General features: G+C 41.9%; 15 protein-coding genes across 22 annotated transcripts; 4 read left to right on the top strand and 11 right to left on the bottom strand.

Annotated features, from left to right (window-relative positions):
- Positions 1 to 4,627: 4,627 nt before the first annotated feature.
- On the bottom strand, positions 4,628 to 7,353 carry LOC102778357 (POU domain, class 3, transcription factor 4-like). Its single transcript, XM_006781777.3, has one exon. The coding sequence runs from the start codon at positions 7,260 to 7,262 to the stop codon at positions 6,177 to 6,179; it is 1,086 nt and encodes a 361-aa protein (XP_006781840.1). The 5' UTR covers positions 7,263 to 7,353; the 3' UTR covers positions 4,628 to 6,176.
- A 53,254-nt stretch (positions 7,354 to 60,607) lies between these two features.
- Positions 60,608 to 67,149, bottom strand: LOC102778656 (transmembrane protein 182-like). The gene is made up of 5 exons (XM_006781778.2): positions 66,822 to 67,149; positions 64,248 to 64,371; positions 63,629 to 63,727; positions 61,281 to 61,418; positions 60,608 to 60,958 (listed from the first exon to the last, which is right to left on the bottom strand). Exons 1-5 carry the CDS (start codon positions 66,993 to 66,995, stop codon positions 60,738 to 60,740), a joined length of 756 nt encoding a protein of 251 aa, XP_006781841.1. The 5' UTR covers positions 66,996 to 67,149; the 3' UTR covers positions 60,608 to 60,737.
- A 528-nt stretch (positions 67,150 to 67,677) lies between these two features.
- Positions 67,678 to 74,865, bottom strand: LOC102778930 (sodium/hydrogen exchanger 2-like). The gene is made up of 13 exons (XM_006781779.3): positions 74,619 to 74,865; positions 74,021 to 74,243; positions 71,938 to 72,178; positions 71,612 to 71,862; positions 71,292 to 71,509; positions 71,010 to 71,206; positions 70,834 to 70,923; positions 70,445 to 70,515; positions 70,135 to 70,272; positions 69,934 to 70,030; positions 69,689 to 69,814; positions 69,157 to 69,220; positions 67,678 to 67,884 (listed from the first exon to the last, which is right to left on the bottom strand). The coding sequence occupies exons 1-13, from the start codon at positions 74,863 to 74,865 to the stop codon at positions 67,700 to 67,702; spliced, it is 2,148 nt and encodes a 715-aa protein (XP_006781842.2). The 3' UTR covers positions 67,678 to 67,699.
- Positions 74,866 to 79,669: 4,804 nt separating this feature from the next.
- si:dkey-237j10.2 (uncharacterized) lies at positions 79,670 to 81,707 on the bottom strand. The gene is made up of 2 exons (XM_006781780.3): positions 81,306 to 81,707; positions 79,670 to 80,627 (listed from the first exon to the last, which is right to left on the bottom strand). Exons 1-2 carry the CDS (start codon positions 81,472 to 81,474, stop codon positions 79,957 to 79,959), a joined length of 840 nt encoding a protein of 279 aa, XP_006781843.1. The 5' UTR covers positions 81,475 to 81,707; the 3' UTR covers positions 79,670 to 79,956.
- A 1,106-nt stretch (positions 81,708 to 82,813) lies between these two features.
- Positions 82,814 to 95,753, bottom strand: sh3bgrl (SH3 domain binding glutamate-rich protein like). Its single transcript, XM_006781781.3, has 4 exons — positions 95,447 to 95,753; positions 86,972 to 87,157; positions 84,099 to 84,179; positions 82,814 to 83,722 (listed from the first exon to the last, which is right to left on the bottom strand). Exons 1-4 carry the CDS (start codon positions 95,489 to 95,491, stop codon positions 83,684 to 83,686), a joined length of 351 nt encoding a protein of 116 aa, XP_006781844.1. The 5' UTR covers positions 95,492 to 95,753; the 3' UTR covers positions 82,814 to 83,683.
- A 922-nt stretch (positions 95,754 to 96,675) lies between these two features.
- LOC102779792 (uncharacterized) lies at positions 96,676 to 100,156 on the top strand. Its single transcript, XM_035910326.2, has 6 exons — positions 96,676 to 96,835; positions 97,793 to 97,825; positions 98,003 to 98,032; positions 98,688 to 98,735; positions 98,827 to 98,946; positions 99,063 to 100,156. The coding sequence occupies exons 1-6, from the start codon at positions 96,821 to 96,823 to the stop codon at positions 99,108 to 99,110; spliced, it is 294 nt and encodes a 97-aa protein (XP_035766219.1). The 5' UTR covers positions 96,676 to 96,820; the 3' UTR covers positions 99,111 to 100,156.
- A 7,075-nt stretch (positions 100,157 to 107,231) lies between these two features.
- tent5d (terminal nucleotidyltransferase 5D) lies at positions 107,232 to 116,668 on the bottom strand. 4 transcript variants are annotated; one of them, XM_006781784.2, is made up of 4 exons: positions 116,629 to 116,668; positions 115,024 to 115,497; positions 112,314 to 112,628; positions 107,232 to 112,054 (listed from the first exon to the last, which is right to left on the bottom strand). In XM_006781784.2, exons 2-4 carry the CDS (start codon positions 115,036 to 115,038, stop codon positions 108,770 to 108,772), a joined length of 3,615 nt encoding a protein of 1,204 aa, XP_006781847.2. In that variant the 5' UTR covers positions 115,039 to 115,497; positions 116,629 to 116,668; the 3' UTR covers positions 107,232 to 108,769. The 4 variants fall into 4 exon arrangements, with proteins under 4 accessions (XP_006781847.2, XP_006781846.2, XP_006781848.2 ...); XM_006781783.3 differs by lacking the exon at positions 116,629 to 116,668 and adding an exon at positions 116,256 to 116,517; XM_006781785.3 differs by lacking the exon at positions 116,629 to 116,668 and adding an exon at positions 115,577 to 115,787.
- Positions 116,669 to 116,716: 48 nt separating this feature from the next.
- Positions 116,717 to 122,667, top strand: LOC102780070 (charged multivesicular body protein 1B1-like). Its single transcript, XM_006781782.2, has 8 exons — positions 116,717 to 117,042; positions 117,359 to 117,456; positions 117,550 to 117,696; positions 118,701 to 118,769; positions 118,862 to 118,969; positions 119,116 to 119,159; positions 119,352 to 119,424; positions 122,539 to 122,667. Exons 1-8 carry the CDS (start codon positions 117,027 to 117,029, stop codon positions 122,584 to 122,586), a joined length of 603 nt encoding a protein of 200 aa, XP_006781845.1. The 5' UTR covers positions 116,717 to 117,026; the 3' UTR covers positions 122,587 to 122,667.
- A 10,547-nt stretch (positions 122,668 to 133,214) lies between these two features.
- On the bottom strand, positions 133,215 to 140,195 carry tbx22 (T-box transcription factor 22). Of its 2 annotated transcripts, XM_006781786.3 has the most exons (8): positions 139,868 to 140,140; positions 139,173 to 139,431; positions 137,915 to 138,016; positions 137,666 to 137,840; positions 135,473 to 135,637; positions 134,606 to 134,670; positions 134,265 to 134,350; positions 133,215 to 134,171 (listed from the first exon to the last, which is right to left on the bottom strand). In XM_006781786.3, exons 1-8 carry the CDS (start codon positions 140,001 to 140,003, stop codon positions 133,645 to 133,647), a joined length of 1,515 nt encoding a protein of 504 aa, XP_006781849.1. In that variant the 5' UTR covers positions 140,004 to 140,140; the 3' UTR covers positions 133,215 to 133,644. The 2 variants fall into 2 exon arrangements, with proteins under 2 accessions (XP_006781849.1, XP_087708863.1); XM_087852737.1 differs by having other exon boundaries at positions 133,215 to 134,350; positions 139,868 to 140,195.
- An 18,235-nt stretch (positions 140,196 to 158,430) lies between these two features.
- On the top strand, positions 158,431 to 165,199 carry LOC102781599 (integral membrane protein 2A-like). Its single transcript, XM_006781788.3, has 6 exons — positions 158,431 to 158,673; positions 159,022 to 159,159; positions 161,042 to 161,221; positions 161,318 to 161,428; positions 162,221 to 162,365; positions 163,959 to 165,199. Exons 1-6 carry the CDS (start codon positions 158,602 to 158,604, stop codon positions 164,051 to 164,053), a joined length of 741 nt encoding a protein of 246 aa, XP_006781851.2. The 5' UTR covers positions 158,431 to 158,601; the 3' UTR covers positions 164,054 to 165,199.
- A 194-nt stretch (positions 165,200 to 165,393) lies between these two features.
- Positions 165,394 to 167,284, bottom strand: gpr174 (G protein-coupled receptor 174). The gene is made up of 2 exons (XM_006781787.3): positions 166,956 to 167,284; positions 165,394 to 166,377 (listed from the first exon to the last, which is right to left on the bottom strand). The coding sequence occupies exons 1-2, from the start codon at positions 167,253 to 167,255 to the stop codon at positions 165,577 to 165,579; spliced, it is 1,101 nt and encodes a 366-aa protein (XP_006781850.1). The 5' UTR covers positions 167,256 to 167,284; the 3' UTR covers positions 165,394 to 165,576.
- Positions 167,285 to 171,511: 4,227 nt separating this feature from the next.
- Positions 171,512 to 176,038, bottom strand: p2ry10 (P2Y receptor family member 10). Its single transcript, XM_035911427.2, has 4 exons — positions 175,719 to 176,038; positions 173,176 to 173,414; positions 172,917 to 173,097; positions 171,512 to 172,635 (listed from the first exon to the last, which is right to left on the bottom strand). Exons 2-4 carry the CDS (start codon positions 173,322 to 173,324, stop codon positions 171,802 to 171,804), a joined length of 1,164 nt encoding a protein of 387 aa, XP_035767320.2. The 5' UTR covers positions 173,325 to 173,414; positions 175,719 to 176,038; the 3' UTR covers positions 171,512 to 171,801.
- A 2,599-nt stretch (positions 176,039 to 178,637) lies between these two features.
- lpar4 (lysophosphatidic acid receptor 4) lies at positions 178,638 to 184,337 on the bottom strand. 3 transcript variants are annotated; one of them, XM_035911448.2, is made up of 3 exons: positions 184,058 to 184,337; positions 179,802 to 180,554; positions 178,638 to 179,696 (listed from the first exon to the last, which is right to left on the bottom strand). In XM_035911448.2, the coding sequence occupies exons 2-3, from the start codon at positions 180,375 to 180,377 to the stop codon at positions 179,208 to 179,210; spliced, it is 1,065 nt and encodes a 354-aa protein (XP_035767341.2). In that variant the 5' UTR covers positions 180,378 to 180,554; positions 184,058 to 184,337; the 3' UTR covers positions 178,638 to 179,207. The 3 variants fall into 3 exon arrangements, with proteins under 3 accessions (XP_035767341.2, XP_035767346.2, XP_035767342.2); XM_035911453.2 differs by having other exon boundaries at positions 184,087 to 184,337; XM_035911449.2 differs by lacking the exon at positions 184,058 to 184,337 and having other exon boundaries at positions 179,802 to 180,788.
- Positions 184,338 to 193,129: 8,792 nt separating this feature from the next.
- On the bottom strand, positions 193,130 to 194,754 carry LOC118454514 (uncharacterized). The gene is made up of 2 exons (XM_035909643.2): positions 194,720 to 194,754; positions 193,130 to 193,925 (listed from the first exon to the last, which is right to left on the bottom strand). Exons 1-2 carry the CDS (start codon positions 194,752 to 194,754, stop codon positions 193,130 to 193,132), a joined length of 831 nt encoding a protein of 276 aa, XP_035765536.2.
- Positions 194,755 to 215,111: 20,357 nt separating this feature from the next.
- cysltr1 (cysteinyl leukotriene receptor 1) lies at positions 215,112 to 217,933 on the top strand. Of its 2 annotated transcripts, none has more exons than XM_006782061.3 (2): positions 215,112 to 215,252; positions 216,008 to 217,933. In XM_006782061.3, the coding sequence occupies exon 2, from the start codon at positions 216,016 to 216,018 to the stop codon at positions 217,048 to 217,050; it is 1,035 nt and encodes a 344-aa protein (XP_006782124.1). In that variant the 5' UTR covers positions 215,112 to 215,252; positions 216,008 to 216,015; the 3' UTR covers positions 217,051 to 217,933. The 2 variants fall into 2 exon arrangements, with proteins under 2 accessions (XP_006782124.1, XP_035767354.1); XM_035911461.2 differs by having other exon boundaries at positions 216,005 to 217,933.
- The last annotated feature ends 29,691 nt before the right edge of the window (positions 217,934 to 247,624 follow it).

Below are 247,624 nucleotides of genomic sequence, written 5' to 3'. Positions count from 1 at the left end.
AGCCACTCCATCACTCTCCCTCTTGGTCAAATAGCCCTTCACAGCCTGGAGGTGTGTTTGGGGTCATTGTCCTGTTGAAAACTAAATGATGTTCCAACTAAAATAGCTTTAACAGTTGTGTGAGAAAAAAAAAGTTTTTCGTTTGGGAACTTGAGTGAACCTGTTCTTTCCAAAATACCTGCGCATCTCGAGCCGCTTCTCCTTCCCTTTGTTCCCCTGCCTCCCCCAACAAACATCAATGACCTGCAGCGGGTTCTAGCCACCACTAGGTGGTATTACCTTCCAGTACATGCCAACTTCCACAAGCGTTGAACACGCAGCGTCCCAGGTTGGATCCCTGTCCTCCTACCCTGATGTAAATCATCAGTCTCGCCTGCTTCCATTTTGTCTGCCCACCTCACCAGCACCACCTCCCCAGTGGGGGAGGTGGTGCTGCCACCGCACCACCGCTCCCCTGAGGATATGAGCTCCTCTAAGCAGTGGCGTGTTAAAGGAGAAGCGCGTGTCTGCGTGTCGGACCTGTCACGAGCAGACAGCAGAGGATGGAGGGTCTAGGCAGGAAAGCAGATGGATTGAGGCACGAGGACTGCTCCCATCACAATGCACACACACACTTTACACTTTGGCCCAGGGACCAGCTGTTGTCCTTTTCCTGAAACTGTCTGAGCTGACTCCCTCCTTCTCTCTCTGTCCTGGATTAGATGCATTTTGCAGTCATCGTGGGAGCTGAGAGGTAAACAGTGGGGCTAATTGCTTTGACATACTGCTCTTTGTTTTGGCCTCCTGGTGCTAATCAACCACTCGGCTAATAAGTCTGCCTGGCAATGAAAACACCACAGCGCTTAGGCAGGGAGGAAGGAGGAGAGCGGGACAGGTCTCTTCTCCGCTCACTCAAACCGATGCAGTCGTATCTGCAGCCCACACTCGCGTCTCTTCCTCGGCTCCCACAGTGCTGCTGTGGCTGGGTAGCGCCCCGCTCAGGTGTGAATCTATTTATCCTCATTAACGAGCGTCTCCCCAAAGTCAGCCAATTAACACGCTGCTCCTAATGAAGCCATTAGCTGTCAGATGAGGTAGAGGCAGTGGCTGTCGTCGGCCCACTGTGCGCGTGTTCGCGCGCGCTCCTGCAGCTAATAAAAGCGGGAGAATTAATGGAGTGAGCGCGTGTGATAATGAGTTAATGTGGAACAAGCAGGACGAGCGGTGATCAGCCCCCTGTCTCAAATGAAGATATCAGACACAGTGATTTACTCACTGCGCCACAAACAGGTCTTTCTTCTCTGTGTGTGTTTCCACGTTCGTGGGTTCCCCTATAAACCTGGCACTTTGTACAGCTTAATCGTGGGCCACGTGTGACCACCCTAACGTCACATTAACGAAAAAGTGCAGCCTGGAAAATGTCAAGCTGTACTGTATCGCTTTGTGTTCACATGTTGCTTAATTGATGGATCACACGGCACAGCGGTAATATAGCTTTAATTGACTGCAAAGGCATGAATGACACAGCCTAGACAGAGAGGAGCAACCGGATGTCAGAGGCAGCTGTTCCACTGACACGATTTTTATTATTAATTACTGACCCGGTGTGAGGGGGGGGAGGGCACACTAGTGATTCTGGGATTTTAAAGGGCTTCATCAGTGGCTCCACTCATGTGAGAAACCTGGAAAACTCACACGTACAAAAACTAAATTTATGCTTTTGCCAGGAGACATGGAGCAATCCTTTCTGGAAGAGTCAAACCCACCCAACCTAACAGTTTGCCGACCCTGGTGTCACAATACCAGAGCTGAGGAGGTGAAACTGATTTCAGCTTACACCTGTTTGCAGATGCGCCCCCTTTCTTCCTCCTCATCCTCACCCTGCTTGCTTTTCTTCTGTCTCTCCACCATCCAGTTGGAAGGTATACAGAGCTGACTGTCCTGCAGTGCATCAGCACCAGCAGCGATAAAGCAGCTGTGAAGTTTGCTCTGTCTCACTGAGACGTTGTGCTCCTGCAGGACCAGGAGGTTATAATCCTACAAGCAGAGGCTGAAAAATGCTGTGGTGTACATTATAATCGCCCTGCAACAAGTGTGAAACGTGCTGCTAACAAATAGGAACGTAAAGACAAGACTCCAAAACAACTAAATCAATTTCCATGAGAGGAAGTTAACTTTTTTTCCTTTATGCTCTGAATCCAGAGCTTATTTATGAAGAATGAATCAAATCTTTCCCTCTTTTCTTCCTCTAGCTTCACCTGAGGCCTCTCAGACTGAACCACTCGGTCCTAACAGATTCTTATTAGGATGTAAGGTGTGTTTTATTGAAGAGTTTTCTTGTCTCCTTGGAAATCTTTGGATCGTTTTCCATAAACATCCACTATAATAATAACTATTTGCTTTACTTCTTTTTATTCCTTTATCAAACATTGTCATTTTTTACATTTCTTTAGTCTGCGTAATTGTGGTCATGTTTACTGAACTTTATTTTAAAGTTTTGGTAGGAATATATGTTTTTCATACAAATCCTGCCAGGTTTTAGGCAGTTCGGATCAAGCAAAAGTGAAAAAAAAGAGAAATAAAAATGAGGGGCTGAACTGGTCACATGTGGTCAAATACAGCAGGTATCCAGTTCTAAGATAGGACGCAGTACGACAGGTAACGCAGCAGACACAGCAAACATCAGGAGAGCGGATCATTTTATACACTTTAAGTTAAAGGAAGAGACAGGACTGGTGTCCAAAAGTGAAAGAACCACGTGGCAGACGAGCAGCCGACATTCATTACTCCCATCCTCTCATGTGGTGCTGCTGTTTGGCTCTTCTCTGTGCTCTTGCTATGTCAGATAGACTGCAGCTCTGTCTAATTAAAGAGAAATGTGATGTTGAGTGTCCTTGCTTTAACCTCCAACGTTTTACTGCAAACAGTATATCAGCCCCTTCTGCTCTTTCCTGCCTTCCCCAGAATCCTTGCACCACCTGAAGTTACTTTAATCACAAAGCGTTTCAATCGCTTCACTGAGCTTGACAGATTGTATTAATATTATTATGATTATGGGCAAAAATAACAGTATTAAAAATACAGGAAAACCCCTTTAACTTTCAGACAGATTCTTTGAAAGAGAGAATAGATTAAAAGAGAACAAAAGGTTAGAGAAGAGATGTAATTATGAAAAAAAGAAAAGGTGTGAGTCAGCTGCTCCCATTATAACCTGCAAGTAAACAACTCTGCTCATCCTCCAAAACTGCTACTGCACAACTTCACCACTCCTGCCTCTCTATTGTCACTCAGTCACTCAGGATCTGATTCAGAAGCTCAATTATCTGCCAGAGCGCCGAGCCGAGCCAACCTGAAGCGTTTTTTTCTCCTTTTTTTTTTTTTTGAAAAATAATTACCTGAAGTTCATCATTCAATACCTCTGAAGTATGCTTTCATCTTGCACCTGTTATCTTTTTTCCCTTCTTCTTCTTTACTCAATATCCTTTACACAAACTCCCCATCATTTTAAAAACTGGTAAGTTATTCACGCCGAGGCGTCGGTTACTCTTTAAAAACATATTTGGATGGGTTTGCATGGGGAAGGAGAGGTGGAAGAGGCTCAAGGATACCGCAGCGCCGCCGTGGACCTTGGCTTGCTTTGCTTTATTTGCTCGGCTTCTGGGTTCTTCCTTCCTTCCAGGGTCATTTTCTTCCTCCCAGAAGCCGGGGATTATTTCAGACTAAAATAGATGGATAGAATCAATCAGCCATGGTTTTACTTTTCTCTTCTTCTACATTACCCCCCCTCCTCCTCCTCTTCACCTCCACCCTCACACCCTTTTCTCTCCCCTTCTCCTCCCTCTCCTCTCTCTCTCTCTCTGTCTCCCCCACCCCCCTCTCAGGGCTGCAGACTGAGGAGATGCATAAATTCAGACACATTAGTATTCCAGTCAGGCTCCCCATTTCAAGGCAAGGCCTAGCACCCTTCCGCCTCTCCTCTCCTCCCTCTCCCTCTTTCACTTTCCCTCTCCAGATCTATTTTTGAATCATTTAAGCAGTACTGAATGTATCTACTTATTTCCAAAACCATCCCTAAATTATTTTGGGGCATTATGATGTTTTTTTTTCGTTTTTCTAAAGGGGGAGTACAGCTTTATTTTGTCCTGGCACGGCCAATTATACACAGCCATAGCCTTTGAAATGAGATTCATCTGCTTCTGATTGTGTGTGTGTGTCTGAGTATATGTGTGTCATTGTGTTTTGCTGTCAGGCCCAGCGGCCCAGGCGATAAATCACGCATGTCTGATTGAGAAGGGCAGAGGGCCCGGACAATAACATTTCAGTGGAACTGCAGGAGAAAGCGTCTCAGTTTGCAGGGTCTCTGTGAACCACTGGATATTTTACAGCTGTTAGTTGTAGGGATTTATTTATTTATTTGTTATTTATTTGGCAAAAGATGCCTCTTGACATGACATTGAGGCCAAGTGAAGGTTACGCCGCCTAACAATATAATTCACCTGAATATAAGAGTTTGAACGCAGCATTAAGGGACTGAACTGGTGACTTTGCAGAATTAATCACAAGCTCAGCTCGAACCATTTCCCACACAGAATGCTCCACATTATATACAAGCTTTTAAAAGCAATATCATTTTTTTAAAGTGCTGTGATTCATTTAAATTATTGCTTTGTTTCCATAACAATAAGAGGAAGATGTGATTTAAAAAAACAACTTCTGAATAGTCTTTACTTTTCTAAAACAAAACAAAAATCAGAAGCTGACTTCTGCTTCAGACAGTGAGCAGTTGTAGCAAGAAATGTTTTATTACAACATACATAGTTTATTTCAAAAACATAATACAAGCTTTATACTGAAAATAAATAATTACTTGAGCTGTCATTGAAATTTGGAATAAAACCGCCGAAACAGTTCATTCAGTCTTATTGAAAATAATTTTTTTCTTTGTTTTTTGTTTTTTAAATTTTTCGCGTGTTTGTTTGCTTTTTTCTTTCTTTTAAAACACTGCTAATCAAGTGCGTGAATAACTAAGATCATTTATTTAAATTAATGACTTCAAAAGGGTAATATATAAAACTGTACAATATTCGAAAAAATACTTAAGAAATAAACCAAATAACAGGAGTATTTAAGATTATAAAATTTCGATAGTGAACGTACATTAAAATTATAGGCAGGTGTATAGCGTTGCTTTCTAGACTCTCGGCTCTTTCTTGTCCTTTTTCAGAGTCCGCACAGTTTAAATGGTCGAAGATGATCGAAATGAAAAAAGAAGTAAATGAATAAATAGAGCTGCAACTGCGCGTGGCTTCGTACAACCCTCGTAAGCTACAGGCCAAAAGTAAAAGAAAGCAAAACAGTCCTCCAACAGTCATGTAGAGTGGGTGTACAGCTGGAATGAGGGCCTAAGGTTGCAAATGCACAAAAAAAAAAAAAATACAGATCTTCTACGTTACAAAGTAAATGACTGTAAATATGAGGAGAACTAAAGCGTTGGAAAAGCCCGAGGGGGAAGCGTGAGGTGGAGTGTAAAAAATGGCCTCTGGTGCTGGTACAAATCAATTAAGAACAGTAACATTATTATTATTATTATTATTATTATTATTATTATTATTATTATTATTATTATTGGTGTTGTTGTTGTTGGTGTTGTTGCTATTATTACTGGTTCCACGCCGCCGATCGTGGGTACAACGGGAGCACGGCGTGTGTGAGGAAAGCCACGAAAACAACAATAAAAACAAAACCATCAGTCCCATCTTATCGTTATTACCGAGCTGATGTTAAAAACGGTGACACACACACACACACACACACACACACACACACACACACACAAACCAAAGGCGCTGGCAGGTTATTAGGCACATTTTTTGTATGTATATCCTTGATGGAGAGAAAACAAAAAAGTGGCGGGCTCTCCCAAAAAAGAAAATAGAAAAAGAAAGGTGATCTGGAATGTGATGTTTGATATGCCGCTATAGGATAATGCCCTCGTGGCAGGAAAAACAATGACGAAGGCTGAACAGGTATCTCTGTTATTGTTTCAGTGCTGGAGGCATCCGGGCGAGTCTGTACCGGGACAGGTGCGAAGGGCTACAAGGTGCCACCGCGCGTCCGAGCGCTCGAGAGTCTGTACCGGGTGGAGGTGTGTGTCGGAGGGGGTGGGGGCGTCGGGGGGATTCCTCCAGGTGCTTCGGTCAGAGATCATGGCACGAGGAGGCGTCTCCCGCGCTCCCGCTGTGAGAATAGGGTCCCTCGTGGGGCGGCTGCTCTCCGGGCGGCGTCATGCGCTTCTCCTTCTGCCTCCGGTTGCAGAACCACACGCGCACCACCTCCTTCTCCAGCTGAAGCGAGTCCGCCAGCGACGAGATCTCCTGCGCGGAAGGCTTGGGACACTTGAGAAAGTGCGTCTCGAGAACTCCCTTCACGCTCACTTCGATGGACGTTCTCTTCTTCCTCTTTCTCCCCTGAGCTGCTATCTTGTCTATACTGCTGGAGCTGCCCGTGGACGAGTCCGCCTCCTCCAGCCACTTGTTCAGCAGCGGCTTTAGTTTGCACATGTTTTTAAAGCTCAGCTGCAAAGCCTCAAACCTGCAGATAGTAGTTTGGGAAAAGACGTTACCGTACAGCGTGCCCAGAGCCAAACCCACGTCCGCCTGCGTAAAGCCCAGTTTGATTCTCCTCTGTTTGAACTGCTTGGCAAAGTGCTCCAGCTCGTCCGAAGTCGGCGTCTCCTCGTCGGAGTGGTCGTGGCAGTGGTGTCCGCCGAGGTCGCTGTGCTCGGGGCTAAGTGTGTCCCTGAGGCCCGGGTGCATGCCTTGGCCCTGCGGGTTGGGTGGAGGTGTGAGCCCCCCGTGGTCCAGCATGCCGTTGACAGTGAAGCCCGTCTGGGAGTAGATGTTGATCTGCTGCCCGCTGGTGATCGAGGAGTTGTGGGACACCGGAGTCCCCCAGGCTCCCGGGTGGTTGCCATGGTTGTTGTGATGAGGAGAGTGATGCGCTACGTGCGGAGAGCGGTGATGGATGATGCCGAGCTGGAGGTCTTCTCGGCCCGGTTTCACGTCCTGCTGCTCCATGGAGGCCGACCAGGGGCTCCCCTCCGACAGGTTGCTTGCCCACTGGTGCCCGAGGGAGTGCCCGTTCTGGACGCTTTGCAGGTAGTCACTCTGGAGCAGTTTCTGATGTCCTCTGTAGGGGCTAGCAGGCTGCATGGCCTGGCTCTCCGGGTGGATCATGGGACTGGAACTGAGCAGGGTGTAGGGGCTAGAGGCAGCTGTGGCCATGCTGGCTGCTCAACCCCACTAATGCTACTGAAGAGAGGGAGCAGCTCAGCCTCTGACATCTCCCTCTCTCCGGAGGCTCAGCAGCAGCCTGGGAGTGACTGACAGCCTCCACCACCACTCACAGTCCGACCGAGACGCGGTGACGACACGTCTCCGCCAATGACGGCGCACACCCGAAACCTCCGCCTCCGGCAGCAGAGCTGCGGGTAGGAAAAGGTTTACAGGCTGTCGAACCGGAAGTGTGTCGAAGTGCTGGTCCAGTGGGTCTGGCTGTGGAATGATGTGAGCGTGGAGCGCAGTTCCTGTTTATTAATTAAAGTTTCCAACTGATTTACGCACGAGTTTATTGCCGCTCCTGTCACCCTTGAGCGCACGCGAAGAAGGAGATTAAAGCGCAATGGCATTTCTTAGACGTGCCAGCACTTAATTTAAAAGGATACAATTAAACTAAGAGCAGTTCTCACTGCTAATTATTAACTTGGAGAATATTTCCTCAGGTGTTTGTAGAATGACACGTCTGGAGAGAGTGTTTCAGGCAAAATTGCTTTACGCACGGGCTATCCATAATCCCGAGCTATTTTGCTTGTGAAAATATAACACACATGTTTGACTTTACTCTTGTCGTCTTTCTCTCCAAAACTGGAATATTTATAAAACACATAGAGATATGAAATTATATTTCTACAAGAGCCCAAAATCCACATCTGCTCACCTGACACATTTTCCCAGAAGGAAAACGTCTCCATGTTACACACGTTCAAAGAGATAAACGCGAGCACAGCCAGTAGACACTTATCACTCCCAGTGTTTAAGAATCTCATCAGGTCTTCTCAGAGTTGGGGGGAAAAAAGATCTGCAAATCAGCGAGCTAACTTAGCGGCGTAATTATATTTGCCATTAGAAGACTGCGTCGCAATCCCCTTATTGGTCTGAAATTCCATTAAATATATTGCTCGAGCTCCCAGGTTAAGCTTGATTTAAATTTGCATACATTTTCATACATTTAGAAGAAATAAAAGAAGGCTGCAGCCACCAGAAAGTCATTAAAGAGCGCCGAGTATAGCCGAGCTACACGCTGCTGGTGGAAGACAGAGGAGGAGGCCGGAGCAAGGTGAGCTGACCGCGGGCTATAGAACTTCGGACAGGGATGTGCTGGAGGGTGGACGGGGCCTCGGTAACCGTGGTGGGGTGGGGGGTGGGGGTGACAGAAGGGCAGTTAGCAGTGAGGATGGCAGGATGTTTGCGCTCCTAACTCTTACATGGTGCAGTAGATTCGCCTGTGGATGGAAGGATAATTAATCAGATACGTTTTGTCGTGTCTTTATTCTCATTCTGCTGCGGCCTTACGTATAAATTCCTTATGTGTCTGCGTCTGTGGAAGTTGGGTGAAAGTGGCTGAATATTTGATGTGAATGGCAGTGTTGTTCCAGTGGCCTAGTTTGCTGAATTGGGTTGCTTCGTTTGGAGCTGTTATGGGACTGGAGGTGGGGGGGAGAGAATTAAATGCAAAATATAAAGTTATTGCGCAGCGTTAGCAGCGGCTTTCAATAGCAGACTCCCGCAGTTTCATACGTGTCATATTAAATGACACGCACCGTGAATTGATTTTGGAGGACGGGGGTCTCCATTTCAAAAGAAATAAAAAAAAAGGATCTTCCTGGAAAAAAAACCAAATAATTAATTATATGTAAAACGAAAAATTGAACAAAATTTAAGATTTTAAATTCAGATTTACTCGAACTAAATTTGAATTTAAAAAACATTTTTTTTCTCTTTCTTTTTCATTTTTTGGTCTTTACAAAGATGAAGTCTGCGGGTTTTTTTGTGGTGCATAAAGCAGACAGGAGAGGGACTTTGAGAGGGGGCTGTATTGCTCTCGATAGTCTAAGTTTCTAAGTGTAACAGATGCTTCTCTAGAAACTGCTCCTTGTGCCGATTCCTTTTATTCGCGTCAACATTTTTCTGCCGTCGAGCGCGTTTCCATAGCGAGGCGAATAAAAGGCAAATCCCCGCTCCGCGCCTCCAATAAAGAGCCCATTCACAGATAACCCGAGCCAGCCCTGCTACACTTACACCACGCACTAACACTGCAGACTCTATCTTAAACCAGTGCGCACTAGTGCTAAATAACTCCAACTAACTGACTTATCATTTCTTCATTTTATTTTTATTTTATGTGTGTGTCTTTGTGTGTTAGTGTTGCTTCGTGGTGCGTTTGTTCAGCGGCTTGTTTGTGTTTGCCTGGCGGCTGTAAGCGAGTCTTAACCAGTGATTATCTTCTGACTCGGGCTGTTTACTGTATAAGCAGAGAAGGAAATAAATAGATTTGTTTCACGAGTTCATTTAGGCAGACTAAAATAAAATTATAAGGTAAACAAGAAAACAAAAATGGATTCAGTTTTCAGGAAAAAGGAAAAGGAAACCAGTGCCCCTCTTTCCTCGCGTGGCACGCGTGGGCCTGTAAATAAATGCTTCTATTTACACTAAAAAAAGAAACAGATTCACTCAAAACCGAATGCGAGTAGAGTGTCATATCCACCATCATGTTTATTAAGGTCTCTATTGATTGCAAGTTTGAAACATGCACTCGCGAGCGCAACATTTGTGTTCAGCACTGCTGATTAATATCTCATGCGAGGTCACTTTAATTATATATATGCCGCAGAACAGAGCAGAAAGAGACAACATGACAGGTTTTCTTTGGAGAGTCTGAGTCTTGGCTCTATGATGTTTCTAACTTTAAGGGCATTGTTACATTTTTTCCTCTTATAATAATTAACAAGTGCTTCAGTTTTATTGTTATTGTTTGGAAGCTTTTCCCCCAAAAAAAAAAAATTTAAAAAATGACAGTGGAGTTGCGTTTCATATGCAAGGTTAGAACTGCAGCTGATAGTCGTGAAGTATTTTATATTGTTTTATTTTATTTTATTTTATTTTTGCCTCGATCTTGGCCGTTCAGGTCACAACATTAATGCTGTAGCTTTTCTATAAATCAGACTCAGTCTGCTGTGGAGACAGCTCTGGGCCTCGAAGCGGGACCTGCCACTTGGTGTCGTGACCTTTGCAAACTTTCCCCACGAAGCTTAAATCTCTGCTCCTCGGTGTTAGAAGCGTGCATGACATAAACGTTATTTCCCGGCTTGTTTCCCATCAAAATAAGAAGGGGGATTAAAACACTTTTATTAATTTGTATTTATGAGGTTCCTGTAGTTTATTTTTCATAAGCACATTTTTTTTATTATTATTTTTATAATTATTATTGTTGTAGTTTCTTTGGTTTGGCTTCTTTTAAAGGAATCTCGATCCATCCATGTCACCTCTGAGTCTAAACTTGTGCTTGTGCTCTCATCCCTGACACCCGCCGCGCACACTTTACAAGCTCCCGGACAGTAAAATCGATATCCCCATTAACCCGTGACGTCGCTAATAAAGGATAGTGACACCGGAGGGGAGTGTGTGTGTGTTTGTGGGGGGGGGGGGGGGGGGGGGGGGGGTGTCTTTTACAGAAACACACCCGAAACTAAAACGTCTTTTAAAAAATATTTTTCAGTTTTTTTTTTTAAAGCGCTGGTTTTGACACGGAGCTGTCAGTCACAGACTCCACTGTTGCCTCTGTGTTTGTGTCCAGCAGAGGTTTTACACACACACACACACACACACACACACACACACACACACACACACACACACACACACACACACACACACATCGGACACGCCAGTGAGTGAGTGTAGCCGACGTGGAGCTAAAACTCATCCCCATGAGAGCACGCCGGTGTAAATGTACATTCATAATGCATGAGGCCCGGTGCGTTTGTTTGGTCTGCACTGTTCAAGAGGCAGTTTGTCTCACTGTGTGTGTGTGTGTGTGTGTGTGTGGGTGAGAGAGTCAGACATCTGCGCATCATGGAGAAGGTCTTCAACAGGTTTAGAATGAAGTCTGTCGAGACTTTTGTGGAAGCAAATCTATCTGAAGGTTATCCCATTTTCAGATTTTCCACTGGAAAAGTCCATTATGTTATTTATGGGGTAACATAATGGAGGCAGATAACGTCTAACATGGGAAATGGTGATCAGAGCTTTAGCACTGCAGCAACACAAAACGTGTCATTCATTAAAAACAAATTTTTACAAATTTTTACTTTTATTTTGAAAATTTCCCTCCTCAAGCAGAGATTAACAAGACCTTTCCTGTTTCCTGTGACCTCTAACATTTATTTAATCTGTGAAGGAAAAGTGTAGTGAACAGATTTGGGGAGGGAGATCTTAATTTAAATTTAAAAAGCAGTGGAAAATTTCACGCAGATAGGTTCAATGAATCTATTTAGCAGTCTCAGGCTATGGGGATCAGGTTAATAGTTATTTTGTCTGTTTTTCTTGTTGTTATTATTATTATTTATATTGTTTTTCCCACATAAACAGATGTCCTAAAAATACAAAATGAAAAAGAATCAATACACAATTAATCAAGCATCATGACTATATAAATTTAAAGTAATAAGTAAAGTAAAATACAGAAATATGCAATCAAAATAATGTTTAAATTGCAGAAGTCCCTCTAAAATTAAGTCATTTAATTTTCCTGGAGGATTCAGAAGGACACAGAGTCCAGCAAAGACTTTGAATAAAATGTCTAAGGTGTGGATATTAGTATTCCGACTATGATGCGAATCCCAGCGTAAAATTGTTTTTGGGTTTGTAGTTAATTAGAAAATGAATTCAGTCAAAACAACACACACAGGCCCGGGGTCAGGGAGTCTTTCAGCTCCCCGAAACGTCTTCAGTCTTTACACTCGGAGAACAAACACTCTCTGCAAAAGCAACTGTTGGAATATTATTATTATTGTTATTATTATTATTTTTTCTCTATCTGCAAGGATTTGAAACGCCCGAACAAAATGGAAACTGTTTGTCCCTCTTGCCTTCTGTTAAACAAAGGCAATGTTTGTTAAAGAGATTATTCACTGCTCTGTGTGTATGTCTGTGTGTGTGTGTGTTACAGGTGCTGTTTGCAGAAGAGGCTAGAATATTGTTCCTGGGTCAGTGAAGGCACCACAGCTGGTAAAAAAAAGAGAAAAAGATCTACATAACATTAGCATATGTTAAACTTCAAACTGTTCACACAGACACACGTGAACATAAACACAGAATATCTTTAAAAGAGACCCATGAAGAAGAGTAAGAGTCTATAGAAATGTGATGTATGCTCTTCAGACCCTCTCCAGCTCCTCGTCCACATGCCCTTCTTCTGCTCCTCTTCTGCATTGAGAGCCGAGAGCTTGGGGAGGAGGAGTTGGGGGTGTTTCTGAGGCCTTTGATGGCACCAACGAGCAGGAGAAAAGGACTCCAGAGCAGAAGAGAAGGGTGAGAACGTATCCACTAAAGATCTACCTTTCCTCTTGCAGAGTTTTCCTTCAAATCACCCTCAAAAGTCAAACGCAGTCTGCGTTTAATGAATGGCCCTGCTGAATTTTATGTAGAATATGAGCAAGTTCTCTGCCACAGCTAAACAACCAGCCAGCACAACATACTTTCCCCTGTGGCCTACAAAGCCACACACACACACACACACACACACACACACACACACACACACACACACACACACACACACACACACACACACACACAGGTCCCTCTGAAGGAGCAGGCGGAGCCGGCAGTTGCACATCTGCATTTCAAACACAGACTCTCTGGGATTCATTATTAATTAGCCTGCTGAGCCCTGGAGGACTGGTGATGCTGCCATCACACACACACACACACACACACACACACACACACACACACACACACACACACACACCTCATGACCTCTTTGCCCCCTCTACGTGAGCGTTGCTTTCCTCCCTCAGATCCCGTCACCTCCCCCTGATTTCCCAGCTCAGTGTAACGGTAAGGATGATGAATTACGGTGGTAGATGGTTTTATTAAGCAAAGCACAGTGTATGCTGTGTTTAAACCATCATAATCAATCCAGTTGTTTATCACAGCAGAATGCTAAATGACACACAAGCCCGGAGAGCTGTCCTGGTACTTACATCACCTCAATAAACGACGCAAAACTCCCCTCTGCCTCTGTTCACCTCGTTCTTCGCTGTTCATCGGAAATGCAAAGTTGTGCTTTTTGGGTTTTTTTTGCTCGTCTCTAATTCAGGAGTGTGTTTTCTGCATGTGCAGCTCTGCGCATTAACCTCCACCAGCGGCACACAGAGGCACATCAGAAAGACGCATACGGTGATTATGCATGAGCAACGGTGTCTCCAGGGCCTATGAGAGTGAGACAGAGAGAGAGCAAGAGAGACATCAAACACGTCGAAGCAAGAACACTCTGTCGACAACACACGTCCCGAGTTGGGGGTGACGCAGTTTGCGAAAATAAACACGTTGGGGAGAAACAAACACGTTGTCTTTTTGGGTTTATAGATTTCTCTGCTATTGTGTGTCCCTGCTTTGGCCCACGGTTGAATTAGCATGCAGGAGGCCGAAGCTGGAGATCGTTCAAGAGCATCAGATTGCGCAGGATGGGCTGCTGACTGCTAATATCCGAACATGGAACACATCTTTCTTTTATTAATTGAAAGGCTTTCTCGCAGCTACTGAAAATTGAAGAAGATGGCGCAACATGTGTGTCCATCCATCAGTCCATCATTACAGCTCAGATACTATTACCATTGCCACAGGGGCCATAAAGTGGGCAGACTGTGATCTCCCACTCCACATCATCACCTCTCCTACTGGCTCGCCCAAGGCTATAACCTGGGCTCTGATAGGGCAAGAGGCTCTGGCAGTAATCTGAACATAATAATTGAACAGGACTCGGTGATCAGCTCCTGCATCTAAAGTCTTACATTTAGGCCTCGCAGTGGCTGAAGCTGCTGCTCGGCTGTCACCTTCTATCGCTGCTCAAACTGCACGAGAGTAAATTATACCCACATACTGCAGCATCCCTGCGAGGGTCAGCGCCTCTTGAACCAATTTGATCTGATTCAGAGCCAGCAGTGGACCTCCACGGAGCACACACACACACACACACACACACACACACACACACACACACACACACACACACACACGCTTCCTGGATTTGTAGAGATGGCTGTGTAGCAGTGCAGCATGAGTTTGAAAGGGGAAAAGACCACTTGTGGACAACACAGCGGAGCCTTTGTTAGATGTGTAACGAAGAATGTGGGGCAATCGAAAAATCTGCACAAATGTTGTTACAAGTTCTTACTCCGAAAGGGAATTCTCGATCCCGGTTCCGAGCATTCCCCCTCGGCACCAGCGCTTTCCTTCAAAGGAATGTACATATGATTTTTGGTTTCATACCAATTCCACCTGGAGTCTCGAAGGGAAGAATAACAAATATGGGAAACATTTAATCCAGAATAATATGTTTATCCAGAGACCTGTGGACTCGGGGAGGAATGGACCCCCTCTGATGTGGTTTGCTGCCAGTGTGTGTGTGTGTGTGTGTTTGAGTTGGATGTGTAAGACCGGTGTAGAGACCCTCCACCCCCTGGGGCCAGGAACTTTGGGTGAGGAGGAAGAGAAGCCTAACACACTCTCAGATTTCGAAAGTGTGTTTGTGTGTGAGGTTTGTTAGTGTGCATGGGATACAGGATGTGACCAAGTCGGGCAGCAAGTAAGGAGCTGGACAGAACCGCAGTAAAAACCAGAAGCGGCTCAGTGATGCTGTTGATAATGAAAACATAAATTTAAACTTGCTAACCTCTCTGTATTTCTGCAAGTGGGGTTAAGTGTAGATAAAATACTCAAAACTTGAAGAAAAATCCAGTTTGATTGCAGCTGTTTTGTTTTTTTGTTTGTTTTTTGGCACCATTTTTGGAGAGATTTGTGAATTTTGTAACAAAGTCACACAATGTTGGAGGGTTAGGGTTAACCCAAAGGAGACTAAAGCTTTTTCCTAATTCATGCTACCCTGACCTTTAACCTATGACCTTGCAGCATCGCATACTAAAATGGTATATTTATCATCTTCTTTACACATGATTGGAGAAGAATTGGCTGAAATCTTTTGCTTCTAAAAGCTATAAAAACTTGAGGTTTTAAGATATATTCATGCAGTGTGTGAGTTTGTGAAGTTATGGCATCATTGTGACATTCTAATGAATCATACTGACAAAAAAGTGTGTTGTGCAGCACTCTCCGTGCCCTTTCATATTTGGTTTCTTGAAATTTTCTTTCAAGGTTAACTTTGACTTTGGACGCTAACAATGAAGGTCAAGGTCAAATGTTTTTCCAACCTAGGTACACATGTTGCACAAGGCCTTGTTTATTGTTGTGAAGTTTGCAGGCCATCCGTAAGAAATTATGGGATTTCTAAGAAAATTAAATCAGCTTGAGCTGATTTTGGTATCTACCATCAGACAAAATTTGAAAATGATATCTTGAAAACTGTGAATGCTAAACTGCTAAGAAATACACAGACAAAAAAAAGGAACTGATTACATACTCTATCCCTTCTGGGGAATAATAATAATAATAATATTTTATTCTATCCATTGAATAGAGTTACTTTGCATAATTCCCAGTTCAAAAACAGTGACACAGTTCAGCCTCTGTCTTTAGCTGTTAGCACACTTTTCTCTTTAAAGCTCCAGTCAGCCATTTTTTTAGGTTATTTAATAGAAAAAAAAAAGTTGTAATCATAAATATACATAGTTTAGTATGTCACTGCGTATTCCAACAAATTTATGTTGATGTTCATAAACTTAGAATCAATCCATTAAAAAAACATAGGAGCGGTAACGGTAGATAGCAGAGGCTAACAACAGCTAGCAGAGGCTATTAGCAGCTAACAAAAACAGGAGTGCTTACTGAGAGGAAAGTTCAGGATATCCTCAATGACTCACCTCAGTATCACTATCACCGGACATAAGTGAACTTCACAGACTTATCAACGTGTTCCTTTCACAAAGAATAAACAGACATGGACACCATCTGAGGTAAACATCAGACTGACAGCCTACCCTCACTACAAATAAATGATAGCCGGAGTTGTTAAGATTATACACTTGATGTGGGCGAAGTAAGAAACCAGAATTTAATTGACTGCAATCTGCAATTTAATCATGTCCAACGGTTTTACATGCTGTATCTTTAAACCAGCTTTCTTCTGATTGGAAACCCCCCAAAACACTTTTGCACTTTTCGCACTCAGATAGAAAGTGCTAGACGCTGTAAGCTGGCTCCTAACACATGCAACAACTCTGGGTGTGTTTGCATGGCAGGTGAGCCTCTAAATGATCACACTGTTCCTATCCTCCTTCTCTGTAAGTGTAAAGGCCCTTCGATCAGAATCAAAATGTTTTGCCCAACCAGAAACTTGTGACGATTTAGCATCTAGCTGTGACTTACAGCCAAACTCTACTGCAGATTATTTCATGGTCATGCAGGTTATAGCTTTGACCAACGAATGATTGAATGGCAGCACAGATTTGACCATCAATCACAAGTCACATCACAACTGTGTTTCCGCCCATGATGATCCCACTGTCATAAAAAGCCACAGCAAAATCTTTGTCAACATTTACAATACACTGTGATGGCATTTGGGATATGTAACCCAACAGCCATTTTTTACCAGCTTATGAACACTGTCTTGAGTGAACTTCCATCCTGCAATTTGTACCTGGATATATGTATTGCCACTCTAGCTACTGTGCTTATTTTTGTAGCTCTTTCACCTCAAACTTGGCAAAGTGTGAGTTTGGGAAGGCTTTCGTGACAGATCTAGGTAAACAGATTGGATGTGTGCAAGTGTGTCCCTAACAGCAGTGGCGGCTGCCATCTTGGCCTACCCTATACCCACCACAAGTCACTTTGGCAGTTTCTAGGTTTAGTAGGGTATTACAAGCTTTTATGCCATCACTTCTCAGCAGTAGTCTGGAAAAACATAAAAATTCTGTATCCTATGTATCATAAAGGCTCTGGAAGTTTGCTAATCTTTCCTTTGTGCTTCCGGCCCAGTTGGATCTCTCTGGTTGATGTGGATGAGTTGGGAAAAGGTAGAAATGGTGGTTTTAAACTCACGTAGTAGGAAGAGACTGCTAGTTAATGTGAATGCTGATGAAACGTGAGAATTTGCCTTTTACAAAAACAAACCCAACGTGGCATCACCTCTGCATACTATATATCAGTATGCCAAAAGTACTAAATCCGACTCTTGCTCTTTCCTTGCTGACGCTTGCTGACGGCTCCTTCCCTCTGAATGAAGGTCTTATTGTGGCAATGTCAGCTGTCTCAAGGGCATCCAGAACAAAGAAGCTTTTCAGCCCTCTGCATATCCTCCACTCATCCTTTACTCTCTCACTTCTCTCTCTTTTCGCTCAGTCTCACCCTGTTCAGTCTGACTCCCGTATCATGCAAACGTCTCATTTGTTTGCACGTTTTCGTCTTTTTTCCCCTCCTCACAGCGTTCTCCCCTCTGCGTTTTCCTGTGAGAGGGATCGTTGCTGGTGAGCACGCGTGCAGAAGCGGGTTAATGTATATAAAATTATAAAATATTAAAGGATTAATCCCTTGGCAGGTTTTGTGATTTTTAGATCCCAGATGCAGACTGGGCTTCCACTGTTGTGTGAGCGCGCGTGTCTTTCGGTGCTCGCGTAAATGTCCTGCATGTATCTGTGCCTGGCAGAGTGTGGAGGCAGGAGGAGAGGGATGCACGGAGGCAGCAGCAGCTGGTGGAGATACACAGTGTCAAGAGAGCTCGCAGATACACAGAGAGAGAGGACAACAGAGGATGCCTCCTTGGCCGACTGCGTGGAAGGGGGGGACAGTGGAGCATAACAAACAGGATCCACCTTTCTGCTTGGCTAATTTTCCCCATTAAAACAGCCCAGCAGGGGCCTCAGCAGTCCACCAGCTGGAACAGAGGTTATTTTAGTGCCTGTCTTTCACCAGGGTGTGTGTGTGTGTGTCACTTGCATCTATTCTGGCATATGAATCTGCGGATTGGGGAAGCATAAAGATCTTCCATAGGAACAGTTTCAATACACCAATATTAATTTCCTTCCCTGCAGTCGTGCATAAACAAATAAAATCTTCACAGTTGTCTGCTGGATGTTTTTTTCTCTCTCCCTGCTGGGTGTAGCTATAATATGTTCACTGCTGATATTGATGCACATGCTCATATTTGCCCAGTCATCTCTTTATGTGGCTAAAGTCATCAGCCCTCCTTTTCCTATGTCTCAGTCAGATCCTAAACTAATCCCCAACCCTGCTACTCTGACAAGAAAATCCTCTGTTTTAATGCATGCACACACACACGCCGTCTTCCTCTTTCACCTCCCTGCCCTCACACCCCCCCATCATTCAAACGCACACACACGCCACACACTTTCAGGTTTATCCCTCTGTGTACCTGTGAACAGCATCTCTCTATACGTTTTCGTGATTTGCACACATATTAGCATTTCTAATACCTGTTATGCTAATATCTTCACAGTGTGGTGGTAGTTTTGCAAATTCATACGGTGATGAAATTTCTCCTTTTGTTCACACAAAGTAGAGTTTGGCTGCGCCCTATCATTATGGAAGAGACTGTCGGGAAATGTTATACAAATTCTGCTACGGTCCATTGAATGTCAGCAAATATAATCACATAAGAGACATTTCAGATTTAGGGAAAATATGTGTTGTTACTAAAACAAAGCATTAGAAATGCTAAATGTGCTTGAAAAGGATCGTAATGGTTCTAGATGAGCGGGACTGTGTTTTATAAAATGATCTAATAAAATTAGGAAAAACATGGTTTGTGCACGCATGCTGACAATTTTGCTTTGGATTGCATTTGTGAAATACAAAGGAGAAATACTGACTCATTTACAAAAAAATGTAACTCACCAAGGCTTGGATACATTTTTTTCTTCACAGTCTAGATTCCCCTCTGTCCTCTCTCTCTTCTTCTTTTTTGGAGTTATTAGCCTTCATTAAATTTGCATCCATGACCCTGACTCCTACTGGCTGGGGCTATACTCCTCCAGCCAATCAAAATTCTGTTGATATGAATAACTTTGCTATGCTGTAGTGACAGTCATGGCTTCAGCTGTAAGTGAAGCTGTACAGGCTAGTGGTCTTTTAACCAGAGTTTCTAGAACTGAAAGGGAAAAACCTGTCCTTGCCAGCTTGATCTCTGAAATGACCACAAACTCTTACGAATGCATTATGTGGTGGTGAGGCTCCAGCTATTCCAGAAACCAGAGAGCCTCTATTTAAAAGTGGAGGGAAGATTTGTACTGGCTTTACTGAAAGATGGCTCTCAGTAAGGAGACTCGAGTTTGCCTTCTCTTTTTAGATTTTAGGAAAGCACTTTTTTAACTTTTTCATGCTTTGGTTTGGTTTAAGCACCTGAGCCACTTGGTTAGGATTACGAAGGCATGGTCATTATGTATAAATGAATAAACACATGTAAGATCTCCAACATGTTAACAAATGTGGTGGACGTTGAATTGAGTAGGACGGATCTCCCTTAGATGAGGAGAATTTTGTTGGACAGTCAAAGTTAGTGTGAAGACATCATAGCTATTTCATATTTGGGTGAGACTGGACTTTCTGTTGCACTGCTGAGAACTGATCAGGAGTTAGAGCATTAGCTAACAAATTAAAATGTTTTCTTTTATATTCTAACCATGTAACCTGAGTTGGCTAGCTTCGTTATAGTACCACATAGAATATTTCCTAACCTTAGGTGTTAGCCTGCGTACGCTAGTTGCTAAACATAATGAGTGTCTGTATCTCAGTGGAGACAGAAATACACCATTAATTTGTGTAACAGCTGAAGAGGTTTGTGAACAAACAAACACGGAAATGACTATTATTGTGATTTTGTATTTGATTTCTTATATAAATTTACTAAACCATACACAAGAGCCAATGCTTATATGGTAGAACAGTAAGACTTTTTCTCTGCTAAGCTAGCTACCTCTAGCGGGGCTTAAGCTATATTTGTGGTGAATCAGTATTTAGTTTACTGAATTACTGTTACAGTTACAGTTATGTTGTTACTTGTATTACAAGGTTCTACAAACGGTGAACAAACAAAGGGGAAAAAAAAGCAAACAGACATGTTTTTTTCTACCTGGACACTCAAGCTACAATAATTTCAGTTTGTGTCCCAGGGAAAGAAAATGATGGCGCAATTTTTGAGGGGTGGTGATGTGGACATTATGTCTATTTTATTATTTTTGCAACAACAAGCATAATGGTGAAATGCAAACAGCATCCAGGAAAGAAACAACTGCATTTATTATTAGCACAATTTGGCTCTTTGCAAGTATCTGCACTAACACCATGCTAACACTAAGCTAGCCAAAAACCCAGAATGACGTTAAAACTGAGTGAATCCTGACCACAGCCTCACAGCCAGAATCTGAACTTTAACAAGTAACAAATGGACTGATGAGCAGTCAGACTTGTAGCCTCTGTTTCTATTTGTACATGTTTCTTATATTACATCACTTTGAAGTAGCTTTGGGCTGGTTTTCAACTTTGCTTTGTGCTGTTAGTTTTGGGTTTATTCATAAAAACTAAAAGAATGTCCTTATCAGGATTTCTGTTGGTGTGTGGAACTGTAGGGGCATTTTAATGGGGTAATGTGAAAGTAATAGTAATAGTGTAACTTTCTTTGGTGAGCAAGTAGCGTACTGCTTTACCTTTAAGAACAGTAACAACTAATGTGTAATACATCTTTTTTTGCGACCCCACCACTGATCATTATTAGACTTTACACCTGCTCAATCCAATTGATTTATAAAGCACATTTTAGTAAATACAAGTCTGACAAGGCTCCAAAACAGCACACAACAACAGTAAAAGGTAATAATAATAAGTAGAAGGTAAGAAGACACGACTCTCTGTCTTAAAAACAAAACAAAACAAATAAAAATCCACGAGTAGCTTTAGCTTGTACATTACAAGAGCAGCTCTCATGCATTAGCTGCCTACGTGGCTAATTCTCATATAAGAGAAATGATCATTAATTATTATGATTACATTGTTATCATTGTTATATTTACTATAACAATCCATATATTAATATATAGATAATCCATATGTCTATCTATCCATCTCTCTCTCTCTCTGTCTCTCTCTCTCTATATATAGAGAGAGAGACAGAGAGAGAGAGAGAGAGAGAGAGAAAGAGATAAAGAACATTTAGGTGGCAAAACATTTTGTACATTGTATACATAAACAAAAATAAAAATAAAATATGACTCCTTGGACATTCACAGAATTTGCAGCAAAGGGTTAATTTATGACCTCGCTGCCCTGTCTGGAGGTTTATGCCGACTCAACTCGGCCCATTTGTATTTCCAACTGTTGTTTCTAGGCAATAAAACCTTTCACTTCTAATCTTTGTATATTACAGCATATTAACCCTCATAATAAAAAAAATACTATCAAGCCTTATTTATATTTCTTTGCAATAAATTCAAACTAAATTCCTGTCCAGATGACCTTTTACTGCTTAGCAGCCTGCACCTGTAGATATATGGCTCATAAGCGATGCATAAATATAACTTCCTAGATTTTTGTGAGCAAAAGGAAGGAATACATTTCATCTGTGGAATACCCGCTTTACATTTAACAAGTAAAAAGGGTTATCTGCATTTACCAGCCAGCAGCGCTCAGGTGCAGCAGACCCTATCATGTGTGAGAACAACACATGCACACACAAACACACACACATATACACACCATGCAGGGCAAAACTGACAAATGGCAGTGCAGCAGCTCAGTTAGGTGGTAAATGTGTGTTTAAGGAATGCAGTGTCGCTTGCACGCACAACACTTAGTGGCCGGTCAATGACATAAGATTGATTTGGTTCTCTCTCTTTTACACATGCACACACACACACACACGTAAAGGAATATGAGTGATGTGATTCAGCGCACCTCTCGGCAACCACTCTGCTTTCCATCCTAACGCCTGAGCAGAATACTAATCACTGGATCACATTACAGAAAGAGAGAAAGGAAAAGGGATGAAGAGACAGGGCGAGAGAGTGAATAGGACGAAGAAGAGAAAGAGGAAAGAAAGGAAAGAGAAGGAGAAGAAAAGGCAGACGGAGAATGGCAAGGTTTATATCAGATAACTGAAATATAAAGGTGGGCTCCACAAGACGCAGTGTAGTTCTACATCTACACCTTCCTGTGAGCAGCATGCAAATACTGCAGGGTTAGTGATGAAAAAGTAATGTCATGCGCAGGTGAGAGCAAAGCTAAACAGCAGGGTGGGAAACAGAGATGAGATCAGAGAAAGCCAAAGATTTTCTATCCTTCTGACCAAAGTCACCCACAGAAGGAGCTGGAAATATAAAGAAATATCACAAGACATCGTAAACCCGAGTACATCACAGTGTGCTGTCACTTTAAAAATGAATCTAGCTCCTGCACAGTTTCTGTACATGGAATTACTTTACAATAACGTAATTAAATAATTGTACTGCATTTTATTACATTAAGGATATATTTAAGGAATCATATATTCAGTGGAGTTTATTCAGCCTTTCTTAATATTTGTTTTTTAAATACCCATCAGATCAAATGCTCTCACAAAATAAGAAAACCAACACAATTATGTGAAGATTCAGTTTCATTCAGAATTCTGAATAACTGCACACTTCATTCCTGTAATATACACTGTAAAATATTTTATTCTCTGTTCCTATTATTATCTGTGATCATAATTGCGACTGCATTTGGGAATTGTAGTTTTGTTTTCAAACAAGAAGCACTCCAAAAGTACAAACCTCCACCACGGTGCTCACCCTCTGGGCAGTAGTTACTTTTAAGCATATATTCATAATTCTTTTCTTTGTTCTTTTTAAAATACTTTAAGAGTGGATTAAAAATCAAATAAGGGTGGCATGACAGATGTTTGACTGAACAAACATTGTTAAAGATGCAACACATTTTAGAGTCAACTTGAAAGAAAGATGTGAAATGTAAAACGAGGTCAAAGGTGAAATGTGCTTCGAGATTTGGATTCAAACTATGATTAGAACTATTTAGAAATCATATATATCAGCATCATTTCCTTTGTTTTGCCAATACAAACACATTTTAAGCAAAGTTTCAAAGGAAAAAAAAGACATTTTATGAAAATTTGACCTTATTTGACCTTGAAGAAGACGTCCAAGGTGAGGTGATATTTGAATCCCCACATATCATTCGTGGTATATGTTGTCAGTACAAACAAAGGCAGTAAGAAGTATAGTTTCAAATACCTCTGTACCATCTATCTGTTGACCTTGAAGGAGAGGTCAGAGGTCAAATATAACATGAATTTGAAATCTTTATATTATACTCACACAAGTTTTAAGGCCTTTTGTTCTTTTTCATCAATAAATCATTAAGTTAGCCTTGAAGACCTTGGTGGATGTCAGCTAAATTTTAATGGATTGACCCCACTCTGCACTCCTACAAAGTTTTATCAGAATGCATGTAAAGCTTTCTGAGCTATTACAGACATAATAACCGCACGCACACAACACTAACAAAGTAAAAAGTAAACCTCGAGCAGCACAGTGGTGCGGTGGTTAAATCCATCTCCTCACAGCAAGGAGTAGTTGCTGAGTCTGAGCAGCTGGGGCCTTTCTATGTGAAGTTTATGTCTTCAGTGTGCAGAGTTGGGTGTTCTCCAGGTGCTCCTGCTTCCACCCCCAGTCCTGAAACACGCATGCCAGGTTCACTGTTCATTTCAAAATGAACATGAATGTTTGCCTGTTTCTGTGCCCTACCTCTCGTTTCTTAGAATTTCGGATAGGCTCCAAAAAAATACAGATTTAACATCTAACACAGATTAAAATTCCCCCCAAAATACTTGAAATTAGCTGCACTATTATAACTTTGCACACACGTCATCAGTGTGCATCAAGAATGAAGATCCAGTAGCACCAAACAACATTATGGCCTCACAAAGCTGTTCTAAAGCATGAAGGTTACATCTGCCTTTTAAGGTGAAGACTTGAAAACTTGTTAACAAGAACAATTAAATGTGACAAACCCACACAGAATCGTTTTTTCTTCTCCTTTTAGCTTTAGATGAATTAGCAGCTAAACAGATGGATTTTTTCCCTCGGGAACTGGTGGAGAAAAAGTTGACCTAAAGCGACTGTTGCTGAAACGAATTAGTCGCATCAGCTTCTGACTGCATTTTACAAAAGTGTCGCCTTCACGGCACGCTGCTTTGCTCCCGAGTGAGTTTAAATGCAGTTTACTGATTATAATTATATGCCGGCCTGCTGTGCGGTTTGCCACTTTAAGTACAGAAATGTATTAAGACATCAAACAGGAGAAGTTGTGTCTACCTGAACGGGACTGGAGGAAAAAACGGTAACAAAGACATTCAATTTTGTTGCGGGAAATAATTGTTGGAGGCAATTTTCAGGAGCGATGACTCAAATTAAAGTTCATTTTAGACTAATCTCGATCATAACATATCCGTTCAGGCAGTGCGCCGTCCATTATTCTTAGCTTTTGCACTTGCTTCTGTGGCTCATGCAAATACAAACACTCCGACTAAATCTCATACGCCCCCCCCCCCCCCCCCCCCGACACACCCTTCCTTCCCCTCTCCTCCCCTCCCCTCCCAGCCCCATGCTGAAGCAATTATGTCCAGTGTGTGAGTCTTCTGCAGGCAGTGTGAGAGTGATTGATGATGCTGTCAGCGCAGGGAACATGTTTTAACGTCAGAATAATCTCCCTGCTAATATATTACATCCACTGGATAGGGTTCAATCATTACTAATAGCGCCACTAAGTTGGTGAGAAGGGAGCTGGTGCTGAGAGCACGTGCCTTCGAGTGTGTGTATGAGTTTGTGTGCGTGTCTCTCATTAATCAGAGAAGAAATAGAGGCAGGGAAGTGTAGTAAGGCCAACCAATAAACAAGTATGCCGGTGCAAGGTGGGGAGAAGGGAATAACAAGCAGCCAGTGAGATGTGTTTACTTCTTACATAATTACTCACTCATATCCTATAGTCGATGAATCAACTGAGACGCTGTTATTGTGAGTGTGAGCGTCTTACCACCACTTGATATAATATCGTCTTATGAAATGAAAGGCTCGGGAAGAATGGAGCACAAAGGCATCCGATGCTTCAAAAAGGAGGCAGCCTTGTGGTGTCTAATCCGCGCTGTCTAATCTCTCAAATTGCTGTGACGTTTGATGAAGGGGATCGGGGCCGGTGCGAGGAGAGAAACAGACCCAGTGACAGAGCGAGTGGGAGTGCGAGTGTGTGTTTGTGTGTGTTTTCTCTTCTTTTGCTGATGTGTACAGTACAGATCCAGCTGTGCCCTCCGCTCCTGAACAAATCCTCCTTTAAATACAAGCTGTGTTGTTTACAGCACTCCTCTGCCTCCAGACACCAGCCGCTCTTTGCCTACGCTGCCTCTGTTCATTTGACACTGTCTCCTCTCTTATCTGCTCTACGTACTGCTGATCAGATGCACCCCCCGCCCGGTCTTTCCATAGCCTGGCAGAAAACGCGCACAGCCGCATGTTGCGTACACTGACATGCAAGCATGTACATGTGGGAAAACCAGGGGAGAAAGAAAAGGAACGAGAAAGCAAAAAAAGGAAAAGAAGGCGTGTACGAGAGAGTCTGCAGGGATTGGTGTTATATTCTGCTGGTGTCAGCTGGCTCGTGGCCCTGCAGATTAATGTGTGTGTATGTGTGGGTGTGTGGGTGTGGGTGCGTGTGTAGTGTGTGTGTGTGTATGTGCATAGCACAAACAAAGGGACTCTCACAAACACCCATACACAGATTAGCTCGTCTGCTGAGAAACAAAGGGTTAAGAGAGAATGCAGATTTCACAGGGAATGGGAGGGAGTTTGAGGCCGTGCATCTAGTTTTTGGGGTGCTCCGTGTGTGTGTATAAACATATACGTGTGTGTGTGTGTGTGTGTGTGTGTGTGTGTGTGTGTGTGTGTGAGAGAGAGAGAGAGAGAGAGAGAGAGAGAGAGAGAGAGAGAGAGAGAGAGAGAGAGAGAGCGGGGCCAGTGCGGCGGTGGAGTGTCGTGATCCCTCTCCCTAATGCTGTGTGGAGAATCTCCTGGCCGGGCTCAGCTGCCAATTCTCTCCACTGTAACAGTTCCATTCTCCTCCTCAGCCAGTGAGACAATGCTGCCGTGCTTTCTGTGCATCTCCACACAAAGAGCCCGGCGCTGAGACAGACGCTCACAGTGAACTGAGACACAGCACCGGGACAATAGACTAAGAACGGTTTTGTTCGGCATTGTGTTGCGTGTTTGTGAAGACAAACAATAAAGAAAGTTCCGAGGGATAGGCAACTTCTTCCTCATTGTTGAAACTTTAAGAGGATGTTGCAGTTTACAGAAGCAGGAGCTGAGAATTTGTTTCTTCACACAATCTTTTGGTTGAAGCTGTTCGGATCACATGTGCGTGTATGCAACTCTACTTAGGGGGAAAAATACTTTTTATCGCAGCTTGAACTATGAAATATGATCCAGGCCTACGTTTCCATGGAAAAAACTGCACATCATAAACATTAAAATATAATTTAAAATATATATATATATGTGTGTGTGTGTGTGTGTGTGTGTGATTTTATGTGTTTTTATAAGCAGCATAAAAAACAGGCTGTATATTATATTGGCATACTGGAAGTTCTCCCTCTACTGGTGGCGGCAAATGCTGAGACGTACTGCCCCAGAGGACCACCTCCCAGGAACCTTGAGCCAATCACAACAGCTGAAACAAGCCCTTTATCTACAGGGGCTTATTAAGCTAATTGAATTAGCATGTTGTGGTTTCTGAACCCAAATACGATTAGCCTGTTATTACCGTGTTATCAGGGTCCCTTGTTACAGTAACAGCAGGTTACTTTTGGCTGCTACATTGCCTCTTTCTCTCTCTCTCTCTCTCTCTCTCTGTGTTTCACCGTCTGCCTAACATATTCCATTTTTGAACATATTCATAAATCGGCTCCTAATCTGTTAAAGACCTGGCACAGTTAACAGCGTCCTGAAATTCACAGCTATTGTGAGGCTCGTAGCTGTAATGCTTATGTGAAAATAAAGTTTATTCAACTCAGTCTGTGAGTGCAGTGTATTAAAAGATGATCCCTATTTTGTTTTGACAATAGAAAAATGTATATGTTGTGAGATGTGTCGAGTGTTTTAGTGTCTTGGTTTCAGCTCCCTTTCGTGGTATCATGGCCCACAGATACTGCTGTGATTCAGTCCCATCAGCCAAAGCGCTCTTATAAACCTAAAGTACACTACCCACACGGAGCCAAAGGGCAGACAGACAACGTTAGCAACTAACTGGTGAACACAGAGCTCCATTTTGGATCTTTTTAGGGGAGGTGGCACTAAATGAAGTTATAGACGCAGAAGCCTGTTGCTCACAGGGTCATCAGGGATTGGCCAACTAGCTGTGCCATCTACTCTCAGCTTAACACAGCAGGAACACAGGTTGTATAAAAGAGCTTGATGTCCCTCATTTTTTTTTTATTTATTGCTTATTTGTATTTGGACAAGCATTAAATATGAACCACACACAGCATTTACTGCCTGTCATTATTTGCATTGTCAGTTTCTGTAGGTCTTAAAAATGCCCTAAAACTACTGAATGAACAAGGCTAAGAAAGAAACAGTCAAAAAATGAAGATATTATTTAAGAAGCAACACAGAAAAAGACAAAAAGCACAATACGAGGCACAAGTGCCAAAAGTCAAGACTTTTCATGACTGTGGAACTGATCTTTCTGAAAAGTATCCGTTTAAATTCAAAATGATCCCAGTCAGGATCCAGCTTGAGTTTTACAAGTAAGAAAGTTGACTTCCCTAAAGGAAAAAGCTGTCTATCTCAATGATGATTTATATGACAAAAAAAAGGTTCCCACTAGACACAAAATCACAAGTGGATGGAATCTAAAGGTCCACTGGGCAATTTGTAGAGAGTGAAGTTGATCAGATAAGTTCACACGGTCACTAGACCGGTCACACAGGTCATGAAGAAAATCTCCTAGCAACCATCAGTCTCTGGGGAAATGTGTGAATATTGGAGCTAGTTGCAGGAGATTACTGGCAGTCACTAGTCACCGTTCTGCTGTGCCAAAGACCTCTTTGTAAATGCTTTGGTTGTCTGCACTTTGCATGGAAGACTTGTCTGCAAACACTCGCAAATTTCCCGTCAAACAGTAGTGAAACTGAAATGTGAAATGAAAAACAGAAACAGAGTGTTGTGCTTTTTCAAGTTTCACTACAGCTTGGAGAGTTAATTGCAGGAACCACTCACCAACTATTTGATTTTTGCCCTTCGAATGGAGTTGCCAAATGGTTGCCCACTAGTCTCTGTGAGACTGAGACTAGCGCAGAATGCTAGTTTTAGCAAAGGAAAAAAACAAACATATATATATATATATATATATATATATATATATATATATATATATACATATATATATTTTAATGATTACAGTGGAACCACCTTTGCCCTGCATAAACACATCCTCCAACCACACACACCCATATTTTGCTCCATTGCGGTTTATTTCACACCTCAAACGGCAGGTAGTAAGAAAATAAACTACTAACTCTTTTACGCTGCATCCACACATAAACGGCGTTTGGAATCACCGAAAACTGAGATTTTTTAAAGCTCCTCTTTTGGGTTTACGTGTGGACGAGGAATACAGATTTCGTCACGCAACGTCAAAGGTATGTGCCTTTTTTCACGTCAGCTGTGCGCCACGTTATTGTTTACATGAGATGAATTGCAGAATGGCAAGAATCTGCAGGTTTTACACGCAGTTACTGTTCCTCAGAGGTGTCACGGTGTGATTATTTTACATGTAGTTGTTTTTTTTCCTGTATAATAATATTCAGCATTGCTATCAATACATTTTTCAAAAAATGCCTTTCTGTGCAAAATGGGTTTAAAAACATAAACAGCTGTGGGATACTGTTTGTCCGTGATTTAGACAGGGGGAACAAATCGTGGCAGGATCAGTCTGATATTATTTGTATCCCGCTGTAACTTCACTGTATAAAGAGCTAACATCTCCAAAATGTCAGGAGTAGTTATTTATTACAACAAGTGTTTGTGAACTAAAAATCAAGAATGTGGGATCCTGTTTGTAAGTGATTTGAAGAGCCCAGCGCTGCTCTCGACGCAGGGAAAACCAATTCTGCAGGGAGACCTACCTCGGCACTTGTGCAGGTGAAGCCAAAGGGAAGATATGCTTCACCATATTTTCAAGTCTTTGGCTTAGAATGAAGTTGGTTTGGAAACATATTCAGCGATGCTTCATCTCCTGCTTTGCGTTTGTGTAGGCGCCCCGTGCTAGCAGTGTCAAAATATTTAAATGGCAGCAACAAAAGATCCTAAAATAACAACTAGTGGACTAAGACAAAAATCAAATATATCAAAAATATTAATAATGTTTATTTTGGACCCAAAGTAAATATTTCCAAAAAGAAACCCCATTGTGTATCCTTAGTGAACCTGTGTGACCACAGTGTTTCTTGTGTGTTGAAGCTCCTTTTACCAGCTGGCCAGGGAGTCAAAGAGGCTGACTTCAGCTGAGAGGAGGAGGTGGGCCGAGTGGGTGGAAGGAGGCAGTGGAAGGGGCAAGGGTGCTGTGTGAGGAGACTGAAGCAGGATTTATAGTCTGTCTGAGCTACACGTCAGATGATCTAATAGCATCACAACCCCCCACAGCATCCTGACATTGGAAAGGGGGTCTCTGTGCACCCCACAAGAGACCAGGTTGGGGAGTCAGCTGGTCTCACTGAGCCTGTGATTAATACACTAGGGCTGCTCTGTACCACCTCCACACCACACTGTCCTCACCTCCAATTAGCATGCTAATGAACCTGCACATGTGTGTGTGTGTGTGGGGCACCTGAGGGCTCTTTCTCACTGTGCAGTGTAAACAGAAACAGGCTGGCATTCAGAGGAATTGCTGCTGCTCTGCTAATTGAGACTGTGTGTGTGTGTGTGTGTGTGTGTGTGTGTGGACTCTGACCCTGGCTATACTCGCTGCTGTTATAGTAACCGGTTGAATAGGAACGTTTTGTCTGTCTAGACCTGTCCTGCTGACCTTTGTTCTCAGTGATTGCTTAGAGGTGGCCAGTCACAGCTTGCTCTCTATAGATAACATGATTTATATAGTGCCATAGACAAGAGACAGATGGACATATCCACATTGCTGTAAACACACAAAATGCATTCAACAAATAATCAATATATGTTTTTATTTTAAAAAAATGTTTAAAGCTTAACAATATTTTGTTTATTTTTCTGTTGTTGTGCCATTTTTACTTATTGTGTGCTGTACAAACTATAAAGTAAACTTGATGTAACTGATACCAGTTTGCTGGAAATTTTGGCCACTACATTGATTTTCCTAACCAATAATCCAACAATAATCATAGGGGGTCAATCACTGCAGAATTTATACAAAAGAAAATACACCAACGATAAATTGTAACAAGATTAAGCCAGAGACACAGTTATTGCTTTAGCTAATTGGAGGAAACCTTCCCATGCAGAGGAAACCCATACACGCAAACGCCAAGCAGAAAGTCCCTCGACAAGTTCAAAGCGTGAGCCTTCTCCCTGAGAAAAAACAGTGCTAACCCCTGTGCCGCTGTGCAGTCTGTTTTTGCTGCTCTTCCACTCAGTTTTTTTGAGCATGGTTATATCATAGTGGTGTATAGTATGCAGGATGTGGGAGTCATTAAATATCTGACTAAAAGCAAGCTTTATTAGCTGAAAACCAAGTTAACAGGTAAATAAACCCAAAAGGCACAAGGCAGAGCTCACAGAGGGATTGCGCACAGAAAACAAAACAGACAACACAACCTAGGCAAAGAGGAGGACGGGACTATTTATACACTCGGGACTAAGTGGAGTTACTTCACCTGAACGGAATGAACGGCCAGAACAGGAATAATACAATGAAACAGGAATCCAGAACCTCACCTGCCATCTAAACCTTCATTAACATTAACTATGAATTCAAAACCTCATTAACAAGAGTCATGCATGTACTGAGTTTAGCTTTTTGGTAGAACACCAGTCTGGACTTTAAGCCATTCCCGAGTGCAATGTCAGTGCGTACAGCATTATTATGTTGATCATGTTGTTATAAGTCATTGGTCTGACATAATATCAGTTTTTATGATATTATATGATTTATATGGCTTTAAAATCGAATCAGTGAATTTGAGCTGGAAGCAGTGAAACTCAAACTATAGCATCAACATGCTTCAGAGTTGTTATAAGGGTTCTTCTCAAAAGCCATCTATTGTCTTTTCCAAACATGTCTGCTTTAATTCACACATTTAATTCATGTGTCCAGAGCACATTAAAAGTCCAGTTCTTTGCTCATATGGTCACTGGCAAAGCTTTGTTTGGTGCGTCTACTTTGCAGGTTGGATTTATACAACCAATTTCTAATTGTAGACTCATCCACATTGATGAACTTCTACTTAATGTAATATTGTAGTTTCCTATAAGATCCTAATTTGTAGAGTTCATTTTGTTAGACTTTGTTGGACTATTTGCATAAATTGTGATGTTGTTTCCATTCTGATAGTATTGCACATTATTGAATGGAGGAAAATATTTAGCATTGATAGAAATTAAATTTTAATGTTTTTAGAATGTTTAATGGATATTTGTGGTCCTTCCTTGGATCTAATTGTTATTGATGAAATAAATGTTAAAATTTTTTTTTTTTTGGTTCCAGATATCTGACCGACAGCAAACCTGTGATGTCCCTAATAGTTACCCCATTTCCTGATTGGTTGATTGCATTCTGCTTTGGTGGAGTAGATACTATTGTATATAAGTGACTGTGTGAACATTGTTTCATTGTACCTGATAAAGGTCACTTTTATGAAACCTATTAAAAAAATGGTAAGTGAGACATAATCTCTCTCTAGACACATTTTAAAAATTCTTTCCTCCTAAGCACCTGTCATTAATTCAGATGTGCCAACCCAGGATCACAGCAAAACGTGTAATAGACACGCAACAACTTGCTAGTCAGCAAAAAAACATAAGAAGTACATTCCAGGGTCTCTAAGCTAGGTGGCTAAGCTGTACATTACATACATGTAAATGTGTTAATAATGCCTGTTTAAACATTTTCACGTAATTATTAGTATTATCTCCGTCTACTGTTACTGCAACTTACTGCAACTTCTACATGTGTGCACATATTAAGTTATAGAGAAGCAAAGCAAGAAATGGATGCACTGGACCGGTGTGGCTGCTGCACACTTTGCCGCGATATGGGGTTGGGTGTGTAGAGCTCTCTAAGTTACTCATGCATGTGGCACAAGAATTATATGCACATACTCTAATTTATTTGAAACTTGTTTGCATGAAACTTTAGGTGTTTGAATGGTTATTAGCTGGACACTTTTAAGTAAGTAAGTAAAGTTTATTTATATAGTGCTTTACAATAAGGTAAGAAACCACAATACAGTCATAAATACATCATAAAAACTAGGGCTGCTCAATTAATCGAATTTTAATCACGATTACGATCTGGGCTTTCAATGATCATTAAAAATGACTGAGCCGATTATTAGCTCCTCCCTCGTGCTTTACTCTCGCGCTGCTCCGTGTGACAAATCGAGCGCACCTCTCTGCATTTCGAACACGTGTCACAACAATTAAGAGGACCGAGGGAAGCTCGGAAAGCTAAGCAGAAGTTATTTGGAGAGGAGAGTGACTGCTGTTGGTTGAAAAGAAAGGTAAAAAAACCCCCAAACCTTTCAGTAGTGTGGAAACATTATGGGTTCACGGAGTCAGACGTGGATCAAGTAGAGATTGTGTGTAAACTTTGCTACAGTGTCGTAGCTGCACCACAGAGCAACACTGCAAAGTTCACTAAACATAGATGTTTACATTTTTCATTTATTTTTTATATTGCAAACATTTGCACTGTTATCAGTATTTGCACACTATTTTATATAATTTTTTGACAATCTTTAAAGTCATTATTCAATACATTGTTATTGTTAAATAAATATCGTCAAATAATCGAGATCTCAATTTCAGTGAAAATAATCATGATTATCATTTTTGCCATAATCAAGCAGCCCTAATAAAAACTGCGTCTAATTAAAAGCTTTTTGAAATAAAAATGTCTTTAGCTGCTGAAGGTCATAGATCACAGCAGCATAGCTCCATATATTAAAGTCCAGTTCTTGTGTAATTTTGCAAAGTTCAGCCTTTTCTCCCTCCCTTCAACTGAGGCCATTTTTGATGAGGCTTCAGTGAAAAGTAGATGGACCCACTGAAGGGCCAGGTGGATCTCTCAGGTCCTGTGTCAGGTCTTTGCTAGATTTGTTTTCCGATTTCTCAGCAACATAAATGTTTTTTGTCCTTCACTTGCTCAGTTTTCACTTACTACACAACATACTGAGACACCGCATTATATCTCACACTTGATCACCTTGTGGTAGATTGCTTGAGATCCCTTTAAAAAATTACCATTAAATCTGTCTCCTTGGAAGCAAAATATATAGAGATGAGAAGTGACTCGAGACTTTTGTACAGTATTGTAATTGCACAAGACCCAAAATACATAAGTTGTATCTTAGTGACCATTAATGGTCTTTTTAAGCATGAATTTGAAAAAAGGCAGCTGTTACTCTACATGAAAAGCATGTGGAAGAAAAACTGTCAAAGTGTTACCAAACTGGTAAGACAAAATAAAAATGCTGAATTTTGGAATTTGGAGGCATCCAGCAGTATTTTTTAAAAGTGATTTATGGAATATGTAATTATGTGTGTAGGACAGAGACAACCATGATGAGACTTCCTAGTCCATTTGTTTGTGGTGCTGAACCAAAACCATAATTTTACAGTCCAACATCCCAAATGCCAACGGTAGCAACCGCACATTTCTTCAGCTCAAAAAATAGATACATCTTTATTTCCCCAGAATTCTTTGGATGTACTCAGAAAACAGCTTCTTCAACTAGAAAAGGTTTTAGGTCCTTCAGCGTATTTGTTAGACCTCGCAAACACCACTTTGTTAAGATTAGCCATAAAAAATAAAACAATAAAAAAAAATTAAATATCCATTTCAGAGATTATGTAAACTTGCATGTGCATGTAAGTGCACATACACACACTTATGCATGTACAGGCGCAGGCATAGACACAGCACTGCTACTGTAACCTTTGCAATAATCAGTTCTGTCTGATGGGCCTTTTTAATTAACCTTGTAGGAAATTAATCCCAGTGTTAAATGGACAAGAAAAAGATGTTTGATTACCACCACGAGCCAACTGGGACTTCTCACTCTGTCTAATTGCCCAGGAAGAGAGAATAAGAGAAAAAGTAGTGCAAACGAGAAGTAGAGAAACCGGGAGAGAGGGGAAAGAGGAGAGCAAGCAGAGAGTGAAGCGCCTCAAATCCTGCGGTGTCATTAGCATCTGTGTGAATGTCAGTTAGTCCCTGGAGCTCTGATAAAGCTTCACTGAGAAGAGCGTGTCGGGAAAAAAAATTAGGCATGAGGGGGGAAAAAGAAAGGAACATTTTGATAAACTAAGAGGGACAAAACATGCTACGTGATGTCCAGAAATTCCTGAGACTCCTCCAGAGAATCAGTAAGAACCTGTTTAACACTAAGCACTGAACAGGCGTCGCGTCCCTTCTTTACTTCTTATTTTAAGTAGTGAAGTGTGTTCACATTGGCTCCATAATAGAAAGGAGGGACCACTAACGAGTTTTCAATAATGGTACCAATGCTAAATAGCTTGCTAACACCTGCAGATATTTATGTTGACACGAAGAATATAAAAGGGCTGATATGTGCGGTCCACAAGCTGCAAAATGCAGTCATGGTCAAATGTTGTGCACGTAACTGGATCCATATCTGAGAAAACTCTAATCCATTAAAGTGTACGCACTACAAAAGTTTTTACATATTATATGTAGTGTACTACACAAACATGGACTAAGGGAAGCTAGCTAAAGCCATGTTAACTACTCAGTTGGCAATTTTTCACTCTGGAAACACCTTTTCTAAGAACTATTTACAGTTAACCACTCATCATGGGCATGAATGTAATTTTAGGCATTTGATGATTTCTTTAAACTGTGCTTGTAGTGCATGTACAGTAAATGTCTCTAAGGACTTAAAAAACAGAACTGGGTGCATAAGTTTCAATTTATTTTATTTATTTAAACATACATCTCCATTCTTAAGTCAAAAGACCCTCAGCAAGTTGCACCTCAGCCGGATGCTTTCGGTTACCATCAACAAGCTTCTATATCAGAAAGTGTTTGTGATATCAAAGTGATACAAATCAAAGGAATTTCCTGGAAAAATTACAGCTAGCTAGGCGACATTGCCAGGAATTCATTTGTGAAAATGGCTTAAGACAAGAGGAAAGAAAGCAACACTAAGAAGACTGCAGATTTACAGATATCCAAAAGCAAAACTCATTACTTGCTATCTTTGTTTCATCTAGTTTTATCAGAAATATCAGCGTAGTGTTGTTTAATCCGAGCTTCCTGCTTCCTGTTTTGTGGAGGCACAGCAAAGAAAGCACTGCTTCCCCCAAGTTAATGTTTATGTTTAGCAGCTTTGGTATTAATGACTAATTAAGCTGCTTTACACACTTGAGCTATGATGTGGCAATAATGTGAGAAACAAGTACTGCATTTATTGTTGAATGTTTGCAACATTAATTGGGGAATCAACAGCAGAAAAGGCGCCTAATTAAAAAGGCCTTTTGATAAATGAGGTTTCACAGCCTCAAAAACACTCTCACGGTTTTCTCCAGTACGCTCACGTCAATGCCATTTTCACCCCAGTCTTGCCTTTTCTCCCTAAAGTCTGCTCAGGCAGGTGCTTCCCTTCTTTACTCCCTAATGTCTAAAGATCTCTGCACTGACCTCAGCTCTACATGACTCATCCTGTAGCGTGCTGGCTCTGCGTATCGGCATATGTGTGTGTTGGCCATGTTCATCGGCCTGTGTTGACTTCCCGGATCCCTGCAGGTGTCTGTGTCAATAATCCAGAGGGCAGTGCGAAGAGAACCAGTGGAGGTTGTATTACCTGTGCGCTGACGCACAGTCTGTCTGACTGTTATGTCACTAAGTTTGGCTGTGTGGCCTATTATGGAAGGAAAAAGAGTAGCTATGAGTTTCCTCTGCACCTAATATCATTACATTTTAATAATTTTATTAGCATATTTGACATTTTTCTCAATTTCTCTAATTGGCCTTAAAGTTACCTTCCAACATCTGTAAAGCCTCAACACCTGCTTGCGTGTCTTTAGTTTTTAACACAAGAAAACAGAAAAAGTCAACAAATCTTTGAGCTCTTCAGCAGCTAAAAAGAGCTCAACTCTGCTTTGCATGTGATTCAATGACTCCATATAAAGAATGATCACAAACTCCAGGTCTGAAACATGAAACCTGCTTTTCTCATTACCAAAATAAAGTTCAGGGTCTCAATTGCTAGTTTATCTTTATGTAATACACCAGGATGTTAATGTTGTAATGTACGGTACCCATTCAGAAGTATGCTTTAGTGTGTGGCTCCCATATGACTGACGACACGTGAAGTTGGGCCCTTAAGGTCGGTCTCTCAGTTATGCACTCACTTATTTAAAATTCAGTTGTATTGAAACAGACCTTAACGAGTGAGCTATGCAGCTTTTCTCTGCATTTACCGTTTCTTCAAAAACATTTCCAAACCCACCACTCCTGTAAGGTCTCTTGCTGGTACTATAATAAAATACAAACCTTTTTATTCAAAGATTTTACATATTAAGATAGTAAAAGTTATATAGTCCTCACCAGGTGTTAAAACTGAGTGAATACAACCTTAGCTGAACAATGATACATGAGATATTACACTGTGTCATTGTTTATTTAACAAAAATGAAGCAAATATGCAGAAGCAGTGTGCGAAAGACTAAGAGCACCCCACGATTAGATAGCTACTAGAACCACCTTCAGCAGCAATAACATGAAGTAATTGTTTTCTGTATGACTTTACCAGTCTCTCACATCCTTATGAAGGAATTTTGGCCCCCACGTCTTTAGAACATTGAGGTTTATGGGGATTCGTTTAAACGCGATTTTCTTGAGGTCTTACACAAGCATTTTAGTCATGCTAAGGTCTGGACTTTGGATCATTGTGTTATTTTCTTTGTTCCAGCCATTCTGTCGAGGATTTGCTGCTGTGTTGGGATCATTGTCCTGTTAAATGACCTAATGTGGGTGAAGCTTTAGCTGTCGGACAGTTGGCTGCACATTTTCCTCTAAAGTACTTTACTGACGAGTTCACTGTTGGCAAGGTGTCCAGTGCAATGTAGGTCCTATTTTTTTTAGCTTCTCTACATGGTCTTTGCTGGGACAGCCACTCCTGTAAAGACTACTTGAATGATTTTTCCACTTGTGAATCTTTCTCATTGGAATGATGGACTTAAACTTGGACATTTCCATATGACCTTTCCCAGACTGGGCAACAACTTTTCTGAGATCATTGCTCATATCTTTTCTAATTTGAGATCATTCTTGTTGTTTTCTGACATGAGAACTCCCTGAAAACTGAAAGAAGGTATGTTTTTGTTGTTATCATGACTGTTAAATCATTGGTTCACTTGTCCGAATATATTGAAGCCCATTTCTGCCACTAAAAAAAGTATCTGTAACTTCTTAACTCAAAATTTTGAGAAAGGTAGCGCTAACAATCAGTAATCTACGTGAATTACGTCATTTTCTTGTTACCCAGAAGGATATGGCGCAGAGGAATGCGGACTCAAAACCGGATCGTGAAATACCAATGTATAGGAACAAATTGGTGCTTTTGAGAGTACGTTTGCTGATAGTAACGCCATGTGATTCAGCTAATAACACAAGGATTTCATCATTTGTGAAGCCAAGCTGAAAATACTCAGCAATTTGTGCATTCATGACTGGCTATAATACTGGTAGCTTAGCTGTAGCATTTGTAGCTGAGGGCTTCAGCTTCTGGGTAACAAGGAAATTACGTAATTCATGTAGATTTCTGATTGGCAGAGCTAACTGTAAATTTCGAGTTAATAAGTCAAAATTTCGTGAAAACAACTCGAAATTTTGAGTTATGGAAACTTCTTTTTTTGGTTAGGGGTGGAAACGGGCGTCCATACGAATGTCTTTATTGACAACAGCCAAAATCAGATATTATCCACCCTTAATACACAAGCTATGGATACATATGAAGATTGTTTCCTTTCAATAATTGTTACTGGGAAAAAAAAACGTGTTTTCCAACATGTTCATTTTTTTCATATTCTGTGGGCTCATGCATTGAAATAATGACATCTAACAAGGATCATGTAATCAAACAGTAAGTTCTCAGGTCTTTGTAACTTGTATACTGTGAGATCAGATTTGCTTGTTAGACGTGTTTCTATGTGAGCGTCAATGAATATTGTTCCTGTTAGTCCACTAACTTCATTGTCTTCAGCTCACCTTGCCCTCCCCTTGTTATGAGCTTGTTAGTGTTAAGTCATCAGCAGGGTCAAACTCTCTGAAAACACACATTACAACACAGCCAAAAGATCACATTACACAATTTGAATAAATACAAGGCAATTTGTCATTGTCATGTCAGAGTTGCCCCTTCCTCTGTCTGCACTGGCTGTCATCCTTCTGCCTACCCCCACCTCTCCTCCATGCCCTGCCTCCTCTGCCCCGGCACAGCAGCAGGAAGCAGTAATGGTGATTGTATTAACCCCTCGCAGAAAGCGCTGACCTTTGCTGAAGGTAGTAGTGAGGGGGGGTACACTTACACACTAAAGCATTAAGCAAAAGCATAAAGAAGAAAGAGAGATGTTATATTTTATATGCAAATTTGGGGTATTTGTTGTATTCCATGCATTAAAACATAAAAACGTATGATAGCAGGGATGGGAATTAGGCTCCAGCTCCAGTTGAGAACCAGTTCCCTTACCTGTGCTTTTGTCCTGCTTGCTGGGGAGTTTCAGCAGTTTTGACTATTTATTTATGCTCAGTTTTTATAAACACTTCTGCAATGGCAAGTACACGTTCACGGGACTTTTATGGTCTATCTTAAAACCCTTCATTTAGTCGTGTTGTGGTTTTTATTTCAGTTGTGTCAACTTGGATGTGTGATGTGATTTTGGCTATTTAGGTGACACAGTTTAAAGGTTTAGCTATTAACAGGTCACCATGACTGAGACTCCGGTAGCAGTTAATGACTACCTTTCTGCACTGTTGCTCCGGATTGTTGCTAAAATGGCAACAAAAGCAGAGTTCCTGTAACTGTGCGGTGTATGGGGCACAGGAAAAAGGCAAAAACGTAAATATCTGCCACCCGTTTCTGAATTTACCATAAAAATTGCTAGGTTTTATTAGACACATTACTAACAACTTTGAGTTGTCAGTAATTCTATAGCAATGTTGCCATTTTATTCCAGTCTGTTCCATTAAACCTAAAACTAGAGCTTTTCGACTTTGGTGTCGTTCTAAACGTATTTAACTCGACTTCATTAGAGTTAGCATAACTTGTCCTTCTGAAATTGAGATCCCTTAATTTATTTAATTGGTTAAACTTACAATGTTTTATAGTAGACATGGAACCACGCAGGCTTAATCGATTCTGTGGGTTTCTGTCACTGGTAGTAGTGTGCGATACTTCATATTTTGGTATCGATCTGATACCAAGTAAATACATACCAGTATCCCCGATATCGATACTTTCAATAAATAAGGTGGATGCGTCATTGAATTGCTAAATCTCAATTATTATTATTATTTGTAATTATTATTTTCATGACCTTAAGTGTTTTTTGTGATGTTTCCTTTTTATTATTAAATAGTTAAAACCCAGGACATAATTCGGACAAAGTTTATAATTAAATAGAAAATGCTTTATTATTGTGGCGGGGTGTGGTCTGCAATGCCGCATATCCAATCACGCCTCGCCGGCTTAAAACCTGTGCTCTGTTTGTGTTGTTGTTGGTGGTGTTGATGGCACGGGAGAGCTGCAGCCGTTGAATGTACTGTTACAGCAACCGTGTGATTATTGTAAGAATAAATGATGCTGCAAAGCATGAAAACGCCATCGGGTCTGCCGTGGTTGTTTACAGTTTAGTTCTTTTTTTCTTGAATAAAAAGCGCTCGCAAACCAGTAAACAAATTAAAACATGTAGTTTTGAGAAACTATAAAGCAAAACACAAGACAGGGGAGGGGGAGCAAAGCGTGCTCTGCACAGCATTGCAAACAGCAACCTGCGTAAAACTACAAGCTACAAATGAATTGTTCACTTGTGAGCTATTACCTCTACTGAACATATTTAACTAAACATTAACAGGCAATAGATGGTGTTTAAGCTCTGAAGTCAGCCACAATCAGCACAGTAAAAACCACAATGTGGTCATTTACTCATGTAAACACATATGAACAGTGATGCTGTTGTTTTAATTACAAGCTGCCAATCTGTGGCTGCAAATCTTTGGCCAGAACAAAGTCAAATTTGCAAAGCGATTCACACATCCAGCATGATTTTTGCAACAGCACATGTCTCAGTTCACGTGGCGTGCTTATGTTTAAAACAGCGCACTCACTCGAGTTTTAGGGGTCATACAGCGTACCTGTCTCCACTAAAACAGCAGACGGCCCATGTGGTTTAAATGGGCAGGAATCAATACCACTGGTTGCTGTCTGAAAGATTCAGTGCTCATATTTACATTCTCAAAGGGCCTATTTTCATTGCCAGGCTAACAAAGAGATCTATCATCACCCTTAACTCCCTGTTCTTGTCAGACATCACCGACATTAACCCTGACACATTCACACTCAGATCTATCGGCCTTCTACGGTCAGAAGACTGAGAAGACAACAAGAATGATCTGAGAGAAATCACATGTATACCTTTTCACCTACAACAAACGTCTTGACAGTTCAACCACAGAGGAAAGCGATGTGTGTAGACTGGAATTCAAAGGGTCACCTTAAAATATATCAGGGTTAGTGCACCAGCGAAGACCTCCTACACTCTTATATTTGGCTGCTCCCCTCCACCCCTTCCATTCCACTCTTAAACAAATCCTTTTCTTTCTGACAGCCGACTAACTCTTAAATAAATCCTGGCTGATGTGAGATCCTGGCTGTTCCCTTCTGACCCAGACAATAACCCTCCAAATACACACACAAACACAAAGAACCTCAGGGCAGAGCTGTGACCTATCCAGACTTTGACCTGTGTGGGTGAAGCAGTCAAAGTCCTCGTGGACCCAGATGTCCTCTTGGCTCTTAAAGCAGCACAGTCTCTCCTCTAATTCCCCCCCCCCCCCCCCCCCCCACCCCCACCCTCCTCTTCTCTTCTTCATTCGCACTCCTTTCCCTCCAGCCCCTCTGGAGACTCAGTGATAACCAGGGTAGACGTGAGGAGGAAGGGAGCGGAGGAAGGAGCGGTGGTAGGAGGGGAAGGAGGGTGGTGAGAGAGAGTTGCGATGTCCCGACTCAGGGATATTTAATCCTCTCGGTGAGGGGCAAGAGTTTCTCTCCCTGTTTGGTTTTGGGAGATCAAAGAGGCCGTTCAGATTCGGAGCAAGATCGTTCGCTCTTTCTCCCATTTAGCCGACAGACGCTGCACACACTTGCACATACACTCACATACTTGGGGTGAGCTGTGAGGACACTGTGGTGGTAATGAGGCAGTGATTGATGAGACTTTATGCTTCTTTGCTTCACAGTCTTAAACCACCAGTGTTTGAGCAGACTCCAAATGAAATCAAATCTGTCTGCAGAAACAAATCGGTTGGTTAAGACAGGAAAAAGAAAAACACAATTAGCTTCTATTAGCAGTATCATAAAATGTTTCTTTTGCTTGTTTTGTTTCTCACTTATAATCACAGAATTAATTTCTTGCTTTGGGAATCTTTGTCCTCCCACATGCTCCCACTGTGTTTCTTCATCTGGCATCGGCCCAGCAAAACAAACACACCTGGAGTCGGGTCAGTGTGGTGGTATTTGCACTCATCTGCAGTAGGAGAACACACCAAATGCAGCTGGCTGTGGGCCGTGGCCCTAATGCTAATCTGAGTGCATTTCAAAAAAACATCTTCCCACTGCTTTGGACATTCACCAGGACAAAGTTGATAATTCAGCTATTAGGAATCGGAACTGCTCTAAAAAAAAAAGAAGATTTCTGAACTCTCGGTCTCGATATCTTAGAGTGATCAATTTTTAACAAATCTTCCATTCCAGTGTAAGACGAGCATGCAAAATGGCATCACCAATTTAATTTCAGCGCTCATCAATTTCTTGTGCTGTCAAATTAAAGCAAAATAGCCACGGAAAATAAATTCATTGCATAAAGTTGATTATCTGCAAACTTGATAAAGCTCATAAGTACTTTTCCATTGTTTCTCTGGTTTAACGAATGCATGAAAAAGTATGATTAAGCTAGCGTCGCTTTAATTATTATGCTCACAAATGGTCCTTTCAGTCTTCTCTGCAAAGGTAGGTGGAATACTAAACAACAATCAAACGTAGAATCCTTTTAATAATATTTTTCATCAGGACAGATTTTCTTTCAGCTTTCATTTATTTGTTCTAATTAAGCAAAAACATTTTTAATCTTAGTGCTTTGTAATCAGAATTATTACCATAAGTATAAGGGACACTTTTGCTAGAAATTGGATAAAAAAAATTATTTTTGGTAATGAGTCCAGAGCTAAATCTTGTATAAAGATTTGATTTTGATGGGAGTGTAGATGCAGTGGGTACAGATACTGGGCACTGAACAACAAAAGCAGTGACTCTAAGAGTCCTGTACATTGGGCATTTGATTGGGATGATCAGGAGCAGTGTGGGTCACATAAGAGTCACAAAGATTTGTGTCGTTTTGTTCAGGCTAAGCAATAACTCATAATGTGCTCATACAGTCTGTAGGCTACACTCATTAATGTTAGATTTCCCAGAAAATACCATCAATGCTGCAGATTGTTTGTGGTTTTGTTTTTGTTTCAATGTATGTCAAAAACATTAACTTAATATTTTTATTTTATTAATACCAGTTGTAATTCTGTGGTGCTGTTCTGGTCTTTAAGTGATGACGTATGAAACCTGCTTCTTTCCAAACTACTCTGCGTTTATTAAGGCTGTTGTGTTTTTAACATGTTTTAATGCTTTGTATTTTGTTCTATTTAATCTGAACAAGCCCGTGAAAAAAGTCAGTGATCACTGTCAGCCTCTCTCAGTTTTATTACCACTGTTTATTTTAAAGCTTAGTTTTTAAAACCTTACGATGTCACTACAGCCCAGCACACACAGCAGTATATGAATGACTAACCTCGTATTGTGGATGGATTATCTCAGTTGTTCTCCTGACTGAAGTTTGGTCTGTTTACAGCATCCTGCCATGCGATTGCATTTGTCCCTAACCATTGGGAACACTCACGTTAACTTTTATCGAGTGGAGAAAAAAATTGCATTCATCCTCCTGCTTCACTGTGCTAATGTGTTTATATTATGCTAAGCATAGCTGTGTAGCTAGCCACCACATAGCACATCATTATATAACAGCTAGTCCAACTTTGTAACCCTACAAACGTCACTGCTGTTTAGTTTTCTGTCTTCATTTATGTCGGAAGTGATAGCAGAGCTGTACGTTTTAATTTTTTCAGAAATCTCTCAGTCAGAACATGCTATACCATCTTTAGATAAAAGCTAGCGAGCTAACTTCCTGCTAACTTCTGACTCCGTTAAATTACATAGATTTTGTTTTCATGGATGCCTGGATGTTAAACTTAATTGTTACACTTGGTAAAGCAGCAACGCTGATCATTTTATTGAAGATGAAAGAATTTAGACAGTTTTTAACTCTCAGTGATGCTGCAGTGTTCCTTTGACTTTGGGACCTGAAACAGATTTTGGACCCGGATACGGCTAATGACGTCAGACTTAAAGACCGGATTAGCCATACTTTGATTACTTTGGTTTGGATATATACACTCAGTTTAACCATGGACATGGTCAGCAGCAATACTATTCTGTGACATTAAGGGGGGCAAAATGTGCAAAGAAAACATCACTCGAATTACAATTACGTGACCATCACCAACCTGAACAATTGATGCGATGTAGGACAGATCCATGCTTTCATGACATTGGCACAGCAGAAATCAAGACAACGTTGTGGTGCATTCAGAGATGCTCTTCTGGATACCTTAGTTGTAAAGACTGGACATTTTCTCTGACCTTTGGCATCAACAAGGCTTTCTCACCTCCTGCTCACTGGATATTTTCACTTTTCCACCTATTCTCTGTAAACCCTGGAGACATGAAACCATGTCATATTCAGAGTAACTTAAATCACCTTTCTTCTTCATTCTGATGCTCAGATTGAACTTTAGCATCTTGATACAGTTTCAATAGTTGCCATGTGATTGGCCGATTAAGAAACAAGTGTATCCTCCAGATGTGAACAGTGAAGCCCTGAAGTGTCTTAAACCTGTATTTTTTTGCAATGAGCACCAGGGGGAGGCTCCTTTGGTTGCAGAGGCAGTAATATGCTATTTTTTACCTGATTTAATGCTAAACTGTTTCCTAATGAATATATGGTACTGTTACGGCTGTGGCCATAGGAACACTGTGTGGGCTGTTCTGTCTGTGTCTCTTTACTGTGTTTCAGACTCTTTGCAGGTCCCTCCCCCAATGAAGAGTAGTGAGCAGCTGATTGGACCGTGGAACACGTGACAGTGTTCAAAAAGCCGCTCTGACAGCTCCCGCCAGAGAGAGAGAGAGAGTGGAGCGAGCGAGTAGCTTGACAGCCGACGCGGTCCTGACCCTGGTTACCAACCTATACGTTTGTTGTACATTTGTGTGAGCGTGCTCTGTGAGAGCCGCTCCGGCTGTGTTAACTTAGTGCTTCGGCACCCTTAGGCTGAAGCGGAAGGGGTGAGCCGCCTTTTTCTTTGGGAACAGTTTTCTCCTGTTTTCCGGGTTAGGGAGCGAGGGCTAGTATTGTCATTTGTTTGTTCTGTTTTCTTTTGTAGGGTTTAGTTAGTTTTCTCTGGTGGGACTTAGTTGGTTTTGTTTATTATTTTGGCCTGGTCTCACCCTGGAGCTGTGCTTCATCACCTTCAATAAAATCACCTTTTTTTACTCACAACTGTTTCGGATGTTTGGCTTGGGAACCAGGGCGGGTATTTGTCTCTCTCTCTCCTCCAACATTATGTGCGTCTCTACACGCCTAGATTAGGGGCGTAACATAAATGGGGGCTCGTCCCTTTTTCGTTCGTGTGGTTGGTTCGTTTCCTTTTTGCGTTTGCGGTGGGGGGACGGCGTTGTGGAGGGTGTGGGACGGCGGAGAGTTTCGTTCATCTATGCGGTAGGTGCGAGTTTTGCGGCTCTGGAGTGTGCGGATGCGGTTGGTTGTCTGCAGAGTTGTGTTTTTCTTTTTTGCTTTGCTCGTGATGTCGTTTGACATGGATGAATTTGCGCAACAGCCCTCCATTGACAAGTTGGAGCGGTGCACAAAAGCAGATTTGTTAGTAGTGGCTAATTTGTTCAATGTGGATGTTCCGCTGCATTCTAAAAAAGTGATAGAGAAACTGGTGGACAGGGGAGTGTTTGGGGGGCAGAAATCCTCGCCGAGTGGGTCTGGGGGGTTTGGAGACGGCAGTGGGGGCGGAAGCTGCTGGGGCCGTCCCGAAACCTTCCAAGGGGCGGGTGGCGTCGGGGGCTGAAGCTCCTGTCGCCGTTCAGTCTCCTAAGTTTGACCCGACTGGCCAGGCTGCGGCGGGTCTGGTGACGGAGGATCTCAGGCTCAGATTTAGCCCTGCTGAGCTGGTGTTCGGTCACACAGTGCGTGGCCCGTTGCGACTGCTCAAGGAGAACTTCCTGTCCGACACAGAAGCTCCTAAGGAAAATGTGTTGGATTATGTGAGTTCATTTAGAGAGCGTTTGCATAAGGCATGTGCAATCGCACGCGATGCTCTCGTTGCAGCGCAAGGTAAGATGAAGAGGAAGTTTGATGAGAAAGCTGTGCAAAGGAAATTTGAGGTTGGTGATAAAGTTTTAACACTTCTACCGGTCCCTGGATCTTCTCTCCAGGCAAAGTTCAGTGGTCCGTATACAGTGCAGGCGAAATTGAGTGACACGGATTATGTCATCGACACCCCAGAGCGAAGGAAAAAGTGTCGTGTGTGTCATATTAATATGATGAAACCCTACTTTGCTGGTGGTGTGTCAACAGTTGCGACTGTGGGGGTGCCAGGTTCCGAAACCCGGTATGACCCAGTAGGTGATGATTTGGTTTTTGGTTGTGCTGTGGGCTGTGCACAATTTAGGAATTCTGAAATCCTACGTGATTTAAGGTCACATTTAACTGAGGTAGATGAGGATGTTCAAAACGACGTGTGTCGGTTGATTGAGAATCATCCTAATCTTTTCTCGGACACACCATCCTGTACCACCGTGCTGGAGCATGATATTGATGTGGGGAACCATCCTCCAATCAAACAGCATGCCTACCGGGTGAATCCCACTAAACGTGCTCTTTTCCAGACAGAAGTCTCTTATCTGTTGGAAAACTGTCTTGCTGTTCCTAGCTCTAGTGCGTGGAGTTCCCCGTGTCTCCTAGTGCCTAAAGCGGATAAGACCCCGCGGTTTTGTACGGATTTTCGGAAGGTGAACAGCGTGACCAAACCTGACTCCTATCCTCTTCCCAGGATGGAAGATTGTGTCGATAGGGTCGGTTCTGCGAAGTTTGTTACCAAGCTGGACTTGTTAAAGGGCTATTGGCAAGTTCCTCTAACATCACGTGCGGCCGAAATCTCTGCCTTTGTCACTCCTGACCACTTTCTTCAGTACACTGTCATGCCTTTCGGGTTGCGCAACGCTCCCGCCACATTCCAACGGCTCATGAATATCGTGCTGGGAGGCGTCTGCAAGTGTGAGGTGTATTTAGATGATATTGTCGTCTATTCAGACACCTGGCCAGAGCATATGGAGACACTCACTGATGTGTTCCATCGCCTGGAAAAGGCATCCCTCACCCTCAACCTCGCCAAGTGTGATTTCGGTAAAGCCATGGTGACGTACTTAGGAAAACAAGTGGGTCAGGGACAAGTGCACCCTATCTTGGCCAAGATCCAGGCCATACTGGACTTTCCTGCCCCTCGGACTAGGCGTGAGCTCCGTCGTTTTCTCGGCATGGTGGGCTACTACCGGGGTTTCTGTAAAAATTTCGCAGAAGTGGTCGCACCCCTCACTAGCCTCACTAGTGTGTTGACACCTTTTGTGTGGTCCTCTGCGTGTCAGAGTGCGTTCCTGGCTGTTATGACTCTCCTGTGCAGTGCGCCAGTGCTGGCTGCCCCTGATTTTGCACGCCCTTTTAAATTAGAGGTAGATGCTAGTGCAAACGGAGCAGGTGCCGTATTGCTGCAGGAAGACCATCATGGCGTGGATCACCCAATCGGCTATTTCTCAAAGAAATTTAATGTCCATCAGCGAGGGTACAGCACGATTGAGAAAGAGGCCCTCTCTCTGCTGTTCGCATTGCAGCATTTCGAGGTGTACGTCGGTTCCAGCCCCTCGCCTGTGATTGTTTATACCGACCACAATCCCCTGGTGTTCCTGATGCGAATGCAGAACTCGAACCAAAGGCTGATGAGATGGTCTCTCCTGGTGCAGGATTTCAATTTGGAAATCCGCCATAAGAAGGGCACCGAGAATGTGTTGGCGGATGCCCTATCCCGTGTCTTCCTCTAAACATAACTGTTCAAAACTTCTACAAAGGAGATGTCTTTGATTTTGGGAAGGGGGGTGTTACGGCTGTGGCCATAGGAACACTGTGTGGGCTGTTCTGTCTGTGTCTCTTTACTGTGTTTCAGACTCTTTGCAGGTCCCTCCCCCAATGAAGAGTAGTGAGCAGCTGATTGGACCGTGGAACACGTGACAGTGTTCAAAAAGCCGCTCTGACAGCTCCCGCCAGAGAGAGAGAGAGAGTGGAGCGAGCGAGTAGCTTGACAGCCGACGCGGTCCTGACCCTGGTTACCAACCTATACGTTTGTTGTACATTTGTGTGAGCGTGCTCTGTGAGAGCCGCTCCGGCTGTGTTAACTTAGTGCTTCGGCACCCTTAGGCTGAAGCGGAAGGGGTGAGCCGCCTTTTTCTTTGGGAACAGTTTTCTCCTGTTTTCCGGGTTAGGGAGCGAGGGCTAGTATTGTCATTTGTTTGTTCTGTTTTCTTTCGTAGGGTTTAGTTAGTTTTCTCTGGTGGGACTTAGTTGGTTTTGTTTATTATTTTGGCCTGGTCTCACCCTGGAGCTGTGCTTCATCACCTTCAATAAAATCACCTTTTTTTACTCACAACTGTTTCGGATGTTTGGCTTGGGAACCAGGGCGGGTATTTGTCTCTCTCTCTCCTCCAACCTTATGTGCGTCTCTACACGCCTAGATTAGGGGCGTAACAGGTACCAGTTGCTCGCTTCTTTTTAAAAAAAATATATAATCACAATGTTCATTTGAAATCATAATTAAACTCGGATTGAAATAGGTGATAAAGCTGGAGACGTTTTGGACGTGTTCTTTCTTAACCAGAGGTTATTCCTGGCTAATGTCTGGTTCAGTAAAACAAAGATGGCTGAAGATGTCAAAACAGGACTAATGGGTAACACCAAGATGGCTTTGTCCATTTCATATAGAGTCATGTATCATCTACCAAACTTCTGGCATTGTGACAAGCTGCTTGCACTCTTACTCTTGTCTGAGGAAACAGGAAATTTGGGAAACACAGTACGGTTAGGTCAGAAAATGTTTGGACGCCAACACAGATTCCTCAGTGTCGGCAAAGCGCAAGACACTAGATTTGAAATGACAACATAAGTTGCAGTTAAAAAGTAGACTTTAAGCTTCAGCGGAGGTGCGGAGTTGCTCATTTTGGACGTAAGGGTACACCTGTGGGTGATCTGTCATATCAAAAGCCGTCCCGGGATATTTCTAGAGATAAAATACGTCAAGCAGCTCTTACTGCATCCAACAGTAAAGTGCAGGCTCTGCTGTTCGCAGTGATGTAATGCCAAAAATGAGTTTCACTCCCCTTGCAGTACCCCTTGCCAATGGTTTATAATGTTACTTAAAAGATATTCTGTGAGTCATGAAGTGAGTACATTTCAGCGCTTTCTGTTTCATCACCCTGGAGGAGTTCGTTAACAGTGGGAGCCGTAAACCGCGTAGCTGGCGATAACAAAAGTGATGATTCCAATGTTTCCTTTCCATTTGTATTTTAATTTTATCCCGAAACACACACACACGCTCATACGGACTCAAATGTAAACCTGGCGGCTCCCCTGCCACTCGGCTTCTGAGGTTTGGAGGTCTCTGATAGGAAGCCTCTGAAATGGAAAAGAGATAAGAGTAAATAAACAAATAAATACAATAAAACCGAATTTGTGCTGGTTCAGTGCACACAGAGGGAAAGAGGGGGAGAGAGAAAAGGAGGGAGTGCACTCTGCGAGGCGAATCCCACAAAGGTGCATTTTCAGTAAAGCAAAGCAAGGTAAATAGCTAAGTGAATTCATGCGAGTTGCATTTATTCACTGAAATCTGATGGAGAGAGACACCATTTTGACTCAGACAATGAAGCTATCGGTTACTGCCTCTGATATGATCTCTGTCCATTTTGCACTACCCAATTGCTCCAGAAAAGGCATTTTTATTTCCATCACAATGAAGTTATTTGGTGCTGTCAGCTAATTCTCAATGGCATGACAAGCTTTCTTTGGGCACACATCGATACCTTCACAGAGGAAACCACGCTAAACCAAATGTTCTGCACAGCGAGCCCGCCTTTAATGCAGTGCCACGGGCTTTGATGTGCACCCACACCAGCATACCACTCCAACAGCCTTTCTTCTCAGATGTTGCTTAATTACGCTATCATAGTCTGTTAATTACCTTATCAGTGGTGCATAATCCCATGGTCAGTGTCTGAACCCCACGTATCAAAGCAAAGCAACGTCTCTTTCATGCGGCGGTTTCTTTTTTCGGAGGCCCTGATTAGTGAATTCAGTGGTTTGTGAGATTGCAGATGAGGTTATTTTTTACTAACAATTAGTGTCTTGAGGCCAAAATAAAAAAGATTTTTAAAAAGGTGTGTTTATTTTGTTTTGTTTATTTAGTAGTAGCGCTCTAACGGTAACTCTAATTGTTGCCCCAGAGAATCCGTCTTAGTCATATGATTAATGAAAACAGTGCAAGGCTGGATTTTGTAGATATAACATTAAAAGAATAAATCAGCTCATTGGAAAAATGTTTAAATATTTGCTTTCTCGTAGAGAGGGAGTTGATTGACTGAGGAGATGATTGGCCTAGATTAGTACAGCCGGTGCGCTCTACAGTTCGTTTGTTTGGTACTTTTTGGTATTAAAGTAGGCAAAAGATTTTATTTTCTATGCATCTAGTGTACTCATGCGGTAAAGGTAGGGTTAGTTCTCTATGGCCACAACTCACATCTATCCAATAATAATAATAATACAGGCTCAAAAAATCAAGCAGCACACAAGACAACAGGACTCTCTCAAAAAACAACATGTATGGTTTTTAGGACTTCATCCAGCCATTTAAAAGCTCTAAGCACAGCATTAGGACTGTATGAATTTATCCGTTTCTTACATTGCTGTGGAGGAAACATGGCATCAGTGCATTGAGGTTTGCAGGCATTCATTTATGAACAGCTCTCACAGCATTTCAGTCAGGTCAAGTTCTGGACTTGCAACATTTGTTGCTATTTTGGGGTCATTGTGTCACGGTCTGTGTTGGCAGACCGTGGGGATGTGGGGAAAGGAGGACCCAGTCGCGGTACTCTGCGATGCAAACAGTGCTCTTTATTTACAGTGTATGGTACAAAACAACAATAAATCCCCGTGCTTTCCCTGACTCCCGTGTCGTGTCTCTCCGTGAACAGTCCGTGTCTCAGTGCTCTCCGCTCCCGTGTCTCAGCACTCCTCGTGCTGGCTGCTGTCTGGCGCTCCACACTTCTCCTGGGGACACAATAGACGCAGCCGTCAGGACACATATAACCGCGGACATACACACACTAACTCAGCTCAACAGGATAACTAACGTGGAGTCTCATGGAATGATCCCGCGTCGGTGGGAGCTCCAAGACTCTCTTAAGTAGCTCCCCCGACGAGGCCTCATCAGCAGCAGGTGCGTGGCTTCGGGTGTGGCCAGTCCCCTAGCGGGGCCACACCCACCAGGCCTGAAGGCGCCTGTAAACAAGGGTTCAGATACACCTGCACTCATACACACACATTTATATCTACAAGGACGGAGAAGAGGGGGCAGCAAAACACCAAAAATACATATAATATAACCGGTCCATGACTGCCCAGGGATATTGGGTCGCTCAGACCCAGAACCCTGACACATTGTCTTCCTGCATAACCCAATTTCAGCCAAGTTTTGGCTTTTTGACAGAAGAGTTCATTGTGGAATCAGTGACTGCAAGCCGCCCACATCCTGCGGCTGTGGTACGCCCAAATCATGAATCTTCCACCACCGTGCTCGACAGTTGCTATGATACGCTGACATGGCGTGTTTGGTTGTTAAGATATTCATTGTGTGTACTCATGTTGTACAGTGTTTAACTGCATTATGGTTACTGTGGTTTAACAGAGACAGTATTTTAGTTGTCACCACAAGGAGGCACTGTTTCATTGTAAGAGCACGGATGCTGCGTCATCACGCCCCTAAGAAAAAAAAAAGTATACCACAATGAAAATGGCACCCATGAGGAAAGTTTTGCCACGTGTTGATGTGGAATAAAGTTCCCAAAATATTAAGGACATTTTTGCCTCCGTCGTCATTTTCCTTCGAGTTGATTGCTGTCGATGCTGCAATACTCAACATTGGTTTTCACTAAATGTGGCACTGTGCATTATGCCCTGACATCATCACTTTGGTCTCATCAGTAAAAAAAGGGACATTACTCCAGAACTGCTGTCCTTTGTTGAGATCCACAGAGCTCAGTATACTGTAAATGTATACTGAAAAACAATCTCCCCATAAAGCCCTTATAGTTTGGGCTGGATCAGGTGATTGTGCACCATCTCTTAATTACACTGTAATAGGCCAAGGCTGGCTGGAGGCTTTCCATGATGCATTGACTGTTTCTTCTTCCTGTTAAAAGGTAGTTTTTCCTTCCCACTATTGCGAAGTGCTTGCTCATAGGGGGTCTGATTGTTGGGGTCTTTGCCTGATAATAATATAAAGAAACCATTCTTCTGATGTTTTTATATTTAATATATAAATAAAATTGAATTTAATTAAACTGTAATTCTCTTGAATTGCTGGGATTCATGCCTACCAATACTTACTTCAAGTGCATTTAATGCGGTGCATATGTGCCGATCTCCACACATCTCCGTTTTGATGTGGAGATGATAATTAAGAAATAATTGAAGCGGCTAGAGAAGTGTGAAAGATGCATTCTTAAATGTCTGTGTAATTCTGCTCAGAATATGTTAACGTATGCACAGATGTTAATGCAGAATCTACGTTGGGCTCCTGTCTTCGCGCACCTCAGCGCTTCCACATATGTACTTACCCTCAGCTCTGCTTGCAGCCTTACTGGATCTGTCATCTTGGGGAAAATTTCCATTTTGCAGCTAACTCTGCAGCCTTTTGATGGGTGCGTCTTGCCGACTTTTATCTCTCAGCGCGTCTGAAAACTAATTAATTTTTTTTTTACTCTCACTCACTCTCTCTCGCTCCCTCCTTCAGGCAAATATTTGTTTCCTCTGAAGTGAGCGTGGGCAAACCTTCTTCACGGCTCCATATGCTGCCAGCTGCCAATCAAGCGAGCTAGAACCCTGAAACTAATCGCAACCCCCTCCTCCTCCTTTCTTCTGCATCTCCTCTCCCTCTCCTTCAGCAGAAATGAAGGAGCTTGGGAGAGTGATGTTTGTGTGTGAGTGTGTGTGTGTGTGTGTGTAGGGGGTGTTACAGGAAAATAAAGACATACAGTAGAGAAGAAAAATGATGGCTGAGACACGAGCCCAAAGCAGGATCTCCTCTGTTGTGTCTGTCCACAGAGCACTTCATGCTCGTCTCTATGCTAAGCTCTCTGTTTCCATTTTACATCCTGCTATTTATTTATTTACTGTTCACATAGATTGTACTGTCTCTGTGCTGGATTTGTACTTGTTTGCTTGACAGCTCCAAGAGCGAACAGCGTGTGTACACAGTGGCTGGTGTATGTGTGCGTCCTACCAGATAGCTACAGTGGTGCCAAAAAAACCATACAGACTAGGACAGAACAGCTTTGCATGCCCCCACCCCCACGCAACCTGCAGCAGGTGAATGAAGAAGGTAGCAGAAATGTATTTTGTCAGTCATACTGGTGTGTTTCCACGTGAGCTCGCTGTCTCTGTAAGATACTCAGTGGTTGAGACTGTTTCCCGTGGGGCTCTTTGTGCACCACTGTGGGTAATGGTGGAAGAGAGGGAGATGATGGACAAGTGTCCAGTGCTCTTCTGAGGAACTTTTAGGGCAACATTTTCAGCATTAGCATGAGGCTCGTAAGCCTCTTCTCTTTTTTTTCCAACCAGGGATTTATTTTAGACACATACGATCATTTTTTTGTGTGTGTATCTCTCATATGAAACATCCAAGACCAGCTTATTCAGGGAAGAGAAATCAAACACACCTGAGTATAAACCATGAGAGTGCATCTCTTGTCTGGGACTATTTTTAAGTTTTTTTATGCTACAGACACAGAGGAAAGGTGGGTGTACATGACCATGACTATGTGCAATCAACTTGTGATCTCCTTGCCTGAAATGGTTGCTTGAAAACGGGGACGAGGTCTGCAGCTGCCTGCAGTCAGCTGCCGTCTTCAAAGTAACTGGTGCGTTGAGATGGTGATAAAATAAGAGTCAGTCTGCTATCAGCTTGCAACTGAATGTGGTCATTTGGCAATCTGTCTGGGATAAAATCACAAATCATGAATCTGTCACTATCTACATGCTCGAAGGTATTTATTGGAGATAGGTCGCCTCCCACCAGATGACCTGTGCAGCTGCCTTGTGATCAGACATGGCTGTCCAGAGATTGAGGGTGACAGTGATAGCAATGCAATCACTCTCCAACTGATTTTTCAGTCCCAGGGAAGTTGCTGTGTGACTGCAGAGTGTCCTGACCTTTAGAATAGAATAGAATTCAACTTTATTGTCATTGCACATGTCACAAATACAAGGCAATGAAATGCAGTCTGCTTCCATCCAGAAAGTGCTTTAGCAATAATATAGATATATTACAGAATATAGATCTATTATAGGTATGTTACAATGTTTTATCATGCAAAACAAAATCTTATTTACTTGTGTTTATTTTTTTAATATGTGTATATTACTGATTTAGTGACTTTTATGTGTAGCGCATATTATGTGTAACTTGTGCAACACTTTGGTCAACTGAAGTTGTTTAAAACCTGCTGTAAAAAACACCTTGCTTTGACATGACTGAGGCTTCAGGGGCGGAAACTTCCCGGTCATGGTTTGGGTCAAAATATAACTTTTTTAGAATATTGAACACGTGTTAGAGAGATCAGTTTTTCAGGTTTCCCGGTTGCCTAGCGCCATTTCATATGCAGGTAATGACATAAGTGATAATACCACATGCAGGTCGTGACATGGCAACTCGATGGTATTTTTAAAACTTCACTTTATCTCGCTAAAGCCTGATTGGACAACCTGTCTGGTCTTTTGGTGGGAACAAAGAGAAGGAGCCCAATCATGGCTGTTTTCTCACTTCCACATGCGTGGCCAATCCCTGAGCTAAGTGGGAAGTTATAACAGTTATCCACCCTAGAAGGTTGGTGCTAGATTATCTGACAAGCACTTTGCTTTTCACTTTGTAACAGTAACACGACTTCAGTTTTTCCACTTTTTCCACAAAGCATCTGCAATCTTCCACTTCAGTTATTGAATGAGAAGCACCTATGAGCACAGCGCTCACATATACAGGACAGTAATGTAATGACAGTAACGTATTTTGTGATTATTCTGAACCAGCAACAAGTGCCAGACAAACAAACACAAACCTCGTATCGCTCTATTCAACTTCTCCACCAAACGTAGACAATCTGTTTTCCTTTGCCTTACATCCAGTTTTTCTTTTTTGACCACATTCAGCAGTGCATTTCACCTATTTGCTCTTTTTTTCTCTTTCCTGCAGCATATGTTGCAAACGTTTGAGAGAACATCTCGGGCGATACAGAAGAATCTCTCTGAAGACTGAAACCACGACATTAAGTCCTTCACTAAGAGTCAATTCTTGTATCAGGCCTTGCTGTGAAGTACAGTCTGTTGTATACATTACACACACACACACACTCTCTCTCTCTCTCTCACACACACACACACACACACACACACACACACACACACACAGGCTTCACTGTCTCCCTCCTGCTATCATCATCATGTGTGTGTAAATGATCCTGTCTTTGTGAGGTTAATTGAAGGCAGGAGCTCTGACTGTCTGAGACATAATCTGTCTGCGTGAAAAGTAAGTGTGCCTGTATTGTGTGTGTGTGTGTTTAAGGATTGGGTGTTTGAGGGGAGGGATGTCTTTAATATGGCCACACTACTTTTTTTTAAAAAAAAATACAAAAACAGAAAAAGAAACATGCAGCAACTCTTCTTTATCCCTCCACCTGCTCCCTCTCTACCTCGACTAAAACCCCCAATACAGATTAGCCGTGTGTGTGTGTGTGTGTGTGTGTGTGTGTGTGTGTGTGTGTGTGTGTGTGTGTGTGTGTGTGTGTGCGTGTGTGTGTGTGTGTGTGTGCTGGATGAGGGGTTAGTGGGTCTGTTCCTGGGGATTTGGGGTTTACAAAAGAAACAAAAAAAAAAAGAAAAAAAAGCCAAGAGTGATGCCATAAGGCTTTGCTTTTCTCTCATATCAGCTCTTATCAGGGCAGTCATTTTTGACAGGAGAAAAAGCCTTTATCTGGAAGAAGCTGTGTCCGTCTGGCCCTGCGTGTGAGCACAGACACACACACACACAAAGAGCCACGCTCAGGGCCTATCGGACTGGGGCTCACACACACACAGAGCAGGTAATCGGCTCGCTAGTAGAGTTAGGGGGTTAGAGAAAAGAAGGAAAAAGCTCTTGCCAGAGTGTATCCCCCTCTTTGACTGGATTAAAGCCCACCAGTATTCAGTCCAGGTGCTCTGGAGGACAGAGGGCCGAGGGGGTCCACGTAGGGTTAATTCTCCCTACGGTGCAAGATCACTTCCTGCTGTTCGCCACCTGACACATCGTATGCACGTGGCCCTCAGCACAAACTGGGAAGTACATCAACGCATAGACGTACATGGAATCATTTCTGCTGATCGATATGCTCCTCTGATGTTTCAGGGTTCATTTTCAGAGCGTTTAAGATCTTATTGCCGTGTCATGTCTTTATTCTTGTGATATACATTAACTATAACTATATAATAACACCATAATTGCCGACACTTGAAGTGCAAGATTATTTCTGTCTTAAATGAAGTGATACTGTGTTTCCATTGTAGTGGATGACAGGGGAGGAGACATAAGAGTTAATTAACTCTGATTAGGATGAGCCACAGTCACTGAACAAGCCAGGGTTCTAGCTCGATACTCCGCTCAGTAATTGCTTCCTTTCCTTTTTCTCTTCCTTCCTTTTACTTTCCCTTATATGTCTTCCTTGTGTCCATCCACGCATGGGAAGCTCGTCTTTCATAGAGGAGAGCTGGAGAGCCCTCTGCTGGCTCATCATGCACGTCTGTAAAGTGAAGATAAGCCAACTATTCATCTGGGCTGCAAAGCATTGGTTTGTTCAATAAAAATAAATAAAGATGTACAAAGTACTTTTTTCCATACAGAGTTCAGTTTTTCATTCAGCTTCATGTAAAAGTCTTTAGTTGATTGTTTTTCATGTCTTTTAATCTCACACTGAGATCAGGCTCTGCGAGGGCCGTGCCATCTGTTGCAGGAGCTCTTGCTCTTCCTCATGCTGCAGATAGCTGTTTATGACTCTGGTCTTATATTTGTGTTTGTTGTCATGCTGCAGCAGGAATTTGGAACCAATAATAGGACTCCCGGATGAGATTGCAAGACAGATAAAAATGCAAACATATGTGTATGGTCATTTGATCTGCACGAATCAAATTTAGTTTTACAAGAGACGTTTTAAGACACTGACATCAGCTTTTTTAAATCCTCAATAGACAAAGAGTCAAATGACTCTAACAGTCAAGAGTCATGGGGTTTTAGTAACCCTGATTCTGAATTCATACAGCTTTTGTGGTCCCAGCAGCAGCAAGCCAAGTTTCAGTGGAATTTCCTGCCATTTGATTAAAGCTACAACAATAGGATCAGTACTTTGTTTCTATCCCTAAAGGTCAGTAGGTCGCACACTTAATCATGTTACATATATTATGTTTTTGTGAAAAAAAAAAAATGTACCAAAGTACATTTAACCAAAACATTAACTTTAAAAGAAAGCTGATTAGCATGTCAATAGCAATAACATGGCTGATATCCTGAATTCAAATTGGATAAGCAGTAACCCTACTGATATACATCGATCTTTGTATTTCAATGTCATCTTTGTAAAATGACATTGGAAGATTGCTAGCATTAGCTAGCTAACACTGATATTTATGAAGGATGTATTAATAAAGAAAAGACACCCATTAATTACACATATTAATTAAGTAGTCAAAGAATCAGCTTAATCGAAGGTCAGTTGTTTAATATTTATGAGAATACGTCATTATGTGCTTATTTTTACAGAAAAAATGTCTACGACCTGCAGTGCCTACTTTGTAATACAGTCAACTCATGCTAAGCTGCACTTATACTTTGACATATTCAACAGATATTATGCGCAGAATAACTCAGCGAGTTGATACAGTATTAAAGTCTTCCTACACAATCATTAGAAGTTTTAGTTTTCTTCTGCTCATGACTTACAGGACGTAAACTGAAAGAACTGAGGCTAGCCTAGCTTCAGGGCTAACAGCGTATGCGCTAACATTATTTGTGATGGGTTCAGTTTCAAAATGAGGACCAGACAACTCTCATAACCATGTATATTTAAACCTTATTAGTCAGTTTTTTTAAGTAGGTACCCTTTCTCTTAATTTAACTCACCAAGCTTGAACAGAAAGAGTTAGAGCTACCACAAGGAATGATGATTAGCTCTTTTATAAAACAGGTATGGAGAGGGGAAGATAGCAGGTGGGGTCTCAGCAGAGGTCTTGGCAGGAGAGGATATTTATGCTCATGGCTCCTCGTGTTGTTAACAGAAAATGCAAATCAAAGTTACTATTACAGTGAGTATGTGTTTAAAGAATCAGGAGATGTACTTCTCTTTTAGTTACACATCCTCATCATAGGAACTGCTGTCGTACTGTTCAAACCCCGAGAGTCTGAAAGAGTTTGGTTCTCAATATAGACCACAGGCCTGAGTCATGGCCTTTAGGTCACACACAACAAAGTAAAGAAGTTCAGTCAGGAATCTCTTCTTATTCTTGTTATTCATGTAATTGTCACATAAAAGCGGTTCATAAAAACGTTTTTAGTACCCGACGAGCAGCTAAAATGGGAGGTTTGCAGATTAGAAAGACTTTTAAAAAACATTTTCAGGCCTGAGTAAACTACAAGGGTCTTCTAATGGGCAGTCAAAAAAAGACAATACGATGGCTGCAATGTTTATTTCTTCTTCTTTTTTTTCTCTCAAATTTCAGTGAACCAGAAGAATATTTTGGCCTGTTCAAAGAGTTCTAAGGACAGGGCCCAAATACTTAAAGGGATTATGCTAGGACAAGCCGCACTACCCACTCTCTGTTCCTACCTTCCTCCCCAGTGCCATTCGGTCCCTTTGCCTGAAAGACTTCCAGTGTTGCCTCATGTCTTTCAGGACCCTCACGTCCTCGAGCCTGACAGCCATCGCCTAATCAAAGACCTTCTTTTCAGAGGGAATGCTAAGTGCTCCTTAAATGGAATGAAAACAGGACACTTATTACTTGCTATTAAATTCTTTTCAGCGATAGTACACTTAACAGAAAACAAAGCTAATGTAAAACATGCCATTAAAGCTCAACTGTCACTGGAGACATCCGCTGGTCCAAGTCTGTCTGAGTGGCCAGCAATGGTAGCAACAACCACATCATCGGCCTCGCATGTAGCGCCACTAGCAAATCACTGACTGCATGCCACAGGCTTTGACTTCTTCTGTTTGTTTTTCATCTGTCAGACTGTCATCACGCTTCCTCAGATCAGAAGTGGTGCTTTTTTTCCCCCTGTGGTTGAAATCCTGTCAGAAACCAGCTGTGCTCAGCTGTTCAGACTTCCTGCTCAAAGGACCCAGTGTTCATTTGTTATGTCACAAAGTCGAGTCAGTTTTATTGATATATGTTGTTGTATTTTCTGCACAGAAATAATTCCACACGCAGAATTTCATTGCAAAGATGTTACAGTCGGTCTTGCATAAAGCAGCTCTAGTACTCTGAACACACGTGTGTCGAGTCCTTTGAAGCAGACATACACCCCACCACTATCACTGCCGTTCTTGCTCCTCAGATGAAAGCTGATATGTGATCGAGAGTCCGGCCGCTTGTTTCCATTCAGAGCAGTGAAAAGGAGCAGGAAAGGAAACACGAGCTAATATTGTAGCACTTGTGATACAATCACACGTCAGCGTTTCTCCTTTTGAATAACACAGGAAAAGAAGGGATTCCTATAGGGCACTGCTCATTTTGGGAATTATTTTTGGATTTAGCTGCACTCTGGGTTTGAAATCTAAATCTAAAGTTTCTGTAAAAGGTGGAAAAAGAACAAAAAAACAGAAAGAAACAATAAAGCATGGGGGATTGAATGAGGAGTAAAATGTGATTGGGGTGAAGGAGGCAGGTGGCTGGCCTGCTGTACACCAACCAAACCCACAAACAGCTGTTCATTTCTCAAAGCACCCTTGTGCCCCCCTCCATGCATCAATTCTCTCTCTCTTTCTGTCTCTCCCCCCCAATATCTTCCTCTTTCCCGCTCCACCCCCACCCTCTCCCCAAGCCTCCAGTCCACCCAGCCATTCCTGCCTCCCACCTCACTCTGCTGCAGCTAAACACACTTTGATCACGCGCCAGAATCAGGACACAGCTGGCTCACCCGTGCACTTCTCACCGTCTGCTTATCATTTGTGGCGATAGTAAAACATGGCAGCGATAACATGTCTAAGTAAATAGTGACATTTGAGGAGAAATTAAGCAAAGTGGGAGACAGACAGAAAACTTCCAGGAGACCCAAAGCAGCGGCAGTCTTTCCTGTATTTACATCCCAAAAACACGCTAATCCAGTCAAGTGCAGGACATAAAAAAGTCAGGCCTCTCCACCACCCCCCGCTCCCCTCCTCTCCACCCTGTCATCCAGGCGGGCAGGTCACTTGCTGGCATGAATTGCACGGCCTACCAGCAAGAAGACCAAACCAGAGATGAGCTCCAGGGGCACTCCGGCAGCCGCCACCATGAACGACAGGCCGTAGAGGACTGAAACCTCAGCGTTCGGACATGTTTCCCCTCTCTCCTGAAGGATGTAGCTCTTCACATCCACCACCTCCATCCACAGGACGTAAAGCAGAAGCGTGAACAGGAACAGGCAGGCTGCGGAGAGATACAGACAGTATTAGAGAGACAGACACAGAGGCCGTCAGTGCTGTGAGTGGCTGCAGAGGAACGCAGCTCCTCTTCATCTCTACTGTTACCACGGCGGCAGTGTTTACTGCTGTCGTTATAGTGACAACACTGCAGTGTGACATCTGCTGCTCCGCGTGCCGGGTGTGTGTTTATCATGTGACAGGTATGAACAGCTGACAGCAGCAAAGGCTGCAGAATGAATGTGCGTCTGTGCATTCGTCTCTTGTTTCACGCTACAGTTAGGACTTACACACACACATAGATGCACAGGCAGCAGTCTATATTTTACCAGCAGCTAAGAGGAAGGCCCCGCCCAACTTGTAGAGTTTGTAGCTGATGAAAGGAACACCACAGACCAAGAGGAAGCCTCCAGCCAGAGCTAAGACGAGTCCGAGGATTATCAGCACGGTCCAGAAGCCCCGAAACACTGCAAGAAACACAAGCACAGCAGTGGAATCCCATAAGTGTTCTGCAAAGAAAGGGTGTTTTTGCACAGGTTTTCAGTTTAATCCCAGCCCCTTGGATTCATTTGCTGACCGGTCCACGAGCAAGATGCTGAAGCCCAGGTTGCTCCTGTCGGCTGGCGAATCTTGCATTCCTACCCAGGAATTTTGTGTATGTGTGTGAATGGAAGAATAGGAAACACATTGCAAAGTGCTTTGTAGAGCTGCCAAGGTTAAAAGGATGTCATATAAGAACGGATCATTTACATGTAAGAAGCTAAAGTCAGCATCCAGTTACTTTAGTCTGGCTGAAGGAAAGCAACTACTCTGTCTTTGAGAAAAAGAAAGCAACAAAACTGCTCTTCCACAGTCATTACATGTTCATTTTGTTTGGTTTCAGTCACAGGAAGGCAACGCTGGTTCTGATCTTTTGCAAGAAGATTGGAAACAACCAGCCATCTGTAGATGTGGTTAAATGCTGTCCTATTTAACACACAAATAGAACAGTGTTTCCCATCTTCCCATAAAACGCTTAGCAAGAAAGCACAAAAAAGTATTTCCCAAAATAGACTGTTCCTTCAGGCTGGTCCTTTAATAACTTCGATATGGTCCTGATACGTTTAGGCTGTAATATGAGCACTTTTTGACTGAATAATAAATACCAGATTAAGTATTTCTCTGCTAAATCTTTACTGCTGTAGCAAAGATGGGATTTACTATATGTGGGGACCTAGAGATGAGGCCAAAATTATTAAGCGTTGCTTCTTTTAACAGATCGAAGGAATTTGTTATACAAGTGTCAAGAACAGGAGTGAGGAGTATCCTCAATAAATTCCAAGAAACCCACAGAACACGCCTGGCAGTGGTAGGAAGTGAAAGATTTCAAAGATTCTGGAAAGAAAACTTGTGAGAGATGTTTCTAGAGAGCCCAGAATAACTGCGAAGACACCCATGAATGATTTAGCCAAGTTGGGAATTGTAGTCTCAAATGAGACAATCACTAGAGCCCTGCACAGGAATGATGCGAGATTGGAGACCAGGAAAAACTTCACTTCTGCAGAAGACACGCCTTCAAGCCAGACTGCGGTGTGCTAAGGACACCCTAGAGACAGATAATGCACACTAGAAGAGCGAGAAGAGGAGATAAAACTAGAGCTCTTTGTCCACAGACACTTTGCTGATGTTTGGAGAAAGTAGTGAGAGTTCTACATCTCAAAGGACAGCGTCCCCACAGTGAAACACGGTGGTGGGAGGATCATGATGGGTGGATGCTTCAGTGGGTCTGGAACTGGGAATCTCATCAAGGTGGAAGGAATTATGAAGTTTATGTGAAGATTTTAAAAGCAGTCAAAAACAAACGAGTCTGGGTCGTCTCTTTATCTTTAAACACAACAACAACCCAAAATATGTCACTCCTGGGGAAGAACTACCTCCAGAACACCAAAGTAAATGTTACTGACTGGCCAGTTCAAAAAATGCAAAGCCCTGACTTGAAAATCACTGTGGGATGAACTAAAAACCAGGGTCCCTGCTGGAAGACCATCAAATCTGGAAAGCATGTGAGACGTGTTGAAAACTACAACAAACGACTGCAAGCTGTTAACCAGCAAAAAGAGTAAACGACTGACTCTTAGCATCGAGGAGGTAATTATTTTGACCCTGGTAGTTTTTGTGAAATAATTTTGTTTCTATGTGCAAAGCAAAAATAATGTAAGCATCCAAAATAAAACAAGGATGTTCGGACAAGCTGTGCTAAAAACAAGTTATCGCTCTGTTAAACAGCATTTGGGAAATACCCATATTGTTATTTAAGAGTAACAAATATTTCTCAATCATGTATCAAAGATTTGTATCAAAGATAATTTTACCTGAAGTTTAGGAGTGAGACTACACCTTAAGCACTCCTCTTCTAAATACCTGTACCTGCTCCAAACACCTGTCTGTTCTCGCTTTTCCCACCCTCCCCGTCTTTCTTTCCGTTTCCCAGATAGGCACTTGGTGTATCCGGCATCCTCATATCAGTCTTCTCCAAACCCCTGCCTCTCACCCAGCTGGCGTCAAATAATCTATCCACGATTATTTGTGCATATTTTGTTGTTCATAAAATGTCTTGCATAGATTTGAACTCACTACTGAACAACAGGAAATAGAAAGACGTGTGCCCATGCAGCATATATTTGAGACTGTGAATTACCTGCTGTGGGGTCATAATTTGGGTGAGGGACTTGTCCAACTGCAACCGGTAGCGGGAAGAGGTAACCATGGATGCAAACCTTAGACTCTGGCTGGTTTGCTATATTTAAAAAAATGAGAAAGGTTTACAAAAATAATCACTCAAAATAATGGGCAAAGGTCTATAACCACAATAAACAGCAGACATATTAAGGCTTACACATCAGTACTGACTTTATTGTTGCCTTTTATTTCCCATCATTGACTAGATTTTCTAAAAGCAGTGCCTGAAAGAGTGGCAGAAGCACACTCAGCTATCAGGCCACTTGAATAACAATATGCTCAATGGTTATTCTGGATTTCTTTTTCAATTCAGTGATGAAACATGAAGTGCAGCAGAAAATAAAAAAGACACAAATGCAAAATGCAGTCGGGGGAAAACAAAAAGCCCCAAAACACCCCATAAACAACATATTTTAGTAATCCTTTACATTTACTGTCACATATGGGCATTTTTCTTTTCTGCACTTGTTAGCATGTCAAGGAGACCGCAGTGTTGAGCAAGGGACATGCAACCACATTGGACAACTCCCAACAAAACCTTTGTTCAGCTTAACTAGAGGAAAGTTTCGCCTACGTACTGAAGAGAGTGGCCAGGACTGCGTGCGTCGTGGGCTCCACCTGAAACGCACAGCGCCAGAAAAAGCCCTCGTGGTGCAGCGTGAGGGAAGGAGGGGAGGTACTCGCTTCTTCCACCAACAGCGTCTGAGAAAAAGAAATGGAAGACAGACTGACATCACAGAGATAGATGCTCGAATACCTAAAGATGGATGAATCCCATTTTCTGTCAGCTCTGTCAACACGTCTGCGCTCGCGGCTCTGTGTGATTCCCTACTTCACTGCAGCCACGGCATCAAACGTGGTTCTGATTATGGCCTGCTGGTCTGTGAGGTTTTCGAGGGGGAACTTATATTCTCTGCTTGCTTGTCAGAAATATGATTGATGGCGCCGAATAACACAACAACTTTAATCATCCTGTTTTATTGAAAATGAAAGACTTTGTTTCTGTGATGTTACGGAGGAATTCACTGGGGGATTAGCTTTTATAAATATATCCCTTAGGTTGCACTTTGTAAACTTTCTCACAAGTGCTTCGTGGGAGAATAAACTGGAAAATTAAAGGGCCACTCCACTGATTTTACACATGAAGCTCAGCCGGCTCGTCAGTGAGAGTCCTACTCGCTGTGTAAAATCAGTCGTATGAAGGTGCCACAGTTTTGTCAAACCTTACCCTGAACCGCTTTTATTTTACAGCTGGCAGTCGAAGTGATGGACCAAAAATATTAAATCTATGAAATACACTCAAATTTTCAGCAGCATGCTGATAGCAGCAAAAGGTTATCAAGGATGTCAGTGTGTGATGACTGGGTGGTCTACAGCTGTGGTCCAGACTGAAAGATCTCAATATCTGGGTGGATTACTCTGACATACTCTACATAATCCCTGTTTTTGTCTCCTATTCATGAAATAACACCTGAACATGCTGATATTATTTGCTTAATATCAGCATGTTCATATTTTAACCAGAGCCATGCTCATCTTCACAAAGATGCTACTGTAGTGTGCATGATGGGATGCTGTGTCATAAACTCTGGATGTGAAGTCAGGAAGAATGTAGGTGTGTAATGAGCAGGGAGGGTTTGATGAAAGGTGCATTTGGAGGTATTGTGGTAAGATCATAAAGGCCACTAAATACAAACTACAAGTCCACATGTCTCTTCTAACTCCTCTCCTGCACACTTTACAGAAGTGCAGTCACCTACAACAGGAAGGCCAAACATAAGGTCCGGGGGCCAGAATCAACCCAGCAACAGCTCCAATCTGGCCCACTGATTTTGAACCTTTAACTGTATTTTCATACATTTTACAGCTTTTCTGATGAAGACCTCCAACAACTCGTAAAGTACCAGTGAGGACAGTGCAGGGAATTAGCAAGCTGAACTTTTTCTGTACTTTTGCGAATTTATCATGTGGAAAGACTGAGGCGTGCTTTAAACTGCACTTCTTGTTCTTATATTGAGACATCTCATGGAATAAATGTTTGGTTCAAAGTCTTTACACTGACAGAAAGGGGAGTTTTACTGGTCCAGTCTACTTAAGATCAAACTGGGCTGTACTAACCACTATGTAAAATGAGTTTAGACATCCCTGGCCTCCCACACGTTTGGGCAGAGTGTAATCGGTTAAAAAGAAAAAACAAAATGCAGTGGTTTCCAAATCGGGAAGACTTCTGATAATGATTGTCAGTCAGCAGCTTTTACTGGATTCACAAATGCAAGACCTTTGCTATGCCATTAAAGAGACAAAAACATATTTTTTAAAAAGACTTCAGTTGAACTTATTTAAGAGGCAAAGTGGAAAACTGTAGCCTGACTGCTTTCTCTTGCAGGCCAAAGAGGTTAAGAGTCCTCTGCCCTGTCAGCACACAGTTAAAAGTCAGTATCTGTGTTGGTATGGAAGTAGATTAGTGAGCTTTGCTTGGGTAACTAGTAATGCTGACCAGTGGATTCAGGTTCTGGAGCAACATATGCTGCATTGCAGTGTCTTGTTTCAGGGAAGGTCTTGCTTATTTCAACAAGACATCAGCAAACAACGTTCTGCATGTATTCCAGTATGGGTGGAGCTGTTGCCCAGTCAAAACATTTGGAGCAAGAGAGGTTCAAACTGCTGGGCAGCTGGAATCCTTACAAGAAAGAATAACGCTACTGCCACGTTTCAAGAATTCGATATTGCAGCAAAGCATCTGACCCAGATTTTATGAAACATGCCAGTAGCATCAAATTCTAAACTTATATTTTTTTTCTTTTAAAAACAAAATCCCTCTGCTTCAACATTTGCTGTTTTCCTTGTTCTAGTTTTAATTAAAACTCATATGTTCTGTGGTTATAAATGTGTTTTGCACAGCCTCCCAGCTTCTGTGGAAACAAGGTTGTAAATTGCTTCAGGACATCTTTAAATATCTTATAGTGGCATACTGTAGCTCGCACAGCAGCGAGTCCACAGCACCTGATCGGGTACCCCATTTATTCTTTTTGTGGTTTTCACGTGTGACCAGTTAAAAATAATATTTTCGGTTACTGTTATTGAATCGATGTGTTTTGATGGAAGTGATCAGTGATTGCTTATGTTAGGAATCGCACTTCTATCTGTCCTACCTCAGTCCTGTTGGCATCTTTGTCTCCCATCGGTGTCGTTTGTGTTTGCCATCTATATGGTCTGCAGTTGTCGCTTGCGACCAGCCAGTAGTCGGTACCAAATGCCAGGAAGAAACACAGAGTCCCTATTACCCCAAAAATCCCCCCAGACAGGGCTGCAGCTCCCACCCTCATAACTCCGGCCTTTACCCCGCTTTAAAGTATGATTCCTCTTAGCTTTTAGTCTTCAGGTCAGTGACTCCTTACTTGTGTCCACTCTGAAGGCTGTCTGCCCAGTCCCAATCCTAAAGAACATGGCCAGCCTCTCTCAGCCACTCCCTGGCATGCTGGGAGCTGTGAGGAAAAAATGCTACAGTAACCGAGTAGGTCAAACGGAGGGAGGTGGGGGGACAGGAGTTATTTTAGGACGCAGTAAGCCTGTCCTCGTCAGATTACCAGTGTATGTATTTTGCTGTGCATTTGTAAAGGAAACAAGGAGAGGAAAGATTGGCGTGAGGACGTTGTGGGCAGCAGGTATCAGCATTTATGACTGCGAGGTATTTGTAATGTTGGTGTTACTCTGGGAATGGCGCTTTGAAAATGAATTAGGCTGGAGATGCAAGAGTTGTTCAAGAGGTGAAACATGGAGCTGAGAAAAGCTTTATTGTAGCCGGCAAACGCTCTGAATAAATAAATAAAACCATTAAATTCATTTTATGAGGAATTTACTTGGGATGCATCCATGAAATTGCTGAAGACTTCTACTAGTTCTGCTTTGCACCTCACAACTCTGTGCTTAAAGGAATACGAGGTACTTATCATTTCAAATGATGGAACACGCTGAGTTCTTTGCTTTCATATGTTTTTCTCCCTCCCTCCCCGTGTCTCACAGTCTGCATTCATTGCTGCTTCTCATTCTCCAAAACAAAGCTGAGGTGTTTCCTGGCGGCTCTCTCCACGGTTTCCTGATGTTTTGGAGAGACTAGGTCTTCTCTAGCAGCTTTTGGATCCGTTGATCTAGTCTGAGCCGGGCCAGCTGAGTCTGAGGAGTCCAGGAGAGTGGATCGTGGGCTTATGGAGCACACTGCCATGAGGGAAGACGGTGAAGTGAGCTCAAGAGTCACAAAGTCAAAAAAGCTTCTGGTCAAAGATCAGGAGGGAGAGAAATACTAATAACCTGGGGTTTTTTTTTTCTTTCTTTCTTTAAGTTAGAGCAGAAAGTTTGAGAGACAGCAAACACACAGTTAAAAAAACTGCACGAATTAAAACATAATTTTGCAGAAGTAAACAGGAAGACTGAGTTTTAATCTTACATACTAACTAGCAAGAAAAGCAAAAAGCCTTTAAAACTCAGACTGAGAACCTGAGAAAAAAGTAAAGCTTTCCATTTGTTCAACATGAGTTTGATAAACAGACATTTGAAAAAGAAAGTGGTTGTCGGACTCTATGCGATCACATAAAAAAACAACCCTTATTGGTTCCATATGAGGGGAAAGTAGCAGCCTGGTGTTTTTAATCAAAATTAACTTGATTAATTGATCATCAGCTAATTCACCTCAAGGTCTGACCGTGCAGTGTTAGGAGAAACTGCAAGAGCTGCATGTCCGACTCCACAGGCCTCAGTTAGCATGTTAAATGTTAAACTTCATGACAGAATGTTTGGTGAGATAAGTTATGGCTTGTTTTAGAAGGAGTGCCAGGAGAAAAAAACGACCATGGCAGCATGGTTTAGTTTTGAAAAGCTGCATCTGAACAAACAACTTCTGCAACAATGTCCTTTGGACAGACCAACAAGACCGAATTTGTGCTGTCTCACCATCATGCACAGTTACGTTTGTAAAAATTAAACACAGCATATGAGCTGTCAGGCACAGTGGTGGAGGGGTGGTGATTTGCCTTGTCTTGGGGCTGCGGGACCTGTGCACCTTGCAGTTATTGAGTTTAACTCAGGGCACCAAAGTCATCTAGAGTCAAATGTAATGCTATCTGAGAGCTAAATTTTGGCTGAGAGTAGGTTATTTGGCATGGTAATGATCCCAAACATCGAGGTGTTACCATGGCTGAGCCAAAGTCCAGACATCAGCTTCATTAAAAACTGTGGTTGGACATAAAGAGAACCTGCAAAACCTCAATGAACTGAAGCAATGATGTAAAGAAGAGCAGGAAAAATGTATTGACAATGATGTGAGAGACTGATAAGGTCATACAAAGAATTAATGATTCAAGTTATTGTTACGTAAGTTGGCCCTACAAGCTGCTGAATCATGCAGAGGACTTGGCTGTTTTTTATAGGACTGCATAGAGTCCTGTCAAGACTTTCTGTTTCACGTGGCTGTGCATCTGGCTGCGTCTTTACCTGTGTGAGATCTGCTAAGTCCAGTTCTCACTCTCTGTGGCTCACTTAGCCCACCATCCTCCCCCTGCAACAGTAGAAATACACAGTACAGCACCATGGAGGATGTTCTCTACTCTGATACCGACACTCCATCATTAACGTAGTTCAGAATCACACAGAGTTTAAACAGATTCCTAAACTTGGATGCAGTATTTCAACATGAATCCACTAAACCACAGGTGTCGAACTCCAGGCCTCGAGGGCCGGTGTCCTGCAGGTTTTAGATGTGTCCTTGATGCAACACAGCTGATTCAAATGGCTAAATTACCTCCTCAATAAGTCTTGAAGTTTTCCAGAAACCTGGTAAGGAGCTAATCATTTGATTCAGGTGTGTTGACCCAGGGTGAGATCTAAAACCTGCAGGACATCGGCCCTTGAGGCCTGGAGTTTGAGACCCCTGCAACCCTGTGAACTTACTCTCCTAACCATTCAGTCTTCTTAATTCTGTTCAATAAAACCCGAACATGAGGAAATGCAGGTAGTTTGCATGCACCTGAAAGTGTGTGATTGTGTTGTATGAGTATCTTTCTCCCAGACTTTGGTGTCTGTAAAGGGGCTTCCTTGTTCTGTCCACCGATGTGTCCTGGTGCAGGGTGTGTCTGCTGTAGGCTGGTGTCTGCTGGAGTGAGGACAAATGCATGAGCCCAGAAGTGTGGAGCTGAATTATACACATTGTGCAATTTCTAAGTTGTAGTAGCTGGAAATAGGAAATAGCTAACAGTGGCATAGAAACTTTACCTTGTTGTTGAAGTTTTGGAGGTTTCTTGAGAGGATGCGCCTGATGCTTTCCATCTCCTCCGGTAGTAGAGGTCGCCCTTGGGAGCGAGGATCCACTCTAGGTTTTTAGAAAACCCTGATTATGGTCACGAACCTTTCTTCCGTTATTCTGGGAACTTTAAGGACAAACACTGACACATAGTCCAAAAACCATTTTCTTACATCGGCGGGGCCTCCTCCTCGACTCCCCTCTGCTCCCGTCTCTCCAGCTCCTGGTAAACTCTGAGGATGCTGGAGCTAGCCTGGCGGTCGTTACGGATGAGGAAACGGCGAAGGTACTTCTTGTTGAACTGCTCAAACCTCACACACACACAAGCACACAGATGGCAATACTGTGACTTGTAGAAAATGTGCATAGTGTTTGCTGCCACCTGCTGGTCATTTCATATTTTATCTTTTTACATGCACAACGAACGCTTTATGATAAAACACAAGCAGAAGGCAAAGTAACAGTTAAACACGGAAAACTAACTTGTCTTTCCAGTAGTGCTGCCCCCAGTAGCCAACCACGTCCTCTATACCTGCCACCAGGTGATCTATGAGCTAACAACAAACAGGATTACTTGCAGATAACTTGCAAAAAATGATATCCTTTGGAAGTATTGAAAGAAATTCATGAAACAGGCTGCCCTCTGTGCACCATCCACTTCAGTGCATCCTTCAAACATTGCATGCTTTGCATAGGAAAAAACTGAACTCACCTTGTTTCCTTTTGGTTAGTAAACCTTGCTCTTCTGAGATCATAATCCTTATGATTTCAGTCTTTGCTAATTTACTGATGTCTAAAAATCAGTAGTGTCCAGAGTTATCTACAGCCCTATCACAACTCCACACTTAGCTGTGATTCCTGTGATCTCTCACCCTGCTGTGGATCTCCTCGCTGAGAGTAGGCAGAGCTCTCTTCTTCCTCTTCACATACAGTAGCTCCACTAGAGGCTTGATGGTCATCCCCTGCAAACCAGACTCAGAAAAATAAAATCCACCTTCAAACTATGACAAACTGTTTTCCTTACAATTCACGAACATGTTTGCCCCACCTGTACAAAGACAGTAAAGAGAATGACCACGATGGTAGTGGTGATGAAGAGTCGTTTCTTTGGGAAGTCATCAATCAGGAAGACCAGGGAAAAACAGATTGCCCCTCTCAGGCCACCGTAGGCGATGATGAACTGGTCTCGGAAGGTCACGGCGTTCCTCCGGAGCTTGTTCACAAACGCGGTCAGCAGAAGCACGCCTTTTCAGAAGTGAGAAAGAGTTTAGATATCCACTTTGCTGATCTTGTGATATAACTTGTTTTAAAGTGCGGAGAAGACTTATACCCGTGGCCCTCCAGATGAGACAGAGCAGCAGTGTAGAGCACACAAACGGCCAGCTCCACATGTGGATGTCCTGTATGGTGGACACTCCCAGGAAGATGAAGATTAAGGTCTCGCTCACGCTACTCCACATCTTCAGAAAGTACTGGATGCTGGTGTTGCTGCGCTCCGACACATTTGCTTCCACGTACTGTTTCATTGTAGCAGCACAGGTCACTATGCTGCAGGGCGGGGAAAGGGGAAGCAAAGTTAACTAATGTTTATAATACTAATGCATACAATTTGTGGTCTTTGGGATTCAGATGATTCTGAGCAGCACTCACGCCATGATCCCAGAGAGGTGAAGCATCTCTGAGGTAAGGTAAGACAAATAGGAATAGAGGAAGACAAAGAGCGGGGCAATGACTTGGGCCCTGGAGGTAAAACGTGAGGTGAGGGCTGCCAGCAGGCCGAAGAAGAGACCTACACACAAGCCTCCGATTCCCACCACCACCACCCTGCAGCCCCCCAGCAAAACATCCAGCCCTGACACTGATGGCAGACGGAGGAAGGACTCAAAAAGCTTGTAGAGCACCTGAGAGGAAGAAACGTGTATGAGTATCAAGTGTTTCATTTAGGTACCTGAAACACGCACCGCTTCTCTCCTCACCACAGTGACGGCGTCATTGAGCAGTGACTCTCCGAACACCAGGATATGCAGCTGTTCGTTAACTTGCATCTCTTGGAAAACAGAAAGCACCGCCACTGGGTCTACAGCAGCGATCAGGGAGCCAAACAGCAGGCAGTGGAGCAGAGAGACATCTCCTAGTGAGCTCTGAGCCAGCAGGCAAACACCGTACAGAGACAGGCCGATGCCCAGGACGTTCCACAAAGTCCCCAGCACTGCATACCTGCACATGCACAAGAAACCAGCTTTAAGACACCTGCTCCAGGTACCTTTAACAAATACTCGATGAATATCTGATTTTAGGTCCACAAAAACAAGCTCAAAATATGACAAATGTGGTAACATATGCAGTGCGTCATGTTTATTTTGAATAGTCAATGTGATTCCTAAGTTCATGGTCAGTTCTTAGTAATCTTAGAGTTCTTCCTCCCTCAGTGTCGCGTCTTCTTCTGTGTTCATTCAGTCTTGTCTTCACGTTGTCTTCATGTCTTGTCTCTGTGTTTTGTGTTCCCCTGTCAGTGATGTCCCCATGTCTGTTTCTGCCCCGTCCCAGTGTCAGCCAGTGTGTGTTAGTCTTCTTCTCTGTTTTTATTGTACTTCCTGTTTTATTTTGACAGTCTCTCATCCTTGTACAGTATGTTCAGTTTTACTTCCCCTGTCCTATTAGTCTGTATCAGTTCCAGCTGTGTTTACAATTGTTGCCCATCCTCTCGTTAGTTTCTAGTTACTCTTTTATTTGTTTCTATTTGTTATTGTTTTTGTATTTTATTTCAAGCACCGTTTTACAGCATATGTAACTGCCTCCTTTAGTTCACTCCCTTTGTTTCATCTGTCTGCCACACTGCCATACATGACACAGTGGGTGAAATGATTATTAGGTCTCCTGCTGAATTTGTAAGTTCACTCACTTACAAAGAATTGAAGAGTCTCTATTTTTAATGGTATAGTTTTATTTTAATAGAGAGATACAGAAAAAAACACAGTACATAAAAGCTATGAATTGATTTGAATGTCTCTGAGTGATATAAGTATTTACTTAACTTAATAAACTTAATAATCCCACCATAAGTTGTCACCTTCTTACCAAGCTTCCTGTTGATGGTTTTTTTAACCCAGCAGTCTGCAACCTTTTTTGCGCCACGGACCGGTTTATGTCCAACAATATTTTCAGGGACCCGCCTTTAAGGTGTTGCAGATAAATACAACAAAATAAAACCAGTACCGGTACCCCCCAAAAAAGAAGATCTATCCATAACCATGGGAAAAGAACCAGAAAAACCAAGTTAACAATAAAAACGATTAAAAAAATAACAATAAAAACCAATAAAAACCCTGAAAACCATAAATTTCACATCCAAGCTTCAACTCTTGCAGCCCGGTACCAAACGACTCATGGACCGATACCGGTCCATGCCCCAGGGGTTGGGGACCGCGGCTTTAACCCATTCCAGTCAAACAATCCTGTGACTCTGTGGGAGGCAGAAATCTGGCTGGGCTGTAGGAAACCAAATACTTATTTCACTCAGTGACATGCAGGGATGTTTATATCTTGGTTCTCTCCATTAAAATAAATTAGAGACTGTCCAATTCTTGGTACACGACCAAAATTATGAATTAAGCAGGAGATCAAATAATTATCATTTGGATGTTTCAAATTTCAACCCTGAGCCTGAACCATGAAATAATTGCCACAAAATTCAATTGTTTTTGAAAGTAGAGCATTCATTAAATCATTTGAAGAAATTTAAACAATAAATATAGATTTCTGTTTGTGAATTTTAATTTGTATCATATTTGGTGCATCATGACTTTTTTTTTTTGCAATTTATTCTTGAATTTTTATTTTATACTGTGTAATTTACACTGATGATGCAGATGTAGAGGTAGAAGAAGACTTTAATGGGTAAAACCAAAATAAAGAGTCTAATTCTGACTTTTAAATCAAACTCATTCTACTCATATTTTGTGTGGAAATGGTGTACTTTCATTCTGTTCAACTCAATTTGCATACGAATGCCTCCACACACACACACACACAAAAATCAAACATTTTAAAGCTACCAACCAGAGGATTGTACCAAGGTTTTCAAAGAACAGCCTGCCTGGCAGGAAGTATCCCGCATCTAACACGATGGGTGGCAGCAGAAAGAGGAAGAAAGCATCGGCGCTGAGAGTCGGTGGAGCAGAGTGGCGCACCCCATAGATCACACCTCCAACCAGGAGGCCCACCATGATGAGGACGCAGCTTTCGGGGACAACTGCAGGGACTCGACCTGACCAGTGGAAACCTGAGGGAATGAGAAACGGAGAGGGAGTAAAAGGAAATCAGCAGGATCCGAACTTTGTGGAGTTCTGACTAAATTGCTCTGACTTGAGGCGCTTGTGTAGCTATACCGAGGGAGGACTACTACCATTGCACTCAGATAAACTCCTTCATTGATAGAACAGGTTGTTAACTTGAGGTTTGGTGTGAGTTTTACAAAATCCTGGAAATAACTAGAAATGTAGAAAAATAATAGATATTATATACATTATATTATATATGAAATAAGTTTAATGAACTAAATTAAATGTTAAATGGAGGTAACCTAAGTTATTAACATCCAGCTATCTGACACCAAGCTGGCTTCTCGTGGATGAGTGTGAGCACAACTGAGGCTTACCCAGCTTGGCCAGTGAGGCCAGCATGATCCACAGCACGATCTCAAAGGGAGCCTGTATGTGGTGATAGTCCATGCTGAACACCCTCAGAGCCATGGGCAGATCCACAGACAGGCTGCCATCGCTAATGTTGGTGCCCAGCGAGGGGGGCAGATTGTGGGGCAGAGGGCTCCCATCGGGAGAGGTCATGGCCAGACAGCCCAGCAGACTGGCAGAGAGCAGCAGAGAGAGAGTCCACAGAGCAGCCATCCTGCAGCCATGCTGGCACAACAGCAGAGACAGGCAGAGAATAGGATTGGGACTATGGAGATGGGGGGTGGGGGCGAGCGGCACACACAGACACACAAAACAACCTGATTGGGACTCATGCAGCCACTAATGTGCACAGGAATCCCTGAGCTAGCAATGATACCAGCAGCACAGAGCTCAAGGGGTGTGTCACACACACAGACGGTCTCATCAGCAACTCAAAGAACATTACATCCATTTCCTGAAAATGAACCCTAACTGGAAGCCAAAACAAAACCCAAAATGTTTGAGTACTTTTATGTAAAATTATAATCTGTTGTTGTTGACTGAAATATGATTATTTCCATTACAGGGAATTGCTTTAAGTCCCCAATATGTGCCTGTGTACACACATTTGTGTCCCCACGGCAAGTAATGCAAGTACACATGCACAAGATTCAGCCAGGGTATTAGCACTGATGGTTTGTTGTGTACAAAGCTTAGATAGATTGCAATAATTGTTAATATATTTTGTTTACCTAGCAGAGAAAGGGCTTCTCCGACAATGGACTCATTTTCAGTGTTTGTTCTCATGCTGTGGCAGCAGTGCTTCATTTGGTGGAATTTGTGTTCTGCTGTGGCTTATTTGATTTGCAATCTTTCATTTCAAACAAGCAACTTATTGTTGATGCGGCATGTTGTGATTATTGAAATAGTTTGAATTACAGTTACAAATATGTTGCCTCGTGGTGAGAAAAAGGCTTTAATTATCAACCAAGACATTATCTCTTCCTTCCACTGGCTTCTTATTAAATTCGGTTTATCGTCTTTACATATTTTATGCCAGTATGCGTGCAGTCCGTCAGTTCCACTGCAAACGCAAGGATCTGTGTCAGAATAAGCCTTCCACTGTATAAGAGCACAAAAATAATTGGTTTAGTGAGTTTAGTTGTACGGGTCATTTACACAGAAAACAAACAAAAAGTTAAAAATATGTTGCTTGTGTGACTTGTTCCCTTTTCCAAAATGTTAAGCAGATGGCATGTGATTTTTTTTTTCTGTTGCTTTAAAATCTGTTTGTGCTTCTGGAAAGTTGTTAGTTGTTCTTCTCCAGTCCAAGAGAACATTTAAAAGCTAAGAGTTGTTTTGGGTTTTTTTACACACCCTCACTACCCTCAGTGACTTTGCCCTTCGTCCCTTCTTCCCTACAAGTGAACTCACTGAGGATCAGACCTCTCCACCTCTGATTAACACGCAATGCCTGACTGCAACTCCTGGCCATGTTAGGAGACAGCTGGAGAAACTAAGCAGCAGCAAGTCCGTCTGTGACTCTGAGTCATATTTACAACCCGAGTCTGAAGCAGGAGAAGATACCATTGAAATGGAAAAAACATCCTGTTTGATTCCTCTACTGGAGAAGTTGACAAAGTCCAAACTTACTGACTATCGACCTGGCGGACTTCAAATCGCGTGTGAGGAAGGTGATGGGAAGACACGTCAGTCCACGTCAGACCAGAGGTGAAACATCTTGACCCTCTGCAGTTTACACACAGTCCATCATCTAAATGCTGCACAGCGTTTAATCATTTTACACGATTCAGCCACTGATACAGACAGAGGAGGTAATATTAGTAAACACACCCTCCATCGCATGGATTGCTGACAGACAGGCGTTGCGCCACCCAATCTCACATCCGTGGACTGTGCAGTTATTCCTGTTCCCCTTGTTCACCTTAGACTTTCAGTACAACTCCGACTCACGCCACCCTCAGAAATATTCTTTGATCCTGGAGTGGTTGGATGTGTTAGAGATGGCCAGGAGGAGGATTACAAAGCAGCAGTGGATGATTTTGGTAATGAATGAACTGAACAAACCACCCATCATGGAGAATCCTAAACAACCTCACCACACAGGAAACCTGTCATATCACATGCTGTTATGCTCTATAATACAATATATCTGTCTGCCAGATATTATTATTATCATTATTATTATTACACAGTATTTATTTTGTATGCATTTCACAAATATGGGTTAAATAAAGCCATTGTCAGCTTCATGAAATGTGTTCATTAACTCTAAACTGTTAACCATATATTTTAATGTTGAATATTATTACATAAGAAAAAGTATGTAAGTAATATATAATAACTAACTTGTCATTAATGTATAAAATTAATGTAAAATATAATTCTATAATACATAATTGGGAATATCAGCACAAACAAACATTATAAATTCGGATCTTTCTAACAAGGTTTACTTTTTTTCCCCCTAAATCCCTTTTCATTCATCTTTTACTTTAACAGTAGTAACTTAAATACCAAGTTACTTGTTCACAAGAACATTTAATGACACAGAGTCACAGAGTATGTGTAAGGTTCATCACACCTTACACATACACCTGCGCTATAAGTAGAGATGCCCTCTCATCTGAGTGTTTTCACTTATGCAAATTCATAAGAATAAAGCTACTAATTCTTAATTAATTTAATCACTTCATTAATTTTATTTGCTTAGAACTCAATTTAATTATAGGACATGTAAAGCCATGAATGTTTTGTAATGTAGGTGTACACACCTATAAACGGTGGAAACTGTCTTGTGCATCAGACTTGACTGAGAGCCTCCTGCCTGCCGCCCGTCCTGTTTCAGGTCAGACAACTGCTCTGAACTGACTTGAATCTAAATTTCTAATGTTGCCTGTGTGCGAGCCTAAATCAGGTATGCCATTTTAATTCAGTTATTAAGTTGCAGATAATTTAGTTTTATGTTTAAAAAAAAATCTATTTTCAGTCACGGGTTTTCATATCACTTGATTTTGCTGAAGCATGAATTAATGTCCTGTAATCCCTGTAAACAGCGTGCATCATGGATACCAGTACACCACGTCCTTTTGATGATGCCGGAACCTGTTAAAGTTGAATAGCTTCCACTTTCTATCGACCTTATATAACTCCTGCTTGCTTCTGCCTTTACTGAGGTCTAATCAACCAGCTGAAAAGACTTGTGTAATTACACTGGATAGGGCCCCTAATAAGGTATAATGTTATCAATGTGAAGTGGGGAAGTGATTCAAAACATGAGGTAGCCTACACTGCTCAGGGATACCTCAGTAGTTGGTATGTGGCAATATTAGCTTTGCTAATCAGAAAAATTTAAAAATATTTTATTAAATAAATTGTGTGATCCTGAACAGGCGTGAGTTATGAATAAGGACTTCAAATAGACAAAGAGAGGGCAAAAATGATAAGAATAGCATGAATACTGGGCCAGAGTGAATAATAAATACTTGAAATAGCTAGCTAAACATATAGCTAAAAACAGCTGAAACTGTTAGCTAACGGGCTGGATTAACATATTGTGAAACACTAAACTGACGTTAAATACCATAGCAGAAAAAAGTAGTGGAAGAATTGTTTCATAGTTAGCTAAAAAATGATGATGATAATAACAAGTTAGCTACAAGAATATCCAAAACATTTAACCATCATTTACTATGCTTAGCATTACCTTTAGCTACGCTTAGCTAAAGGTAATGCTAAGCATAACCTCAAAGTCATTGAGAAGTGGTTTAAATAAAAATGTATTCATGATGAAGTAAAACTCTTAAAAATGAATTGATGAAAATGATTATAAATTTGCTGGTAATGGACAGATAGTAAAATACAAAGACTGTAGCTCAGAGCAAACGGACCAAAAAAACCCACGGACTGATAGTTTGACTTGGTTGAAACAAGTGTTAAGTTAGACTGGGTTCAGATGAACACATTTAACAACAAACATGAGGTATTTGAATTCATCTCAATAGACTTCAAGCTTATATCAGATAAAACATAATAACTTAATTTCCTCTGTTCACTCGGTTTGGGACTAATACATCTCCCACAAGTTAAATCTAATTTACCCCTGTTCTTTGTCTTTGTATTCAATTTTTAGATTAGCTCCTCTAAATTACCTTGCATTTACCTGCCATAATCTCCACACAGAGGCTACACATGACAAAGCCTGATCACACTGCCAATTCTAATCTATTAATTACAGGATAACCTCAGTTAAATCTCTGTTTTCCATCTCTTTTCACAGATGAATAGCATGCCTTAGGCTTCCAAAGATTATGTTGGTGCATGTTAATGAATTACCATTAACCTCACTGCAGGATGCCTACTTGTGAGGACGATTTGTGTTTCCTCTTAGCAGCCAGATCAATCATATTTCTTGAGACTGCTGCTCTGACAGTTGATGCCAAAGCTAGAGTGATCTTCGGGTCCCTTTAAACAAAAACCTAACCACTACTACTAATAATCATGGTGGAAACAGCTGTACTAAAGCCTATTCTCTAAACTTAACAAGGTAACATCTTTCTCAGGACTACAGGAAGAACCTGCTTTCTCCTATTCCTTTATCTGCCAGCGCAGATCAAACTAGGTGATGTGTATACACTCGTGGAAATCATCATGGAAACCTAATCAGACACGTTTGCATAGAACTGGTCGATAACATGGAAAGTTTGTGCTTGTGTTGAAGGGGGGCCTTGTCGGTGGGGTTGTGTTTAATCTCTGTTGCTAACATGGCAGCATTATCACCTTTTTCTCCTGACCTCTATTAGATATCAGGCAGTCCGAAGGCTTTTTGTAATCACACTTGAATCAGTTATTTGGTAGCGAAAACCTTTGCACACCATATTTTTTCATAGCGCACATAAATGTCAATATCCAGCCTTCTGCTGTCTAAGTAAGTAGATGGGTACAAGATGGCTTTACAGGTGTTGGTAAAAAGCAACAGATTAATAAAATGCAGTTGTAAATAACCACAAGCTGATACTTTGTTATATCTTGCTTTATTATAAATCAAACACTTAACACATTCCCAACTATAAGTCAGTAAAATCCATTTGAATGTATAACAAGTAGCTCCCCGGTGGTGTAATACTCAAATCTAACAGGAGATGGCATATGAAAGCAGCTAAGTTTCAGGCATCTTAAGCAAGAGAGCAAGGCTTTGTATAAAAATAGCACTGATATAGTGGATACAATTGTGTGTGTGTAAACTTGGGTGTGAAGCACTGAAGCAAAGTCGTCTAGGTCACAATATTTAAAGCTTTTGCAGGATCATTGCGGATGAGGATTTTCCGCCTCTGAAATCCTCAACACTGGGGAGCTGAAGTTGGAGGAGCAGGGCACTAAGTTATGGGTGTTGAGATAACTAATTTTACTGCTGCTGTCTTCTGTGCTTTTATCCATGCATCCCAGTAATGAGTCTGCCCCCTCTGACTGGCTGCTAGGCTGTGGCGGGGGCACCAGGCCGTGCAGGAGGCTGTTCCCCAGGTGGGAGTTGCACCGAGCTAAGTTCTCAGTTAAATGCTGCATGTACACCTCCTCCAGCTGTTTCTCCAGCAGCCCGTTCAGCACCGAGTTAGACATGGGCTCTAGCCCCGATCCAGGCAGATCCAGGCTGATGTTCACACTGTCCCCCATTGCTAGATAACCCTGGTCTGGTATGGATGGTACTGAATTCTGTGGCTCTTGCTGGGCTGTGCTTGGACAAACTTGAGAGATGGGAGACTGGATGCAGAAATCATGCTGGCTGACAGCAGTTCTCAGTAGATTGTGTGTGATGCGGCCTGAGTCAGCCACCTGCAGGTCTGGATACTGTTCCAGCAAGCTACAGTCTTCTATGTAAAGGGGGTACAGGTCAGTAGGGATTGAGAGGGCTACAGGTCTCTGAGGCACCACTTTGAGAATCTGGGGTTGGCTGGAGTTCAGATCTTCCTCTATGATCCCTGATTACAGAAGAGAAACTAGTTACATGCTTGCTTACAATTTTTTTTCCCAATATGAAACCAGATAAAGGACAAATGATTATTTACAAATGGATTGCTTCTTATTAGCTATATTTAATTATTTAATACAGCTGTTAAATTATTTAACCAAACTACAATATGGGTATTATTAGTTTTAGATTCAACAAGTTTTTACCTTTAAAAAAATCATAAATCCACTGTCACCTATACCACACTTTATCCTATTACATTCAAAAAAAGGTTATAATAGTTAAATAAAATGAGAATAAAAACCACACCTTTGAAAAAAAAACCTCTAAATGAAGTGATTTTGTGAAGAAAAATAACTAAAATAAAATAAAAACAAAACGTATAGAGGATATATTCATAGTTTGTTAGTTTGCTAAAATTTGAGTTAAGAGAAAAAGCTTTTTGTTGTGAGGCGTTAGTTCTATCAACTGCACCACCATTTTAAACCAGTGACTGTTGATGTGTGTGTGTTGGCAAGTTTGCATTTAACAGAAAGAGGAAGCTTGTTAGTTAGAGGGAACTAGACTGCAGCAGGATACAAAGTTACTGCATAAACCCCACTGCAGATAAACTGTCTGTCACACTAATGGGACAGTTGTTCCAACATGTTTTGTTGTTTGTAATCGCAAAAAAGGCTTCTTTTTTTACCTGCTTCTGCTGAATGCACCCCTGGGACTGCAGAGCTCGAGTCAGAGCGAGCACAGTTGGATGGATCGGCACAATGACCACTTGTCTGCAATCTCTTTTGCTTGGAATTGGAGGCAAACTTTCTCTCCTCCCTGTACACCAGCAGTCTGAGAAAACCTTCAGCCAACATACCCGCCTAGTAACTGGCCTTCTTTTTCCTCTGCCTCTTTTGCTTCTTCTGTCACTTGCATGCACTAATGGCACTGCGTGACTGTAAGTGCGGTTATAAAGATCTCCAGTCTGGTATCACTTCTGCATATAAGAACTGCCCCCTCCACCTTCCCGCCCCGGCACTTCCTTTATTTAATCTATAACCGAAAATCTGAGTTAAAAAAATGAGAACAGCGCATTTTTACATAACAGGATGAGTTAACATCGTCAGGTTGAGGAGCAGGTGGTATCCGGCTGCGTTACTTAAGCAAAGGAAAAGTTCAGTTCCAGTAACAGTCATTCATTCAAAGTCAGAGAATAATTATAGAGTATTTAAAGTCTGTGGAAAAGTTTATATAACGTGGCGTTTAGTGGCTAATAACCTCAGAATCAGACCCAATTCAAAGAGTAACAATCAAAATAACTCTGCTGTGATAAACGAGGTAGGCTGTTTTATTTTGAAAAACAGCAGTTTGATATAATTTCGTTTTGTTTTCCTTGAAACAGTTATGTAACTGACATCATATGAGATGTTTATACGGGAAATCTTTTCTTTTGGTTCTATTGATCATATGACCATCCACAAACCTTAAGAAACCTCAAAAGGAAGGTTTACACATCTCACCTTAGGACTCCTGTCCTTACCACTAAGTTGGTGAGAGAATACACGGTGCCTTACAGACCTGTAGGTAATAGACCAAAATCCAAGGGAACTTAAAGCAATTTTGAAATGCAGTTTTTGTCTTTATGTGTTATTCAAATGATAATCAGTTCCAGAGTTTTCACATTCTGAATTTCATTAGTATTTTTAGTGGCTTCAAGTCTTCTGGGTAGGTTCTGTTAAAGTGATCACCTATCTGAGATAGAACCTATTTGTGCTATTACAGTCAAATTTAGTCAATGTCTATTCTTACATTTCACAGCTGTTGAGGATGCTGGTTACGCTCAGAGCTTTAGAATAGGTTGCATGCACTTTTCCTGATTGGGAGAGTTTTATTTTGAAGGTCCACTGACAACTCCTGGGACTCTTTGGTCCTGACATGTGGTGTAAAGTGTTTGACCAGCGTGAGTTTGCCAGTCTGATACAGTTTGGAGGGCCACAGTAAAGTGTCTGAATACTTGTTATTATTTAGTTACTTCAGTTTGAGATTTTGAATAGATTTGCAGAATTTTAGAGAAGCGACACATATAAGTCTACTGGATGTAGATGGATTAAAACAGTGCATTTGTTTAAAACTACATTTATGAAACAGTTACGTGTTCTGAATACTTTCTGAGATGACTCACACACGCTAAAGTAAAACACAAAAACAGACACGTCAAGTCAACTTACAATTATTTATTGTACATAAAAAATGAACAGCACGGGGCGAGGAGGCAGAGCTCGTTTCAAAATCGGCTGACTGTTTTAAGAGTCATTCTTTTTGTGTGTGTCATTGCCGTTTTATTCCGAGGAGAGATTGTACCAATTTACGTAAGTCAGGGATTTACCAACACATTGTTAAAAAAAAATGATTCTAATAGGAACAAGAGCCTCTTATCCAACTTCCCCCAAAACAAAACAAAAAAGCACCAAAATTGCATGTATTGTCATTTCTTTTAAGCAAATATCATCTTGTAGAAAAAGGGTTTGCTATTAAAACAGTTTTAAGACGACAGAAAGTAACTATAAACTCAGTGGGTGGGACTGTAAGAGAAAACAGTTACTGGGTCACACAATGTGGCTGAAAACTTTAAGACTTCTACTGATTAAACCTCTAAAAAACAATAATATTCATGTTTACAGTCAAAGGTTGGATGATGTTGTTTGTGGCCAACAGTGAATCTTTCTTTGTATATTTCACTGGGTCTGATGATGTCGTCCCAATCGGGTAGTCACACATTCACGGTAATGCTCTGATTGACATGTCATTGGGCCAATAGGATTATCAGGCTGAGATTAACGGGAGGAAGCTGAGCTGTTTTAGATACCCTTAATAGTCTGCTTTACCACCTCCTTTCAACTACAGCTAGCAAGGCACGGCTGAACGCAGATTTATGAAACAGAAATGTCATGAGAAAAAGTACATTGAAACCTTCATTATATTTATAAGCTGAGCAAGGTGTTGCTTCTATCCCCCCCCCGGGTCTAGGCAAGGCTGGGTCCAGATGTAGGCCTGAGGTGTCAGGATGGGAACGATGGGAAGCTGCTACTGCTGTGCTTCTTTCTTCGCTTGAGCCTCGGCCTCCTGGAAAAAAAACAGAGAGGGAAGGGACAGAGTGTGTTATATTAAAATGGAGGATACTGGTTAATATATCCCTTGCCACAGCTCAGAGGAAAACCCCCTCTGTCTCCATGGTAACTGGCACACCTCCCTGCAGTCCCCTTTGTGGCAGAGAGGAGGCGCCAGCGAGCGAGAGAGCCTGCAAAACCGATAGGAGGCCTGCTGTGGTGGATATCATGAACAGATGTATTATGTAATGTGTGTTTTCTTTATGGAAATTAAAGTGCGAAGACGAGTGTATATTTAGGATTGTTTTACAGGAAATGTGGCTGAGGGTGTAGGAATGCACTTCTCAGGAGGGACAGTCACACAGCATGTGTTACTGTGTCCGTGAGCTTACCTTAGAGCCCGGAGGAGCGGTCAGACCCAGAAATGCGTACACGGCGTTTTCCTCCCTGGCGTCAAAGAAGGCTTCGTAGTTCTGCGAAGCAGGAAGAAACACAAACAGAGAGGTTTAAGGCAGATCAATCAGAAGATCCGGCTCTCCTGAAGCTGAGCGCTGATAATTTGAAACAGCCTCTGAGCATGTGCGGCCTGGGGCAACAATCTGGGCGGCTGTGAGAAACAGTTGAGGTTGTGTTATCTGTCCAAGGACAGACCTCGGCAGTCAGTGTGATAGGAGGGCATTGTCTTTTGAGAATGCAGTGCAGGGTAAACAAGCTAACACGTTCAGCCCGTCTACGGTTTAGCCGTCTCGCACATTCCTGATCCCTCGCTCCTTCTCTGACCCTTTGTCTTCTTCCTCTTTCTCCACCAGAGCACAAAACGGATTTTTCAAAAGAGCTCTACAGCTGCGAGCATCCCTGTCGTCTTTGTCTGTGACATTCAATACAGCCCATGCTGCAAGTGCACCTTCACTTTGAACCACCCATTAGCAGCACAGCATGATGCCACAGTGCACGCATGCTAAAGGCCCCAAGTGTTTACAAAGGGAGTAAACGAACATCTGCTAACACAGCGCATCAGGTTTGTGTAGTGTTTGGTAGAGTATGTCTGATCAGCACAGCTGCCAAACTGATTCCTGAATAGAAAAAAATGAATGGGAAAGTAAACAAAGGAAAGCCGAATTCATGTGTCACATTTTAAGACTTAATGCCTACAATTGTTTTGTTTTTTTTAAATTGTGTGATTAGTGTATTTATACAGCCATTGCAAGAAAACTTCTTAAAGTCTTAAAGTCAGTCTGGATATAGTTCCTCCTATAGACTGGTTGATGTCATGCATTGGTTTGTGGACTTCTCAAATAAGAGGTGGATGACTAAGAAATCACTATATATACTTTTTCACTAGAAGTGAGGCAAATCGCAGGCCTGTGACCTGGTGACTCAATTACATTTTTGTAGAGGATACAAATTTTGGTGACTGTTAAGTTACGTATGGACTCTGTATTATGACTGAAAATAAAAATAAATGCAAACAGAACATAGCCTTACATCCGCAGGGTCATGAGGAATATGAAAAGAATTTGGATCTATAATAAATGTTTGTTTTTTTAACGCATACAGATGCTGATAATCAGTGTCTGAGTGATGATGTTCAACAAAGTTTTGTTCAGATTGGCCTGTTTGTTAAGGAGGATATACGTACATATATATATACCCTGATCAAGCATAACATTCTGACCGCCCGTCTATTATTGGGTTGGTCCCCATTTCGCTCCCAATACAGCTCTAACCCGCGGAGGCATGGACTCCACTAGACCCCTGAAGGTGTGCTGTGGTATCTGGCACCAAATTAGCAACAGATACTTTCACTCCTGTAGTTGAGAGGTGGGATCTCCATGTGTCAGACTTGTTTGTCCAGCACGTTCCACAGATGCTAGACTTTGGAGGCAACACCTCAAACTCGTTGTTGTGCTTCTCAAACCATTCCTGAACTATTTCTGCTTTGTGGCAGAACGCGTTAATGGTCTGCAACAGTGGTAGGTGGTACGGGTCAAAGTAGCATCTAAATTAATGGCAGGACTCAACTCTACAGAACAATATCTAAAGCATTGCACTGCTTCCTCTAGCTTGCCTTCTTCCCATAGGGCATCCTAGTGTCAGGTATTTCCCTGGTAAGCGATGCACACAGACAACTGGCTTTCAATGTGACCAGGCCACCTTCTTCCATTGCTCCATGGTCCAGTTCTGATGCTCACGTCCCCATTGTTGGTGGACAGCAGTCAGCATGGGCAGCCAGATTGGATTGGACTACACAAGCCAGTCTTCACTTCCCACATGCATCAGTGATCCTTGGCCGCTCATGACTCTGTCAGTGGTTCATCACTGGCCTGGAACATCCCACAAGAGCTGCAGTTTAAGAGATGCTCTGTCCCAGTCGTCTAACCATCAACATTTGGTTCTTGTCAAACTCTCTCAAATCCTTTCACTTGTCCATTTTTCCTACTTCTAACATGAACTTTGAGGACAAAATGTTCTCTTGTTCCCTCATACATCCCACCCACTAACAGGTGTCATGATGAAGAGATAATCAGTGTGATTCACTTAACATGTTAGCAGTCTTGAGTTTTGCCTGATACATGCATACACACATTTACTACGTTAAAAATGAAACCATACCTTAGAAGACACCCTGATTTGTCACCAGTTTTACTATAAATCATTTACAAAAATGGCCACAATGTTGCAAGCAGTCAGGTTTAAAACTGAACATAAACTCAGCAGGAGAGCATTTATTAGGCTATAGATCAAATGACAAGTACGGTAAACAAGCTCCCCCTATTGCCCATTAGAAAGTAAATTAAAGTTAGTTTGCATCAGTTTATTCTTTCAGACCCAGGGGTTGTGTCCGTCGTTTATTTACCGTCCGTAGGGGCAGCAGAACAGTGACATATTGAGACCTTACGTGTTTTGTATTAGCTCTGTTTCCACTTTTAAAAAAACAGCAGCTGTCTTGTAAGTTGCTAGATTCCCCACTGTGTTCACCAGCTATTTGCTCACTATGTTTGGCAGCTCTGCGGTGCTGGGAAGGGAGTGTACGGAGTGTATTTTTATTAAAGCCTTTTCACTGAGCACAGCAGCTACTGAAAGAACAGTGAAGCTGCAGTCTATAAACCCAAAACAAAGGGATAAATGATGCCTGTACACTCTGTATACTTGAGGTCAACTTTTAATCAGGTGGTATTGAAGACATGAGCTTTATTATCACAACAGTAGCTGCTTAGATAATCGCATGCAAATAATTTCATGTGTGTGCACGTGCGTGTCTTACCCCGCAATATTTGGTTTCATTAAATATCTGTGGGGGAAGCGGGTTCCCCGTGGCAGGCCTGGATTCCTCTGGGACATTCTCCCTCATCCACTTCCTGTTAGCCTCGTTGGCCGCGATGTCACACTCCTCGAACTCGATCTTATTGGCCGCCAGGAAGCCCATCACATCCTGCTGCTGCTTTTTAATCTGTGTGCGGGTGGATGAGAAAAGATGGTAGAGGGGGAAGTTGTCAGTTAAACATGACTCAGCCGTATGAGGAAACACAAGAGCCTCAGTTCATCATGCTGTCATGAGTCTGTTTTAGAAATAAGGAGACTTTTTCTCTCCTGTGAGAACTACAGAGATCACTGACTCTCTGTTACTAAGTTACCACTCTGCTAGTAAGTGAAGGAAGTGGGAACTTGGGAAAGGCTAAGCAGGCACAGACTATACTTCATCTGTATCAAAAAACACACCATACAGTGAAGAAGCCTGCAGACACCAGTAATTCCCCACATTATCAGAGGAAATGTTTAAAATAAAAGCATCTCAAAATTAGTCAAAGGCTGCACTGTTTTTCTCACTGTCTGGGATTTTATGCAGATGCGATTGATTTCGACAGGAGGATATCCTGCTGCACTGGAAAAAGCACTAAATTAAACATTAACACATTTGTCATTTGTCGCACTTCTAAAATAGTCTATCCGGCTTGTTGCAAAGCAACATTTTTATCTAAGGGGATGCAGCTCTACAACTAACAAGGAACAAGGAAATAAAGGTCTATCAAGGTTGCCACGGTGATATCTTGCAGGGTTTCATCTCTTTACAAAGAAGCCTAAATGCATCCTGCTGACAGATAAAGAAGAAGCTACAGTCTGCATAAAAGTGAGTGTTTAACTTTGTTTTCTTCCTCCTTCTGTGTCTTTCTGTGTGTGTGCGTGTGTGAGAAGTTGTGGTCCAATGAGCTCTCGGTGGGTGTGTTTAAAAGGGAGGATGGCCCTACAAGGCCAGACGGAAACATTAGCTCCTCTGGGACTTGAGAGGAGGTAACTGGTCAAACACGAGCCAAATAAGGCCTGCTGAATGGAGACACACACACACACAGACACACATTCAGTCTTAGCGGCACACACACACCACACCCACACACCAAAAGTAAACCAACTTCACCACGAAAACACATAATAAGGATCGATGTATCATCTTTGTGCCAGACCTGACGCCCCTGTGCGAGGGTTCCTCCCAGCTTTATGGCATGCAGATGAGACAGGTGGATTATTTAATAGCTGTTGAAACTTCACTAAGGCATGGAGGACAGTGCTCTGTGATCAGCCAGGCTGCAATCTGAATCATGGCAGTTTCACTCCAAAGGGCAAAGTCCTAAAACCAGCTCTCACTGTCTATCCACTTGCCCCGAAAAGCAATGCAACATAAAGCAACCGAGCAGAAACCTCAAAGGCTTTTTAATAGACTCCATGTCTCCTAACGTGCATGTTTTGCACAATCACAGGAGATTATTTGAATCTCAAAATGCTACGACGACAAGTTAAGCATAAGGTTTCTCATACTTTGGTGTGTTTTCTGCTTCACTTTGGTGCACTCGGGACATTGCTCCAACAGGGCTACATTGTACTGTTGCCAAGCAAAATTAATTTGTAGGACAAACTGGCCACATGCCATCTGCACCGTAACTCTAATTGAGCAGTGGGAGCTCCCAGCCTTCTGAAATGCTCCCTCATGTCTTGAGTCCCGAATTGAGCGCCTGGTGGAAGAAAACTGGCTGTCCTTGGATTTGGGTGTGGTAATAAACAAACACTTACTTCTTATCCATTTCTTCAGAATGCTTCTATATCATTCCTTCTTCTCAAGAAGAAGATAATCATCTAATCTTCTTCTAAGAAGAACACAAAAAGAAGTGTGAGGCAGGCCAGTATGTGCCTTACAGCAGAGACCTGCAAGTGTGAGGTTTCATTTCCATAAACTATGCTTCTCTTGCATCGAGTCCAAGCATGCAAATTAATACTGGTATTTAGCTGAACATAATGCAAAAACCAAAAAGGGTGCGCTAATGTCAGGGTTGCTTCTTTTGCATGGATGCTGATCAGCATTAGCCGTGTTACTCTATCTAATCCAGGCGTTCGTGGTACTAACCCAATGATTCCTAATCAATCAAGCGGTCCTTTTAACATTTTCTGCAGTTGGATGTTCAGTCATAGAATAACATTCAATAACATTCAGTTATTGAATGTCTTGCACAATTGGTAAGCAGTTTTCCTTTAGGCCAGACTGTTTAAATATCTTCACGAACAAAGTAAGCTTAACTTACTTAAGTAGTCTGGCTTACAATCAAATTAAGACAGCTGAACATCAACATGTTAGCGGTGTCACTGTGAGAAAGATAGCACCCTGATGTCAGTGTTTAGCTCAAGGTGCTGTGCAGCACTCACTTAGCGCCGTGTCTCCTGTGTCGAGTCACTCGCACACAATTACTTACTGCTGACTAACTACACTGATTTCAAATGTATCATCAGGGTTAGGAGAGAAGAGCCTGAAACAAACACTTCAAATCACTGATAACTACCATCATAGCACTTACTTGGCACAGTAATTAAATTTGATCACACCCACGCTGACGGACACACCCATGGAATGACTCAGGCAATTCCACATTAATTTACTATACTAGTATGTCTGAAACCTTGATAAACAACAATATGATATATTGTTGTTTATCAATTATGTTTTATATTGTTGATATATCAAACTATGCTTTTGAAGTCATAGCAGACATTACTGGATAGCTTGCCTGAGCTTCAAAGTCAGGAACACTTGTTTAATATAGTTTTAAATTTCTTAATTATTACTTGGTTAAAATTAAGCGAGACCATTGTTACCCTCCGACTATCTGCTCTTAAAAGTTGCCATGCTAAGCACAAACCAGTATGTCTAAAAAGATACATACAGTCATGTAAAAAAGAAAGTTTTCACAATAGTCTATGCAGTCCTGTGAGCTCAAGGTGAACTCAGTGACCGCAAGGTACCTGGTCCAAATCATCAACCTTCTACCACTGTTGTTGACGGTTGCTACAAGGTGTTTGTGCTGATATGCTGTGTTTGTTTTACGCCAACATCTAAACTTTGATTTCTCTGTCCAAAGGACATTGTTCCAGAAGTCTTGCAGTTTGTTCGGATGCATCTTTGCAAACCTGAGGTATGCTCCCATGTTCTTTTCTGCTGCCAACACCTTCCAAACAGGCTATACTTGTTCAGTCTTTTTCTAATTGTACTAAATGAACTTTAACGTTTAACATGCTATCTGAGGCCTGCAGACTGAGAGCTCTTGGGTTTTTTGCAGTTTCTTTGAGCATCGCAAACTCTGACCTTAGGGTGAATTTACTGCGACGTCCATTCCTGGGAAGATTGTGGCACTCTTCCAGACCACAAAAACTGCCACAACATCTGCTTTCCTATAGGTGCTCACACTTTAATCAAGTGCATTTGGTTATCATCGCCTGGCTGCTACTTGCCATCTTATTTTCTTTGGAACCAGTAAGGGTGTACCGAGTTTTTCCAAGTATTTCATAGTCTTTTGAAACTTTCTTTTGCCTGTACTAAAGTTACAGATTAAAGTACAGATTAAGTTTATTATTAATTAAAAGAACAACTAGTTTTTGGTAGTAAGTTCAGTGGAACTTACTGTATATTGTTACATGAATGATTATTGTTGACTGACTAGAATCTGAGTTGAATACAGTTGAAGGAGGTGGAATCTGCACCACGTGAACTTTGGTTTACATGCCTTATCATCACGTGAGAGAGTTATGGCAGGACAATCCACATCCAGACATGATCAATCCCAGAAAAGGTCAGAACTCCGGCATTAACAGCTGCCAGACAATGACAAGCATTGATTGGATGGACCATATCCACAACACTGGCTTAGATCAATATGGTGGACACTAATTGAATACCCCATCTGATTAAGGGTTGGGTTCAGCTCATGTTAATTTCAATGAGACAGGAAAGAAAACATGTTTAAAACGTCAGTTGCTCTTCACAGATAAGGCAAATAGCCTTTCATATTCCCCGGAAGCCCAACATTTGAATATGGGAAAGAAACCACTCTTTGCGCCAAGAGGAAACATGAATCAACCCCTGCCCTGTATGCTCATAAGGGATAAACGTTTGTCTTGATTAGATCACGTCTGATTTCAGCTGAAAACAGTTGCTTACTGGAAAAATACCAAAAGCAGTAGCCTCCACCCAGTCCTGTACTCAGTCAGCATTAAATTTTGTTACAAAAGAGCCTTACACTGTTGCTCTGGCTGAATTCCCACACTGCTGCCTGGAGGTGAAACAACAACAAAATTAGCTGATATAGAAACGAACTGTAGCACCAGCCAAAATCACGTCTGACCTATAAACCTTAACATCAAATCCACAATAGGGAAAAGCATGATAAGGCTGACATTCTGAGGGCGAAAGTCCTGGGCATAGAGAGTTACACTGCATGTCCACAGCACCTCAGGTTATTACAGATTCACAGAGCATTTATTGTTACAATAAGGAAATTATAAAACAGTGTGGCTGCAGTTCAGGCATGGAAATAAGGGAGGAAATGTGCCATGGTGCTTGGCCAGTGCCTTTGGCTCGTTAGACATTTGCAGTTTAAGTCGACCTTGTGGTCTATGGTCGAGATATACTGTTGTAGGTGCATATGTGCATTGGCATATGTGTATTTAAGGAAAAAAAGATTCTAGTTTGTTAGGCAAACTTGGCCTCGCTCAAAACCAGGCGCAGTTGAGATACCCGGTGGCATTCTGTAAAAGATATTTTACATACAAATACAACATCAGAAATTTGGGTTATGTTTTAAAGAGCCATTAGCGACAGGATTGAAAACATGCCTAGAGAACTCACACGAAGGCACAATATTATATATCTAAGTGATTGAAATGCTCTGCTTCACATTACTGGGTGGAAATACAATAATGTCAGCTCACATTGTGATACCCTCCTTCATACTGTATAACTAGCTCAGACCAAAGTCAAGCAGCAACCTCCAGGGATAAAAACTGAAACCGATGTGGGAAAGTGCCAAAAACACCAGTTCATCAAACGGCCACTTGGCAATATATTCAATATATTGCATCACAGCTTCTTGCACTGGCACAAAATATGGCTTTTTTATAAAAGCGTGCAGGCACTGTTAACATATTCCACTGTTATGTTACTAACTAGTTGCTCCTGGAGGTAGTGCTGATAATACTGAGTCCTCGTAGTATTGTACCTTGAGTTAGTCTATGATTGTAGCCACTAAACATGGGTGTCTCTCCCTGTGAGACATATCCATACTGTCTATAGCTGTGCCTTTCTCTTTTAGCACTCAAATCCAAACATGGCCACTTGTGGCTTCAAAAAACCAAGATGCTTTTTGGCTATAATGCCATCTTAAAGCTTCGAAATGGGACTTCACGAACTCAACATCACAATGCAAATGTCTCCTGGGGAAAGGTTTTATGTTCAGATGGGATAAATATTGAGCTGTTTGGCCACAATGACAAGAGGTGTGTTGGAGGAGTAAAGGTGTACCAACTGTCAAGCATGGTGGTGGTAGCATTATGCTCGACAGTTGGTACACTATTGTCAGGTTTGAAAGCCTAGCATTATGCTCTTGTTAATGAAGAAGGAGGACTACCTCCAAATTCTTTAACTTCATTTTAAATCAACTGATAAAGTGTTGAAAGTTACTCAGAGAGTTGTGTTCCAACAGGACAATGATCCAAACACATATCAAAGCTGGTTTTAGGAATGGATAACACATGCTAGCAATTAGCTTCTGTAATGGCCTTCCCAAAGCCCCAACCTCAACCCTATTTAATATTTTGGGACTATGATTAAAAGCCAGGCCTGTGCAAACAAACGAACCAGATTAAATGAACTCTACCAATTCTGCCAAGAAGAATGGTCAGATATCGATCCAGAATTATGCCAGACGCTTGTTGATACCAAAAGTGCCTGATCAAGGTGAGTGTATATGTATATACTTGCGCCTGTATGTAAACTTGGCAACTTGTGTATATCAGAGAAAACCTGAAATGATTTCAAACTTTTGTACCAAGTTTATGTTTTTGGATATAGAAAATCTGAAAAAATAACATGTCATACATGACCATGATGGATGTATCTAAACTTCTAATTACAACTGTATACATTTACCATCTCCTACCAGAATGATCACATTGTGTATTTATTTCTTATATGTATTTCTTTAGTGTAAAGTGATCTATTTTTTTTAGATCTATTTCTTTTCTGATAGTTTTATTTTTATAGAGCTATGTTTTTTTTAATGTTTTGAGGACATGGTAATTTCCCAATTTTGGGGATAAAGTATTTCCTCATCATATTCTTCTGGAATTTTATTGTTGTTCCCTTTTTTCCATTTTTTTTTCCAAGTGGCAGCAACATATGCAACTGGAGTTTGTGGCATTTTGCTAAATCATATTTTGAGGAACAGTACTGTTGACATAACTCACCTCAGTTCTTTTTTTCATTACCATACTGTAGCCTTTTCTAACTGAAATCTGTCTATTGACACATACTGTGAATCTGATGTTGTGCTCTTCTATGACAAACTGGTACTCAAGCTCAATCAAATTAACAGTACTTTGTTTTTGACCTTTGGCTCTGGTATGGATCAGCTTTCACATGAAATCAATCAGCCCCAAAAGCTAACACAATGCTCGAACACAAAGCAGAACTTAATGTCTTGGAAAACAAAACTATCTATCTGGATGATGCTGACTGTTGTAGTTTGTCAAGTGCTGAACCTCATATAGCCCTCTGGCTAACTTCTCACAGTCCGCTGCTCTGACCTGCATTCAGTTTCCTCTATGGAACAAAAAACACTTGAAATATTATTTTTTAAATACTCCTACTTATCTCCCTGTTTTTGGATGTTCCTCTCTGCACATTCTTATTTATACTCGAGTGCTTAATGTAGTATCAGATGGGGCTGGGTAGAGGAATGTGATGACACTGTTTTGTAGACACGGACGCAATCAAAAAAGCAAGCTTAGTTGCGACAGAGGCTTTTCGCCACAATTTCCCGCTCAGCAGCCTGCTCATGCTAATGTGCGAAGAGAGATTTTAAATACTGTGTAATTCAGACATTCAGTAAGTGCTTTAATAATCTACAATAGTGCATCTGCTAAAATAAAAATCAAAGGGAATGAGTTAAACATGGTAAGAACAAACAAAATGAACTCTAACGCTGCTGCTCTGCTGACTATGAAAACAGTGCAGCTTGGAGATGATAACATCACGGGTCTTTGCAGAACAGCAGTGCAAAAGCTCGTATGCCTCTTCTAGAGGAATTAACCAAAAACAAATCAATGAGAGGTAATGCACTTTCCCAGACAGACTCCAGGACGCTGATGGCATCGCTGGCTCTAAACTCACCCCACTCTGACTCTACAGGAAGCTCCTGTGCTCTAAAGCCTGCTGCTGAGCCTGTGCAAATGTCATTTACTGTCAGGGCAATAAAGTAACTCAGAGCTGTCCAACTGAAAGGAGGCTCTGTGTTTGATTATTTCCTGTATGTGAGCTGTGAAAACAAACGGCTGGCGGAAGGAAAATCGCCCTACAGGTGATCTAAAGCACAAGGGTACGACAAGTGACTATAAAGTTGGACACTTTTATTAAAGGAATCTTTAAAGGTTCTTTTTTTGGGAGCATTTCTCCTGATAAAATTTGCACGTTTACAGTTTTGAGACTTTGCAGACACCAGGTGCGATGCTAAATGCAATGTTTTCATCGCATCTTATGTTGACTAGTTGTAGGATACAGTGCGCAAGAACTCAGTGTTTAATGAGCTTCTGCGTGCTCGTGTTTATGTTGATCCAGAACTTCTGCAAGTCTTAAACCCTGCTTCAGGGCTGCAGCTGCTTGTCTAAAAGGGGGGCCCTGGAGAATTGCATCACCATCATTCCTCTGCACTCTGAAAGAAACTGGCAAGTCTGGAGCTAAAAGAATGTCCTCTCTACTGAAGGAAAACAAGAGTCCTGCTCTGGCATCAGGTGACACATCACATCGTTTTAAGTTCATCTATTGATTTTTGTATTTTCTGCATGCCTTTCCTGTTCACAGTCTAGTTTCAGCTGAAAAACCCAATAAACTGCCACTCCAGGAAGCACTGTGACAAACCGCAGCTGAGAGAGACAGAGACGCCCGCTCGCTCCTCAAACTTCCTCCCTGCCTCTTTCTCTGTGCACGAAGTTAAAAGAAAATCAAGGAGAGACTCGAGCTGCGTTCAAAGTGTGGTGGACGGCAGAGCTGCATGCTTACTGATGAGTCAGGCCACCCCGCGCACTGAGCGGATGACAGCCCGGTGGACATCAGTTAAGTAGAATAAAAAAGTTCGGCCTGGCTGCTGCATATACACCCGCCTATCACCTCGTACGCACACAAGCCACACGCAATCATCCCGAATCTTACCGAAGTGGATCCAGAGGACGATGCTATGTACACTTTGATCACCATCTTATCTCCCTGATGCTGTTGTCACAAAAGTCCGGCGGGCTGAGCTGGTCGGCTGCTTGCTCTGCTGCTCGCAGACACTGTGCAGGTGGGCGGCTGAGCAGCGAGACACAAAGGAGAAAAAACTACAGCAACAAACTTCCGAGGCTGAAATAACGTACCAGTCTCTGGTAGACAGCGCAGACGATCTGCGCAAATGCTCCGGTCCTCAGCACTGGATGGAGCTTTGCATTCCTCCCCCGCCTCCACTCTGCCTCCCCGCCCCTTCTAGCCTCTCTCTCTCTCCGTTTGTGTGTGTGTGTGTGGAGCTGAAAAGCACACACTCTCAGACTGGTACACGCACAGAGAGGTGGCCTGTCAAGATGGTAACGGGGTTATACTGCCTGAATATTTCAGCATCGACCTCCCCCTCCACAGCATCACCACCACCCCTCCTCACCCCTTTGTCTGTAAGCCAGACACCGGCTATTGTTCGGCGCACAATGCACGTGTGCACGGTTACAGGTGTCCCGGCACTACGTGTGAACGAGGAGGCAGGTTAATGTGATAGAAAATAAAATTCTGATTTGATTTGATTTTTTTTAGCGTGTGTGTGTGTGTGTGACAGCACAGCCTGTGGAAGCGCCGTCTTCAGAGCAGGCGCTTTATTATTAGCCGGGCTTCGTGGGCCCCCTGCAGGCGTCTGGAGAAGTCGACGCGAGGCCTTTTTTTTCCCTGAAACGAATTTAAGGAAAGCCGACTGACAAAAAAAGTGTCGGAGAGGAGGAGGGGGAGGAGTGGGCGCCATATTGGACTGAAACTCGAAGTGAATCTATGGTTAAATCTCCCCCGCTGACTTCTGCAGAGGCGAGCCTGTGCTTTAATAAGAGCCAGCGAGGATGCCTGGCTCGCACTGGGGGCATGTTGCCTGCCGCCGGGGCCTGTATGAACCATGCATGCGGCTCCCTCTCGCTCTCTCACACACACACTAACACGGCTCACTCGTGTGAAGGCAAACATGTCCTCGAACGCGAGCCTTTTCCCCCTTCTTTGCAGGCTTCCTCCCATCTCCCTCTGCAAGAACAAGCCATTCGCGGCAGACCCCTCAACATCACCGGCTCCAAAATTCCAAGTGTTCTGCAGCCCCGAATGGCGTCACCCGATTGGCCGAGGGCCTATCAATCATGCCTTTAGCCGCACCCCTCCCCCCATTCAACCACTCGCCTCTCTGTTCCAGTGTGTTTACTACACTGCCGAGCATAAGGGAGACACTCGTCTTCACATGCACTGATCCCACAGAGAAAAAAAACAGTTTTTAGTTGTATTTGTAAGGAAACCCTCCAAGAGATCAACATGCCCAAGAGAAAGGTACGTATTACGAAAATAGCAAAAATACTTTGAGGCGGATAGCAGCCATTAATGCAATGAAAACGATTGTGAAGACATCCCTCTGAGACATTACTTAATTATAACGCAACGGATAGCGGTTATTTTTCGCTGGTAATTTTTTGCCTGTTTTCTAGATATAATCTGCATTTTTTTTGTGTTAGAGCGAATATTTTCCTGCTCGGACACGGCCTTTAAAACGCCTTTTTCGTGTGCGAGCCGCTGTCCTTTGGGGAGTCAGAAGTCTCTCTCTCGGTCTCCATGCAGTTAAAGCACAAGCAGCAGCCATGCTTTGCAGCTCTTGTCCACCTTCGTCGCCCGACCTACCGAGAACAAACGCTTCGCTTATCGCCGTTCGGGCTCCAAACCGGCCCGAAGTGGCGCCAGAAAATGCCTTAGTGGCTTTACTTTGCATTTTGACCGCGAAAACAAACATTCGCCGTCGCGTTTCGATAAAATTATATATTTTCTCTCTTTGTTCGCGGTCCCAAATGGCTGCGATGGCGTTTCCCTGCCGCCCGGTGGCGCCCGTGAGCCCGCTAAACCTGGTCCCTCCCCCTTCTCAGAGACTCCCGCGCCAGCTTTCAAATCTCAGCTCCATGCATTGAATGAGAGAAAGAGATGGGGGGCGTGGAAGGGGAAAGCAAGGCCTGGACCCTCGAAATATGGCCTCAGAGACCCGCATGGCTCTGCTCTCACAGCCTCCGTCGGAATCCAGGCGTGGAGCCGGCATTTCTGGCCTGTAAATCGCTTAAACCCACCTGTATTTGAAATGAACTTTGCTTTTCACCTGAAACTGAAAAGTTTTTTCAGCACCTCTATGACCAATCCTAATATGTGTCCAGGTTGCACAGCATCTGTTCGCTGTTGATATAAACAGCAGCTAAGCTCTTATTTTTTCCAGTCAATCATTTAAAGATGTTGTGTTGTGTTTTTCAGGCACACGGAGCAGAGGCAGGAGAAAAGGAGGAGGTAAGCAAGGAAACGACGAGCTGCACCTCTCGCACGCCATTTAAATTCAGATTTTAATCGGCACGTGAGAGATTAAAAGGGAAAATAAAATTTTTAGATTAAATACCTGTGTGTCTGTGCTTCCTGCTTGTCAAAATAAAAGCCTCGCATTAACAACAACCTCTTGTCATGTTTCAGCCCCAGAGGAGATCAGCTCGGTTATCGGCGGTAAGATGGCACACACTTTTACACGCTCACCGACATCACCTGCTGAGAATCGACACATAAAAAAGCCAAACAAAGCAGAGCGGCTAAAAGTGTAGCATATGCAGATATTTAAATCGAGTGTGCATAGGGGCGCATAGGAGCAAGAACTGCGTTTTCCAGCAAAGCAAAACTTTTCAACAAGTTGTTTTTGCATAACATAACATAGCAGTGACTTGAAAACAGTTATATAGTGCATTAGAGTGCATTAAAATTACTACAAATGTCTCAGATATACTTTAATTTGTCTAAATTCACAATTAAAGCAAGATTAATGAACATCACAGTGAGTTAAAACAGCCAAAATCAACCTCAAAGATGTGTTCACATGTATCTACATGTAATACTAATTAAAAGCCAATAGCTGGCATAATCGAGCCCCAGTATTGACTGTGTTTTGTTTTTGCTTTTTTTAATTATTGACACAGTGTCTTTATTCAAAGAAGTTTCTTTTCAGGAACATTTTAGGGGTTTAAAGATGTCTTTCATGCACCAAAGTCCTCATGAACATTCAGAAGTACTGGGGAAAAAACAGGCTCTAAACTATCATAGATACTCCTGTAGTGCTGCTGTATTCCAGCGTAGCAGTTTCCACATCGCTTTCCTCTTCTTTCCCCAGAAACCGGCCCCGCCCAAGCCGGAACCAAAGGTGAAGAAGGCGGCGAAGGTGAGAGGCTAAATGAAGTTGTATTTGAGGGTGGAGGGAGGGCGTTTGTAGATGCTCAGCATGCTCACTGCTTGTGTCTAAACCTGAACAGAAAGAAAAGGCTGTGAACGACAAGAAGGAGGACAAGAAGACCAAGAAGGCGAAGGAGAACGCCGAGGCAGAGGCGAACGAGGAAAACCACTCTGAGAACGGCGAGGCCAAGACCAACGAGGTGTGTGAGCAGTGGGACGCCCCTCCCCTTGGCCTTTTTGGACAACCCTGGTAATTTCACGATTTCACCAAAAACTAACAAAGTTTTAACTTCAGCCTTTCTGCTTCATCCCTTAGGTGGAGGCAGCTCCCGAGGAGGCCAAGGAGGAGGCCAAGTCCGAGTAGCACCACTGCCCAAACTCTCTCCTCCTCCGTCTTCTACAGCCCCCCCCCACCCCACCCAAAAAACTACCCCAACCAGTCCCACCCCACGCCCCCTCTAAGTCTCTCTCACATGGTTTCCCTCCAAGGCGTATTGTTAACAGAGGAATATTTTTATCAATGATTTTATAAGTATCCGTACAGATTTTTAGCACAAAAAAGCAAAGCTGATTATGGAGCGCCTTGCAGATTTGCAGTGGTCATATCAAAGTGTCTGCAAGCGAAATGAACACACTAAAATCTTTTTTAAATGGCATTTCATGATTGTTGAAGGCTTGTTTTTGGTGTAGAAAGCGTGTCCCTGCCGGATTGGCTATGTTGTGAGTTGTGTATTACTGTGGGTTTTTTTTGTTTGTTTGTTTCACTTCTAACTCCACAAAAATCAGTCCTTTTCTTCCTCACCTCCTCCCCTTTCTCCCCCCTTTTATCCACGTTTTTACTACAACGGTTCAGACATGTCGGTGTGGGCGATTCCTTTTAGACCTCTATAAACGTGCAGTGAGTCCCCTCCTCTTTTTTTTTCCATTTTTGTTTCTCTGCTTCTGTCTCATGGTGTTTTTTTTTTTTTTTTCTTTCATTGAAATTGTGTTTTGACGAAGAAGAAGAAAAAAAAGATACAAAACGAAAAACTACTAGCGTGTTGTCCATAAGAAAGAGGAAGACGAACATGTGAAACATTCCGGAGAACGGCGACTGCCTCCGATCCGTCTCCTTAGACGACCCTGCGTGTATAAAAGAAAAGAGGAAAAAAATTCTAAAAAAAAGAACAAAACAAAACAGCTCCCGCTCCATCCACGCTGTCACGCCAGCTTTTCTAAACACTGTTTTTTGTTTTAGTTTTTTTTTGGTTTGGTTTGTTTTTTTGGTTTTTTAACAGCGATTGAATTTGGAATCCTTCTGTGACAAAAAAAAGGAAAAAAAAAAGAAAAAAAATATATGCAGGTGTCCGGTCCCTCTCTTATGTTCTGAAATTCTCTTAATAAAAAGAAGTCCTGGGAATTTTCCTCGAATCGGAGTGTCCAGTTTGCTTTCTTTGAAGACCGAGTGGGATAAATAATGGGAAAAATGGGTTGGGGAGGGGTTGTGAGTCAAAACTCGAGCTCCAAGTGCTCGTTTTGTAGGTAAAAGCAACCATGTGTTTGAATTGAAATATAAAGCCTGCTTGTGTCTTTAAAGCATGCGATTTCCACTACTAACTGTGCTTAAGAGCCTCCCGAGATCTATCTGTACGCATAATCAAAAATGACTGCATTCATTTTTCTTTTTTAAACAAGAACATCCTTGCCACTTAGAAAAATCCAGTATTTCCTTCAAGAGAAGCTGCTGCAGGTTATAGATTCCACATTTCATCCGTCCTCCTTTCTCTGATTACACACTCAAGTCCACTTCATCCTCCAAACTTACTTGAGGCATGTTTGTTACAGCCCAGATTGCAAATATCTGTTGCAAAAGACTCTTTAAGGGAGGTCAGGTCAGCGAAAGGTCAGCCAGACCTTCATTGTTCATCCCACTGATCGATCCTTCTAAAATGCACCAGTGAGAGGACATCATACCCAGTAACTGAGCAAAGTCTTTAATAAAGTCATGCTTCTACATCCTCTCTGGCTCACAGCCTTTACAAACCCAGAGAAAAAGGGCCTAGATGCAGACAGTTCCTAACTGCCTGCTTCTTCCTTCCCCTTTAGGGCTTAACACGCTGACGTTAAACCCTGGCGCGAGTGCTGTGACCCACATTCACCTCGACCCTGAAAGAAAGAAGAAGTCGCTGCTTTATTTCGTAACCTGCTTTAAAGAGAGCCCCATATATAGGTTGCACGTACAAAGCTTTCATGCATCGGTTCATGGCAAAGGCCTGGCAGGAGAATGGTGAAGAAGATGCTTGTAGTCTGCTCAGCAAACACGGTGTGAATGGGCGACTCTGATGTGCACTTGCCTGCAGCACTGGCTGTGTGAGCGTGCACGCTTGCTGTCGAGCCTCAAAGTCAACCGCTGCTGTGAGTTCAAGTATATGAAGACACATATGCATGTGTGTGTGTTTGTAACAGCATTGTTTTTCAGGCTTGGACTGGGTGCAGCAGCCTGCAGCAGCTCCTGTGGTTTAAGCTTCAGCTTTGTGTCTTCATGTGCTTCACTTATCTGTGAATCACTGCACAATAAGACGCTCGATTTTAATTTGTATTTATTTATTTTGTTTAGTTTTGGTTTATTTCCCCCCTTCTCTTCCGCTATGCTGTGCAGCAGTCTCAGTCCCCCTGACCTGCATTGTCATGGCCGAGCACTGGGCTCCATTTTGTCGATGTCTTGCTGTGCGTTAAGCGTCGTTGCGCCTCGCCGCCACTAGATGTCAGTCTTGTCTCATATTTCATACCTTAAAAGAAGCCAAAACAAAAAACGCTCTTTGCCCACGGCCTCATGTGGAGCTTTGATTAACCTTACATTTGATTAACTCATGCATTAAAATGTGTTATTCTGTTTTTTTATTATTATTTTACTATGAGAGATGACTCACACATTTCTTAATGGAGCAAAAAAAAAAAAAAAAAGCGTTTCAAAGGCCTCCTACCTCCCTTCCCCTTCTTATTCACATCTCGCTTCGTTATGGCTTTTAATCCTCTTGTCATCAGCTGGTGTTTAATGCATTTACTTTTCAATCTAGTGTGACTCGAGCCGGGCCGGATAAAAGCACACGGTCGGGCCCAGGCGATTAATTCGCAGCCTCTGTGTGTGAGATCCGTCGATAAGTGAGGGAAACTAAAGGAAATACATTATTGATCAGACAGAAAGTTTCAGATCTCAGCCAGGGTGGTCTCTTTTTTATTGCTCACCACCTTCTTTCATCTGTGCACTCCTTGTGATATTCCTCAGCTCTTACACTCTCATTGATCCGTCCATTCATCCTGTCTCCTGTGATCAGCAGTCTGACTCGTTAACGGCTTTGATACTGAGACACACACAAACACGCGCAAACAAACCAAACATGCAGCCCTCTCTTAAGGCAATCGGGCATCAAAGTTCTAATTAGCCCCTACCGATATTGTTTTATCTTCTGCCTGTGTGTGCGTGCTGAGTGCTCTGGCTGAAATTGAATGTTTGTCTGCCTGCTTTATCTGTCTCTCGGCCCATCTGCCGGTCTGCCTGCTCATCCTCTTCTGTCTTTTCACTGTCTGGTCTGAGTAATCACAAGGCTACTTTGCCCCCGCCGTGCATGAACCCCCCCTCCACCGCCGGTGTTTACTCTCACTTTGTCCTTACTCCTGGCAGGCTTGTTGACTAAAATAGCCCCCACCCCCATTTCCCCCCTTTTATTTATTTATTTTTAAACATTTGCACAGCCTATTCTGTCATCCCACGCGTTTTCAGCTCCCGTCGTTTACCTCCCCCTGTCCGCATCCCTCTGGTCAGGGATTGTGCATGTTTGCACACATCTTCCCCGCGTAGTTCGGTGTGTGTTACATGGAAGGAGATGGAGGGTGGGGTGCTCTCTGTGTAAAAAAGAATGAGGATGACCTTTAGCGAGGAAGTGATTTATATGATGCCCTGTCGTCAGCAGGAAGAGCACTGTGTGAATGTGGATGAGCAATTGTTGTGGAAAGGACGTCACACTTTTTGCACACGCGTAAAGCAGGACACACACACACACACACACACACACACACACACACACACACACACACACAAGGTGCCAGCAGGTTCAGATTCACATTTTGTATGGAAAATGTCTGGCTGTCTTAAACAACTGTTTGTGTTCGACTGTCTTGTTTATCTGTACTCGATGGGGGTGGGATGTTCAGGAGTGAATGGGAACACGCAGAAGGAGAAAGAGAGGAAGAGGAAACTAACGGGAGGTGAGGAAGAAGAGGGGAAGGAGAGAAGAGAGGAGAGGAAGTGTGCAGGGGAGAAGAGCTGGATGCAGATGGGGATCTATTCTCTCCGTGCACACAGACAAGATGGAAATGAGTGGGCGTCTGTGACGTCAATCAGTGAACACACACACACACACACACACACACACACACACACACACACACACACACACACACACACACACACACACTCCCCTCCTCTTCCAGTCCCATGCTAATACATGCTTCACTGCAAACAGCAGCAGTCCTACGGATCACAGGCATAAACATCAGCACACACAAACACCCTCTCCACCACATCCACACACACACATCTTCGCGCATCCACACACACACACACACACAGGCACATTCAGACATGCAGAACTGAGTTTCATCTCTGAGCGGCTCGCGGAGCGCAGGATCTCTGCTCTGTTGTTTACACAGAAAGAAAATCTTGTTTGGCGCCACAGATGGCATTTAAACACACTCAGATCTTTACCAAAGTATAAAAAAAAATGAATCTCTTCTAGTCAGATCAATATAAACATATATATGTTTTGTTCAATCTGTTAAAATTTCTTCTAAGTTTTTCGAACTTGTCAAGTCTGTCAGCGAAGTCTTTGTTTGAACCTTCTGCAGAGAGCGCACTCACTTAAATTAAAATTTCAATAAGAAACAAAAAAACTGGCATATAAGCCAACTCCAGCGCACGCTTACAGCCACTCTTGTTTTTGTGCAGACCTAATGGAAAGTTGCTGTGTATATGTAATGTGGAATTATCTTCCTTTTAATGGATGAAGGTTCCGCTGAATTCAGTCCCGGCCTCCGTAGACTTCTCGTGCCATCTTATCGCTGACTGAGGGAATCGAAACAAGCAAATATAAATTCTTCATGTATAACCAAGAATGTACACAATATCACACAACATAGCATTAGGGGGTTGTTGGAAGAATGAAAAGAAGATGACTACAATTAAAGCATGCTATTGACGCACATAGATGGGTTATCTTGTTGAATGCTGGGTAACTGTACCCCACTGTTCATTTAAATGAGAGGGTGTGAAGAGTCTAAAAGGAATCCACCGCATCTTGTCTTGAACATGAAAAGAACTACTTTCTAAAAGCTGACATTTTTTTTTAAGGATTTGAGCACAGAAACTGAAATTCGTCAGTGAATGTCACAATACATCATCAGCTACATAGCAGCACTTGTGCTGCTGTATGAAGCAAAACACTTGGTAAACTCACAGCAGCCACCTGCATGTTTTTCTCAGTAAAATGGGCCCCTCCCGCTGTCGTAAACCTCCCTTTCCGTCCGCCTGATTGATCACCTCTTATGTAAGCCAGTGTCTTTGCCACACAGCCACCATTAAGATCCATTATGCTGAATTTAGTTTGCATAATTAAAAAAAGAAGTAAGGTCTCGTTGACCCGCGGGTTCCTGAATAAATCTGATAACTAAGAGTGAAGTAGGCAGGCGGGAGGCACAGACAACCGCTCAGTAAACATAATTGTCTGCCACTATATTCCACATCGGTGCACAATTTTCCACTACTTTAAGAGGAAGTTAAAGCCATCGTGGTGCGAGCTGAGCGTGAAAAACATCACAGATGGGTTGGCGCCGCTCGGAGAGAAAGAAAGTGATATGATCGACAGCTTTGATTCCTCAAGGTTTTCTGATTCAGGGCCCATGTAAGGCGTGCATTTGGCAAGTTCGCCTTTAAGAAATCATCCATCCATGTCACAGAGTCGTGACGACACAGACTTCTATCTAGAGAAATGAAAAAACTATTTTTGAAACACTCCACGCTGCCTGCCCAATTTTTGCTTTTAAGGATGAATTACCGGATAAAGTAAGAGCGCATCCGTTTCAGAGCGGGGGCGGCGTGTGTCTGTGTGTGTTCCTAAAGTGGGGGGTTTGGGTGTGTGGGTGTGGTGGGTAGCATTAATGATGCAGCAGACACTTGTCTTTCTGACTGCTTTATTTCTTTGAGTATTTATTCCCCCCCCCCCCATAATGTTCTCATGTATCCTCAGCTGGAAGAGGACTGAGTCACTGCAGCCATGGAAGCAGGTGGGTGGGTAGGAACACAGTGGATGGGAGGGCGAGGACATGGGTGTGGGATGTGGGGTAGTAGGAGATGAGGGAGGGGATGATGAAGAGGGAGTTTGTAGTGAATGAAAGAAAGAATATATGAATGGTGAATACTGTGTGTCCATTTTATTGCTCTGCACTGCTCAATCACTAAGAGATAAATTCTGTCTGCAAAGGCGAATAAAGCCGTCCAAACTGGTTTTGGACTCTTACATTCGCTCGCAGGAGACTTTAAAGGGTAATCGAGAGAAAGAAGCAGAAAAATTAATTCATGGGAATATGATCGGGGGAGTGGGAGCAGGGGGAATACATTTGTCGGCAGCCTTAATTATCTTAATACACACTTCAGGCAAAGCTACATGTTTCATCCCTTAAGCCTCCGCTAACCCCAACTTGATGCTTTGCTTTGCTTTTCTCTTCTTTCTTTCTTTCTTTTTTTTTTTTTTTCTTTTTTTTTACATTTTTTCCCCTGCAGAGGCTAAATGTGCCCACAAGCGATTCCAGTTTTAACTCCGAGGTATAAAAAGATTAGGCAATGTGAGCATACCAAACTAGAACCCATATTGTGTTCATAAAATGGTGCTGAGAACATCATCTAATCAAATGTATTGGCCTGAGTGTGTGAGGGACAGAAAGAGACAAAGGCAGATGTGTGGGTGATGTTCTCTTTTTGTCACACTGAGTTTGAAAATGTTTATTGAGGGTGGACGGGTGGGCAGACCATTAGGAAAATTGATGTGCATGCAGATGTGTGTGGACATGTGTGTGTGTGTTCCTGCTCTGACATCACTGCTGCCGTCACTGCAGCCACCTCACGGTGACTCCCTTGTGACTGAAGGCCTGACAACCTCCCACGCTCTCCCCATCAAACTCCCATGCTCCTGCTCCTCTCTCGCCTGGCTTCATCTATAAACCCACCCCCCTCCCACCTCACTCACTCCTCGTCCCCTGCTTTCCGTCTCCTCCTCAGCTCCGTTGATATATCCATACATCTTCTCCGTCCACCATCTTTTCACCTCACCCACCTTCTTTTCCTTCTTCCTGTTTTTTTCCCATCTCTTTCTCCCCCTCATTTGGTGTGTGGGTCTTCCCTGTCTTCCGTCATGCTCTCTGCACCCACAGTGCTCCCTGTCTGTGTCTCTATGGAAACCCTGTGTGGACATGAGTAGCTCAGAGGTTTGTGAAACACTGATACAGACACTATTAGATCACATGCTCCCGTTTCCTCTCAGAAAGCCGCGTGCATGTGCAAGCCCTACTGTGTGGGAATAGATACTGCGTGACCATGGCAATACAGCCTCCTCGCAAGATACACCTCGTCTCCCCCTGAGCCAATGACCTATCAATGGTGTGAAGTGGGAGTATAGGATGGAATGAGGGAGTAAGGAGGGAGGCCTGTTGTTTCATTATACTGTAAGTCTCTTCAATTACTAGCTGGGGAAAGGGACCACCTGATGCCGCCTCTGCACAAATATTTCCATCAGAAGAACACACACAAGGCTGTGTTACCATGGCTTCAGAGGACTCTTGACTTACAGTCATTTCTTAGAGACATACCTTAACCTTATCGCCTTACCTTAAAATATGTCCCCATTTTATACTATAGTGATTTAAATTGCTTTATGTCCTCATAAAGATGACAAGTCCCCATAAATATGACTATGTAAACAGATTTAGGACCCCATAGTATCATAAATTCCAACCCATACAAACATACACACACGCCGTCCCCCTCCTCTCCTTTCTCCCCTATCACTCTCACACCTCATGAACCGTACTCTCCTCACATTTACACATTGTTGAGCCTGCTGTGTTGCGTAGCTCGTGCGTCATCTGTGTCCAAACACATCAGAAGGACAGGTGATTTGTGATAAGAGGCCTCGCACAGACAGAATTTTACAGCTCTGGGTCGCTCTCCTGGGCACCATCGTTATTTGTCGGTCACGCTTAAGTGGATCATTACAGAGCTTAATCACGGGGAAGGATACGTAAGCTGCACAGCATGTCATTTCGGGAGTGCCGTGAGGTTATGAACGTGCGTGCAAAAAGGCAGGAAAATACGATAGTGGAAATCTTTTTCTCTTTGCAGTCGAAGCATTAACTGATTTGAAAAAGGGGGAAAAAAAGAATCAGTTTCACTCACATGTGAAGGTTTGTCGAGTCTCCCCTTTATTTTATCAAAATGTACATACAGAAACTACAACAGGACTACATTAAAGAAGACATCAAAATGGGCAGCAATAACAGGGGTCAACAACTGAACAAACACCCAACCCAGCCCCAGGCCCACCCCATTAACATCCCCAGTGCAGTGAGATAAAGACATGCCAATGATGTCTCACATTTAGGCACTTGATTTCCCTACCAAACCATCTTTGGTCATAGTTGCTGTTGCACGGTTTCAAACTGAGATTCAAACAGGTTTGAGGTGGATCCGAACTCGATTCACGTGGATTCTGCTGCGAATCGGCCGAAGCCGATGTACGCTGAGAGGAGTCGCATGAGTTTAAAAGCAAATCGGTTTAGACAGAGCTGCATCTGCCAGGTTTAGAGATGACCCAAAGATGGTTTTAACCTGACCGCCTCCATAGAGTAAACCGCAGTATTAATTAAATTAACACTAGATGATACAATACTTCACATAATTACAGAAAAGACTCCACAACAGAAAGGAATCAAGCAGCACATCTTAACACAGTTTACCTGAAAACAACGCAGTGTATTTTCACACGATATACTGTAATCAATACGCTGTACAGTCTATTCCAAAGGCAAGGTTGTTAGACTTTTTTGTAAGAACTAATCAGTCTTTTTACCACTGAGTATAATCTTGGAAAGTCTTGCAAAAATAGATCAATTTTTAATAAATTAAAAGCCTTGTTTTGATTGTAGGATGTGACCTTTTAAGCTACTCATGCATTGTCTAACTTTGTGTGTATACAGTAATATGCGTTACCTTGTATCTCTTTATGTATGTATGCATGTATGTGTGTCTATATGTATGAGAGTGATTTGATAAAAATACTGTACACACTAGTAGACTTATCCCGCTCTCCTTTTTTTGGAATACACCTCTTTCGGTAAAGGAATAACAAAGTTACATTAAACTGTTTAAGAAGCATAGTAGTCACACAGTATTTGGCAGTGAACAGTCCTAATTTATCCATGCACAATATCAACCACAGGCAAGGTCCACATTCTGAACAAACCCATTAAGAACAACACAGTAAGAACATGTAAAGAGTTTACAAGAATTTAAGACCCTGGAAGTGTGTGTGTGTGTGTGTGTGTGTGTGTGTGTGTGTGTGTGTGTGAGTGTGTGTGAGAGAGAGAGAGAGAGAGAGAGAGAGAGAGAATGTCCACAGCACATTTGGTTTCCCAGGGAGACCAAAGGCCTATGACTCATGTAGTGCATACAGCATTTTCTGGAATTTTTAACAATATCGGAAGAATTATTATTTTCCACAAAGCCCAGATAATTACATATAATCATGTTAGAACCTTACAGAGTACTTGGGGAGTTTAGTGTAAAAACCCACTCAATCCCACCCCCATAGGTCTATTATAGACCAAACAGTTTATCCCTGGATTATATTTCCATTCTCAAGCTTTTTCTTTGGAGCATGCACCATCCCCTAGCTCAATTGTGTATTTTGTGTAATGACATGTATATCCATGCATGTTTTACACAAGTCCAGTTTGCGGGTGCAGGTGTAAAGGGTAAGGTTGGTACAGCAGAGCTGATCCCCCTTGGGGTATGTAGTAGCTGCAGTAGCTGGGTTCTGCTAGATAGGGGGCAGTGTGCTCAGCAAGGTACGGGGCAGGCTGGTAGAAGCACGTCACATGGTCTGTGTTGGGTATTATGTTCTGCTCTCCCAGAACCTTCAGTGCCAGCACTGTGATCATATTCAGTGTTTGACGCCTTTCGTGTCCCATCAGACACACTGTGCTGTCATCTACCACACGACGCAACGTCATCAAGTACTGGTACTTGCTTCTCTCCTCGCCGATAAAATGGTTCTTCAAGTAGGACAGGATCTTTCGCTGTTGTTCCTGCACGTCAGGGAAATCAATAAAAAAGCGTGAGCACATGTAGCGCTCCAGTGTCTTTATCTGAGTCTCGCTGGCTGGTCGGTAGTCTCGCACCAACAGGTTGCTGTATTTCAACAAGCCACCACCTCGAATCTCTTCGGGGTTCCTGGTAGCAATCAGGCGGTAGCGCAGGTGGTCCATGGCAGCCTCAAAGTCACCATACATGCTCTCCGCCAGGACCTCGACAGCAGGGACTGAGTCAGATGCCTGAGGAGAGTCACACTGTTCAGAAGTGTCTGTGGTTACCTCAGGGGCCTCTTTGTTCTCAGGCACAGAGTTGGCTGCCTCAGCGGCTTCTGGAGAGGCAGATTCCCCGGGGCATTCAGACTGAGAGTGAGGCAGAACATGTGAGGTGGAACTTGGGATAGTGATTGGAAAAGAGACAGGCTCAGTAACCTGAGGCAAAGATGAGATATATTCATGTTCTTTTTTAACCTCCAACTGTAAGAGAGGAACTCCCGGCTGAGGGGAAGACTCTTTAATCTGTTCATCACTGTCTGTGTTTAGTATCAAAGGCTCCATGTCTGAAGATACCTGAGGTACAAGGTCCTCCGACTCCACCGGTGGAGTGAGGCAGAGGAGGGGAGGGCTCAGGCAGGGGGAAGGGGGGGTGAGACAGAGCGGTGTAGGGCTCAAGCTGAGCATTGGAGGGGTGAGGTAAGGAGGCGAGCTGAGGCAGGATGAGGTAGGGCTGAAGCTTAGGGTTGGAGAGCTAAAGCTAGTAGCAGGGCTGACAGTGCTTAGCATCGGAGACGAGAGGCAGTGAGATGGAGGGGTCAGGCATGGGGGAGGGCTGAGGATGGGGGGTGGGGGAGTTAGGCAAGGAGGGGACAGACTGACTACTGGAGGGGTGAGACAGGACACAGGAGGTGTAACACAGTGGACAGGAGAAGCTGAACTGAAGGCAGACCCTTGCGGACTGTCACTTGGTTGATTCACAGCCATCTTTTTGGTCTCTTGTTCTGTTCTGGAAGTAGAAGGATCTGACTGTGAAACTAACATGTCTGCTGAGTCAAGGGGCTCTACTTGTTTGGCAGTTTCTGTAGGGGAGGACTGACTGGGTTCACTGAAATCCACATGTGTAGTTGGTGTTTCAGTAGGGCTCTGAGTAGCCGTTTCACCTGGGTCTTCTGTGGCTAACTGAGAAACCGGTGGGTCTTGAGGTAAAGCAGACATGGAATTCAGAGTAAAGGTGGAGATTATATCAAGGGCTGGATCCGGAGCTGGGCTAAAGTTAAGATCTGAAGCTAGGTTACTGGAAGGACTAGGTTCAGAATTAGTTTTAAAAGGAATGGTGCTTGTTGGGGTAGCTGTAGAGTTTGAACTGGAAGCAGTTGGCTCTGTGTTAAAGGCTATCTCGGGGCTCGCGTGAGGGTTTGACTCCAGGCAGGACACAGAAACGAGTAACTCGTTTTCGGGGAGTGAGCTGGGGTTAGGACTGGGGGTGACCTTTCTGCACATCCTCCGAGGGGGTTTGGGGGATGAGTGTTTGAGCACCACCATGTGAGATAGTCTCTCTGAGGCCTTACAAGGGGGAACAGAGGAGGTCTTTTTGTCAGAAGAAAGGCTAGGTGGTGGAAGTAAAATATCCTGAGTATCTGGAGGGTTAGCGGCATCAAGTGTGTTAGGTGTTTTTTCTGAGTTTTCGGTTTGTTGTGTGGTGTCAATCTCCAGCAAATCCTGTGTGTCAGGAAGCTGTGTGCTGCAAAGTGTGAGAGCGGAAGAGGAGGAGCAGGAACAATCAATACCCTGTGTGTTCTCTGTGATTTCACATATTTCTGTGTCAGTTTTCCTCTCTTCTTCTATTTCTTCCTCTGTTTCTGCATTTCTTTCATCTGCTAACTTGTGTGAGGATGTACTAGTGTGTAGAGCTGGCGCACGTTGTGTTTTATCTTCCTCACTGCTGCTCTCACACTCTCCGAAAGACTTAGATACGTTTGTTTTATCAGATTGCTCGGTACTGCGAGGGCTTTCTCTAAGGTTCAGACACTCTCCCTGGGTTTTGTTTGAGGTTTTTGGCATCTCAGACTGTCCCATCTGCTCTGCTTTCTGTTCATCAGGGGGTTTTGTGTAGTTAGCAAGTTCTTTCTGGACAGAGAGTTCTCCGTGGTTTGAATGTGCTGGTGGTAAGTCATCACAGGGCTTCGCTTGGTTTAACTGTTCTACCTTTGTTGAGCCTTCAGTCTTTTCCAAGAGCTCTGGCTCATGTTCAATCTGAGCTGGTGGTTCAGCTTCCTCAGGGGCTTGTTTCTTTTCTGACAAAGATGTCTGGCCTGTCTCGTTTAAGTTTTCTCTGTGCTCTGACACTTCCTTCAACCCTTCAGGTATTTTCTCTTCGCTGTCTTTCTCCAGTGCTGTGTGTTTTGTCTGGTTTGAATGTACAGTTTGTTGCGAGAATTCGTGCTGAGAATTGTTTTCCTGCACCTCATCTCTCTGTTTTATCTGTCTGTTTTGAGCACCTTCTTCACCGAAAATGTCTCTATCTGTGGGCTTTTCTGTTTCTGGCGCAGCTGTTTGATTCAGCAGGGAAGGAGAGTATTTATTCTGATTCTCTGCGGGCTGGTCCTTAACTTCAACCTTATTCATTTTGCGCTGCGAGTCCTGCTGCATGTAAGACTCTAGAAGACGATCCAGAATAATCTGGAAGGAGTCTACGCTGAACTCAAATTGCCGCCTGAGCGCACTCACAAATTTGAGCTCCAGGTTTTTGCCACTGTTGTTTGAGAGGGAGATGAGGCTCCAGCGGTCATGTTCGTTGAAGACTTTTACCATTTTCTGGACATAGGCCTCTTTCATTGTGGCGTTGCTGATCCGTTCCCTGTTGACTGCAGCAGGCAGAAAGTCCAGCAAGCAGCCCAGCACTGACTCTTTGATCACCTGGGAGGGCAAAAAGTTAACAGCATGACAGCTACAACTAAGCACAACGATCTACTGAAATAAAAATCATTGCTGTGGTTTAGGTTTTGGTATAATCTAGTTAAAACAAGCATGATCGATTCAGCTACAAATTAATTATGGTTAGGATTACAATATTATGTTTAACAGAACCCCAGTAAAAACCATTTGCAACCCCTACACGGCTTATTCAATGCTGTCAGCGCAGGTAACTGGTGTCTAAACGCTACAGTAATCTCACCTGGAACTCCTCTTGAGTGGGCAACTCCACTCCAAAGATGATGTCCAAGTCCTTGTAGCTTGTTCCGTTGTCTCGGACAAGGACGTGGCTGGCCGTGGAGCCGTTCAGACGAACATCTCTAACTGTGATTCCCTGCTTCTGCAGCCTGGCCCGCACGGCAATGATGATGTCACGAGGACGCAGCTCCAGCGTGGGAAAATTCCCACGGCCGTGGATTGGAACCACCTCTGAAAGAACCTGATGGAGAACCTCCACCTGCTCAGCGTTCAGACTGTGAAATCGCTGACTGGATTTCTTTTCAGACATGCTGCTGCCCTGAAGGGAGGGATGACAATGAGAGTTTATTACAGCTCCTCAATGAAATATGCTGTGTGTTTAACTCTCTCTCTCTCTTTCTCACACACACACACACACACACTCAGTATCACTCATATGCACACTCTCTGCCAGTCTGCTGTCTGCAAGTCACAGCTTGGCTGACAGCTTTTCCACAATGCTAATGTAACTGCTGTGTTGACAAGCTGACACATGGAGCAAACCACGCAGATGTGCTTTGCATAAATACTCTTCAACTGTTCACCCAGGTCACAGCAAATTATAGGGAAGTGGTCGAGTTACAAAAAGAGTCTGAAATGCTTTACAGTATTTACTACTCACGACTTACAACGTGTTAATTAGTCACTTTATTTACACTCCATCTATTAATAGCTGGCTCAGAATTTAGTGTAATTCCTTTAACTCAAAATATAACATTTACTTAGCCTTTGTATAAGATAATAATAAAAGATAATAAAACGCAACCTTTGTTTATTATTTTCACCAGATAAGAAAGGGTTAAGTTGAATGAGTCATCACCAGCAGACTGCATTAATCACACCAACGTCACTAATTAAAGACACACATCTGTTTTTGTGGCCGTGTGTGCAGCACATGATGCGTGCATATTACAATCAATAACTCCATCCATTTGTGGGACTGCGTGCTAAACGTATAAAAAAATTCCAACCCAAATTGAAACAAAGAGAAATTAAATATGAGCTAATTATGCTGTTTGACATTTAACATGTGCAGTCCTGGCACTTACACACTCAGCCTCTGCATCCAGACTCCATTAATAAATCTCTAAAGAGTCAAAATATTTTCAGTAAGCTGCACAATATCTTTATTTGCCTAACCAAGTCAGTCTGAAGAGTCTCTGTTAAGTGACTGAGTGTGCGATTGTGGGCGCCTGTCAAAGTGTTTCGGCGAGTGAGTGCTCGTGTTCGAGTTTGCAACTGTGGTTCATAGCAGCCCATTATGATCTATTGTTTGCTTTAATCAATAGTTGTCACTCAGTGCTACAGCTGAATGCAGCTGATTGCTATGATTTGTCAATACTAGCAGGCTAAACAGTGGGATAATAATGAGCAGTAATCGGATGCTTTCTGGTATCATTTAGTCAGACACCAGAGGGTTATAGTCTGTAACAACCACAAACAAAATCTATTATGGGGGCGTCTTAGAAAGCTTTGCATGCATTTCAACAAACACTAAATCAGCATAAGTGCAGATCGTACATAAAGCTACAGAAGTACAGAAGTTGCTTTTTTTTGAAGAACTGCTTACCAGGATGAAAAGAAGTTGAGTCTTAGAGCACAGAGCTCCTAAATAGCTTTTGTGGATGAGACATCGGCTCACGTGTCCCACTTTAACCAGGCAAACTTCACATCGCAAAATGATCATACATCCAGACTTGATACAAACACCTCCAGATGTTTACACTTATCACACGCACAGCGACACAATATGTTGACGAGGCACTGCGGGAGCGTTTTTCCAACTGGCCCCTTGTATTTCCCCCACAACCCCCTCCCCCTTTCTCACTCTCCTGCAAACTTGCAGCCTGAGTGACTCATCCAGGCGTATCGGCTCAGCTCACACATAATCTATAGCCACTGAAAACCCAACAAATCTGAGAAGCTCATACACACTGGGCTACATGTACAAACAAACAATAAAGCTCTGTAAACTCAGGTGAATGTCTTGGGTATAAAATCTGTCAATAGCACACAGGAGGAAGAGTTAGTCCTGTGGTTAGAATACTCTAAATATATGTCCTTTATATATACCTATATATAGACACACACACACACATATATATATATATATATATATATATATATATATATATATATATATATATATATATATATGTTATTTGCATGCAAGTCCTTGATTTTTACTTTTATCCCTTTGAAATATTATAAACATATGAATACTGAAGTGGAAGACAACTCAGTAGGCTACTTACTGAGCTTATAACACAATATTTACTGAGAACAAAGTCTGTATTTTAAATGCAGTGCCTGAGTTCACCAGTACATTGCTAAAATAAAGAAATAAATAAGAAATAAAAATACAGCTATTAATTTTTCCCATAAAAGTTAACACCTGCTGGGTGTTACAGTTCACCACTTGTACAGTTTCACAGTCCTTTATTACCTAGAATATACTGGAAGCTGTACAAGAGCCCCACTGTGTTTCATTCTGCCTTGGTGCTCTTCCCTCTAATCAGCTAATCACGCACTTACTTACACCTGAGGTGGCAAGTGGAGGCAATTAAGCGCAATGAAGTGCCTGCCAGGGTAAAGGGCAGCACTCGTGAGAATTAAAAACTTAAAAACGGGATTAAAAAAAAAAAAAAAAACTTCACAGAGCTGAGTGTTCTTACCTGTTGCTGAGGCATCTGAGGGAGCGAGCGGCTCCTGACTTGTCAGCGGGATGAAACAGCGGGTATCCACCGAGCTACAGGTCCGGAGAGTTCGTGTTTTCTACTAGCTTTGTTTTTTCTTTTGAAGTCCCTGCCCGCTCCGTTTAGACTCGATGCTGACGCGGCTGGGTCCCTTATAAGGCATGCGTTGCCAGAATCTGCGCGCGAGTTCATTCGGGCGCTGTCCGGGAGGCGCGTGGTGCTGAAATGAAGAATGAAACGAGTCCTCGCGCTCTTGTTTCTCCTTCGGCAGCCTGGAGCGTAACGCAGTTTCCATAGCGACCTGCCGTCATTCAGTTATGACTGGGGAGTGCGCGCGCACGCGCGTGTGCGTATGAGTGCGCGTGCAGCAGTCTTCTCACAACAATGGTGGAGTTGTGGTGGTAAAGAGGGCGTTAACAAGTGTCAGGGATAATTCGAGTGTTCGTGCCAGGCCTGCATTAAGAAGAATAAAAGTTTACAGGACGAACTAATCACAGCCGTGCAACCTGTGCGTGTACCAACATATCCTCACTTTATTATGTGGCCTTTCTGTGTGTTTGACGTGTCAGCGCTGAACTCAACTGCTACCACATCACCTCAGTATTACACCGTGGCTGAGCTGAGGTTGAGGCCACAAATGTCGGGACATATGGTTTTGGGGGACATTTTCTCAACCGCTTCTCATCACGAAAACATCATTATATCTAATGCTGTGTCCACACAAAGTGTCAGCAGATACAGTATGAGTCATCCATGCAGCTCCCTCCCCCTAACCCAGCCTTAATCCCCCCCTCCCCAAACCCGAGCCTTCTTTGGCTGGCTGGTGCACGCACACACTGGAACACTTTCTCTATCGGGACAATTACAGCCAATAATCCTTCTCCCCCCTTCATACTGCAAATTCTTGCTCCATCCCTTAAAAATCTACTTGCACAAATCCCCGCGCGTGTTCCCTTGCCGTGTTAGCTCACACAGCCATTCTTTCCGTGCGGAACTCTATAAACAAGCAGTTACAGATGTTACCTAGTTACGTGTTAATGCATCCGCAATAAAGTGGAAGGATATGCGTGAAAGCGTTAAGTCAAACACGGCTGGCTCTGTGGAAAAGGTCAATTTACTCCTTCTCTCTCTCTTTCTCCCTCTCAGACACACACACACACACACACACACACACACACAAATGACGTCACTAGACGTGTACCACAACCTACCGATACCGGGTAAACTATTTTTAGCCTGGATGGAACTTGTCTGCTTTGCTTTGGACACGCACACCCAGTCCACTTTTCCAACGGTCGTGACGTAGAAAGCGCGAGCACGTCACGCAGAATCGTGATCAAGTGTGACGACGGTGAAAGGTGGCCAGAAGTATCAGCGATTGTATTCAAAGATAAAGATTAACTAAGATGGTTCACACAACTCTCTTCTGCCCCGATATAAGGGTTTTAATCATAGATCGACATTGTTAATGCAGATAATTTATTCATTAGTTACAAAGCTTATTTTGTACGTGTAAATATGGGTCGAATAGTGCGCTATTAATAAAATATAGATGCAAATGTTGAGAAAAAAGGTCATAAATACCATCAAAAACAAGAAGGAACATTCGGGAATAGTCGTCGTGTCTAATAGACGCTCTTTAGCGCATGCGTGATAAGAGAATTCCTAATCTTTCACACTTAGCATTTTTTGCGAGCGATGGAATTTCTTTTTTAACTGCCTAACCAACGGATTAATATTTCACGATTATAAGAGCATTTTGGGGGACAGAAAGACAAATAAAAAAAATCTACCACTCTTTTTTAACCGAATTAAAACAAAAGCGGAAGTATCTGCAACCGATGCATCTTGCCTCGCTACACTGCCGTATGGTATAACCCTCAAAAATCAAAACAAGCATCTCCGGTTGAAAAAAGCGAGTGTCTGAATGCTACTTTGTATATTACGAAACTCAGTAGTTGTCTCAGAAAAAGACTTTCATCATGTCGAATATGGAAAGTATCCTTTCATTTGTACTCTTACGTACATTTGCCTAGCAAAACCGTAGCTAGTCATAAGCTGGGCTTGGTAATTAAGCTAACTCTTTCATACATGGAAGTTCTGCTCTGTTGTGTAGTTATGAGCAAAAACTTGACCTTGTTTTCACGTTTTTCTTTTTATATTTGCCTAAATTTTCGCTAGCATCATGATAACCACTGACTTGGGTTAAATAAGCTAAATGTATTCAGACTCGTCCTCATAGCATTAAATTGTAATTTGGATTTATTACCAGTGCTCTGCTAACATGAAACAACCCCTTGACCAGCTGCTCAAGAACACTTGTTCAACCTGAAATTTGCTGCCAAAGAGCTACAGCGTAACTCCAGGAAATGTGATAAAGAGGAAAAGTCAGAAAAAACTAAAGTGAAGCAGGTTGGTTTATTACACTTATTAGAGTCTTGAAAAGCTGGCCCACAGTATAACTGCACCGCGTGTTACACTGTGTGTGTATGCTGTGTTTCTCAGGCTATCCAGAAGGGTAATATGGAGGCAGCCAGGATCCATGCAGAGAACGCCATCCGGCAGAAGCACCAGTCCATCAACTTCTTGAGAATGAGTGCCCGGGTGGACGCTGTAGCCTCTAGGGTCCAGACAGCTGTCACTATGAACCAGGTCAGGACTGTGGGTCATGGGTTTGCAGGTCACTTCTCTTGCTTTCCCACTGTAATGTCAACGATGACCACCGAAAAACAATTTTAATGGCATACATTAAGACAGAGATGGTTCCCTGGCTTGAGTTGGTTGTACTTTGCTTTTTACGTTCCATTCAAAATCAAAATCAGTTTTGCTTCTCTTGGATTGCAGTGATTCTAAAGAATGATATAAGTAATTATAGTTGTGTACTGCAACTATTCCAGATATTTGTCACACATTCAGATGTGTAAATATAGTGGGGTTTTTTAAAAAATTTTAAAAGGTTATATATGTAAACCAGATTTCATCGTAGCCTTGCATGTGCTATGACATCAAAACCTCTTGTCCTACATTTACAAGCAGTGTGCTCGTTCACCACATCAAATGTTATGCATGTATTTTTTTCACTGTGCATGTTCTGAAAATGACATCTTATTTCAGAAGAGGTGAAGAGCGCAGCCACTTCAGAGTCAGGCAAAAGGGCTCGCAGACATGCAAACAAAAAGACACCAATAACATAATGTCATTAGAGGCGCTTTAGACCTTGGGCTATTAGCTCCTCGCTCTTGTGAGAGTGACGGCCTCTTTTAAATTGCTTTAATTCAGCATCACTACAGGAAAGGCACTTTTTCACAGAGTAAAGCGTAATAATGTCTGCAGAAATGGAAGGAGTGCGTGAGATGTTACAGCCGAGCAACACCTCTGAGCACCCTTGTGTGTTGCTATAATACCGCTGCCTCTCATTAAAGCTAATGCCATCGCATTCATTATAAACCCATTTACCGCAGCTTGTTTACCTAACGGTAGGTTTGTTTTTGACTAGATTAATCTTTAATCAGCATCATCCTAGAACTATTAGAGGTGCTTCTAGTGTGAGAGAGTCATGATAGAGTGTCTAGTTAAAAGGGTTAAAGTGACACCTAGTGGACACGTTGGAAAACAGCAGCCAAGCTTCAGTAGTTTATTTCATTTTGTTTTCCCAGGTGTCAAAATCCATGTCTGGAGTGGTGAAGTCTATGGATGCTACACTGAAAAGCATGAACCTGGAGAAGGTTAGAGGCTGTTTGCAGCATATGGCACAAAAACTATTCAGGAAATTTCTATTCGTTAATTCATTTTTTTGGCTCACTGTGTTTCTGCACAGATCTCTGCACTGATGGACAAGTTTGAAAAGCAGTTTGAGACTCTTGACGTGCAGACAGCTCAGATGGAGGATACCATGAGCAGCACCACCACTCTAACGACGCCTCAGGTAACACTTCTTGTTATCTCCCAAGAAGGAAACACTCCTGAGCCCTTGTTGCTGCTTATGCATGCAGGATCACTGCATTCTTATTCAGTTGTTTCATTTCTAAAGGCCTTTTTTTTAAAATTACTATTTGCTTGTTGGGTCCCTAGAATGAAGTGGATATGCTGTTGCACGAGATGGCTGATGAAGCCGGGTAAGATCTCTACGCTGTCTAAAAGCATTAGGAAAGAAATTGGCAACTGCAGTGTATAAAATGAACTGTACTAAAAGCTTTATTCAAATGACTTTCATTAAGATCTAGGATGCACCTCTTTCACTATTTACAAGGCTGCCTTGAAACACAAAAGGCTCATTAAGATTAATTAATTAGATTTTTATTTTTCAGTCTGGATCTTAATCTGGAGCTTCCTGCAGGCCAGACCTCTTCACTGGCTTCATCTGTGGCATCAGCAGAGCAGGTAAGATATCCCAGTAGAGCAGGGCGATATGAGCAAAAATATTTATCACAATATACATTTGAAAATTTGCGATAACGATATAACTGACGATATAATTGACACTAGACAAAATACTTTACAACTCCACAACTTCATTAGTGCAAAAAAACCCATCAATGTATTTTCACTTAAACAAGCAGCTGTTTTTTTATGTGCATTAAAGTTATATAAAAAATTTAACAGTGCAAATGCAAATTCCTTGCTGACAGTTTAACCAAAATGCATTTCCAGTGGAAATTGGCCAACATATCCTCAGCATAACCATGTTTAATATCCACAACACTTAAAAAGAGATTAAACACACACAATACGATAATATTATGTTGAAGCACCGTACATATCACTCTGCGAGGCTCCTGCCTACGTTAGCCGTAATGCTCCCAAAATCCATCAAGCGGTGCGGGTTCGTAGGGAGGAGCCTCGCAGAGTGATACGTACAGTGCTTCAACATAATATTACCGTATTGTGTGTTTGACAGATTTTTGAGCGCCGTGTACCACATAAAATCATTTAGAGGTTAGTAAACACAACCACAATTCATACATAAGACACTGGGGGGGCACTGTAGATTTTCAGGTAGCATGCTCTACCAAAAATAGTGCTTTGTTGTATATCTGACGGACGAAAGCTAAACCAGTTCCACACCACTGAAGTTGCAGCATTTTTACAAACCCATTCTGGTTCATCCGTTTCATTCAACAATCCGCTTTTGCCTTTCTCATTCTCCGTCGCCGTCATGCTTTTTCTGCCATGTGTGTATGAAAACAAAGGCACTGCGTATGCGCGTTTTACCCATATTCTATCACGATATTTAATTTTCTTATCGTTGCCCAACATTATACTGGTATTACCGCGAACAGTATGATATGGCCCAGCCCTATATACCAGCTGTTAAACATCTGTCCTTTAGAGCCGTGGCTGTGGTGATGTATGTGTGATATCTGACAGGGTTTTATTGAAGTGAGTCATCACCACGACCCTCTGGTGTACAAAAAAAAAAAAAAAATCTGTGCCAAATCAAGCGTGCTGATCCATCCACTGTGCCGATCCCACGGGAAATGAGGGAGCAAGTGACTGTACCTACTTCAAACCCATAAGTATGCAGGTCACTCTCTTATTGTTAAGCAGAATTTATGGTTCAGTGAGGGCAGCGCAGCCGGGGATAGCCCATCTACCTGCAGACCAGTGTGTGGGCTACTCTTGCTTATGCTGTGGAGAACAGTGTAAGTGTGAAACGGAGTGTAAAGATCAATGAAAAGTGTCCACTGACCCGCTGTCTGTGCTTTTCATGCTGTATTTTTGAAGTCACTAAAGGTTTTTTTTTGCGGTTTTCCAGTTCCCAGTAAACTCCACTGTTGCTCCTTTCTCTATTCCAGCCCACTTGTCAACCAGTCAGCATTTAGCAAACGCATATGACTTCCACTTTCAGTGACATTGGAATTTTGGAAAACTGCAGAGGAGCAAGTCTGTGTTGGGTGAAAACCGTGATACACTCGTTGTCTGAATGGTAGTGTGTACGCTGGAGGACACGTTTACGGGACCTTAAATTACGCTGTAGTCTGACTAAACCATCAGAAACAGACTTCATGAGAGTGTGCTGAGGGCCCGATGTTCTCTAGTGAGCTCTGTGCTCACCGCCCAGCATGTGGAGCCCGATTTGCATTTTCCATAGAACACCAGGATTGGCAGGTCCACCACTCGTGCTCTGTGCTTTTCACAGATGAGAGCAGGTTCACCGTGAGCTCATGTGACAGACGTGAAAGGGTCATGAGAAGCTGTGGAGAATGTTATGCTGCCTGTGACATCGAACATTGATTCTGCAGGTTGATCATTTTCATTTGCATCAAACGATGTGACATCCCTTCACTCCTAACGCATTACCTCGTCCAATCAGTGTAGATATCTATGTGATTTATTTTCCCAGTGAGATCTGATGTGTTTTCAAAGTGTTCCTTTAATTTGTTTGAGTAATACATGTTCTTCACATGCCATTAAGGGTCAGTCAGTGGGATTTGTGGAACGTGTGAAGCCACAAAAAGGATCATCATTGTCTTTCCTGTTTAAGGAAACTTGTCTTTTATTGAGGTTTTCCTCGGTTTGTTTTGTCCTTTTTGTTAGTGTGATTCCTTTGTTACTCATCTTTAAGCTCCTAAGACCCGAACTCTTCCATTGCATGCATTTTTAATTTCTCTTTGATATTTGGGCATATTGGGGCCTGATGAATGTAAAAACAAAGAATTACCAGATTTTATTTTATTTTTTTTTACCTTTTTCTGTTTTTAAGAAAAGTAAGAGCCACATATTTGTTTAAAATTTTGATAGAACAGTAGCAGTAAAATGTCCTCGTAAGTGGATATCAGGCCCTTGTAGAGCAAAATTAAGTATTTTGGTCTAAATAACCCAAAATGTGATGTCCACATATGTGGACGCCAGGCCCTAGGAGGTTAAAGAACATTGCTGTCTGTCAGGCTTAACCCTGTATCCCTGTAAACCTCACACAGTTACAGCAGTGAGCTGGTTGGATTTTACTTAATGGCTCACCCTCTGTTTCACTGTAATACATTTGGATGAAAATTGCTTGAAACCGAGAGATTGGTTAGCGCCCCCCTGGGAACAAGTGCTAGGAAAAAATGTGTATTCCCGGATAGCAAAAGATAGCGAATGAAAATTTGAATTTCAATCAATTAGCAGGTTTCTGGAAGTTGCAAGGATTTTGGATCGCCAGGTGGTCACTGACTGGTTTCCGGGCATGCACGACTGGGAAGATAACTAACAATATCTTAGTACCTGCAGCCCTCACTAGGATGACCTGCTGTCTGTTGTTTTGAAAATGTGTACATGATGCTGGCTGCAAACTAAATCTACCTACAGGTATAAATATTTAAAGGAGCCGGAACATAAAAGATTTACAGTTTTTATAACTCTGTTCTTTTCTTCAGCCCTAAGAACACACAAGATCAATATATTGAACTGGACTATGAATGATTTAAAACCAAAGCTCCTGTAATAAATGTTTCCTTTGACCTAGCTGTCTCCATCTGCTGATTTCTCTCTCGTCTTTCGTGCCGTCATCAGGATGAGCTCTCCCAGAGGCTGTCCAGGCTGCGAGACCAGGTGTCATAGTGACACGGCGAGGAAAACAACAAGGAGGGACAAGAAGAAGGAGCAAAAACACGGAAGGGCCAATAAAAACAAAAAGTGCAATGTGCCTGCAGGCTTCATGCCCTCCTTTATATTCTTTTTTTTTTCTTTTGAGAAAAGCCTGAAAGCAGAAAATGATGTTTTTATAAGAAAGCAGGCTTTCAGTCCTGCAAGTGCGTACAGCTATTACCTCAGTCTAAGCTGCTTATGTTGCATGTGTATATAATGCAAAGCAAAGTAATATATTTATTTATGTACTAATTTATTTCCTAACTGAATGGATATTGTAAGGGTGTACTTTTACTGCTACTGCTGACGGTGTTGACACTTTTGTTTTTTGCTTCCAGCGTCAGCTTTGCTGTCGTAATACAAAATTCTCCAGGTGAAATAGTTTCCTTGAGTGTTTAATAGAATTTTCTTCATGTAGCAGTAACCACTCCAAAGGCTCACATCGCACTGCTATTCACAAACACAAAGTCATTAAAAGTATTGCAAAATCTCGTCCTTGTCACTTTTTTGTTGTTGTTGTTGTCCTTGTCATTTTGTGTTTTGGATGAAGTATGCAGCACACATTCCTCTCGGTCTCTCCATTTTTCTGCGTGCCCCTCCCTCTTTCTCTTCTTCAACAGGGAACAGATGAGAGGTCAAAGGTGTCACCTGTAGAGGAAGCAGCCTTCTGCCACTCGCATGCCAGTACCTCATTACACACACACACACACACACAGTGTATCTCTGGGAGGGAGGCACGTCTCAGCTGGGAGCCATTACAGGTGCCGTCCTAACACACACACACATATATCTTCACATGAACACGTTCGCAACCCTGTAGCGAGGGGAACTCTCCGGAGTGACACTCGGTCACCTCTGACCTCTTTTGTGTCCCTCCTAATCATCATCAGCACAAACTTAACTACATCCACAATCATCATCATCAGTGCTCGCAGACTGACACAAGTCTCTTGTTTGCGCTTGCTTCCAGACACTTTGATGAGTTCGAGGTCTGCAGTACGTTTGAGCACGCACCCGCTCCTTTAAGTCCTCAGTTCTTCTTATTTTCCACTGACCTCCGTGATCCAACAGCTGTCAGTCATTTTTTTTCTCCACCGTTTTTTTGGGGGTCTAAAATTAAAATTCCGTGTTCCTTTTGTGGTAAGAACCACAAAATGTATTTGATACTTTTGTGTGTGTGTTTCAAATCTAATTTTAACCCTCAATGGCCGTCTCTTCTCTTTCAACATGATTAAAGCTGGGAGTCTTTCACCGCCTGCCCCCTCCACTGTGTGCATCTCAACATATGTGCAGGGGATGTTTTCACCAGATGTGCAGGAGACAACTCCTGTGTGAGCAACACCGCAGGGAGAAACCTGTGTTTGTATGTGTGTGTGTGTGTGTCAGGTGTTGATACCTAGCAGCTCTCCCCTCCAGTCAACACCTCCCTGTCCAGGTTCCTACAGGAGGGCCACTTGCTGACAGGAAGGGATCTGGTGGGCTGTGGGTTGTGTCCCTGTGGTTGACCCTTCTGCTTGTGCACAGTGTGTGTGTCTGCATGTCTGTGTTGGTGGGTGAAAAGCTGCTCAAAGCCACAAATGCTGGCTCAGCGAAAAAAAAACTAATTGCAACAGGGGGGATTGGTTAGACTTCCATATGATTCATGTGCAGGATATGAAACAGCAAGTTTAAAGAGTCATAAACTGGGTTCAGCAGGAAGAGATGAATACCAAAAAGTCCCAAATTATTTTCTGGAGAATTAAATAGAAGGAAAACGAATTAATGGATCCCTAATGAGTTATTAACTTCCTGATAGTTCCCTTGAAAGTGCTAAAAAAAAAATATGGTACTTATTATAAAGAAAACTTGTTGTACTTGGATAACACAGGTTTATATAAACAAAGATGTTTTAATAATCATTTAATTGTTCCAGGATAAGTTTCAGTTTTCAGTGCTAAGTTTTCTAATAATGCAGTTTTGTTATTGTTCAAAAACCATACAGTGGTGACGAACGCAAAGAAACAAAAATTAACTAATACCTAATGAAATAATTAGCAATCATTTATTGTTTAATTGTGTTTAAATTACATATGATGTGCAACAAATTATCTAGTTTCTTACAGGAAACGTAATGTTGAAATTTAAGAAATCTCTGATTTGCAACATGAATGCAAAAAAATAACTAAATTGTTTGATCAGTTTTTATTATTTAAACCATTATAAAATCCTGATGTTGTACTTTTAGAGTATACTGTGATTAAATCAAAATGATGAGAAATGTAAATAAACGTAACATCTGCAGTTTTAAATCTAACACATACTTTTTCAGTGAAGACCACATTTGCCCATCACATGTGTCTTACGCTCATCTTTTTTGAGTGTGGATGGTAAGAAGACCGATATTTAAGGTGGCACAGTACATGGAAAAGTGCAGCGCGGCCTCATTTTCCTCCTCTCCTCTGCTTGCCTTCCTTCCACCTCTCAGCTTCCCATTTTAAATATTCAATTACCACGCGTGAAGGGTCAGGTCAAACACAGGAAGCCGAGCTGATTGGTTCTACTCAGATATCGATGGTCGTGTGTGACCAATCGCTGCTGCTCAGGGCTTTGCCCAGCTGCTGCTCTGTGTGTGTGTGTGTGTGTGTGTGTGTGTGTGTGTGTGTGTGTGTCTAATCGTTCCAGACCACGGTTTCCCTGGGTTTCCACTCACCTCTTGACCACTGTATCCTGTCAGACGTGTAAACGCTGCTTTTAATCAGTTTTACCGTCTCACACACACACATACACCCAATGCAGCTGACCCTGTCCATCCCTGCTCTGTAAAGCACGCTTCATTAAGATTTAACTGATCTCCTGCTCACACACCCCTCTCACAACCTCTGTCAGGCACACACCTGATCCTACCAGCGCTGTTAACCCCCCACCCCCCACCCCCCCAACTTAACCCTCACCTCACCCCATCATCCACCCTGATATCTCTTACACTGAAACAGCTCGTCAGCTCGGACATGCATCCTTGACTGTATGTGCTACGCTTCCAAATCTGCGTTTGACGTTATAATTGATAAAAATCAAACAAATTGGAAGACCCAGTAAGACCATGTGTTACAAAATAATAACCATAATTCATCATACTTTTTTTTTCGTGTTTTTGCTTTTGTCTGATTTGCTCTGTTAGCCAAACTGCAGAACTTAACACATTAAAGTAATAAACTCGACACTTAAATATGGATGCGATTTTCCTTAGTGGAGAGTCTGGTCCATTCATCTTCTTCCACTTATCCAAGGTTGTAGGAGCTTAGCAGAGTTGTCACAGAGCAAGAGAAGCTTGGTGGAACCTGGACAGCTCGCTGATCTGTCACAGGGCTAACACACAGAGAGAGACAGAAAACCATTCAAACTCACATTTACACCTACAGCCTATTTAGAATCATCAGTTAGCCTGACTCCGTACATGTCTTTGGACTGTGGGAGGAAGTTGCAAAGAACCCCCACAGACACAGGGTTAGCATACAAACTCCATGCAAAAAGGCTAACCGGGCTGTGCGGTGACACTACTAACCACTACACCACTGCACCTCTATAGAAGTTAGGTCACCCCAACAATTTCATTTTGCACCACATACCCGCTAAACTCCTGTCATTCACATCAAAGTCACTTCATGTGCTTTATGTTGAGTCCTGATACTTGTGCACTATTTAATTTATCTGCTGTGCTACTATTGTTACTTTATAGCTTCTTAATGTATCGAGTGCTTACATTATGCAAGCCTAATCCCACCCCAGCTGAGTCCGACTGTGCCAGAGGTTTCTTCATGTTAAAGAGAGTTTTTCCTTCCCGCTGTCACCACGTGATTACTTGCAGGGATCATCTGATTGTTTGCGTGTTCTCTGTAATGCCTTACCATATTAAAGCCTTAAAACTGAACTAAATGCTTTATTTTCCTGTAAAGGGTTGGGCACACTGAAATACAACCAAATATGAGAAATCTTTATTGCATTTGGCATCTAAAGCATGCTTTGCTAACACTTTACAAAAGGACACTGAAAAAAATGGCTCCAGAATGTTATACTAGATAGTGATTAATAAATTATCTAATAACTGTTGATTAGTCAGTGGTCAAGCCATAACTCCACCCCGACCCATCCTACTGAAAACTGCAGATTATACAGAATTTATCTGCTAGATTTTTAACTTTTAACTAGAACAAAGAAACAGGATGACATCATTGGCATTTTTACGCTGCCTCCCTGTTTGTTTTAGAACTGATTGTAAGAGCTTATTGATTAGTATCAAGGATCTTCATGGTCTTCCTCCCGCCTACACGTCTCACCTCTTACTACCATATGAACCAGTATGTATCCTGAGAGCCATGGGCAGAGTTTTTAGGGGCCTGGCTGAAAATGAAAAGAGAGCATTTGAAGTCTGGGCCTGGAGGCTCTGCAACAACCTGCCCGAGGAAACTGGGTCAGTGAAGTCAGTCGTTGCCTTCAAGTTGAGTCTTAAAACATACTTTTTATTGATTATAATTATGAACTGCACGGGTCACTAGGTACATTTAATAAATTATTTTAGTAAGTTATTAGGGAAGCACTGATGAATGACTCCCTGACTCTCGGGTTGCTCCTGATTTGTTCCTCGCTCGTTCTTTGTCGTCTCTTGTGTATTAGCCACGTCTCACTTTGCTGGTAAGGTGATTCTGGCATAAGCAGTGAGGATGAATCGGTTAATAAGGTGTTTGTCGATAGTTGTTGACAAGAAGGTTGTATTCTTGACAACGAGGGAAACAGGAAGAGAAGAGAAATCTACCGAGGATTTCTGCCCCTGGAATAACGTTGTTATAGCAGTGGATGTGGCAGAGCTTTGTGTGTGAGGATTGCATGTGTGTGTGTGTGTGTGTGTGTGTGGTGCATATGGTAAAATACTCTGCAGGTCTGCTGTTAGTCACACTTCCGCGTCTCAAATTGAATTAGCGTTGACAGCGCACAGCGCCGGCCGCGTGTATGTGTGTGTGTGCACCGGGGGCACTAGCTGTTGGCAAGCTGTCCACGTGTGTGTGTGTGTGTGTGAAACACAAGAGAAAGACGGCCTTTCCCCCCTGAAATCAATTACGCAAGTATAGGTCTGTGGATGTGGGGGTGAGAGGGGCACATCCTGTAGAAGGCAGCCCAGACAGACAGCACCATCTGGGGCAGCGGGCGGGTCGACCCTTGGTTGAAACATGAAAGAAGCAGAGGCTTGGATAAGAGGAGAGGAGAGTACAGCCTGGTGCTAAATCACTTTTTTCTCTCCACCCCACACCCTCGCCTCATCCTCTCATCTGCCATCCGATACATCAGCCACGGAGCATCATTCTCACTCAATCACTCTCTGCCTCTATTCCTATTTCCCCCTCTCCCCCTTCTGTATCTGTCCCAGGAGTGATAACCTGTCATACACAGGAAGCAAAAAGAGGTAAGAACGATCTATCCCTCTGCCAGAGATAGGGGCAAAGAGAAAAAGAATATCTCACATCTCTTGTTCCAAAGGGGTTGATGTATAGGCTTGTATTAAATAAAACCAATGCCAGAGACTCTCTCTCTCTCACACACACACACACACACCTGTAGAATCACACTTTAGCCTAACAGACAAGGGGAGGAATTAGCAAACACACACTTTCTCCCAGGAGGAGTGGAGCTGCTCATAAAGGGTAGAACGTGTTTTTTGGACAATCTTTGTGCAGAAAGTGCTTTAGCTAAATGGATGCACTGTCACATAGCTGCAAGTGTGTTAATTATGTTGAATCCCTTTTTTTGGGCTTCTTAAATTAGGAGATCCAAAGATAAAGCATGATGCATGGACTGAGAGAAATGATCTTAAGTATAAATTTGGGAAATGAGGGAGAATGCAAGAACTGGTTGGGTGATTAACACTTTTTCTGAAGAATGGCATGAGTCTGAGGCCCAGATGGAACATGCAGAGGAAACCCCAAAACTCACACATACAAACACGGAGGCCAGCTGCCAGACCACATGTTAAAACGGTTTGTCCTCCACTCATCTAACCTCTGCTCCTGTAAGACAGAGGCTTGTCAGGGAGCACATGCCAAAGCGAAGCCCCCATGACCCCCGTCTACGCACACGTGTGGCCGTACTGAAAGGTATACACGTGCATATAAATAGAAATCTAACTCATTGAGACTTCTTGCGCTGCGTCAGAGAAGAGGTTTTGGACTATATCTGTAACTAGGAGGGAGATAACGATCACAGAGAGGAGGAGAGGAGCACTTTCACTGTAACTGTGCAGCGTACGCCTGGTCGATGGGGCGGTAGAGGAGTGCTTAATAACTGTTAAACTGCTCTTGCTTTTCACATTACTCACAGAGTGTAATTCAATTTCAGCCACAGCTGGTTTCACTTTTAACTTTACAGCTGAGCTCAGTCATGTCCCATAATCTGACCTGATAAATAACCAGCTTTTATTGAATTTGCAGAGAAAATAGGGTCCAGTATAAACCTTCACGAGAGACACGCAGAGGTGAACACGAGTTTGGCTGCTGGGCGTTTAAGCTGAATGAGCATGTGTGTGTGTGTGTAAGTGGGTGTATGGCAACTATTATTAACTGACATACACGTGTTAGTGGTGTGTGTGTTTCATGTTTTTTAATCTAATGAAGGCAGAGTATACTTACACGTTCCGACTCTCTGCTGAGCCTCTCTCCTGTTTCAGGATGCCATTTCACATGATTGGAAACAAATGACTTCGGGGTCACATTTCTTTCCCTTTACCACCTGTCAATCACAGTGGAACAGTCCAGAAAAAATCAACACACAAAAAAAACACAAGCCACCCTTTCTGTTGTTTCATAAGCGCAGCCTCCATGTTATTTCAACCAGAGGATTATGCTGACTCGGTATAAGGCAAATTCATAGAGCGGATGAATGGGCAGATATGGATATTCTTCCACAAGTTGATGAAAGATTAACCCAGCTGTTACCTTCAACCCACTATGGGGTCTAACCAACACAGCGAAAAGATGGATAGTAGATCCTGTGATGTCACCCACTGGTTAGTAAATTTATAAAGCCTTGAGCTCAACTTTTTCACATCGCCATATTGAAAGCGGATATAACGGGAGAGCACGGGACACCACACAGTCTTTGGCTAATGACTTGTGATTGACAAGTTGTTAGAACTTGTTGACAAGAGCTAACAAATTGTCAACGACTTAAGATTTACAAGTCAATGAGCAAACTAATTTGTCTTTTCTGTCTTAAATTATAATCAGATTTCACAAAGTGAATTTCACATTTTTTCTGTATATAAAACTAGCGACTCAGCCCATGAAGTCACTAGGAAAGTGTTTAACGAGGGAGCTAAGGGACATTTTCTTATAGACTTAGCCTACATACAATACACATCCATCTTTTAAGTGGTTTTAAAACATATCCTGCTAATTTATAATCTATGAATACATGTAACTCTCATTACTGAGAGTCAAAGGAACTATTGTTGCTTTTATATTCTTCCAAGTTTCCAATTTTATGCTAAGCTAAACTAAGCTAAGATAAGCTAAGCTAACCATGTAAGAACCCTGCTTCCGGGTCCAAACTACTCTGTGTTTATTAAGGTTCTATGAAATCTGAACAAGCCCCTAAAAAAGATATTGATAACTGTCGGCCTATCTCGGTTTTTTATTACCACTGTTCATTTTAAAGCTTTGTTTTAAAAACCTTACGATGTAACTACAGCCCAGCTCACGCGGCAGTATATTAATGACTAACCCCTTATTGTGGATGGATTATCTCTGTTGTTCTTCTGACTGAAGTTTGGTCTGTTTACAGCATCCTGCCATGCGATCGCATTTGTCCCTAACCATCGGGAACACCCGCGTTAACTTATCGAGTGGAAAAAAGTTAACGTTCATCCTCCAGCTTCTCTGTGCTAATGTGTTTATATTATGCTAACCATAGCTGTGTAGCCAGCTAGCCCAACTTCAGTATCCCAACAAACGTCACTGCTGTTTAGTTTCCTGTCCTTATTTATGTCGGAAGCAGAGCTGTATGTCTTAATTTTTTCAGAAGTCTCTCAGTCAGAACATGGTATATTATGTTAAGTGAAAACTAGCGAGCTTACTTCCTGTTAACTTCTAACGCCATTAAATTTAATAAATTCTGTTGTCATGGATGCCTGGATGTTAAACGTAATTGTTACACCTGGTAGAGCAGCCACACTGATCATTTTATTAAAGATGAAAGAATTTAAACAGTTTTTAGCTCTCAGTGATACTGCAGTGTTAGTTTGACTTTGGGACCTGAAGTGGAGTTTGGACCCGAAAACAGCTGATAACGTCAGACTTAAAAACCGGATACTTTTGCAGTTAGCTAGGTAGCTTTTTTTTTTTTTTTTTACTTTTTTAAAATTTGTTTTATGAATTCTGCTTTCCAGATGAAATTGGAAGACAGAATTTACAATTCCCAGTTAGAATTTTCATCTTGAACAATTTAAATCAAACAAAATTAAAAACAATAAAACAAAAAAATTTCCAATTTGGAAAATCGGAGCAGTCCCGCAAACCCCAAATTAACAATCCAAGATGGCATGAGCGAATGGCAGTAAAAGTGTAAAACCTTTAAAAACAATTAAATTTAATCTTTACTGCCACTATCACGTATTTGTGACTTGCTAAATAAGCCATTCACGGAGTACTGATCAGGATCTATCCATAAGCGTGCTGCAGGTGTGTTTTTAACCATAAAAAAACAAGTATTGCACTGCTTTGCTAGTGACATATGACTGGCTCTACCTCCTAAGAAGCTAAACAAATCCTGTTTTTTCTTGCTTTTCTGACTTTACTGCTGTAACGAGTTCTGAAATGCACCTTTTCTAGGTGGAACATAGACTAGTGGCATATTTCTCCTTCTACTGGCAGAAAAATTGTTTGATGGACATTGATGAGGTACAGCTGTTCAGCTTTTTGACCATTACAGGTACACCATTCATCATGGACTTTACGTAGTCTGACATGATACTATGAACACTGCTATATGCTGAAACCAACAAGTATAAGAGTACAGTGTAAGTGTGCTCCTTCATGTATTAATTCACAGTGTGCAGTCATGGTAGATGGCTGCCCCCAGCTTGAGCCTGGTTTTGCCAGAGGTTTCTTCCTGTTAAAAGGGAGTTTTTTCTTCCCACTGTCACCAAGTGCTCACAGCATAGGGGGTTGTTTAATTGTTGGGGGTTCTCTCTATTATTGTAGGGTTTACCTTACAATATAAAGCCCATTGAGGCGACTGTTGTTATGATTTGGTGCTATGTAAGCAACACTGAATTTAACTGAATTTTATCAAACACAGTTTTAGCTATTTCAGACTCTATGAATCTGTGTCAAACCTCTTGTTTATCTTTTTCAATTTAGCACACTCATATTTAGGCGCACATGCTCATGTTATCTTTTTCCTTCTAATATCTACCACAAGTGTGTGCCTGCTTCACTAAAGAGTGACAGGTGCAATGTTCAGCCCTCCTGGTATGAAAGCAATTTGTCTAATTGAAAGATCAGGAATTAGAAGGGAGTTTAAAATGATTGTCCTATGCAGGCCAAATGGAAATGACAGACAGTATCAAATAACCTGTCCAGATTATGTCAGTCTGCAGACAAAGAGCAGGCTGTTTGATAGCGGCGCACCTGACCATTCACCAAAACACGGGCCATCCCCTTACCGAGATCCTCAATTAACTTCTTCCTGCTATTTCCATGTCCAGCTCACATTAGCTCACCGCCATGCTCGGCTGTGACAAGTAAATTGCTGTTTGGTTATGACCGTTTGTCGGGAAACAGGCCATTTCCCTCTCCCTCCCTCCCCACTTTTCCTAAACTGCTGTTCCTAGCTCTGCTGAGAGGGAGGAGAGAGACAGGGATGAACGGGTGCTGGTTTCTGACTGAGCTGAAGGCAGGAATTATCACATCAGTGGCTGAACGGGCGTGCCCCATTTGGTATGAACGCAAAAAAAACCCCCAAAACAACCGTGTTGTGTTGGCCAACGGTAGTGATAGCTTTTCATTTGACTCTGAACGTCTTTCACATTAAAAAAAAGCTTCTGCTACACAACAATCAAGAAAATAGCTGATTTAAACTGTTTCAGAGAGCAAAGCTCTCGTTCCGAATAAAGGGCTCTACTGAATAACCATTTCACCTCCATGCATCTCTGATTAGCCTTATTATTGGTAATAAAATGCAGGAATGGAAACTGGCTGCCTGGATTCTGGCAGCTGTTGTTCTTCCCCTAAAAATCACACAGAAACCTGATGAGCTCATGTTATTAGTCAGGGGTGGCCAGGCCTGACGCAGAGATTCAAAAACACAAAACATGCTTTTGTTCACTTTAAATGGACAGCGGCAGATAATTGGAACATAATGTGCACCCTTTCATCATGTCTCCTTCAAACTTGCTTCCTGTTGCTCAATACTGCATGTGTGCTTTACTCTGAAATACATTTGGCATTTATGTTCAAGCAGAACTGTCATTATGTGTGTGCTATGTGTGCACTGCCGTGTTTGAAAGTGTGTAAAAAGACCATTTGGAAGTTGTGGAGCTCAACAAAAAGCACGAAAAAACTTTAATGGGCACTTATGGTCAGTTTAACAAACACGTTCATTATAATAGTTCTGTTACATACCTCATTGCTGATGCTCTTTGGTAACACTGTTACAGCCCTTGATGCAGTAAAACTGTGGACTGAACTGTCAAAAGCAATCTGTCCCGAATAAAAATCTGCATCCTGCCTGAACAGGAATGTTTCTGTTTACTCCGTTTTTGGCTTCTCTGGCTCTAGACGAGATTGCAGAATGAAAAGGAGCTGCTCACAATCTGGTTCGGGATCGCTTGTTTGTGCTGGTAACTCCAACACGTTTGTGTAAAAGAGTTTATAAATACAAAGAAGTCCCCACAGCCACATTTCTCCTCTCAGTCGGATCAAGGAGGATCAGCCCTTTCTGTTTTGTGTGTTCAGTTTTGGGATTGTTATGGTCAATGGGCCGGAGCCCGCAAGTGCCGTCCAGCCGTCAGAGGCAGTGGTTGGTGGTCGGGAGCCAGGGAGGCTGGCGCAGCAGACAGTCTGTAGTGTCTTCGGCTAGTTTGGGGTGCCGGGAAATGGCTGCGAGCTGGGGGTTCAGAGGGAAGCTGTAGCGGTAGAGGCAATACGGGCTTACAGTGTCTGAGAGATGTGGGGGGAGAGGAGAGCTCTGAGAGCTGAGAGGGCAGTGTAAGGGGAGTAGGCAAGGAGACCCCGGGGACTCGTGAGGACACGGGTCCCTGCAGTGGGGCGGTTTCTTCCCCTGCAGCGCAGAGAACAGCGGGAGGTCTGTGAGAGGAGGCAGAGGGGAGAAGCCTCTCAGTCTGTCTGCTCCCAGGGAGGAGAAGGCTCTGCTGGGCAGAGGGGAAATGCTGGGTGAGGTGGTGGAGGTCTTGCTGTAGAGGGGGAGAGTGAAAGCGTGGACAGCGGCGTCCTGGCAGGACAGCGGGTGAAGGGATGAAGATGAAGAGACGGGAAGGAGGCTCTTCACACTGCTGGTGGGCGACCCTGAGCTCCCTGTCAACGGACAGGACAGGAAAAAAATAAGACACTGAATCAACACGTTAAAAAAGTCAAATCTCAGAAGTAAATAGAGCTGGAGCACTTTACCTTGGAGCTGTATGGTGAAAGGCTTGAAGTCCAGGCTGAAAGGGCCTCTCCAGGGATATGACTCGAGCAGGCCATCCAACACTCCCCTGCACACACACACACACACACACACACGTATTTATACATACTGTAAAAGCAATGAAAAATGTTATTCCAGGTATTTAAATTTTGGTACTGAGAGGTGTGAAATTCTGCACTACTCAGCTCAGCTTTATTTGAAGGTTTTATGTGGCTTCAGATTTCAGTGGTTGAACTATAGATCCCTCTTGGGTCCTTTAGTGGAGCACTTTCAGCTAAATAAAAAGTGTTTACGTTCAGCGTTCAGTGAGAGTTTGCTATACCTATTCCTTCCTGGATCTCGGAAGCCTTTGGCGAAGGGGTTCCTGTCGATCTTCAGTTTTGTAATCTGGCCCAGAGGAGAGGAACAGACACGGGTTAGAGTGGATTTGTCAACGGTTGACATGCTTAAGCTAACAATGAGCTCAGCTTTTACAATAGAGTAGAGTGGCAGAGCACCCCCGCTGGACTGCATCTCCCAGCAGCACCCAAGGCGATCAGCCATGTCAAACAGGGGTTCTTGCAGAAGAGGTTCAGGGTCGTTCAGTTTTATCCTGTGCTTTAATAGGCCGTGGACGGCGGTAGTCGGCGCAGTCACAGCTCGTTACTGCGTTTCTGTAATAACACGTTCACTGATAGTAAAATGAGCCCTGATGAAAAGACCTGGCAGTCCCTGCGGAGGGCTCTGTTACTGGAGGAATGGTAGCCAACAGCAGGGTCAGGTCCCCTCGACGGGAACACACACACACGCCCTCTCTGAGCAACTGGACCAGCAGAAAATCAGAACACTGCAAATTTATGATTTGGCTGCGAGCACATGGAACCGGGCCTCACTGGCTTCACAATGTGGACATTTTTATGAGGTCAAGAAGCCTGAGCTGTTCACTGGAACATCATCATAACAACCGTGCCAAGGAAGAAAAGGCTAAACATCTGTTTTTTGATTAAATCTGGCAAACAGTAGTAACACAGAGTCACTGACTGATTTTTCTTTATTAAACATCACTTCATTTTTTTAATGTTCCAATTCATGAAAAAGTCAGATGTTTATTAAAGAAACAATCCAACATTAGTGCGCTTCGTTTCTGAGCTCAAACCTTCTGTTTGTGAGAAGTATTGAGAAGTATTTCAGCACTGCTGCTGAGTGTTACCTGCTGGTTCTGGTAGGCTGTGACTGTGGTGAACTCTGTTTCTGGGAAGGAGAAGCTGTGCACTCCGTCAGCAGGCAGCGACTGGATCTGAGACAAGTCCATGCGAGGGTTGTGTTTGATGATGTGCACACGCGGCTTGTATTTATGCATCGACTGAAGAATGATCTGCATCATGAGACGAAGAATGAAAGGCTTTTTATTTATTTATTTTTTTAAGGTGGACATCAATTTGGAATCATCTTTCAGATCAGAAACAGACATATCAAGTATTACAGCTGCATGTTCCTTTTTGTTTTTTATTAAAAAAAACTTTAAAATAAAAAAATGCAATTTTGTAAATCTGTCATTTCCATTTTTTTGTGCTAACATTAAAAAAAATAAAGAAAATACTGGCAAAAACTAAATTTTGCTGTACTTTGTCGTTTTTTTTTAATGTAAAACACATTTTAAAATAAATTTCATTCTTAAAAAAATAAATTAAAAAAGTGGATTTCAGGCTGTTTTAGATATAAATCTTCTTCTGGTGCACTACAGTAGGTTACATGACTAACAGGATAATGAAAGGAAATATCCAAGTCTTTAAAATACAATTATGAAGAGCTCTACATTTTATAAAAGTATTTAGCACAAATGTGCCTTTCATCAAATAAACACAATAAAACATCAAATATGGTTAAATATGTCATATTACTAACAAAGGTCTGACAAATTATTAGTAATACACTATGGGTTACATGTGACCTCTTTGTGAACAAAACAAAATATATGAAACAATTATTTTGTTCCTCATATAGGAGGAGTAAAACTGGTCTCCTAGAAGGTTTTTTTGGGGTTTTATAGCACAATTTTTGAGGTGGAATATTAATATTATCATTTTTTTAATATTTGGGAAAGTAGATTAAAAACACTGAAAAGAGTCAAAACAAACAAACATGTAAATGTAACAGTACAACTGTAAAAATGTGTGGTCCTAACATCTCGAGCAGCTGTGTTAAACTCACTTTGCGTCGTGGGCCACATACAGTCCACTTTGATGTTAAGTGATCTGAAATGGGCCGGGTCGGTGAAACAACATGATAAATGTGTAAAATTATAGAAAAGGCTATAATAGTTCACTGTTCTGGAATTATAAAGCCTAAAGCTCTTCTTAATACAGTTTAATATAAACCGACTATCCTGTAATTACAAACGTTTTTCTTTTTAAAATTATTGTGGACTCATTAATATTTTCATATTATTTGATATTTAATATTTGAAACAGTAACTTTCCTGTAAATTTAGCTCTTTATCTGTTAGTAAATTACTGTGATGTTGTATGATGAAAGGCGATGGAGGTGGAGAGGTTTTATTAATAGGAAAAGCTGTAAAATTTATGAAATTAAAGATAGAAATTTAAACTCTATCCACTCCTTCCCATTTTCTATAGCTGCCCAATGGGCCGGATTAGAGTCTTCAGCGGGCTGATTCTGACCCACAGGCGTTATGTTTGACACCTCTGATCTAGACTATTTCTTTTCACAGGAGAAAAGCCCAATAAAAAAACGGTAATGTGATATATGAGGTTTCACAGTGGAGGGAAACGCTTTCTAAAATAAACTCAGCACTTACTGACAAACAGCAATATGTTAAGAAAAAAAGTGAAGACAATTAAGTTAATTAAAAATGCGGTAAATGTCCATTTGAGATTTTACACTGACCACGAGAGATGTGGATTTCGAGAAAGTTATTCTTGTCTTTTTTCTTTTCTTTCTTTTTTTTTTAAACATGAAATTAATTTCACAAACACACAAGTTCCAGCGTGGCCGTATAAACAGCAGGATTGAGTAAAAAGCCTCCAGATGCCTCCCTGGTCACAACATTTGCAGATTGCTAAATCTTTCGCGGTAAACTTTGGAGCTGAGAAGTATTTCCGCTTTCTTCCTCCCTCTAAGACATCCAGGTTTCCCCTCGGTGTTACAAATGTGTAGGAGAGCAGTTTGAGGACTGAAACTCTCAACGCAGTCAGAAAAGCAACACGCAGAAACACATAAAAATGATTAGAAAGATTTGTTAATATCATGATCTAATACACAAAAATTAAAGAATGATATTCAGCACATCCGCTTAAAAAACGAACTCCCTTTCAATCTCAGTGCATCCGATCCTTTATCCAAAGCAAGAAGAGCAACAGGAGGCAGCGTGTGGGTTACCTACATGTCCCTTATCGTCCATCTCGTTATTGGTGAGCTTGACTCGGTCAAAACTGATGACCTGACGCATCCACGTCTCTCCTGCGCACGGGGAGTCCGGGTGCACGTAGAGTCGCGGCGAGATGCAGGAGTGATCCGTGTTTCCAGCCACCATCCACTGCGAGCTGTGGTACACATACCTGCGTGGAGGAAAGCGCGTGTAAGTAAAAGGAAAAAACAACAACAAGAAGAATATAAAAAAATCGACGCTCACCTGTAACGTTTGGAGTCCACGGGCATGACGTCCATCGCGACATAATACTGCTGGCAAGGGTCCAGATTGCGCACCTTGACGCGCACAGAAGGAAACATTCTCCTGATGAGAGGAGAGGAAAAATAACAAGAGAGAAGTCATGTTTGATCTCTTTAATGTAAGCTGCTTAATAAAACTGTTAAATGCGTATTTGGCCATCGCGGATTTCAGTTTATAACGACGCCTTAAAGACAAGAAGAGGCCGAGACGCTTCTGCCGGCCAGGTTCACAGGAAAGTTCAGGGACCTCCAGGGGCCCCGAGGGCGTCGTCACTGTCCGAGATTTACAGCGCGTGTTGTCGGTGATTGAGTAAACGGAACTTAGATTTCAGCGCGCAGTCATGTTCCAATAACTCATTTATCTGAGCAAGAACCCGTTTTCTGCGAACCTGAGATAGAAGCTTAATTACACTCCCAGCAACAAGTTTTCTCTGTGCAAACGATGCGTCACATAAAAGAGATCTTACAGATCGGCAAATATGGGTAAAATACAAGCTAAGAATTATTTAGAAAACGGTTTAGTTCATGAATATGAGTTAATTCACAAAAGCAAAAGTAAGTGACATATTTCCACGTGATGAAAAGCCACTTTCAGTTTTTGTTCTGCACCTCATAATTTGTTTAATGATAGCTGCCTCGTTAGTTTAGAGAGTGATCTTATTGTACACTGTTGTTCTTCTACTCGCCTCCGATTGGTTGTATCTCGATAGAGCGTTTTAAAATCCTCGATAAAGCCGCACCTGTGACCGCAGTACAGTTAATGTAATTATCATAGCCTGATAAGCCCGCTCCACATTGGATTTCATTTGCAACAGACGCTCTAATGAGGAAGCACACCTTCAGTTATCATTAAAAATGTAGACAAGTCTTTTTTAAATTTATTTGCGGGGGTAATCCCCTTCAGAGGCCCGGACTGAAAACTATACCGACGGGTTTAAATTGCACTAAGATAAAGTATCTGATTAAACTGTCGTTTTAACTGAAATCTCAAACTGTGGCACTAAAAACATAACGGCCAGACTGCACTGTATCTGGTGATCTACAGAAAAACGACTGTAGCTCTTTGCTTGTTAACGTGGAGGCAAATACGGTTGGAGTTTAAACGTTTTAAATAAAAAAGCTGGTTAAAGTTAGTAAAATCAGCAGGAAGACGGCTTGTGCGGGGCTAAGACTTCACACGAACTTCTTTGAATTTAGTCTTTCTTGCGCAGATGTTTTACCTTCCGGCTTTAGTGATGATCATCTCGGTGCCGATCTCGTAGAATCTCCTCCACAGCTCAGAGCCCTGCAGCTCTACTCGGACCTCTCTGTCCGGCCGACAGTCGCTCTCCTTCGGCTTCTTCTCTTCGCTGCTCGGGTCAGAGTCTTCAGTCTGTGATCTGTCAGTCTGACCCTGCGGGTCACAGGCTGAGGGGTCTTCTCCACTCCTCGGTGTCGGACATGCTTTCTGTAGCTCGTTGATGGGATATTTATTCTGGTCTGAAAAGTGGGGAAAGGAGTGAAAAAAGAGAAATGAGAAAAAACACAGAAATGTGTCTATTTTTTAAATATTTAATGGAAAGCCAGAACTTTGGAAGCTCTTTTAATTTGGGGAAAATTTAAAAATTGGTAATATTATAAATCTTATTTTACTTCATCAATGTTAAAGTTCCTAGAGCGAGCTAATTTTAGCTCCATTCCTCAAAAGCAAGTTCACGTGATAACTCTTGAGTTTTAACTGATTGAATATATTCTAAATCATGAGAATTTAAATTTTTGAGAACTTTAAATGTGGCCTAAAGATGAAAAATCAACTGAACCTTGCGACTAGAAAGTTGTGCGTTTTCTGTTTTCCCCCCCCCCCAAATTGTGCGTAAAAGTCCTTCAAATAAAAAGCAGCGGGGTGCTCTCGGTGGTTAAGCAAAAGTGTCCTCACCGGGAAAGATGCTCCTATCGCCGCTGGTGTCAGCGCTGCTCGGCTCGTGCTCCTCCGACACTTTAATCCTCTTGCAGGGCTTCCCGACCAGCGCCTCCACCGAAAAGGCGTGAGCCCGGGAGCTCAGTCCCTGCATCCTGGTGGGAAACACCGTCTGTACGGCTCCTGTATTCCCCCGAACTTTAACTTCGTCCCGCACAAAGTTCAGCGTCCAGAAGAGGACAGGCAGAGCAAACACCAGCAGCCGCAGCACCTCAGGGAGCTCCGCGTGACGCTGCGTAATTGAACCACTGCGTTCCCATGTGTTCTCCGAGACGCGCGCCCGCATCAAAAACACCTCCCTGATTATTGGCACGCCTCTTCTCCTCACTACAACATTTCCCCCCTTTAACCGGATCAACTTCTCGCCTTCCCTCTCTCACAGAAAGCTCGTTGCTCCGGTTCCGCTCTGCTCGTCATAGAGAAGGAGGGGAGAGCGCGCATTCCTTCACGTGCGGCTCCGCGCCGGAGCAGACATCCACCTAAACTCTAATATAACCTGAAATTCATATTAACTGAAACGAATGAGAATAAAGTGAAATAATAAAGAGTGAAATAATGACATTCATTTCATAATCAGTATTTTTGCGCTCGACGTTGGAACTTTGGAACCAAAACAAGCAGACATTTGGCTCAGTACGCACCTGAATTAAGCTTATCTGAAATATCTTTTTGTTAACGTTGACGTTGAGAGAAAAGTAAAAGGACTCGATAGATGTTGGATATTTTTGCTGTGTTACTTTGGTCTCGGAACAGCCTGTAGGAGCGTGTTTGCGGGCGTCACTGTCCTCAGAAATTCAAAATTCTTAGGTCAGTTCATAAATTTGGGCAATAATCTTCGACTCATATCAAATAATAAAATTAAACGTTTAAGACAAAAAATAAATTTGATGGCTTGAATTTATCCTTTATCTGCGTCAAATGTAAATGTTGTAATGTAAAGGACATTTTTTTTAACAAATAAGCCGTTCATTTGCATTCTAAGATGCCTCTCCTATTTAGACGGCCCATAGGTAAATACACTTATTCTGTCAAATATTATAAGGAGGCGAAAGGCACAAATATTTAGATCTGCTAACTCGGACCATCTGGGAGGTAAAATATCACCGTGAAACTCTCTGCATGTCTGCTGAAGCTAACATTTCCTATATTAATTTGAAGGCTTTCCGTAAAGCGCGCTCACGTCTCCCGTTTCCTTGGTACAGAAGTGGGGTTTTTTTTGTGTTTTTTTTAGAAGTGGAGTTCTTATTCGTGGTACCCGGTGAGGTTGTGCGCAATAGTCTGGTTCTCATAAATGCGTGGATCAGATGTAGTTTGGCGCACAGGGGGAAGAAAAAGGGTCTGTAATGACAGCTCGGGATTATTACATTACTGCTCGACATGAAATAGATCCGCTTTACACAAATAAAAGTCAGCAAAGGCTCTATTTAAAATGTTTTTTAATCACATGGTGTAATTGCTCTGAGGAGAAAACAAATGAGGGCTGTGTTTACAGCACGGTTGGTTTGGTTGCTGATGGAAATCTCTGACAACAGCCGGGAAATGGAGAACTATGACCAACCGGAATCACATGTTCCCTGTCATCATATAACCTGCTGTCGGACCCCGGCCTGGATTCGTGTTTATTCTTTCCTAACTTGTCGTTTTCTTGCAAAGCATCTCAAACAACCGCCGTGGTTTCAGGCTGGGGAGGGTGTAGCAGATCGGATCTGGCTGCGGCCTGCTGCTGTTCCTGCTGGCTTTTATTGGAAAAAGACGCTCAAAACTGATAGAAATAGCCTGCGCAGTCTCTTTCCTCGCATGTTTGAGAGATTGCTTTCCGTGCTGTCTTCGCCAGTCAGCTCATAAATCTTTCTCATGGGATTATGGGATGTCAGGAGAGTGATGACGAGCGATCGCCTCGCCTGGCTTTCTGCTAAACGGCCCGGCACCTTCTTGTTGCTTTCTGATTTGGCGCAAACCTGCGGCCGTCCCGTTCAGGGATGGCTGGCACACATGTTTCCTCTTATTAAACACAATATGCGTGCACGCGCTTGGAGGAAACAAGGGATTCAAATCCAATTAAGAGGGAGGCCTCGGGTTTCCATTAAAGCGGAAGTTCGATGACCAGCTACAATTAGGTTTCCCATTCATTTTTTTCGCCTTCCGGCTGCTCGCTGCCATGCTGTTGATTTGTATACAGGGCCTTAATTAATAGCGAATAATTGGCCTTAAACTAAAGGACCTTTATTTGTCCATAAGAAGTGTTTTTCTATTATCTGCACTTCAGTTTTCGCGTTGTTTATTCACAGCCATTTGTTTTTTCCAAGTGTGTGCCTATTTGGAGCTGAAGGCCAGGGCCCAAAGAATAATCACCACCAGCCACACACCCATGTGCTGTATGTGTGCACAGGCTCACAGCTCGCAACGTGTGTGTTTATAAACAGGCCTGGCTGTCTGTGGCTCACTGCTGAATGGATGTGACGGGGCTCCCTTATGGTTTGTTTTAAGTTGGGTCATGTGTGTGTGTGTGTGTGAGGGTTATTCTGGGCACAAGTTGCCAGCTCTCTTGCCAAACGTCAAACTTCCACTGCCTGTCTCCTGTGACATTTGCAGAGTGATTAAATGTAGGACGGTGGCTCTAATGGGATGTGACCTCTCTGTTCTGTGCTGGTACATGGATGACGGCTCACCTTGAGTACTATGACTGCTATGACAATGATGTGCTCGTTTTTGTGTTGTTTGCTGATATCGTCATCATCTGCTCCTGTTTTTCATTCGAAGTAGACGTGGAAAAGGACTCATAAGGAAGCCCAAACAGAAGCTATTCATCCTCATGTCATCATGTCCAGGGATGTCTGCCTTGTCCCTCTTCTTGGAGGTACAGCAGTGTCTCTCAGACTTTCGTGTCCCTGCAGGAATGAAGCCTTCTTTCACATTCACTGCCTCTGCATCTGCAGCAGCACTCATGTGAGAGTCACTGGGACTGATCACATCCTCTTCTACTTGTAATTAATTAACTCTGTGTGCCAGCACATCGTGGTTCTTGATTTGCTGTTGAACGTCATCCAAACGCTATCTTCCAAAATCTGATGATGAGATGGTAAAAAAATGTAAGAGACCCTTAAGCTTATCAGCAAATGGATTGTAGAGCTATTTGCTGTTCATGTTCACAACTGTGAATTTAATGATCATCATATATTCAACACATAAATCCATCATGTGGGAGTTTCACACACTCTCTGCACATCATCACCGCATGTAAATTAATTTCTGGATTTACAGTTAGGTCCCCAAAGACCTTTTTTTTTTCTGAATTATTTTGTAGCTGAATTTTAAACCAAACAGTCAAGATTGGATTGAAATGCAGGCCTTCACCTTTACTTCAAGCAGCTTAACAAAAGTATTCATTAACTGCTCAGGTATTACAGACATTTTTATACACAGTCCCCAGTTTTCAGAGGCTCGGCAGTAATTCTACAGTTAAAGCAGTTTCACAGATGAGGCCTCTTTTCATGTTATTTTGTAAAAAATTAAGCAGGCAGAAGATCTGGAGTTGACCGTTGAACTCTCTCATTTGGTCTCTCTTTACTGGAACGCTGAGTTCTGAAAACATGTCAGTGCCAGTGAGGAAGATTATTATTAGGAAGAAAAATCAACTATTAAAGAGAGATAGCAAAACCTAAGGAGCGTCCAAATGAATAATAGTGTAATGAATTCAGAAAGACTACAGAGGAAACCTAAAGTGGATGATTGCAGAATTCTTTCCTTCATTTCTTCACAACATCTAGCCAAGTCAAAAACACTTTTGAGGAGATGTATGATGAGACAGTGATACTCTGTGGAGTATCACTGTCTGCAATCAACAGATGCGTTAATAAGTAGGAATCCAGAGGGTTTACAACACATTCAGAGGATTCTTGAGTATATGGGTTACACTTAAGAACAGGAAGGCCACATGAGACTTTGTCAGAAAATATCTTAAAGAGCCTGAACAGTTCTAAGATAGATGAAATCAAAATGAAATATTTGGGAAGAGAAAAGTAACTGAAACATACCACATTACCTGCCTAACATGGTGCAGGTAGTGTTATTGCATGGGCATGTGTGGCTTGCAGTAGAAGTGGGACTCTAGTGCAGGGGGGGCAACTCCAGGCCTGTGTTGGCCGGTGTCCTGCAGGTTTTAGATGTGTCCTTGATCCATCACAGCTGATTTAAATGGCTAAATTATCTCCTCAATAAGTCGTGTAGTTCTCCAGAGGTCTGGTAATGAATTAATCATGTGATTCAGGTGTGTTGACCCAGGGTGAGATCTCAAACCTGCAGGATCCGGCCCTCGAGGCCTGGAGTTGCCGACTCCTGCACTAGTTTTTATTGATGATGTGACTGCTGATAGAAGCAGATGAACTATGAAGTGTACACGCCTGTACTCTTTGCTCAGATGGTGTAAAACAGATCAGACAGCCTTTAGCAGTGCAAATGGATAATGGCCCAAAACACACTGCAAAAGAACCACAAGAGTTTCAAAGTAATGGATCATCTTCGATGGCCAATGGCCAGTCATCTGATCTCAACTCAACAGAGCAGCTTCAGTTATTAAATACAAAACTGAAGGCAGAACGACCCACAAACAAACAGCACAGACTCATTAGCCTTTACTTGACATGGAGAAATTACCGTACACTCACATATGAAATCACCCAAGAAAGGCCGTTTCTGAGCCAAGAGAGACGCCTGAAAAGGACCTGGTTGCATTATGAGAAGCGGAGGATCTGAGGCTTTTCAGCTTGACACATTTAAGGGAATGAACAATAAACAAACCGTCTCCTGGAAGTTATGTTGATATGAAGTTAACTTGTAGTAATGGCGCTGTGTCTTGTGCTTCAAGCTATGTTGACTTTTCCAATATTTAACCAAGACCACAATGTCAACTATGTGCCGTGAGCGGCTAAACACACCCATTAATAATGTTAGTCATAACAGTTCCCATAGTGGAAATTGGGAATACTGTATTATAAACATTGTGTTGTTTAAAAAAAAGAAAAAGGTATCCGGTTGGTGTTAAATTTGTACCAAAATGTATATGACAGAAAAAATTAGTATGAGATTAGTTTAGATAGAAAGCTCAGCCTGTCTCTGCTCCTCAGCAGCACATTTCTAAATCAACTACAGATCATTTAGTCTTGGGGGGGTTGTTACAATGGTTATAGAAGTGGTGAACCTCTGTCTCCCTCTGTGGATCCCCTCTTGCTGTCTGCTCTCTGGGTCTCTAGCCTGGCAGCATGTGGGGATCTTGGGCACAGGGCCTGGTACTGCTGCCCCCGCCTCCCCCTTTGCCCGCAGTGCAGGAAGATTTAATGGCTCATGTGTCACGGCATCCAGCCTTCACTGGCTCCTTCTGTCTCAGCCCGGTAACAAAGGAGCGAGGGCAAGAGGAAAGTAGGAGAGGAGAGGAGCGCCTCTGCCAAGATGCAGGCCTCCTCCTCCTCTCACCACAAGTGTGTTGTGAATTATGTCCTCCCTCTCCCTCCCTCTTTTCTCTCCCTAAGCTTTTACTTATCCCTTACTACTCACCCTCTTCCCATTAAAAACATATAGATCTTCATCTGTCCACAATGCTTTTATGAGGCCAACTGTGAAACTGACTCTACGGCACATTCGTCTCACTTGTTTGGATAGCTAATTCTTTTTGATGAAAATTGCTTTCTCTCTCCCTCTCTCTCTGCCTGCCTCTCTCTCTCATTAACTCCCCCTGGCTGCCAGTAACAGTGTGGTTAATGGCTGTGGTAAAAAGAAACAAAAACAGCTGTAATTGATAATGAGAGTCAGATTCTGCATGTGAGGGTCTGAGCCGAGCATCTTTTCTCCCTCTAAGACAGCCCAGACGGGGCAACTCTGCCAAGCAGGACGTTGATTGAACGGGGCACCGGGAAAGTTGGGATTTAGGAATAGATCTCTGGGAATGAGAGCTCTACTTCCCAGAAGGATGTCAAGGGGTGAAAAACTAATCTGCCGGGTGTTAGGGTGTAATTTTCTAATACTGTAATGTCTAACTACCACACGATTTTGGGAATGTTTGGATAGAGCGATGCATAAAAGTGAACGATGCTCCAACGTAAATACACTTTCTGGATGGCTCGCTGACTTGAGCAGGAGTTTGAAATGTGTTGAGTGCTCCTTTCGCTGTTGTTAACACGTATGGTGAGAGGGGGAAGTAGTAATTATTTGAGGGGGGGAAATCCGTCGTTTCACATGCATGCGGTGGAAAGCTGTTGAGGAACCGTCACGCATGTCTTTATCTGTTTCTGTCCCACAGCGCACAATCGTCCTGAACACCAATATTTTTTTTTTTATCAAAGCCACACCGCAGCGGAGGAGGGATTATTTTTAGATTTCCCTGATAAATGAGGGGTTTCATGTATCTGGATGTGGTCGCAGGCGGCCGGGGAGAAGGGTGAAAATTTAGGAGAAGAAGAAGTTGGGTGGAAAGAAAAAGAAAGAAAGATCTGGCAGAGCTACAAAAGCTTTTAAAACATGTGAAAAATCAGCAGTTCTTTAACAGTTAGCTTGTCATTTTTATTTGCCTCTTCAGATGGTGGCAGCGGTTGTCTTTCAGGCTGTGCCAGCTGGGATTGGCTGCTGGCTCGAAGGCGCAGGCCTGGCCCCGGTTAGCACTCTTATTATCATCACCACACACTGTAATTCACATGCCAATCACAGCTCTGAGGAGCGCAGGACGGAGGGGAGCAGGGGCTGGTTAGAAGGGGGCCGCCGACTGGAGTGATGGGCCGGGCGGGGTAGCGACTGTGTGCTGAATACTTCCAGCAGGCCCTAATCGGACCTTTCATTCCCACATCTCTGCAGAATGAGTCTGGATAGCGGTATGATCAGTTATACAGGGCTGGCCTGTGTTGAAGCAGGAGGCCGTGCTGGGCTGGCTGCTGTAAGAATAGGAGTGACCTCTGAGGAAGGTCAAACTGTCAGAGTTTGGCTGGTTTGGCCTCGAGTTAGACACAAGCTGGGAGAGATGGCGCAGAGGAGAAGAATATAGGAAATATTAATCTAGCAGAATTCTCAGTTTTTAAGCCAAAAGTCACAAAGCTGAAAATGCCTGTTTAAGCTAAAGAACAGTGGGTTATATGCTGTACATGAATAGTTTAGGAAATTTGTTTTAAGATGAACACTGAATACTGTGCTGCAATGGATGTCTTTTTACTGCAGGGAAACTTTACAACCTTCTCTAGAAGACTGTGGCTGTATCGGCCCCTTGTAAACTAAAATGGAGGATAGTTACTGAATTTAGATGCATCATTAACATTTAAACCATTTAATATGGGTTGCACCACACATAGCTTTAACATAAAGATTAGCTGTTATTAATTCTAAATTATGCTGGAAGTGCAGGAGTTACGAGATAGATAGATAGATAGATAGATAGATAGATAGATAGATAGATAGATAGATAGATAGATAGATAGATAGATAGATAGATAGATAGATAGATAGATAGATAGATAGATAGATAGATAGATAGATAGTAGGGGTGCAACAATACTCGTATCGATATTGAACCGTTCGATACAGTGCTTTCGGTTCGGTACGCATATGTATCGAACAATACAAAATTTTTAATTTATTTTATCAACTTTCCTTCTGACGATGCTGTCTGTGTTGAGCGCTCAGTGGATCTGCGCTCGACAGTGCAGCCTAGGCAGAGTAGTCAAACGCAGATTCACTGAGCGCAGGGCAAGCTAGCAAGACAGAAGTTAAGCTCTCCTTGCAACATGGCAAATTGAACCTCCCCCACCCTCATTCAGATGTGGCGTTTGGAACTATTTTGGTTTTCATGTGACGTATGACCCTGAAGGTAAGCGCTCATGGATAAAAGTAAAACAGTATGTTGGATGTGCCACGCAATGCTCAATTACATTGGTGGGAACTAGGGTTGCCAACTCCCTGAGAAATAAATAAGGGACACCTCGTGGCCAGGGCCGGGCGACCCAGTTGTCTTCACCCTTCCCAGTGTGGTGAATTTTTTAGCTCTTTTTTTGTGTGTGAAATTATTTTTTTTAACCATTTGACTTGAATTTGATTTAAGTAGATGCATATTCTTTGTGATATCAACACATGGGAAACAAAAATCATTTAGCCATTTATTTTTTAGCTCAAAATGACAACATTAACACAATAAAACAGGTCTCTTTCTTAAACAGAAGCCTGTCATGCTTAACTTTTGAGAATAAAAGTAAATCTTTCTTTAAAAGAACTCCTTCCTGCTTAACTTAAAATTATATAAATTCATAGAAAACAATAGAAAGAAAAATATTCTTGTAACAGTGCACATTTAGTGCATTTAGTGCAATTGGCTTCAGTAGAGGCATTATTTCAGCTTTTGCTCCCGTTTGTAAACCCACTTGTTCCCATGATTACGCATCATAACTCATCATCATTATTCATCTATGTATTACTTTTATGTATTACTCATCTATTTGTTGTAATCATCTATCCTTGCAGGTGTTTATTACACAAAATAAATTATATTATCACACTTCTGGCCACATAGCGCTGATATTCACTGCACATGCCCATTTTAACCTTAACCAGAGGGTTTAAAAACAAACAAACCCGTGTTTACATACCATATCTGCTTCTGCCATGGCCTGGTGGACAAAAATTGGTTAAGGGTTCCCCAAGCTTTCACGCCCCTCATGTTCTTCATGTGCCCACCATTAGAAGCATGCCTATGGAAAAAGTGCACCGGCACACAGTGCAGTGCGCTTTATAGGTGTTATCGTGCACTTTTCCAGCCAGGTGTTTTCCTTTTCCCATTCTTCCCTGTACTTTTGCAGCCTTTTTTTCTTTCTCTGAGAGGAACAAACATTGCTGGGCTTACACTGTGCGATTTGTGGCCCATTTTGAGACGATTTTTGAGTCGTGCGACCAATTTGGTGATCGGCCCGATTTTGGCCTTCATCGTGCATCGTGTAGTATACGTGGGGTAACGAGAAGCGATTAACACCTCACGACCAGCTCCCGATCATCAATCGCTCGTGAGGGTGTCACCGCAGCCGCTCACACTGCTCACGCGCAAACACGTAAACGTCGGTGAAAAAGACGGAGCAGCACGGCTGTGCAGCGTGCGATCTGGACACAAGCGATGGAGGCACAACTTGTAGAACTTTGGAAAGCTCATCCGAGCCTTTTCGATGTGGCATCACCAAATTATCACGACCACAACAACCGTGAAAATAGTTGGATTTACATTGCTGCTCAATCACAGCTGCCTGATCAGTGTTTTTCATTAGCAATTTAGCAAAGTTGATGGTGGTGTGTGTCTGTGTGAGTGAAAGACAGAGAGGGAGAGCGAACGACAGATTTTCTGTTATAACCTTCATTTTATGGAGGCACAGTGTGAGCACTCAGGTCGCATCAGAGCATCGGGCGGTATAGTGTGAGACCCTGCATCGTGACCTACGAACTTATAACCCATGCGAGCCAATCGTGCAGTTTGAAAATCGCACAGTGTTTGCCCAGCTTCAGGTGTACTGTCGTCTGAGACTTGCACCGCAGTGTCGGCGTTTGTTTCCCTGTTGGCCATGCTTTTTGTTGTGGTCATCTGTTGTCTTCCGGTATTTTCTCCGCAAGCGACCTTTCCTCAACCAATGAGATGAGCGGTAATCTGAATTGTCATACTCGAATTGTCATAAGTGTGCTGTCAGCTCATTGGTCACAAAGCAGGAGCGGGGCTGGGAATTATGTTTTCAAACAAAGCGTTAATTACATTAAAACTTATAGACTACTTTTGATTCTCACTGTATTACGGGACAAAGTGCGTCCCTTTTCAGCTCAATACGGGACGTGTACTTTTGTTTCTAAATACGGGACGATTCCGTTTTTTAAGGGACGGTTGGCAACCCTAGTGGGAACTAGTACGTTAGCGCAGTTAACGTGTTGGCCGTTCAGCCCCAAGCACGGAGTGATCCGCGGTAGCTCGTTAAAGGAGATTTGCCGTGTTGTGGCGTTAACGTCATTTCAACGAGATTAACGCTGAAAGCACTAGTGGGAACACAACGAATATGACTGCACATTTACTCTGACATCATCCTAGTGCAAAGACAAGTGGAAGCAGACAAAAACAACAAGCACGCAGGCTACAAACTTTACCGGAGTCATTTAGACAGCCGTTAGCACATGATCCTCCTTATGGGGACCTGATATGTTTAATATGCTGCTGAGAATATAGCCCAGAAGAAGCGTATAGTATAGCTTTTATTTTGGAAAGAGCCATTTCTCTGTAATAAACTCTCTTTTCCAAAGATGAGTGATTTCTTGATCAGATAGATTTATTTATTTTTTATTACTTTGTTGTTTCAGCAACATTTAATTTAAAAACTGTACTTTTGAGTTAAAATATATATTTATAATTTTAATAAATGACAAATTAAAAAGGCATGAACGTTTTTTTTGTATCAAAAAAATATTGAACCGTGACACCAAAGTATCGAACCGAACTGAACCGTGAATTTTGTGTATCGTTGCACCCCTAATTTATAGATAGGTAGATAGGTGGGGGGACAGAATCAGCCTGCCAGATATTTAGTCCCAAAGAGCCAGGCTGACAGGTTTCTTCCATTTATTAGAGAAACTTTTTTTCATGATGTAGAAAAACTGTGACTTACTGGGTAAACTTCTGTTCAGTGACAGAAATTCCTGCCCTATAAGCAAGAACTTGGCAAGAGTGGGAAGAAAAACATCCCTTTTACCAGGAAGAAACCTCCAGCGCAACCAGACGAAGGTAGAGAGAGCCCTGTAACATTTGGGATGTTGTTAGGTAGCTGGGACAAAACACACACACTGTATGAGATGAATAATAATTAATACGTTCACCAAGCATCTGCAGTTATGTTTGATGTGAAAGCTGTTTTGTAAAACTGTGGTTTGGAATTTAAAAGACTCATTGTGATGCTAAAATACAATTTCACATTCACGTGGTCGACTGTGCTACAGTGCTAGAGATGATGTGATTCTGCCTGGGAGGGCATTTGTTTGAGCATGAAAACACCACACACATAAAAGACAGATGTAGTTTCTGCATTCTTTTTAAAGGCCAGCAGGGGGCGACTCCTCTGGTTGCATAAAGTTTCCCAGATATAGAAATTAATGGGAGACAACACTTGGCTCCCCTGCTCTGTGACCTTTCCCCTACGGTGGCCCTGAGAGGCCAAACGGACTGCAACTTAAGAAAACACCAGCAATAAGAAAAATGCTGCAAAAGCACACACAATACAACGGAAATAGGAAAAAACAGATTTTCAAAAAGCACAAGGGAAGTGTTTCTGGGGAGACAATAACCCCAGAAACACTTCAGGAACCAAACATGCTAGGTAAGTGTGTTTTAATCTCATGATTCATATAATATTGATGATGGATTTTTAGGCTAATAGTTAGGCTAACACACTTACCTCTCATCTTTTCTTTCTTCATAAAACCAATAGACCCTCCACTTCTTGTAAGTGTCTCCAAGAGCAATTCTTAGCATATTTTGGTTCCTGTAACTGGTCCGTCGGGTTATTGTCTCCCCAGAAACACTTCCCTTGTGCTTTTGGAAATCAGTTTTTTCCTATTTCTGTTTTCTTTTTCCTATTTCCATTGTGTTTTGTGTGCTTTTGCAGCGTTTTTCTTGTTGCTGTTGTTTTCTTAAGTTGCAGTCCATTTGGCCTCCCAGGGCCACCGCACCCTTTCCCTTTCCTGATTACTCCCCTGGATCAGTTTTCAGGTCATAGTAAATAGAACATCACATCTATTTTTATATATTATGGTCATTATTAAATTAAGAAAGGAGGATTATCCTTGGTATGCCCATTGGCCACTGACTTCTCGCACATTCAGTTTCTAAACACCAACACGGTGACGATGAGCTTAAATGTTCATAACGGGACAAAAATCCAATTAACATCGTTGCATGCAAACTGTGTCATGTAATCAGAAACATGCGTAACCATAATCGACTTCGATTTCATTTGAAAAGATGTGCAATTATATTAAAGTTACACTCTCAAGGAGTATTTAGCTGCATTTTATCAGTAATCTGACCTAACCCTGGTCAGCTTGTACAGCATTTCCATAAATCATTAGCCCGTGAGTGAGCAGTTTCTCATTTGTCACATAACGCTTTAGCCATTTAAAGGCAGCAGGAGGATGTTGTTGTGGGATATTTTAAACTTGTTATCAAACACTTTCTTGTTCACACGTGCACTGATGTTTTCAACCACTTGTAAGAAATGCAAGTAAATGTAAAGAAAATCTCAACTATATCACGCAATTTATCAGGTTCCACATTTGAAACTTGCAAGAATCAGTTACTAAGTAATTAGTGGTGACTTTACACATAAACTGAAATAATTTATGTGTAGCAGCTGGAACCTAACCTACGCCCCTTGTAATTTTACTGAAAGCCATCACCGCAAACGACACGACACCCGGCGACAGGAAAATTCACACGCGAGGTTTTGACACCAGCGTGGAAGCTGGAGAAACTAATTAATCTTGCTACTGCCAGCATTTGGGGAAAAATAAGAGTTGTTCAACTTCCCTTCACTCATATCCAGAGTGTCCTCACATATACTGAAAAAAACCTTCTCTTTCCTGATTTTATTCCCACCCTTAGAGACGTTCTGCAGCCCCGCAGAGACACTATAATTTAAACGCTGCCGAAATGGGAGCTCAAAAGACAACATGCTATTTTAATCAAAAGCCCAGCTCTTGCCCCATCATCCCGGCTGCCAAAGCCTGGTGTGACTCTTGTACACACACACAAGCGGGATTTCGCCTGCCAATGTGCGGTTTGCTTTCACGATGGCTTAATGCCTTGTGGTTAGTGCTCTATCAGGGCCATGAGAAATGATTTATTAGTGGCTCCCGCCTGTATTTATAGATAATGAGCCTCCGTCAGTGTTAATAAAGAGATCCATTCTCAGCCTGGAAAAGCAGCACTGCTTTAAGAGATTACTGCCACTGCTAAACAATAGCTCGCCCTCCAAAGATAGCCATATATGCTGAAAGTGTTACTGTATATGTCATGGGAATCAAGGAAGAGGGTGGGGCGGGGGGGGGGGGGGGGGGGGGGTAGACAATCCCTTTGCCCTTCTTAGCACGAGCTCATTCATTATGGATACACATTTGTCTTCACGCACGCTTACTTTCCCATTATTGTTGCAGTCAGAGCTTTTCAGTCTTCTCGTTGGGCTCTCCACTGATCCAGCTTTATGGAAGATCTTTGCTCTGATTCAGATGTGGGAGAGGAGCAAAGCGGCGCGAATAAACGTTTCCCTTGTAGGCACTTTTATCTGTCTACATGTCAGTCACATATACAAGTCTGAGAGTATGTGTGTGTGTGTGTGCGCGTGTGTGTGTGTGCGGTGATGATTGGGATAAAAGGGGGGACGTGGAGACACTTGAGAGCTTTGTGTTTGTCTGACATCACTCTGTCTCCCTCTGGTTCCAATCAGCCCATCCTCCCCCTCTTAATGACACCTGATAGATTAATGACTGATAAAGTGTGCGCGTGTGTGTGTGTGTGTTTGTAAGGACTATACATTTCAGAAGTCTAAAGCTCCAGTCAGGATGTAGTTATGGAGCGCTAATTTGAAAGTTGTCTGATTGAGGGCTTTGTGTGGCCCCCTACCTAACACACACACACACACACACACACACACACACACACAGGCTATCACTTTCATCCTCACTAGACATCATATTTGTCTTCTTTGCAGCATGTTTACAGTTGTAACTTTTATATCATCCAGCTCCTCCATCTGGCACACTCTCTGTCTGCACACTTATCATTCCTAAAAATGTTGTTCTGTATCATTGCATTTATCATTTACTGATCTATAAAATGACATACATGTTTTCTCAGTGATCTCTTCAGTTAAAATAATTATAACAACTGTAGCTGTGATCAAGAGACTACAAAGTTTGTTAGAAAAAAATGTAATTTAGGCAGCACTGCGAGTGAATATAGATTTTTAATATATCGTCCTTAATATAGGCTGGTCTTTAACTAATGACTTTATAAGTGGTCTGTAAATCGGGTTTTTAAGGCTTTATATTTCTGCTGGACTCGTTGGTACTGAGCACACTGACACCTAATGGCTTCGCAGTAAGGCCCCGGTCTGCTTTTGACCACAAAGTATTCTGTTGAAACGGTCAGCGGTCACTGGCACGTCAACAGCGGTTGCAAAAGGAAAGCAGTGTCACTCCTCCCCTCTAATTTTCCCTGTCATCCTAGGTTATAAACCAATGGCCTCCCAATGGCCTCTTCCCTAACCTCTGCAGGCTACTAAAACCATATTAGGGGCATGTTAGAGTCCAGTGAGGGACTCTGGCCTCATGGCTCTCAGCCATGAGAGTTTAAGTCTGTCAGTCCTCAGCTGTTCCCGCACAATGATGTGAAGATAGTTCCTCTCTGAGTTCAGTTAAAAGAGCTGGAATTAAAAAGCCTTGATTTGACCTCTGTGTCATAAGTGAATCAAAATAGAGATCAAGCTGCTGCCCTCTGTTGGAAAGGCTCTGTGTGTGTGTGTGTGTGTGTGTGTGTGTGTGTGTGTGCTCCTCCCGTGAACCTGACAGAGGTGACGTTACTGAATCTGGAAGTGATTCGCACAGGCTATGATGCTATTGGCCACAGTTCAGCGGAGGGTGTGTGCATGTGTGAGTGTATGCTTTACCAGTGAAAAATCAACATGGCTGCAGCGCTCTGGAGAGGTCTTGCGATGAGGTAATTTCCCCAGAGTTTAACCCTCAAGAACATAACAGACGTGCATCCGTTTCCATCCCTCTGTTCTCCTCTGCTCCTCCGTCTTTGTTCTCTTTCCACCTTCGCGGGTTGTCTACCTTAAGTTGAGCGCAGTACATGTGTGATTCACCTTTTACTTTTGCAGATCTTTTTGCCCTTTCCCAAGATTTAAAAATCCTCTCGCTCCAGGATCCTCTTGTTCTTTTTCTTTGTTGCTTTAAGCAGACAAAAGATGGACAGACAGGCAGCAACATGAGGTCATAAGTTAAGAAAACAGCCATTCATCTTAAATCTAGGCAGCCTTTTGAACATTCAAACTTAGCTAAAACTTTGGGTTTACTTAGTTGAAATATATGTATCAGTGAATTAAAATTGGCTGAACGGCATAAATGTATTGAATTTGATAAACAATAACATTTATTGTTTTTAATTTGCTCCTAGTAACTGTTAAAAGCAGGCTAACCGCTAAATGATTAAAATTAGTATTAGCTTGTCTTTAAGAAAGTAAAGAGGGAAGCACTAATGCTTAGCAGTTGATAAAATTAATTTAGTAACATTAAATGTATAATAGCATACGTATTTCACGATAATCCTTCAAAAACAATATACAAGACCTACCTTAAACTGCAAAAAGCTTCGCTAATTTTACATGATTTTAGTTAAATTAGCACATTAGGAATTTAGCTACATACATGCTAACTACAAAAAATTATGAAAAATAAATCGCACAATATTTCCTTGTGTATCCACATAAATATAGCAAAGTTATACCTTTTGTGAAAAGTCAGAAAACCAATGATCCAGTAGTTTTCAAATCCACCTTTAGCAACAGTAACTTGAAGTAACTGTTTTTTAGTAACTGTCTTTTTCTAATTGTACTGCCATGAACTTTAACATTTAACATGCTAACTGACGCCTGTGGAGTCTGATATGTAACTCTTGGGGGGTTTTTTTGCAGTTTTTCTGCACACTGCAAGGTCTGACCAAGCAATTTCTTTTATAGAGGTGCTCACTCTTGCTGATGGTCAGTGTATTTGATTAGCAGGTACTTTCTCTGTTGCTATGGAAGCAGTAAGTGTGTACTTAGTTACAGGCTTGCAGAGAGTCCTATGAACAGACATGACTGTGTGTTCACACACACTTTATTTAGCTCTAAAATGTCTGTAGCTTCTGGCATTACTTCCTCTTTACAGGTTTATGTTTAGCATGGAAGTTGCTACAAATATTTTCTACCTCTCTGTAGCCAGACTATATAAAAAGAGTTATTTGCATACTGTCTATGGTTTAGAGTGAATGTATATATTTTTAAAAAACTAGTTAAAAGTGCTTAGGGACTTCATAAGGGAGTCACATAAAAAACTTAAGAATAGCCAGTGCAACCCAATCCTACCCTATTATCCCCCAACCACCCCAAAAGAACTCCTTCAGCATGAAATTATTACATTTCCCAGAGGTGAGCCAAGCTGAGAGGATGAAGAGCACAAGACAGGCAGTGCTGTGAGGGAGCAAACGCAGCTTTAGAAGCTGATACTCATAGGAAAGACTCATTTGTCACCCTTGTCTCAGATCCACGTGTGTGTGTGTGTGTGTGTGTGTGTGTGTGTGTGTGGTGGGGCAAGGATCACTCAAAATTTTGGATGCTGTGAAGCAGCATCGCTGCTCATTCCCCGAGAGATCCGCTGCTCTGTTTCTCCATCTTCTTCTGCTCTCCCGTTCTCTTTGACCACTAAATGTTCTCTCACTGGAGGCACATGGTGATTATGGTGGATCCACATGAAGACATGTCAGTGACGTTATGAAGCACCGAGCAGCGTCTAACGTTTTGGGCTCAACAAAACCCTGTGGCCAGCTGTTACCATAGCAGTATTTTAGGGCTGTGTGTTTCTGTCTGCGCCGTGTGTGTGTGTGTGTCTGTGTGTGTGGTGTGTGAGCACCGAAAGGGACAAAGTCATTTGTCACTTGTGGTTTCACATGTCTGGTATTGAAATTGATGACAAATCTATGAGGTGTGTGTCTGTATGTGGGTTCATATTTACTGGCACGAGAGCCGGTGATGTCATGCATGAGAATGTCTTTGTGAAACCAGCCATGCCCCTGCAGACTCCCACACTGTGCTGACTTTGCAGGCGCAGGGTGTGCGTGTTGTGTACACATGTGCACGAGTGTAGCCTTATTGCTTTTGTTGGACGCTTGCTGCAGACCACAGGGGAACACTGGTGCTCAGACTCCCATCATACATGCCTGCCATCCACCATTATGACACTCTCCCACCTATGTGTGCTTATGCACCAAAAACACGGGTGTCCAATTGTGTTCAGCTGTGTTCAGTTCCACCTAGGAGGCGTGTTAGAAAGTTTGAGATCTAAACTGGATGGACTGCAACCTTAATCCGCCGCTAATCAGCTCCTCGGAAAACTCACTCAAGCATCAGACTCTGTAGATTGCTCTGCCTCTCCCGGCAAGTCCTTCTCAGTGTTTTTCCCCCCCAGTCATCACTTTACGTTCTACCCAAATCACTCTATTTCACCCCCCACCTGCTTCCATGCCTCTCCCACCCCACCTCACCCCCAGTCATCCCTTGTTTCCCTCCTGGAATGAGAATCCTGCTCTCTCCTCTGCTCTTTCCCCTCTCCTGCTGTTGTGTGTGATGCCGAGAAGCCCTCAGGATTACATATAAGTCTTTTGTTTATCATCTCAGCTATTACTGCTAATGCTGTCTCTCCCTCTCTCTTTTGCAGCGTGTGTGTGGCGTGTCCGTGCTACGCATGTGTGGGCAAGCTCTCAGATCAAACACAGCGTAAGACGAGCCCATAAACAAGCCTTCAGGACCACTTAGGATTTTCAGGCAGAGCCAGTGTTGAGGGGGCGTGCGAAGGGGGAGTAAGGTACAGAAATCAGCTGCTCTGTTTATGTACCTTTCAGTGGTGATTACCGGTCCAATCTGTCTGTTTAACAGAGCAAATATCAGAGCCTTGCAGAGTGTGTGTGTGTGTGTGATGCATACAGTTGCAGTGCAGAGGGTTGGAGAGATGCCACCGAGTTGCGTGGAGTTAAAGCGGCAGTACAGCAGTTAAGTGTTTATTTACTCATACGTACAAACCTAACTGAGAGAGAGGAAGCAGAGGGACCACCGCAAAACTGAGGATATGTGTCAGACATACTGTACGGCCTTGGCAGCGGCCCGTGTTTTGCACGCAGCGCAGTAAAAGCTGTGTACTGTGTGTGCTAATGCGAGTGGGCAGACACGCTGGCAGGTAGTGCCCAGCATGCAGGAGGGAATGTGTTTGCAGAGTGGAACATTCGCAGAGATGAATGAGCTGCATTATACACTCAGATATTATTTTTCATTGCATTACAGTGCAGTCGGTTGCGAGATCGAGTCGTTTGTCATGCAAGAAGTGAATGTAGGCAATGTAGCTGACTGAAAGTGTAAACAGTTGTGTCTTTGGGTGTCAGGTTCAATCTGATGAATGAATGGAAGCCCTTGCATGGGGAATTGTTTAGGTTCCACCTGCGGCCACTGGATGGCACCAAAACTATACAAACACACCAAGAAAAAAATAAAAGCTGTGGAGAGAAACTGCTAATAAATAAATTATGAAAGCGGTAAATGTTAAACCGCTACCTGTAGTTAAACTAAGGCAGGTCATGGCTGCCTGCGTATTCTGAGACTGAAGCATATTCTCCAGCCTGTTGTTTGTTTGTTATTTTGATTCCGCCACCCCCCCCCCCCCGCCACCCCCTGCAGTCACCGGAAGCGCTAGATAAAGCCGAGGCTGGAAAGTGCGTCACACAGCTGAGCTGCGGAGAATAAACGGAACCTGCAGTCTAGCGCCGCAAGTCCCCCTCCCCGGCGTCCTCCTCCTCTGTTATTTTTGTTTGCACAAGAAAAACCCAAGCTGACGTCTGTTCTTCCAGCATGGTGAAGATCGCCTTTAACTCGGCTCTGGCGCAGAAGGCGCTGGGCAAAGAGGTGCCAGCCGCTGTTAAGGTGAGCTAACGGTGCACAGCGCTGCGCCTGAGCCCGGTGTCCGACTTTAGCCTGGTAGCAGGCCTGCTGTGCCGGATCGGCCAGCAAAGCGTGTGGACTTCATCCATGTGCGCATTCACAGGGTTGTCGCGCATTGTTGTGCTAAGTGTGATTTGACACGCGGTGGTTTTGCGGTGATTTTTGCATAGCGCACGGAGTCAAATTGCACCTGGCGCAGGACACGATGGGACCGCCCATCTCCTGCACAGCTGTTTGTGTGCGGAGGACAAAGATGGGGTGGGATTAAGGGATTGTTTAATCAAAGCTGAATGTGAATGTCATGTTAATATGATGTGTGTGTGTGTGTAGGACCCTGAAGTGGCCTCTGCTCCAGTGGGCGCCGAGGGCTCCACAGGTCGCTGCCTGCTCACCTTGTTAGGCATCGCCTTCATCCTCAGTGGGCTCATCGTAGGGGGGGCCTGCCTCTACCGATATTTCACCCCAAAGGTGTGTGCGCGTGCGCTGCAGCTCATTCTTCGTGAATATTCTCTTACACATGTTACCATCTTTTAAAAAGGGGTTGCAAAGAGTGGGAGGGGAGGGGGTCTTATGAAATCAGAACATTTGATTAAAAAAAAAAAAGCATTTAAAATCCTAAGTCCTCCTCAAAGTAAGTACCTAAAGTGTGTGTGTATATGTGTGTGTGTGTGTATATATATATATATATATATATATAGATATATAGATATAGATATAGATATATGTGTGTGTGTGTATACATTAGGCCATGATTGTGGTTTCATAACTGTGCATAACACTTTAACGTTGCAGATCCTTATAGTAGATTCATTTTCTGGCCATCCTTATGCACGTGAGGCACATGCCACCACACATCCCACCAGCTCTGCAAGCAAGTCACTGAAACACGTAGAAAGTTAAACTACAACCCAAGACTATTTTACGTTATAACCTTTTCCAAATTGTTTAATTTTCACGTTGCAAATACAGGTCAGTGAAATCACCATGCACATATTGTAAAGGTTGGGGGAGGGGGGGGGGCATCTGTGAGGCAGTCTTTGCAGACTGCCTCTGGGAAATTAAGTAGCTGTATGAATTAATTTGGTTATCCACTGACGTTATCAGATATGTTTTCTTCCTCTCATAAACTGTCGCTGTCTAGAAGTGATGAAGAATTATTAACACTTGTTTGTACCGTTAGGAAACAGAGTGCTATTGTTCACTCCTTTTCATGTTTAGAGAAAGTGCAGACTTCACCTTTTTTTCCCCAGTTGTTGTGTTGCCAGTAGGAGGGTCTTAGAGTCAATGAGATGAGGCAACCCCACACCCATGCAAATGAAGCAAAGCGAGGTGGGGGGAGAGCAGCGTGTGAAACTGTAACTGTCAGTATGTTGCTTGAGAAATTCTGATAAAATTGAGCTTTCTTCCGGAGATTTCATCACAAGAATCTGTTGCTCTGAATGTTGTCGTGTTTTGATCTCAGCTGTTTCCTCACTTCTAAGCTTTGAAACTGTAGTGACACATGATACACAGAAAAAGATAACAATGCAGCAAAACTCAATGGTCCAGTTTGTGCATTTGCACAGCATTGAAGTGAATCTTGGACTAAAGTGGAGAAACCCTTGCAATAAGAATCCATATCAATAATAGGTGCTGCCCCCTCTGTTCATTTCATTCTGTTTGAAAGTATGATTCTTTTGATTGGATGCTCTTTGCAAACAAAAGGTTAGAGCACCGGGTGGGCGGGGCTTCTGACATCTCAGCCAGAGCCAGTGTGCCATAATTATCAGCATAATTATCACAATTTGATTTGCAGGAAAATAAATGCCTCACATATGCCAAAAATGTTACTGGAATTCTTTATTATCAGTGCCATGTGGAGAGTGAGTGTGTAAGCATAAGCTTAAAACCTGATATTAAAAAAAACTATGATCAATAGTCATGGAAAAACTGTAGGCTTGTTTGTGTAAACGAAGTCCTGCTATATGCCGTGATGTAACTGTGCTGGAACCAAGCAGAACATACATGCTTTGGCTCCCCCTGGCAGCCTGAGCTTCCTCGACAGCTGCGTGATGGTTTTTCAGTAGTTGGTGCAGTTTGTGAAACGTGAACTTTAGACAGGAACAGAACACACAGGTTCACAGCTGATATTGCAGATTCACAGTAATACCAGATGATGCGTCTGTGGTTGTAGAGGCAAATCCCAGCTGCACCGCTGCTTGAAAATAAAATAACACTATTACGGTGCGTTTTCTTTCTTTTTTTTCTTTTTTTTTTCTTTTTTTTTGTAAAATGTACATAAGCCAAGGTTCCAGTGCCCCCACCTCAATTTATATGTTCTTAAGACTAAATGAGATGCATTCTTCATCAGAGGATGTATCATGGCGCGATGGAGTTCAGAGACGTGTCGTCCGGAGCAGAGAGCCAGCCTTACTACTTGCCGCGAGTGGAGGAGGAGGTGGAGATCTCTGACAACATCGCCGTCATCAGCGTCCCTCCTCCCCGCTTCAGGCCCGGAGACCCCGCTTACATCCTGCACGACTTCAACAGGGTGAGGATTGTGGACTCTGTCACACTTGGCGCAGCTCGGTGGATGATTTCTGCTGCTCTAAATTCTTTCCCGATGATTTCATGTGTGTGTGAGCAGAAGCTGACGGCCTATCTGGACCTGACTCTGAGGACCTGCTTTGTGATTCCCCTGAACACCTCAGTAGTTCTCCCCCCTCAGGACCTCATTGACCTGTTCTCACAGCTGATGGTGAGTACGGTCCCTCCTAGCAGGACCTGAAGACACAGATGAAAGTCCAGACTTGGATGACGGACAAACCGAACACATAAGTCTTGCTAAAGCTCATGCACAGGCGCTGATATTGAGGACAAAACAGGAAATTCAGGGATGTGTTGTCATTGCACAGACTGTCTGCTCTTTAATCCTTCTCAAATCTGTTATATCTTTAATTTGTACATATGAAAAAAATCTTCACCTGCCAGTAAGTATGAATGTGCTAGGTGTCCTTACAGCATGTAGGTTTTAAATATTGGCTAAACTGTAAAGTTCCTGTAATTCAGTTTTCTATTATTCACTGGCAGAGACTAGCAGAGACTATGCAACAATATCAGCTTAACTGAAACGTAGGTTCTTGACAGGAAAGTAAAGATGATAAATGAGCGACTGTCACCCACAGGCTTGTCCCCTTCTTCCTTTATTCATGCAGTAAACTAGAAGTACGCTGCATTTATACTGCATACTTGTATTCAAAAAGTCTCCATATTCTAATAGGGACTTTTTAAAAATCATTGATGTAGTGTTGGGTAGTTTTAGCATGTGAAGGTGGAAAAAGCTTGGCCGAGTTTAGTTTGCTTAGTGAGGAAATCAGGAAATTACAACACTTGGTGTAGAGTTGTTTCACAAATCTAGGGATGATTCATCACCTTTTTAAAAAAAAATTATTCAGTTTTCACTGATCTGTTTTATCTGGTGGAAGATCAAAAGTAATTTTTTAATTTAAAAAGGTGCCCTGACAGTCTCATGTTCTGGTCTTTGTTCCAGTCTGACTCTTACCGCAGCTACCTGGTGCACGAGGACCTGGTGGTGACGGAGCGCATTGATGATGTCAAACCCCTGGGCTTTTATATCCGTCGTCTTTGTGATGGAAAAGAAACGTACAGAATGCAGCGCCGTGCCAGCCTGCCAGGTATAGATGTGGGGGGAAAAACCTCTGATTAACATGCAGCTCTGTGGCAACCCCTCAGAAATAAGGGTGCAGACCAGAGGAACTTGTGTATATACCATGCATGTCTTTAACTGTATTAAGCTGTAATATATAATCCTCTTTAATCTTTATATTACTTAATTATATTATTTAATCTTTAATTACAACATCACTGCTGTTATGCAAGATTTTTTGCTTTACTCAGCAAGTGCAAACTGAACAGTTTGAGTTTGCAACTTTTCTATCCTGTGCTTGTCTCGTATTTTAGAAAGGAAGCTACTTGGCTGACATAAGCTCTTTCATTTTTTTTTTTTTTTGGTCAATCTGGTTATGGTTAGGATAAATAACCAGAACATCAAAATTAATGTCTGTATATAAAATATATCTGAAACTGGACTTTGTCTTACAGTTTCAGGATCATTTGCATTCATGACTACATGTAGAGCTGTTAAGTCATAAGCTAACATTAGCGGTAGCTAATGGTAATAAATAACCACACAGTCAAAATTAGTTCTTGTATTTAAAAGACGAATGCCCCCAACAGGACTGTGCTCTTTAGTTTCAGGACTACAGGTTTGTAGTCATGAGTTAAGCTTTTTGGTAATACCGTGGTGCTGCTTAGTCATAAGCTAACATTAGCGGTAGCTAATAGTAATAAATAGCCACACAATGAAAATTAGTGCTAGTATTTAAAAGACAGACCCCACCAACATGACTGTGCTCTTTAGTTTCAGGACTACAGATTTGTAGTCATGAGTTAAGCTTTTCGGTAATATTGATGTAGTAGTGTTGTCAATTAATCAGCTAACATTAGCGCTAGCTAATGGTAATTAAATAACCACACAGTCAAAATTAGTTCTTGTATTTAAAAGACGGATGCCCCCAACATGACTGTGCTCTTTAGTTTCAGGAGTACAGGTTTGTAGTCATGAGTTAAGCTTTTCAGTAATATTGATGTAGTAGTGTTGTCAAGTAATCGGCTAACATTAGCGCTAGCTAAAAAAATAGCCAGACCATGAAAATTACTGTACTGTACTGTATTTCACACTATCTATTTATAAAACTGTATGAGCTAGCTTGTTTAGCAGAGTGTTAGTGTAATTTACTATGATTCTATCTTTTGGCTAACAGAAACAGCTTTCAAACAAAATATGCTGACCACAACATAAATGAAGCAAGCTGTCACATAATGCAGCTACAACTTTAGGCCTTCATACATTTCTGATGGTTGAGTTATATAAACATGTATCCCTGTATAGTTCTTATCAAGGATGAAGTTAGCTGCTGACATTGATAACTTTTTATTTACTAGGTACACATTAATATTGATTTTGGAGTCACTAATCACTATGGCTCAAACAGAAACTGCTGACTTATCAAGTAGATGCATAAATTATACAGTGTTAAACACACTTTGGTTAGAAACCAAATAAGAGGACGAGTGTAAACAGGCACCAACCATGCTTGACACATCTTCCTAAATGTAGTTGTGTTTGAAATGTGTCAAACACGCCCACGGCTGAATATTGAGATGAATACTTAGCACTGCTGCTTATCTGTCTTTTTATTTGTCAGGTGGAGGCATCCAGAAGCGCTCTGCGGACGAATGTTTCACCATCCATCACTTTGAGAACAAGTTTGTGACTGAGACCCGCATCTGCAAGGCTTAAGCATGAATATAGGTCATAGAGAGCGAGAGAGGGTAGGTGGGAGTGGGCGGTGAAGGGAACAGCAGAAAGTTACTTCTGTACAAAACTCTTTCCAGTTTTTGCCTCCCCTGCTTTTAATCTAGTGTTGAGTGAATTTAAGTTGCAGCATTAGAGCCTAGCCCCCTTCTCCTCTGATGTACTCCCTCAAACCCGTGATATGTCACAAGTGCGTAAGTATTCACTAGCTAGTCTTGTACTGGTTATTACTTTAAGTCAGTAAGCTAAAGTTAGATATACAAGTTTCATTTATTACGTTGCTTTCTGTTTTGTTGCTGTAGTTTCCTGCAGACAGATCGTATTGATGTTACTATATAACGACACATCCGCCTCATCCAGAGCAGAGCTATTAGTCATCCTACTGAATATTCTAGTGAGATCATATTAGGCGTGTGTTGCGTCAACCTCCTGTCGCCGCTCTGACCCGGGTGCACGGTGCAGGTTCGACCAGGTATTTGTATTCTGTTACAGAGTGATATAGCACAAGTCAGCATGGAGATGTCTGGTACAGTATACATGTAACATGCTTGTCCGTGGATGGTAACGCAACGCTCTCAGTCACCACTGTTTGTAGATATCCCCCAGAGTACCGCTGTGTGATGACTTTAGTGTTACCGATGGTCTCATACCTGATGGGAAACAGTCCAGCACCCTTACAATATATGACCAGTTTTTGTGTTTGTGTTTCAAACTTCATGCGTGATCCTAAACCAGAGTGATGAGCTAACAATGAATAAGCTAAAGGGAAATTTCACTTAATTTGACTTGAAAACAGTCGGTTATCTAATTTGACTATTATGCATCCGTAGTGTTATAACACGAGATGGCTCCCTGTGATCTTTACACACATCGTGTGCTTAAATGGAAAACAGTCGTCCTTGATTTCTGAAGTCTGTCGAGCACATTTTAAGTCATTTTTTAGTGATTTCCTACTTGATGCCTGCACAGAGAGACAATCAACAGGAAGTGTGTTTGTAAAGATGGGGTTTCTGTCTCTGCTTTTTAATTGAATACTAGAAGATATTAGGGGGGGGAACGCCCAATGTTGTGTGCAACTACTGAACTGAACTCCACTTTGTTGTTTGAATAAAGTTGCATTTCTTTACCTACTGAACGTCGCAGTGGCTTTGTTATTATAATGGCGGTGAAAGCGGCACCAACACTAACCCTTTTATCATCCTGCGAAGGACATCGGGTTATCAAAACACTGGATCTGGAGGAAAACTGTCGCTGCGTTTCGGGGTTTTCCTCTCTTTCACTTGCTGACACTACTCGCCCTTCGAGGAAATGCAAATTGAGAGGGGGAAGGGGGAAAAAAACATTTATTGAGAAATAAATAGGTTTAAAAAAATAACATTTTAAAACTCTACTTCCATATTTTCACATTCCCGTTTCAGCATAAATGTTATTTCCATAGTTTGCAGGAAGTTGAAGTTTGCATAGTCTTCAGTCTCAGTGGTTGCGGGGAGGCTGTTGCCACCAGCAGTTTAGTCCTCCTCTTCGTCCTGTTCTCCGGTTATACAGGACAGACGCCGGCTGAGATGTATGCTCTCCGGTATCTCTGGCTTGCTCAGTCGCCTCCAGAATTCATCAGTAGTGAAATAGTACATGATAGGGTCCAGGCTGCAGTTCAGGCTGGCCAGGCAGAGTGTGACCGGGTGACTTCGAAGAACCAGTTTCTGAAAGTCACAGCTGGTAACTTTCTTAGCTTTGACCATAAGGTCGAGAGGCATCGTGGCGTGGTATGGTACAAAGCACACTAAGAAGACTACAGCACAGCTTAGTATCATCCTCAGCGCTCTCTTTTTCTCCCCTCTGTCAGAAATAGCATTTGCTGTATTTTCCCGAAGGCTCCAAATAGTCATGCACGTGCAGCCTAGCACCAAAACGAGAGGGACGAAGAAGCCGAACAGCTCTAGTAAAATCAAGAGGGCCCACATTGCCGAAGGACCGATATCCTTCCGCAGAGGCAGCTCCGTGAAACACTTATTTGTGTCGTTCCTTTCGGGCAAGGAAGGATCGTGTCTGAGCAGAGGGAATCCGAGGCAGACGGTACAGATGATCAGCCAGATGATCCCACATATTAACACGTCTCCTTTTTGTCGACCCGAGTTGTACAACAGCGGACGCATGATGAGCTCACAGCGACGTATGCTGACGAAAACCAGGAAGTAGATGGAGGTATACATGTTGACGTACTTGAGATAGAAGCAGAACATGCAGAAGAAATACCCAAAGGGCCAGGAGTTATTCAGGTAGTAATAGATCCGCAGAGGCAAAGAGAGCACCTGAGGAGAGGCCAGAGTGACAAAATTGAAGGCAGAGAACAGCAGGCAAATGCTGATGTACATATTTGCTCTTTGGCGATGATAGTAAGGGGCTCGCTTGGTTATCTAGTAAACGGAAACATTTCTAAATAGATTTTTAAAATAAAATCCTCCCAATTAGGCAGTTCATTGGAATAAAGAGATGAACTTCTGTAGTTGTTGTGTTCTATGATGGAAGTTTTTTCTTGTGGTTGGAATTCTCCCACAACTCTGCCAACATCTAAGAGTCATTTTGTTTTTTTGACTTCCCAATTTAGTACATGAAAGCAGAACAAAAACTAAAGAGGTCATTACACTAATTTGCTTTATTGCAGTTTTAAAACCGTATTGTAGGATCAGCATTACAACACTAAATGTAACTATTAGAGGCACGAGTAGTGTAACAAGTACTTCTTGCATGCAAACTTCTTCCCTGATTAAAGCTTGACCCCTGAGGAGGGCTATGTGGTCACTTAACCACACAACCACATCATGTGACTTCACAGTAATGGTTTAAACTAGAAAGTAAGTGCGAAATACGACTAAAGAGGATTTTTTACCTGCAGTAGGTCGGCCACAGCCAGGTTCATCATGAACACCACGGCCTTCTTGGTCTCTCTGATGTAGGCCCTGAACACCCACAGCGCCAGCACGTTACCCAGCAGGCCCGGTGCTAAGATCACACTGTACACCACGGCATACAAATGGTGCTGGTAGTCTATTATCTCACTGGTATTGGAGCAGTTCATATTAGGAGAACTGACATTCATGTCAGTGTTAAGATGAGCTGCCTTGCAAACCAGCAGGAAGCTTGTATCAGCAGAGCTGCTTGTAGTCCGGTGACGGGTTGGTTTGAGCATCCATGCCGCTGGTTACATCATGCTGCAGCCCGTGCAGCTGGTACTCTCTGCGGCATGTCAGACAGAGGAAGAATGTCTTTTAAGTTTTTGTCCAGCGCTGATGTGTCCTCCAGGCTTCTCTGCAATCCCCAAAAAGTCTGGTGGTCTGGTAGAGGAAAGAAAAGTAAGTTAAGTTAGTGTAGTCGGAGGTGGAAAGTGTTACCAGAAAGAGGAAGAAAAACAACAAGAAGGTTTCTGTGCTGTCACCTCACACCAAGAGGTTCTGTCTCTGCCTGTGTTTTCTCACACACTGTAGTACAAATCAGCTCTTGACAGCAACACAGTTGAGTTTTAACTGCTTTATCTTTTGCCCAGTGCAGCATGGGGATATTAAAGTTACTGTTTTGCATGTTGCATAGATAGCCATCAGAATTGGAGAAGGAACATTTTTAGATGAGACACAGATGACATTGTGCTCGGCGGCAGCACCTGCCAGCTATAATCTCCCATGTGTTTTTATGAATAACGTAATTAATCAATGATCCTTGATAGCAGTGTTTTTGCAGTGCCCTTTGCAGCAAGCGTGCAAACCCGCAGAGAAGTCGGTAAAATCCCCCACGTGCTGCTTCACTGCCGAGCATTATGGTGCCTGCACTGAGTCTGTGTGAAATAACTACGGCGCAAGGCATCGAAGTGAAACTAGCGTGGTTAGCGCAGGCAGACCAGGCAACTGGTTAACAGCCCAGATCAAGGAAAAACCTGTCACTAAAGGGCACTTTGAGATGAGGAGCAGCACTGCGGGTGGTTTTTCGATGTAGGTGACGCCTGTAACGCGCTTCTTTTTTTCCCTCCTTCTTTGTGACATACACACAGAGCAGAAAATGAAAGTAATAGAGATGAATTTTTAAAGCTTTTAGATGACCTTCAACTTAGATTATCTTCAAATGCTTTCAGTTCAAATGGAAATAATAATGTTAGGGACTGAACGGCCTATAGGTGCACACACCCACAGCTATAAACTTTAGTGCGTGTAAACCAGTTTAAAATTATGTTTTTTTACTTACTCGTTGAACTGTTGTCATCCTCTTTTTGATCAGCTTTTGTTTCTTGTTATCTTATTTCTAATGAGACTTATCAGACCCTAGCAAACCTAGGAACAATGTGGTGTTGCGATCTTCCACATACCTAGTACCCAGACACCTGCTATGCTCAAATAAACACCTGCATGTGTTTATTTCTGGCCTCCATTAGTCCATTAATCCTCCATCAGTTTAAAAGGGACACTGTTTATCATGTGGACCCTTAGTTCATACACTGTCTTCCTCCCTTCCCCCTCTCTTTAAGCTAGCTTTCTTCTGATTCGCTGCTCCTTGCAACCAAAAGGTTTGAATAGCTGGTGGGTGGAGCTGCTGTGCTAACAGCATTGGGATAATTTTCAGTGACATTATCCAGAGCAAAAAGCAGTGAAAAAAAGAACAGAAACTGTGTTTAGAGTATTCTGAAGCCTGAACTTTGACTCACAGGGATTAGTAATGCGTACTCTGATGTCATTATTTGGACCTTTGGCCTTGTTTAGCACTATGAGAACACTATATATGTATGGCAGAATGTTAGCAAAGCATATTAGACCTACTTTAACCAGTTTCAGGACATATCAGGATCATTTATGAACCATTTTATCAATGTGAAAATGCAAATCAGCCAGTAAAATATTGTCCATATTTGACAAGAAACTTACTGCCACGTAAACTGTTCAGAACAGCATTTTTTGTTTTGTTTTTTGCACCTACTATACTCAAAACACGCAGCAAAAAATGTGTAGCTATTTTCGTGCGTGAGGGGGAAATGGCACTTGCCAAAGACAAGACAAACAGTGGTTAACTAACTTCTCTTAGTTCTCTTTACGGGCTCCCTCAGCAGGTTTTTATACACGATATTCGCGTTCCTGTTGCTTAACTAAAAGAACGCCACATTTCTTTACAGGGAAATGACTAAATATAGCGGCACATTTGACTACATTTGAATGCATACATTTGGCTGTTAGCATTATACTGCTGTTTCAGCTGCAGCAGTAAAAAGATGGCACGGTTTGAGTATCGCCTTCTCACCCGTGTGTCTGCCCTCCCCTAAAGAGTCACGAGATAAATTCTGCGTGGGAGTAAAATGATTAATAGGGTGGACCTTTTTAGAAAAAAACAAAAAACCTTTATTTGGGAATATATTTTTACTTTCTTCAATGGTAAAGCTATTTTTTTGTTAGTTTGTACTCTTCACAGCTTGGCTCCCAAACTGTTTTTGTAAGCGGTTACAAGCCAAAGAAGTTTAGGCAGCAGTCTTTTGATAATGACCCGTTTAGTAACTTGTACCTTTAGCAGTGTGTAAGTAAATGTAGCGGCGTATAAACAGCGATCCCTGCCTGGGATGTACCAGTGTAAATGTATAAAGTAGTATTTGGGCCTGAACTTAACTCCTCACAATCATACACAAACAAACAGTGGAATTTTATTTGTAAAAAGGGGGAGTATGCTAAGCTTGGACTGCTTCTCAGCTCCCTGACTGCCTTTTATGCTCAGGCCGAGGCCCCAGTAGACCGTCAGCCCTCGGACTGCCTTTTAACTCAGTGACCGCTGACCTGTGTGTTACTGTTTGAAAATGATTCTCCACTTATTACTCTCACTTATGCACGTACCATGTGCTTCCTTCCAAGGCTGTGTGTTGATTTGTATGATGTGCAAAAGGCCAATCTGTGACAAGCTCTCGTTTCCTTCTCGCAGCAGAGGCTTTGACATGTATGTACAGGAGTCAAACCGAGACCATCTGTTGTGAAAGTAACATGTTTACGGTAACGCGCGTCGGGATCAAGCTGAAATTTCCATCTAACCGAGAGAAGTGAGCTGTATTTAAAAAGATAAAGATAAAAAGAAAAGGCAAGTGCTGCTCCCCTACCTTAGGACTCAGTAGTTTTCATCAAGTCTTGCCAGTGGAAACACATAATCTCATCTGCTGTGATTCACCTCCGTCTGTGGGCTGCTGGCATGTAAGCAGCTTTCCGAAGATCTGACCTCGTGTTTCAGAACCAAAAACGCTGCCGGTGAGCATCGGGGTCCCTCCACGTGTGTGTGCCCTGTTCAGATACACAAGAAAATATGCCGTGATCTCCAGGAAGTCCACTGACACTGACAAATAAAGACCAGACACCCCAATACTGGCCCTCACACACACACACACACACACACACACACACACACACACACTTCAACATAACAGGCATTCCACACACTGGAGAAACAAAGTCCCCCATGAGCCATGACTCCACATAGAAAGTATCCACACACAAACCCCCACACACTCGCTACTTTCTCCGAACACTTCTGAACATTATTAGCAATTAATAATCATCCTCTCACCTCTGTCTTTAAAGATGCTGGAGAAACGAAAAGCAGATAAGACCGAGGCATCAGACGAAAAACTCCATCCTCCTTTCTCCTCCTCTAACACTCTTTAATTTCAGCGTCCCGCCTCTTTCTTTCTCTGCCTCTCTTTCATTCTACCTCTCTATCTATCTTTCATATCCATTAACTTTTGTCTTCACTCGTACTCTTTCCTGTTTTGATTTCTTATCTATCACTCGTTGCATGTGTGTCACCCGTCTGTGTGTCTGCTGTTCTGGGGATTTTAGCATGCACACACACACAGACACACACACAGAGGGCTTCCTGTGAGCGTAGGGGTGTGGTTTACAATAATTTTCTTTTGACACTTCTGCTATTACACTCTTAGTTGCCATTTCCTTGTGGACAAAGTCAACACGCACTTTTTTTTGTTTTATTGACAGGACATCAAAACAAAATCAATCAAAAATAAATATTTACACCAAAGCCACGACGCAAACTTTCACAAGTTGCAATGTGACACTCTCAGAAAGCAAACGCTAAACTTTGATGCGTGTGAGAACAGAGAAACGAGAGGCAGGTGCATTTTGGTGGATGATTCATTCTTGGTAGATTTCCTTAGGTGGGCTGCATTTGTGCGTCTGGGGGCTGATGTAGACTCAGAGTTGGCTCAGGCTTGGCCTGTACAGATGGGTGGGTGGGGGGCGCCTGACAGTTACTGGTTTCAGAGCTGCTGTAACTGCTGCCAACTGCCTTCACCACTTTGCATTCTGAGAGGAAGTGAAGCAAAAATGAGCTGGCACCTGTTTTCACATTTTACCTGAAAGAAAAAAAGTCCAACTCGCAGTGAAGAAACAAACATCAGAGCCAGAGATGAGACTTAAAGCTTTTAATGGGAGTGCATTTCACATACAGCTTTTATTACATAGCTTATATCAAGTTTTATACACACAAACTGAAACATTGGGCAGCGTTTACGATACTGTCTGCATGTTGGAAGATGTTTTCTGCTTGCTTTAGAGGAGGCGGGCTTCACACAACTCAGGTCAATGTCTTTTGGGTTGTTTGTGTTCAGACAGCTGCAACATGTCAGATGATCATATCCAGCTTGGACCCGGTGTCAGTCGGCTTTAAAGTTCAACAGAATCCTTCATGGACTTTTCCTTTGAGCAATGCTACTCCCTGTATGAGGAGGTGCTCATGAGTCTGCTCTGCAAAGGACACTGGGTCGGTGAAGTGGTCGGGGAAGAGATGGAGGACGAGAAGGAGGAGGTGCGCCTTTTGAGGTGCATCCTAAACTCGGCTGTAAGAAAGTAATAAAGGATGGGGTTGAAGCAGCAGCTCAGGCCCGCCATGCACAGAGACACTGGGTGAAACTGGAGCACCACCCTTCTGACGGTGCAGCTGGACACGATACTCTGCTTCACCATCAGGTAGAGCGCGAAGTTGAGGTGGTACGGAGCGAAGCAGAACAAAAAGAGAATGAAGCAGCCCACCACCATCCGCAGAGCACGCCGCTTCTCGCCATTTGTCTGCTTTTCATTCGGTTTCTCCGCCTGGCAGTTGGAGGTGACTGAGTGGAGGCGGCTGCGTGCTGAGGAGTTGAAGGAGTTGTGCTGATCCTGGATCTGCTTCTCCTTGAGTGACCAGAAGATGCGGACGGTGCTGTATGACATGCATGCTAGAGGGATTAGGAAACCACACGCCTCAAGAAAGACCAGCATGGTGATCGTCACCGAGAGAGGAGGTTGGCGCATGGGCAAGTCTTTAAAACAGCCCGCCGAAGTGGCGTTGGAGTCTAAACTCTGTTTGGTGACACCTAAGGGAAACTGGGCATGGGTGCTGTTTAATACTTTGTTGTTGCTACTCCGCATCAGGATAAAGGGAGAGCAGCCCAGACCAACCACAACCCACACGACAAAGCTGATCAGCAGGTCATAGCGACGCCGCCACCGTCGAGCCGTGAACGGCTTCCGCAGGAACAGACACCTCTGCATGCTGATGCACACCTGAAATCAGAGAGAAATGAAAAGAAGCTACTTTGTTATATATTCTGAGGCACAGGAAGCAAAGCAGCTCCAAGAAGGAAGACAGAGGCTTTCATTCAAATCACTTTCTGCTTTGGAGTTTGATTTTTAAAACAAAACCAACAACAAAAGTGCTTTGTACTGACATTTGACTGATTTTAAATATAATGAAAACTAGAAAGATCTCATTTGATTATCCTTGTTCCCTGTGATGAGCATTATCAGGAAATTCAAGGCTTGCTTTCCCTAAACTGCCTGCTTACCAGGAACACTATAGCGGCGTACATGTTGAGATATTTCAGGTAGAAGCAGAACAAGCAGAGGCCGCGTCCAAAGGGCCAGGTGTGCGTGAAATAATAATAGATCCTGAGGGGCAGAGAGAGGATGTGGGCCAGGTCTGCGATCGCCAGGTTTATCATGAAGATCACCGCCTTGGTCTTCTTGCTGTTAAACGGCACATACAGAGAGAGTTAGTGATAATGTACCTGAAAATCTAAAGGTGTGAACTTGTATGAGTGTTACCTGATGTATCTGAGGAGGACCCAGAGTGCAGTGGTGTTGAGCAGCAGCCCGGGTATGAAGAGAATCAGGTAGAAGTAGGTGTATATCACGTCCATTTTCTGATTCCAGACCGTTTCATTGTACTTGCATTCAGTCATATTGGTTACCATTTTTCTTTTCCCCTCACAGTGACACCGATGATTTAACCAAGCGTGCCTTTCCTTTGATCATAATTTTTTTTGCTGAAGTACCTTTGACAGCTGAAAGGCAGAGGAGAACTTGTGAAACATCCGATGCACATACCACGTTGCGCTTTATCTTTATTTTCATAATTTGCCCTTAATAAAAATCTCGTAGCCTGCGCGTGGAAAGAAAAAAGCTGAACAGTGCTTCATGTTTCCTGTTATGTTGTTGCGAAAGTTGAAACTAAAAGTTTGCTTTGAAAACTGGAATCAGCAGCTGGCTGAGCAACAGTCAACGGTGAACCTACATTTTCACTTTGGCAGGTGTGAAGCCTCCTGCAGTATGACACATACTTTGTAGCTTTATTTTATTTATACAGCGCCAAATCACAACAGCAGTCGCCTCAAGATGCTTTATATTGTACAGTAGATCGTACAATAATAGATACAGAGAAAAACCCAACAATCATATGACCCCTTAAGAGCAAGCACATTGGTGACAGTGGGAAGGAAAAACTCCCTTTTAACAGGAAGAAACCTCCGACAGAACCAGGCTCAGGGAGGGGCGGGGCCATCTGCTGCGACCGGTTGGGGTGAGAGAACTGAATGACTGCAAACATCTATATGTAAAAAAGTATCAAGTGTATTTAGATGAGATGATGTAATCGTTGAGTCTAAAAGTGAATGTGTGGCAGGGCGTGGCCTGCGGTGCCGTGCAGAGGAGGCGGACGCACCTGCGCGGCATCCGCAATCACGCCCGCCGATATAAATATTGTACTGGGTCCTGTGGTGGTGGTTGTTGTTGTTATGTTGAGCTGGCAGCGGGAGAGCTGCCAGCTCTGAGTGCGAATGTGCAGCAACCGTGAGGGATTAATAAAAAAAAAAGTATCAAAATGCCACTGGGTCTGCCGTGGTTGTTTACAGAATGTTAACGACTCATTAAAGGGGCATTCCATGAATTCAGTTCATCCACTTTCATTCGTTGCTGTTGCTCCTGACATCATCATCCCGATGATGTCATTAGCACTACAGGAAAAAAATTTTAAGAGTTTGGCTTTTGCTTGAAAATCAACCGGGGCATTCATTTCATGCTATTTGAATCTGTTAGCCACTTTGCAACCCACCTCAGCGATCCCTTTCATGCTGCAACATCAACACCTGCTCTATCCTATGTGCTGCTCCTCGTTTCACCTCAGTGTGCACATGGAAAGGCAGAGGGAGGTGTGTCCTCCTAGATCAGCTAAAAATAAATTGCTACAAGTAGAAATATCAGTCTTCCTTCACTATATTTGTTCCTTACTGATCAGTCAGGATATCCCCACCTTTCTTCTTTGGGGCTTGTTTGTGGGAATTTCTAAACAGATTTTGAAGCAGATGTAGCTGCTTTCTGGAGATAAGTGCCGTAAAGTCTGTTGGGCTGGTAAGCTGCAGACCCAGATAAAAACAAGGTGTCATAAAGCAGCAGCCAGCAAAACACAGAAAAGGCTTGCACTAATGGCATACAGCAAAATGACAACAATTTTATATATGAAGTAATTTTGGTCATCACAGCCAAGCTAATATGAAAAAAAATGATTCAGTTAGATTTTTCTCCCCATTCTTGTATGATGGTTAATTGTTTAACTTATGTGTTTTTATATGAGAACGCCATGAAAAAGCTGTTAAAGTGAAAATAAATCAAAAATTGCTTAGGACGGCAGCAGGAAGTGACCGGAAGAAAGATCAGGGACTGGCTCTGCTTATCACGGGAGGATCATCCTTCCTCTAACATCATTATAAGTCCGCACCCTTTCCTACACTAGGCCCACGAGGGGAACACAGTAATAGTGGTTGTTTTTTAAACTGCTTTACCAGATTCAGGCCTGTTTAGACTTGTCTGACAGCTGCTGAGACACTCAGTTTAAAAAAGCTCCCTGATGATGCCTGTATGATAAAGAGTTGTGTAATACTATCTGAGGAGTTGTGCTTAAGGAAATTACAGAAACCGAGAATTAATTTTCATGACACACCATGAAACACGTGTAAAGAGTTTCTTATATCTGTTAAACGTGCTAACATAAAATATCAAATTGATATGATTAAATATTGGTGGTAGAGTAACTGGTGATTCGCTTTAGCCAACATCGAAACAAAAACAACAATAACGATAACTTTTTTTTCAGTGTATCAGAAATTTCAAAGTCTTTATATCTTGTGACACAAAAGCTTTCGTATGCACACGGCGACACATATACATTTCCAGATTTAAGATTAAATGCAAAGTGAAAGCACTAATAACAGTCCGTTAACTTCAGCAAAATTCAAAGCATGACTCTGACCGCAGGGCACAGCAGCATGACGCCCTCACAGACATGTCTACACAAACAAACACTGTGTCAATACCTCGTTTCTTGTGCCTCTAAATCACCCGCATAGGCAGAAGGTAGAGGTCAGAGCCAGGAGCGACCGCGTGGAGCATCGCGCACACTTTCTACAAAGTCCTCCCGCTGTGCAGCAGAAAAAGGAGTCAACAGGTGCCGAAAGAAGAATCTGCCAGCGCACTGCAGGTGAAGACAGCATGAAGCTGATGGTGATGTGATATGAGAGTGTTTGCTGGAGGTGGCGGGATCTGGTGTCACTTGTTCTCTGACTCAACTAGCTGCCAGTTTTGAAGGGAAGGGGAAGCTCTGCCCTATTGCGTTTGAGTGTGTTTCTGCAGTTTGCGACGTCGTCACTAGTGCTTAGCAACGCACGTAAGAGCTAAGACGAGCAGAGTTGGACACACATGTGGTTAAACCAAATGGCAGCAGGAAAAGAGGTTACGCTGAAAGAGCACAGGCAGATGCAGACACATGCTTGTTTTTCTTACCTCAGAAATTTCTGAAGATTTTCAAAAGATCTTTTTAAAGGTGATCTGGTCTGCAGACACAGCAGATCCCGAGGAAATCAACCCTCTTCTTTAGCTTCTCTTCTTTGCAGTCTGTATTTAAATACATCTACAGTGCAACACTGTAGCCGTTGTGACCAAAATAATTGCACTCATCTGCTTCCCCGTTCAGATTCCTTACTTCCGTTTTTAAATCATAGTATTTATTCAGCAAAATGTCTCCTAGTCCTCTAAAAGTTAAAAAGAAAAATTAAATTAAAAAAGCTGCATTTGTGTGTCCGCTGACACTGAGCAGTAGCTTTTAGGCTTTGTTCTTGTGGTTATGGTTTTCGTTCACGAGGCCTAGAGAAAAAAAAGAAGGAAAGCCTTCACGTGTTGTAGAAATGTTTAACCACGCTTCAGCTTTATGACATACACTCGCCATCCTGTTACTTTCACAGCATGAGGCCACACCCAGAGAAAATAACTTGACAAAACTTCCCATGCTTGCCCCAGCTGCTTTATGGCTTCTCTGAGACTTCTACAGGGCTGACAAACAGGTGACTATAAAGCCCAAAACAGGAAAATAATCAGCAAACGTGGTCTGTGGTCACTCTGTCTCAAATTAAAAATTGCTGTTCTTCCAACTTATTGCCACTAGATGTCAGGACAGGCCACTGGTCATAAATGACTGAGCCATGTGCATTTTTCTCTTCTAGATTTAGGGCAGACTGTTCCTTTAACAGGCGTGCTCAAACAGTAAACATCTGACTGTTATCTGTTCAAAAAAATGGAAAAAAAAGTGACGCAACACTCTTGGAATGAACCACTCGGGGGATGAAGCTCATGCATACCTCTACACTCCCACTGTTCTTATTTCCTGGTTTTCTTCTCTCCTCCTGCTACCCTTGACCCCAAATCTGAGAATCCAAAAACTGCTGCCCCTCTGTCGTTCTGCTGCTAAATGCTCCCATCATTCACACAACCAGACTCCCCCCCCCCCCCCCCCCCCCCCAACACCCCTACACCCTTATTTCTCACTGTGCATACCAATGAAGCAGGTATACTCTGTTACATTGCCAACTAAGGCAATGGAAAGCAAAAGTTGTATTGCTTAGTAAAGGAATTGAAAAAACTAAACTTCTACCAACATTGAGTGTAATGACCCCAAGAGAATTTATTGAGCTTCTCCAGCAGAGGGCTGTAAGTACACAGAGAGAAGCTGCGAGCCTGCTGTCATCCTCGGCTCTACAGTTTATGCTTTAATGACCAAACACGAGGTGGTGCTAAAGCATGGTGGCATAGGGACTACTTGTTGAACTACTGAAACTCGCTGGGTTGGAAGACGGTAGAGTTCAGCAACACAGCTGGTTGCTCTACACTGTGTTGTTTACTCTCTGGACCGTTTATAATTCCAAGGTTTGAAGATTGAAAAAAGCCCTCCAAACTATCCAGCCATCCAACCCAAACTTGTAGCTCGGTTGATAACAGGAAATTTCACCATTAATTCCGCATCTGCTTGTGTTATTGATTCCTGCCTCACAGCTGACCTCAACTCAGCTGTGTCCTACATGTGTATGAATACTTCTGCGTCAGATCTACATTGTAACTTATGCAACAACCGAAACTTCATTTGAAACTTCCTTATGCTGAAATCTTCTAAATAACCTGCTGTGTACATCCAGAGAAATGTAACTAAACGTCAGGTTGATGCATACCACATAAGGCTGAGGTGTGGGGATAAAAGGAGTTTACTGTTACTATGTAGATTTCCCACAAAAGTATAAATCAAGTTTAATGTAGAGCAGTTAAGCTACAGGTGGTTCCTCCATCTTCAGATGCCAAACTTGACCAAAGTTTAACTTGATTCAGAAGCTTCTTCACAGATTCAGCTGCAAAATCGATTTATTTTGCTGTTGCAGATGCTGCTCTGACCGGATTGTGCATCCTCTTCGGACTTTATGATAAAGATTGGACAAATTCTGCACATTTCTGCATTTTATACATGCAAATTCAGCAACACTCAAACTTCCAAATCTGCTGACACACAAGTGTTTTGTGCTCCATGCAGTTTAAATCCATGATTTTGGGTAAACAGCTAAAGGCGTTCATCTGTACTTGGAGTGTTTGCACATTGCTGTGTGTAAGAGACTTTGAGCAGATCTGCAGTCTAAGGCCGGATTAAGACAGAGAGACCTCATTCAGAGGCAAACAATGGACCATTGCTCCAGTCATAATAAGCATTTGGCCTGTGACACAGCACACAGGCCGAGGTCCTCAACTAAATCAGAGCTGCCCTCTGCGCTGAGGACAAGCTCACACTGGCTGCTTGGTGAAAAACCAAGAAGCTGGAGTAGAAAAACTCCCGCACAAGTTCAAATGTACAGGCTCGCTGACAAAGAGCAGCTCAAAGCAGGTTTGACTGTGAGGACAATTACAAGACCGGAGCAAAGAAATAATGAATGCAATTCAAAAACAGATATTTACTGGCCTCAGTCTTCAACATGATGAGATACATTTGACTCAGCAGGTCAACACAATGCTGTGTTACACAGTAGCATTACTAGTAACACACCACAGTGATATAATGCACTGTGAAAGCTTGAGCTTTATAACAATAATACTTAAGGAACTGTTGTGTTACACAAGTACTAAACAGCATGTGGATGGACATCATCTTCTTCAGAGTCCAGTGGAAGTGTGCATGTCTTATGTTTGATCAATGACATGTCAGAATCTCTTATAGACCCACTTTGAGTCTCTGGATTATTGCAATAGTCCCAGTGTAGTTGGGTCTCTGGTCCCTGTAGCGATCGCTCATAAAAACCACAGATACATTCCTCTGATACCCGGTGCCGGGTTAATTCATAAAGCCCAGGCCATGCCTCAGGACTTACCTCAGGACTTAACTAATCTGGTGAGTTATGTGTTTTCCATTTTCAGGACCAAACAAATGATTGTTATATTTGTCAAATTCAGGAGTTGCAGTCAAACCCACCCTGTCCTTCTTCTCCTTCTTTCTTGAGTCACAATTGAATTTCAGTGATCTTTGTCTCTTTTCCGTTGCTGGTCAGAGTGTGGGTGTCGCTCGGGACAGTGGTCGCTGTGTCCTTAGTCTCCGTGTCACTGCGGGGCATGCTCTCAGGTCGAGAACCAGACCCTTTGCCTCCCATGGTCAGGCTCTTCTGGAAGCTCTCTGAGGTGAAGTAGTACACCACAGGATCAAGGGAGCAGTTGAGACTGGCCAGACATAGAGTGATGGGGTAAAGTGTTCGGACAAAGCGCTCCACAGTGCAGTTAGCCAGGGCCTGGGTTCGCACCAGGGCATACAGGAAGAGGATAGAGTTGTACGGGACGAAGCAGATGATGAAGATGCCAAGATGGACAAGAATCATCCGCAGGACGCGTTTCTTTCTGTCACAGCCGTGACTAGCAGTCACGGGGCGACGCAGCGTCCGCAGAACCAGCGAGGAGCATATTAAATTGGCCAAGAGCGGGAGGAGGAAACCAACAATCTGGAAAAAATAATAAAAACATTATGAAAATTACACCTTAATTCTATGTCTTGGTTATCGTAATAAAAAAACAAAGTCATCTGTATGATGTGCATCTCGATTCACCTCGATGAAAATGGTGATTTTAGACAAGTAGGTCTTCCAGGTGTTCTTGGAAAAGCCCTCGAAGCATGTGGTGGCTTTGTGTCGGCTGTTGATGGTAGAGAAGAAGGTCACCGAAATGCCTCCTCCCACAATGGTGAGCCACACGGCGGCGCACATCAGCGCCGCGTTCCTCCGCGTGCGGATGCCGCGTGAACGCAACGGATAGACTATTGCCAGGAAGCGGTCCACGCTGATGCAGGTGAGGAAGAGCATGCTGCCATAGATGTTGGTGATGAAGGCCGTTCCCGAAACCTTACACAGTCCATCTCCAAAAGGCCAGTTGCGGTTCACGTTGTAGAAGACCTTGAACGGCAACGTGAAAACAAACACTAAATCAGATAATGCTAAGTTGGTCATAAATATCGTGGTCTCGTTCTGCATCTTCATCCGGAAACAGAACACAAAGAGTGCGGCACAGTTGGTTATCAGGCCCGACACAAAGACCACGCTGTAAACCGCAGAGTACAAGTTGTACTTGAAGGAGTCGTCAATCCCACAGTCCACCATTCCGGTCTCGTTGATCACCAGGCTAGCCATGTTGAGAGCTGAGCCGCAGAGGGGGGGAGGGGGCGCCACAAAAAATATAAATAAAAGGGTGCACAACAGCTCAAAAGCTGTCGGGAAACGGGGGTGTTTTAGAGCGGAAATCTGGGGATCAAAGATGTCAGCAGGGGATCCACCAGTCAAGCCCCCTCGGAGTCATCGTCAGTCCTCCTGTGGAGAAAGAAGGAAAAAGCACTTAGTCACTTCCTCATTACAAAACCACTCTAGTTCTCCAGAAAATGTGGTACAACTGAACATGATGCAGATTTCATTTTAGGAATATGGCTGGTTGAAATGTATTACTCTGTGTTTCTACAACTGAATCTCAAGCGTACAATTCTGAAGAAACTACCAGATAGAGCCAAGTATTTAAAAGAAACAAGATACAAACAAAACTACATGGATTATCCATCTGAAGCCATCTATATGTACGTATTGATACAGTCCTAAGATTTGGGCATGTTTGTATGTGACAGGATCGGGAATCATGGAGTCGCTCGTGATCATGTATCACAATATTTTATATTTTAATTCTGAAAGGCACTTATCTGTGAGACATGCCAAAAAGAAAATAATAAACCTGAATCTTAAACTGAATGACATATGTTATTATATATTGTTATCTGGCACTACTACATTTGTAGCTGATCGAGTAGAGTTAGTAAGGTAGGTTGTGAATGTTTCTCTCTAGTTGCTGGTTGACTTTTCTCTGCTTCAGTCAGTTTAGGAGAAAAATAACCTTTTAGACACAAATAACTGTGACGTCTTGTTAAATTCACACTATTGGCTAGCTGATAACATAAAGACATCAATGCTGCTGAAGTGGGACCTCTGCAGAAATTCTTCTGCAGTGCTGTTAATGTCAACTGCAGGTCACAAGTTCAGCCTCTGCCTCCCTGCTGCAGTGCTGTGCGGAGTTGTTTCCACAGGAAGAGGTGAACACGGCACGGTTAGTGTAGTGTCAATAGTGTCAATCGGATGGTAAGTTTCAGTATCGATTAGCATCCGAGTATCAATTTCTCTCATAAATGTAACGCTAATAATGGGTCAATTGAATTAATTCACAGGATTTATATGTAATTATTTGCTATAACAGTTACAAAATTGGGATATACCATTTAAAAGTGCACATATACAGACTGGGAAACTTTACGCCCATAAAAAGAGAGAATATTGAATGAATAACCACGCTACTTTTCATGAAATCTTGTATGTAATCCAAGTAATCTTTTATATCAAAGATAAGATAAAACGAAAACTGAGGGTGCAGACACATTATGTCAGTATGCTGTGAAACTGCTTCTATCTGAACAGATATTGGCCTTTCACAGCAGTGTTTAATCAGAGGAAGTGAAACAAAATTACTGAATATATAACTATTTCACCATTCTAGCTGCTTTCAGGACTGTGTGAGATAACATAGCTAGAGACCGGAATATGTACTGTAGTGGGATACCTACATATTTCCTTTAAATTCCATTTATGTCCATGAACCAGAGTCAAAGAGCTCAACGTGAAATGAATGTATGGCTGAACTCCAGCTGGAAGAAGTAAATAACCCAGCGTGGTGGAAAGAGCAGCTGAGAGCGGCTCCCACCATCACAGAGCACTGCTGTGGGGTGAAATACAATAGTTTTGTCAAACATTAACAATTACACTGATCTGATATTGTTCCAGACAATGTGTTCCCAAGTTGTTTACTCGATGCTAAATCTGAATGTGTGAGGTCAGAACAGGAAGTAGGCAGATGGAAATGTGTTGGAGAGTGGTAACTATCTTATCTCTGCCACATCCACAACAAATTCAGTATTTGGATTGGGGTAATGATTTCCAGTGAATCACAGTGTTCGAGTGGAAGTAAGTAAGAGGAAAGAAGCATTTCCATGTAAAAGAACCTGAGCATGAAATTGCTACACAAAATAAGAGTAACTTTCCTTACAAAGTATTTCAAATGTGGCAAACTAAACAACGCTTTACACTGAGAAAGAGGTGACGTCACCGAGCAGAACTACAAACCTTTAACTGCTGAGTAATTCAGTGCACGTTAACACATTATTTTAAGTTTCATAAGCAGTTCAGCTGTATGATGTTGGTTTCTAAGGTTTCTAAAGTCAGTTAAAAGCAAACCTCAGTGATGTCATCACACTTTGTGTCCAATTAAAAACGGAAAATTTGGCATTTTAAAGCGATTCCTGCATCCATCTTTTTTCAAGCTTCACCTAAAACTCTAATTCTAACTTTCTTTTTTGGTCTTCCATGGAAATGTACCCCTGCTTTCCCACCCAGTTAAATAACCCGACAAGAGCTAAATCTGGGTTATGCAATTACACTAAACAAGCAGTGAGGTGCTCTCAACAGACTCTCCAACGCACGTACAAAGTAATGAGAGTTCAGGCTGTGTTGACAAATAAAGACGAACATGTCAAATATTGATTTTCAAGTTCGATGGAGTAAAGCGTACACTAGTCCATCAGCACTGTCCTGTGCCTCCATCAGTCTTTACAATACCCCTACTGTACCCGTCTGCACCAGACGCACACTTACATGTGCACAAGGCTCCACATGTGAACGCACAAACAGGCAAACACTTTAAATGTGCCAGTCCTCCCTCTCTCTCTCCCACACAAACACACTAACACTATGCTTTTCTGTGTGCCGTGGCTCAGGCCCAGGACCCCTGACAGCGTCCCTGATTCACAGTCAGCTGTTGTTGCCTTTAAATGCAGCAGAGCCTATAGAACTGGGAATCTGGCAGCTGAACAGCTTGTTTAAAAGTCAGGAGAACTTCCAAGGTTTGAGCATGTTGTGGATTGCCAGTGGTCCAGCTGAGGGTTCTCAGCCTGGAGTGTGTGATTTCTCGCACGGGTCGTGGACAGCTGCACGGTTACGGGGTCTCCCCCCGCCGCAGCGACAGAAACAGGCCTCTGGAGACTCGCTGATACCAACAGATCGAGTTCAGAGCTCAGCACACATCCAGCTGTTCCTTTCTCTCACATGCTAGAAAGAATGAAAGCACACAGGGCTGAAGGTGGAGGACGAGGAGACGCACAGCGCGGTGTAATAAATGGACATCTTGACTACTTCACAACAGTACATGAAGTCCTCTGGGTGTTACTTAGATCAAAGCAGAAACAGTAAAAAAAAAGCCAATATTAGAACTTTTTTATTATTATTAATAAATGTGAACATTTGCTAGTTTTCTTCTTCTATGATCCCAATTCGAGTATTGATTGAGACCTGAGAAAATGTACTGGACGTGTTTATTTTACTATTTTATGATAATATATACACAAAATTATTAATCAAATGTTTTAAAAATAAAGAAAACTAAAAGAACAAATATGGTGCTGGACGTAGTGTAATTTAACCAGGCTGTTACATGCACAACAAATACACAAAAATCTACTCATACTATCCATACTGCAAAAAATCTGTAGTAATGAGCATTACAGACAGATGCTAATGGTATTTCTTTCAGCTGCATCACTCCATCCACAGCTTATAGGTTTTCTTTGTTAAAGCTGTTAGACCTGCTGCTGGTTTCAGAAGCTTCAAACAACCAGAACCCGATAAAAATGTGTTTTGTTTTTTTCTCCACTGGAGACAAAATCATCAGTTATCATCAGCTATAAAGGGAAATATTGCAGCTTAAAGACAAAGCAGAGCAAACTTACTGACAGCTGAATGGATGGTGACAGCTCACCTCCCGGTCACTGATGTTTGTCGGTGCAGCGGCGCAGCTGTCAAAAGGGGGCGAAAAAACCCACCAGACCTTCTTTTATTTCCCAACTTAAAAGTTTTGCTGCTGCTCCGACTGCAAGCTACTTTCCTTAGAGTCTCTCACGCGTTAAACTGTAACCCAGCAGCGCAAACCACTGGTTTTTAAGCGAGCCGCAAATCCTGACGACTCGCTCCGTCCGTCCGCTACAAATGTGACCGCATCACAACCCGCCGCGCCTGCTGTGCGCGTGCGGAGAGCCGCCCGCACGGTGACAGGAAACAAGACAATAGTACCTCGGCCAGTGAGGAGGAGAGGAGGGGAGGAGGGAGAGAATGAATAGAGATTTGTGAAGAAGGAGAGGACAAGGAGAGAGGGCCACACAAGAGTGATCCATCACAAAAGTCTTTCTTTTTTATTTTGCTTGGATGAGATAAAGATGGAGAGATTTATTGGAGGATGTGCAGGTATAAACAGAAATGCACTAACAAAAAGTTAGTATAACTTCATTGTTCAAGTTACAAGTGCAGAATTATTTCTAATAAGGTAGCACCAATCTATGGTGAAGAAACGTCAAACGGTCTGAAATATTGTTGAAGATGCAGCAATTCATAAACATTCACTAGGAGTAAGTGCTGCCTCATAATAACATCGCGGTTATATTGAAGTAAAAATTTCAACCACAAGATAACTGCTGTAATAATGGAGATAGATATCCCATCTGCCACAGGATGAAAGGCGGGGTGCACCCTGGACTGTTCAATTGTCTGTCGCAGGGCTACAGATAAACAAGACCAAAGTGGAGATGTTTGGCCATAATGCAAAGCGCCGCTATTGGCAAAAACCAAACATAGCATATCAACACAAACACCTCATACCAACTGTCAAGCACAGTGGCAGAGGGGTGATGATTTGTGGTTGTTTTGCAGCTCTGTACCTTGGAGGCAAAGACTCCAGTCACCCATCACATGGACTCTTCACCCTCCTGCCCTCTGGGAGGCGCTACAGGAGCCTCCGGACTAAGACCACCAGGTACCGGAACAGCTTCTTCCCCACAGCTGTCAGACTCCTGAACTCTGCCTCCTGACATCTGACCCACGTTAACACATGGACTGGACATACACACACAACCACCTACACACACACAATGGACAACCGTACCCTCAAACACACAATAATAACATGGACTGAACCACCACTCACAACCACTAACACTTTATATAGCCTCTGTAGAAATTATCCACATATCTCACTCATCTTAACTGCACTACTGTATAATTCTGTGTAAATAATCATTCTGTACATACGATAATTTTTAAATCTACAACTGTTTATAACCTGCATAGCTCACATTTCTGTATAGTTTTTTTATTTCATATTTATATCCTGTACATAGCTTGTACTCACTACAGCCAGTACATACTTATAGTTATAGCATATTCATAACATACTTCATACCGTGTACATTATAACATACCATAATAGACCCATTTCCGTAATATACTCACACATCTATATTATTGCTAATATATATTTGTAATATATCTATATCATGGCTAAAGCACTTCTGGATGGATGCAAACTGCATTTCGTTGCCTTGTACCTGTGACATGTGCAATGACAATAAAGTTGAATTTTATTCTATTCTATTCTATTCTATTCTATTTAGTCAACCACGAAGTATTCTAGGGTCAAATACAGGGCCATGTGTCCAACAGCTGAAGCTTGGCTGAATCTGGGTCACGTAAGTGGACGATGATCCCAACAAATCAACAACAGAACGGCTGAAGAAGAAAAAAAAGAGTCCAAATGTTGCAACAGCCCAGTCCAAGTCCAGACATCGCCATGATTGAAATGCTGCGGTGGGACCTGAAGAGATCTGTGCATAAACAAACAACCGCAGACCTCGATGAACTGAAGTGTGCCAAAATTCCTCCACAACACTGTGAGAAAACTTCATGTTTTTCCTGCTAAAAGTGGTTCTACAAGCTGTTGAATTATGCGGCGTAATTCGTTCTTCACACACTTCTTCTGTGCTTTACCGCAGCTAACTGTTAAATAACGATCTGAGGTTGTATTTAAATCATTTTGAGACCTGGATTTTAAAAATTATATCCTGATATGTAAAACCTCAGACCTGACAGAGAGAGTACAGTCTTCCCTCCCCCCCCCCCCCCCCCCCCCCCCCCCCCCATTATATACAGTATAATTACAGCACAATAAAAAGAAAATGGATGTGACATCTTCGGGGTGCCTGCCAGCTTTACAGAGCCAAAACACACAGTCAGCTCTGGTGAGTGATACCTCAAAATAACAGCGTAGTGCTATTTTGGCTGATCAAAGTCCTGCTATTGTTAAAACACAGCCATAATCTGTTGCAAAAAGAGTTATTTTTATCCAGGTGACAGGGCGGTGTTGGCCAGGTTTCCATTGTGTTCAGGCTGGCATGGGGCGCTACAGTATGTGAGCATGTGTGTGCTTGTGTGTCCGTGTGAACAATGTGTTTTTGTGTGACAGAGACACAGAGAGTGAGGTGCTTGACAGAGGGGAAGTGGTCTTTAGGAGTAGCGTCTGGCAGGCTGACCGCTCCACAATAGCAGCAGGGAGGACAGGACATCCTGCTTAAAGCCTAAACTGAGCTGAGACGCACACACACACACAGACACACAATGCTTTGCGCACCACCAGATGTCTTTAACCGTCTTAATTGCTGATGTTGAAGAACAAGCACTTAAAGAAGTGTGAGTCACGCCGTGTGATAAGAGCATATTTCCTGAATGGTGTTTCATTGATTACTGTAATTGAATCCAGATAGTGAGCCTAAAAAAGCTACAGCTTCATGTAATCATCCAGAGGGTATCCCATCAATTTGGCAAGGCCTAATATAAGCCACAGTGGCATGTAAAACAGTGCAAACAATGCCATTTTCACACATATCCTTACAGTGACTTTCATACCACCACCAAATCCACTTTAATTTATTCAGCCATCATCAGAGGGGCTGGATGCTAAAGCAGTATTAATAAAGTTAAATGTGTAAATAATCAGAGTATTGGACCTATATTACCCCGACCTAGAGCCCCAAAATGTCCCCCAATCACACAAACCCATATGCACTCCTCCCTCCTGCTTCTCTGTGTTTGGTAAGGGTAACTAAGCTGTGCGGCCCTGGCCAAGGCTTTGTGAGTCACACCAACCAGAACAAAGACCCCATTACTGCCACCACCGCCTCCTTCCCTCCCTCCCTGGCCTCTTCTTCTTGGACCCTTCTGTCCAACGTTCTTTTAATGCGATGATGAGTGTATTTCCTTTGCTTTTCTTCCCTTGCCTCTGCCCATCCTCTCATTCACGGGCTCCAGGAGGGTTTAGGGGTAGCCCCGTCATGCCGTACATGCCTCTCCCCTGACAACAAGGCTGGACAAAGGCAGCAAGGCAGTATAACACAGGAGTCTCGAGCTTTGTAGGCTCTTTTTGGACTGATGTTAACAGGAGTACAGTGGGCTTTACTCCTTTACTCCTGTGTGCATGTGTGACCGTAGTCCCTGAGACGGCATTAATCTCTGACCTGATTAGACACTCGATTGGGCAGAGCCCAGATCAATGCCGTTGGCTTTAACTGAGGCCTACAGCTACTACAGCTTGAGATCGAGGGGGAGTTGTTTACCCCACAGCACTGATAGGTGCAGCATGAGCAGCCATGGGTGAGTGCCCGTTTCTCCAGACTGAGAGGCGAGGCAGACAGGCTGACCAGACTGACCTCAACCTGTTCAGACGGAGCTGTTTGTCTTTGTGATATAATGGGCTGATGTTCCTCATTTCAAGGGAGTAAAAAGTCAGCTCTCAAAGACTGTATCAGCTCTTTTTCCAAACATGGTCTTCTTGAAGGGGAAAATTGGCATTGCTCCAGGGGATAATTGAATTTAGTTTAATTTTAACCCTCTTTACTGTGTGATACAATAGATAAAAGCACTGTGTTACCATAGCTGTGTTGAGTGCTGAGCTTAGAAACACTGAGGTGATGAAGTAAAAATCCATAAATGCCACTGATACATGAAAAAAGGACGTCCTTAATCCTAATAGCATAAACATTACAACCAAAGTTTTGTATTTAAAGTTCGGTTGTATATACTGTATATACAGCTGTTCATTAAGCAACTTACATGCATAGCTGTCTCTTAGTTAAAATTATCTCAGTGCAATAAACAGCTTTTTAGGTGCAGCAGGGGTGCCATCAAGGGGGGGCAAGGGGGGCACTGGCCACCACCCAAGATTTGCTGCCCCCACCAGTGGTCCCCCACTGGCAAGCGGAGATGGGCATCCAATTACTTTTTTCAAGTAAGAGATTACTATTGCAAAAAAGTAATTAGATTACTGTTACTTTCCCGTAAGCACGCTGTGTTACTGCGTTACTAAACCTTCATGATTTTGTTTGAGAGTGTCGTGACAGTGACGTAAGCGTGTGCGATGCCCGTGGCAGCAACAGACGTGTGCAGATCAACAACGGATAATATGGAGTGATGGAGAGAGTACGACCGTGCAGTTTAAAGCGTGGGCGTACTTACATTACTTTAAGTTTTAGTCCGTAAAAAGTGACAAATAACATTAGCGTACACTGTACACTATGCATGGAAAGAAAACTTCTATCTACAGCGAAAAATTAAACTTCAAATCTGAGCGAGCACCTAGCACGCCGCCACGGGAACGTGACATTCACAGAGAAACCCCCGGATCCCCCTGCGGACATGACTGCGACACCAGGCAAACCTCCACCTGCTCCACTCCTGCTAAACAGGTGAACATAGATTTAAGAGCGACAGGACTTAGTGCCGCTGAATCTTTGATTTTATTTATTTTCTGCTGTGTTTTATTTGCATCTATTTGAAAGAGTGTAAACAGAATATGCAGAATATGCAGAAAATAAGTTTAAATGTTAAACAAGTCAAAAACTGTTTCATATAGTTAAATCTTTGCTTAATGCAGTGTGCATAAAATTAAAAGATTAAAACTCATAAAACATTTTCTATTTGATTCAATTTCATATGATGGATTATGCATAAAAAATAGAATTGGGCTGAAAGGTCTGTTGCTTTATTACGTATTCAGGTTGTGTATCATGTTTTTAAAAAAATTACTAAGTAACTAATTACTTTTGAAAATGAGTAATCAGTAAAGTAGCAGGATTACTTTTTTAAGAAGTAATCAGTAATTAGTTACTAATTACTTTTTTCAAGTAACTTGACCAACACTGCTGTCAAGACTGTCCTATGCTGGTATTAATTCTAATAAACGTGAGCAAAAGAGAGCGACACCCTACAATGAGTTGAAACATTAACTTCTTATTTATTCCTGCTTAAAATTGATTATTATGAATTTCAAAATCTTATTTGCTTTTCAGTGTTATCAACTTTAACAGCATTAAATTAACTAGGCATATATTTCTTGTCTCTCTTTTTGACATATTTTTCAAGTAACCTGTATTTGACAACACTATAATAAAACTGGAAATTTGGTGGTGTTTGGTGTGACACTCCACATGACCACTGCTATGAAAAATATTCTGGAGACGCAACTGCAATCTGCTGGAAATATATAACAGTTTATAAATATTTTATTTATACATCAAAATTAAGGAGGAAAAAATACTTTTCCTGTATATTGTGAGTACGTTTGCAGGTAAAAAAAAAAATCGGTTAAATGCAGTAAAATGAACGTGTGTCACAGCTCAAGGGATGGACATGCTAACCTGTCTAGAACAGGTCTGCAACCTTTACTATCCTAAAAGCCTTTATGTGCGTTATCTTTCTGATTTCTCATCCACAGGAAGAGATCCATGCCATCACACAGATTCACCAGAATAAATGAGAACAAGGCGTCAGGTGGTAGAAGTAGGCTATGATGAACTTTTTTTGCTGTTGTTTTTTTTTTTTAAATATACATTTATAGGCCGGACATTTTTACAGCTGTTTAATCTAAAGAAACGTTTACAGCAAAATGTAACAAAAAGAATGAATTTTCATCTTAACATTCATCACTTTTGTGCAGCTCCAGAGCAGCAGGTTTTAAAAACATAAAATGTACTAATGGATGGACTGCTGTGCAGTTTGGTGAATGCTTCCAGCGGATGGTCTTTGTCCTGTGACTCTTTGTATGAGCTGATGTTTTATTATATATACTTAACAAAATATAAAACTGTAACTTACTGTCAGTTTAATCAGTTGGTGAAAATCTGCACATTAATTGATAGATTTCTTTACAGACATCATAGCTGCAACAGTGTGACAAAGCATGTGGCTTAATGATCTGGACTGATGGATTTTTACAAGTTTACAAATTTCAGCCTTATATTTAAAATTGAAAGACAACACATCAAAGATCAAAGCTGAGAGAAGATGAAGTCTAAATGTCAGAGGGCTCATTACAGACATACAAACTTCGGTCCGTAAACCTTTGATGCAAACCGGTCGAGCACAAGGCCCATGTTGATTTGAGATGAAATGACCCAGTTACCACGGTCTCTCCTTTACAGCCTGTAGTGCAGATGAACCTTGACTCATTTGAGAGAACAAACAGGACATGTTGTTATTTTTAAAAGTGTAACCTCCCACATTGTTCCCCTGTGAGTGACAGCTGCGATGCCAAAGTAGTCTGTGTAGGGCGACCACTGCCAAACATCACGGGAAGGAAGCGGCCACCGAGGCCCCTCTTTCTTAAGCTGTTCCTCGCTTTTCAGCTTTAATTGATTTCTTCCAGGAACACTTGAGTTTGCAGCTACACACTGATACACACAAACACAGTAGTAAATAGGTTAGCATAGAAGCAGAGTTCCTCGATCCTCTTCAGTCTTTTACACTGTGTCAGGAGCTCCTTGGAGTGGATTATGTAAAGAAGCAGAGCAAGCAGCTCTGTGCTTCCTTCTGCTGGACACACCGCACACTGCAAGAACAAACTCTGGATTCACTCACAAGTACGTGGAAGCTGCTGCTCACATTAACTTTGAACCATGTAATGTGTTCACCCCTCTCTGTCGTTGGAACTTCCTTAATTTCATCATGTATGGCAGTGACAGAGCACATATTTCCCGGCACTGACTGCTGTGGGTGATATGGTTATGTCGCAGATTCTATCCAGATGTCGTTATCTTGAATCTCTCATGTGCTTTGTGACAAATGTGAGGAGTTCAGGTATTACTGTGGTGGTTGGTTAGATCATGTCTTGATACAGCCCTGCCTGCCAAGCTGAGTGTTTGTGGCTTTGGTCCTGCCCAAAGTTACCCACATTTCACTAACCATCCATTAAATCATTTAGGAAAATTATTTTCCAATCACCGCACATTTGTACTATCCATATAGTAACAAACTAAATCAATAGAAGACATTACGGAAATTACGCTGAGGCCATTTCCATTCATTAGAGCGTAATTGTGACCCATCCCAGTTTGTTGTTTTTGTTGTTGTTGTTTTCCGTTTTGCCGCACAAAAGAAATGATGAAAAGCTGCAGTGAACTGGAAACCTTTTAGAAAAGACTGTTATGAGCTCTAGTAACATCTAGCAAACATTTTATTGTGTTGCACTCTGGTATGAACACCATTTCCTGGGCTGGCTGCCAGTTTAAATAAGGGAGAGACAACAAGTGAGCGCGCATTTGCACGTAAAGCTGATCATGTCATATAAGCCTCTCAAAAATCAAGTGTGAAAACCGTGTGTGTTCAGATTCCCATTTAAAGGATGTTTTGTTCTGTTGCAACACATTTTGTTGTACCAAAAGTATTTGCTTTTTTAGTAATATATGTCAATACATCATTTTAAACTCTAAGCAAATTTCAGGTGTTGCTCCAAGTAATGTTAAAAAAAACTAAACTTGCTTTTAGTTTGTGTTTACACATGAAAAGTTGCATTTGAAAGAATTAAAGTCTTTTTATGTCTTACAGTCAGACTTTTCTCTGCTCAGTTCATAAAACACTGTACATAAAAGATGGGCATTAAATGTGGTTACTGAAAAGTGAAACGGCTTAAATATGAACTCTTTTTGAATTGTCGTGCCGAGCAGGGTGTGACGACTTTGAATACAAAGAAAAGAAGAATTGTTTAGAAGTTTATGAGAAAATTACACTAATTCATATTTGATATGTGACCTCAGTAAAAAGCTTCCTAATGAGTTAATGGTTATAGTCACATGTTTTAACTCTTACTGAATATAACATTATATTAATTTTGTCAATTATAGTCCCATTAAGACTCAAACAGATGCAGATAAAGCAGGGAATGTTTTAGTGCATGGCTCCTCCTGTAACAGATAAAACACAATAATTCCAAAGATTAACCCCTCGATGCCTATACCACATTTGATACAAAGAATGTACTGAAAAACCTGAATAAACTCCACAATGCAGCTTTTTTCCCCAAATGCCAGATAAAGCAAATATGATACAAATTAAAAGTCCATCCATTCTCTTTTCCTTGTATCCTTATCAGAGTTGCTGGGATAAGCTGGAGCCTACCTCAGCTGTCATAGGGCGATAGGTGGACTCAAATTAAAGGTCAAATTAAAGGTAATTTATAGAAATTAAAATGTTATTAATTTTTAAAGCAAATTCCTCAGATCATTCATAAAGCTAATTTTCCTCAATGATAATCTGTTTATGAAAAATCACTTTCATTTTACTCTGAAGCTCCTGAACAGGATAAGTGGCTATGCAAATGGGAATGCAGATGATGGATTAGTCACTGAATAGTTGTCTATTTATGACTACTGTAAGTATGAAACCCTTGTATTTCCTGTTCCAGCTAGTGTAGGCCTAGTGTAACTTCTACTTTGCTTTCTGTAGTCAAATTCATGTTTATTAACATTTTAAAGCATTCATTTTTACATTAGTATATTTTTTTATTGGTTTTATAAATTAAAATTAAATAGTCTGTATGACAGATTATTCGCAGAAAAGCTTACATAGTCTGGCTTGTAAAATAAGTTTTTATAAATACAATTTTGTTTTTGTATAAATACAACCATTTCCCCTCTTCTTACAAAGGTCTAATGATAAGAACTCTTTTTCCTCTGTGGTTGACCATAGAAGATGGTGTAATGCAGCCATAAATTCACCAGCCATAACATCTTCCTCAGATAACATGAGAAGGTAGGCAGGGAGGGGGGAAGCACGATGCCAGGAGGGGAAATCTGAGCATCCTGAAATGCTGAGGGGTACGTCTGAAGTCTGAAGTCCTGCAATGTTTTGCAGTGTAGCAAAGACGTGAGTTCCAGCAGCACAAGCATCCAGGCCAGATGGCAGCTGAGCTGCGCCCAGCGAGAAGTCCTGAATCTCAGAGTCTGCTGAGGCCAGCGTGACACCAGCATGGCCTCGAGTCCCAGCAGACCCAACAGCAGCAGAGAGGCCAGCTGATGTGCATCAAGCAGCTGATGACAGAGCACTTTTGCGGCCTCTCTCCACCAAACCAATTTCCCGTCCTTCATAAAACTCACCTCCGCCTTCCAGCCCGCCTCCTCCATCCACTTGCCCAGGGTCGCTCCCAGCCGAATCGCCCAGTGCAGCAGCACCAGGCTATCTGAGTGAGCCAGTTGGCTCAGGAGGACAGTGGAGGGCTTGGTGGAGATGTGAGGGGAGCGCAGGAGCAACAGAGCACGCAGGCTGAATACACAGCCCAGGAGCAGGGGGAGGCCCACCCCATGGGGGAACAGCAGCACCGTCACCAGCTTCAGCAGTAAAAACCTGCGTAGCCATCCTTTGGAGGCCGGGTGCACCCCTTTTGTGACTAAACCAGGAAGGCAGAGGCAGCTTATCTCCCAGATCGACTTTAAAAGTTGATGCGACCTGCAGAGAGTGCAGCACGGGGCGGTTAGCTCAGAATGACATAAAACAGTTTAGACACTAAATAATTCTCTAAATTGTCGCTAAATTGTCGCTGCCTCGGACTCACTGCTGACTTATCTCGTCTACATAGATTTCTTAATGCTGTTCTCTATTTTTATGAGTAGGCAGTACTACTCATGAAGGCAGAAGCCCAGGCAAGCAAACAAACCACTGATAAATTCCTCAGCTTTACAGGAATCTTAAGATGACTCATGTTAACTTCATTTAGCCTATAAGTCAATTTACACTGAAAAATACAGCAGTAAGTTATGCTTTTAATTGGAAAATAAATATAACGTACAAACCTTTAAAATTTCCAAAGCAAAGTAGCTATATACCAGTTTATGTGTATAAAAACTCTCATGATTCACAGTATGTATGTATTCAAACCTTAACTAAAACTATCTGGAAAACAATACGTTTGAAACTGCTCTTATTAATTATAAAAGTTAGCTTCATTTAGATCAGGGGTGGGCAACTCCGGGCCTCGAGTGCCGGTGTCCTGCAGGTTTTAGATGTGTCCTTGATCCATCACAGCTGATTCAAATGGCTAAATTACCTCCCCAACATGTCTTGAAGCTCTCCAGAGGCCTGGGAACAAATTAATCATTTGATTCAGGTGTGTTGGCCCAGGGTGAGATCTAAAACCTGCAGGAAACCAGCACTCGAGTCCTGGAGTTGCCTACCCCTGATTTAGATAATTTCCTCAGCTTTGTTAACCTTCGTCTATCACTTCTAATATCTAAGGAACTCACCTGTGTATAGACAGGAAGTCGCGACTGAAGGTCATTGCCCTGTTTCACCTCTTGTGCGTTGATCCCTTCTTTTTAAAAAAATCACATTTTAGCCCCTCATCCCAGCCTGACTGCCGGCTTGGGCAAATGGAAAACAGTGAGTGTGAGGAGCCCCAGCTCTCTTCTTCTTATTAGTGTCGGTTGCTTCAGCTCAGTTGGCTCATTCTCACTCTGTGGTGTCATGTCTGTGAGCAAAGCTGGATCTGACTCACGAGGGCAGAGGATCTGTGCCCAAGAGTTATCTTTTAACAGCGGACATCAGCCTAACCTGTATGTTTTTCAATGTGGCACAGAGACAAAAAGGAGTTTGCTCAAAGAGCCTTTTATACAGACTAATATCAAACCAGTAACTAATACAACTTCATATAATTTTGTCTTTTTTCTTTTTAGATGTATGATTGAAGAGTTGACTAAACAGCCAGCATGTGCTGTCAACATGTCATGTATTGCTGTAGGGCAGGTAGAGACGTGTCCACAACAAGGATGTGATCACTACAACAACTGCTGCCAGCTAAGAATGACTCATTACTTGACTCACTTTCACATTAGTTGTATTCAGTTCAAGTTTGTTTATACAGCACCTAGTTACAACAGCAGCCACCCAAAGTCACTTTGTTCTGCAAGCTAACAACCGCACGAAAACCCCAACAATCAGATGATTCCCTATGAATGAACTCTATGCAGCAGTGGGAGGGGAAAACTCTTGTAAGAGGAAGAAACTTCTGGCAGAACCAGCTATGGGTTGGGGGCAATGGGAAAGACTGGATGTGTAGCAGTGGGGAGAAAAAAGAGGTGACTGGAGAAGAAACCAGCGGATCACACAGAGTCTGAGCCTACGGGGTGTAACTAAGGGACGGTTCAGGGTCACCACAACTGACACAAAGACTAATCTTAAAAGTAGAGAGGGTGTCTAACTGGCCCAAATGGACACAAACGGTCTAATGGCTGAAGGCTGTTAGGACGTTTTTGTATGAGGAGAAAGCTTTTAAATTAAACTCTGTGATTAAGAGGGGGTAATGAAGAGAAGCCAGTACAGGAGAAAAATGCTCTATCTTTCTGCTCTGTTGCAGTACTGTCACTGCAGCTTTTTGGATTAACTGCACAGCCTGATAATAATGAATTACAGTAGCCCAGCCTAGAAGTAATGAATGCACAGACTAGCTTTTTGGCGTCAACCTAAGACGAGATGTTTCTGCGATATTGGGCAGATGAATGAAAGGCTGTCCTAAATATTTGTTAATGTGTGGATTGAAGGGCATATGCTGTTTAAAAACAACTCCTGGGTTCCCCACAGTGTTACTGGAGACCAAGATAATGCCATCCAGAGTAAGACATGCCTAGTTCAACTAGATGATTTGTGCCCCCTGGTTTCACAGATAAATAAAGCTTGGTATCATTTGCAAAGCAGTAAAATTATATTTTTCTGTTTTCTAATAATACTGCCTAGGGGAAACATGTATAATGTAAATAGCGTTGGTCCCAGTAAAGAACCCTGAAGTCCACGATTAACTTTTGCATGTGAAGAAAAGCCATTTACATCCAAAAATCTGAGTTTATCAGATGTGATTGAAACCACTGCTGCACATTTCCTTTAATACCAATCCTATTATTGGAAATATTAAAGATAATAAAGGAAAGTGCCAATTTTATTTAACCTCCTAGGACCTGGTGTCCACATATGTGGACATCACATTCTGGGTTGTCTAGACCAGCAGTCCCCACGGACCGATTTATGTCCGACAATATTTTACTGGCTGGCTTTAAGGTGTTGTGGATAAATACAACAAAATAAAACCAGTAACGGTACAAAAAAAGAAAATTTGTTCATAGCACACAGGAAAAGATCCAGGGAAACCGAGTTAACGATAAAAAATAACGATAAAAACTGATAAAAACCCTGAAAACCATAAATTTCACACCCGAGCCTCAACTCTCGCAGCCTAGTACCAAATGACTCCCGGGGATTGGGGACCGCTGGTCTAGATCACAATACTTAATTTTGCTCTATAAGGGCCTGATATCTCTTACGAGAACATTACACTGCAAATGTCGAATGTCCTCATATGTGGATATCAGACCCTTATAGAGAAAAATCAGGTAAAAAGATAATTCTTTGATTTTACATTCATCAGCTCAAGTAGCAAAGCGAAGTTAAAAATGCATGCCATGAAAGAGTTCAGGTCTTAGGAGGTTAAGGTAACAAACTGTATCAAATGATGCACTGAAGTCTTTGAAGTCTTTGAAGAAGTTTTCAATAAGAGAAAGGTTGGAAAAGCTCAATGAAACATTAGATAAGGCTTGGCACGTGGTGCCTAGGGGCAGCATGTTGCTGCTCTGGATGAAGTAGTTATTGGAGAGAGTTTGCAGAGGCTGATGGGAAGGCAACTGTCTAGATAAACATCAGTAAACAATAAGGTAGCTATAATTAATGAGGTACTTGTCTGAAGGTCGTAAATATTTTTTCCTTGAATGCTTTCAACGTTGTTATTGTGAAAAACAAAACATAAAGTTTGATGGAATTCTTGGGTAAAAGAGCTCCAAGGCGAATAGGTTTACTGCAGAAAAGCAACCTCGTTTTGTTCCTCTTTCTTTTATCAGTGAGAAACAGTAAGAAGTCTGCGATTTGTGAAGGTGTTTTTTCATACAGCAACAAATTATTTATCCAGGCTGATTGAGAATTATAGCAGCAAGGCAAACTTGTCAAATTTGTCCCTTTCTTTTCAAGAGAAGCCACGGTGTCCAGTATTGCATGAAGTGAGGCATGCATCGCTCCTAACAGGAGCAATAATGCAATATTTGCCAAAAATGCCACAAACTTTGCATATTGAATTGCTTCATGTATTTGTTGCTCTGCTTATCACTCATAACAGGTGCAAATTTATTCTGTCTCTAAGCTGGTAAACACTTGTCTGCTGGCTGGACTGAGAACAGGCGTTTTTACTTTTAGTCTGGTGCACTTTGCATGCAGTGTTTGCACAGTGAATAAACCAGACGAGTATGTTTGTATCAGACTAGACATGACAGTTCGTTTGTGAGTTCTCATACGCATGACTTTGCCAAAACTAACACGATTATGTTTATTAGTTTCGATGCTTATATGAAAAGAGAATGGATTTATGGTAGTGGCAAGAGGTGGAGGGATGAGATTCTAAACTAGCATGTTATAAAGAAAGTAATGTTTCAGAAATTAATGAAACAATAACAAGGAACAAAAAGGAATGAATACTTTGCAAGTAATATTACAGTGGCTCTAACATGATTTATCAAGGAAAACATTGGGTGTTAAGATTTAAACACAAGATTTAAGATTTAAAAATATTTTTTCCCATTACTTCCTCTGTCAGCTTCATTGTCCAGGATGCAAAACATATTCAGTTCAATTCAATTTTATTTATTACAGCGCCAAATCACAACAACAGTCGCCTCAAGGCGCTTTATATTTTAAGGCAGACCCTACAATAACACATTCAGAGAAAAAACCCAACAATCATATGACCCCCTATGAGCAAGCACTTTGGCGACAGTGGGAAGGAAAAACTCCCTTTTAACAGGTAGAAACCTCCAAGAGAACCAGGCTCAGGGAGGGGCAGGGCCATCTGCTGTGACCGGTTGGGGTGAGAGAAGAAGGACAGGATAAAAACATGCTGTGGAAGAGAGAGAGAGAGAACAAGTGTGATTCAATGCAGAGAGGTCTATTAACACATGTTGAGTGAGAAAGGTGACTGAAAAGGAAATACTCAATGCATCATGGGAATCCCCCAGCAGTCTACACCTATAGCAGCATAACTAAGGGAGGATTCAGGGTCACCTAAACAAATATAGAAAACATTTTACAATACATGCTGAAGCTAAGCATGGAAAATGATTGTCATTGTGACATATCAGCATGCCATCACACTGCCAGCTCATGCACCGTCTATCTATCATCAGCAAGGAATCCAATCTTTAAGTGATGACGTATGAACCCTGCTTCAGGGTCAAAACTACTCTGCGTTTATTAAGGCTGTTGTGTGTTTAACATGTTTTAATGCTTTGTATCTTGTTCTATTTAATCTGAACAAGCCCCTAAAAAAAGTCAGTGATCACTGTCAGCCTCTCTCAGTTTTATTACCACTGTTTATTTTAAAGCTTAGTTTTTAAAACCTTACGATGTCACTACAGCCCAGCACACACAGCAGTATATTAATGACTAACCTCGTATTGTGGATGGATGATCTCAGTTGTTCTCCTGACTGAAGTTTGGTCCATTTACAGCATCCTGCCATGCGATTGCATTTGTCTCTAACCATCGGGAACCCTCACATTAACTTTTATTGAGTGGAAAAAGTTAGCGTTCCTCCTCCAGCTTCACTGTGTTTATGTTATGCTAACTTAGCTGTGTATCTAGCGATCACGTAGCACATCATTATATACCAGCTAGCCCAACTTGAGTAACCCTACAAACGTCACTGCTGTTTAGTTTTCTGTCTTCACTTATGTTGGAAGTGATAGCAGAGCTGCACGTCTTAATTTGTTTCAGAAATCTCTCAGTCAGAACATGCTATATTATATTTAGATGGAAACTAGCGAGCTAACTTCCTGCTAACTTCTAACTCTGTTAAATTTAATAAATTCTGTTTTCATGGATGCCTGGATGTTAAACTTAATTGTTACACCTGGTAGAGCACCAACGCTGATCATTTTATTAAAAATGGCAGAATTTAGATAGTTTTCAACTCTCAGTAATGCCGCAGTGATCATTTGACTTTGGGACCTACAGCGTAGTTTGTATGGAGGACCACAAGAGCCACGCGTGTCGAAATAAAAAATCCTGTGCTTAATTAATGAATTGTAGAATAAAATCTGCATTTGTAAATTCATTTTTGAATTCCAATTTAATAAACTGATTTTTAAAATGCTTTTTAAGTCTTCATTTCAAAAAACATTTTTGAATTGCACTTTAATAAACTTCATTTCAAAATCCTTTTTCGAATTGCACTTTAATAAACTGCATTTCAAAAACCTTTTTCGAATTGCACTTTAATAAACTGCATTTCAAAATCCATTTCCCTTTCCTGTTCGCTCAGGTACGGTGGCCCCTAGAGACAAAGCACGTACAAACTCCAAAACACTTGCAAACTCCAAAACACTTGCAAACTCCAAAACATATGCAAACTCCAAAACACATGCAAACTCCAAAACACTTGCAAATTCCAAAACACATGCAAACTCCAAAACACTTGCAAACTCCAAAACACTTGCAAACTCCAAAACACTTGCAAACTCCAAAACACTTGCAAACTCCAAAACACATGCAAACCCCAAAGCACATGCAAATTCCAAAACACAACGGAAGTGCTCCAGGACGCTAGGGGCAGTGTTGAGCTTTTGTTACCTAGTAACTACACAAGCCAGGATGTACCAATGACCGGATTTGGGGTCTGCAGCCTTAAAGGCCGCATTTTAAGGCCGATTACCTCACAGCGACACGACGAAGGCTGTCCCAATTCAAAGGCTGCTCGAAATGCGGCCCTCAAATGCGTCCTTAATTTCCCTGAATTTTAAAGATGGGTCGGTGTAGCCTTCATGGCCCAACATATCCCAGATTTCATAGCGCGGCTGTGGTGTGGATAATTTTGCCGAAAAAAACGGCTGAAGCGGAGCCGCCGAAGAGTAAACTTTCAGAAGTAAGTACTGAATATTATGTCACTTATTTATGCGCAAATGTTTTTTATAATGAAGAACATTAAAACATTACTGTTGGCCACATGTCGGGAAAGTTATGTGACATTAGCGATGTTTGTACTAACTTGGTTTTAAAGCCTTTACTCCAAATTATACGCCGTTCAATAGTTGACTTTAATCTTACAGAGAATGTGATGATTTTATGGATAATTAAAGTCAGTCATATATCCACAAACACAACAGGCTGAAAGTCAGTGATGCTGCTCGGTTTGCAGTCCTGAATATCACGGCACAAGCAGGATTCACTGCACTGTTAATGTTAGCTATGTTATATTGCTGCCTCTGTTCGGTGGTGTCGAGCCAAATGGAGTTTAACGTGTGTTTGAACGAGCTGACGGTTCACTCGTTAAGCTGAAAGAAAGATGCTTTAATCACAGGAGTCACACATGTGTCCACTGTACCATCTGGGAACTCTTCTTGTTTCGTAATAACACAGTCCTCCTTCTTTTGTGCTGTTTTGTAGCAGTGTATACACCTGAGACTGTCACCTGTCTGTCTGTCCTGCACTCTCTCTCTTTTTCTTTCTCTCTGATTGTGTAATAAAAGTATGAACGTGTATTTATAAGTTACACTTGTGTTTGAATCCTGCAGCTTATCACGCATTTGATTTCCATGTGTGACAACTGCAAGTGTCCAGAGTGAGGACAGACTGAGGGACTCACTGCTGCACATCATCTGTGAGGCTTTGCACCCCTGATGATCCACCAGGACTCAGCAGTGTGTGAGGAAGAGGAGGAGGAAGAGCCAGCAGCAGCTGACAGATGGAGAGAATAGACAGACTGTTCCCTGTTTGTGAAGGACTGCTAGAAAAGTTTAACATAACTAATTGTCTGTCCTGAATCAGTCTTATTAGGTAATGTTCAAATAATTTTATCATTCCAGTGTTTGCAGTGTGGGAGAAAGTACTCAGGGCCTTCAAGTTACACACTATGAAAGGAAGAAACAAGTTTAATATTCAGAAACCTAAAGTATGTATCAGCAGCTGAATGGACCTAAAAGTAAATGTTTGTTTCAGTTCTATGAAGCTTTGAGTATTTTGGATTAGTAGCAGTACTGTGTTTGTTGCATCATATTGCTGTAATTGTTTATATGCTTTATATATTCTGAGGTAAGTTGATCTATAGTGTTACATCATATTCTATAATGATGCTATGTGTTTGTAGACTTTCTGCCCAGTTTGATCCATTTAGCAGAAGTCAGCCTGTTTAAGGCTCTGATATCTATTCTGTATGACTTAAAGCAGTTATGACATGGTCTGATATCTCACCCAATAAAGGAATATTCAGTATATCAGTCTACTCTTCATTTTATCAGAAACAGTTATCACAGCTCATATAATTTCTTTTTACACACGTATGTAAGCAATGAGCCAAATTTAGTAATGCCAACATACTGAAGGAACAACATTTCTCTCTTATATATGATACACCTATATATGCACTGTCAAAGATACTTGTCTTTGAGGGAAGATTTAAGGTGATAAGACCTATAAATAACTGCAACTTGAATCTGTACTGAGGCTCAGTATTTGACACAGAGTTCATGTTCACTGCTGTAATAGCTAATAATGATTAATATAATAACTATAATATTGGCCATATTATAGTTACATTACCAAAGTGATATGACTTTAGTCTCATGAACAACATTAGCTAATTGTTATTTACTAACTAATCTTAAATGACTGTTCAGTACAGAAATGAAGCCCAAAAATCATGTTTTACTGTCCTGTGGTCTCAACCTCAGATACTTATCAAATCACACAAAGCTCTTGTAGAAACAAACAAACAAATGAACAAAATATGTTTTCCTTCATTTCTGTCAAACAAAGTTGTATGACACGTTTCCAGCGGTTAGTATCATGGTTGCTAGGCAACCTGGGAAGCGCGACAGAGACTAGACCGTCCCATACAGACAAACTTGCCGTTTATTTTGCAAATCGAGCTCAACACTGCCCCTAGCGTCCTGGAGCACTTCCGTTGTGTTTTGGAATTTGCACGTGCTTTGGGGTTTGCATGTGTTTTGGAGTTTGCAAGTGTTTTGGAGTTTGCAAGTGTTTTGGAGTTTGCATGCGTTTTGGAGTTTGCAAGTGTTTTGGAGTTTGCATGCGTTTTGGAATTTGCAAGTGTTTTGGAGTTTGCAAGTGTTTTGGAGTTTGTACGTGCTTTGTCTCTAGGGGCCACCGTACTCAGGGATTAACATGTGGATTAGCATTTGGATTAGCAGTTGGATTAACAACTTCATTTTAAAAATCCTGCTGCTATTCAAATTAGCTACACCGTGGGATGTAAGGAGCTCTCTGATTGGTTGGTCAGACACAGGCTGTCTGCCAGCTTGGATTTTTCTAGCTCATCATAGCTTCGCCCTGCTAAGAAGCCTGTGTGCTTGTACAAAGGCCATTCGGCCTCGGGATTTACACTGGGCTCGACACAGATATGTGAAGAATGAAGGGACCCTGCAGCGAAACGGAGAGCCCAACCTCTGACTGAGTGCCTGTTTACAACGTCTGACCACCTGTGAAGGTAACGTGCTAACGTGGCTAACGCTAGCACCACCACACGTAGCCCCTTATTTTAAGGTCATCTTAGCTTGTGAAAGTTTTACGTCGCAGCTGTACGAGCTAGCTACGTGTTTTGTAAGCTGCTGTGCTCTTCACAAATAAAGCTGGAAGCAGCTCAGACTGTTAGAACCAGCCCTGAGGCCCGTTACATTTATACAGTGTTAGAGCAACGGCTGCAGCCTACAGCCTTTAAACTAGCGATTAAAATGCTGACAGTAAACTCGTCAGTCCAGATGTTACAGATGTTGTTAGATATTACTTTGTGATACTTGTGAGTTAAAACCACTGAGACAGGCTGATTAAAATAACAGCTTTCAGTTCTCTCATTCAGCATATAAAGACTGGAGATCACACTACTGATTTCAGTTCATTTAATATGTGAGTGCACAGATTCATTCTCAACTGGACATAAACGATGATCAAAGGTTGTATATATGATGAATTCATCAAATCCCAGCCTCTAACACAGTGCGCTGAATCTCAGCTTTGAATGTCCAGTATATTCTAATCAGTGCAATCTAAGCATTCACTGAACCTACAGTATCTACACCTGTGTGGTAAAGCTACAGATAATGAAATTTAATTATTAATACAATATACATCATGAGAAACGAAAGCTGAAATTGATTCAGTTTAGTACTTTTCTCTGTATGCTCTGTGATTATAAAGGCCTTAAATTCTGTGATATATACTGTAAATGATTTTCACAGAGGTCTTAAAGTACTTCAATCACTGCTGATAGTCTGGTTGTTTATATTTTCACATTTTTGTGTCTGTAGGGCTGTTTGATGACAATTTGGACTCCTCTGGGAGATGAGGACACACCCACACCTGTTCCATACTGCAGCCATTGATGGTGTTACGGCTCTGAGTCAGCTTTGGGCCATCAGACGCACACACTGGAAAACCACCACCTGGACTTCATGCAGGAGAGACGGCCTCAGTGATGATGGACTCTGCATCCTCTACTTTACCTCCTAATCTCTTTCTCTTTAACACACAATTAAAATCTTAGTGAGGAAGTCTCTAACTTGTACACATTTGTACTTTTACTTGTTTTATGAGTTATTTTTAAGAAGAGTAAAGTTATTCACAAAGTTTTTATTCTTCTGTATTTATTCTTTTGTATCATGTACCACAGTCATACTGAACTATACATACCTGGTGAATTTGAGAAAAAAAAATCATATATGAATGAATCATTCAGCTTCAGCAGTATTTCTATTCATCTTATGAATTCCAGTCTAATGTCAATTCACTGTTTGAGTTCAGTCTTGGTCTTAAACTCCAGAGAATACCACCTGGTTCAATTTTTTCATCTGATTATTGGGAAAACAGTTTTCTTCTGAGAGATGCTGCTAGAGCTGAAACAGAGCCCAAAGAAACGACAAAGTTTAGTCCCTCTGGAGTTCCATGGAAAATTGTTTTATCACTCACTCAGGTGACTTCTCCAGTGTCACGGATGAGTGATGAATGTATCTCCCACTGGAAACCATTGTGTCCAGTTAAAGTCAATCGACATTTTTAAGGAGAGTTGTTAGATGCTGTGCTCATGAGGACAATGGGTTTTAAACTTGCAGCACAACACAAAGCTGAAATACTGGATCAAAGATCAAAACAGATTGAGCAGAATTAGGTCAAAATGTAATATCCTGATATGACACATCACACATGATCCAGCATTGTTCTAAGAATGCAAACTTTCTTATTGGAAGTTTCCACAGCTGCCAGAAAGGGACAGATTTCTGGCTGGTCTTAATGAGTGGTCGTTGCTCTCTTGTTTTCTCTGGAATTGCTGCACGGAGGATGTAACACCCATGATAAGCGCTGAGGTGTGTGTCCTTGTCAGAAATCAGCAATGCTCAGCTTCCAGGTAAGGAGAAGTGGAACCAGAAGATATTCAAATGCATCTCTCCACAGCTGCTGATGAATTCTACAAAAACAGTTTGTTAAAAACATTTGTAGGTGAATCACCACTGATTTATCAATGACATCCATTTACTCAAAAATTACTGACAAGTGGATAACTAGAATATATAGTTTATAATTTCAACAATGTACTGTAAAAAATGGAACTTTATATGACAAATGTGGTGTGGTGCTTGTGGAATTTTTAACAAGGACCCTACAAAACTTTACAGTACTCATGCTGCCACACTTCTGATGGCTAGGTGTGCAGTTCCTGCTTTAAATGCATTCACTTTTAAGATTAAGAAATCTGATAAGAGGCCAGAAATGTTTGAACTTGCTTATGAACCTAAATCACTGAGTCTCTCCTGCATGAAGTCCAGGTGGTGGTTTTCCAGTGTGTGCGTCTGATGGCCCAAAGCTGACTCAGAGCTGTAACACCATCAATGGCTGCAGTATGGAACAGGTGTGGGTGTGTCCTCATCTCCCAGAGGAGTCCAAATTGTCATCAAACAGCCCTACAGACACAAAAATGTGAAAATATAAACAACCAGACTATCAGCAGTGATTGAAGTACTTTAAGACCTCTGTGAAAATCATTTACAGTATATATCACAGAATTTAAGGCCTTTATAATCACAGAGCATACAGAGAAAAGTACTAAACTGAATCAATTTCAGCTTTCGTTTCTCATGATGTATATTGTATTAATAATTAAATTTCATTATCTGTAGCTTTACCACACAGGTGTAGATACTGTAGGTTCAGTGAATGCTTAGATTGCACTGATTAGAATATACTGGACATTCAAAGCTAAGATTCAGCGCACTGTGTTAGAGGCTGGGATTTGATGAATTCATCATATGAAATATGAAATGAAGTTTATTAAAGTGCAATTCAAAAATGTTTTTTGAAATAAAGACTTAAAAAGCATTTTAAAAATCAGTTTATTAAATTGGAATTCAAAAATGAATTTACAAATGGAGATTTTATTCTACAATTCATTAATTAAGCACAGGATTTTTTATTTCGATGCGCGTGGCTCTTGTGGTCCTCCATAGCTGATGGTGGTATTGGGGGTGTCCACGTACACTGAGCCACATTTCTTTCTTGTAATTTCTTTAAGCAGCCTCCAGGAATAGTTCACTCTTAAAAACAAGTTTTCAAACAGCTATTTGAAAGGGTCTAAAATGCTCTTTAGACTGGGTCTTGCTACAAAAAACGTTTTCAGTTCATTTAATCTTTGTCTCTGTTTTCCTGTGACAAATGACCTCAGTCACTCACATATGCTGTATGGATGAGTGGCTGTTGAGAAAGTCTTAAACCCACAGTCTGCATGTTCTGCACAGTCACATTTTGAGCAATCGCACACACACGTCCTTCTAGCTGTCTTCATTTCAAAACAAACTTTTACGGTGGCCCTGAGAGGCCAAACGGACTGCAACTTCAGAAAACACTTGCAAAAAGAAAAATGCTGCAAAAAGAAAAAGGCTGCAAAAAGAAAAACACCTGCAAAAAGAAAAACACTTGCAAAAAAAAATGCTGCAAAAACAAAAACACCTGCAAAAAGAAAAACGCTGCAAAAAGAAAAACGCTGCAAAAAGAAAAACGCTGCAAAAAGAAAAATGCTGCAAAAAGAAAAACACCTGCAAAAAGAAAAATGCTGCAAAAAGAAAAACACCTGCAAAAAGAAAGACGCTGCAAAAAGAAAAACGCTACAAAAAGAAAAACGCCTGCATAAAGAAAAACGCTGCAAAAAGAAAAACACCTGCACAAAGAAAAACACTGCAAAAAGAAAAACACCTGCACAAAGAAAAACACCTGCAAAAAGAAAAACACTGCAAAAAGAAAAATGCTGCAAAGAGGAAAAACGCTGCAAAAGCACACAAAACACAATGGAAATGTTTCTGGGAAGACAATAACCCAACGGACCAGTTGCACGAACCAAAACATGTATGTATGGCTATATCGCAATTCAGGGTCTGCAGCCTTAAAGTACGCAGCCTTAACGGTCCTCAAGGGCCGCATACTCAAAGACCGCTGAGGCCGGAAGTGCGAGGCTTGTGAAATGGGACGGTCTAGCCTCCGTTGCGCTGCCCAAGTTGCCTAGCAACCATGATACTAACAGCTGGAAACGTTTTATACAGCATTGTTTGACAGAAATGAAGGAGAACATATTTTGTACATTTGTTTCAACATGAGCTTTGTGTGATTTGATAAGTATCTGAGGCTGAGACCACAGGACTGTAAACATGATTGTTGGGCTTCATTTCTGTACTGAACAGTCATTTAAGATTAGCTAGTAAATAACAATTATCTAATGTTGTTCATGAGACTAAAGTCATCTCACTTTGGTAATGTAAATATAATATGGCCAATATTATAGTTATATTAATCATTATTAGTTATTACAGCAGTGAGTTTGAACTCCGTGTCAAATACTGAGCTTCAGTAAAGATTCAAGTTGCATTTATTTATATTTCCTATCACCTTAAATCTTCACTCAAAGACGAGTATCTTTGACAGTGTATCTATAGATGTATTATATATAAGAGATAAATATTGTTCTTTTAATATGTTGGCATTACTAAATTTGGCTCAATGCTTACATATATGTGTAAAAAGCAAATGTACGAGCTGTGATAACTGTGTCTGATAGAATGAAGAGTAGACTGATATATGAAATATTCCTTTATTGGGTGAGAAAATCAGACCATGTCAAAACTGCTTTAAGTCATACAGAATAGATATCAGAGCCTTAAACAGGCTGACTTCTGCTAAATGGGTCAAACTGGGCAGAAAGTATACAAACACATAACATCCTTATAGAATATGATGTAACACTATAGATCAACTTACCTCAGAATATATAAAGCATATAAACAATTACAGCAATATGATGCAACAAACACAGCAGTACTACTAATCCAAAATACTCAAAGCTTCATAGAACTGAAACAAACATTTATTTTTAGGTTCATTCTGCTGCTGATACAAACTTTAGGTTTCTGGACATTAAACTTGTTTCTTCCTTTCATAGTGTGTAACTTGAAGGCCCTGAGTACTTTCTCCCACAATGAAAACACTGGGATGATAAAATTATTTGAACATTACCTAATAAGACTGATTCAGGACAGACAATTAGTTATTCTAAACTTGTCCTTCACAAACAGGGAACAGTCTGTCTATTCTCTCCATCTGTCAGCTGCTGCTGGCTCTTCCTCCTCCTCTTCCTCACACACTGCTGAGTTTGTCCTGGTGGATCATCAGGGGTGCAAAGCCTCACACTCTGGACACTTGCAGTTGTCACACATGGAAATCAAATGTGTGATGAGCTCCAGGATTCAAACACAAGTGTAACTTATAAATACATGTTCATACTTTTATTCCACAATCAGAGAGAAAGAAAAAGAGAGAGAGTGCAGGACAGACAGGTGACAGTCTCAGGTGTATACACTGCTACAAACAGGAGGATTTAGTGTTTGTGTTATTACGATTGCTAAACAAGAAGAGTTCCCAGATGGTACAGTGGACACATGTGTGACTCCTGTGATTAAAGCATCTTTCTTTCAGTTTAACGAGTGAACCGTCAGCTCGTTCAAACACACATTAAAGTCTGTTTGGCTCGACACCACCGAACAGAGGCGGCAATATAACATAGCTAACATTAACAGTGCAGTGAATCCTGCTTGTGCTGTGATATTCAGGACTGCAAACCGAGCAGCATCACTGACTTTCAGCTTGTTGTGTTTGTGTATATATGACTGACTTTAATTATCCACAAAATCATCAGATTCTCTGTAAGATTAAGGTCGACTATCGAATGGCATATAAAGTAAAGGCTTTAAAAAAAAGTAAACGCTGAAGGTACAAACATCGCTAATGTCACATAACTTTGCCGGCATGTGGCCAACAGTAATGTTTTAATGTTCTTCATTATTAAACATTTGCACATAAATAAGTGACATAATAGTCAGTACTTACTTTTGAAAGTTTACTCTTTGGCCGCTCCGCTTCTACTTCTTTGAAGTGTCTCCCAGTACCAGTGCACTTGTTAGCATGTTTTGGTTCGTGCAACTAGTCTGTCGGGTTATTGTCTCCCCAGAAACATTTCCGTTGTGTCTTGTGTGCTTTTGCAGCGTTTTTCTTTTTGCAGGTGTTTTTCTTTTTGCAGCGTTTTTCTTTTTGCAGCGTTTTTCTTTTTGCAGTGTCATGGTCCTGAGTCTGCCGACTCAGTGTTTTGTGTTTCTTTGTGCATTTGTTGTTGAGTATGTATTCTGTTATTATTTGCCATTTGTTAGGGTTCTGTTCTGTGCCTGCCCTGGTCCCACTTCTGTGTTCTGTCTGTCTATGGTGTCACACTGTCTGCGTGTGAATCTGTCTAAGTTTAGTGTCTCGTCTAGTTCTCTGTGTCTCTCATCTCCTAATTACCTGGTGTGTATTTATACTGCGTGTCTGCCTGTGCTCCTCGTCGTGTCGTCTGTGTTTCTCGTAGAATCTTCTGTGTACTCAGCATTATTCCGTTTTCACCGTGTCTCTCTGCTCCTCGCCCCGTGTCCTCCTTTTGTGTTAGTTTTCCCAGTTTAGGTTTGTGTTTCAGTTCTGCCCGCTTCTTGGTTATTACTCACTGTAAATAAATCTCACTTGCACCTCCACCACTGGCTGCTATTTGGATCCTCCTTCTCACCTCCACACGACTGCCGCCCCAGCCGTGACATGCAGGTGTTTTTCTTTTTGCAGCGTTTTTCTTTTTGCAGGTGTTTTTCTTTTTGCAGCGTTTTTCTTTTTGCAGGTGTTTTTCTTTTTGCAAGTGTTTTCTGAAGTTGCAGTCTGTTTGGCCTCTCAGGGCCACCGTATGAACTTTATAATTTACGATAATCTGTTAGTAGAAGCTGCAAAACACTGGACTGAAAGAACACTCGGCTAGTCTACACAATGAGCAGATTTACTAGTAAAACTCTTGAAAATGTGCCTCTTGGTTGGCGGATTTATTTGAATAAATGAAATGTTAGGGAAGATGAAGAAACCCAGGATATATTAACTGTGTACAATGTAACAGTAGTTACATCTGACTGATAAATATATGATAAATAATATCAGTGATGATCTAATCAATGATTTGATTAGAATCTGCATGACCATTTAGGTTAACATGCTCATGATGAGACTCACATACTTCAAGGACACTTGACTTAATACAATTCTAAAAACATCAGGATGTTAGAACAAAGGACTCCCACGACTGATGAGCATCTGGAATCCTCTTGAGCAGCTGGTCTAGATGTTTACTGACCGCTGTCAAAGAGGAGGTAATGCTACACATAGGTAAACATGACTGAGCTGTGTTACTGGCAACAAATTCAAAGTAAGCTCCTATTTTTTCCTAAAACAGTTCATTGTCTCATTTGAAACACTTGATATGTGCTCTCTTGTGAATAAAATATGAGGTTATTACATTTGGAAATCCGTGCATTCTGATGTATTTTGATTTTAAACAACATTTCAACTTTGTTTTTTACAATCGTGGTTATAAAAATGTTGACACAGATGTAGACTAGATACACTTTCACACAAAGTGTGTCCTCATATCTTTACTTCCACTGAAAGTGGCCTGTAAGTTGTTCTGCTTTTGCAGGATGCTACAAACAGCGCTTACACAATGTTAACGGCTCAGATAAACAACAGTTTCCCCATGAATATTTCTTTTGTATGATTTTGGTTTTATTGCTTTTTATACACTATTAGATTTATCTGTTTGTTTGTTTTTTCATTTGTTTGCATGCACTAAACTAGTCTGGTTTCGTCTTTGTTTGTCAGGTGTTTTGTGGTAAATATGGTAAAAATATGAAACAACAATGCTGAGTGTCATATAACCCTACATACTCTGCATGAGGACTATAACAACTAGCAGGGGGTCATCTGAAAGGACCGTATTCTTACATATGTGCAGCATACACTCTGGCTTAAATTCTTTATCATAATGTGTAAAATGAAGCTATACCATTCAAATATGTGTCACTATTTCCACTGACCCAAAGCATCCCGGATGTTTGAAATAATATCTCTAGATCAGTTAACAAGAACTCTGTATACATGCACAAACAATGTCAGCGACCAGAAAACCACAAAGCTTTACATGGTGTTTGTTTCCTATGAGTGTTCTGGCAGGGTTCTGTCTCAGAGGTAATTGCTGAGGTAAGTGGTAATTTCAGAGATAAAGTGACCTACATAAACATCTGCAGGATAGCACCGGCTCTGCAAAAGCCCACAGAATGGACCATTTTTAAAGTCAAATATCACATCAATCATATGAAGACGTTCTTTCTCATATGATTTGAAACAGATTTGAGTTTCAGGGGATCACACATATATTTAACGGTGATTTGAACCTCAACAAATCTCTCTTTAATCTATAACAGCTATATTTTGCAAATTATGGAGGTGAATAATGACAGACTCAACAGTGTAACACTGGTTTAAAATGATTTAATCAAATTAATGTGTATTAGTTAATGATGAGGAATGGCGGCTGCTCTCATTTCCATGAAAGGACTGGAGCTGCTGTGAAGTCAGAAGTGTTGTTGGGCCCATTTCAAGTATGTAGGGTGGCTACATCCAATAAACAGAAGTTGACAGGAGTAATATCTAAATCTGTGACTACTTCCAAAAGAAGTCATGGATTCTTCTAGCATTAATGGTTATCACAAAAGAGGTCTGTGTTCCAGTTTACAATGCAGCGACTGCTTTAAACACCGCTTTGGTGTTTTTTTTAAAAATGTGAGCATTAACCCACAGATAAGTCAGCTGTGTCAGTGCTTTCTGTTTTTTAGTGGGTTATTTTTTCCCCCAATCATTGCTAACCCAGTGTAAGCCACATACCTAGCATCAAACCTAGCAACTAGCTAGTGAATGTCCATCTGTTCTTGTCCATCCATCTATTTTCTTCCGCTTATCCAATTCAGGGTCATAGGTGGGTGGCTAATGGAGATGGATTTGTCGCAAAGCCCTGCCACACGGGACAAACGCTAGGAAGAAGAAGAGGTGGGTGGCTAACACAGAGCGGCAGACAACTGCACATACTAAAAGTAAGTGTTGGGGAGTAACGGAATACATGTACCGGCATTACGAAATGTGAGTAACTTTATTCTGTTACAGTTACTGTTTAAAAGGGTAGTATTCAGAATGCAGTTACTTTGTTGAAACAAAGGGATTACATGGTGGTCTTTTCCTGTTTCACATGTTGGGCCATGCTCTCTCTATTTTTGGTAATTCCACGCCGGTGGAAACCCAAACAAAACACGCATTAAGACGCTCGAATGCCTGTGTCTCAATCTCGCAGCCCATGACACCCTTACTTGCGGCCTGCATATTGACGTAATGAAATATTTTTTTGAATTATTGTTCAAAAAATTATTTAATATGAAGGCAATAGGCAGAGTGTTACAGGCATAGAGAATGTAGCCTCATGGGCAGTGTAGCCCAGTTGTAAGTAAGCTATTAAGACTTGACTGTACACTGTGTTCGTGTTTTCCTCCGAAACAATAAGTTCCACTGGAGCAGCCTTTCAACGCCTCTCTCTGTCTCTTGCTAGCAAAGTTGACCCAGACAACAAAGTAAAGCCCGACACGGAACCCGACGTATTAGCCAGAGGTCTCTTTACTACGGTTCAGAGCCGCGGATCTGTTTTATATACACGCGGAATAGTTTTCTATACGAGATCGCTGCAAAAAGTGCAGCCTTACCTAATGTCCACCCTACTGTTACTCATTTATATTAAGATTTAAAAATCTAGTTGGTATTGGTATGGCAAGTAACCCTCAGTGATAGTAATAAATCACACAGCAATAGGACATTCATGTGGTTGTAAAAAGCATGATAATATATTAAGTAATCCAGAATATTCAGAATACGTTACTCTGAGTAACGTAATGGAATACGTTACAAAATACATTTTGGGGCATGTATTCTGTAATCTGTAGTGGAATACATTTCAAAAGTAACTTTCCCAACACTGCTAATATTCACACCTAAAGCCAATTTAGAATCATCAGCTAGCCTAGCATGCATATAGATGTGCATATAGCATGCATAGCCTTGCAAGCACATTGACGTTCTTGTGCTGAGGCAGCAGAGCTAACCATTGTGTTGCCCTATGACCGTCGCAGAGAATTTAGCAAGGAAGACTAAAACTAAAACTGATATGCTGATAGCGCTCAAACACAGGCTAAAAAGTCAAATCTATCTAACTTGTGTAGCTAATAAAGCTTAATTTAATCCATCTATCTGTAGCTATTCATATATTTAACTGCGGATTTAGCATGGAGGGCTTGATCTTATCCCAGCTGAAAATGGGTAATAAACAGAATACCTGCCACTCAAGTCATGGTCACACCCGCAGCCAATTTAGAAATACCAAGTAAACTGTTACACATGTCTTTGGGTCACTGTAGGAAGCCAGAACACCTGGAGAGAATGCACACAGGCGCAGGAAGAACATAGCAATTAGCAGTTACTCAGCTGTGGCAACCGTGGTATTGGGGGAAACAAGGCTCGTCTTTTTTGTCTTTTCCAAAGAGCTACAAATTAGCTGGAAATGCTGAGGCGAGACAGCAAAAGAGCTCTGTGTAAATGAGCAGTCAGTCTTGTAAAATTCTGAGTAAATGAGGTAAATCTGGGATAATACACTCAACATGGTAAGCGTCTCCACTTCCCACCCACATTGGACTGTTTTATTGCATTTTGTAGATCAATACAATTATGATCCACAAAGAAACCACAGTTCCGAATCCACAAAGTGCACTCGAGTTCATCACCAGTTAACAGTTTTCAAGTGCACGCTCACAGATGCAAACAGATAACGCTAATCTGTCGAGCAAGTGTTTTTGAGTCTGCCACTGCATATGTGCACTTTGATGTACTGATTAATGCTCTAGATGCAAATCCAGATTTCTCAATGCGCCATTAAGTTTTGCGATGGCAGAGGAAAGCATTTGTTGCCAACATTAAGAGTCAAATCTCATTGAGGTCACACAAAGAACGGCTACATGTGGTAAACGCTAAACACTTTGTACACTTTTAAGTTTCTGGCGCTCCTATTTCGTGGAATGTAATGACTCAGAAAAACAAACAAACACACAAATGTCCTCTCAACATCTTTCAACGTCTTAAAAGACCTGCCCCCACCTACCCGTCATTACTCCCTGCGTTTGGCGCTAATGCACTTTCAAGCTAATACATAATGTAACAGACGCCTTTGTTTTTCTATGCTTGTGCTGAACCACTAAATAGGTTATAGATGAATTATCTTGGCTTCCATCCCAAAGGCTGTGAGAATGAGTTTGCCCATTTCCACTGCAGCATCCGCACTCCATTAACTTAGTGTAAACCACGCTCATTGGCAATATACAGAGGAAATGCAGCACAACAGCTGTTGATGATGTGCTTGTGTTTTCCTTCTTTGGGTTAACCAACTATCTCTGCATCTCCTTTCTTTATAGCTAATCATCATCATCACCTGTGTCAACCCGAGTTCCAACTTGTTGTCGACATGTTCAGATGAAACAGCTGCGCTAAACTCTCCAGTTTACTCGACAGCTGCATCCTAAACAACGTGTTCATTACAAAGCGAATAGACATAAGCTGTCACCTAAAGCAAAGACTTTAAATGTTTCTATTTCCCAACACTTTTCATGCAGTACCCAGTGAAATTAGACACTATGTACACAATCTGTTGTTAGAAATTGCTGTGTCAACAAGGTGTCAGACTCGAACAGGTCAGGCAGGCTGATACAACCATCTGAGGGAGAAATATGAGAAAATAAATAAAGAACAGATGGTGTTTGCATTGCACCAGGAAAGTGTGAAGTGAGTGGAAAATATGGGTTTAGGGTGTGTGTTCAGCAGAAGCAGATACTGGCCTATCAGGATAAACCAGTAAGTGGCAGTAAAAACAATATTAGTAACAAATTTTGGCAAATGAAAGCACAATATTGCCTACAGTGAAGAAGTAAAAAAAGATCACCTTTACAGTGGATTCCCCCCACCTGCATCTGTGCACGAGCTAAAGTGTTTGTGATGTCACTGAGTTTGATGTGACTGTGCTGCGTGGTTAAAGGGAAAGACCAGCCCCACTTCGACTTGCTTTCAAAGTGAGCCTCTGAAGACGCAGCATCATTCCATTACTGTGACAACATCTGGTAGATGAAGCAGGCAGTCGGTCTGAGGCAGCATTGTGATTGCGGACGTCAGGCAGGAGTGAAGATTGACATACCAGCCGTGGTTTTTGAAAACAAGAATTCACCGGTAAGGAGAACATGCCTTAGCTGGAGTTGAATCTGCTGGAATGTGGGTTTTTATTATTTTATTTTATTATCTAACAGCTGTGGGTGACAGAGAAAGCGCTCAGCAGCGTGTAGGCTTATTGTTAGAAGTTACCACTCATTGTCTGAGCGGTGCAAATAATGTATTTGTTAATTTAAAGAGTACTTTGAGAACGTCTTTCAATCAAAAGTGAAAGAGCAACAGAAAGTCTGTTAAATGAAACTGAATCAATAAGTTTTTAGCTTCACAGTAGTGAATGTGCATTACAGTTACGCTCAGGTGCACGGTGAGTTATGTAACACATATGCACGCTCCTTAATAATTTATCGCCTGCACAATGCTAAATGAAACAATTTGCCCTCTAGTGAAGTGGAGTCTGACAGAATGGGATCCATCTGTTAATAATGAGTCTCTGACAAGTGCTCACAATGAACAGTGTCTCAACATTTCACAAGAACTGCATCTAAAAGAGACATTAGCTTATGAAACCAAAAACAGAAGCTTTACCATGTGACAGGATGGAGGTTGAAAGTGCTTATCTGTTTTCGGTGTTTCTTCCAGAATTGCACGACAGGCTCACAGACTATCTGAGAAACAATCTACCACATTGGGGTTACAGCACTTTACACAGCTCTGCGTTTTTGTTTTCTCATATGCATATTTTCTGGGGGCCTGAACCACTTTCATTTACACATTTTTATGCACTCTCATAATCTGCTTTCCCTCTGTCTCAGCAGCTACACAAATGGAGAATGTGACAGGTGGTTTGCAGGACAACTCCAGTCGGTGCGAGTCCATCGATGACTTCCGTAACCAGGTCTACTCAACAGCATACTCCCTCATCACTGTTCTAGGCCTGGTTGGGAATGGCTTTGCCCTGGTGGTGCTTATCAGAACGTATCGCCAGAGCTCGCCCTTTCACGTCTACATGCTGAACCTGGCTGTGTCTGATCTGCTGTGCGTTATGACGCTGCCGCTGCGAGTTCTCTACTATGTCAGAAAGGGAGACTGGCACGAGGGGGACTTTCTCTGTCGTATCAGCTCTTACGCCCTCTATGTAAACCTCTACTGTAGTATTTACTTCATGGCAGCTATGTCTTTCACGCGTTTCTTGGCTATTGTTTTCCCTGTGCAGAACCTGCGGCTGGTGACAGAGAACCGTGCACGCCTTGTTTGTGGTGCTATCTGGGTAGTGATCTGTCTTTTATCCTCACCCTTCCTGATATCTGGCCAGAAGTTTGATCCGGTAACAAATAAAACCAAATGCTTTGAGCCACCTCCACCCGGGAAAAGCTTGAAAAAACTAATCGCGCTGAACTATGTGTCGCTGATGGTGGGCTTTGTCCTGCCCTTTCTGGTCATCATACTTTGCTACGCTGGCATAGTCCGAACCCTGCTTTCCCGCACCCACGCTGCCCGCCGTCAGCGGGGCACAGGCACCAGAGCCATCCGGATGATTGTCATTGTCCTGCTGACCTTTCTGGTCAGCTTCATGCCTTACCATGTGCAGCGCACCGTGCACCTGAACTTTCTGTCTCGGGGGGACACTACCCACTGCGAGAACGTTTCCATGCAGAAGTCGGTGGTGGTGACGCTGTGCCTGGCTGCTGCCAACTCCTGTTTCGATCCACTGCTTTACTTCTTCTCTGGGGAGGGTTTCCGCAGCCGGCTGTCCTCGCTGCGCCAATCCATGAAGGCAAGCACCATGCAACGCACAGACAGGCGAAAGCCCATCACAGCTTCAGAGTCAGGGGAAAACCAACAGCTGAAGACCAGTTAAATGGCACCATGAAGACAAGTTGTCAACAAGAACATTTTATCAGGCTTAGACAAAAGACAGACGTTTAAAAATGTTGACAGTTTTAAGTATTTAAACAGAAGGATGATCCTCACGTAAGTTGATATTTATCATCTCAAAGTATTTGTTAAATATTTAAGTGATTTTATGTATTTCCAGTATAATGTAACCTGTCGTGATCTAAAGGTTGTGGTCTAAATGCAAATATATATGTTATGTCACTGCATGAATGTATTTATATGATGGTGTAGTAGGCTATTACTTTTTATTGAAGGTTAAAGAAGGTCAAGGTTCGAACTTTGTAACTTGCATATGAAGGGTTAACCTCTGCCTCATGGTGAATACTGTAGAAAGAGCAGTGTGGTAAAGACTGTGGGTATTTATTTTCCTTTGTAATTATTCTACTCTATTCTGTCGCTTTTATTTTTCACATTTCTTTGTGGAAACATTACTTTGATTTCTGTTTTTTCAGTATGAGTTATCATCATTTCCTGTCTTAGTTTATGTGTTTTGGTTTACTCTGAGATTTCTACACATTTTAGACATTATTTTTCTTTCTTTTTATAAATGTATTAATAGTAATAGATATTTCACATTTTTACAGTATAATCTGGAGGAAGGTTTGTGGATTTAGAGGGTACATCTAAAGCAATAGTTGACATTTTGGGAGATTAAGAACGTACTCATGTGAAACTGCAGCCACATGACTGGAAGAGGGAGTAAATAGCTTGCATGTTGCTCTCCACAGGTAACACATCCACCTACAAGTGTCTGTGCACATATTTAATCCCTTTAATGTTTACAGCTTTAGCTTTATGCTGAATTAAACGTCACTTTCACAAAGCAACATGAGAATGGTGCCACTCTTTTTACTACCTGACATTAGCAAAAATAAGCAACATTTATTACCCAAAATGTCGAACTATTCCTTTAAACACATGGAAATATGTTGCTGTATTCAAGCAATTTTTCAAGCCATGTATAATAACTGTATTAATAAAAGATTCTGTACATGTTTGTTCAAAGTGATCGTATGTCATAAAAGTCTATTAAATTCCCACAGCCCTTAGGAGCAGCTACACCCTCTGGCCACTGGGGGTCAACACCAGTACAAATATTGTTAGTTCTTGCGTACAGCTCATTGTCTCCCTTGCCATACTATGTTTTTAGAAAAACAATGAGCCACTGTTTTCATGTCTAGAAACTGTGGAGGTCTTTCACAAATTGAATTTGTGAGAAATATATAAGTCATATGATCATATGTATGGTATGTGAGCATACAACCCCAGTTCCCAAAATAGGTGGGACGCTGGATGATCATCTGATTTGTGTCCTCTTTTATCGACATTTTTGTTTTTTTGTTTTGTTGATTTTTGTGTGGCTTGTTTGTTTGTTTTGTTGTTGTTGGGTTGTTTTTGTGTGGTTTTGTGTGTGTTTTGTTGGGATTTTTTGTTTTTTTGGAGTGATTTTGAGGGTAAGTAAAGGTTAAGAGCATATTTCATCCTTCCATAAACCCACAACAGCGATAAATGAATTATGCTTCGGGGGTAATTTAGAAATACAAAACAGTGAGAGAAGATGAGACTGCTGAGGCTGACCCTGCTGATTAGAACATAGAAGGCCACTGTATTACCGCTTCATACACAGATAATATCAAGCACATGATCGGCTCCCCCCTCCATTGGCACAAAAAGCTGTTTGTCTCAGTCTGGAAAACAGGAGCTATCTATCCCATAACAGTATTAGTGTACCTCACAGCAAGGATGCTAGCTATACAGGAAGCAGAGAAAGTCCCTGCTTGATTCTTACTTGCTTCTAAAGAGGGTATAGATAATTGTGCACTATTCATTGCAGGAAGTCACTCACATAGCTTTATTCAATTCATGCTGCAGATTCATTCTTATTTAATTGATTTAGCCTTCATTTATGTATCATACTTATTTCTAGCTCTGCATTGTTTTTCTGGGACAATCATTTCATTCATTAAACTCTGCTTAAGGCTATTTGAGGCCCACCTTACTAAAGACAGTGTTGTCTATGATTGGCCAGCATCTGGAAGCACGGTGAGGGGCAGAAATTGGGGCTTGTAAAAACTGTTTTATTGTTGGAAAGGTTTGAAACCTGTAAACCTGCTAAGTAACATGATTTTCTATTAATATTTGAATTCTAATTAATATTTTTCCAGGTTGGACACGCTTAAAAAAAATCTTGACAGATTTCATCTGTTAAATGTAACAGAATATTCCTGTTATTTTTAAGTACATGAAACAGCAATAAAATAAAAAAAAATTAAAATTACCATAAAATTAGCTTTATTTTTTTTCAAGACAAAATTATATAATATTAAAATACAATTACAAATTTAACATAATATCAGAAGAGGCTATTTTTTAAATAGAAAAAACGTAAACTAATTTTACAGATGTTATTCAACTAAAATAATAAAATTCTGGAAAAGTATCAATAATAGAAAAGTCATGGATCATTTTAAAAATTTGTTTTTAATAAATACAAAAATTTGATGACTTTGAGCAATAAATGCCTGTGGAATCATCCATCTTTGATCATTAAAAATATACTAAATATAAAAGATGACTTTAGAGATAACTCATTAAACTTCTATGATTAAAATATTAATTATTATGTAACACTAAAAATATCTAAATATTTTGTAATTTCTTAGTCTTTTTGTAAAAAAAAATTTAAATCAGGATCATTCAGCAACAATCACATTTTGTATTTAAACTTTGAACAGAAACACAGTGTGTAGAGAGACTCTTCAGTTTTATTTATATATGCTAAATCACAGCAAAAGTTGCCTCAGCATGCTTTATATTGTAAGGTAAAGATCCTACAATAACACACAGATATATCAACAAAAGTTAAATTTCAGAGGATGCAGGAAATGAACTGACCTGACATGTTGAGGCAGTTAAAGATTCGTGGACATTTACAGAGCGACACTGTGGAATTTTTAACTTTTTGCAGAGAATTTTAACACTTAACCATCAACAAGTGAAACATTTGTGGGAGAAATTGGGCCATTTATAACTTGAACCAGATGAAGAATGACAAACAGACCTTACAAGTCTGTAAGCCACCAACCAGTGCTAATGTTCACTATTGAATAAGTACCATGGATGCAGCAGCTAATGTTGAGGGAGGAAAATGGGCCGTTCACAGCCAGCAATGAGCACGATGCATCTGCAACTCAAGCTCCAGCCTGGCAGTAAATATCTATGAGCAATCACACTGTCTATTGTTTACATATACCTAAGGTGTCAGCTAACCATTAAACTAATGAAACCAATTCTTTTCTTTCATGGTGTTTATATAAGTTTATATAAAAGTAGAATATGGTGGCGTAGTGGTCAGCATTTAGCACTATGCAGTTAGTGAGGTTAGGCTAATTGAGGGTGATTTGCCCATAGGTGGGTGTCTATTTCGATAACAAATGTTACCATTCTGGAATTCAAGAATTGCAAGAACTGCTCCTTGACATCACTTTGGAGGAAGGGGAAACAGACTTACTTTTACAACATGTGTAAACACTCACTCTGCTAGATGAGAAACACTTGGAGGAGCTTCCTGGGAGAGCTGTTTCTGTGTCAGGCATTTAGCCTTTCAGTCATATTTTCAAATTAAGTAACCTATATAATCAGAAAAGCTTGCTAAAATTGATCTGAGGGATTTTTGTATTTGCCTTAGACAAAGAGATCACACTGATGAATACCACGAGAGGAACAGGCCTTGAATATGTAGTTGTCCACGGTGTTTTATTATTCTGTGTTTGAGAGGCTGATCGAGTTTGGGTTTTTATGGAGCTGATCAAAAACAGAATGGCCCAAAGTGATACAGAATTACCACACAGATGTTTATTTATTCACTAATATCTAATTCATGGGCGTTCAACATGTAGAAGTAGAACATTTTATATCACAATCAGTTACTGAGTTTTTGAGCGGTCCTTTTGTTGCTGTTGTTTTTATGCCTGGAACTTTGCAATGAAGTATTATTAGCAGAAATTAGAATCGAGTACTCTTTTCCTTCGCACATGCAGCTATAATTTTTGAAAGTTTTTGTCAGCTGATTTGAAATCTTCGAAAAATGTTATTCAGTAGCGTCTTTCCTGCCTGGTAAACAGTCGTATCTGTCAAACTAGTGTGTAACAAAAGCTTTCTGTTGAAACTCTGAACTCTCTAAACACAAGCTGATATTTTTCTTAGACTGGAGAAAGCACATGAAGAGCCAAAGGCCATACGTATGCAACATGTTTTCATCCCCGGCATCACATCCCGGCATTCTGTGAAATCCTGCTTGCGTCACAGAGACAAGGTGTCCTTTGGCTCTCATGCCTTGAGACAGTGTCTGCATTGATATTAAATGCAGGGAGAGAACAGCCTCTTTTTAGGAACCACAAACATAGCAGCAGGCTGAAGCAGTGATGGTGGAGTGCCTTGAATAGCTGGTCAGCTACAAGATTACAGTTCATGACCTGTGTGGGAGGTTTACATTTTGTTTTCCTCACTTTTTACTTTCACTTTCACTCACTGCTTGATTCGGCTTGGCCACCACATTTTTTGTATTGCTGCCTTTGTATGCAACCACAGTCAAGGTGTGATTGACGTGTCAGTCAAGTCTACAATCAAGAGAAGCCTTCATGAATGGAAATATAAAAAGTTTAAGGTACAAACAATGGGTTACACTCAACAACAGGAAGATCAGATTAGACTTTGCCAGAAAACATTTTTAAAAAATCTCCTGCACAGTTCTGTAAAAACTGATTTGGACAGATGATCAGGATGTCCTAAAAACTCCTTGAAAAGTCTTTCAAGATTGAAGATTGCCCCCCGGAGAGGAAGCTAGAAGAAGTGGCTGACATCAAGAAATCATACCAGTGTCTAGAAAAGCCTGGCTTACAGGACAACAGACGCTCTGATCATGGAGGCACAAGAACAGGCCCTAAGCAACAGATCCATAGAGGCAGAAGTCTACCACAGCTAACAGGGCCCAAGTTGCAGACTCTACAAAGATGACCTGAGACTATCTAACACATAGTAGCAGGATATTTGTTGGGACTGTCTACACTGAGAGGCTGATTAAGTGACTGAGACAGTACACAGGACAACATCTGTGCCGCATATGGACTAGAAGTCCCCAACTCCCAATGGGAGACACCACCAGTGGTGTTTGGGAACAACAGGGCAAAGGTCCCGTGGGATTTAAAGTTCCAGACAAGCAGCTGCTGTTCAACCAACTGAACATAGTGGTGGTTGAAAAGGGGGAGAAGACCACAGTTGAGATGTGGCAGTGCTAGCAGACAGCAACATCAGGAAGGAGGAGAAAATAGAAAAGTACCAGATGCTGAAGGCACAACTAGAGAAGATAAAGTCTAAAGTAGTAACAGGAGCATTAAGAGCTGAAATTGTGGTTCCAACAGATCTCTGACCAGGATAGCGCAGTCCTAAGAACCGCCTCTGGAGGAGGACCCGAGCTTCAGGAACATATAGATCTATATGTTACATACAGCATGTTTGGCCTTGTGGTTTTTAAATTACTAATTGAATTTGGAGACGAGAGCCTTGAATCTAAATAACTACTGGACTCAAGTCATATCAGGTAATTAGCCAAACTTCTTCCAATCAGAGAAGACCACTACACTAAAAAAACCCCAGACAGCCACATTTGCTGTACTAACCCTCCAGACAAGGCCCCACCTGCTCTAATAGGAAACTTGTGAAGGGTGCAGCAGTGTCAATGACAGTAATTGTGTATCGTATTGAAAATATTTTTAGCCAGCAGTGTATTTTTGTCCACACTGTGACGCACGCAGAGAGAAAGGCCCCTTCAGTCTGCATGACTTTGAAAATGTTATCATCCCATCACTTCTCTAAATCACATAAAGCCTTGTGGCATTTGTTTTCCACAAAACAAATGAAAACGAGGGTCGCTTTTAAAATGGATTGGGAACTGTTGGGATGTTACAGTGTTGGTGTTGTGTACTTTCTTGTTTTTATCCTGCACCTATAGACCTGACAAGAACTCGTCGGACATCAAGTCCTTGAAGTGGGAAGTGCTAAAGGAATTAGGATCTTGACAGTGTTTCTCGTGACTTTGTGCAATATTTCATATTAATTAAAATTGGCAAAAGCCATAGTTTCACTGCTCTCTGTCCGGCCAGCTTACATCTCCAATAAACAGAATGAATAAGATTCCTAAAACTCTCCAATTCTCAAACTCCAAGAAGCCTAAATCTTGTTCAATCTGTGTGAGCACCAATGACCAAATGAGTCACTGACTTGCTGATCTTCTACCATGAAATTCTCACATAATCTGAATCAGATCAATCTGAGCAGAACTTCACAGCTGAGTCCACACTACGAGAGCACTTTAATGGCAAAAGCTGCAAATGAACGTTTGGCAGAAAACTTAACTTTGGGAAGATTATTCAAACAGAAAGCTCATTGTTCGGGGGGAGGTCAAAAGAAGCAGTCCCTTTTGAAAATTTCAGTTTGACTCTTTGAGGCAGAAAACTGCTTTGTTAGTCAATGAGGGAAGAAAGAGAGGATTTGGAGCTTTGGTAAGGAGAAGACAGTCATGATGCAAAATTCACTGATAAGCTGCAGCATGTCCAGACGCAGTGAAACTGGGTCATCCTGCTGATATCCCAGTTAGACCTTGTCTGTTTTGGTGCCTTATGCACGTCACTGCCTGAACATTAGCAACACATACTGGCCTGTTTGAAAGCTTCAAGACAAACTGGTTAGGAGTATACTGGGACAGTTTGTGAGCAGCCCGTACAAGTTCATCTGAACCAAAGAGAGCACTTCACAGAGCAGATCTTGAGCAAATAAAAAAATGTAAACACAATTTGTTCCCTATGAATACTAAAAAGTTATCAGTTATCATCATTTATAAGCATGCAATGCTTAGGTCATGCAATTTAAAACAACAAGAGGACTTTTAACTCGTTTTAATTCTTCAACTGAAAACTTCATCAGAAACAAAAGACTAGCTTTACAAGAAACTACAAAAGCACAGGAATTGCAGTCCTCTATAACACAAGTGCATAAAAGAAACTGCTTTAATAAAGAGCAAATGTGTGAATTTGAATCCGGCTTATTACAAATTCATCGATGCAGGAAAACGTTAGATTCATCAAAGATGTTACTTTTTGGCTCATATCTCGTGTTTCCTGCCATCGGAATGACCTTTTCAAACAAAACCGAGCGTAATAGCAAAATATTTTGACACTTGGAAATAACTGCCAGGTCCTTTGAGGTGTCGGAAGAAACTCAAATGATTTAGCAAGACTGAAGATAAGCTAAAAACCCTGTTTCCAGAATATAGGATGTTGTGAGTTATATAAATAAAAATAGAATACAACAGTTTGAAAAAACAAAACATTACATTTTAACTGATATTTGCATGAAAACATGACAAATCTGAAAAAGTGAAACATGCTCATTTTGATTTTGATTCCATCAACATGTTTCATGGAAGTTCAGCTCAGTCTGGAAAAGTGTAGGAGGACAACTTCCGGAAACGACATTTGGGAAATCAGCCGGAATTCTTTTTAGAAATGATCAGCACACACTGCAACATCCATGGGGGGCATTAGTGAACATGGCCTGGGTTATTCGCAGTGAAGGTTTCATTAATGCTGATTACACTGGGCAAAAGCACAACCCCTAATTTCCTTATATTTTAATTAGAAAGACACAGATCTTATTGTATTAGTGTTTTTTTGGTGTTCTTGAGCAACAGTTCTCCAGGCTTTCTGGAGTTCTTTCAGCTTTTCTTTAGACATTTGGCTGCTTTTTCACCATTTTCAATCCATTTTCAATCCCGACCATTTTCAGAGGAATGTTTTTTGTTTGTTTGTTTCTTGAACCACTTAACGCTGACTTGTGGATATTTCAGTTAAAAAAGGCACCTAACTCAAGGAATGCACCAGTGTTGTGTCTACACAAAACACAAAACTTAGCAAAGAAATTGTGTCTTTGAGAACTTTGTTACTTGAATCTGTTAAAAACACATCATTTGTTTCCATTTCTTTTGTTTCATGTACAGAAAATGACAACTCTAATATAGTTCAAAAGGCATAAAACAATATTTTTGCATCCAACAAGATAGGCAGAAACATCCAAAGAAGAGTTTTGAATGTCCTGCAAGAAGCCTGGAGAACTACTCTTAAAGACTATTTAAAGCAATAACAAAGAAGCTGCCTGAGAGAGTTCAGACTGTGCTGAAGAATAAAAGTGGTCATTAAAAATATTCACATTTAAGCTCATTAAAATTGTACCATGTTCTTGTTTTATGTACTGCACTAACTTCCCATTTTCCAAGCCATTTTTTGGCAACAAGCCTCTACTACTGCATGCTTCGGTTTAATTTAATCCAGTCGTTGCTTATTGAGCAGCTCAAGGCAAACAAGAAACCACCACGTATATATAGTATGACATAATGACATCATGCACATAAGAACTTGAAATACTTTCAGGTTAAAATCATCAATAATAAATTATAATTGACTGGCAAAAGACGCTGGTGCATGAGCTAAGCAGTGAAGCAACTATTCCCGCTGTGTTAGACAGATTTATGGCTTCTGGAATAAACCCAACTATTTTCTCCTCATGCTGGGCTTCTTTTGCTCCCTTTTTCTGGAAACATCACAGGAAAACCTGACAGCGTGATGAGCTGAAATGACACAAAACAGAATCATCACTCACTCTCGTCTATGACTATCACTGCAGCCACAAAGCAAGTGAGTTATTTGACCACTGACCACATTCATCTTTAAACTTAAAAAGGTCATTTTGAATTTGATGGTAGCAACATGTCTCAAACACACTGGGACAGGGTCGTTTTTACCGCTGTATGGCATTCCCTCATCTTTGAACACCCTCTGTAAACATCTGGGGACTGAGGAGACCAGCTGCTGGACCTTTGGGAGAGTCATGTTGTGTCTTTCTTGTCTAATACAGGATTCAGACTTCTCAACAGTGCTGGGTCTTTGTTGGATCCTTCGTTTATGATTTGGCACATGAAAATTCTGGACTGCGGGCAGAACAGTTCAAATTCTTCTACGTGGTTTAACATTGTGTTGCTGAAATATGCAAGACCTTAGTTTAAAAAGACGTCATCTAGATGGATGTTGTTCTAAAACCTTTATATACCTTTCAGTATTGATGGTGGCTTTCCAGATGTGCAAGCTGTCAGCTTTATAGGCACTAATTCAGCCCATTAGCATCTGAGGCAGGGATGGTCCCTATCCACTTTAGGTCATCTCCACACTAATACATTTTCGTTTGAAAACACATCGTTTTCTCTTCATTTTGGCCTCCCGTCCACACTGAGACGGCATTTTTAGTCAAGGAAAACTGAGCTTTTTGGAAACGCTCTCCAAAGCGGATGCATTTGAAAACACAGCTTTTCACGTCACAGTGCAGACTGCGTAAATGGAGCCTTTCGAAAACCATGACGCATTTTAGTCATATGATGCAGTCATGTGACCAATTCAACTAAGATGGTGGAAGGCATTATACAGCAGTCGTTTTGTTTGGATTATGGATTATCCATAAAAATATAGGATTATGAGACGTGCAAATCACTGTACTCTGTTTTAATTAAGATTTTACGTATTGTCCCAACTTTTCCAGGATTGTGTTGGTAAAATATGAAATTAAATAGTACCTCTGCGCACTTAAACAACTATGACATGCGATGAGTCTAATTACAATTAAACTGGATAGCTTGACTAGATCTAAATTTTCTGTTTTTCACACAATCTTGCGAGATTTTCCATGTATCTGTTATCTCACACGTACAGGCCCAAGCCCTCTGTGAGCTGAGCGAGAGGAAACAGCTGCTTTTGAAGTTGTAGCTGAAGTGCCCTGGTGTGGAGGAGACTCACAACAACCTGAAAATTGTGGGTATAATTAAAGGAGGCTGAGGAATAACATAACACAAGCCAGCTGCTGAGCCTGAGATATCAGCAGAGTCAGAAGACACAAAGAAACCAGGAAGGGAGAGGCGGAAAAGGGGAACCCAGGAAAAGCTGCTGGCTTGAGCAGAACCAGCAGGTTTGTTTACAGAGGAGTGCTTTTGCCTTGTATGTTACAGGACGCAAACACTTCTTTACTGTACTTAAGTAGAATTTTCAGGTCTCTTACTTGAGTAGTTTTAAGTTAGGAGCCTGTGAGTTATTATATCACATTTCGATTTATCGTTATTTAACAACTGCAGGTGTCTGTAAGTTGAGGTTGTGGTACTTTAGCATCTAGCTAGCTCCACTGAAGAGGCGCGAGCATAACGGGAGTGACTTTTAAGTGTCAGCTAATTTCAAATGCGGCGTTTCTATCAGCTCAACAAACATTTTGATGGGTGGACTGCTCATTTAAAGCTTACATGTAAGTCTTCATGCTTTTAAATCAGATATTGGGACTGTACAGGCGACATTATGTTTTTTCATATTGCTGAAAAAAAGCTGAGGTAGAGTAACTGTTTTATTTAAAGGTGTCACGTTATGTGTAATTCTGGTTTAAATTATATTCTTTGACTTGTTGTGATTCACAGTTATCCACAGCGTCATACACAACAAAAGGTTGCATGAAAAGGTTAATGCAGGATAAACAGGTTAGCTTGTTGTTCTGTGTTGGATTTAAAGGTTCTCCTGCCTGTTGAATCCATTATAACCTCTCCACTCATTTTTAAATATTCCTTCTTTTTCTGTTCTCATGTTCTACTTAACTGATTAAAGCTGACTACTTTCATTAGAATTAACATTCATTTAAACTGAAGTAGAGTTTTTAATGTCATTTATTTGTGTTATTTCATTATTACATTAATATAACACAAGGCTCAGTTAGCTTTGCTCTAAAATAGCTGGTAGTAGCGTCCTCCAAAGAGCTGCGTTTTACTGTTTTACTTTGAGTACATTTTAGAGCCAGTACTTTTTTACTTTTACTTGAGCAAAGAAGCTGAATCAATAACTGTCTTCAACTTTTACTGGAGTATTTATTAATGACTTTATCACATCTGAAGCATTGTCTATACAATTTTGAACTAAAAGGCAGTCGCTATGGAAATAAGCTACATGCAGGCTAATTAAATGAATTGATTTTCTCATTAATTTATATTTATATATATATGCTTTCAGACTAATCAGACTATTAGGGAAAAAAGCAACAAGCAATAAAATTTGCACTTTGTGAATAATGACATGTACACTATAAAAAATTACATGATTTATTTAACCACAAGAAGTCTTACTGGATAGTGTTTAACAGTAATTATAGACTTCCAGTCCTCCTCTGGCATTAACATTGGGGAAAAACTGTGGGCCAGGAGCTTCATGGTATGGTTTTCCATGAGCGAGCAGCTGCATGCAGGCCAGGCACAATGCCAGGCATTGGCTGGAGCCACCACTGGACTCTGGAGCCGTGGAAATGTCTTCTGTTGAGTGATCAAACACACTTCTCTGTTTGCAAAGTATGATGGACAAGTCTGAGTTAACAAGAATATTACCTGCCTGGCTGCACTGTGCAGGGAAATCCTTGAAGGGAATGAATGGAAATCTAAATCCTTCAGCTCACTGAGACATTTTGGACAATTGCATGTTTCCAGCTTTGCGGGAACAGTTTGAGGAAGGCCCTTTCTGTTTCAGCATGACTGTGCACCAGTGCACAAAGCATGGTCCATAAAGGCATGGGTTGTATGCGTTTGGTGTGAAAGAACTTGACTGAACCACAAAAAGCCCTGACCTCATGCGCTTCTGGATGAATGGGCAAAAATTCCAACAGACACATTCCAAAATCTTGTAACAAGCCTTCTCAGAAGAGTGGAAATTGTTGTGGCTGCAAAGGGGGGCACCAATCCATACAGAACCAATTTAGATGTTCTACATCTGCCTGTAAGGCTGTGAGACTAGACCCTGGCCCCTGGTAACACAAAGAGCTCAGCCCAGCGTCTACAAAAGGAAAGAGACGACTAAGAGCTTGTTCACACCTTTAGCTTATTTACTCTACTTGAAATCTGCTGACGAGCCAGTAAACTTGTACTGCACTTTGGTTTCTTTTCATGCAGAGAAATTCCAAGCGAACACCACAACAAACCACACAAGAACATCCAGTCCATTCTTTGACAAAAATAAATAATAATTTACAGCACAGATTTTCTTTTATAGATAGTTGCTATAGTTTGTGTAATCTCCATGTGTACTCTGCTGTATCAAAGCATACATACTTGCAGTGTACACCTGGTAGTTGAGTCTGAGGGAGGCTGGATCATCTTGATGTGATACACATATGCATGACTGTGGACACCATAAAATATTTTAGATTGGGTTTCTTGGATTTCATTACACGTGACTGTCATTGTTGGTATATGAGACTGTGGGCGGGACTTAATTGACTCATCTGACTTCCAGTTCTGTAAGTCGTTTGGTACCGGGCCGCGAGAGTTGAGGCTCGGGTGTAAAATTTATGGTTTTCAGGGTTTTTATTGTTAACTGGGTTTCCCTGGGCCTTTTCCTGTGTTGCAGTTGTGCGTCTTATTTTGAAAGAAATGTTTACGCGTTACCATAGAGACGAGAGCATTAAGGAGCAGAGAGGAGGATGTTACTCTCAGACGTGTACCTCTGTCGGTGGGTGAGGCAGTTGCTACAGTAGGAGGAGACAGCATGCAGGGTTAAGGTTGTTTACTTTCTTTTTCAAGTGGCCATTGTGTTTACTTCCACCCATCACATGGCACCTGGTCACAGTCTCCTCATCAGGGCTGAGCTCGACCCTCAACATCTACCATCACAAAAACACACACGCACAGTCACACACTCAGATGCACACAATGGGCTGCTTGTTATCTCCAGCGAGTGTACAGAAAGCCTCTCCTGCAGATTTCAGGGTCAAAGTCATGATGCCGGCATGGTCCTGCATGTGCCACTTGCTCATGCTGCAACCTCATCAATGCAGCCTATTGATGCGGCAGCCATTTCCTCCAGTTAACTGAAGGCAGCACCTCTTATCCTACGGCCAGTTAACACTGAAAGCCACTGAAATATGAGAACATGGCGATTTTGTTGTTTTCACCGGCGTATATTTCACATCTGAATAATCAGTGGTTTATGTGTAGTCAGCTGACGCTGCTGCTGCTATTACATGGGACACCGGCTTACGTAAGCTGTTGCAAAGCTTGTAATTAGCAATGTACCCAGCACGTCCTGATCCCTGACACTGCCTCCATGAAAAAAAAAACAAATCTGTTTTCACCAAACAGTTCTCTTTGGTAGAAACTTTTTGCCCGGTTTTATGGAGCTCACATGCTCATGTTAAGCATTTGTCAATATTTGTGGAGACAGGAAGTCTGAAAGTTTGAAGACCTACCATGTTTACTGTTTCATAAAAGTCATAGAGCAGTGATGTGTTTTTGAAGTTAGTTCTGCTTAGTGTTGCCACTGCAAGCTCAAGGGGGAACTCGTGGAATTGTTCATGAAATGAAGAAAAGTTTGCATGTTCTTCAACGAATTTATATCTTACATTCAAGACATGAGGGAAGTAATAAACTTTAAAATAAAAAAAAAGGTTTAATGTCTTCCTGCTCTTCCACCCACGGTGATGGAGATGACGCTTCATGCTGTTTTCAGAAAATTCAAGTCAGTGGACCAGAGGAAAGAGAAAAAAATGTAAAGCAGATGTCCAGCTGGGTTTGTAAGCACAGCCAAACCCCGAACAGCACCATGTTGAGAGGAAAGAACATAAATTCTGATGAGATGCTGTACTAGAAGCCAAAACAGGTTAGAGATTTCAAAATTTTCATTGTACTGGCTTTCGCTGACCTAAAAATCCCATCAGGCTGCTCTGAGACCAGCGCACCTAAACATGCAGCACAAACAGATGCAAAAAAGCTGGAGCTGTGGAAGAGATTTCACAAGCCCTGAGCTGTTTGGAATCAGAGTGTGCAAATATAACGGTGTGTGTGTCTGTGTGTAGCCTCTGGGTAAATGTGCAATAATGTAAAACAGGATTTGGATCACCCTCAGCTGTGAGCAGGTGTGAGGTTTTTTTCCAGCTTGTCAACTTCCTCTCTTGTCCTCTTCTGTCCACTGACCTCGTTTTTAGCAGTCTAAGAAAATCAGCCACTGCGAAAGGGCTTTGCTGCAGATTCACAACATACATTTATTGGGCCGAAAAACAACTGGCAGCTTTGTGTCCCCAATTACGCTGTTTGCCAGCCGGTAATGGGATGCATGAGAGCTTCATTAGAGGCGGTGAGCCCCTCTCTGTCGTCAGTGACCTCGAGATTTGCATTCGTACACAAACACACCGCAAATGCAAGAGTACAGGAGGCGGCCGAAGACTCAACATTCCTCGCTGGTGGCCGCAAACACATTTACACACACCAGGGTGGCCTGGCCTTCAGTGCTGCCATCATTCAACCAGAAGACAAAAGAGCTGAAAGCATCTGTGCTTCGATTCTTCTGCTGAAAATGGGTTTGAAAAAGAGCCAGAGTCACCTTATTGCTACATGTTTTTATTTTGTGCAGTTCTTCATTAATCATAACATTAACTTTTTAATTACACATAACATATTTAAAATAAAGGACTGGTGGTATATATCTACAAGTTATTTTGACTTGGATTTAGTCAGTCTGCCTAACAGAGTGTTTTTTCATGTGGGTCAGCTCTTGCATAACCACATGACGACTGTAGAAAAGTACGTGTGATGGTGATTGTGTTACAGTCCAACTGCAGCACAAACAAAATAATTGCAAATGTGTACCATGAACTGAAATGGCTGCTTCAAAGATGGGGACCAGGTCTGACACCACTCACAGTCCATCTTCAAATACTCTGGCGCAATGTGATGGTGACAAGGTGGCAATAAAACTGTCTGCTATCGGTTTGCTGCCAGTTTGTGATTGAATGGGGTTAAGTTGGCAACTACATGCAAACTCTGCATGTAAAACTCATGCAATTAACTGATGAATCAGCAAAGACTGCAAATCTGATGTCATCTACATACACATAGATTCCAATTACTCATATTTGGTGTTTATAACTCGGGTGGTAATTAGTTGCAAACCTTCACCAGTCTGTCTGAGAGTGATTGCAGTCAGTCTGAGTTGCCTATCTGGCAACCTGAGCAACTGCCTTGTTCCTGAGCCATTATCCAGTAGATACAGTGAGGACAAACTATGACGGACACAAACAATGGCGGCACAGACAGACCAACTAACAAAGATTTTTCTTCTCCTGCTCTATAGCAGAGCGCACGGCCTGTTGTTGACGTTCTCATGCTGTTTCTGAGTTACTACAGACATGTCATCATCTGATGAGCAACATAGCCAACTGACATATACAGTATGTTTAATTTCCCTAAATTAAACAGAAGAAAAGGCTGAAGCTGGCTGGACAAAGTTAGCATTCTGTAGATACTACATATATACAAAGCGTTACATACTTGTTATCACTGCACATTAATAGGACCTTTGATAGTTGTCAAACCAAACAGTTGGGTAGTTTGTTTGCAATCTGAGACCCCTTTGTCTAGTCTGCTGACACAGCCTCTGGGCACACTGGGCAACATTTTAGTGTTTCCGATGTAGCTAAAGTCTAAAAACGTCCTGTTTTCCGGGTCATTGTTCACAAAAGCTGATGAATTTTAAAACGCTAATACAAAGCTAAATTGTCATCAGACAACAGCCAGTGTTTTTGAATTTCTGCAAATACGTTCTTTCGTCTGCACTTCAGAAGGATTGTTTACCTGCATGAAGCCAAAGGCTGCACAAGCCTGATTGAACAATGCTATCTGCCCTGAAAGCAGACTGCAAACGGCAACCAAATACTGAGACACACTATATGGACAAAGTAGATGGGCCACAACTCTTAATATTTAGATTCAAGAGTTTTCAGTCCCATTGTCACAGGTGTATAAAATCAAGTCACATTTTACAAACATTGGTGAAACAATGGTCATTCTAATCAGCTCACTGAATTGAGCATTGTACGGGACACAGCCCCTGCTCTAACCACTTGGCACCCCTAGGCCAGATTTTAGGTGGCGCCCCCACCCTTGCGTTGCAGTAAATTCCACTTCCTATTTACATATACTCCTGAAAGGAACTGAATGGCATTGTCTTTGACATTTTCTATACTGTACATGTGTTATATTCAGTGCTTTGTTCTGAATAAGCAAATGTTTCTACTTAGATTCAAATGTATTGTCATTACAGTGAATTATTGATTAAATTTAGTATTAACATTCACGGTGTGCACTTCAACACTGATTTAAAGTTTAATACTATAACCAGAAAGCAACAAAAATGTAGAAAATGTAAGACCTGCTGAATAGATCAAATCTTTAAAAAATAAAATTTCACTGAGGAGTTTAAGGTGGACAAAGTAATCTATAATACTATAGGTCACTCCTAATCCTGAAGCTACGGTGGCCCTGAGAGGTCAGTCAGACAGACAGACTGCAACAAAAACACCAGCAATAAGAAAAACGCTGCATAAGCACATAAAACACAACGGAAATAGGACAAAAGAAAATGGAAATAGGAAAAAACATATTTCCAAAAGCACAAGGGAAATGCTTCTGGGGAGACAATAACCCGACGGACCAGTTGCAGAAACCATAAGCTAAGAATTCTGCTGGGAGACACTTACAAGAAGTGGAGAATCTATCAGTTTTGCAAGGAAAGAAAAGATGAGAGGTAAGTGTGTTAGCCTAACTATTAGCCTAAAAATCCATCATCAGTGTTATATGAATCATGAGATTAAAACACACTTACCTAGCATGTTTTGATCCTGCAACTTGTCCGTCGAGTTATTGTCTCCCCAGAAACATTTCCCTTGTGCTTTTGGAAATATGTTTTTTCCCATTTCCGTTTTCTTTTGTCCTATTTACGTTGTGTTTTGTGTGCTTTTGCAACGTTTTTCTTAATGCTGGTATTTTCTTAAGTTGTAGTCCGTTTGGCTTCTCAAGGCCACCATATAAAGCACTTCAACTGATCTTAAAACTAGCTATTGATTAGCAAACCATGCTATGCTAAAGGCTACTAGCGTTCAACAGCAAATTAGCAGGTTAACACTACGTTCTGCTAGATAATTAAAGCAAACAAATATTATCACATTATATTTACTGTACCTCTGTCTCTGCTACTTTTTCCTCTTGAACAATCAGATGTAACTGATTCTACTGTAAGATGGAGTCAAATAGGAACCACACCAAGTAAGCCACAAAGTGGCAAACCACATAAAGATACAGAGCTAGGCGCTGAGTGCTGAGGCCCACAGTTCCCAAAAGTTGCCAGCGCTTTGGTGATTCAGTAACTGCAGGGTTCCTGTGGTTTTAACATCAGCACAAACAGTGCACACCAGGAGTTTAACAGCATAGCTTTACACGGCCGAGCCTTTCATCATTCATAACACTGCCGCTGATTTTCAGTCTAGTTCATGTATAATTTGGCATAGATCAGTTTTTTCTCCCTGTTTTCATTTCTTAAGAATGGCTTGTGGACAGCCAACCCTCCACTGAGAGCAGTTCTGATAAGGTGAACAGAAGATGAATCATCTCTCAGTTCCTTTGTCAGTTCTTTTCTTAAGAATATGACTTTCAGATCCTGCTCATCTGCTGTAGATAGGTTTTCAGGTCTGACATTTATACCTTTTTCCTCCACCAGTCTAGTTTCCTCAAAGGACACACTGCACATCGCCAAGTTTCCAGCTAATAGCTCTTTGGCAATCACCTTGTTAGTGTAAAAATATTATTTCATGCATGTCAAACTGTGTTATCCTTGGCCTTTTTCATATATTCAGCTAAAGAAATGAAAGCAAAACGTGTGTTTTTGTGACAGGCTGTTAGTAACAAAGTGCCTAAAGATAACATTTTAAATTCAGTTCTTTACTAAGTTTTCTGTAGACACAGCGTTGTGTCCTCCTTTGAGTTAGGTGCCTTTTTGTGCTTGAATTCACTGGTCAGTGTTAAATGGTTTAACAGAAAAACAGCAAAAGAAAAAAATCATTTGAAAATGGTCAGGCACAAGGACCGGACTGAAGATACCGTTTAAAAATGGCACAGTCTGATACCATGAAGGTCAAATAGAAAGAAATAAGGAGTGGCTAAAGACTTGCACAGTGCTTCAGATTTTATTTTTAATTACTATTCAGATGTTTATTATCTCCAAACTCTCCAAAGGTAATTTTATGTAGTTTCAATCAATGTTCACTGGAGAAAACCATCAGGTTTTCAGTACATGTGATGCTAGATCTCTTGAGTGTAACACGATTTGTTTTGGTTTTGGCATACCAGAATTACACTTGTAAAAAAATACTCAAATGAAAACCATTTTAGGATGTTATAACAATCCCAGATTTCAATCAGCGCCCTGTAGTACTCAGTGTTTCATACAGATGGAACAGCAGACTTGTTATAGGTGCATCTCTGCACACACGCGGTGATGAGAGACACTATTTTACAGTCCAGACCTGAAGGAAGCACCAAATGGTTGTTACCATCATTCACATGGTAGTAAAGAACTGCCTGTCTTATTGTAATCTGCATTCAGGGAGCTGTTTTCAGGTGAATGGGTAAAACAATATTAAGTAGTTCTATCTGTCTGGTTCTTTATTCCTTTCTGAACTTTTATTATAGTTTGTTTAGCTGGTTTCATGTGTGTGAAATGGCTAATAATAAAAGGTTAATAAGATCCTAGCTAAAGTAACAGTTACAGCCTCTGTATTTAAAATAAATACTTGTGTTTTTAAGTACCCAAATGCTTGACTATTGAGCAGAACAACAGTCCCTATATTTACTCTTATATTTTTTTCTCTGTCCTTTTTACTGCACAGGGTCCACAAACAGTGGGAACAATCCATGATAGCTTCCTGAACTAAAGCCAAACTTCCCAAATTTCAGAATGACTTCAGACCCACAGCCTTGACCTCTTTATTAATAAAATCATGAGAAAAAATATTTAAAACAGCAGTGAGCATCTTGACTCACTTTGCTTCTAGAACCGAGAAGGACTCAGGCTCTTCGCCTTAAGAGTTCGACTGAAAATGCAGAATTGTTTGGGGACTTCAGTGCCACACAGCCAGACATGCAATTGCAGAAGCTCGCTATCAGAGTTAAATGTCAGTCCTCTTTTTCCTTTTGTACTCATGGACTCTACAAAAGGAGACATGAATGAATAAACCCATCCACCCAAAACCAAAAAAAGGTTGTTTTTGTGCATGCATGGCTTTCTATATCGTGTGCTCCTAAATTCCTGATTTTGTGTTACATTCATGTGTCTATGTGTGCTAAATGGGTTACCCACTGGTTATGGTGTATCCCACTGCAGCATGACTAACAGCCCCATGGGGACAAATAAAATCAGTGATTGATTTATGGTTGATTTTCCAGAACTCCTGAAAACCACAAGAAACCCACAACAGAGGGTGATAAAATAAGAGAGATGACAGCAAAGGCCTCACTGTAGCGTGACATTCAGCCTGCTTATGTTGTATTTGGTGGGGGGGGGGGAGACAGGTGTTAGAGGAGAACCAGGCAGTACACCGAAGCTCTAAACCAATGAACATATGGTATGTTTTTGAGCTTTACTGGGGCTGGAAACCACATTTAAACCACATGAGAATGATTTGTCTGGATATTTTTTCTCCCCTCAATACAGATGTCCTCTATGAAAACTAGGGAGGAGAGAAATAGTAAATGATTATGTTTTATATGTGTTGCATGCCTCCTAAAACTTATCTCTCATACTGATAATGTGGCCCCTTTTGCATCATGCAGCATAAATATCAATCAAGAAAACATTATGCTGCATGGGAGATTTAAGTCTTATAAACATTTAACATCAAAGGGAAATCCTTATATTTTTGTCTTTCTTCCCCATATGAGGTTGCTCAACATAAAATGTTCATTCAAGCGGATACAGCGGAAAATCTTACAACATACAAATAGTGCAGTTAGTTCACTGTCTTGTCCAGTTTCTGTTTAGTCTTGGTACTGGATGATATCTTCCTATTCACTCAGGATTTCCCCAAAACTAGCAGTATGAAGACAGTTAACATCATTCAGACATCTACCAGTCAGGTATTGTACTAAAGATGTATTAAAGCTTCATGAACAGCCGAGCATCGATAAGTGAGTGGAAGATGCCACTGGTTCAACCTTCACATAGTAATGGTGTAGTACAATGGTCCCTTGTTTACCGCAGGAATCACGTTCTAAAAATAAATTGCAATAGGTGAAATCTGCGAAGCAGCCAGCTTTATTTTTTACAATTATTATAGGTGTTTTAAGGCTGTAAAACCTCTCAAAACACACTTTATACACTTTTCTCAGACAGGCATGAACATTTCCATGTTTGTCAAGTTCAAAACTTCGTTGTCAGGTTTTATAGACTGAAACCAAAATCAAACCTTGTTTTCAGGTCCAGAACATGGGAATAGAGCAGCTGCAGAGAATTCACCATTAATGAATCAATGTTACTGAAGCAGAGGAAGCAAGAAGAATGAGTTGAGTAAAGGTTGACTGATCTGACTGTTTTGTTTCGCTTAATGTGCCTCATAATCTGGTGCGCCTTATGGTGTGAAAAATACGGTAACTTCTACCTTCCTTTAGCATGTCCAGAAGTTGGGGAGAAAACTTACAAACACACAGTACAGCACTTCAGAGTCACACTGCTAGCCATCGAAGATTTACGTAAATTTGATAAGCTGAACGCATTCTGCACTGTACAGGAGACATGGCACGGAGAAGACTGATTGACAGTGGTCTACAGCCAATCAGGACACAGAACATAATGCGCTGTAAAAAAAACAAAAAACAAAAAAAAAAACGCCTGCAAGATTGCCAAAAACCCCGTTATAGCAAGGGACCACTGTAATGCTAATGTAGTAATGCTAGCATCATAAACCTATACAGATTCACTGTAGAACCTTCACTTCTTAAAAGCCTAAAATTAAGTTCTTTTGCTCGTTTTTGGACAACTTACTTGCAAACACACCAGGCAAGCAAACTCTGAGATTGCTAAAATGACGATCGAGCCCTGACATTTTGAACATGTAATTCACAACATCAGTTACACTAATTATCAGCCCAAACGTGCATTTGCACATAAACATAGGATCAGGCCAAGATGCATGTAAAGCATGTTAGTGAAATCAAGAATCTAAGACATGAACTGCTGTTTTTAAGATATATTTTTAAGATATTATTAGAGATTGAGCGTTAGCTGCTCCTAGAGAGCATTCATCCAGCTACAATTTAGCTCCATGGTATGAATCAGTGGGTTAGTAACGCTAGCTGATGGAGTAATTTGAAAACAGCCTTGTCCACTCAAGACAATTTTGTTATGTGTGACAGCTAGCAGTTCATCTTTGCATTGGCTTGGAGTTTTCACAGAAGCCCATTTTTAAGCAAAAATTAGGGCCCAACCATCTCAAATCAGCCAATTTTTTAGCACATTTTTTGCTCAAGCATCTCCAATTGGACTAAAAGTTTCATGGACTAAAGCTTTAACATGTGTAATCATTTCTGTGAAATTTTAGCTTGAAATTGAAAAATGGTCAATGAACCGGCTTTCTGGGCATTTTTGGCACAGTGAAACCTGCGGCAATGTTTTAATATGAATACTGCAAAAACTATTAAAGACAAAAGCCTGAAATGTCCACTGGCCCATAAAAATGAAGGAGAACCTGTAATATTGGGACAGATACATAAAAAAAATGTCTGACACTTGGCTTGTTAAAATATGAAAACAACTTCAAGCTGTCCTGTAAAGTCCCATATTTCAGCACAATAATAAAAAACTTCACATTGGAAAAAATAATTAATAATAATTCTGAATGGTATCTACTTCAATTTCACAATACTGCAAAATGACACGCGTAGAATATGTCGTAACATGAAAATGAAAAAATAGCAGTTTTCATTTAACTTTCATCTTGGATGGAGCAACTATGACAAATTGTCCCACAGAAACAAAAATATCGGTGGATTTTGCTGTTAATACAACAAAACATTTATCATATAATATACTCATATTTTCACATCCAGATAGCACTCTTATTATAACTCAGAAAATCTTGTTAAATATATTATATTTCTTGTTTTCGAGACCTGAGTCACTTAATCGCAAATCATTAAAACATTTTTTCTGCTCAACCATCTGCAATTTGCATAAAGAATTTAAACGTCAGTTTCTGCTGGACATATCTCTTCAACATGTCCTTGAAATCCTTGTTGAGCTTTCCAAGAAAAGAAGCATTTATGGTCAAGAATTGTTTCATATTATCTTTATGTTTGTTTGGTTTTTTAATCATTACTTTACTAGAACACAATGAAGTAGGCTGAGAGGAAATCATTAATGCCAAGAAAAGCCTCTAAGGTACAGGCATCGTGAACTCTTAACTTCTAATCCTAATAAACCAAACGATCGGCATCTATGCATTTGCATCGCAGGATATTATTGGAAATGTTTATGTATGTTTTCCAAATTCAAGCTGTATAAACCTGAAAGCTAACTGGATTTAAACCTATCATGTGTATTTGTGTAATGAGGGAGGGAGTGCTCTCAGGAGATCAACGCCCTATATCAACATGTGCATCATTGTCAAGCTGTTCCTTTTCCTGAGGTAAAAAAGAGTTTTAACGAACTCTGAAAAGGCAAAAGTGCTCAGAGACACGACCAAGGTAAGGCAGGCTGAAACCCAACCATCAAGACTGGACCAAGAAACATCTGAAAACAGATTTTTCAAAGGTTTTATACACTGATGACATGAGAGTGACTCTTCATGGGCCAGATGGACGAGACTGTGGCTAGACCAGAAACATGCACTGAGCTCCGCCTCAGATGCCAGCAAGGTGGAGGTGGGGTTAGATTTAGAATCTGTTGTTTGTTTGTTTTTATTACTCTCACTTCTTCTATTCTTCTAGGAAAGCCAAAACCTCACTTTTGCTTTCATAGACATTCAGGTGTGACTTTAACATTTTGGATTGACCTGGAACACTGTACTTGATCAATAGTAAAAATGAATCCTCAAAAATATACTTTGGCTAATAATTGTTCACAAGGTTCAGAGCTACTTAGTAACCAAACCTGTTGTCAATAAATGTTGTTAGCTGACCAGTTTTGACTGGGAAGATATTGTTGCTGTTTTCAATCAATCAATCAATACAATTACAATACAATTTTATTTATATAGCACATTTAAAAACCACAGGTATGCCATAGTGCTTCACAGAATGAGTTAAGAGCAATAATAAATACAAATATAAAGCACAAAATACAAATAAAATATACTAACAGGCGGGTGACATAGCTAACCAATAATACACCAGGCATAGTAGGCACTAGTGAAGTCCACACACAATGCTGAAGGTTAAAACATTATAAACATTAACAAAGTGATAAAGATAAGTTCCAGTACCCTAAAAATGTGGGCTCTAGGAGGTGGGGAAAGCAAGGCTAAACAAATAAGTTTTTAATCGAGATTTAAAAGATTGAATTGTATCAGACACCCAAATAGCTAGGGGGAGGTTATTCCAGAGGTAGGGTGCGACAGCGGCGAATGCGCGGTCACCTCTGGTCTTGAGCCGAGATCTAGGTCGCACCAGGAGCATTTGGCCTGCTGATCTAAGCGCTCTCCCAGGGATATAAAAGCTGAGGAGATCCGCAAGATAGCTGGGCGCGGTGTTATTTATGATTTTAAAAGTGAGCAATAAGATTTTAAAATCAATACGAAATTTAATAGGGAGCCAGTGGAGGTCGGAAAGAACTGGAGTAATAGACTCAAACCTGCCAGTTCCAGTTAAGAGACGCGCAGCCGCATTTTGAACAAGCTGCAGTTTGTGAACAAGGGCAGAATGGAGACCAGTATAAAGGGAATTACAGTAATCTAACCTTGATGTAACAAAGTCATGGATAAGTTTCTCCAGGTCCTTATGTGGTATGTAGGGCTCGGCCTTAGAGATGAGACATAGTTGATTGAAACTCGATTTAACTACGGAGGACACATGTTTGTCCAACTTGAAGGAACTGTCCAAGACAACACCCAGGTTCCTCACAGTGTCAGAAAGGGAGTCAGCAAAGGGCCCAAAAATACCAGTTAGTTCAGCCCGAGAGAAGGGAGTATCAAAGATTACAAATTCTGTCTTCTTATCATTTAAAATGAGAGAATTGCTCAGTAGCCAGTTTTTAACTTCATTCATACAATCAAAGAAGTGTTGCAATGACGACGTGACATCCTCAGCTAGTTCAAAATAAATTTGAATGTCATCTGCATAGAAGTGAAAAGAAAAGTTGTATTTATCAAAGATTCGGCCCAAGGATAACAAGTATAAAGAGAACAGCATGGGACCCAGCACAGACCCCTGGGGGACACCAGAGGTAACAGGGGCAATGGAGGAGGCATAGGTACCCATGGTGACAGAAAAGGACCTTTCTGAGAGATAGGATTTAAACCAGCTAAGGGCACTGCCTGTGATGCCCACCAGATGCTCAAGCCTCATTAAAAGGACATTATGGTCCACCAAATCAAAAGCAGAGGACAAATCAAGCAAAATTAACACCACAGGGCGCCCTGAGTCAGCAATTGAGAGAAGATCATTAAAGACTCTCAGTAATGCAGTTTCCGTGCTATGGCGTGGCTTAAACCCTGACTGAAATTTTTCCCCGATGTTATTTGCATCCAAATAAGTTTGAAGTTGGGAATGAACAATCTTCTCTAGGATTTTAGACATAAACGGGAGTTTGGAAATAGGTCTAAAGTTGGCGAGGTCATTCTGATCAAGGGAGCTCTTTTTGAGTATAGGTTGCACTACAGCGTGTTTAAAAGCAGCCGGAACACAACCCGATAACAATGACAGGTTAATTAATGATAAAATACAGGGCCCGATAATGTTAAACCCATCTTTAATCAATCTTTATTTATAAAGCATTTTTCATACAAAAAATGTAGCACAAAGTGCTTTACATGGTTAAAAGCAGCCCACCCCACCCTGCCCTCCAACTCACTCCCCACACTCTCGTTAACATAAACGATCATGAATACACACATTCCCCCCCCCCCCCCCCCCCCCCCCCCCCCACACACACACACACACACACACACACACACACACGTTTTAACCATGTTTGCAGGGATAAAAGTCAAATGCTGGGGATTTTTTTGCAGAAGATCTATCCCAAATCTTTCCCATAAAATCAGTCCAATAAGGGAACCAAGCTTATCAGGGAAGGTCAGATTTATTAAGTTCACATGCCAGCTTATTGAGGTTTTCATTTACAGAACTTCTAAATCTGTCATGCACGTTTAAATTATTCTGCAAGCTATTGTTCCAAACTGAGAACTACTGAACAAGAAACATTCAAGCCCTTGAAGTTATCAGCATCCCTGATGCTGTCTTTGTGTATCAGATGTTTCCTGCACAGGGCCTTAGCGGAAAGGAAGTACCCACCTATCCTGACTCTGACACCAGCTATCTCGTACTGTTATGTTGTTGCTAAATAGACCCTTTGCCCCGAAGCCAGCACTGCAAACGTTGCTTATTCAATAATAAATCGGATGCGTGCAGCAGGTTTCCTAGATGTTGATGTCATCTGGAAGTCACTGTTCCTGTTCCCAAGGGTAGAACCAGCCAGGGGCTGGTGGGAATTGTTCACGTGCTGAGGGAGGGTTACAACATGTGTGCATAGTGTGGCTTTGGGGTTATCACTGAGCTACTAATTGGAAAGGCTTCAAAAATTAAAAAAAGAAGAAGAAACTTTGTACAGTGTAAGGTACCTTTTCCCATTTCTCACATCATCAATCAAATTTGTACAAGTTTCTGAAAAATTACAGCAGACGGGTGTGGACAGAGCAGGGAGGGGGGATTTTCATAATAGCCCTGTGATAACCCTCTCGTCAGTGCTAATGCACACATGCCTAGGCCCAGCTATACACTAAACATAATACAGAGCTCCAAAACAGATTGCTACCAGATGTGCTTTTCCTCTGCACCAACTATATGACAATTTCCAACCTCACTCAAATATTTACCGGAAAACTGCAGTTATCATAAAACGTAATTTTCTGGTAAATATTTGGCACAGAGATCTCATCATCCAACACTCTAAGAAATTCATGACAAATCGTTCAGGTTGTATCCCTGGGAAAATCACCTATTGAGTAATGCTGCAATTTTCTCAGTCTTCCGTACATTTGATATCCAGCGGTATTTTCTTTATTCGTAAGAGAGAAAACAAAATCACAGAGCTGGTTTGGATTTCATTAAAGAATAAATTCCAAGCTCAATGAAGAGGTTTCTCTCTAGTATATTCCCTACTGTTCTTCTCTCTCCTGCCAAGTGGTATCGTGCTACAGAAACAGCAGCGTGCAGAAGAGAAACTATTAGAGTGTTAATGGTGCTGTCTATGGCAGGACCGTGTGCACCTTCTGCTCAACTCATCCCCCGATCCTGTCAGTCTGAAGCATTATTTTTAGGATTATTTCAGAGCCAAAGCTCATCTTTAAGTCCAACGGCAAACTGATCAGTCGATCCATCTCACAATTTGTCTTAGGATTTATCACATTCATCCTTCGCCATCGCTGAATTATACTGCTATAGGCCTTGGCTCTTCCCTAGGTAGAACAGTTTCTGTATTTAAATATCGAGAATCTGTCTTTAAGCAGCTGATGCCAATTTCAATGGCAGATTGTTGTTGTTTTTTGGGGGGGGGGGGTTCTTTTTTTGTGTGTGTGTGTGTGTGGGGGGGGGGGGGGGGTATCTCTTCATAGTTTTGCTTGTAATTGAGTACTTTTGATGGTATTGATGTTTAGTTTATTATTAGCTTTTTTTAAATTTACCAGCAGCAAAAACGATGACCTCCAGACAGAGGCTGAAATGTTGGCTCAAATACCAACTGGCTACTCTAGAAGCCCTGAAAACAGACCAGACAATGTGTTTCCAGATAGTCCACAAAGCACTGAGCACCTCTTCTCTCCTTTTCTCTTCATGCCTTTTAATCCCACTATGCATTTATGTTGTCTTCTGAGGGTAATGTACCATTTGTTGTTGTAGTGTCCACTATTATGTCAAAATGATGGACAAAATAAGGAAAATTATGCAATTCTTGTCATAGATCTGTTCTAAAAGAAATTTGAAAAATGCTTTAGGATTTATGCTGCCACCCTAAAAAGGGACTCATGGATAATTTCCTATATGGATGGATCCTCCCTTTATTTTTTTTTTCAAACCAAAATGTTTAAAAACAGTCAAAACCAGACAAACTGCAAATCCCACTCATCTCTCAGTTGTACACAGCGTCCATTGTTCCATCTTCAGGAGGATTTGTACTTATATTGGAAAACCAGTACTTCCATAAAACAGACAAGTCCTTCTGCACCACAGCACTGTTGAACCAAGGATAACTTGGACTTGATGCAAGGGCAGGAATATGCAATCCTGAGACAGTGGACCACCACGAGTTCTTTGCAGCTTTAGCAACAGTGATGAGTGAAGTCTGAGGCCTAACAATGCTGTTTAATTTCCAGCATCCTAATGTGGCAATCTTCCTGTGGAGTCCAAACTCCACCTATTCAACTTCATCACTCATATACAGTTCTAGTTCCATCAAGCCAAAGCAAAAGTGGCTATTGTCCCCTGAGATTTAAGTCTGTCTGGTCACTGAAAGATTGAGTTCAGCTGTGCTCTAAATCTTTGTTTCCCTCACAAATATCCAATCCATCCGGAGCTAGCTCGGCTGAATAGAGTAAACAATGAACCATTATTTTGTCAGCACTATATTAAAGACACGCAGTACCAACTGTACTCTGTTCACACATTTGGAGAACATGGAGAGTATTATGCATCCAAATATTCACTATTCTTTGAGCATGATGTTCTCCCTCATTTCCTGTCACCACTCCAGTGGCAAACAGCTAAACTCTGCAGAACATAGATGTTTTGGGGTTTTAGCATCATTTTAGTGAAAAATACCAAGAAAAGAAAATAGATTTTTTGGAATCTCTGGACCTTAGGAGAAGAACCACAGAAATTGGATCTTTCTGTAAAAGTTACCAAAACTCATCAGATTGAGCTACTTTGTCTAGAAACAAAAGGAATGAGACACTTTATCTGATAACTTTGTTCCTTATAACTTACGGCCTTTTTTGTGCCACAGACCCGTTTATGTCCGACAGTATTTTCACAGACCGGCCTTTAAGGTGTCGCGGATAAATACAACAAAATAAAACCAGTACCGGTACCAAAAAAACAGAAGGTTTATTCATAACACACGGGAAAAGACCCAGGGAAACCGACTTAACGATAAACAACGATAAAAAAATAACGATAAAAACTGATAAAACCCCCGAAAACCATAAATTTCACACCTGAGCCTCAACTCTCGCGGCCCGGTACCAAACGACTCACCTGGGGGTTGGGCACCGCTGACTTACAGCACATAGTGTAGTCTGACCACTAGTTCAAGGAACTTTCCTCTTAGCCTTTCCTCTTTATTCAAAAAGGCACCCCCTCCTTAAAAATGATTAGCGTGTAAAACAGAACTTTTAATACTCACCACTGAAAAATATCTCTCCTTTAACACCTAAATGATACAACATCAAGAGCCAGAGGGATGCATTTTAAGGTTGCTATGTTCTACATCACAGCAGCACACCAATAGGGGAAGGCTCGATGTTGTAAAAAGAGCAGTTCTGGCATTTGGCAGTACTTTATGTTCTTATTATCAGTGAAAGCTGACGGTAGCAAGTGAGCTGAAACAGGAAAAGCAAAACTGCATGCAATCCCCTGATGATTTTGTCCTGCAGGTTGTTCTCACGGTTGCAAAAACTGTATATAAGGTGTAAACGTCACAATAAGATGCAAACAGAATGAGATGTTTGCCTTTTTGGTCAGCGTTGTCACCTCACAGCAGGACTTCTTCTAATCCAAACCTCCTGGTTGACTGGAGCCTTTTTGTGTTGGGTTTGCATGTTGTCCCTGTGGGTTTCCATTGCGAGATCACGCTGCCCCTCATAATTCAGAGTCATGCATGCTGGGTTAAGTGTGACAAATTGGCCACGTGAATGTTATTTGTCTCCATGTGTTAGCCTAGCAGTGGATTTGGGATTTTGGGATCCTTATTCTGTTGGAACATATAATTGTGTCCAACTTTCAACCATCTAGCTGTTGATTTAAGGTGAAGTTGAAGAATGTCTTCATTATTTCATTCACCTTGTTCAATGCAGCATTAGCACTGGCTGCAAGAAAGCTCCAGAGCGTGATGGTACCACCACCATGCTTGATAGTTGGTACAGTTTCTTAGGTTTGAAAACCTTTACTACTGTGAACACAAGTAAAGAAGAGACATGCTATATAAAAACCAGCTCAACCATTCATTGTGACCAGATAGCTTAATCTTTGTCTTGTCTGACCATAGCTTGTCCACGTGAGCCATTTGAGCCTGAAGGTGTTGATTTTCGAGTGGGTGCTTCTTTCTTAATCAGCCTCTCTGAGTGTTTGGCGATGTTTTACTGACAATGATTCACTGTGGGCAGTGAGACTGGTGTTTCAGGAGTTCATGTTTCATGGTGGTTCCTGTGTTGTTTCTGAGCATCCTAACCAGTTTCCTGTCATCTGAAGGTGATGGTTCTTCCAGCATTTGACAAAGAGTTGACGTATCAGAATAACTTGTACTTATATCTATGTATAGTTGTGCTATGTTTCCCTGTTGAGCAGACGATGGATGGTATTGGTTTGGTTTCTTTTTATTTTATCAGTACTTGCTGGTGTATGCATGTATATTGCCACTAAAACCTGCTTTTACTGTCTTCATATTTTCTGCTTTAAAATCAGATCAAAATAAAATATATTGTAAGTTTTCATAAGCACATATTAAGTTTTAGTTTAGCGAAAAGAAACATTTAGCCTCCATTTGTCTTCACATTTAGACGAAGAAGGTGCATTCACTGCTTGTGCTGCTTGGCCTCTCTAGATTTATGTCAAAAGTCATGTGACGAGCCTACATGAAGAGATTAATTTGAGCTGCTGGTGCTGGCCGGTATTGTTAATCAGTAAATTTTACATATTCTCCCATTATGCAAATTGTCAGGTTAGCTACACCCTAGAAAGACTTCTCTTTCAGATATTCAGATCAACAAAAATGTAATCAGTCATCACGTTCATTCCATTTTTCTGCCAGTGCAGGATTTCATATTGCAGTGCTCATCATTCATTTTATCAGATACAAAGCCAAAATTTCACACAAAGACTCTCCAGAGTCTTCTTGAGTTTTTGATGTTATTTGCCTTGACTAGTAACCTTTCCATTTTGCACCCCACCTTTTCCCAAAGGTAAACTGGGATAAGCTCCAGCCCCACCACAGTCAAGATCGGATAAGCGGTAAAGGGGAAAAAAGAGATGGTGCCAGGTTAAAACAAACCTGTCTGCTGGATAAACTTGTCATGTTTCATCAGGTTAGATCCAGCACCCCTTAAGTTTTTTAACCATATGAACTTGGTGATATCAATTGTTAAAAACTAATGTTGGGTGACCAAGCATTGTT

Source organism: Neolamprologus brichardi, chromosome 2 (assembly GCF_056152115.1).
Source record: "Neolamprologus brichardi isolate AB-2024 chromosome 2, ASM5615211v1, whole genome shotgun sequence".
Taxonomy (NCBI): domain Eukaryota; kingdom Metazoa; phylum Chordata; class Actinopteri; order Cichliformes; family Cichlidae; genus Neolamprologus; species Neolamprologus brichardi.
Note: the sequence above shows the minus strand (reverse complement) of the source record. Positions and strands in the feature narration are given on the sequence as shown.

Bases quoted from the DNA above. Each gene is read 5' to 3' on its own strand.
- LOC102778357 (XM_006781777.3), bottom strand. From the start codon at position 7,262: ATGGCCACAGCTGCCTCTAGCCCCTACACCCTGCTCAGTTCCAGTCCC.
- LOC102778656 (XM_006781778.2), bottom strand. From the start codon at position 66,995: ATGAGGGTGGGAGCTGCAGCCCTGTCTGGGGGGATTTTTGGGGTAATA. The intron at 61,419-63,628 runs GTAATTCACAGT...TGTTTCTTGCAG, and splicing joins AAATTATGACCCCACAGCAG to TGTTTCGGGGCTTCTGGACC. The intron at 60,959-61,280 runs GTAAAATATAGA...ATCTCTCCGCAG, and splicing joins GGCCTTCCTCTTAGCTGCTG to CCTGCCTGTTCCTGTTCACG.
- LOC102778930 (XM_006781779.3), bottom strand. From the start codon at position 74,865: ATGGCTGCTCTGTGGACTCTCTCTCTGCTGCTCTCTGCCAGTCTGCTG. The intron at 72,179-74,020 runs GTTGGTAGCTTT...GTGCATGTGCAG, and splicing joins AACCTTGGTACAATCCTCTG to GTATGCAGTGCTGGGGACTT. The intron at 70,924-71,009 runs GTGGGGCAAACA...TCTGGTTTGCAG, and splicing joins TCTTTACTGTCTTTGTACAG to GGGATGACCATCAAGCCTCT.
- si:dkey-237j10.2 (XM_006781780.3), bottom strand. From the start codon at position 81,474: ATGTTGGCTGAAGGTTTTCTCAGACTGCTGGTGTACAGGGAGGAGAGA. The intron at 80,628-81,305 runs GTAAAAAAAGAA...TTCTGTAATCAG, and splicing joins GGTGCATTCAGCAGAAGCAG to GGATCATAGAGGAAGATCTG.
- sh3bgrl (XM_006781781.3), bottom strand. From the start codon at position 95,491: ATGGTGATCAAAGTGTACATAGCATCGTCCTCTGGATCCACTTCG. The intron at 84,180-86,971 runs GTAAGACACGCA...CCTGCTTCGCAG, and splicing joins ATGAAACCAAATATTGCGGG to AACTACGAAGCCTTCTTTGA. The intron at 83,723-84,098 runs GTAAGCTCACGG...TTTTTTTTCCAG, and splicing joins CCGCTCCTCCGGGCTCTAAG to GAGGCCGAGGCTCAAGCGAA.
- LOC102779792 (XM_035910326.2), top strand. The intron at 98,033-98,687 runs GTAAGATGGCAC...TTCTTTCCCCAG, and splicing joins GATCAGCTCGGTTATCGGCG to AAACCGGCCCCGCCCAAGCC. The intron at 98,736-98,826 runs GTGAGAGGCTAA...AAACCTGAACAG, and splicing joins AGGTGAAGAAGGCGGCGAAG to AAAGAAAAGGCTGTGAACGA.
- tent5d (XM_006781784.2), bottom strand. The intron at 112,055-112,313 runs GTGAGATTACTG...TTGCCCTCCCAG, and splicing joins CCACTCAAGAGGAGTTCCAG to GTGATCAAAGAGTCAGTGCT.
- LOC102780070 (XM_006781782.2), top strand. The intron at 118,970-119,115 runs GTAACACTTCTT...TTGGGTCCCTAG, and splicing joins CCACTCTAACGACGCCTCAG to AATGAAGTGGATATGCTGTT. The intron at 119,160-119,351 runs GTAAGATCTCTA...TTTATTTTTCAG, and splicing joins GAGATGGCTGATGAAGCCGG to TCTGGATCTTAATCTGGAGC.
- tbx22 (XM_087852737.1), bottom strand. From the start codon at position 140,195: ATGCGGGCGCGCGTCTCGGAGAACACATGGGAACGCAGTGGTTCAATT. The intron at 139,432-139,867 runs GTGAGGACACTT...CCCACTTTTCAG, and splicing joins CGATAGGAGCATCTTTCCCG to ACCAGAATAAATATCCCATC. The intron at 135,638-137,665 runs GTAGGTAACCCA...CTCATGATGCAG, and splicing joins AGATGGACGATAAGGGACAT to ATCATTCTTCAGTCGATGCA.
- LOC102781599 (XM_006781788.3), top strand. From the start codon at position 158,602: ATGGTGAAGATCGCCTTTAACTCGGCTCTGGCGCAGAAGGCGCTGGGC. The intron at 159,160-161,041 runs GTGTGTGCGCGT...ATTCTTCATCAG, and splicing joins ACCGATATTTCACCCCAAAG to AGGATGTATCATGGCGCGAT. The intron at 161,429-162,220 runs GTGAGTACGGTC...TCTTTGTTCCAG, and splicing joins ACCTGTTCTCACAGCTGATG to TCTGACTCTTACCGCAGCTA.
- gpr174 (XM_006781787.3), bottom strand. From the start codon at position 167,255: ATGCTCAAACCAACCCGTCACCGGACTACAAGCAGCTCTGCTGATACA. The intron at 166,378-166,955 runs GTAAAAAATCCT...GCCTCTCCTCAG, and splicing joins CTGTGGCCGACCTACTGCAG to GTGCTCTCTTTGCCTCTGCG.
- p2ry10 (XM_035911427.2), bottom strand. From the start codon at position 173,324: ATGGTAACCAATATGACTGAATGCAAGTACAATGAAACGGTCTGGAAT. The intron at 173,098-173,175 runs GTAACACTCATA...GCCGTTTAACAG, and splicing joins GTCCTCCTCAGATACATCAG to CAAGAAGACCAAGGCGGTGA. The intron at 172,636-172,916 runs GTAAGCAGGCAG...CTCTGATTTCAG, and splicing joins ACGCCGCTATAGTGTTCCTG to GTGTGCATCAGCATGCAGAG.
- lpar4 (XM_035911448.2), bottom strand. From the start codon at position 180,377: ATGGCTAGCCTGGTGATCAACGAGACCGGAATGGTGGACTGTGGGATT. The intron at 179,697-179,801 runs GTGAATCGAGAT...TATTTTTTCCAG, and splicing joins AAATCACCATTTTCATCGAG to ATTGTTGGTTTCCTCCTCCC.
- LOC118454514 (XM_035909643.2), bottom strand. From the start codon at position 194,754: ATGACCTTCAGTCGCGACTTCCTGTCTATACACAG. The intron at 193,926-194,719 runs GTGAGTTCCTTA...CACTCTCTGCAG, and splicing joins GACTTCCTGTCTATACACAG to GTCGCATCAACTTTTAAAGT.
- cysltr1 (XM_006782061.3), top strand. From the start codon at position 216,016: ATGGAGAATGTGACAGGTGGTTTGCAGGACAACTCCAGTCGGTGCGAG.